This window comes from Symphalangus syndactylus, chromosome 5 (genome assembly GCF_028878055.3).
Source record: "Symphalangus syndactylus isolate Jambi chromosome 5, NHGRI_mSymSyn1-v2.1_pri, whole genome shotgun sequence".
Classification (NCBI taxonomy): domain Eukaryota; kingdom Metazoa; phylum Chordata; class Mammalia; order Primates; family Hylobatidae; genus Symphalangus; species Symphalangus syndactylus.
This window is the reverse complement of record NC_072427.2, coordinates 147,344,307-147,606,876: the sequence shown is the minus strand read 5'-3', so window position 1 is coordinate 147,606,876 and position 262,570 is coordinate 147,344,307. Positions and strand designations below refer to the sequence as shown.

At 41.4% G+C, this 262,570-nt stretch overlaps 7 protein-coding genes, 1 long non-coding RNA gene and 1 pseudogene across 15 annotated transcripts; 5 read left to right on the top strand and 4 right to left on the bottom strand.

Annotated features, from left to right (window-relative positions):
- Positions 1-25,838: 25,838 nt before the first annotated feature.
- On the bottom strand, positions 25,839-160,776 carry CD163 (CD163 molecule). Of its 7 annotated transcripts, none has more exons than XM_063639692.1 (18): positions 160,527-160,776; positions 160,049-160,223; positions 52,720-52,806; positions 51,686-52,009; positions 49,426-49,746; positions 47,391-47,711; positions 45,664-45,984; positions 38,335-38,649; positions 37,921-38,235; positions 37,458-37,550; positions 37,053-37,367; positions 35,664-35,984; positions 33,938-34,246; positions 33,535-33,573; positions 33,212-33,331; positions 31,732-31,827; positions 30,202-30,338; positions 25,839-26,060 (listed from the first exon to the last, which is right to left on the bottom strand). In XM_063639692.1, the coding sequence occupies exons 4-17, from the start codon at positions 51,897-51,899 to the stop codon at positions 30,211-30,213; spliced, it is 3,228 nt and encodes a 1,075-aa protein (XP_063495762.1). In that variant the 5' UTR covers positions 51,900-52,009; positions 52,720-52,806; positions 160,049-160,223; positions 160,527-160,776; the 3' UTR covers positions 25,839-26,060; positions 30,202-30,210. The 7 variants fall into 7 exon arrangements, with proteins under 7 accessions (XP_063495762.1, XP_063495760.1, XP_055136765.1 ...); XM_063639690.1 differs by lacking the exon at positions 160,527-160,776 and adding an exon at positions 73,009-73,108 and having other exon boundaries at positions 160,049-160,293; XM_055280790.2 differs by lacking the exons at positions 160,049-160,223; positions 160,527-160,776 and adding exons at positions 103,468-103,596; positions 159,719-159,829.
- On the top strand, positions 136,385-137,366 carry LOC129483436 (glyceraldehyde-3-phosphate dehydrogenase-like; annotated as a pseudogene).
- LOC129483435 (translationally-controlled tumor protein-like) lies at positions 156,028-156,863 on the top strand. The gene has a single exon (XM_055280794.2). The coding sequence runs from the start codon at positions 156,137-156,139 to the stop codon at positions 156,653-156,655; it is 519 nt and encodes a 172-aa protein (XP_055136769.1). The 5' UTR covers positions 156,028-156,136; the 3' UTR covers positions 156,656-156,863.
- Positions 159,830-169,613, top strand: LOC129483437 (uncharacterized). The gene is made up of 3 exons (XR_008658047.2): positions 159,830-159,971; positions 163,328-163,501; positions 169,351-169,613. It is a non-coding gene; the product is annotated as an uncharacterized lncRNA (long non-coding RNA).
- Positions 169,614-175,140: 5,527 nt separating this feature from the next.
- APOBEC1 (apolipoprotein B mRNA editing enzyme catalytic subunit 1) lies at positions 175,141-198,688 on the bottom strand. 2 transcript variants are annotated; one of them, XM_055280792.1, is made up of 6 exons: positions 198,671-198,688; positions 186,793-186,814; positions 181,354-181,381; positions 177,995-178,392; positions 177,094-177,212; positions 175,141-175,433 (listed from the first exon to the last, which is right to left on the bottom strand). In XM_055280792.1, the coding sequence occupies exons 2-6, from the start codon at positions 186,806-186,808 to the stop codon at positions 175,284-175,286; spliced, it is 711 nt and encodes a 236-aa protein (XP_055136767.1). In that variant the 5' UTR covers positions 186,809-186,814; positions 198,671-198,688; the 3' UTR covers positions 175,141-175,283. The 2 variants fall into 2 exon arrangements, with proteins under 2 accessions (XP_055136767.1, XP_055136768.1); XM_055280793.1 differs by lacking the exon at positions 198,671-198,688 and having other exon boundaries at positions 186,793-186,844.
- GDF3 (growth differentiation factor 3) lies at positions 197,020-202,471 on the bottom strand. Its single transcript, XM_055280791.1, has 2 exons — positions 202,157-202,471; positions 197,020-197,941 (listed from the first exon to the last, which is right to left on the bottom strand). Exons 1-2 carry the CDS (start codon positions 202,422-202,424, stop codon positions 197,115-197,117), a joined length of 1,095 nt encoding a protein of 364 aa, XP_055136766.1. The 5' UTR covers positions 202,425-202,471; the 3' UTR covers positions 197,020-197,114.
- Positions 202,472-216,901: 14,430 nt separating this feature from the next.
- On the top strand, positions 216,902-220,176 carry DPPA3 (developmental pluripotency associated 3). Its single transcript, XM_055280783.2, has 4 exons — positions 216,902-217,110; positions 217,837-218,081; positions 218,836-218,877; positions 219,612-220,176. Exons 1-4 carry the CDS (start codon positions 217,026-217,028, stop codon positions 219,720-219,722), a joined length of 483 nt encoding a protein of 160 aa, XP_055136758.1. The 5' UTR covers positions 216,902-217,025; the 3' UTR covers positions 219,723-220,176.
- Positions 219,096-239,162, bottom strand: CLEC4C (C-type lectin domain family 4 member C). Its single transcript, XM_055280786.2, has 5 exons — positions 239,132-239,162; positions 237,592-237,684; positions 232,313-232,423; positions 230,256-230,401; positions 219,096-219,278 (listed from the first exon to the last, which is right to left on the bottom strand). Exons 1-5 carry the CDS (start codon positions 239,160-239,162, stop codon positions 219,246-219,248), a joined length of 414 nt encoding a protein of 137 aa, XP_055136761.1. The 3' UTR covers positions 219,096-219,245.
- Positions 239,163-245,199: 6,037 nt separating this feature from the next.
- NANOGNB (NANOG neighbor homeobox) lies at positions 245,200-261,394 on the top strand. The gene is given in 6 exon segments (XM_055276760.1): positions 245,200-245,272; positions 247,908-248,005; positions 257,791-258,126; positions 258,250-258,329; positions 261,341-261,347; positions 261,350-261,394. Coding segments are annotated over 6 exon segments (639 nt in total).
- Positions 261,395-262,570: the final 1,176 nt, after the last annotated feature.

Here is a 262,570-nt window from a genome sequence, read left to right as displayed (position 1 = left end):
ACACCTGCAGTTACAGGATTGAGGCCCATCTAGCATCAAGCCAATGCCTGTGGCCCCAGGATCTATGCTTACTCCCATGGACCCAATCAGAAGGTACACCCAAATAGATCGAGGCTCCAGGCCCAACCCCATGGACCCTGACACCAGGCTCACCCACCTTCTGGCCAAGGCCCCAGGCCTACCTGCATGAGGACTTCAGTAGCATGCTTTTCTGCGAACCATGCCAAATGGCCTGTCCATAACTTCTGGATAGGCTGAGTGATAGAGGGCTTTCCCATACAAAGCAAGTCTCCAAAGACTGCAGTAAGTCCCTACCTCTTTAAACGCAGACACCAACATAGCTACGAGGATCAGAACACAGCCACGAGGATCAGGCAAACATGGCATCGCCAAGAAACAACATAAAGCACCAGTAAAAAACTGATATAGTTTGGATATGGTTGTTTGTCTCCACCAAGTCTCATGTTGGCATTTGATCCCCAGTGTTGGGGGTGCAGCCTAATAGGAAGTGTTTGGGTCACGGCAGCAGATCCCTCTTGAACAGATGAATGCTTTCCCTGGGGTAGTGGTTAAGTACATTCTTACTCTATGAGTTCCTGTGAGAGCTAGTTGTTAAAAAGAACCTGACACCTCGACCCTATCTCTTGCTTTCTCTCTTGTCAAGTTTTCTTGGCACACATTGGCACCCCCTTCTCTTTCTTACATGAGTAAAAGCAATCTGAGGCCCTTACAAGATGCTCACTGTTGGATTCTCCAGACATGAGAATTGTGAGCCAAACAAATGTTTATCTTTATAAATTACTCAGTCTCAGGTATGTCTTTATAGCAACACAAAACAGACTAAGACACCAACTGTAAAGAAATGAATATATGAACTGTCTAAAAGTGAATTCTAAATAATTGTTTTAAAGAAGCTTGGTGAACAAGATAATACAGAGAAGCAATTCAATATAATTTGGAAAACAATTAACAAAATTAAAAAAAATTAACAGAAAGCTTAAAATTCTAAAAAAGAAAAAATCTAATAAAAATTCTGGACCTAATAAATACAATGAAGAAATAAAAATGCAATAGAGAGCCTCTACCACAGAATTGATCCAGCAGAAGAAAGTATAATATATGTGAACTCAAAACCAGTCAGAGGAGAAAAAGAAATAAAAGGAAATGAAAAAAACTTATGAAACTTGTGAGATAGTATCAAATGAGTAAATATACAAATTAAATGATTACAAAAAGGAGAAGAAAGAGACAAAAGGCCAGAAAACATATTTTAGAAAATAAATATCCAGGTATAGGGGAGACAAAGGTCTCCAATCAGATTTAATGCAAACAAGACGCAACAAGACATATTATTATAATCACACCGTCAAAAGTCAAAGACAGAGAATCCTAAAAGCAGCAAGAGAAAAGAAGCATACCAAATGCAAGGGAGATCCAATAAGAAGAGCAGTGGACTTCTCAGAAGAAAAGGTACAAGCCAGGAGTGTGTGAGATGATATATTCAAAGTGCCAAAGGAAAAAAACAAGCAAGAATATTTTACCCAGAAAATCTGTCTTTTGAAAATGAAAAAGAGGTAGACTTTTGCAGAAAATGAAAAGCTAAGGGAGCTTATCACCACTATACTTGTCTTAAAAAAATACTAATGGAAGTTCTTCAAGCTGAAAAAAAGGGAAGCTAATTAGCAACATCAAGACATGAAAGTGTAAAACTTACTAATAAAAAGTAAGTACATAGTCAAATTCAGAATACTCTAATACTGTAACAATGATGAAATTTTCATATCTTTTATATCTTTAGTATGTAAATTTTTTTTTTTTTTTTTTTGAGATGGAGTCTTGCTCTTTCGTCCAGGCCGGAGTGCAGTGGCGCTATCTCAGCTCACTGCAAGCTCCACCTCCCGGGTTCATGCCATTCTCCTGCCTCAGCCTCCTGAGTAGCTGGGACTACAGGCGCCTGCCACCACGCCCGGCTAATTTTTTTGCATTTTTAGTAGAGACGGGGTTTCACCGTGTTAGCCAGGATGGTCTCAATCTCCTGACCTCATGATCTGCCCACCTCGGCCTCCCAAAGTGCTGGGATTACAGGCGTGAGCCACCGCACCCGGCCGTAAATTTTTTATATCTTTAGTATGATAGTTGAAAGACAAAATGAATAAAATAATAATAGCTCCAATAATTTGTTAAGAGGTACACAATGTAAAAAGATGTAAACTATGACATCAAAAACATAAAATGTATCGAGCAGCGGAGTGAAAGTCTTGTTTTTCATGCAATCAAAGTTACATTGTCATCAGCTTAAAAATATCCTATATTATAACTATTAGGTATTTTATATAAGCCTCATGGTAATTACAAAGCAAAAACCCATAGTAGATACCCCCCCCAAAAAAAGTAACAAATCAGAACCAATGCAGTGGTACATGACTGTAGTTCCAGTTACTTGGGAGGCCAAGGCAGGAGGGTCACTTGAGTTTAGGAGCTTGAGGCTATAGTGTACTATAATCACTCCTGTAAATAGCTACTGCACTCCAGCCTGGGCAGCATAGTGAGACCTTATCTCAACTTTTAAAAAGAGTAAGAAATCAAAGCATACTGCTAGAGATAATCATCTAATGACAAACGAAGACAGCAAGCAAGACAGTAACAAAAGATCTACAAAACAACCAGCAAATAATTAACAAAATGGCAGTAGTAAGACCTTATTTATTAATAATTACTTTGAATGTAAATGGATTAAATTCTCTAATCAAAAGACAGACTGAATAGATTAAAAAACAGGACTCAGCTATACACTGACTACGAGCAACTCACTTTACAATTAAGGACACACATAGAATGAGAGTGAAATGCTGGGAAAAGTTAATCCATGCAAATGGAAACTAAAACAGGGCAGAGATAGCTATACTTATATCAGACAAAATAAACTTTAAAAACTGTAAAAGGACCAGGCGCAGTGGCTCACACCCATAATCCTATCACTTTGGGAGGTTGAGGTGGGTGGATCACCTGAGGTCAGGAGTTTGAGACCAGCCTGGTCAATGTGGCAAAAGTCCGTCTCTACTAAAAATACAAAAATTAGCCGGGCGCAGTTGTGGGCGCTTGTAATCCCAGCTACTAGGGAGGCTGAGGCAGGAGAATCGCTTGAACCCAGGACACGGAGGTTGCAGTGAGTGGAGATTGTGCCACTGCACTCCAGCCTGGGCGACAGAGCCAGACTCTGTCTCAAAAAAAAAAAAGAAAAAGAAAAAAAAAAGAAACTTTAAAAGGAAAAAAGTCATTATATAATGCTAAAGAGGTCAGTTCATCAAGAGGATATAACGATTGTAAATCTATATGCATCAGACATAGGAGAATCTAAACATATAAAGTAAATATTAATAGATCTGAAGAGAGAGATAGAATATAATACAGTAAATAGTAGGAGACTTAAATACTCAACTTTCAGCAATTGTCAAATTATTCAAACAGAAAATCAATAAGGGAACATCAGATTAAACTACACTTAATAGACATACACAAAGCATTCTATCTAACAGCAGCAGAATAAATATTTTTATCAAGCACACATGGAACATTCTCCAGTACTGATCACATGTTAGGTCACAAAACAAGTCTATACAAATTTAGAAAGACTAAAATTACATCAAGTCTCTTTTCCACACATAATACTATTAAATAGAAATCAGTAAGAAAAACATTGAAAAAATTCACAAATATATGGAAATTAATCAAATGTGTCTGAACAACAAATGGGTCAAAGAAGAAATTAAAAGGTAAATCAAAAAGTATTTAGAAACAAATGAAAATGGAAATAACATATCAAAGCTTATAGGATGCAACAAATGTAGTTCTACGAGGGAAGTTTACAGCATTAAACAACTACATTAAAAAAAATCTCCAATAAGCAACCTAATGCTATAACTCAAGGAACTAGAAAAACAAACTAACCCTAAAGCTAAGTACAAAAAAGAAAGAATAAATAACAGAGCAGAAGTAAACCAAACAGACTAGAAAAGCAAAACAAAAGATTGAAAAAACTAAGAGTTGGTTTTTTTTTTTTTTTTTTTTGAGACGGAGTCTTGCTCTGTCGCCCAGGCTGGTTTTTAAAAAGATAAATTTGACAAACATTTACCTAGACTAAGAAGAAAAGAGAGAGCACTCAAATAAATAAAATCAGGTATGAAAAAGGAGACATTACAACTGATGTCCCATAAATACTAAGGACCACAAGAGACTACTATAACCAATTACATACCAAAAAATTGGACAACTTACAAGAAATGAATGCATTCCTAGATGTGTACGACTCAATCAAGGCTGAATCAAGAAGAAATAGAAAAACTGAACAGACTAATAATGAGTAAGAAAATTGAATTAATAATAAAATATCTTCTATCAATTAAAATTCCAGAACCAGAGGGCTTCATGGTGAAATACTATCAAACATTTAAAGAAGAAGAAAACTAACACCACTTCTTTTCAGACTCTTCCAAAAAGTGGAAATGGAGGGAAATTTTTCAAACCCATTTTACAACGTCAGCCATTACCCTGATGCAAAGCAAAAAAAAAAAAAAAACCTACAAGAAAAGAAAATTACAGGCCAATATCTCTGATGAACATAGATGCAAATATCCTCAACAAAATACTAGCACACTGAATACAACAACACATTAATAGGATCATTCACCATGATTAAGTGGGGTTTATCCCTGGGATGCAAGGATGGTTGAACATATCAAGTCAACAAATGTGATACATAATAATAACAGAATGAAAGACAAAAACTATATGATCATCTCAATAGATGCAGTAAAATCATTTGACAAAATCCAATATATTTTCATGAAAAGAACTATTAGTAAATTAGATATTAAAAAATGTACTTCACACAATAAAGGCCACATATGAAAACCTTACATATAACATCATAGTGTTTTCAACGGTAAAAAGTTGAAAGTTTTTCCTCTAAGATCAGGAATACAAGGATGCTCACTCTCACCACATGTATTCGAGATAGCCATGGAAGTCTAGCCAGAGCAATGAGACGAGAGAAATAAATAGCATCCAAATAGAAAAAAAGTAAAACTGTTTCTGCTTGCCGATGACATTAACTTACATATAGAACATCCTAAAAAGGGCCAGGCACAGAGGCTCACGCAGTAATCTCAGCGCTTTGGGAAGCAGAGATGGGAGGATTGCTTGAGGCCAGGAGTTCAAAACCAGCTTGGGCAACATGGTGAAACGCTGTCTCAGCTAAAATTACGAAAATTAGCTGGGCGTGGTGGCACATGCCTGTAATCCCAGCTACTCCAGAGGCTGAGGCATGAGAATCGCTTGAGCCTGGGAGGCGGAGGTTGCAGTGAGCTGAGATCTCACCACTGCACTCCAACCGGGGCGACAGAGTGAGACTCTATCTCAAAAAAAAAAAAAAAAACCACCAAAAAACTATTCAAATCGATAAATACTTGTAGAGTACAAAATTAGTACGCAAAAATCAGTAACATTTCTCAGCACAAGCAACAAACTATTTGAAAAAGAAATTGGCCAGGCGTGGTAGCTCACGCCTGTAATCCCAGCACTTTGGGAGGCTGAGGCGGGCGGATCACGAGGTCAGGAGTTCGAGACCAGCCTGACCAACATGGTGAAACCCCATCTCTACTAAAAATACAAAAATTAGCCAGGCGTGGTGGCATGTGCCTGTAATCCCAGCTACTCAGGAGGCTGACGCAAGAGAATTGATTGAACCTGGGAGGCGGAGGGTGCAGTAAGCCAAGATCACACCACTGCACTCCAGCCTGGGCAACAGAATGAGATTCTGTCTCAAAAAAAAAAAAGAAAAAGAAATTAAGAAACCAACCCCATTCACAATGCCATAAACAAAATAATGAAGAGTAACTTTAATCAAAGAGGTGAAAAATCTGTACATGGAGAACAATAACATTGATGAAAAAAATTGTCAATATAAATAAGTGCAGAGTTATCAAGTGTTCATGGTTTGGAAGAGTTAATATCATTAAAGTATCCATATTACCCAGAGCAATCTCCAGACTCAATGTGATCCCATCAAAATTTCACAGAAATAGAAACGATTCTAAAATTTGAATTTTAAGATTGCTCTGGGTAATATGGATACTTTAATGATATTAACTCTTCCAAACCATGAACACTTGATAACTCTGCACTTATTTATATTGACAATTTTTTTGAATAGAACCACAAAAGACTTCCGATAGCCAAAGCAATCATGAGCAAAAATAAAAAAGCTAAAGGCATCATAGTACCTAACATCAAAATTGATCACAAAGCTATAGTAATTAAAACAGAGTGGTTCTGGCATAAAAACAGACACGTTGGTCAGAGGAACAGGACAGAGAGCCAAAAATTTGGTCAATTTACTTTTTATAAAGGTGCCAACAACACACAATGGAGAAAGAATAGTCTCTGTATTAAATAGTGTTGGGGAACCTGGATATCCACAAGAATCATGAAATGTGACCCTTACCTAACACCATATACAAAAATAAACTCAAAATGGATTAAAGACTTTAATGGTTGGAGGTGGAGATACGGCCAAACAGAACCCTCCAGCAATTGTGCCCCTGCAGGAACACTAAATTGAACAAATATCCAAGCAAGAAAGCACATTCATAAGAACAAACAAACCAGAACAAACAGGTGAGAGGTCATGGTACCTGGTTTTAACATAATAACAAGGAAAGAGACACTGAAGAAAGTAGGAAGGACAGTCTTGCGTTGTCTACACTACCCACCCCCAGCCTCAGGCAACACAGCATGGAGAGAAAATCTGTGTGCTTAGGGGAAGAAGAGTGAAGTGAGTGTGAGATTTTGCATTGGAGCTCAGTGCCACCCTCTCACAGTGGAACTCAACACCAGGCAGCATTCTGCCAGTGCCCATTTATACCAGCACTGGGCCACAGGGGAATCCTTCATCCCAATAGAAGAAAACTGAGTCCCAGCCAGCTTCACCACTGGCTGACTACAATGGCCTGGGACCTCTAATAAATTCACGTGGCAGTCAGGCCACAGTGACTGCAGTCCTTGGGCAAGCCTTGGTGTTGTACTGGTCTTGGAGGCAGTGGGCTTGGAATATGACAGCGTGACACCAGCTGTGGTGGCCATAGGAGTGCCTGCATCACCTCTCCCTCAACTCCAGGCAGTGCAGTATGTGGAGAGACACCTTCCACTTTCAGGAAGAACATGGAGGAATATGGAGGACTTTGGCAACTCAGGTACCTGTTGAGCCACAGTAAAATAAAGCACCAGGCAGATTCTTGAAGACCTCAGTTCCAAGACTTTCCTCCTGAATAGCATTTCTAGGCCCACCCCAGGCCAAAAGGGAATCCACAGTTCTAGTGGGACAGACCCAGCCCTAGCAGAATTCCCCAGCTGCTGACTAAAGGTAGCGGTGGGCCTTAAATAAACATCAGTGGTAGCCAGGTAGCAGTGTCCGAAGACTTTGGGTAAGCCCAAGTACTGTGTTGGTCTAGAAGGCCATTGGCCTCAGGTGTGACTCAGTGTGGTGCCAGCTGTGGTGGCCATGAGAGTGCCTGAATCATGCCTTTCACAGCTCCAGACAGACCAGCATAGAAAGAGACTCCTGCTTGGGGAAAACTGAAGGAAGAGAGCAAGAGAATCCACCTGGGAACCCAGGGAACTCTCTTTTATCTTCCCCAAGTCCCCCAAGGCTGTGTATCTGAGTCTGTAAAAATTGTAGCATTCTGAGGCTTAGGGTGCCCCCTAGTGCTGAGAGGCTGCCATGACCACAGGCTTAGGTAACAACACTCAAACCAATTTGAATTCTCTCTTTTTTTTGTTTAACATTTATTTTAAGTTCAGGGGTTCATGTGCAGGTTTGTTACATAGATAAAGCTGTGTCATGGGGGCTTGTTGTACAGCTTATTTTATCACCCAATAGCCTACCCTTAACACCCAGGTATTAAGCCTAGTACCCATTAGTTATTTTTCCTGATCCTCTCCCTCTTCCCACCTTCTACCTTCCGAAAAACCCAGTGTATGTGGCTCCCCTGTATGTGTTCATGTGTTTTCATCATTTAGCTCCAACTTATAAGTGAGAACACGTGGCATTTGGTTTTCTGTTCCTGACTTAGTTTGCCAAGGATAATGTCCCTGCAAAGGACATAGTCTCACTGCATAGAATCCCTTGGTGTATATGTATCACATTTTCTTTATCCAGTCTTCCATTGATGAGCATTTAGGTTGATTACATGTCTTTGCCATTGTGAATGTGTTGCAATGAACATACACGTGAATGTGTCTTTATAACAGAATGACTTATATTCCTTGGGTATATACGAAGTAATGGCATTGCTGAGTTAAATGGTATTTCTGTCTTTAAGGTCTTTGAGGAATCGCCACGCTGTCTTCCATAATGGCTAAACTAATTTATACCCTCACTGACAGCATTCTTTTCTCTCCACAACCTTGCCAGCATCCGTTATTTTTTGACTTTTTAATAATAGTCATTCTGACTGGTGTGAGATGGTATCTCATTGTGGTTTTAATTTGCATTTCTCTAATGATCAGTGATATCAAGCTTTTTTCATATGCCTGTTGGCTGCATGTACGTCTTCTATTAAGAAGTCTCTGTTCATATCCTTTGCCCACTTTTTAATGGGGTTGTTTTCTTCTTGTAAATTTAAATTCCTTATAGATGCTGGATATTAGACCTTTGTTGGATGCATAGTTTGCAAAATTTTTCTCCCATTCTGTAGGTTGTCTGTTTACTCTCTTGAGAGTTTATTTTGCTGTGCAGAAGCTCTTTAATTAGATTCAATTTGTCTATTTTTGTTTTTGTTGCAATTGCTTTTGGCATCTTCATCATGAAATCTTTGCCCTGCCTGTGTCCTGAACTGTATTGCCTAGGTTGTCTTCCAGGGTTTTTACAGTTTTGGGTTTTGCATTTAAGTCTTCAATCCACCTTGTGTTAATTTTTGTGTATAGTGTAAGGAAGGAGTCTAGTTTCACTCTTCTGCATATGACTAGCCAGTTATCCCAGCACCATTTTTTTTTTTTTTTTGAGACAGAGATTTGCTCTGTTGCCCGGGTTGGAGTACAGTAGTGCAATCTTGGCTCACTGCAATGTCTGCCTCCTGGGTTCAAGCGATTATCTTGCCTCAGCCTCCCAAGTAGCTGGGATTACAGGCACCCGTCACCATACCAGGCTAATTTTTGTATCTTTTGTAGAGACAAGGTTTTGCCATATTGGCCAGGCTGGCCTCAAATTCCTGACCTCAAGTGATCCACCCACCTCGGTCTCCCAAAGTGCTGCAATTAGAGGCCTGAGCCACCACACCTGGCCACAGCACCATTTATTGAATAGGGAATCCTTTCTCCATTGCCTGTTTTTATGAGGTTTGTCAAAGATCAGATAGTTGTAGGTGTGTGGTCTTATTTCTGGGTTCTCTATTCTGTTTCATCAGTCTATGTGTCTGTTCTTGTACCAGTACCATGCTGTTTTGATTACTGTATCCCTGTAGTATAGTTTAAAGCCAGGTAGCGTGATACCTCCAGCTTAATTCTTTTTACTTAGGATTGCTTTGGCTATTCAGACTCCTTTTTGGTTCCATATGAATTTCAAAATAGTTTTTTTCTAGTTCTGTGAAGAATGTCAATGGTAGTTCAACAGCAATAGCATTGAATCTATAAATTGCTTTGGGCATTGTTTTAGTTCGTTCTCACACTGCTATAAAGAACTGCCAAGACTGGGTAAGTTATAAAGAAAAGAGGTTTAATTGACTCACAGTTCTGCATGGCTGGGGAGGCCTCAGGAAACTTACAATCATGGTGGAAGGGGAAGCAAATACGTCCTTCTTCACAGGGTGGCAGGAGAGAATGAGAGCAGAGTGAAGGGGGAAGCTTCTTATAAAACCATCCGCTCTCAAGAGACTCACTCATTATCAGAACAGCATGATGGAAACTGCCCCCATGATTCAATTCTCTCCACCTGGTCTCACCCTTGACATGTGGGGATTATTATAATCCAAGGTGAGATTTGGGTGGGAACAGAGAGTCAAACCATATCAGGCACTATGGCCATTTTAATAATATTGATTCTTTCTATCCGTGAGGATGGAATGTTTTTCAATTTGTTTCTTTAATCTCTGATTTCTTTAAGCAGTGGTTTGTAGTTCTCCTTGTAGAGATCTTTCATCTCCCTGGTTAGCTGAATTCCTAGGTATTATATTCTTTTTGTGGCAATTCTGAGTGGCAATTGTGTTCCTGATTTTGCTCTCTGCTTGACTGTTGTTGGTGTATAAGAATGCTAATGATATTTGCACATTTTGTATCCTGAGACTTTGCTGAAGATATTTACAAGCATAAGAAGCTTTTGGGCTGAGACTATGGGGTTTTGTAGATATAGGATTGTGTCACCTGCAAACAGGGATAGTTCAGCTTCCTCTCTTCCTGTTTGGATGCCCTTTATTTCTTTCTCTTGCCTGATTGGCCTGGCCAGAACTTCCAATACTATGTTGAATAGGAGTGTGAGAGAGGGCATCCTTGTCTTGGCTTTCAAGGGGAATGCTTCCAGCTTTTGCATATTCAGTATGATGTTGGCTGTGGGTTTGTCACAGATGGCTCTTATTATTTTGAGGTATGTTCCTTCAATCACTAGTTTATTGACAGTTTTTAACATAAATCGATGTTGAATTTTATTGAAAGTCTTTTCTGCACCTATTGATATAATCGTGTGGTTTTTGTCTTTAATTCTGTGTATGTGATGAAGCACATTTATTGATTTGCATATGTTGAAGCAATCTTGCATCACAAGGATGAGGCCTACTTGATCGTAGTGGATAAACTTTCTGATGTGCTGCTGGATTCAGTTTGCCAGTATCTTGTTGAGGATTTTTGCATCGATGTTCATCAAGGATATTGGCCTGAAGTTTTCTCTTTTTGTTGTATCTCTGCCAGTTTTTGGTATCAGGATGATGCTAACTTCATAGAATGAGTTAGGGAGGAGTTCCTTCTCAATTTTTTGTAATAGTTTCAATATAAATAGTACCAGCTTTTCTTTGCACAGCTGGTAGAATTCAGCCGTGAATCTCTCTATCCCTCTGGTGCTGGTCCTTTTTTTTTTGGTTGGTAGGCTATTTATTACTACCTTAATTTCAGAGCTCATTATTGGTCTGTTTAGGGAATCAATTTCTTCCTAGTTCAGTCTTGGGATGTTGTTGTGAGTTCAGGAATTTATCCATTTCTTCTCGATTTTCTAGTTTATGTGCATAGAGGTGTTCATAATATTCTCTGATGGTTGTTTGTATTTCTGTGGGGTCAGTGGTAATATCCCCCTTGTCATTTCTGATTGTGTATGTTTGAATCCTCTCTCTTTTCTTCTTTATTAGTCTAGCTAGTGGTCTATTTTATGAATTTTTTCAAAATGCCAACCCCTGAATTTCTGGATTTTTTAGATGTTCTTTCATGTCTCTATTTTTTTTCAGTTCGGCTCTGACTGATAATTTCTTGTATTCTTCTACCTTTGGAGTTTGTTTGCTTTTGGTTCTCTAGTTGTTTTAGTTGTGATATTAGGTTGTTAACGAGATCTGTCAAAGTTTTTGATACGGGAATTTAGTCCTATGAGTTTCCCTCTTAACACTGCTTTAGCTGTGTCCCAGAGATTCTGGTATATTTATCTTTGTTCTCATTAGTTTCAAAGAACTTCTTGATTTCTGCCTTAATTTCATTACCCAAAAGCCATTCAGGATCATGTTATTCAATTTCCATGTAACTGTATGGCTTTGGGTGAATTTCTCAGTCTTAATTTCTAATTTGAATTATTTAAAAGCCCTTTCAAAAAGGATGAATAAAAACAAGCCCAGATTGTGAAGATTGAAATAAACAATTGACTCTGCAATGTCTAGACATTAGTGAACGCAAGCATCAGGAACACTGAGGAAAATGTTATTTTGTTAAGTAGATTAAATAAGGCACCAGTGATTAATTCTAGAGTGATGGAGACATGCAACCTCTCAGACATGGAATTAAAAATAGCTGTCTTTCGGAAGCTCAAACTTCAAGATAACACAGAAAAGAAGTACAGAATTCTATCAGAGAAATTTAACAAAGATATTAAATAATTTAAAAAACAAAGATATTCTGGAGCAGAAAAATTCAATTGACAAACTGGAAAATACAGCAGTGTCTCTCAACAGTATTGATCAAGCAGAATAAAGAATTAATGAGCTTACAAAAGAAGACATTTACACTGCCAAAAAACACAAAAAAGCTCAACATCACTGTTCATCAGAAAAATGCAAATCAAAACCACAATAAGATACCATCTTATGCCAGTCAGAATGGCAATTATTAAAAAGTCAGGAAATAATAGATGCTGGCGAGGGACACTTTTACACTGTTGGTGGGAATGTAAATTAGTTCAACCATTGTGGAAGACAGTATGGTGATTCTTCAAGGATCTAGAACCAGAAATACCATTTGACCCGGCAATCCCATTACTGGATATATACCCAAATGAATATAAATCATTCTACTATAAGGACACATGCACATATATGTTTATTGCAGCACTATTTACAATAGCAAAGACTTGGAACCAACCCAAATGCTCATCAATGATACACTGGATAAAGAAAATGTGGCACATTTACCCCATTGAATACCATGAAGCCATAAAAAGGAATGAGTTCATGTCCTTTGCAGGGACATGGATGAAGCTGGAAGCCATCATCCTGAGCAAACTAACACAGGAACAGTAAACCAAACAATACATGTTCTCACTCATAAGTTGCAGTTGAACATTGAGAACACATGGACACAGGGAGGGGAACAACACACATCAGGGCCTATTGGGAGGTGCGGAGTGAGGGGAGGGAACTTAGAGGATGGGTCAATAGGTACAGCAAACCACCATGGCACACATATACCTATGTAACCAACCTGCACATTCTGCACATGTATCCCATTTTTTTAGAAGACGTAAAGAAAAAAAAGAATTAGCGAGCTTGAAAATAGCTATATAAAAAGACAGAGTCCAAGGAGAAAAAAAGAATTAAAAGGAGTGAAAACACCTACAAGTTCTAGAAAATACCTTCAAAAGGGCAAATCTAAGAGTTATTGGCCTTAAAAAGGATGTAGAATAAGAGATCAGTGAAGAAGTTTTATTCAAAGAAATAGCAACTTTTCAAACCTAGAGGAAGATTTGAATACCCAGGTACATAAAGCTCAAAGAAGACCAAGGAGATTCAATTAAAATGAGACTACCTCAAGACACAAAATAATCAAACTCTCAAAGTTCAAGGACAAAGTATCCTGAAAGCAGCAAGAGAAAAGAAGCAAATAACATGTAAAGGAACTCTGATACATCTGGCAGTTGACTTTTTAGTGGAAACCTTACAGGCCAAGTGGGATGGGGATAATTTATTCAAAGTAGTGAAGAAAAAAAAACTCTTCAACCTAGAATGTTATATCCAGCAAAATTATCCTCCAAACATGAAGGAGAAATAAAGACTTTCCAAGACAAACAAAACCTAAAGGATTTCATTAACATAAGCCCTGCTTTACAAAAATATGCTGAAGGGAATTTTTCAGTCTGAAAGATAAGGTGCTAACAAACAACAAGAAATCACCTGAAAATATAAAACTCACCAGTAAAAGTAAGTACACAAACAAATATAGAACACTCTGACACTGTAATTGCAGTGTGTAAACCATGCATGTATTTAGTATGAAGACTAAAAGACAAGCCTATCAAGAATAATAACAACTACAATGATTTGTTAAATATAGGCAATATAAAAAGATATATAGACAAAAACTCAAAAAATGATAAGGGGAGAATAAAGTTAAAGTGTAGATATTTTAGTTTTCTCTTTGCTTGTTTCCTTTTTTATTGTGAGTATAATTAAGTTTTCATCAGCTTAAAAAATTTGTTATAAGATGTTGTGTACAAGCCTCGTGGTAACCATGAGAAGAAAAACTAAAATAGATACATAAAAACTAGAAAGCAAAAAACTAAAACATACTACCAGAGAAAATCACTTATACACAAAGGAAGACAGTAAGAAATGAAGATAGGACCAATGAAACAACTAGAAAACAAATAACAAAATGGCAGTAGTAAGTCCTTTCCTGTCAATAATACATTGACGGTTAATGGACTAAATTCTCCAATTAGAACACACAGAGTAGCTGAATGAATAATAACAAAAAGACCCAACTGCATGCTTCCCACAAGAAATTCACTTTGCCTATATAAACACACATAGACTAAAAATGAAAGGATAGAAAAGATATTCCATGCAAATTGAAACAAACAAACAAAAAAAAACAGGAATAGTCACTCTTATATCAGACAAAACGGATTTCAGGATAAATCTATAAAAATAAACAAGGAAGATCATTATATAATAATAAAGGGGTTGACTTAGCAAGAGGATATAACAATTGTAAATATATATGCACCCAGTACTGGAGCCCCCAAATACATAAAGCAAATGTTATTAAATGTTATTAAGTTAAAGAGAAATAGACCCAATACGATTGAAGTTGGGAACTTCAATATTACACTTTCAGCACTGGATAGATCATCACAACAGAAAATCAACAAAGAAACATCAGAGTTAATCTGCACTATAGGCTAAATAGACTTAAGAGACATTTATAGAACATTTCATTCAGGAGCTTCAGAATACACATTCTTCTCAGCACTTAGAATATTCTTTAAGATAGACCACATGTTAGAGGACAAAACAAGCCTCAAGAAGTTCAAAGAAATTGAGATCATATCAGTTTTTTTTCTGACCACAGTAGAAAAAAACTAGAAATCAGTAACAAAAGTAACATTGGAAACTATAAATACACAGATATTAAACAATATGCACTTGAATGAACATTGGTCAATGAAGAAATTAAAAATAAAATTTAAAAATTTTGTGAACAAATGAAAATGGAAACAAAACATACCAAAACTTATTGGATACATCAAAAGCAATATTAAGAAGAAAATATATATCAATAAACACATCCATCAAAAAGGTAGAAAGACTTCAAATAAGCAACCTAATTCATGCATCTTAAAAAACTAGAGCAAAAACAAGAGCAAATCAAAGCCAAAATTAGAAGATGAAATAAAATAATAAAAATCAGAGCAGAAATAAAATTGAAATGAAGAAAACAATACAAAATATCAACAAATCAAACAGTTGGTTTTTTGAAAATTAAACAAAATTAACAAACCTTTAGTTTAGTAAGCTAGACTAAGAAAAAGAGGGAGAATCCAAATAAATAAAGTCAGAGATGAAAAAGAAGACATGAAAATTGATACTGCAGAAATTTGAAGGATCATTAGTGGCAACAATGACTAACTATAAGCTAATAAATTGGAAAATCTAGAAGACATGGACAAACTCCTAGACACATACAACCTATGAAGATTGAACAATAAAGAAATCCAAAACCTGAACAGATCAATAACAATAATAAGATTGAAGCCATAGTAAAAAATCTCCCATTTAAAAAAAAAAAGTCCGGGATCCAATGGGTTCAATGCTGATTCTACCAAGCATTTAAAGAAGAGAACTAATACCAATCTTACTCAAACTATTCCAAAAAATAGAGGAGGAGTGAATACTTCCAAACTCATTGTATAAGGCCAGTATTACCCTGATACCAAAACCAGACAAAGAAATATAAAAAAAAAAAAAAAGAAGAAAACTACAGGCCAATATCACTGATGAATATTAATGCAAGAATCCTCAACAAAATACTAGCAAACCAAATTCAACACTAATATCAAAACCGGACAAGGACACATCAAAAAAGAGAAAACTACAGACTAGTATCACTGATGAATATTGATTTAAAAATCTTCAACAAAATGCCAGCAAACCGAATTTAACAATACATTAAAAAAAAGTATTCATCATGACCAAGTAGGATTTATCCCTGTAATGCAAGGATGGTTCAACATATGCAAACCAATCAATGTGATACTTCAGATAAAAAAAATGAAGTATAAAAACTATATGATCATTTCAATTGATGCTGAAAAAGCATTTGATAAAATTCAATATCCCTTCATGATGAAATTTTAAAACTTCATGATAAAAACTCTAAAAAACCTGGGTATAGAAAGAACATATCTCAACATAACAAAAGCCATATATGACAGACCCTCAGCTAGTATCATAGTGAATGGGGAAAAACTGAAAGGCTTTTCTCTAGAATCTGGAACACACAAGGATGCCCACCGTTACCACTGTTATTTAACATAGTACTGAAAGTAACCAACTGGAATGTTCATACACTGCAGATGGGAATGTAAATTAGTACAGACACTATGGAAAGCAGTATGGAGGTTACTCAACAAGCTGAAAATAGAACTACCATACAATCCAGCAATCCTGTTCCTGGGTATATAACCAAAAGAAAGGAAAGCAGTATATTCAAGAGAGATCTGTATTTTCATGTTTATTGCAGCAGTGTTCACAATAGCCAAGATACAGAGTTAATCTAGCCATCCATCAATGGATTAATGAACAAAGAAAATGCCATCCAATGAAATATTATCCAGACATAGAAAGAATAAAATCCTGTCATTTGCAGCAACATGGATGGAACTGGAGGATATTAGGTTAAGTGAAATAGGCCAGGCACCGAAAGAAAAAAATGGTATGTTCTCACTTGTATATGAGATATAAGCAAATGGATCTCATGGAGATAGAGAGGGTGGAAGGGGGAATGGGGAAGGGGGATAAAGAGAGATTGGTTAATGGGTACAAAAGTACTTTTAGATAGAAAAGATAAGATCTAGTCTTTAGTAACACAATAGTGTGCCTGTGGTTAACAGCAACTTATTGCATATTTCAAAATATCTAAAATTATATAATTGATTTTAATCAATTATATTTTAAAGAATATATTTATATTTTTAAGAATCTAATATAATTATATATAATAAATCAAATATTATTCAAAAATAATATTCAAGGTGATAGATATCCCAATTACCTTGATTTGATCATTATACATTGTGTGCATGTGTCCAAATATCACATGTATCCTATAAATATGTACAACTACTATATATCCAAAAAAATAAAAAAATGAAAAGATTTTAGTGTAAGAAGTGAAAGTGTAAAACTACTAGAAGAAAACATGGGAAAATTTTAATGACATTGGTCTCGGCAAAGATTTCTTGCATATGACCCCAAAAGCACAGGCAAAAAAAAGCAAATATAAAGAAATGGAATTGTATCAAACTAAAAAGCTTCTATACAGCAAATAAAATAATTAACAGAATGAAGAGAGAACCCACAGAATGAGATAAAATATTTGCAACCATATATCTGTTAAGAGGCTAATATCCAAAATTTATAAGGAACTGAGAAAACTCAATAACAAAAAAAAATTAAAAAAACAAATAATCCAATCAAGAAATGGGCAAAGGTCCTAAATTGACATTTCTCAAAAGAGGATATACAAATGTCTAACAGATATATGAAGAAATGTTCATTGTCACTGATCACCAGGGCAAGCCAAATTAAAACCACAATGAGATATCACTTCACAGCACTTAGAATGGCTACAATCAAAGAGATGAAAGATAACAAGTGTCAGTGAGGGTGTAGAAAAGGGGATCCCTTGTGCATTGTCAGTGGGAATGTAAATTAATGCAGCTATTATGGAAAGAAGTATGGAATTTTATCAGAAAACTAAAAATAGAACTACCATATAATCTAACAATACCACTTCTGAGTATACATCCAAAGGAAATGAAATGAGTATGTGAAAGAGATATCTGCATTCCAGTTTTTATTGAAGCATTACTCACAATAGCTAAGATATAGAAGCAACCTAGGTATCCATCATCAGATTAATGGACAAAGAAAATGTGGCATACTACTGGAATACCATTCAGCCTTAAAAATAGTAGAAATCCTATCATTTGTGACAACATGGATGAATCTAGAGGACACTATGGTAAGTGAAATAAGCCAGGCACAGAAAGACAAATGCCACATAATCTCACTTGTATGTGGAATCTAAAAAAAACTGAACTCATAGAAAAGTAGAATGATGACTAACGGACACTGGAGGAGAGTAGTAAATGGAAAATAGATGTTGATCAAAAAGTAACAAGTTGCAGTTAGATAGAAGGAATAAGTTTACTGATCTATTAACATAATTGTCACTCTAATAAATACTAATGCATTGTACATTTCAAAACTGCCAAGAAAATAGATTTGAAATGTTTTCACCACAAAAAAATTATAAATATGTGAGGTGATGAATTTGTCAATTGGCCCAATTTAATCATTCCACATTGTAAACATGTATCAAAACATCACACAGTACTTAATATAATATCAAACCAAATTCAACAGTATATTAAAAGGATCTATCACCATGATCAAGTGGAATGCAAGGATGGTTCAACACATGCAAATGAATAAATGTGATATATCACATTAACAGAAGAAATTATAGAAAAGAAACCTGAATAATCATCTCAAGAGATGCAGAAAAGGCATTTGACAAAATTCAATATCCTTTCATATTTAAAAGTCAACAAACTAGGTACATCAGGTATGTACCTAAACACAGTAATTTTTAGACCATATATGACAAGCCTACAGCTAATACCAGACTCAAGGTTTGAAAAAAAAAAGTTGAAGTTTTTTTCCTCTGAAATAAGGAAAGAATAAGAATGCCCACTCTCCCCACTTCTATTCAACACAGTACTAGAAGATCTAGCCAGAGTAACTAGGCAAGAGAAAGCAATGAAAGACATCTAAATGGAAGAGAAAGAATTTAAATTGTCCCTTTGTACAGATGACACAGACAGACAGACCGGCACATACACACACACACACATACACACACACATATAATAAAGACTCCACCATATAACTGTTAGAACTAACAAATTTAATAAGGTTGCAGAATACAAAATCAACACATAAAAATCGGTAGTGTTTCTATACACTGACAATGAACTTTCTGAGGGAGAAATTTTAAAATCCCATTTACAATAACATCAAAAAGTATAAAATACTTGGGAATAAGTTTAACCAATGAGGTGAAAGGCCTACTTGTATACTGAAACCTATTAAACATTGATGAAAGAAATTGAAAACACAAATAAATGAAAAGATTTCCCATATTCATGGATTAGAAAAATTGATTTTGTTAAAGTATCCATGCTACCTAAAAAGATCTACAGATTCAATACAATCCCTGTCAAAATTTCAATAACACTTTTTCACAGAAATAGAAAAAGTAATTCTAAAATTTTGATAAAACCACAAAATACCCTGAATAGCCAAAGCAATTTTGATCAAAAAGAAAGTTGAAGGCATTGGTTTACCTTATTTCAAAATATATTACAAAGCTACAGTAATCAGAACAGCATTGTCCTGGCATAACAACAGACATACAGAGCAAAGGAACAGAATAGACAGCTTGGAAATAAATCCACTCATTTGTGGTCAATTGATTTTCAAGAAAGTTGCCAACAACACAGACTGGAGAAAGGGCAGTCTCTTTAATAAACAGTGTTGGGAAAATTGGATATCCACATGCAATGGAAGAAAATTAGAGCCTCATCTTACACTGTATATAAAAATCACTCAAAAGATTAAAGACTTCAATATAAGACTAAAAATTATAAAAGTCTTACAAGAAAACATAGGGGATGCCTGTGATCCCAGCACTTTGGGAGGCCAAGGTGGGAGGATCCCTTGAGGCCAGGAATTTATGACCTGCCTGGGCAATAAAGTGAGGGCCTGTCTCCATTAGAAAAGAAAAATTTTAAAAATTTGCCAAGCATGGTGGCACACCTCTATAGTCTCAGCTACATGGGAGGTTGAGGCAGGAGGCTCACTTGGGCCCAGGAGTTCGAGGGTGTAGTGAGCTATGAAAAAGCCACTGCGCTCCAGCCTGGATGATAGAGCAAGACTCTGTCTCAAAAAAAAATAAAATAAAATAACAACAACAACAACTTGGGAGGGTGTATGAGTCCAGAAATTTATTGATTTCTTCTAGATTTTCTAGTTTATTTGTGTAGAGGTGTTTATAGTATTCTCTGATGGTAGTTTGCATTTCTGTGGGATCAGTGGTGATATCCCCTTTATTGTTTTTTATTGCATCTATTTGATTCTTCTCTTTTTTCTTATTAGCCTGACTAGTGGGCTATTTTGTTGATCTTTTAAAAAAAACCAGCTCCTAGATTCATTGATTTTTTGAAGGATTTTTCGTGTCTCTATCTCTTTCAGTTCTGCTCTGATCTTAGTTATTTCTTGTCTTCTGCTGGCTTTTGAATTTGTTTGCTCTTGCATCTCTAGCTCTTTTAATTGTGATGTTAGCGTGTTGATTTTAGATCTTTCCTGCTTTCTCTTGCGGGCATTTCTCTTGCGGGCATTTAGTGCTATAAATTTCCCTCTACACGCTGTACACAGAGATTCTGGTACAGTGTGTCTTTGTTCTCATTGGCTTCAAAGAACATTTTTATTTCTGCCTCAATTTCTGTATTGACTCAGTAGTCATTCAGGAGCAGGCTGCTCAGTTTCCATATAGTTGTGCAGTTTTGAGTGAGTTTCTTAATCCTGAGGTCTAATTTGATTGCACTGTGGTCTGAGAGACAGTTTATTATGATTTCCAATCTTGTGGATTTGCTGAGGAGTGTTTTATTTCCAATTATGTGTTTAGAATAAGTGCAATGAGGTGCTGAGAAGAATGTATATTCTGTTGATTTGGAGTGGGGAGTTCTGTAGATGACTGTTAGGTCCACTTGGACCAGAGCTGAGTTCAAGTCCTGAATATCCTTGTTATTTTTCAGTCTTGTTGATCTGTCTAATATTGACAGTGGGGTATTACAATCTTCCACTATTATTGTGTGGGAGTCTATTTGTAGGTCTCTAAGAACTTGTTTTATGAATCTGGGTGTTCCTGTATTGGGTGCATATAATTTAGCATAGTTAGCTCTTGGTGCACTGATCCTTTTACCATTATGTAATGCCTTTGTCTATTTTGATCTCTACTGGTTTAAAGTCTGTTTTATCAGAGACTAGGATTGCAACTCCCACTTTTTTTTGTTCTCCACTTGCTTGGTAAATATTCCTCCATCTTTTTATTTTCAGCCTATGTGTACATTTGCATGTGAGATGGGTCTCCCAAATACAGCACACCGATAGGTCTTGACTCTTTATCCAATTTGCCAGCCTGTGTTTTTTAATTAGGGCATTTACGCCACTTACATTTAAGAATATTGTTATGTGTGAATTTGATGATGTCATTATCCCCGACTAGACCAATAACAAGTTCTGAAGTTGAGGCAGTAATTAATAGCCCACCAACCAAAAAAAGTCCAGGACCAGATGGATTCACAGCTGAATTCTACCAGAGGTACAAAGAGGAGCTGGTACCATTCCTTCTGAAACTATTCCAAACAACAGAAAAAGAGGGAATCCTCTCTAACTCATTGTAGGAGGCCAGCATCATCTGGATACTAAAACCTGGCAGAAACACAAAAACCAAAAAATTTCAGGCCAATATCCCTGATGAACATTGATGCAAAAATTCTCAATAAAATACTGGCAAATGGAATCCAACAGCACATCAAAAACTTATCCCCCACAATCAAGTCGGCTCCATGCCTAGGATGCAAGGCTGGTTCAACATAAGCAAAACAACAAATGTAATCCATCATATAAACAGAACCAATGACAAAACCACATATCCCAATAGATGCAAAAAAGGCCTTTGACAAAATTCAATACCCTTCATGCTAAAAACCCTCAATAGACTAGGTATCAATGGAACATATATCACAATAATAAGAGCTATTTATGACAAACCCACAGCCAATATCATACTGAATAGGCAAAAACTGGAAGCATTCCCTTTGAAAACCGGCACAAGACAAGGATGCCCTCTCTTATCACTCTTATTCAACAGAGTATTGGAAGTTCTGGCCAGGGCAATAAAGCAAGAGGAAGAAACAAAGGGTATTCAAAGAGGAAAAGAGAAAGTCAAATTGTCTGTTTGCAGATGACATGATTGTATATTTAGAAAACCCCACTTTCTCAGCCCAAAATCTCCTTAAGCTGATAAGCAGCTTCAGCAAAGTCTCAGCATACAAAATCAATGTGCAAAAATCACAAGCATTCCTATACACCAATAACAGACAAACAGAGAGCCAAATCATGAGTGAACTCCCATTCACATTTGCTACAAAGACAGTAAAATACCTAGGAATACAACTTACATTGGATGTGAAGGACTTCTTCAAGAAGAACTACAAACCAGTGCTCAAGGAAATAAGACAGGACACAAATAAATGGAAAAACATTCCATGCTCATGGATAGGAAGAATCAGTATCATGAAAATGGCCGTACTGCCCAAAGTAATTTATAGATTCAGTGCTATCTCCATCAAGCTACCATTGACTTTCTTCACAGAATTGGAAAAAAAAACTACTCTAAACTTCATATGGAACTAAAAAAGTGTCTGCACAGCCAAGACAATCCTAAACAAAAAGAATAAAGCTGGAGGCATCATGCTGCCTGACTTCAAACTATACTACAAGGCCACAGTTATCAAAACAGCATGGTACTGATACCAAAACAGATATATAGACCAATGGCACAGAACAGATGCCTCAGAAATAACACCACACCTCTACAACCATCAGATCTTTGACAAACTTGCCAAAAACAAGCAATGGGGAAAGGATTCTCTATTTAATAAATGGTGTTGGGAAAACTGGCTAGCCACTATGCAGAAAACAGAAACTGAACCCCTTCCTTACACCTTACACAAAAATTAACTAAAGATGGATTAACGACTTAAACATAAGACCTAAAACCATAAACATCCTAGAAGAAAACCTGGGCAATACCATTCAGGACATAGGCATCAGCAAAGACTTCATGTCTAAAACACCAAAAGCAATGGCAACAAAAGCCAAAATTGACAAATGGGATCTAATTAAACTAAAGAGCTTCTGCATAGCAAAAGAAACTATCATCAGAGTAAGCAGGCAACCTACAGTATGGAAGAAAATTTTTGCAATCTATCCATCTGACAAACTGCTAATATCCAGAATCTACAAAGAACTTAAACAAATTTACAAGAAAAAAACAACTCCATCAAAAAGTGGGTGGAAGATATTAACAGACATTTCTCAAAAGAAGACATTTATTTATGCAGCCAACAAACATATAGAAGAAAAGCTCATCATCACTGGTCATTAGAGAAATGCAAATCAGAACCACAATGAGATACCATCTCACACCAGTTAGAATGGTGATCATTAAAAAGTCTGGAAACAACAGATGCTGGAGAGGATGTGGAGAAACAGAAACACCTTTACACTGTTTGGAGTGTAAATTAGTTCAACCATTGTGGAAGAAAGTGTAGCGATTCCTCAAGAATCTAGCACTAGAAATACCATTTGACCCAGTAATCCCATTACTGGGTATAAACCCAAACAATTATAAATCATTCTGCTATAAAGACACATGCACACATATGTTTACTGCAGCACTATTCACAATAGCAAAGACTTGGAACCAACCCAAATGTCCATCAGTGATAGACTGGATAAAGAAAATGTGGCACATATACATCGTGGAATACTACGCAGCCATGAAAAAGAATGAGTTTATGTTCTTGGCAGGGACATGGATGAGGCTGGAAACCATCATTATTAGCAAACTAACACAGGAACAGAAAACCAAACACCACATGTTCTCACTCATAAGTGGGAGTTGAACAATAAGAACACATGGACACAGGGAGAGCAACATCACACACTGGGGCCTGTTGGGGAGTTGGGTGCAAGGAGAGGGAGAGCATTAGGACAAATACCTTAAAACCTGCAGGACTTAAAACCTGGATGACGGGTTGATAGATGCAGCAAACCACCATGGCACATGTATACCTATGTAACAAAACCACATGTTCTGCACATGTATCCCATAACTTAAAGTACAATAATAATAATAATAATAAAGGGTGGGGCATGGGAAATGTCATGACAATGATTTTTTGGAAATAAAACACAGACAACAAAGATGAACGTAAACAAATGAGTTTACATCATACTGATATTGGGTTAATATCCAAAATATAGAGAGAACTCCAACAACCCAATATTGAGAAAGCAACCTGATTAAAAATGGGCAAAACAACAGATATTTCTCAAAGGAAGACGTACAACTGACAAACCGGTATATGAAAAAAATGGTCAACATCACTAATCATCAGGAAAAGGCAAATTAAAACCACAATATCACCTCACCTTATACCTATTAGATAGCTATAATCAAAAACATGAAAGATGAGGATTGATGAGGTTGTGGGGAAAAGGGATCCCTAGTAAACTAGTGGTGAGAATGCAAATTAGGACAGCCTTAAAAATTAAAAATAGAATTACCATATGATTCAGCAATTCCACTTCTGTGTATATTTCCAAAGTAAAGGAAATCAGCATGTTAAAGAGACATCTGCATGCCCATGTTTATTGCAGCACTATTCACAATAACCCACATATGGAATCAACCTAAGTGTCTGCTGATGGATGAATGAAGAAAATGTGGTACATATACACAATGGAATACTATTTAGCCTTTAAAAAGAGGGAAATCCTGTCCTTTGCAACAACACAAATGATCCTAGAGGACATTATGTTAAGTGAAATAAGCCAGGCACAGAAAGACAAATGCCATATTATCTCATTTATATGTGGAATGTGAAAAAGTTGAACTTATAGAAACAGAGAGTAGAGTGGTGGTTACCAGTAGCCGGGAGAAGGTGTTAGGAGGATGTTGGTCAAAGGGTACAAAATTTCAATTGGGTAGGAGGAGAAAGTTCAAGAGATCTATTGTACAACATGGTGACTACAGTTAATAACAAGGTATTGTATTCTCGAAAATCACTCAGAGGAGGTTTTAAGCATTCTCACCAGAAAAAAATAAGTATGTTAGGTAATGCGTATGTCAATTAGCTTGATCTAGCCATTCCACAATGTATACATATTTCAAAATATCATATTGAACATGATAAAAATGTAAAATTTTGTCATTTAAAAAATAAATAACATGAAGAAAGGATAAATGCTTGAGGTGATGAATACCTCATTTACCCTGATGTGACAATTACACATTGTGTGCCTTTATCAAAATATCTCATATACCCCATATATATATATATATATACTTATGGTGGACCCACTAAAATTAAAAAAAAATCAGTTGCATAGAAAACTAGGATATTTAGCAAGTTAATAGACCCTAAGCTTAGTCTTGTACTACTTTAAATGCTATATTTTCTTTATGTGAATATGTATCATAAGTAACTTTAAGTAATATATAAACTTACTTTATAACCATTATATTTATATAGAAAAGACATAGTTTATGTATTTATTTCAGCTTTAGTTATAATGTCCTGAGGAATGAGATACGAAACCACTGAGTCTTTGTGTCCTTACCAGGTGTGGCTATGCATTTTATTCCAGTGAACAGAATTACAGTAACAAAAAGCAGTTAAAGAATCGTTGTGAGTCATGCCTTATAAAGTTAACCATATATTATTTACAGACCCTTCAATATCATTAACTTTCCCTTTCTTAGAAAAACTAAAAATAAGCTTATTTTTATTCGGTAATAGGAAAATTATTCAAACCAAATAAGAAAAAATATATAGTACTGTATATGCAAATTGAAACACTGTCAAATAAAACACATTATAATACATCTAGGAAACTCCACAAAAAATTAGGAAGCCCATTTAGAAATTAATAGAATTAAGGACAAGTAATTAAAGCAAACGCAAATCAATAATATTCTTATTTATTTATTTAATTCCCTTGAAAGTCTCATATACACCACTAAGTAGTCACATTCACAAACTTAATTTTTATAAATTCAGCAGCAGTCTTAGGAATACTAGGAGAAGAAGAACTCCATAAAAATGCAACTGTAACAGTCAGTGAGGGAGGTGAATTTCTGCTCCATTCAATAGTCCAGGTCTTCATCAAGGTATCTTCAAGGCTGAACTAAAACCGTAAATAGAAAAATGTCGTTTTCCTCTTCATATGCACATAAGAATTCATTATAACACAGAGCCAAACTCACTTATGTTAAAAATTATACTACTTTCCTGAGCAGAAATTTTAAATGCTATTTTTTTTGAACTTCAATGTGCATAAGAATTACTTTTATTCCATGGAAATACAGTAAGATTAAGAAATGCCATTTTTAGGAGCTGGCAAGATGGCTGAATAGGAACAGCTCCAGTCTGCAGCTTCCAGTGAGACCAACGCAGAAGTCGGGTGATTTCTGCATTTCCAGCTGAGTGTCGCCTGGAACCCCAGGGAGACAGAACCTTTCACTCCCCTGGAAAGGGGGCTGAAACCAGGGAGCCAAGTGCTCTCACTCAGTGGGTCCCACTCCCACAAAGCGCAGCAAGCCATGAACCACTGGCTTGAAATTCTCGATGCTAGCACTGCAGTCTGAAGTCGACCTCGCACAATCAAGCTTGGTGGGGGGAGGGACATGTGCCGTTACTGAGACTTGAGTAGGCGGTTTTCCCCTGACTGCTAAGGAGGCCAAAGAGGCCGTGGCCAGATTGCCTCTCTAGATTCCTCCTCTCTGGGCAGGGCATCTCTGAAAGAAAGGCAGCAGCCCCAGTCAGGGGCTTATAGATAAAACTCCCATCTCCCTGGGACAGAGCACCTAGGGGAATGGGGCAGCTGTGGGTGCAGCTTCAGCGGACTTAAACATTCCTGTCTTCTGGCTCTGAAGAGGGCAGCAGATCCTGACAAGGAGAATTCTCCCAGCACAGCGCTCGAGCTCTGCTAAGGGACAGACTGCCTCCTCAAGTGGGTAGCTGACCCCCATGCCTACTTACTGGGAGAGACTTCCAAGCAGGGGTCAACAGACACCTCATGCAGGAGAGCTCCAGCTGGCATCAGGCCAGTACCCCTCTGGGACAAAACTTCCAGAGGAAGGAGAAGGCAGCAATCTTTGCTGTTCTGCAGCCTTCCCTGGTAATACCCAGGCAAATAGGGTCTGGAGTGGACCTCCAGCAAACTGCAGCAGAACTACAGAAGAGGGGCCTGACTGTTAAAGAAAAACTAACAAACAGAAATCAATAACATCAACATCAACAAAAAGGTCCCCCACACAAAAACCCCAACAAAGGTCATCAGCCTCAAGTATCAAAGGTAGATAAATCGATGAAGATGAGGAAAAACCAGTGCATAAATGCTGAAAATTCCAAAAACCAGAATGGCTCTTCTCCTTTAATTGATCACAACTCCTCTCCAGCAAGGGCACAAAACTGGACAGATAATGAGTTTGAAGAATTGACAGAAGTAGGCTTCAGAAGGTAGATACTAACAAACTTGTCTGAGCTAAAGGAGCATGTTCTAACCCAATGCAAGGAAGCTAAGAACCTTGATAAAAGGTTATAGGAACTGCTAACTAGAATAACCAGTTTAGAGAACACAAATGACCTGACGGAGCTCATGAGAGCATGAGAACTTCGTGAAGTATACACAAGTATCAATAGCCAAATCGATCAAGTGGAAGAAAGGATAACAGTAATTGAAGATCAACTTACTGTAAAAGGAATGAAGACAAGATTGGAGAAAAAAGAATGAAAAGGAACAAACAAAGCCTCCAAGAAATATGGGACTATGTGAAAAGAGCAAACCTATGATTGATTGATGTACCTGAAAGTGATGGGGAGAATGGAACCAAGATGGAAAACACTCTTCAGGATATTATCCAGGAGAATTTCCCCAACCTAGCAAGACAAGCCAACATTCAAATTCAGGAAATACAGGGAACACCACTAAGATACTCCTCGAGAAGAGCAACCCGAAGACACATAATCATCAGTGTCTCTAAGGTTGAAATGAATGAAAAAATGTTAAGGGCACCAGAGAGAAATGTCAGGTTACCTACAAAGGGCAGCCCATCTGACTAACAGCAGATCTTTCTCCAGACACCATACAAGCCAGAAGAGAGTGGGGGCCAATATTTAATATTCATAAAGGAAACAATTTTCAACCCAGAATTTCATATTCAACCAAGCTAAGCTTCATGAGTGAAGGATAAATAAGATCCTTTACAGAAAAGGAAATGCTGAGGGATTTTGTCACCACCAGGCCTGCCTTACAAGAGCTCCCGAAGGCAGCACTAAATATGGAAAAGAAAAACCAGTACCAGCCACTGCAAAAACACACCAAAATATAAAGACCAATGACACTATGGAGCAACCACATCAACTAATGTGCAAAATAACCAGTTAGCATCATGATGACAGGATCAAATGCACACATAACAATATTAACCTTAAATGTAAATGGGTGGAATGCCCCCAATTAAAAGACACAGACTGGCAAATTAGATAAAGAGTCAAGATCCATCAGCATGCTGTATTCAGGAGACCCGTCTCATGTGCAAGACACACATAGGCTCAAAATAAAGGGATGGAGGAAAACATAACAAGCAAATGGAAAACAAAAAAAGAAAACAGGGGTTGCAATTCTAGTCTATGATAAAACAGACCTTGAGCCAATAAAGATAAAAAAAAGACACAGACGGGCATTACATAATGGTAAAGGAATCAATGCAACAAGAAGAGCTAACTATACTAAATACATATGCACCCAATACAGGAGCACCCAGATTCATAAAGCAAGTTCTTAGAGACCTACAAATAGACTTAGACTCCCACACAATAGTAGTGGGAGACTTTAAAACCCCATTGTCAATATTAGACAGATCAATGAGACAGAAAATTAACATGGATATTCAGGACCTGAACACAGCTGCAGACCAAATGGACCTAATAGACATCTACAGAACTCTCCACTCCAAATCAACAGAATATACATTCTTCTCAGCACCACAAAGCACTTGTTCTAAAATGGACCTCATAATTGGAAATAAAACACTTCTCAGCAAATGCAAAAGAACGGAAATCATAACAGTCTCTCAAACCACAGTGCAATCAAATTAGAACTCAAGATTAAGAAACTCACTTGAAACCTCACAACTACATGGAAACTGAACAACCTGCTCCTGAATGACTACTGAATAAGTAACAAAATTACGGCAGAAATAATGAAGTTCTTTGAAACCAATGAGAATAAAGACACAACATACAAAAATCTCTGGGACACAGCTAAAGCAGTGTTAAGAGGGAAATGTATAGCACTAAATGCCCACATCAGAAAGTGGGAAATATCTAGAATCAACACCCTAACATCACAATTAAAAGAACTAGAGAAGTGAGAGCAAAGAAATTCAAAAGCTAGCAGAAGACAAGAAATAACTAAGATCAGAGCAAAACTGAAGGAGATGGAGACATGAAAAACCCTTCAAAAATCAATCAATCCAGGAGCTGGTTTTTTGAAAAGATAAACAGAATAGACAGACCACTAGCCAGACTAATAAAGAAGAAAAGAGAGAAGAATCAAATAGATATAATAAAAAATGATGGAGGGGATATCACCGCTGATCCCACAGAAATGCAAACTACCATCAGAGAATGCTATAAACACCTCTACACAAATAAACTAGAAAATCTAAAAGAAATGGATAAATTCCTGGACACATATATCCTCCCAAGACTAAACGAGGAAGAAGTCGAATCTCTGAATAGACCAATAACAAGTTATGAAATTGAGGCAGTGATTAATAGCCCACCAACCAAAAAAAAAAAAAAAAAAACCCATGACCAGATGAATTCACAGCCAAATTCTACCAAAGGTACAAAGAAGAGCTAATACCATTCCTTCTGAAACTATCCCAAACAATAGAAAAAGGGAGACTCCTCCCTAACTCATTTTATGAGGCCAGCATCATCCTGATACCAAAACAAAGAAAAGAAAATTCCAGGCCAATATCCCTGATGAACATTGATGCAAAAATCCTCAATAAAATACTGGCAAACCAAATCCAGCAGTACATTAAAAAGCTTATCCACCACAAACAAGTTGGCTTCATCCCTGGATGTAAGGCTGGTTCAACATATGTAAACCAATAAACGTAATCCATCATATAAACAGAACCAATCACAAAAACCAAATAATACATTCTTTCTTTCTAATGCCAGAAGAGCTCTCAGTCCTCAAAAGGAATGTAGCTGTGTTGAACAATGACTAAGAAATTCTTATCACTCACCTCACTGGGTTATAAATTCCCATTTCGATTTTCAGTGTGTCTCAGAATGGCCTCCTTTTCCATTCCAGAAATAGGAAGAAATTTAGACACAGAAATTAGTTCAGCAGCATTGAAATCAGCTGACTCATGGGAATTTTCTGAAAGGAAGAAAATAATTACTGGGAAATAAACCAGACCTTTCCTCACGTAACCGTGAGGCTCTTTGAGCAACTAAAAACACTACCCATAACTAGGAAGACAAGCATGTGTGATTTAAGGGGCAGAGAAAGTCTTTCCTATTCCTTAAATATGTTTCCTGACACAGTAACAGTACATGTTTCTTATACCTTAAATATGTTCCCTGACACAGTAGCAGATGCATAATTCTTTGGGTTGAAGAAGTGAGGCAGGCCCCTCTCAGAAGGTCAGGGACCCTTCATGGAGTAAAGACAATGGGTTTTGGGATATTTCTTTTTTTTTTTTTTACTGTACTTTAGGTTTTAGGGTACATGTGCACAATGTGCAGGTTTGTTACATATGTATCCATGTGCCATGTTGGTGTGCTGCACCCATTAACTCATCATTTAGCATTAGGTGTATCTCCTAATGCTGTCCCTCCCCCTTCCCCCCACCCCACAACAGTCCCCTTCCTGTGTCCATGTGTTCTCATTGTTCAATTGGTTTTGGGATATTTCTTCCAACCCAGTAAAGTTATCCTGCCCAGAGGCAGAATAAGTGCACTGGTGCTAAATAGAAGTTCAAGGATAAAACAGCATGATGTGATGAGAAATAAAGCTAGTCCTGTGGATTTTGATGGCTTCTCATGCAATAAAGAGATGGAAAGTTTAAGGTTTTAGACTTTTAGGGAAAAATATAATAAATATCAAGCTAGAGAAAAAAAATGACAGGAAATGGGAATGGAAGAAACTGTGAAAGACGTATGTAGGTCAGAGGATACAAAGTAGCAGATACGTAGAATGAAGCAGTCTAGAGGTCTGATGTACAACATGAGGATTATAGGTAATAAAATTGTACTGTATATAGGATTCATGCTAAGTGAGTAGGTTTTAGCTGCTCTTGCCACAAGAAGAACACAAAAAAGGGTAACTATGTCAGATGATGGATGTTAATTTGCTTTGCTTTAGTAAGCTTTTTACTATCTATATGCATCCCATAAAATCATGTTGTATACCTTAAATATACACAACAAAATTTAAAGAAAAAAGTTAAACAGTCACTTATGACAATCTTTTGTAAGATTAATTTCTGTTTTAATAAAATGAGGTCCAAGTCATAATATTCCTCTGCATGGTTCTTTACATACCTCTATCAGGAATAATCACAGGCCTCTTAAGCTAAAGGCCTCCCTATGATTGCAATTTTAATATTCTCTAAAAATAATTTTCAGTCGTTCTTGTCCATTATATGCATCAAAGCTTCCTATTACATTTTTAGATTTTTTTAACTGTTTATCAAAAAAGAACGTCTATGCCTCAATTGCAGCCACTGATCTGAACCCCTGGGCAATGGACCCTCCAAGAACCCACAGACCTGAGGAATTCATTAGGTCCAAATCATCTGCATTCAGGCAAGAATTCATCTCCCGGTATTGAATTTGGTGGACTAAGTTCTCTCCTCTTGAGGAAACTGAAAACAGAGATCCTAGGTTAGGGATCAGCTATCATAATAAAATTTCCCTTCCTGTATGTGTGCTTTTTCCAAGCGCTGCAAACATACCTCGTCTTTACCCGTGCTATTGTTTCTATCCCATTCTACTACCAAGCTCTTCCCTTATAATGCCGCACACTCAAATGAAATAGGCACAAGGCTAAATCTTCCCCACTGCCATTGTATTAATGTAACAACCCACTGTTTTTACCCAAGGAAGCCAGCAGTCTTTCATAACTCACTGGAGCTTAAGTATCTTTAAAAGTCTTTCCTCTCCCCTCCATTCTCACTATATCTGTTATAGTACTTTTCATTTTTCGCCTCAACTGTTACAAAATGCCATTCCTGTCAGTCAAGTGGTCCTCCTTCAATCCTCATAGATCTTGTTGCCAAAAGATCTTCCTAAAAGATATCTTGACCATTTCACTCCTCTACATAATACTCTTTAATGACTATGAATCTTACATGAAACATATGAACTTCAAATTTGTGCCTTTTCTCTTCTTCAGACTTAGCAGCCTCTCTCCCCGCCTCAACTTTTTCTCCCCCCGCCCCTCAGAAAAAAAACAAGAAATGCTTCATCCTTTAGGCTTCTCTACACTTGTACATATTCTTCTCTAGAATGTTCCTCACCCAATTCTCTGAGCCTCTATGTTAGAAATTTGTCCCCCAAGCCTCTTTGAAGCCTCCAGTAATCCCCCTCCCCTTTCAGTTAATTACTCCCTTCTCTGTGCCACTTTTGTTGCTTTTTCCTATTAATGTAAAATGGCTACATTGTAGTGTGTGTGTTTACATATATATCTCTTCCACTAGACTTGAAGTTCCACCAAGATTTATTGTCCATGTCTGTATCTTCAGAGCCTAATACATTGCTCAACAGAACAGTAAAATTTGTAATAAGGAGATTGATTATAGTAAGAGAAAATAAATGTTTAGGTAAAAAGTCATCCTAAACAATATCTAACATATTCATTCTGAACTTTCAATTCTATAATGTTCCAATTAAGCATGTAGATAGAACACAGGAATCATCAATGCAACCTAAAGCCCCTTTTCTCCTCTGAAATCTTATTCCCTCTATTTAAAAAAAAAGAAAAAAATCTGTAGAAATGGGAGCTCCCTGTGTTGCCCAGGCTGGTCTTGAACTCCTGGACTCAAGCGATTCTCCTGCCTCAGCCTCCCAAAGTGTAGGGATTACAGGTGTGAGCCACCGTGCCTGGCCCTTCCGTCTATTTTGAGAAACTGCTCAAACCTCTTTTAGAGTCCATCTTTCTGGCCATTAGACTTGAGTCTAATATTTTTTTCTTCCCAAGAACCCCGTTATCCTGTAGACATATTAGATAAACCCGAATTTGGCTCAAACCTGCAAGCCGCTGTCTCTGTCTTCGCTTTTTAGTCAAGAAGAATAATGCGACGAAAATGGCCAACAGAACAACCCCAAGGATCCCGACTGCAATAAGGGATGACTGACGGGATGAGCGACCTAAGTAAAAGTAAATACCAAGAGATCTGATCATGTCTTATCGAAAAGAGCAAGGTCCCTAGTTACTGACTCTCTCTTAGGTCAAATACATGATCCCTGAGGTAAATATCAAATCCTCAGAACGTCTGACCTAAAATTTCTAAGCAAGAAAAATTCTATGTATGCAGATAATCGGTCTCATCATCATAAACTCCATGATATACCTGTTGTGGCCTTTTGTGGGGTTTTGTGCACTGAAATATCTGTAGGAGAAAAGAGAGAGAGAGAGGCTTAATTCTTTGCGTGATATATAGAACAAACCTTTTAATTTCCTTGTCTGACCCCTTAGTACCTCTCAACCAAGTAAATGACTCTTTCCCACCTAAAACTAGAGCCCTCTAGTCTTTCTTTCTCTGCACAGGGAATATAGGTTGTATGTGTCTCCTTGGTGAAGGCCAATATATAACAATTGTTTTCATTGTTCTTTCAGTAGAGACATTATGATTCACTGAGAATCCCCACCAGATCCCTGTGTTGATAAATCTGGTTTTTACACAACACACATCACTGCCCAACTCCTCTTTGCTGCCAGAGTTTCCAAGCTCAATCCAGGCTTCTGGCACTTACCTGTGCAATTCACTGCAGCGTCTTCCTTGTGCCCACACTCACTGTGGCCCCAGCGTCTGGCAGGACAATCCCACAAGGAAGACTCATTCCCTTTGCACTTCACTTCATTGAGCCATATGGGTCCAGTCCCCTGACCAAACTCTGCTTCTTTGAATGCTTTCAAAGCTGGACCACAGCCAAGTTGTTGACACACCACCTGAGCATCATCCAAGTCCCAAGAGTCATCACACACTGTCCCCCAGGAACCTCCATGCCAGATCTCCACACGTCCAGAACAGGAAGTGGGTCCTTCTTGAAGTCTTATCTTGTCTGAAAAATCAGAGACATGTAGCCTATTTCTAAGACTTCTAAAAGTTTCCAAGAGTTCACAGGTGAAAAGAGAGATTTGAAACTTTAAAAAATATATGTTTAAAATTTTACTGAATGTGCATATTAAAATTTATAAATATATATATATATATATATATATATTTTTTTTTTTTTTTGAAATGGAGTCTCGCTCTGTTGCCCAGGCTGGAGTGCAGTGGCACGATCTCGGCTCACTGCAAGCTCCGCCTCCCAGGTTCATGCCATTCTCCTGCCTCAGCCCCCCAAGTAGCTGGGACTACAGGCGCCCACCACCACACCCAGCTAATTTTTTGTATTTTTAGTAGAGACGGGGTTTCACCATGTTAGCCAGGATGGTCTCGATCTCCTGACCTCGTGATCCACCCACCTCGGCCTCCCAAAGTGCTGGGATTACAGGCATGAGCCACCACGCCTGGCCTAAAATTTATATTTTTACAAAATTTATCTTTTATAGGAGGACTTGTCATTACACCAACTAGGTATATTCCATCCTGCACATAAGATACATAATGTGACCCAGTAAATATTAAATGATTAAAGTTAACATTGTAAATATGTGATGTCAAGTTCTTTCAAATAGGCAAGATCTTGGGAAATTGGCACGTTGTCACAAATCTCACAGTTTAAGAAAATGTAGAGGCCAGGCACACTGGCTCACACCTGTAATCCCAGCACTTTGGGAAGCCAAGGCGGGTGGATCACCTGAGGTCAGAAGTTCGAGACCAGCCTGACCAACATGGGGAAACCCCATCTCTACTAAAAATACAAAATTAGCTGGGCGTGGTGGCTCATGCCTGTAATCCCAGCTTCTCAGGAGGCTGAAGCAGGAGAATTGCTTGAACCCAGAAGGCAGAGGTTGCAGTGAGCCAAGATCGCGCCATTGCACTCCAGCCTGGGGAACAAGAGCAAAACTCCGTCTCAAAAAAAAAAAAAAAACAAAAACCTGTAGAATGTGGAAATACTTCAGAATTGATCTTTCTGATTTCTGACTGCTTTTCTCCCTATATTAGTATAACAAGATAATATTTGAAAGAAAAATGGGAAGGTAAGGTAGACCATTCAACAGTCAAATATTAAATCATATATTCTCTCCTCCTCAGAGAAAGTAATTGAATAAATCTTTCAAGCATACCATGGGGAGTATGATATTCTTTAGAATAATAATAGCTGATCCTGAATATCTACAGGCCAAATTAAATAAAACCAATTACACCATCCTGGTAGAATAGATATTACCCACAAGTTACCCATTCTTGCTTAATTCGATCTAGCAATTTAAGCCAGTGTGAGAATAGGAAAATAAAATCCAGTGTCCGTTATCAGAAGATGATAGCGGGGCTGCAGAATGGAATTTTCACATAAGTCAATGGATACTCACTGTCACATGTGATCCAGGTCTCCTCCGAGGGTCTGGCCAGTCTCTTCTCCCATGGAGATGATGGACACTGCCACAGCGTGTCAGGTCCTTTTGGACACTGAACATTGTCCACCCACATGGGAATGGACGTGGCCTTGTCTAAAGATGCAGGGTTGATTTTCCCTTTGTCTGCACAGCCCAGCTGCCTGCACACCACACCCACAGTGGTTTCAGACATGCTACTCCTACCAACACTGCCCCAAGCTCCATTGTAAAAAACTTCCAGACGTCCTGCACACGCCTCTCTGCTGGCTTCACTGGTCAGTCTCAGAGACATGAACTCTGCGGCGAAACATAGAATTAGTAGTTTTGCATCTTTTCTGAAGATTCAGAGACTCCTTCCCTTTACCTTGACGTAAGAATGGCTTTAAAAATAGGTACAATAGTACAATATGTCAGTTACTAATAATTCGTTAGTAACTTCTGGATGATTTCATAGATATTATTAAAATATTTATTCTATAAATACATTATAGTTTTTTGGTCTTCAGTTTTGGACTCAGAGACCCCTTTAGATTACCCTCAATAATTCTAATAGGCTTTTTTCAATTACGTAGTTTGGATTTCTTCCCAAAAATATTCTCTTTTTTTTGCAACTGTCTTTGATAGCTACAATTGTTAGACACTCAGGCACTAAAATCAATGTTTTGTGTACATCTCCTAAAATGACATAGTTCATTTGCTGACACTTCACAGTTTTGCTGTGCATGTCTTCTACCAGATTTATGTCATCAAAATAGGAATAAATCACTTCTGAGATACAGAGTTTTTCCCTTCCTTAAGTTACTGAATCATAGTTTTGTTCCCCCCCATATATATGAAATAGTACATTTTTAAATTTCAAAATGTTTTCTAAAACTCACCAGGTATACAAAGCAGTATGAGGGCAGTAACCTCATGCTAATTTTTGTCTCTATGACAAGTAAGTCTCATTTATCTGCAATGAAAAATTGCTTGGGCATGGTAATTATCTTTTTTTCTGTAGAATGATGCAACATATGTATTTCTTCTTGTCCCTTTAAATCTACTGTAATTATCAAGTGTTGCCATTGATCGCTATCTAATATCCAGCCCCAAATATATTTATTAAAAACCTTCCTTCATTATTAACTTTGTTGTCATTTTCATGATATACAAGACCATTTCTGGTCTTTTCTCTTTACAATGTTGCACTACCTTGCTCATGAAGTACAACTAGCACATCAAACCCAGACTTCTGTTGTCCTGACTCCCACAATAGTTCCTTTCGGATCTACTTTTCAGGAAAATCTTTAAGATTAATACCCCTCACTACTCTTCCTCACTCCTTTCTCTATGTAATTATGACCAGCGGTAATATGCATAATTTACCTGAACAGATAACTCCTGCATCCTCCTTGTGCCTGCAATTTTGCTGCCCCCAGCCGTGTGAATGGCACTGCCAAATGCGGGATTCTTTTCCATTGCATTTCATCTCATCCAGCCAGATGGGCCCTGTTCCTTCCCCAAAATGAGCAGAACCAGTGGCATTAATGGCCTCTCCACAGCCCAGCTGTCTGCAAACCACATGGGCATCACTCAGGTCCCAGCTGTCATCACAGATGGTGCCCCAGGAGCCCTCATGATAGATCTCTACTCTCCCAGCACAGCGACCTCCTCCATTTACCAGGCGAAGTTGACCACTCTCTGCAAAGAGAAATGAAAATATTAATAAAGAGCATTCCACTTGTTATTAATATTTTCAAATATTTTCATAGATTTGTCACAGAGTCTTACCTATGCAGGCCACAGCACTTTCTTCTGGAATGGTAGGCCTTGTTGGGCCCAAAGACGATGAATTGCATGAGGACAGTGTTTGGGACTGGTTTCCTGCAAACACCAAAGTATTCAGTCATACAAGATACAAAAGGTTAGGGGAGTCAGATGAAATGTTACATGGATGAGTTGAGGACAAACAGCTTAGAGAGAGAGGGGAAGGTGGATGGTCAACAAGTTTGAAATAAATCAGGTGCTTTGAGATGGGCTTGGCACATAGTAAGCACTGGATAACTATGAAGTCCATCAAAATTAGGTTTGCTCACCCTCTGAAAAGACAAATGAGGTTAATATTCTGAAGCATGAATTAGTATTCATTCTTCTCAAGACCCTTCAAAATGGATCATTGCGTTTCACTTTTGTTCTTCATCCCTATGTACACCTTCTCTTAAAACCCATCACTGGCTGCCCCTCATCCTCTTACCTGAGCAGATTACAGAGGCCACTTGCCCTGAAGGACATAATGAAGCACCTAGAGCAGTTACAGGACAATCTCCCATGTGCTGCTCAGTCCCAGTGCAGTGAAACATATGCCTCCAGACTTGACCATTTCCTTTTCCAAAATGTGCTCCTCCTGGGGTAGAAAGGGCAACTCCACATTTCAGCTGCTGGCAAAGAACATGGGCATCTTCTATGTCCCAGTGAGAGTTGCAGAGGGATCCCCAGGCACCAAGCGTTTTGAGCTCCACTCTGCCCTCACATGGGGTCTTGCCATTCACCAAGCGAATTTCCGTGTATCCTGGAAGGAGACAGGGCTTTAGAAAAAGACAGCTATGACTCCCTAACCCTGTCCCTTTCACAGTATGAGAACCAATTAAAGATGTTTTCTGGGTCTTACTTGAGCAGACTATTCCAACATCCCTGCTGTGGCTACAAGTTCCTTCTGGGCGGGGTGCTACTGGGCAGAGTGAAAGATGGGACTCATGTCCCTCACATTGGAATTCTTCAGCCCAGATCTGTCCATTTCCCTCTCCAAAGTGAGCTCCCCCCAGGATAGAGACAACTGTCCCACACTGTAATTCCCTGCATAGAACGCTGGCAGCTTCCAGAGAGAAGTCCGAATCACAGACGGAGCCCCACGTGTCACCATGCTTCACTTCAACACGTCCAGAACAGGGAATGTCCCCTCCAACCAGTCTGGGTTCCCTGTGGGCTGAAAAATAAATATTATTTCAGTGAGAGATAATATGATTTCCAGATTTCCATTCATGATGAGGGTGAAGAAGGCGGTGTGGAGTGGGAAATGGAGACCAGGGTGCTCAGTGATTTCCTACACTTGTTTGTCTTGGCTTTTCTGCCTCGAGTTGGGTATGGATAAATCTAGACCTCCCTATTCCTAGCTGAACTCATCCATCTGAGAGAATTCTGGGACTTCACCTTGTGCAGCCAACCATCCCCAAAGGCAATGATAACTCTGTTCTTCCAACATTTTGCTTACTTTCTTCATAATAACATTAGAGACCACAAACAATGTGTATCTACTATTGCTCTGTCTTAGTCTTGCACTCATTCCTCCATGTACTGCAATCTGGGGTCTGCTCAACCTTTTTGAATTGTTCTATGCAAAGCTTTTCAATATACTTCCAATTTTCAAAATGAACATCAGACTTCTTCCTTTTGACATCTGTTACGTTTGGTATACGTGACCCTTCTTTGTCCCATTTTCTCCTCCATTCTTTCTGACAGTGCTTTATCAAAACATTTCATGTATTCCTTGAGTCAAGGTTCTGTCCGTAACCTTCTCATCTGCTCAATGGACATGTCTCAACTGCTAATAAATATATTTTCATCCATACTTTTTTCTTTAATTTTAGATCCACAAACATATCTGCTTAGACATGTGGAACTTAAATTATTCAAAGTTGAATGAATTATTGTATGACAAGCCCACTATATTCTTTACTTAATTAATGATATACAGGCCAAATTAGAATCACCTAAAATTGAACCACTTTATCTCACCACAAATAATGGTAATAATGATAGCAGTGAACATTAAGTGAGCGTCTATTATATTATATATATGGCATTCCAATAAGCATTTAACAAACATTATTTCATTCAATCCTTAAAATTGCCTTAGGAGATAATTGTTAATATCATTCTGATTTTACAGACAGGGAATCTGAAACATAGCGAGGTGAGGTGTAGTAATTTGCTAAGGTCACACAAGAAATTACTACAGAATTAGTAAGAGAGCAGAATTTGAAGCCAGACAGTATATTCCAGAGCCTAGAATGTTGACTCTCATGATATATTGAACATGTAGAAAACCACCATATCTGTTGGTCCTCCAGCATATTTCTTCTTCTGCATATTTGTTGCTATTGCCATAAAGTGATCTGTCATCATCTGTCATGCAGACCTCTACAATAGCTTCGTAAATTGTTTCCTTGCTTCTAAGTCTTTTTTCCAAGAAATTTATGCCATGATTATAAATATATTAATAAATTTCAAATATTTTCATGTGATGTTTTTTCTTTAGGTAACTTAACGTTTCCTTAAAATTTATGCAATGATCCCTTACATAATTTCTTATAATTTCTGTAATAATTATGTATGCAATAATTAATCCAAAAGTATCAATGTAACGACCTATAACGTAACAACCTGTAATGTTGTCTGACTCTATTTTAGGCATTTGATGTCGGGTGGGTTAAAAAGACTGCCACAGAGTTCAGTCTGTCAGTGAAGATAAATAATACAAAAAATAATAATCATAATCATATTAGCTAACATGTATTTGTAGCTCACTGTGTAATTCCTGTGAGGTAGGCCCTATTACCACTCCCATTTTTCTTCTGAGCAAACTGCAGCACAAACAGTTTTCATAGATTCCCTAATTTCGTCCAGCTATTAAAATTAAGGAGAGGTGATAAACACTAATTCTTTAGTGCACTTTAAAATAGTATGCTGTTACCTTAAAAGCTTTAATATCTATTACTTTACCAACCTAATTTGATGCTCCAGCCTAAAGATGCTTGGGCATGCCATAATTTTCATGCTTCTGTGCCTCTGTAGAAACTTTTCTCTCTACTTAAAATGTATTTCCCTACCTTATATACCTAGGAAAAGGCTACTTCTTTTCAAGGCTGTTCAATTTCTCACTAACAGCCTTCTCCTCCATGAACACAGTTCACTACAAGATATACGTATTTTAATAGTGATGAATCCAAAAATAGAAATATGTATTAGACATAAAACTAACAAATAAAGGAGTCATTCACTGTGTTTTACACTATGTAGGAGAGAATACCATAGATCTAAACTGGATCTTGAAAAAAGATGAGGAGTTTGCCAAATACACAGTGTGTGAAACAATCTTTAAGGAATATGGTCGTGAAATAGCATGGTGTCGTTGAAGAATTATAAGTAACTTACTGTAGCTGAAATTTAAAATATAAAGAAAAGACACATCATAAATAATAAATGGAATTTATATTATGAAGATGCTCTTCATCAAGTTAAGAAACACAATCATCAAGATAAGTGAGTTTCTTTGAAAATACTCAGAGGCAATATAAAGTACTTAAGAGATACAAACTATTTCTTTTAACTTGTTCTTTAAAAGAAATAAAGAAAATGCAGCTGAAAATTAGACCTTCTGAAGGTCTTAAGTCCTTTATAGATATCTGCTATCAAATATCAACAATTTTTGTAATCTCTTGATGTTACTATCACGATGATATAGATACACCATCAGCCCTTGCCAATCTACATACTCTGATTTCCTTTCATCTCTCATAAACCTTTCACTTGATACTAAAATGTCTTAGAAAATGTTTCCAATATGACCATATTCTGTACCACAGCAATATAGAATACCTCAACATGTCAAAATTTCACCCATTATCCGTTAAATCTGCACAAAGCAAATTCCTATCCAAATTTGACATGAAAAACATGTTGCTTTCTAAACATAGCTCAGAGTTTAAAGTAAATAACACCTCTACAATACAAATAATTAATGACCCTTGAGTGGGATGGTCTTTCATTTCTTCTTTTTGAATCTTTATTCAAGCATGAAATTTCTCTAAGATATCATTAACTAGTATTCATATGATCCCAACCTCTTTTGGACAGCCCTAAATCTTTAAGTAAAGGCAGTCTCCTAGATCAAGCCAAATTCTGGTTTCTTCTAACTTCTTACTCTTTCATTTGGATCCATCTTGAACAAAATAAACCAAAAGAAAACCAGTGAAAAACAAACAAACAAACAAACAAAAATACGTTCTTTTCCACTGTGAAAACTCATTAAGCAATTGAGAAAAAGTCCCTTCTATAAGTATCCTCTTGTTTTCTTTGTCCTAACATATTTGAGTCAAGGCAGAGGACAAATTCTCCCACTCAGAAAGTGACTTGGAGACTCCATCCTCAGCCTTTATTTCGTGAATCTGCTAGTAACATGTTAATCTATCCTATGGGTCGCTTTGCTTATATCATTACTCTTTAGACATGGACAGAATATTGGACATCTATCCCTTTAACGGATTTTTTTTTCTGCTAAGTCTCTGACTGTGTTTTTACATAAAAGCCATTAAGTAAATTTTTGCACCTGGATTTAGCGCCATTGATCAACAACTTCAGTTTTCCCCTGGCATAAGTAACTGAATTTTCTCTAGAAAAATGAATAGATCTACAAAGAGCTTTAACACAATTAGAGAAATAATTAACTAGAATTACTTCCTTTTGTTTAGTGATAAATAAAATTACAATTATGATTTAAAGAAGCATTAATGTATTTTCAATATTTAAATAAATTAAATAGACTCTGAAGAAGTATAGATCATCATAATCTCAGAATTATTTCTCCATCCTAAGTTAAAATACAGCATAACTCAAATGAACTGTTTCTTAAGGTCAGATGTCCTCTACAGTACATACACAGACATCACAAACAAAATGACTGAGATTCAAAGTAATTTTGTGACCAAAATTTCCTAGACCTTTTTCTGTCAACGATTTATCTTAAATTGTTTCCAATTCTCCTGCTTAGTTGAATTCTTCTGGTTCTTTTCAGCTATATAGCCCTGTGCTATATAAAAGTTAAAGAATTTAAACAGATTATCAAATTTGGAGCTTGAATTTGGCAGGCACAGAGACAGCATGTCCATTATTGAAAGAGACAGCACGTCATCATTTACAGAGACAGTATGTCATCATTGAAAGTATCAAGTAAATCAAGAAACAAAAGTACAAACTATATTACTAACAAAACATGTAAAAAGCTAAAAACCAAGGCCTCCAACATAAGTAGAAGAACTTCCAAAACCTACAGAAATATAACAAAAGAGTTTGTAAAAGGAAACAAAAAGTGCACATGGCAAATAGCAAACAAAAATACAGCTCTGTGAAGTACGGAGCCCATCTTAAGTTGCAAATTTATGTTATTCATGATTTCTATTATACACATCTGAATAGAATCTTGAATAATTTAGAACATGTTACCATAAGTAAGGTATTCTAGTAATGCAACCTAAAATATGGGTGTGGTTGAATGGAGTTGATGGGCAGAATGCATTAATGACTCAGGTATGAGAGGCTAAAAACCTAATGAGTCTTACACATGGTAAAATATTTGGGCAAGCCTCACTTTGAAAAGAAAACCATGTGCTCACTGATGCTTAAAAAACGCAGAATTTATTGGGCAAAGTACAAGAAACAAAACTACAAAAAATCAGGACATTTGCATGACGTGGACTCTCCTTGCCACTTTTAGCATTTACAAGAAAGATGAATTCAGACTACAAGTAGTCAGAATGCAAGCAGAAATAGGAGGAGAAATATCAATTTTATAAGGAGGTATGGTCTGCCTGCACGTGTTGTATATTGTTAATCAAGAGTCCTATAATTCGGAATTGAAGAATTGAAGAAAAAACTCTAAGTATCCTGTCCCCCCAAATTGAGGTGGTGGTAAAACTGTAGCCTTGTCAGAAGATAAAATTGATACTCCAGATACAAAGGCAATGAGTCTACCGGCAAAGACGGAATTTAGGTCTTGTCCTTCCTCCCAAACCCACAGTTTCAAACGGCCTTAAGGCAGTGGTCAATAATTAAAGAGAAGGGCTGGTCACAGCATAGATCGAAGTATATTTATATGCTCTTGGACTATAGTTACTTTCAGATGGCATTGGGTTATAAAGCAAGTAGACTAGAAGCTTAGTAACCTTGGAAAGAACTTTTTTGTTGAATTTGAGGGCAGCTGACATCAGCCCTTGATTAGTCAATCTTTAATCCAAAGGTCCCTAAACCAATATTGGCAGAAAGTGGGTTGTGAAAGGTGTGCTGTCCTTAGATAGAGATACTCTCCAAACCAAACTTGGATGTAACTGTGAAGAATAATGTGCCAGGAAGAACTGCCCTGAGAGCAACATTGGGGCCCATGAAGGACACTGGACAGAAGACACCTTCTCAGAGGCCAGCACTTCGTCTACCAGATTGGCTTTCCAAGGAACTCACTGAGCTGCGGGGTGGCTCATCCTTCCTGTCTGGTAGGATTTGATAATTACTGCAGCAAATCTATTCTGGATGTTTCTTTGTGACAACAGAGACACCAAAACAGCCTTAAACTGCTTACCTATTTGACTAATTTTAAATGAGAAAAAGTAAACACTGTCTTTCTTCAGCCACTATTATTTGTTTCTCTTTTAGATACAGCAGAACTTAATGCTAATCAATGTAAAATACAATTAATAAGGAAATATACAAACCTTTATAAATTTAGAAGGAAAATCTATAACCTAAAATATTTATATTAGTAAATCAGAAGAAATAAAACTTAAGATTCAACTCAAGAAGTTAGGGGCCAAAAAGAAATCAAACTTTAGGAAATCCGAAGAGAATTATTAGAAAGAAAAGTAAATTTTAACGGATTAGAAAGCAAATAAAGGTAACATTAATTTTTTAAAATCCAAATAATGATTTTTTAAAAAAAATTTAGGTAAAAGAATGGCTAATCTTGTCAGGTAAAAGAAATTAAAAGAATAAATGAATACACATGGTAATAAATTATAAGAAATGTTATAGATATGGAAGTAATTTCAGACATCTCTTTAAATACTGATGTGAAATTTGATCAAGAAATTTTACTAAGTGAATACTTAAGGTACAAAACAATTTATACAACATGCCACCATTTGGATAATGAAAGCAAATGATAGCTATATATAGATTTGTTTGCATTTTCTTGTATTTACATGAAATATCTCAAATAATATATAAATATTCTAACCACATAAGTTGTCTGTGAGGAAAAGAATTGGATAGTAGTGGGGGAAGAGTTTACACTTTTTTATTTTGAAGTTTAAACCATGTGATTATATTGCCTGGTCCAGAATATGTTTTAAAAAGTAATACAGCAATTCAAATTTATATCTTAAATGATTGCCTTTTTTTCAATCGGAGGATAATTTCCACTTAACTAGAGGTAAGCACCGTTTGTAACATCAGGGAAATGCCCCTCACTGCATGCCTAGGTTGGGAGGTATCTGGAGCCATATTATTGGTTACAGGACATGCAGCACGTACAAGTTTCCATTCTGTGAGGTCTCTACACGTTTAATGGTTTTCTCGTAGACTGTGTTTTCTAAAGCCTTTTTGTTGCATGAGTAAAAGTTACATTTACTTTAGAGTTATTAAAAAAGCATCACTTTTCAACAAAGTTAGCATTTGTATAAGTATAATTAGCATAAAATACTAAAGATTATCCACAAACCTAACCGGTTTACAACTCATTTTTGAGCTTTTTAAAGAGGTTGCAGTGAAATATTCACAGGTTTAAAAAAAAAAAAGAAAATTCTTTCACAGTACAATAGAGGGAGCTGAAGGTTATGTCAGTTTATCTAACATGGTTATTTTTTAAATCTTTTGGTGACATCCTGTGAAAGAAATATTGAATTCTATTTTTTAAATTTTAATCCTCCTTAATCTCTTTTACCTCTATTGATTTAAAAATTACTCAAAAACCAAAGTGAGCAAAACCCAAACACTTCTATCTAAAGTGCAACATGAATTGTCAACTTATCTGACTCTCCCGGTGGAATTTGTGTAGATATTTTCTGGTTTCTTGGGAGTGATCTAGTCATAAGGACCAATGTTTCTTTTCAATTTCAAAGGTAGTACTGGAAATTTACACCCTTCTTCTTAACAAGTTGATTGAAAGTCATACCTGAGCAGGTAATTTTGGCTTCTTCATAGTGATCACAGGTAAGTCCACCCCATTGCCAGTTCTTGCAGTCCCAAAGAGAAGTTTCATTTCCGTTACAGCTACTTAGAAACAGCCATGTGTTTGTTGCCTGGATTTTGGAGTATACTTGATAAGATGTTTTGAGTGCAGATCCACATCCCAGCTGCTTGCAAACCACATCAGCTTCTTTCAGTCCCCAGCCTCTGTCACACACCTTCCCTAACAGTCTCTGAATCTCCACCTCAACTGTCCCAGCACAGCGGCTGCCTCCACCTGCAAGTCTCAGCTCCAGATCTGATCCATCTGCAAAAGAAATATAAACTTAAACCATCGATACATATGGAGGTTAGCTTCCAGAGGATTTTTTTTTGTCTTTTTTCTTCTCTGATACTGATACGCTGGAAATTATAGCTTACTTATTTCCTGACTTTTTAAGAAACAATAATATAGACCATAAATTTTTGTTAGAAATGGGACTGTAGTTTCAAGGGTTGATAAAAATTGTCAATGGCAGAAAGATATGAGCAATTCAGTTTTAAAAGAGATTCCTCAAAAAGTGGGTGAAGGATATGAACAGACACTTCTGAAAAGAAGGCAGTTATGCAGACAACAAACATATGAAAAATAGCTTATCATCACTGGTCATTAGAGAAATGCAAATCAAAACCACAATGAGATACCATCTCATCCCAGTTAGAATGGCGATCATTAAAAAGTCTGGAAACAACAGATGTTGGCAAGGATGTGGAGAAATAGGAAAGCTTTTACACTGTTGGTGGGAGTGAAAATTAGTTCAACCATTATGGAAGACAGTGTGGTGATTCCTCAAGAATCTAGAACTAGAAATACCATTTGACCCAGCAATCCCATTACTGGGTATATACCCAAAGGATTATAAATCATTCTACTATAAAGACACATGCATATGTATGTTTATTGCAGCACTATTTGCAATAGCAAAGACTTGGAACCAACCCAAATGCCCATCAATAATAGACTGGATAAAGAAGATGTGGTACATATACACCATAGAATACTATGCAGCCATAAAAAGGAATGAGTTTATGTCATTTGAAGGGACACAGATGAAGCTAGAAACCATCATCCTCAGCAAACTAACACAGGAACAGAAAACCAAACGCCACATGGTCTCACTCATAACTGGGAGTTGAACAATGAGAACACATGGACACAGGGAGGGGAACATCACACACTGGGGCCTGTCAGCTGGTGAGGGGAAAGGGGAGGGAGAGCATTAGGACAAACACCTAATGCATGAGGGGTTAAAACCTAGATGACAGGTTGATACATGAAGCAGACCACCATGGAACATGTTTACCCATGTAACAAACCTGCACATTCAACACATCTATCCCAGAACTTAAAGTAAAAAAATAAGTAAATTAAAAAATTTTAAAAACGGATTCCTAGGAAATTTTGTCTCTCTGAGCTCCAGGTAGATTCTGAGTTTGAAGTGTGCTCCATAAAAGCAGTCTGAGTAATTATTACAGAGAATGCCGTCAGACAACCTTCCAAACTAGTTGAATAAAGAACGTGTCAAAGATTACAAGTGTAAAGTAATTCCCAGCAAGGAATTTACTAGGCATTTCTACTTCTTACATCTATTCCTACTCTTAAGGAGCACAGGACTTTCTCTTTCTGCTTTTCTTTTTGTTTAGTGTTTTGGTTTTGGTTTGGTTTTAACTTACCAGAACATGTCACGCCAGCATCTTCATTGTGATTGCAATAATGCTTTCCCCATTCATGGTGTTTACATTGCCAGACAGCAGGTTCATGTCCCTGGCAAGAAACACTGTCAAGCCAGATGTGTCCAGATCCCTCACTGGCGTTAACTCGACCAATGGCGGTGATGGCAGTTGGACATCCCAGTTGCTTGCATGCCACAGCAGCATCATAACTGTCCCAGCCGTCATCACATATTGTCCCCCATTCTCCTTGGAATCTCACTTCTAATCTTCCTGAACATTGAGTGACTCCATCTACCAGTCTCAGGCTCAGATCTGCTCCCTCTGTAACAGAGACACACAACAGGTCTGAGATAAGGAAGCAAGAACATGAGACTATAAATAGCTGTACCTGAGATGAGTTAAGGAAAAAGGGAGAGATATAAGTGGAGACAGAGAAAACTGTGATGTACTGTACTACCACTGGAAATCATTCAAGATGGAAAGAGGAGTGGATCAGGCAAGAAGATAGGACATCTCAGTATAGACAGAATATACTACAGGAAGTGTTTCTAACAGGAGATCCAGGGACTGAATTTCATCTAGAGACCTGCTATTTGACTACCACAGAGTTCTTGTTAGAACTGTTTACTTTTTCTGGTTAAAATATATTTGCATGTGTTTAGGTGGCACCCTCATCCTTCAATTTGCCTCCATACTTAGCAATCCCTTTTGCCTCTGACTGCATTCTCCATTGATACTACCTAGCCTGTGTTGTACACCTGAACCTGTTGTGACCACTTCCTTAGTTTCAAAGCAGAGCAAAGAGAAAGGAGGCTTCAGTACTACAATTTTCACCTTCCCCAAATCAATATTCTTCAAAGAACAAACATTGATTCTGAAGAATATTCTGTAATAAATTAAACTGTTTTTTTCCTCTGGCAGTTTCCATTTTCATTCCCACAATATTATTTATTGTAATTCCTCAGCATGTGCTAACTGGGGGCCTAGAGAAATCTTGATGGGTAAAAGAGAATGGAAGGTACAGTCTCTGTTTTTTCTACTCCAAATTCTTCACATTCTTAAGCTAACAAAATCTAGCTTTCTTGCAGGAATTCCATTCATTGTGGTTCAGGCTATAGCTGATCACATTGTTCAACAAGAGAAAGCCTGTTCAAGACATGCAGAAAGAGATAGAACCCAGATGACATTGTCCAAGAACCTGAATCCAACCATGCATGAGGCTAACTATACCCTCTGGATTTCCCAGTTTTGTGAGCCAGTATTCTCTTCTTTTTAAACGAGTTTGAATGGAAGTTCCTTTATTTACACACACACACACAGAGAGAGAGAGAAAAAGGGACCTGGTGAAGATAGGGATTTTTTACTCTTATTTTCCTAAGTGTTCTCTGGGGTTCAAGACACACTCAATCTCCTTTTATACTAAGAATTCAATAGAAAAACGAAGAGTGGTATCTCTGCACACACAAACCATTGTCCCTGCCCCCAGTCTGAGTATACAATGTGAAAGTCTCTAGACAGATACAATGCATATCTAGTATAAATAAAGTTTTAATGGGAAGCCAATATTGATTTTTAAAAAGTGATTTGATTCTGTGAATTTGAAAAATGATTTGGGAAGGAGTGGGTTAATGAGGCTAATGAGGAGGCTTTTGTGGATTAGATGATAACTGGAGTGGTTTGGTCTTAAAACTTCATAGTGCAAAATTTCCTAGTAAAGCCCTTCCTTCCTTCCTTTTTCCCCTCTTTTTCTTTTCGGTCTCTCCCTTTCTTTATGGGCTTTTCCTAAACACTTTCTTCTTTTCTTATGACCTGGATCTCAGTTTCACTATGCACCCTTCTTCCCTAACCTATTTCTCCTAATTTCAGTTAAGGTAAAAAGTCCACAGGTATCAGACTGGAACCTGAAGTTAGGTTAAAATGTGGTGACAAAAGAAGCAGACTTCATTATGTTCTTAAGAGTTCAGGCTCTTAAGATGTATTACCCCTTTCTTTTGTCCTCTCCTGGAGAATAGAATGAGCCAAGATCAGTCCTTACTTGAGCAAATCACTCCAGCATCCTCAGCATGATCACAGTTATGCTTTCCCCATCCTTGATGTTTGCAGTTCCAGAGAGCTGACTCATTTCCGTCGCATATAAGATCATCAAACCAGATTGGTCCAGAGCCTTCTCCAAAATTAGCTGAACCAGAGAAACTGACAGCACTTCCACATTCAAGTTGTTTACAAATGACAGATGCATGATCTATGTTGAAGTTATCATCACACACTGTTCCCCACCGTCCTTGGAATTTGATCTCTATTCTTCCAGAACACATATTCCCTCCATTGGTCAGCCTCATTTCCAAATTGGATCCATCTGGAGCAGAGAAAAGATCAGAGTTCAGAAGTTACATTCATTCAGAAGTGATTTTAGAAAATAAGTTTCCTCTGGACACTTGGGATTTTATGTTGTCCTTAAAATGGTGCCTGATTTTGGATGTTGCCCAGCTCCACACAGTGGAGAATTTTAATATGTTAAAATCTAGGAAGCAATTACGATTTTATCTATATCTACTTACAAAGGAAAATGTTTACAGATTAAAGTTTTTAAACTTTCTGTTTTGTTTTGTTTCTTTCCATTACTAGGACAGATGTAAATACTCTTTTTATATAGAAGTAGATAAATTCGACTCAAGTTATTTAAATTTGACTCCGTTAGAGCTTTAGGTGTATAAATTTCAAAAAGCAAATTGATTAACTCCACTGGTCGTTATAAAACAACAGAAAAAAAGAGCTAAAAGTACTACACTGATGTTTTAGTTAAACAGCCAGTTCTCTAGAGAGCAATAATTATGTAAGAGCCTGCTAAAATTTATGATAATTTTAAACTTTGCAGTAGATGTTACTTTTGTTATTCCCCATTTCACACCTCCCATAGTGGTTAAAAATAAGAGGAAAGAAGGAGGAGAAGGAGGAGAAGGAAGAGGAAGAGGAGAAAGAAGAAAGAGAACTGAGTCGCCAAGAGAACTGAGCCATGAGGATCTTCAGCACCTGTTTCATACCAAACAGTGTACTAGTAGCTTTACATGTATTATATCACTGAGTCCTCAGCAACTGAAGTTTAGAGAGATTTGACAACTTGCACAAAATCATAGGATACTAGCTATGTGAAAATTTATTTCAGCATTTTTCTAGATGCTACTGTGTGTTTCTCTTATCACATCACGATGCCTGGACAGAGATAAGCCCTTTCTATAGTCAGTCCTATGGGAGAGAGAGAGGCTGGGAGGTGAGAGGACTGCATAAAAATTAATGAAACAGGCCAGTCACAGTGGCTCACGCCTGTAATCCCAGGATTTTGGGAGGCCGAGGCAGGTGGATCACCTGAGCTCAGGAGTTCGAGACCAGCCTGGACCATATGGTGAAACCCCGTCTCTACTAAAAATACAAAAATTAGCCGGGTGTGGTGGCAGGTGCCTATAATCCCAGCTACTCGGGAGGCTGAGGCAGGAGAATTGCTTGAACCCGGGAGGTGGAGGTTGCCGTGAGCTGAGATAGCACCATTGCACTCCAGCCTGGGGGACAAGAGTGACACTTCGTCCCCCCCCCAAAAAAAAGGAATGAAACAAACAAAGAGAAATGGGGAGCTCAGGAATCTGAGTTGGATGAGAAATGTGCCCTTGGGGTTTGTCAGCAGAAAGGCCTGACACATGACTTTCTCAGTTATTGTGGGGTCAATTGCAATAAAACATATGGAGATGTTTTGTAAATTAAAACCACAATGTAAATGAAATGACTAGCATTGCACACTGGTCAAGCAATTATACTTTCAAAGAATCCTTCCTACAACAAGAAATCATGTATTAATGCTAGAAATAGTTGTTTTTTGATTCACTAAGTTGATTATCAGTTAATGGACAAAACAGTAATAATTTGTGGGTCAACACATCAAAACAAGTCACTGGGAAAGAGAACAAGGAAATAACCTAGATGTCATGATATTTTTATGATATAGGAATAGTAGGTTACAGTGAGCTTACTGAATATAAAATTTAAACCACCACTTCTTGGCTTTTTGGCTAAGATCCTGTATAAAATTGAAGCCAGTCACTTCCTCATTAATCACAGTGTTCAGAATTTTTTTTATTTAAAAAAATGACCTTGTGCTTTGTGGTTTTCTAGCAATGGGTGGAGTACTTTTATACATGCACTAGATTGCTTACAGGAAAGTGGCTTATTCTAGGTTTTAACCCATCTACATACTTTTTTTCCCACCAAGGATTTTGTGTTGAGGCTTTGACTAACGCAAGTCTTACCTGAGCAGGTCACTCCAGCATCTTGTTGGTGAGTACAGTTACTATGCTTTCCCCATCCATCATGTTTGCAATCCCAAAGAGCTGACTCATTCCCACGACAAGAAACATGATCCATCCAAATGCGTCCAGAACCTGCACTGGAATTAGCCCATCCAGTGGCTTTGATAGCAGTTGGACATCCCAGCTGGTTACAAATCACAGAGACCGCTTCCATGCTCCAGCCATTATTACACACCGTTCCCCACTCCTCCTGGACTTTCACTTCCACTCTCCCACTACACTTGTTTTCACCATCCACTAGCCTCAGCTCCTTGTCTGTTCCTCCTGCAACAATGGATTAAGACAGTAATTGGCCAAGGTCGCAAAGAGCAAGTAGAAAATTATTTTTTACATTACTTATTTATCCTTATAATCCTAGTTGTAAGAAATTTAACCCTTATTTCATACATATATGTAAAATAGCATAAATCTTAAAAATGCTAGACTGAAACTTATCTACTTAAATAAAAATTAAGATGGAGATATCTTCTGCTATTTTCTACCATAAAATAAACCTCTTTGTACTCTCCTCCCACCCCCAGATGATAGATGATCTCAGTTGCCTCCTTGGCATTATTTTAGCTTTATTTAGGAATCTGGTCCCACCAACCTGGCATCTCTCAATACATTTTTAGATAAATTTTGGCATTTGAATTTACTAATGTGTTTCCCAAATTCACTTTTGTTCTAATGATTCTGAAGTTTCTCCTCCTTTGTATTCTTTCCTATTTTTCAGCTCAACATTATTTCTAATCTTTAAGTAAAATTCATTTCTCTCCTGTGAGTTTATTTCATTTGGTGAGGAACCATGCTAATATTTTGGTGTTGCATGGTTAGATTTTTACTGTGTGCTTTTAATAATATCTGATCCTTTGAATACATGGAGCATGTCACCTAGTTTTTAGATGCTACTCGCCTTCAGAAAAATTGTTTGCCTTTTAACTGTTCTTGTCAGAGTGGGCTAAGGCTGTAAGTAAATTTGACACAGTACTCACCAAGAGAACTGGTGACAAAACAGGCACTGAGAAGTAAGACCACAGTAATGGTGAAGGGACTCAAGTTGACAAAATGTCTTCTGATGTCTGTGAAAAAGAAAAGAGGGCAAAAGTAGCATCTTCCCAAAAAGAGACTTTGGAGAAGATAGATCGTTTCAGAGGTTAATTAACAAAGAAGCTCAAACCAAGACAGAAAACTCTTCCTTCTAAATTGCAAGGCAGGCAGGAAACATTCATACCCAGGCTCATATAGTTTCAGTGAAATAGCTTTGAAAATGTTCATGTTTATAGGCAACCTAGAGGTGACAGATTAGAAGGTTGGTGGTGGAAATGAGAATTGCAAGGGCAACCCACAACGATAGACTGGATTAAGAAAATGTGGCACATATACACCATGGAATACTATGCAGCCATAAAAAATGATGAGTTCATGTCCTTTGTAGGGACATGGATGAAACTGGAAAACATCATTCTCAGTAAACTATCACAAGGACAAAAAACCAAACACCGCATGTTCTCACTCATAGGTGGGAATTGAACAATGAGAACACATGGACACAGGAAGGGGAACATCACACTCCGGGGACTGTTGTGGGGTGTGTGGGGGGGGAGGGACGGCATTAGGAGATATACCTAATGCTAAATGACAAGTTAATGGGTGCAGCACACCAACATGGCACATGGATACATATGTAACAAACCTGCACATTGTGCACATGTACCCTAAAACTTCAAGTATAATAATAATAAAAAAATAAATAAATAAATTTTTTTAAAAACCTGGAAAATGGAAACAACATCAATGAAACTTAGTAGTGGACAATTCTCCCAGCAGGCACAGGGAAGGCATTCTGAGATTTCTCTATTCCCTAACCACCTCGATATTCAATTATGGATGCCCCCATCTTTAAGACTACCTAGCTGCACTGATAGAGGATAAGTTCCATCAGTAAACGAATTATATCTATTGTGTTCACCATAATTTCACCAGTACCTGGCTTGATGCTTGCCAAATAGTAGCTAGCTGAACAATACCTAAGTGATGATATTCATATCTGAAAAACTCAAATATTAAATCTTGTCATCTCTACCTGTATCATTATCACATAATACACTCTTTAATGCTGTTATTACTCTCATATCTTTTTGTTACTCTAACCCAACACTAATTTAAAACTAAAAATGCTAAATGATTTTAACATGTCCAAATAAGTCTTGAAATAGATAACTCACTTATCAGAGTAGATAACCTTCTTTATGTAATTAACTTTCTATCAATATTCCTTTCTGCATATTCTATCTTTTCTAACAACTATTTTTTCATACTCAATACATTTCAGTTAACTTTAGTTCCTGACTTAATTTTACCTCAGCAGTTTTACAAAATTAATGCCAACTGTGATTCCTGTATCACATCTTCAATTTTGAATCTATGGCAGATCAAAGGTGCTGCCATATAAGCCTATGTCCTTTTTCCACTCCTTACTCTCCTGATGCCAATCACTTTTAAATCACATCCATTGACTGTCATAATAATTATATAGCCTATTAAAGGGGAAATGTAGAATAAATGAGAAGTTTTTACCAGCAGATCCAGAGTCTTCAAGTAGCACCATTCTGAGTTTGCTCATTCCAAAAGTTTATAACTTCAATGATTCCTAAATATTCTTGTATTATTCCCTAGAAATCTTGTTCTAAAGAAAACGACTAAGAATTCTAAAAATCACTTCACTTTTATGAAAATGAAAAGGCTACATATGGAGGCGGAGTCAACCCAAAAAGGGAAGTCATTAAAAGAGCTGAGGTTCCATTTCATACTCATGTTTTCTTCAATATAGGACATGAAACAACCAAAGGAAATTGGGAAACACTTCCCATATATTTCAAAAAATTAGAGGAAATACTAACTCATATGCTGCTGTTGCTGAATTAAATATTTTACATTTTTGAACTTCATTTTGGACAAATATATAAGACACAAAAAATTACTAATTGTCATGTAGAAAAATTATGTAAAAAACTAAAGCAGAACAGGCAAAACATAATTAAATAATGTTTTATTATATCTACTTTTAATTTTATTTCCATAATCAAATGTGTCTAATGAGTAATTTTGTGTAAGTTGTTGAGACACAGCATTTGTCATTTCTTTTCTAATGGGATGAAGTACACCAAGAGAATTAGCCATGACTATTACTGATATTACAAATGGTGAAACAAAAATTAGCAACACATGGTTTTAGCTCTATATAACTCAAGATTCAAGTAAGAGAAACATATATGATAACAACAATGAACATAAAGTTAAAGTGCAGGGTTAAAAATAATGGACAAAGTAGTCCTATCTACTGACAGAAAGGAATGAACAGTCAGAAAACTATTTTCTCTGAGGAGAGGCTTAAATTGTGTCCTAAAAGATGAGAAAAACATTGCCAAAGGAACAAATGATAAAGGAGTTTAAGGCATAAGAAATAGCACATACAAATGAATATTTGTATATAAAAACATAAGCTCAAAAGAACTACTAATAGTTCATCATGGCTTACATATTGTCAGGTGTTAGTGATGGGCCTGGAATGGGGAATTAAAGAGCATCTCCAGCCTTCCAAAGAGACATTCACTAGAACCCAGTCAACAAAGGCACCCTGGTTTTCTTTCATTTCTTGGGCATGCCAAGTCTCTCACTGCCTCATGGTATGTCATACATATTGTTCCTTCTGTGTTTACTGCCTCCCTACCAGTACCTTTCTCTAAGGTAACTCTTACTCACGTATACTTTATTTCTCAGTTAAATCTCCCTTCACTAGGAGAAATAACTTTAACCCTGAAAGACCCCAGAAAATATGCACTCATGATAGCCTGTACTTATGAAGGTTGTCAATTATATATTTATATTTATTGTTTATCTTACTTGCTAGTCTTAAGATACCAGGATAGGAACTGCCTTTTTTTCAAAAAGACATCTACCAGTCCCTGCCAGATGGTAGGCTCAATATTACCTATTTCGTTGTTGCTGTTGTTGATAATTTGTTATTATTGCTGAGGTAAACAAGGACTACATGAAGAGGAGTTTTATATACCATGTTAAAGAATTGTAATTTTACGCTGTAGGCAAGTAATGACATTAAATAGTTTGAAACATGAGTACTAAATTGCTTTGTCTTTTACATATCTCATCTTGGTAGCAACTTTGAGAATGATTGGTGGCCAGGGTAAAAATGGAAATAAGACCAAGACTAAATGCAGTGAAAGTGAATATTATAGCAAAAATCTAGTAGAACAAGAGCCCAGTTGAAAAGATATAGTAGAAAAATGGAAGAAATAGATTGGTGCAAAATTAAAAAGCTAGGTGAACAAGACATTTTTGCTTTTATTCAAAATGAAGAAACAGGAAGTGTGTTTACTGTCCCACCTGAAACAACTAAAAACAAAACCAAACATGTGTAACAATGATTTTCAAGACACTGAAAATGAGGCAACAAGAAGAGTTGTTGCCTGGATCTCAAGGATAGTGATCCATAAGAAATGAGAAGCTAAGCTGAGTTTACTGCCTTGAGATAGTTTCCAGGCTACCATGGAATAGGAAGCCCACAGAATGACCAGAGGAGTCCCAGAGTTGGGGAGAAGCAGCTGAGAATCTGGGAGACTAAGGTGGCTAGAATTCACAGGAAATGGTTATATAGAGGAGAACCTTGCAAGAAGAAAAAGAGAGAAAGAGAGAGAGTAGGGAGGAGGCAAGGAGAGAGAGCTGAATATCTGTAGTCCCCTTTGAGTATTCAGCTGAATATTATTAAGTGCATGCATGTGAGCAAATTACCTGAGCCTGGGGAAAGAATAATGAAAGGATTAGAGTTACACACAGGGCCATGAAAAGTGACTGTTCACATGGAAAACTCACAATTCATGGGGTATTGGGTAGAGTTCACAGATGAGTCTTACCACAGTGGTGGGAAATAATTAGCCCTAGCTACTTGCTGATTAGATCCCACCTAACAAATTTTAAAGACAAGACCCAATGAATCATATTGTTTCCAAGAACATAACAGCATTCTAGACTAAACCTTAGAATATCTAAAGCAATAAAAATAATTTAAAACTCAGCGAAGTTTAGTTTACAATGTCTGGAATTAAACAAAATATTACTTAGTGCTATGGTCTAAATGTTTGTGTCTCCTCAAATTTCATATGTTGAAACCCTAACCTCCAAGGTATTAGTAGGTAGGGCCTTTGGGAGATAATTAGGGCTCTGCCTTCATGAATGGGGTTATTGCCCTCATGAAAGAGATCCCTGAGAGATGATTGATCCCTTTTGCCATGTGAAGTACAGCTAAAAAATGGTAATCTATAACCCTGGAAGTGGACTCTCACCAGACACTGAATCTGACACCATCTTGATCTTGGACTTCCAGCCTCCAAAACAAAGAAATAAATTGCTGTTTATAAAACTCGGAGTCTATGTTGTGTAGTTTCTTTTTTGGGGGGATTGGGGGGAGTGCTGATTATAATCTCAAAACATGCAATTACAAATGCCATAATCCTAAATGTTAAAATCCCAAAGTTCAAAATCCCTAAAGATCAACATCTCTGAAATCTAAAAATTCCTAACATCAAAAATTGCAAAAATTACAAGTCAGAATGTTGAAATTCTGAAAGTTGAATTCTAGGGAACGGATCAGTACATTTTTGGTTGAATACAGGATAGTTGCATTCTGTTAATTACAACATGTTAGGTGGAACTATTCCCTTGGTATTGTCTTTATTTGGAAATTAAATATAGTTTAAGGAGATGCAATTAAGTGTGGGTGCCAAGTTGACAAGGGGTGGATTTATAGACATAATTTTAGGTGTCAACTTGATTGGATTAAGGATTCTAGACACTTGATAAAGCATTATTTTTCATGTGTCTGTAAGAGTGCTTCCAGACACATCCAAAATAATGGATAAGATTAGTGTGTGAGTCTGAGTGGCCTAGGTGGGGAAGATCTTCCCTCAGTGCTGGCCTGCATCAGGGATCCAGAGAGAACAAACACAGAAGGAAAATTGGTCTCTCTCTGAGAGCTGGGACAGACTTTTCTTGTGCTACTTTGGACGGCAGAACTGCAGGCTCACTGGCCTTTCGACTTCAGCACTTACATCTGGAGTGGCTCCAGAATGCTAAGACTTTTGGCCTCAGACTGAGAATTACACCACGGGCTTCCCTGGTGCTGAGGCCTTTGGACTTGGGCTGAGTCATGCTACAGTCATCCCATGGTCTTCAGCTTACAGAAAGCCTATCATGGGACTTCTCAGCCACCAAAATTATGCAAGCCAATTCCCCTAATAAATTCTCTCTCAATGTCTATATATATATATCTTACTGGATCTGCCTCTCTGAAGGACCCTGACTAATAGAGATTTGGTATTGGGGAAGCCAAATTGATTCCTTCTTACGGTATTTTATGACACAGTGAAAGAGATCTGTGAAATTTTACTCTTGTAAAATGTTGTGATTAAGTGTGCAAGGCTAGTTAATGGCAAAAGATAAAGTTTAAAAGCTAATTGTTATTGGTGCCGTAAAAGCAGAAAATAGGTTAATTTCAATAGCGGTGTTGGACAGTATATTCTTACAAATCTTATACTGCGTGATTCTGGAAAGTGAAAATTAATCGACTGTGACTAGAAGCAGTGGTTGCTTAGAGATGGATAGGAAGGAGTGCAAGGAAAGAATCACAATGAGGGATAATCATGATGAAGTTTTTTGGAGTACTTGATATGTTCATTGTCTTGATTGTGTTGATAATTTCACAGGTATACACATACGTCAAAACTAAACAAATTGAACACTTTAAATATGTGCAGCTTATTGTATATTAACTATGCTCCAATAAAGCTGTTTTTAAAAATCTTTGTGAGCTATTATTGGTGGAGGAAAAAAGAAAGAGAGAAGTCCACCAGCAGCTCAATCTTCAAGGTTTACAACAATTGTGGTACAGGTCAAACCCTCCAAAAAGGGCCAGGCTTGGGGGAAGCTGAAGATACAAAAATGTTGAGTGGACCTGGAGGTTAGCAGATGATTTACTCAGAAATCTGTGACATTTTTATGTGGGCATATTCATGGGGAATGAGAAAAAGAAGAGGAATAAATAAAGGGAGTGGTATCACATTTTGAAACTTGTTCTGAATTTTGTAATAGATTTGAGGCTAGTTAGTAATCTCATTGTGTCCCTTTTTGGAATAAAGTCATTAATTTTGTCAAAGTCAGATAGGTTTTTAATAGTGAAATAAGTTTCCGTATTGCTGCGTTGAAAATCTCTACATATAAATTGCAGGTGTATGGTATTATTATGTAAATTCTGGAACAAGCCCATGCCTTTTTCTTACTCAGTTTTCTACCACCCAACAAGACAGAATGTGTGCTCTCTTCTTAATTTGTCCAATATATAGCCTCTTTAGAATGCTGAGCAAACTCAAGTTCAACTTTTTTTTTCCTTAGGTTCAACCAATCACTGAATAACATTATTATTATTTTCTTATATACACTAAACTCTAGAGACTTTACCAAAAAAAAAAAAAAAAAAGCTGTTAGAACTAATAAATGAACTCAGTAAATTTGCAGGATACAAAAAACATTTTTTAAGGTTGCATTTCTTTATTTTATTTTTATTATTATTATTTGAGACGGAGTCTCGCTCTGTCGCCCAGGCTGGAGTGCAGTGGCATGATCTTGGCTCACTGCAAACTCTGCCTCCCGGTTCAAGTGATTCTCTTGCCTCAGCCTCTGAGTAGCTGGGATTACAGGCGTGTGCCACCACGCCCAGCTAACTTTTGTATTTTTAGTAGAGAGGAGGTTTCACCATGTTGGCCAGGCTGGTCTCAAACTCCTGACCTCAAGTGATCCGCTTGCCTCAGCCTCCCAAAGTGCTGGGATTATAGGCCTGAGCCACTGTGCCTGGCCTAATTATTGAATAAAATTAATTGTCCAGCCATCTGTTGCAGTTCAGGGAGAATGGCCATCTAGACTTAACTATCCTTTCTGCTAGAGTGTTAGAACTATGGTTTCCATTTCTATCAGCTATCATGAAAGTTCTTCATTGCTCATATCTGATTTTTTCCCCATCAAAACCCCATAGCACAGTGTCTTGTCTTCTGACTCCTCCTACTTTTGTTTTGTTTCGTTTTGTTTTGTTTTTTTGAGACAGAGTCTTGCTCTGTCACCCAGGCTGGGGTGCAGTGGTGCAATCTCGGCTCACTGCAAGCTCCACCTCCTGGGTTCACGCCATTATCCTGCCTCAGCCTCCCGAGTAGCTGGGACTACAGGGGCCCGCCAACACGCCCGGCTAATTTTTTGTATTTTTAGTACAGACGGGATTTCACCGTGTTAGCCTGGATGGTCTCCATCTCCTGACCTCCTGATCTGCCTGCCTCGGCCTCCCAAAGTGCTGGGATTACAGGCATGAGACACCGCACCTGGCCCTGACTCCTCTTACTCTTTAATTAACTCAATTTTGTTCTTTATCTCAGATTATTTCCCCCTGACTATTCTAGTATGTTGAATACAAATTTAAGCTATGCATTTGGAAACTGAGTCATTTACAAGGAACATACAAAACGTGCACATTGGCATAATATGGCATATGCGTATTGCGTATAATTCGTTCATTGTGGGCTGCTTATTGACTAATAGCTTTGATTTCATCATATTCTGATTTTTTTTGCCTGGTTCCAGTAATTGGATTTCTGTTTTGTAATTGGATTTCTGTTTTGTTTGTGCCTTGTGACAAAGTTTGTGTCAAGTACCATTCCAGGAGTTTGTTTCATATGATCTACTTATGCTTTACTTGCTGCCTTGACTATCTCTACAGATCAATGGGTGATTTATGACTGGGAGTCTTGCTTTCCCAAAAATATTCATGGAAATAGAACATAGGGTAATAAGGAAGACCCTGAAGGGTGGCAAGCAGAGTAGTGATATAATCAAATTTCTGTTTTCAACAATGACTCTGACTATGGTATAAAAGAGAGCTTGCAAAAGGGCAAAAGTAGATGTAAAAATGCCTTATAGAAGGGTCATATAGTGTTTAGTGACAATGACATATGGTAGAAATGATGGGAAGTAGAGGTGGGCTCACCAGTGTTTAATTATTACTGGAATAAATGACTGCCTAACTAGCCAAATAAAGTATATACATGTACCAATAATAATATTCCATTTCCCAAGGATTATCATTGATTCAATTATGTCCACTTGAAATCCAAAAGTAGAAGAAACAGAAAATAAATGGGTATGTGTGTCAACCTAAATAACAAACAGAGGCTTTCGGAAGAAAATGATATTTATTCAGGAATAGGGCATTGCAATGAGAATACACGTGCCATCGTAAACTTGTGCATGTTCAGGGAAGAAAGACAAAGGTTTTTAAAGAAAAAATGAGGAGGATTACCTGATTATTTTGATATAATTACTCTTGGCTACAAAGATCAATAACAGGGGTGATACCAATTCAAGGTTAGACAGGAAATGGCTGGACAGATGTCCTTGCAGAAGTAATTTTTTGTGTGTATGGATGTGATGGCCTTGTGTTTTTTGCGATAATTTTTGTTATCAGGCATTTATGCATGAGAACCCTCTCTTCACAGCATTCCCCAGCTCTATTTGTCAGGGTTTGTTCTGTTTTGGTTTGGTTCTTGCTTTTTTTTTTTTTTTGAAGAAACAAACAAACAAAACACTAGTGACTCCATTTTGATTCTAAGAACTTTCTCATTTTCCCCTTTTGATCGAGATCTTTCTCCAAAAGCATAATTGATCAATCATCTCGTAGTTAGGTTTTGACGTCCCTCAGTGCTGGGATGAACCTATTCTAGGTTGCTGGTCTAATCTCACACTGGAGGGAGTAAATGGAGGCTAACAGTCAGTTTCAAAACCCTTTTAGTAACATTTGAGCGAGAAAGGAGTTTTGAAGGAAGTGACTCTCAGGCTGTCTACTTGGATGGTGTCCATTATAAAGTTTAATTTTGTCTATTCCATAGTTTTTTGTTATCATCTCAAAGTGTTAGGCCAGTATTATTTTGCCAGGAATTGTACTTCTGAAAAAAAATTAACAAGTAACAGATAAGAAGTTTTAAAAGGCAAAATACAAAGTAAAATTCATACTAATATGACAATCTGAGTTTGCATGATGGTTTTGAGCCACGAACCCAGGCTAAGAACAACGAATTGTATAAATCAAGTAACCATTATCTTCGCAAGTAAAAAAGTGGGCATTAAGAGGGGTAAGAGTCTCATTATTACATAGAGTCTTATTGTGAAACCTTCAGAAAAGCTATCTACAGCATGCAAACGTCAGCTTCTCATCCTGGTTTGTAGTGGAATTATGGAATTGGGTGGTTTGGTAACTTTCTTGTGACCAAAGCATCAAGCATGAGACTTATTCCTTAAAATTCATCTAGTTTCAGCTTGTAGGAGTTCAGAAAGAGAGCAGTTCTTGTTTTAGTAATTCCATGGAAGAAAGCTGGATTGGGCCAGGCGTGGCAGCTCGCACCTGTGATCCCAGCACTTTGGGAGGCGGAGGCAGGTGGATCACTTGAGGTCAGGAGTTCAAGACCAATCTGACCAACATGGTGAAACCCTGTCTCTACTAAAAACACAAAATTAGCTGGGTGGTGGCATACGCCTGTAATCCCAGCTACTTGGGAGGCTGAGGCAGGAGAATGGCTTGAACATGGGAGGCAGAGGTTGTAGTGAGCTGCTATGGCGCCATTGCACTCCAGCCGAGGCAACAAGAGCAAAACTCTGTCTCAAGGAAGAAGGAAGGAAGGAAGGAAGGAAGGAAGGAAGGAAGGGAGGGAGGGAGGGAGGGAGGGAGGGAGGGAGGGAGGGAGAAAAGAAAAAGAAGTCTGGATTGGAGACATCTAAAAGAATTCAGGATCTAGTCTAGTCTATAGTTAAACAACAAGAACTCAAAAACAATGCACAGAGATACAATCTAATAATAAGTATATTATAGCTTTTCTTTAGAAACATAACTTTCCCTAATACCATATAGGAATCTCAGATTTAAATAACTGGTTAGGCTAGGAAGGTAAACCAAGGCTGACTTTACATTTTGCCTACAATTTTAAGGTTCCTGGCCCTTCCAGGAAGTGACCATTTTTACTCACTCACTGTAAGGCTGAGAATCATTGAAGTCAGGCATTCTATGTGCATTTTCAAACATGATATTTTAGTCAAATCCTTGGTAATATAATCAATGTTTCCAATTGTAACCTGCTATAAAGAGAAAGCAGATTATTATTGGACTTATTCAACTAACCGAATTGTTATAAAAATAAAAACACTTATTAATAGTTTCCAAATTTTAGAGAGATCAGGTAGGGAGAAAAAGAAAATGCTTTCATCTTTGTTCATAAAAGTGTACTTTAGCAAATTGCTTTGTTTATATTGTAAACTATACATAGCTTAAAAGAGAAAATTTCCTTAAATATGGAAAACAAAATATTTAAGCAAATAATCGATAATGGTTTATTTTTTAATTTTATATAAGATCTTTTTAAATTTTTTAAACTTTTGTGGGTGCATAGTAGGCATATATGTTTGTGAGGTACATGGCATGTTTTGATACAGGCATGCAATGTGTAATAATCACATCATGGAGAATGGAGTATTCATCCCCTCAAACATTTATATTTTGTATTACAAGCAATCCAATTACACACTTTTAGTTATTTTAAAATGTACAATTAAGTTATTATTGACTATCAGCACCCTCTTGTGCTGTCACGTAGTATGTCTTATTCATTCTTTCTAACTTTTTTCTTACCTATTAACCATCCCTACCTCACCCCCAGCTCCCCACTACTCTTCCCAGCCTCTGGTAACCATCCTTCTAGTGTCTATGTCCATGATTTCAATTGTTTTGACTCTTAGATCCCACAAATAAGTGAGAACATGTTTGTTTTTCTGTGCCTGGGTTATTTCAGTTAGCATAATGATCTTCAGTTCCATCCATGTTGTTGCAAAGTACAGAATCATGGCAGAATAGTACTCCATTATGTATATGTACCACATTTTCTCTATCCATTAATCTGTTGAGGGCCACTTAAGTTGCTTTCAAATCTTAGCTATTGTGGACAGTACTGCAACAAACATGGGAATGCAAATACCTCTTCGATATACTGATTTTCTTTCTTTTGGGTGTATGCCCCAAAGCAGTGGGATTGCTGGATCATATGGTAGTGCAATTTTTCATTTTGTGAGAAACCTCCAAACTGTTCTCCATAGTGGTTGTACTAATGTACATTCCCACCAACAGTGTAGGAGTGTTCCCTTTTCTCCACTTTCTCATCTGCATTTATTGCCTGTTTTTTTTTTTATATAAGCCATTTTAACTGGTGTGAGATGATATCTCATTGTAGTTTTGATTTGCTTTCTCTTACGATCAATGATGTTGAGCACCTTGTCATGTGCCTGTTTGCCATGTGTATGTTTTCTGAGAAATGTCTACAAATCTTTTGCCCATTTTTTGATCAGATAATTAGATCAGATTATTAGATTTTTTCCTATACAGCTGTTTAAACTCCTTATGTATTCTGGTAATTAATCCCCTGTCAGATAGGTAGTAAATATATTCTCCCATTTTGTGGGTTGTCTCTTCACTTTGTTGATTGTTGTTGATTGTTTTCTTTACTGTGCAGAAGCTTTTTAACTTGATGTGATCCCATTTGTCTATTTATCCTTTGGTTGACTGTGCTTGTGGGGTATTGCTCAATAAAGTTTTGCCCAGACCAATGTCCTGAAGATTTTCCCTAATGTTTTCTTATGGCAGTTTTATAGTTTGAGGTCTTAGATTTAAGTCTTTAGTACATTTTGATTTAATTTTTGTATATGGTGAGAGATGGGGGGCTAGTTTCATTCTTCTGCATATGAATATCCAGCTTTCTTAGCACCATTTATTGAAGGGACAGTTTTCCCCAGTGTATGTTCTTGGTACCTTTGTCAAAAATGAGTTCACTATAGGTGTTTAGATTTGTTTCTGGGTTCTCTTTTCTGTTCCATTGGTCTTTGTGTTTGTTTTCATGCCAGTACGATGCTGTTTTGGTTACTATAGCTCTGTAATATAATTTGAAGTCAGGTAATGTGATTCCTCCAGTTTTATTCTTTTTGCTTAGGATAGCTTTGGCTATTCTGGCCCTTTTGTGGTTCCATATAAATTTTAGAATATTTTTCTGTTTCTGTAAAGAATGCCATTGTTATCTTGATGTTGATTGCATTGAATATGTAGATTGCTTTGGGTAGTGTGGAATTTTAGCAATATTGATTCTGCCCATCCATGAACCTGAAATATCTTCCCATTTTTTGGTGTCCTCTTCAATTTCTTTCATCATTGTTCTATAGTTTTCATTATAAAGATCTTTCACTCCTTTGGTTAAGTTAGTTCCTAGGTATTTAATTTTATTTGTGGCTATTGTAAATGAGATTACTTTTTTATTTCTTTTTTGGATTGTTTACTGTTGGCATATAGAAATGTTACTGATTTTTATATATTGATTTCATATCCTGCAACTTTACTGAATTTATCAGTTCTAATATTTTTGGTGGAGTCTATAGGTATTTCCAAATATAAGATTATATCACCTGCAAACAGGAATGATTTGACTTCCTCTTTCCAAGTTGGATACCCTTTGTATCTTTCTCTTGTTTGATTGCTCTAGCTAGGACTTCCCGTACTATGTCAAAAATAGTGGTGACAGTGGGCATCCTCGTCGTCTTCTAGATTACAGATGAAAGGCTCTCAGTTTTTTCACCATTCAGTATGATACTAGCTGTGGGTCTGTCAAATATGGCTTTCATTATGTTGGGATATGATTCTTCTGTAACCAATTTTTTGAGAGTTTTTGTCATGAAGGATGTTGAATTTTATCAAATGCTTTTTCAGCATCAATTGAAATGGTCATATGGTTTTTATCCTTTATTCTGTTGATATGGTGTATCACATTGATTTGCATATGCCTAACCATCCTTTCATTCCAGAGATAAAACCCACGTGGTCATGATGAATGATCTTTCTAACATATTGTTAAATTCCATTTGCTAGTATTTTGTTGAGAATTGTTCCATCAATATTCATCAGTGATATTGGCCTGTAGCTTTCTTTTTTTGATGTGCCTTTGTCTGGTTTTGGTATAAGGGTAGTAGTGGCCTCATATAATTAGTTTGGAAGTATTCTCTCCTCCTCTATTTTTCAGAATAGTTTGAGTAGAATTGGTATTAGTTCTTCAAATGTTTGGTACAATTCAGCAGTGAAGCCATCAGATTCTGGGCTTCTCTTTAGTGGAAGACTTTTTATTACGGCCTCAATCCCATTACTTGTTATTGGACCATTCAGATTTTGGATTCCTTCCTGGCATAATATTGCTAGATTGTATGTGTGTAGGAATTTGTCCATTTCTTCTAGATTTTCCATCCTTTTGCATTTGGTTGCTTATAGTAGCCACTAATGATCCTTTGAATTCCTGCAGTATTAGTTGTAATGTCTGCTTTTTCATTTCTTATTTTATTTATTTTGATTGTTTCTCTTTTTTCCTTAGTCTGTTTAAAAGTTTATGAATTTTATTTAAATTTCTTTTTGGTTTTTGTTTTTATTTTACTTTGAGTTCTAGGGTACAACTGCACAACGCGCAGGTTTGTTACATATGTATACATGTGCCATGTTGGTGTGCTGCACCCATTAATTCATCATTTACATTAGGTATATCTCCTAATGCTATCTCTCCCCCCTCCCCCCATCCCACAACAGGCCCCGGTGTGTCATGTTCCCCTTCCTGTGTCCAAGTGTTCCCGTTGTTCAATTCCCACCTCTGAGTGAGAACAAAACAGCAACTTTTTGTTTCATTAATCTTTTATATTGTTTTCTTTATTTCAATTTCATTTATTCCTGCTCTAATCTTTATTATCACTTTCCTTTTTTTACCTCAAATTTTTATTTTTTTTTTTATTTTTTTTTTTTGAGACGGAGTCTTTCTCTGTCCCCCAGGCTGGAGTGCGGTGGCGCGATCTCGGCTCACCGCAACCTCCACCTCCTGGGTTCACGCCATTCTCCTGCCTCAGCCTCCCGAGTAGCTGGGACCACAGGCGCCCGCCAGCACGCCCGGCTAATTTTTTTGTATTTTTTAGTAGAGACGGGGTTTCACCGTGTTAGCCAGGATGGTCTCGATCTCCTGACCTCGTGATCCACCCGCCTCGGCCTCCCAAAGTGCTGGGATTACAGGCTTGAGCCACCGCGCCCGGCCTCAAATTTTTATTTTTATTTCTGGGGTATATGTGCAGGATGTGCAAGTTTGTTACATAGGTAGACATATGCCATAGTGGTTTGCACACCTATCAACCCATCACCTAGGTATTAAGCCCAGCTGCATTAGCTGTTTTTCCTAATACTCTCCCTGCCCCCACCCCACCGCCTGACAGGCCCCAGTGTGTGTTGCTCCCCTCCCTGTGTCCACGTGATCTCATTGTTCAGCTCCCACTTATAAATGAGAACACGCAATGTTTGGTTTTCTGCTCTTGCATTAGTTTGCTGAAGATAATGGCTTCCAGCTTCATCCATGTCCCTGCAAAGGACATGATCTCATTCCTTTTTAGGTCTGCCATGGTGTATATGTACCACATTTTCTTTATCCAATCTATCGTTAATGGGCATTTGGGTTGATTCCATGTTCTTATTATTGTGAATAGTGCTGCAATGAACATACATGTGCATGTATCTTTGTAATAGAATAATTTATATTCCTTTGGGTATATACTCAGTAATGGGATTGCTGGGTCAAATGGTATTTCTGGTTCTAGATCTTTGAGGAATCACCACACCATCTTCCACAATGGTTGAACTAATTTGCATTCCCAACAGTGTAAAAGTGTTCCTATTACTCCACAACCTCACCAGCATCTGTTGTTTCTTGACTTTCTAATAATGGCCATTCTGACTGGCATGAGACAGTATCTCATTGTGGTTTTGATTTGCATTTGTCTAATGATAGTGATGTTGAGCTTTTTTTCATATGTTTGTTGGCTGCATGAAAGTCTTCTTTTGAGAAGCGTCTGTTCATGTCCTTTGCCCACTTTTTAATGGGGTTGTTTTTTTTCTTGTAAATTTGTTTGAATTCCTTGTAGATTCTGAATATTAAACCTTTGTCAGATGGCTAAATTGCAGATTTCTCCCACTCTGTAGGTTGCCTGTTCACTCTGATGATAATCTGTTTTGCTCTACAGAAGCTCTTTAGTTTAGTTAGATCCCATTTGTCAATTTTTGCTTTTGTTGCAATTGCTTTTGGCGATTTCATCATGAAATCTTTGCTCATGCCTATGTCCTGAATTGTATTGCCTAGATTTTCTTCTAGGGTTTTTATAGTTTTGGGTTTTACATTTAAGTCTTTAATCCATCTTAAGTTAATTTTTGTATAAGGTGTGAAGAAGGGGTCCAGTTTCAATTTTCTGCAGATGGATAGCCAGTTTTCCCAGCACCATTTGTTAAATAGGGAATCCTTTCCCCATTGCTTGTTTTGGTCAGGTTTGCCGAAGATTAGATGGTTGTAGATGTGTGATCTTATTTCTGACTTCTCTATTCTGTTCCATTGGTCTATGTGTCTGTTTTTGTACCAGTACCATGCTGTTTTGGTTATTGTAGCCTTATAGTATAGTTTGAAGTCCTGTATGGTGATGCCTCCAGCTTTGTTCTTTTTGCTTAGAATTGTCTTGCCTACACGGGCTCTTTTTCAGTTCCACAGGAAATTTAAAGTAGTTTTTTCTAATTCTGTGAAGAATATCAATGGTACTTTAATGGGAATAGCATTGAATTGATAAATTACTTTGGGCAGTATGGCCATTTTCACAATACTGATTGTTCCTATCCATGCACATGGAATATTTTTCCATTTGTTTGTGTCCTCTCTGGTTTCCTTGAGCAGAGATTTGTAGCTCTCCTTGAAAAGGTCCTTCATTTCCCTTGTTACCTGTATTCCTAGGTATTTTGTTATCTTTGCAACTGTGAATGGGAGTTCACTCATAATTTGGCTTTCTGCTTGCCTGTTGTTGGTGTATGGGAATGCTTGTGACTTCTGCACAATGATTTTGTATCCTGAGACTTTGCTGAAGTTGTTTATCAGCTTAAGAAGCTTTTGGGCTGAGACAATGGGGTTTTCTAGATATACAATCATGTCATCCACAAACAAAGAAATTTTGACTTCCTCCCTTCCTATCTGAATACTCATTATTTCTTTCTCTTGCCTGATTGCCCTGGCCAGAACTTCCAAAACTATGTTGAATAGGAGTGGTGAGAGAGGGCATCTTTGTCTGTGCTGGTTTTCAAGGGGAATGCTTCCAGCTTTTGCCCATTCAGTATGATATTGGCTGCGGATTTGCCATAAGTGGCTCATTATTTTGAGGTATGTTCCTTCGATACCTAGTTTGTTGAGAGTTTTTAACATGAAAGTATGTTGAATTTTATCAAAGGCTTATTCTGTGACTATTGAGATAATCATGCGTTTTTTCTCTTTAGGTCTGTTTATGTGACAAATCACGTTTATTGATTTATGTATGTTGAACCAGCCTTTCATTCTGGAAATGAAGCCTACTTGATTGTGGTGGATAAGCTTTTTGATGTGCTGCTGGATTCAGTTCGCAGTATTTTATTGAAAATTTTTGCATCAACGTTCATCAGGGATATTGGCCTGAAGTTTTCCTTTCTGTTGTATCTCTGCCTGGTTTTGTTATCAGGATGATTCTGGCCTCATAGAATGAGTTATGGAGGAATTCCTCATTTCCAATTGTTTGGAATAGTTTCAGAAGGAATGGTGTCAGCTCCTCTTTGCATTTCTGGTAGAATTCAGCTGTAAATCCATCTGGTCCTGGGCTTTTTGTTGTGTTGTTGGTAGGCTATTTGTTACTGCCTCAATTTTGGAACTTGTTATTGGTCTATCTGGGGATTCAAATTCTTCCTGCTTCAGTCTTGGGAGGGTGTATATGTCCAGGAATATATCCATTTCTTCTAGATTTTCTAGTTTAGTTGCATAGAGCTGTTTAAAGTATTCTCTGATGGCTGTTGTATTTCTGTGGGGTGAGTGGTGATATCCCTTTTATCATTTTTTATTGTGTCTATTTGATTCTTCTCTCCTTTCTTCTTTCTTAGTCTAGCTAGCAGTCTATTTTATTAATTTTTTCCAAAAAATCAGCTTCTGGATTCATTGATTTTTTCTGAAGGGTTTCTTTTTGTCTGTCTCTTTCAGCTCCTCTCTGATCTTGGTTATTTCTTGTCTTCTGCTAGCTTTGAGCTTTGCTTGCTGTTGGTTCTCTAGTTCTTTTAGTTGTGATGCTAGGGTGTCAATTTGAGATCTTCCTAGCTTTTCGATGTGAGCATTTAGTGCTATAAATTTCTCTTTCAACAATGCTTTAGCTACATCCCAGAGATTCCGGTACATTGTCTCTTTGTTTTCATTGGTTTCAAAGAACTTAATTTCTGTCTTAATTTCATGATTTAGCCAGGAGTCATTCAGGAGCAGGTTGTTCAATTTCCATGTAGTTGTATAATTTTGAGTGAGCTTCTTACTCTTAGGTTTTAATTTGATTGCACTGTGGTCTGAAAGACTGTCTGTTATGATTTCAGTTATTTTGCATTTGCTGAGGAGTGATTTACTTCCAATTATGTGATTAATTTTAGAGTAAGTGACACAAAGAAGAATATGTATTCTGTTGTTTTGGTGTGGAAAGATCTGTAGATATCTATCAGGTCAACGTGGTCCAGAGCTGAATTCAAGTCCTGAATATCTTTGTTAATTTTCTGTCTCAAAGATCTGTCTAATATTGACAGTGTGGTGTTAAAGTCTTCCACCATTATTGTGTAGGAGTCTAAGTCTCTTTGTAGGTCACTAAGAACTTGCTTTATGAATCTGGGTGCTCCTGTATTGGGTGCATATACATTTAGGATAGTTAGCTTTTCTTGTTGAATTGACCCCTTTACCAACACGTAATGGCCTTTTTTGTCTTTTTCGATCTTTGTGGGTTTAAAGTCTATTTTGTCAGAAACTAGGATTGCAACCCTTGCTTTTTCCTGTTTTCCATTTGCTTAGTAAATCTTCCTCCATCCTTTTATTTTGAGTCTATGTGTGTCCTTGCATTTGTGATGGGTCTCTTGAATACAGCACACCAATGGATTTTGACTCTATTTAGCTTTCTACTCTATGTCTTTTAATTTGGGCATTTAGCCATTTTACATTTAAGGCTAATATTGTTATGTGTAAATTTGATTCTGACATCATGATGCTAGTTGGTTATTTTGCAGACTTGTTTATGTGTTTGCTTCATAGTGTCACTGATCTGTGTATTTCGGTGTGTTTTTTGTAGTGGCTGGTAACAGTGTTTCTTTTCCATATTTAATGCTTCCTTCAGGAGTGCTTGCAAAGCAGACCTGGTGGTGAAAAATTCCCTCAGCATTTGCTTATCTGAAAAATATTTTATTTCTCTTTCATTTATGAAGCTTAGTTTGGCAGGGTATTAAATTTTAGGTTGAAAATTCTTTCTTTAAGAATGTTAAAATTGGCCCCCAATCTCTTCTGGCTTGTAGGGTTTCTGCTGAGAGGTCTGCTGTTAGTCTGATGAGCTTCCCTTTATAGGTGACCTGGCCCTTCTCTCTGGCTGGCCTTAACATTTTTTCCTTCATTTCATTCTTGGAGAATCTGATGATTATGTGTCTTGGGGTTGATCTCATGGAGTATTTTACCGAGGTTCTCTGGATTTCCTGAATCTGATTGATAGCCTGTGTTGCTAGGTTAGGGAATTTCTCCTGGATGATATCCTGAAGTGTGTTTTCCAACTTGGTTCCATTCTCCCCATCTCTTTCACGTACCCCTATCATTCATAGGTTCAGTCTTTTAACATAGTTCCATAATTCTCAGAGGTCTTGCTCATTCCTTTTCCTTCTTTTTTCTCTAATCTTGTCTGTCTGCCTTATTTCAGGAAGATAGTATTCAAGCTCTTATATCTTTCTTTCACTTGGTCTATTCAGCTATTGATAGTTGTATTTGCATTATGAAGTTCTCGTGTTTGTTTTTCAGCTCCATTGGGTGATTTATGTTCCTCTCCAAACTGGTTATTCTGGTTAACAGCTCCTGTAATGTTTATCATGGTTCTTAGCTTCTTTGCAGTGCATTAGAACATAATCCTTTAGCTCAGCAAAGTTCATTATTACCCATCTTCTGAATCCTACTTCTGTCAATTCATCCATCTCAGCCTCAGCCCAGTTCTGTACTCTTGCTGGAGACATGTTACTACCTTTTGGAGAAGATGCACTCTGGCTTTTTGAGTTCTCATCATTTTTGCAATGATTCTTTTTCATCATCGTGGGTTTACCTACCTTTGATCTTTGAGGTTGCTGATTTTTGGAAGGGGTTTTTATGGTGTCTTTTTGGTGATGTTGTTGCATTTTGTTTGTTTTTCTTTTAGCAGTCAGGCCTCTCTTATGTAGGGCTGCTGCAGTTTTCTTGGGGTCTACTCTAGCCCCTATTCACCTGGGTCCTTCCTGTCTCTGGAGATATTGCCAGTGAAGTCTGCAGACCAGCGAAGATGTCAGCCTGCTCCTTCCTGTGGGAGCTCTGTCCCAGAGGGGCACTGGCCTGATGCAGGCCAGAATGCTCCTGTACAAGGTGTTCTGGAGACTCCTGTTGGGAGGTCTCACTCAGAGAGGAAAAGCAGGGTCAGAGACCCACTTAAATAAGCAGTGTGTCTGACTCTTGACAGGATGGGTGTAATGAACTTGGGGAAATCACCCTCGTCTGGGCTGCCCTGACTCCCCAGACCCAGCAAGCAGAAAAGACTAAGATCATTGATTCACGACACTGCAGCTGCTCCTCTTCCTAGGGGCTCCCCTCAGAGTTGCCAGGTTCCATCTATAAATCACTGGCTGGGGATGCTGAGATTCCCACAGGTAGGCCCCAACCAGTGAGGAGGAGTGGATCTGAGTCCTTCCCCATCTCACTGGTGCCAGTGGCGAGGAAAAGCAGCTGACTGGAGCCACAATGCTGGCAGCTGCCACTCTCCCTGGGGAACTCAGTCTTCTAAGGCAGTTTCTAGCTGGTAGTGCTGGCTAGGGGAGAATTCCAAGCTAGTGGGTTTCGGTTTGTGGAGTTCTATGGAAGCAAGGCCACTTGGCTCCCTGGCTTCAGCCTCCTCCTTATGAAAGTGGACAGATATATTCCTCATGGGATTGCTGAGAGCTGGAGTATGCTAACACTCCTGTGTCTCAGTGCCTGTTCAAAGTGGCCACCCACCTGAGCAGCTGCCATGATTCTGCATAGCTTTGTGCTTGGGATCCAAGGCTTTGGTAGCATGTGCTAGGAGAGGACTTCCTCATCTGCAGGTTGCAAGGATCTGTAGGAAAAACCTCATTTTCAGTGAAGGAAAGCACAGTCCCTCACTGTCTCCCTTGGCTGGGGGAGGGAGCTCCTTTTGCATGTGCAGCTCCTGGATGGGATCTTGCTTCACCCTGTTGTTGCTTGCTCTCCACCCAGCCAGTCCCAACAAGAGAACTTTAATACCTCAATTCGAGATGCAGAGTTCACTCACAGTTTCCATCTTATATGGCTTGGCTGTGTCCCCACCCAAATCTCAACTCGAACTGTATCTCCCAGAATTCCCATGTCTTATGGGACGGACCCAGGGAGAGGTAATGAATCATGGTGACCGGTTATTCCCATGCTATTCTCATGATAGTGAATAAGTTTCATGAGATCTGATGGGCTTGTCAGTGGGTTCTGGTTTTGCTTTTTCCCATTTTTCTCTTGCCACTGCCATGTAAGAAGTGCCTTTTGCCTCCCACCATAATTCTGAGGCCTCTCTAGCCATGTGGAACTGTAAGTCAAATTAAACCTCTTTTTCTTCCCAGTCTCAGGTATATCTTTAACAGCAGCATGAAAACAGACTAATACAGTAAATTTCTGCCAGTGGAGTGGGGCATTGCTGAGAAGATACACAAAAATGTAGAAGTGAGTTTGAAACTGGGTAATAGCAGAGGTTGAAACTGTTTGGAGGGCACAGAAGAAGAGAGAAAAATGTGGGAACGTTTGGAAACTCCTAGAGACGTTTTGAATGGCTTTTCCCAAAATGCCAATAGCAATATGGACAATAAGGTCCACACTGAGGTCTCGGATGGAGATGAGGAACTTGTTGGAAACTGGAGTAAAGGTGATTCTTGTTATGTTTTAGCAAAGAAACTGGAGGCATTTTGCCCCTGCCCTAGAGATTTGTGGAACTTTGAACTTGAGAGATGATTTAGGGTATCTGGTGAAAGAAATTTCTAAGCAGCGGGGTTCCAGTTCCAAGATGGCTGAATAGGAACAGCTCCAGTCTACAGCTCCCAGCATGAGCGATGCAGAAGATGGGTGATTTCTGCATTTCCAACTGAAGTAGCAGGTTCATCTCACTGGTGCTTGTCGGACAGTGGGTGCAGCCCACAGATTGTGAACCAAAGCAGGGTGGGGCATCACCTCACCTGGGAAGCACAAGGGGTCAGGGAATTCCCTTTCCTAGCCAAGGGAAGCCAAGACAGACAGTACCTGGAAAATCAGGACACTCCCGCCCTAATACTGCACTTTTCCAACGGTCTTAGCAAACGGCATATCAGGAGATTATATCCCGCACCTGGCTCAGAGGGTCCAACACCCACGGAGCCTCGCTCACTGCTAGCACAGCAGTCTGAGATCGAACTGCAAGGCAGCAATGAGGCTAGGGGTGGGGCATCCGCCATTGCTGAGGCTTGAGTATGTAAACAAAGTGGCCAAGAAGCTCAAACTGGGTAGAGCCCACCACAGCTCAAGGAGGCCTGCCTGCCTCTGTAGACTCCACCTTTTGAGCAGGGCATAGCTGAACAAAAGGCAGCAGAAACTTCTGCAGACTTAAACGACCCTGTCTGACAGCTTTGAAGAGAGTAGTGGTTCTCCCAGCATGGAGTTTTTGAGATATGAGAACGGACAGACTACCTCCTCAAGTGGGTCCCTGACCCCTGAGTACCCTCACTGGGAGACACCTCCCAGTAGGGGCTGACTGACACCTCATAGAGCTGGGCACCCCTCTGAGACGAAGCTCCCAGAGGAACAATCAGGTAGCAACATTTGCCATGCTGCAATATTTGCCGTTCTGCAGCCTCCACTGGTGATACCCAGGAAAACAGGGTCTGGAGTGGACCTCCAGCAAACTCCAACAGACCTGCAGCTGAGGGTCCTGACAATTAAAAGGAAAACTAACAAACAGAAAGGACATCCACACCAAAATGCTATCTGTATGTCACCATCATCAAAGACCAAAGGTAGATAAAACCACAAAGATGGGAGAAACCAGAGCAGAAAAGCTGAAAATTCTAAAAATCAGAGTGTCTCTTCTCCTCCAAAGGAATGCGGCTGCTTGCCAGTAATGGAGCAAAGCTGGACAGAGAATGACTTTGACAAACTGAGAGAAGAAGGCTTCAGATGATCAGTAATAACAAATATCTAAAGGAGGATGTTTGAACCCATCACAAAGAAGCTAAAAACTTTGAAAAAAGATTAGTTGAATGGCTACCTAGAATAAACAGCATAGAGAAGACCTTAAATGACCTGATGGAGCTGAAAACCATGAAATGAGAACTACGTGATGCATGCACAAGCTTTAGTAGCCAATTGATCAAGTGGAAGAAAGGTTATCAGTGGTTGAAGATCAAATGAATGAAATGAAGTGAGAAGAGAAGTTTGGAGAAAAAAAGAGTAAAAAGAAATGAACAAAGCCTCCAAGAAATATGGGACTATGTGAAAATAACAAATCTACATCTGATTGGTGTACCTGAAAGTGACGGCGAGAATGGAACCATGTTCGAAAACTCTCTGCAGGATATTATCCAGGAGAACTTCCCCAACCTAGCAAGGCAGGCCAACATTAAAATTCAGGAAATACAGAGAACACCACAAAGATACTCCTCGAGAATAGCAACTCCAAGACACATAATTGTCAGATTCACCAAAGTTGAAATGAAGGAAAAAATATTAAGGGCAGCCAGAGAGAAAGGTCAGGTTATCCACAAAGGGAAGCCCATCAGACTAACAGTGGATCTCTCAGCAGAAACTCTACAAGCCAGAAGAGAGTGGGGGCCAATATTCAACGTTCTTAAAGAAAAGAATTTTCAACCCAGAATTTCATATCCAGCCAAACTAAGCCTCATAAGTGAAGGAGAAATAAAATCCTTTACAGACAAGCAAATGCCAAGAGATTTTGTCACCACCATACCTGCCTTACAAGAGCTCCTGAAGGAAACACTAAACATGGAAAGGAACAACCAGTACCAGCCACTGCAAAAACATGACAAATTGTAAAGACCCTCAAGCCTAGGAATAAACTGCATCAACTAACGAGCAAAATAACCAGCTAACATCATAATGACATGATCAAATTCACACATAACAATATTAACCTTAAATGTAAATGGGCTAAATGACCCAATTAAAAGACACAGACTGGCAAATTGGATAAAGAGTCAAGATCCAACAGCATGCTGTATTCAGGAGACCCATCTCAAGTGCAGAGACACACTTAGGCTCAAAATAAAGGGATGGAGGAAGAACTACCAAGCAAATGGAAAAAAAAAAAAAAAAGCAGGGGTTGCAATCCTAGTCTCTGATAAAACAGACATTAAACAACAGAGATCAAAAGAGACAAAGAAGGCCATTACATAATGGTAAAGGGATCAATACAACAAGAAGAGCTCACTATCCTAAATATATATGTACCCAATACAGGAGCACCCAGATTCATAAAGCAAGTCCTTAGAGAACTACAAAGAGACTTAGGCTCCCACACAAAAATAATGGGAGACTTTAACACCCTACTGTCAACATTAGACAAATCAATGAGACAGAAAATTAACAAGGGTATCCAGGAATTGAACTCAGCTCTGCAGCAAGAGGACCTAATAGACATCTACAGAACTCTCCACCCCAAATCTACAGACTATACATTATTCTCAGCACCACATCGCACTTACTCCAAAATTGGCCACATAGTTGGAAGTAAAGCACCCCGCAGCAAATGTAAAAGAACAGAAATTATAACAAACTGTCTCTCAGACCACAGAGCCATCAAACTAGAACTCAGAATTAAGAGAATCACTCAAAACTGCTCAACTACATGGAAACTGAACAACCTGCTCCTGAATGACTACTGGGTACATAATGAAATGAAGGCAGAAATAAAGATGTTCTTTGAAACCAATGAGAACAAAGACACAACATACCAGAATCTCTGGGACACATTTAAAGCAGTGCATAGAGGGAAATTTATAGCACTAAATGCCCACAAGAGAAAGCAGGAAAGATCTAAAATTGACACCCTAACATCACAATTAAAAGAACTAGAGAAGCAAGAGCAAACACATTCAAAAGCTAGGAGAAGGCAAGAAATAACTAAGATCAGAGCAGAGCTGAACGAGATAGAGACACAAAAAACCCTTCAAAAAATCAATGAATCCAGGAGCTGATTTTTTGAAAAGATCAACAAATTGATGGACCACTAGCAAGACTAATAAAGAAGAAAAAAGAGAAGAATCAAATAGATGCAATAGAAAATGATAAAGGGGATATCACCACCAATCCCACAGAAATACAAACTACCATCAGAGAATACTGTAAACACCTCTATGCAAATAAACTAGAAAATCTAAAAGAAAGGGATAACTTCCTGGACACATACACCCTCCCAAAACTAAACCAGGAAGAAGTTGAATCCCTGAATAGACCAATAACAGGTTCTGAAATTGAGGCAATAATTAATAGCCTAGCAACCAAAAAAAGTCCAGGAACAGAAGGATTCACAGCTGAATTCTACCACAGGTACAAAGAGGAGCGGGTACCATTCCTTCTGAAACTATTCCAATCAATAGAAAAAGAGGGAATCCTCCCTAACTCATTTTATGAGGCCAGCAGCATCCTGATACCAAAGCCTGGCAGAGACACAACAAAAAAAAAGAGAACTTTAAACCAATATCCCTGATGAACATTGATGGAAAAATCCTCAATAAAATACTGGCAAACTGAATCCAGCAACACATCAAAAAGCTTATCCACCACGATCAAGTTGGCTTCATCCCTGGGATGCAAGGCTGGTTCAACATACACAAATCAATAAATGTAATCCATCATATAAACAGAACCAAAGACAAAAACCACATGATTATCTCAATAGATGCAGAAAAGGCCTTTGACAAAATTCAACAGTCCTTCATGCTAAAAACTCTCAATAAACTAGGTATTGATGGAACTTATCTCAAAATAATGAGAGCTATTTATGACAAACCCACAGCCAATATCATACTGAATGGGCAAAAACTGGAAGCATTCCCTTTGAAAACTGGCACAAGACAAGGATGCTGTCTCTCACCACTCCTATTCAACATAGTGTTGGAAGTTCTGGCCAGGGCAATCAGGCAGGAGAAAGAAATAAAGGGTATCCAATTAGGAAAAGAAGAAGTCAAATTATCCCTCTCTGCAGATGACATGATTGTATATTTAGAAAAACCCCATTGTCTCAGCCCAAAATCTCCTTAAGCTAATAAGCAACTTCAGCAAAGTCTCAGCATACAAAATCAATGTACAAAAATCACAAGCATTCTTATACACCAGTAACAGACAAACAGAGAGCCAAATCATGAGTGAACTCCCATTCACAATTGCTTCAAAGAGAATAAAATACCTAGGAATCCAACTTACAAGAGATGTGAAGGACCTCTTCAAGAAGAACTACAAACCACTGCTCAACGAAATAAAAGAGGACACAATCAAATGAAAGAACATTCCATGCTCATGGATAGGAAGAATCAATATTGCGAAAATGGCCATACTGCCCAAGGTAATTTATAGATTCAATGCCATCCCCATCAAGCTACCAATGACTTTCTTCACAGAATTGGAAAAAACTACTTTGAAGTTCATATAGAACCAAAAAAGCGCCACATTGCCAAGACAATCTAAGCCAAAAGAACAAAGCTGGAGGCATCATGCTACCTGACTTCAAACTATACTACAAGGCTACGTTAACCAAAACAGCATGGTACTGGTACCAAGACAGAGATATTGACCAATGGAACAGAATAGAGCCCTCAGAAATAATACCATACATCTACAATCATCTGATCTTTGACAAACCTGACAAAAACAAGAAATGGGGAAAGGATTTCCCATTTAATAAATGGTGCTGGGAAAACTGGCTAGCCATATGTAGAAAGCTGAAACTGGATCCCTTCCTTACACCTTATACAAAAATTAATTCAAAATGGATTAAAGACTTCAGTGTTAGAACTAAAACCATAAAAACCCTAGAAGAAAACCTAGACAATACCATTCAGGACATAGGCATGGGCAAGTACTTCGTGACTAAAACACCAAAAGCAATGGCAACAAAGCCAAAATTGACAAATGGGATCTAATTAAACTAAAGAGCTTCTGCACAGCAAAAGAAACTACCATCAGAGTGAACAGGCAACCTACAGAATGGGAGAATATTTTTACAATCTACCCATCTGACAAAGGGCAAATTTCCAGAATCTGCAAAGAACTTAAACAAATTTACAAGAAAAAATCAAACAACTCCATCAAAAAGTGGGCAAAGGATATGAACAGCCACTTCTCAAAAGAAGACATTTATGCAGCCAACAGATACATCAAAAAATGCTCATCATCACTGGCCATCAGAGAAATGCAAATCAAAACCACAATGAGATACCATCTCACACCAGTTAGAATGGCCATCATTAAAAAGTCAGGAAACAACAGGTGCTGGTGAGGATGTGGAGAAATAGGAACACTTTTACACTGTTGGTGGGACTGTAAACTAGTGCAACCATTGTGGAAGACAGTGTGGCGATTCCTCAAGGATCTAGAACTAGAAATACCATTTGACCCAGCTATCCCATTACTGGGTATATACCTAAAAGATTATAAATCATGCTGCTATAAAGATACATGCACATGTATGTTTATTGCGGCACTATTCACAATAGCAAAGACTTGGAACCAACCCAAATGTCCATCAATGATAGACTGGAAAAAAAATGATAGACTGGATTAAGAAAATGTGGCACATATACACCATGGAATACTATGCAGCCATAAAAAAGGATGAGTTCATGTCCTTTGTAGGGACATGGATGAAGCTGGAAATCATCATTCTCAGCAAACTATCACAAGGACAGAAAACCAAACACCGCATGTTCTCATTCATAGGTGGGAATTGAACAATGAGAACACTGGGACATGAGGTGGGGAACATCACACACTGGGGCCTGTCATGGGGTGGAGGGAGGGGGGAGGGATAGCATTAGGAGATATACCTAATGTAAATGAAGAGTTAATGGGTGCAGCACACCAACATGGCACATGTATACATATGTAACAAACCTGCACGTTGTGCACATGTACCCTAGAACTTAAAGCATAATAACAACAACAAAAAATTCTAAGCAGCAGAGCATTCAAGAGGTGACCTGGGTACTGTTAAAGGCATTCAGTTTTATAAAGAAAGCAAGAGCATAAAAGTTTAAAAAATTTGCAGCCTGACCATGTGATAGAAAAGAAAAACCAATTTTTGGAGAAGATATTCAAGCCAGCTGCAGAAATTTGCATAAGTAGCATGAAGCCTAATATTAATCCTGAAGACCTTGAGGAAAATGTCTCCAGGCCATGTGAGAGATCTTCATGGCAGACCTTCCATCACAGGCCTGGAAGCCCAGGAGGAAAAAGTAGTTTTGTGGGCCAGGCACAGGGTCTCCATGCTGTGTGCAGCCTAGGACTTGGTGCCCTGTGTCCCAGCCACTCCAGCCATGGCTGAAAGGGGCCAACGTAGAGCTCAGGCTGTGGCTTCAGAGGATGCAAGCCCCAAGCTTTGGCATCTTCCATGTGGTGTTGAGCCAGTGGGTGTAGAGAAGTCAAGAATTGAGGTTTGGGAACCTCTGCCTAGATTTCAGAAGATGTATGGAAATGCCTGGATGCCCAGGTAAAAGTTTGCTGCAGGGGTGGGGCCCTCATGGAGAACCTCTGCTAGGGCAGTGTGGAAGGGAAATGTGGGGTTGGAACCCCCACACAGAGTCCCTACTGGGGTACCACCTGGTAAAGCAGTGAGAAGACAGCCACCATCCTCCAGACCCCAGAATGGTAGATCCACTGACAGCTTGCACTGTATACCTGAAAAATCCACAGACACTCAGTGCCAGCTCATGAAAGCTGCCAGGAGGGAGGCTATACCCTGCAAAGCCAGAGAAGCAGAGCTGCCCAAGACCAAAGGAACCCACCTCTTGCATCAGCATGACCTGGATATGAGACCCAGAGTCAACAGAGATTATTTTGGAGCTTTAAAATTTGACTGCCCCACTGGATTTTGGACTTGCGTGGGCCCTGTAACCCCTTTGTTTTGGCCAATTTCTCTCATTTGGAATTGCTGTATTTACCCAATACCTGTACCCCCATTGTATCTAGGAAGTAACTAGCTTGCTTTTGATTTTGCAGGCTTATCGGCAGAAGGGACTTGCCTTGTCTTAGGTGAGACTTTGGACTGTGGACTTTGGGGTTAATGCTGAAATGGGTTAAGACTTTGGGGGACTGTTGGGAAGGCATGATTGGTTTTGAAATATGAGGACATGAGATTTGGAAGGGTCAGAGGTGGGATGATATGATTTGGCTGTGTCCCCACCCAAATCTCAACTTGAATTGTATCTCCCAGAATTCCCAAGTGTTGTGGGAGGAACCCAGGGAGAGGTAATTATATCGTGGAGGCCAGTCTTTCCTGTGCTATTCTCATGATAGTCAATAGGTCTCATTAGATCTGAAGGGTTTATCAGGGGTTTCTGTTCTTGCTTTTTCCTCATTTTTCTCTTGACATTGCCATGTAAGAAGTACGTTTTCCCTCCTGCCATGATTCTGAGGTCTCCCCAGCCATGAGGAACTATAAGTCCAATTAAACTTCTTTTCTTCCCTGTCTTGGGTATGTCCTTATCAGCAGCATGAAAACAGACTAATACACCATCCTTCTCAGTGGGAGCTTCAGAGCAGATCTGTCTTTCTTTGGCTCCATCCCCTTTTATTACCGTTTTTCTACTAATTTTGAGGTTGGTTTGCCCTTGCTTTTCTAGTTCTTTATGATGCACCATTAGCTTGTCTATCTGAAGTTACCTCTCTTTTTTTTAATGTAGGCACTTATAAACTTCCCTCATAGTACTTCTTTTGCTGTATCCCATAGGTTTTTGTGTGTTGTGTTTCCATTATCATATGTTTCAAGAAAATTTTACATTTTCTTAATTTTTCCATTGACCCACTAGTCATTAAGGAACACATGGCTTAATTTCTATGTATTTATATAGTTTCCAAAATTCTTCATTATTGATTTCTGGTTTTATTCCATTGTGGTCAGAGAAGATGCTTAGTATTATTTCCATTTTCTTTTAATTTTTAAATTCTTATGTTGGATGAAATGTTCTGTAAATATATTTTAGATCCATTTGGTCTATAGTGCAGATTAAGTCAGATGTTTCTTTTTGATTTTCTGTCTGGACAATCTGTCCAATGCTGAAAGTGGGATTTTGAAGTCTCCAGCTATGATTGTATTGGAACTTATCTCTCCTTTTAGTGATAATAATATTTACTTTATATATCTGAGTACTCCCATGTTGGATGCATATATATTTAAAATTGTTACATCCTCTTGCTGAATTGACCACTTTGTCATCATATAGTGACCTTCTTTTTCTCTTCATACAGTTTTTGCCTTGAAATCTATTTTGTCTGGTATAAGTATAGCTACTCCTGCTCCTTTCTGGTTTCGAATGGCATGAAATATCATTTTCCATTTCTTTGTTTTCAGTCCTCTGGTGTGTTTATAGGTGAAGTGCATTTCTTGTAGACAAAAGATCAATAGGTCTTGTTTTTTCATCTATTCAGCCAGTCTGTCTTTCTTTTTTTTTTTTTTTTGCTGGTGCCAAAATTTATTTAGCCTGTTTCACTGGGACAAACTCATGTTCAATGCCACTCAGTATAATTTCAAGTCTGATAAGCGTCTAAGTATTTCTACCCCGCTTCTAAAACCTGATGAGGAATTCAAAATAAGCACACAGCATTAAATGACATTTATTGTTCCATAAATCTTGAGACCCAAAAAGGAATGCTAAATAGACAAGCAAAACTTTTAAAATGAGATAAACTCACTTCTTTCCCCAGTGACTGGTACAGAAAACACGTGGTCACACAAAAGCAAAGGGAAAAAGTCAGAAAGGAAAACTCTCTGCCTATAGGATCTATAGGAGTTACAGATATTTTCAAACCGATGATGAAAATAGATCGTGCTTCTCTGTAGCAAATAATTAACCCCCTTTATGAATAAAACATACAATGTCAAAGCTTCTACCCACTGAAGTAGTTTGTCTTCTGGGAGAGATTTCAAACTCAAAATTACTCATTTCCTATTTTTTGCCTGAACACAATAAGGACCAAATAGTACATTCAAATCAGGACACCTGGGTATATGCACAGAGATATCCTACAATTAAAATGGAATAGAAGTTGAAAAAAAAAATTCAGTCCCCTACACCACAGGCCTCAAACATTCTTGCTGATGGATTCTGGGAAGGTTTTGGATGAAGGACGGAGATATGGGAGGAAAGTGAGAAAACAGTGGATTCCCTTTGAAAAGTATGCTAGCAGTAGCCAGTCTATGTCTTTCAATTGGAGAGTCTAGTCTATTTACATTCAATGGTATTATTAACAAGTAAGAACTTACTCCTGCCATTGTCTTGTTTTCTGATTATTTGTGGCCTTTTCTTCCTTCTTTCTTTCCTTTAGTGAAGGCAATTTTCTCTGGTGATAGCATTTAGTCTCTTGCTTTTCTTTTCTTTTTTTTTTGGTATTGCTTCTGTGTTTTCTTGTTTGAAGTTACAATGAGGCTTGCAAATACTCTCTTATAACCCATTATTTTAACCTGATAATAATTTACCACTGTTTGCATAAACAAACAAGCAAAAAGAAAAAAAATTCTATGCCTTAACTTCATCCCCCAACTTTTTAGCCTTTTCTTGTTTCTATTAATATTTTTTTGTCTTGACTATGTCTTGAAAAGTTCTTATAGTTATTATTTTTGATTGGTTCATTGTTTAGTCTTTCTAATTAGGATAAGAATAGTTTACAAAATACACTTGCAGTGTTATAATATTCCGTGTTTTTCTGTGTATTTACTATTACCAGTGAATTTCGTACCCTCATATGATTACTTATTTCTCATTATGTTTTTTTCTTTCTGATTGAAGTACTGGCTTTAGCATTTCTTATAAGACAGGTCTACCGTTGATAAAGTCTCTCAAGTTTTGTTTGTTTGGGAAAGTGTTTATTCCTCCTTCATGTTTGAAGGATCTTTTCACCAGATATACTATTCTAGAGTAAAAGTTGTTGTTGTTGTTGTTGTTGTGTCCTTCAGCACTTTAAATATGTAATGCCACTCTCTCCTGGCCTGTAAGGTTTCCACTGAAAAGTCTGCTGCCAGATGTATTGGAGCTCCCTTGTTTGTTATTTGCTTCTTTTCTCTTGCTGCTTTTAGGATCCTTTCTTTATTCTTGAACTTTGGAAGTTTGATTATTAAATGCCTGAGATAGTCTTCTTTGGGTTAAATCTGCTCGTTGTATAACCTTCTTGAACTCAAATATTGATATCTTCTTCTAGGTTCTGAAGAGAAGTTCTCTGTTCTTATCCCTTCCAATAAGGAAGTTATCTGTTATTAGCCCTTAAATAAACTTTCTATTCCTATATTTTTCTCTCCTTCCTCTTTAAGGCCAATAACTCTTAGAATTACCCTTTTGAGTCTATTTTCTAGATTCTGTAGGCGTGCTTCACTGTTTTTGTCTGCTTGTTTGTTTGTTTTTTTAGATGGAGTTTCCACTCTTGTTGCCCAAGCTGGAGTGCAATGGCATGATCTCGGCTCACTGCAAACTCTGCCTCCCAGGTTCAAGCAATTCTCCAGCAGCAGCCTCCTGAGTAGCTGGAATTACAGGCATACACCACCATGTCCAGCTAATTTTGTATTTTTAGTAGAGACAGGGTTTCTCCATGTTAGTCAGGCTGGTCTCGAACTCCTGACCTCAGGTTATCCACCCGCCTCAGCCTCCCAAAGTGCTGGGATTAGAGGCATAAGCCACCACGCCTGGCCAACACTAATTCTTTCTTTTGCTTGATCAATTATGCTATTAAAAGATTATGTTGGGGGGGTGGAGCCAAGATGGCCGAACAGGAACAGCTCTGGTCTACAGCTCCCAGCATGAGGACACAGAAGATGGGTAATTTCTGCATTTCCATCTGAGGTACTGGGTTCATCTCACTAGGGAGTGCCAGACAGTGGGCGCAGGACAGTGGGTGCAGCGCACCATGCGTGAGCCGAAGAAGGGCGAGGCATTGCCTCACTCGGGAAGTGCAAGGGGTCAGGGAGTTCCCTTTCCTAGTCAAAGAAAGGGGTGACAGACATGGAAAATCGGGTCACTCCCACCCTAATACTGCGCTTTTCCGACGGGCTTAAAAATGGCACACCAGGAGATTATATCCCGCATCTGGCTCAGAGGGTCCTACGCCCACAGAGTCTTGCTGATTGCTAGCACAGCAGTCGAGATTAAACTGCAAGGTGGCAGCGAGGCTGGGGGAGGGGCACCCACCATTGCCCAGGCTTGATTAGGTAAACAAAGCAGCCAGGAAGCTCAAACTGGGTGGAGCCCACCACAGCTCAAGGAGGCCTGCCTGCCTCTGTAGGCTCCACCTCTGGGGGCAGGGCATAGACAAACAAAAAGACAGCAGTAACCTCTGCAGACTTAAATGTCCCTGTCTGACAGCTTGGAAGAGAGTAGTGGTTCTCCCAGCACGCAGCTGGAGATCTGAGAACGGGCAGACTGCCTCCTCAAGTGGGTCCCTGACCCCTGAGTAGCCTAACTAGAAGGCACCCCCCAGTAGGGGCAGACTGACACCTCACACAGCTGGGTACTCCTCTGAGACAAAACTTCCAGAGGAATGATCAGGCAGCAGCATTCGCGGTTCAGGAAAAGTCTGCTGTTCTACAGCCACCGCTGCTGACACCCAGGCAAACGGGGTCTGGAGTGGACCTCTAGCAAACTCCAACAGACCTGCAGCTGAGGGTCCTGACGATTAAAAGGAAAACTAACAAACAGAAAGGACATCCACACCAAAAACCCATCTGTACATCACCATCGTCAAAGACCAAAAGTAGATAAAACCACAAAAATGAGGAAAAAACAGAGCAGAAAAACTAGAAACTCTAAAAAGCAGAGCACCTCTCCTCCTCCAAAGGAACGCAGTTCCTCACCAGCAACGGAACAAAGCTGGATGGAGAATGACTTTGATGAGTTGAGAGAAGAAGGCTTCAGATGATCAAACTACTCTGAGCTACAGGAGTAAATTCAAACCAAAGGCAAAGAAGTTAAAAACTTTGAAAAAGAATTAGACGAATGTATAACTAGAATAACCAATATAGAGAAGTGCTTAAAGGAGCCGATGGAGCTGAAAGCCAAGGCTCGAGAACTACGTGAAGAATGCAGAAGTCTCAGGAGCCGATGCGATCAACTGGAAGAAAGGGTATCAGTGATGGAAGATGAAATGAATGAAATGAAGCGAGAAGGGAAGTCTAGAGAAAAAAGAATAAAAAGAAACGAACAAAGCCTCCAAGAAATATGGGACTATGTGAAAAGACCAAATCTACGTCTGATTGGTGTACCTGAAAGTGACGGCGAGAATGGAACCATGTTCGAAAACACTCTGCAGGATATTATCCAGGAGAACTTCCCCAACCTAGCAAGGCAGGCCAACATTAAAATTCAGGAAATACAGAGAACACCACAAAGATACTCCTCGAGAATAGCAACTCCAAGACACATAATTGTCAGATTCACCAAAGTTGAAATGAAGGAAAAAATATTAAGGGCAGCCAGAGAGAAAGGTCAGGTTATCCACAAAGGGAAGCCCATCAGACTAACAGTGGATCTCTCAGCAGAAACTCTACAAGCCAGAAGAGAGTGGGGGCCAATATTCAACGTTCTTAAAGAAAAGAATTTTCAACCCAGAATTTCATATCCAGCCAAGCTAAGCTTCATAAGTGAAGGAGAAATAAAATACTTTACAGACAAGCAAATGCCAAGAGATTTTGTCACCACCAAGCCTGCCCTAAAAGAGCTCCTGAAGGAAGCACTAAACATGGAAAGGAACAACCGGTACCAGCCACTGCAAAATCATGCCAAATTGTAAAGACTATCGAGGCTAGGAAGAAACTGCATCAACTGACGAGCAAAATAACCAGCTAACATCATAATGACAGGATCAAATTCACACATAACAATACTAACTTTAAATGTAAATGGACTAAATGCTCCAATTAAAAGACACAGACTGTCAAATTGGATAAAGAGTCAAGACCTATCAGTGTGCTGTATTCAGGAAACCCATCTCATGTGCAGAGACACACATAGGCTCAAAATAAAAGGATGGAGGAAGATCTACCAAGCAAATGGAAAAAGAAAAAAGGCAGGGGTTGCAATCCTAGTCTCTGATAAAACAGACATTAACCAACAAAGATCAAAAGAGACAAAGAAGGCCATTACATAATGGTAAAGGGATCAATTCAACAAGAAGAGCTAACTATCCTAAATATATATGCACCCAATACAGGAGCACCCAGATTCATAAAGCAAGTCCTGAGTGACCTACAAAGAGACTTAGACTCTCACACAATAATAATGGGAGACTTTAACACCCCACTGTCAACATTAGACAGATCAACGAGACAGAAAGTTAACAAGGATACCCAGGAATTGAACTCAGCTCTGCACTAAGCGGACCTAATAGATATCTATAGAACTCTCCATCCCAAATCTACAGAATATACATTTTTTTCAGCACCACACCACATCTATTCCAAAATTGACCACACAGTTGGAAGTAAAGCCCTCCTCAGCAAATGTAAAAGAAAAGAAATTATAACAAACTGTCTCTCAGACCACAGTGCAATCAAACTAGAACTCAAGATTAAGAAACTCACTCAAAACTGCTCAACTACATGGAAACTGAACAACCTGCTCCTGAATGACTACTGGGTACATAACGAAATGAAGGCAGAAATAAAGATGTTCTTTGAAACCAACGAGAACAAAGACACAACATACCAGAATCTCTGGGACACATTCAAAGCAGTGTGTAGAGGGAAATTTATAGCACTAAATGCCCACAAGAGATAGCAGAAAAGATCCAAAACTGACACCCTAACATCACAATTAAAAGAACTAGAAAAGCAAGAACAAACACATTCAAAAGCTAGCAGAAGGCAAGAAATAACTAAAATCAGAGCAGAACTGAAGGAAATAGAGACAAAAAAAACCCTTCAAAAAATTAATAAATCCAGGAGCTGGTTTTTTGAAAAGATCAACAAAATTGATAGACTGCTAGTAAGACTAATAAAGAAGAAAAGAGAGAAGAATCAAATAGATGCAATAAAAAATGATAAAGGGGATATCACCACTGATCCCACAGAAATACAAACTACCCATCAGAGAATACTACAAACACTTCTACGCAAATAAACTAGAAAATCTAGAAGAAATGGATAAATTCCTCGACACATACACCCTCCCAAGACTAAACCAGGAAGAAGTTGAATCTCTGAATAGACCAATAACAGGCTCTGAAATTGTGGCAATAATCAATAGCTTACCAACCAAAAAGAGTCCAGGACCAGATGAATTCACAGCCGAATTATACCAGAGGTACAAGGAGGAACTGGTACCATTCCTTCTGAAACTATTCCAGTCAATAGAAAAAGAGGCAATCCTCCCTAACTCATTTTATGAGGCCAGCAGCATCCTGATACCAAAGCCTGGCAGAGACACAACCAAAAAAGAGAATTTTAGACCAATATCCTTGATGAACATTGGTGCAAAAATCCTCAATAAAATACTGGCAAACTGAATCCAGCAGCACATCAAAAAGCTTATCCACCATGATCAAGTGGGCTTCATCCCTGGGATGCAAGGCTGGTTCAACATACGCAAATCAATAAATGTAATCCAGCATATAAACAGAAGCAAAGACAAAAACCACATGATTATCTCAATAGATGCAGAAAAGGCCTTTGACAAAATTTAACAACCTTCATGCTAAAAACTCTCAATAAATTAGGTATTGATGGAACGTATCTCAAAATAATAAGAGCTATCTATGACAAACTCACAGCCAATATCATACTGAATGGACAAAAACTGGAAGCATTCCCTTTGAAAACTGGCACAAGACAGGGATGCCCTCTCTCACCACTCCTATTCAACATAGTGTTGGAAGTTCTGGCCAGGGCAATTAGGCAGGAGAAGGAAATAAAGGGTATTCAATTAGGAAAAGAGGAAGTCAAATTGTCCCTGTTTGCAGATGACATGATTGTATATCTAGAAAAACCCATTGAATCAGCCCAAAATCTCCTTAAGCTGATAAGCAACTTCAGCAAAGTCTCAGGATACAAAATCAATGTATAAAAATCACAATCATTCTTATACACCAATAACAGACAAACAGAGAGCCAATTCATGAGCGAACTCCCATTCACATTTGCTTCAAAGAGAATAAAATACCTAGGAATCCAACTTACAAGGGACGTGAAGGACCTCTTCAAGGAGAACTACAAACCACTGCTCAATGAAATAAAAGAGGATACAAACAAATGGAAGAACATTCCATGTGCATGGTTTGGAAGAATCAATATTGCGAAAATGGCCATACTGCCCAAGGTAATTTATAGATTCAATGCCATCCCCATCAAGCTACCAATGACTTTCTTCACAGAATTGGAAAAAACTACTTTAAAGTTCATATGGAACCAAAAAAGAGCCCGCATCATCAAGTCAATCCTAAACCAAAAGAACAAAGCTGGAGGCATCATGCTACCTGACTTCAAACTATACTACAAGGCTACAGTAACCAAAACAGCATGGTACTGCTACCAAAACAGAGATATAGATCAATGGAACAGAACCGAGCCCTCAGAAATAATGCCACATATCTACTACTATCTGATCTTTGACAAACCTGACAAAAACAAGAAATGGGGAAAGGATTCCCCATTTAATAAATGGTGCTGGGAAAACTGGCTAGCCATATGTAGAAAGCTGAAACTGGATCCCTTCCTTACACCTTATACAAAAATTAATTCAAGATGGATTAAAGACTTACATGTTAGACCTAAAACCATAAAAACCCTAGAAGAAAACCTAGGCATTACCATTCAGGACATAGGCATGGGCAAGGACTTCATGTCTAAAACACCAAAAGCAATGGCAACAAAAGCCAAAATTGACAAATGGGATCTAATTAAACTAAAGAGCTTCTGCACAGCAAAAGAAACTACCATCAGAGTGAACAGGCAACCTATAAAATGGGAGAAAATTTTCGCAACCTACTCATCTGACAAAGGGCTAATATCCAGAATCTACAATGAACTCAAACAAATTTACAAGAAAAAACAAACAACCCCATCAAAACATGGGTGAAGGACATGAACAGACACTTCTCAAAAGAAGACATTTATGCAGCCAAAAAATACATGCAAAAATGCTCATCATCACTGGCCATCAGAGAAATGCAAATCAAAACCACAATGAGATACCATCTCACACCAGTTAGAATGGCCATCATTAAAAAGTCAGGAAACAACAGGTGCTGGAGAGGATGTGGAGAAATAGGAACACTTTTACACTGTTGGTGGGACTGTAAACTAGTTCAACCATTTTGGAAGTCAGTGTGGCAATTCCTCAGGGATCTAGAACTAGAAATACCATTTGACCCAGCCATCCCATTACTGGGTATATACCCAAAGGACTATAAATCATGCTGCTATAAAGACACATGCACACGTATGTTTATTGCGGCACTATTCACAATAGCAAAGACTTGGAACCAACCCAAATGTCCAACAACGATAGACTGGATTAAGAAAATGTGGCACATATACACCATGGAATACTATGCAGCCATAAAAAATGATGAGTTCATGTCCTCTGTAGGGACATGGATGAAACTGGAAATCATCATTCTCAGTAAACTATTGCAAGGTCAAAAAACAAACACCGCATGTTCTCACTCATAGGTGGGAATTGAACAATGAGAACACATGGACACAGGAAGGGGAACATCACACTCCGGGGACTGTTGTGGGGTGGGGGCAGGGGGGAGGGATAGCATTAGGAGATACACCTAATGCTAAATGACGAGTTAATGGGTGCAGTACACCAACATGGCACATGTATACATATGTAACAAACCTGCACATTGTGCACATGTACCCTAAAACTTAAAGTACAATAATAAAATTTAAAAAAAGATTATGTTGTGTTCTTCAGTATGATAACTGCAACTTTTTTTCCTCCAGAATTTCTGCTTGATTCTTTTTAATTATTTCAATTTCTTTGTTAAATTTATCTGACAGAAATCTGTATTCCTTCTCAGTGTTATCTTGAATTTCTTCAAGTTTTCTCAACACAGCTCTTTTGAATTCTCTGTTCCAAAGGTCATATATCTCTGTTTCTCCAGGATTGGTCCCTGGTGTCCTATTTAGTTCACTTGGTGAGGTCATGTTTTACTGGATGGTGCTGATGCTCATAGACATTCTTTGGTTTGTGGGCATGGAAGAGTTAGGCATTTACTGTAGTCTTCACTGTCTTGGCTTGTTTGTTCCCATCTTTCTTGAGAAGGCTTTCCAGATATTCCATACGGCTTGGGTGTTGTATCTAAGCTGTATTTGCTTTAGGGGTCACCTCAAGCCCAGTAATACTGTGCTTCTTGCAAACTTGTAGATGTGTCACACTGATGGTCTTGGACAAGATCTGTGAGAATTATCTACATTACTAGGCAGAGACTCTTGTTCTCTTCCCTTGCTTTCTCCCTCTCATAATGTTTTAAATAAAAGTTATAAAAGTAATATTTTCATCAATTATTAAATCTCATGTAATTAAAATTTTGTTTGCTTGACCTTGATTAGCAGTTTCCTGAGCTCATCAGTTTCTTCATCAGAATTCTTGAAATTTTTATTTAGCCTATTAATTTTAAAATTATTAGAAATATGAGTTTAAGAGTACTTGTTAGAGTCTTTTTTATAAAAAGCAATTTTGGACTATAGCCAATTATAAATAATTATAGAGAAAAATAAAAATAATAACTATGGATAACAAAGACTTAGAATAGCTATGGTTAAAATGTGATGAAAGTTCACAGTTGAAAAGAAAATTTAGTTTTCTTGTCATTTCTTTACAACATTTTAAGATAACAACCAGAATCATGATTGTGAGCTCATAACAGGTCCACCAGACTTTCATAAATTTCACTTAACCTTTAGAATACTTAGACCAATAACATATCCATAAACATATAACTTAAAAGAAGATTTAACCTAACAATCAAAATTATGACTAACATATTAGATTTTTATAAATTTATATAATTTTTGAAATATTCATCTCAATAATTTATCCGTAAGTACAACTAAAAGAAGATCTAGTATCACTTATCATTTGATTATGCTTTTTATATCATTTACCAAATAAGCCTAATCATTTAAAATCTGCAGGATGACAGATGTGTTCTTTGAGTCTCTCTAGGGGCTCAGCTTGAACATTTCAAAGTTAATTTTAGTTCAAAAAGACTTCATTTAGAATTCTGGTCCTTGGAAAGCCTGCCAAAGATATTAAAAGTTTCAAAACACTTGATCAAAACAGAATAATAGGTCACTGTGAAATAGTAGTCATTTATTAAACCATAGTGATAATAAAGACTTCAAAAGCATTAAAAAAAGTTACATGGATTTTAAAAACCTTAAACCTCTCAAAGTTCTGCTTTCCTAATTTAAAAAACTGATAAAGATGACATTGGAAAATTATCTTGATAAAATGTAAATTCTTTTTTATTAGGCTGGTTACCAAAAAAGTTAAAAAAATTAAAAAAAATTTAAAAACTAAAACAAAAACTCCTTCACTGTGATTGCTTCTCCTTATGGGAAGCCCATTTAGATATCCTTGAGATTGAGTCTGATGAAGAAGGCACTTATTTTCATCAGATGTGGGAATAATGATGTCCAAAGCTATGAGTGTACCACATATTATAGAGGAATGTAAACAAGAAAACTATTATCTTGAGCAGAGGAATACATGGCTTTTCAGGACAGTATGGGAAGTATCCTGGATACACGGAATAATTTAGACACATTTTAAAAAACCACCAGTATGGAATCAAATTGGGGAAAAACTTTGAGATTTTGGCTTCTTATACAATTCAGCCAGTTCTAGCTAAAATGTAAACATTAAAAATGTAACCCTACAGTTATTTAAAATTGAAAAAAAGCATAAAAATAGGCTGCTAAAAATCAAACTGCTATGGAATCTGCTTTACCCCAAATTTTGGCCCATTAACCTAATTAGGACAAGTGATGTTCAGCCATGTGAATAGGCCTCATTTTGTCAAAAATATAATTTGGATGCAACTGCTTTTTTTTTTTTTTGACAAAGGATCTCACTATGTTGGCCAGGCTGGACTCAAACTACTGGGCTCAAGGGAGATGCTAATCTCAGCTTCCTCAGAAGCTGAGACTACATGCATGAGCCACTATAACCAGTTTTTTAATCCAACTGCCTTTTGTAAACCAGTAAGTTTGTTTTACTGTCTCGTGGCTAAAATTCTAAAATAAAAGCTATATTTGTGTGAATGTATGTGTGTTTAGGTGTGTTTATCCATGTGTACATGTATTATGTCATATATTGTGTTTACATGGTAAAATCTGATACAGTCAGCCAGAAATCTCTTAGGAAATTTTACTCAGATTGTCTTAGGTAAATGAGTGCTTATATAAAGACAAACATTTTAGCATCAGGCCATAATAGCAGAGTTGGAACTGGAGAAAAATAGTTATAGGAGCTGACAAAAAAGTTGAAGGGGAGACTTATCACCCCAGCTAATCAAAACAAACAAACAAACAAACACCTTTTCAAGGGGAGAAAGACAAAGAGCAAAAGGCAGTGATGCATTCCTGCAAATCGTATGCAAGGAAGTACTTTTTGTTTGGTTGATCAGTCAGGGCAGACGGGGAAGCGCTTTAGAAGTCACGTTTGTTTGTTTGTTTGTTTTGCTTTGTCTGTTGGTCCCTGTGTGGCAGACAAAGCAATTTTTGTGGCAGACAGATACAGTTTACATCACTTCTCTGAGTCGAGATTTTGATTTGTTTAATCTGAGAGCCTAACTTTTTGTAAACGTTTGTCTAGTTCTTTTTTTTCAGAATATTAATTATTCAACTAACTGTTCCATCACCCTGAGCATACATTGGTCAGACAAACCTAACTAAATATTTACATTTTCAAAAGGTGTTTAGGTTGTTGGTTATAAAGAAGATGTTGTAATTTGTAAAGCCATTAAGTTGAAAGCTTTTTAAGACTTTTTAAAAAGTCTTGGCTGCAGTGCCATAAGCCATCCATTTTATCTCAACACCAATAGAAGAGTTATCAGATTCAGAGTAGGCAGGAAAAAAAGTAGACATAAACACAAAACTTAGAAAGCATTACATGTTTGCTCCATAGTTGTAGGGTTTGTTTGTTTGTTTGTTTGTTTTGTTTTGTTTTGTGAGACAGTTCAAATAATAAACATGTGACCTCAGAATTTTTCTGGCTGCTCCCTTCTCGCTGAGATCTGTAAGTAACACAGTGCTTCTGTTATTTCATGTGTTTTGTTATGTTGGCTCCTCTGTTTATCACCTGACCAATACACCTGAACTGAACACTCCTCCCAGGCAGGGCTCTCTTAGAGAGCGGCTATCTTGGTAGGAATAAACTGGACACAGGTCAGAGAAGAGTGCAAGAACATCTGCTAGCTTAAAAAAGTTTCCTGTGAGAGGAACACCTGGTGAAGGGGCAGACACTTAGGCATTGAGTTGCCTTCCAGGAACTAAAAAAGTGTCCCATGAAAGACACACTGTAAACACCCACTGCAACCTCTTCTGGAACAAAAGTTCGAGGAAAATCACAACAGCTGGTCTTCAATGGCAGTTGAAAATCAAAGATGTCAAAGAGATCACCTAACAGGATCTTTATTTCCAAAAGAAACATAGAAGGAATGGCAAGATCTATGTAAGAAAATCCAGGAGGAGGTGAGACCCCATAGCCAAAAAAAAGAAATATTCAAAACAGAGACTGAGGGAAGAGAGAGACCCTCTCATATTGTTTTATATTGTTTTATACTCAGAAAAGGAAAGAGAAGTGAAACTAAAGGCAGGTAGCCTGGCACCTAAGAACCAGACCCGAAACCAACGAACCAGACCTGAAACCAGGCCTGGGCCTGCCTGACCTAAGCCTGGTAGTTAAAATTCTACCCCTGACCTAGCAACTGTTGTTCTCTATAGATTCCAGACATTGTACGGAAGGACATTGTGAAACCTCCCGTTCTGTTCTGTTTCACTCTGACCACCGGTGCTCACAGCCCCTGTCACGTACCCCCTGGCTTGCTCAATCAATCACAACCCTCTCACGTGGACCCCCTTAGAGTTGTGAGCCCTTAAAAGGGACAGAAGTTGAGCACCTGACGAGCTCAGATTTTAAGACGCTAGCCTTCTGATGCTCCCAGCTGATTAAGGCCACTCCTTTCACTATCTCGGTATCTGAGGGGTTCTGTCCATGGCTCATCTTGCTACAAGACAATTGTCCATGTGTTAAATCATATTAACACATCAGATAAAATAAAGATTGTAAAGACTCTTCTGGATTTGTAGAGTGCAGGTCAATAATGAACTTGGTGAGAAGAGTTTCAGTGAAGTTATTTTTATTTTTTGTGAAATATGAATAAATGATGTAGTACAGATTGTGATAGAGTGAGCTGAATGACAGAACTGAAGGCCAGGTGAGGATAGGGAGAGTGATTTAAAGTGTTTTCTACCTGCTCAGCTATGTTGTTTTATCCAGCAGTGATCACAGCCAAAGGAGGAAAACAGAATGAGAAACAGGATCCCAGTGAAATTTAGCTATCATGTCTCTCTGGGTCACCCACTCACAACTTCCCCATCATTGTGTAACAGTTCATCATTCTTACTAATTCCAGAAAAAAGTATACTGCAATCCTGCCAAGAAAGAGCTACTTCCCATTCTTTCTGTTCCACTTTACTGTCTAAAAAGATTCCTAGTCCCTGTGAAATGTTCTAACATGAATGCTATAGATGACAAGTTCTTCTGGTACTCTTAACCATTCACTGCAGTTCCCAAAAGCAGAGACAGTAAAAGTCTGCCTAAAATGAAAGTCAAATGTCAGTGTTTTCAGAAAGAGGAATAGTATGTTTCTTAAAGGAATGTCAGATTGTTTACTTTGTGTCAACTCAGAAATTAAAGACAAGAAAGATAACATTAACATAATCTGCCATCAGAAAAGCAAACAGAGAAAAACAGCAGTGCAGACCAACAAGAGTTCCTACATCGTGTGCTGATTTCAGTCCTCTATAATCACAGCACATCTGTATGTAGTTCCAAAGGGGCAGTGAAAAACAAGAAAGAACGTATTGATTTACCCAATGTTCTTTGCTGAAAATTAAATGAGATCTGTATGAACATGAGTTTGAATTCTGGCCCTGCTGAGTTGAACTGATAAAGTGGAAGAAGGAGAAGTGTGGGCCTTGCTGTTCTGTCACAGTATTTGAAAGAGCATTCAAATTATTTGCATCTCAAGAAAACATCTTGGAGAGCACTTCCAAGATGGCCGAATAGGAACAGCTCCGGTCTGCAGCTCCCAGCAAGATTGACGCAAAATACGGGTGATTTCTGCATTTCCAACTGAGGTACCTGGTTCATCTCACTGGGACTGGTTGGACAGTGGGTGTGGCTCATGGAGGGTGAGCTGAAGCAGGGCAGGACGTCGCCTCACCTGGGAACCACAAGGGGTTGAGGGATTTCCTTTCCTAGTCAAGGGAAGCCATGACAGACTGTACCTGGAGAAACAGTACACTCCTGATGAAATACTGCACTTTTCCCACAGTCTTAGCAACCAGCAGACCAAGAGATACCCTCCTGTGCCTGGCTCAGTGGGTGCCACACCCATGGACTCTTGCTCGCTGCTAGCACAGCAGGCTGAGATTCACCTGCTATGCAGCAGCTTGATGTGGGGAGGGGCGCTTGCCATTACTGAGGCTTGAGTAGCTCACAGTGTAAACAAAGAGGCCAGGAAGCACGAACTGGGTGGAGCCCACCGCAGCTCAACAAGGCCTACTGCCTCTATAGATTCCACCTCTGCAGGCAGGGCATAGTAGAAGAAAAGGCAGCAGACAGCTTCTGCAGACTTAACCGTCCCTGTCTGAAAGCTCTAAAGAGACCAGTGGTTCTCTCAGCACAGTGTTCTAGCTCCAAGAATGGACAGACTGCCTCCTCAAGTGGGTCCCTGACCCCTGTGTAGCCTGACTAGCAAACACCTCCCAATATGGGCCAACAGACACCCCAAACAGGTGGGTGCCCCTCTGGGATGAAGCTTCCAGAGGAAGGATCAGGCAACAATATTTGCTGTTCTGCAGCCTCTGCTGGTGATACTCAGGAAACAGGGTCTGGAGTGGACCTCCAGCAAACTCCACAAGACCTGCAGCTGAGGGACCTGACTGTTAGAAGGAAAACTAACAAACCAAAAGGAATAGTATCAACATCAACAAAAAGGACATCTACACCAAAGACCAATCTGTAGGTCACCAACATCAAAGACCAAAGGTAGATAAAACCACAAAGATGAGGAGAAACCAGGGCAGAGAAGCTGAAACTTCAAAAAAATAGAGTGCCTCTTCTTCTCCAAAGTATCGCAGCTCCTCGCCAGCAAAGGAACAAAACTGGACAGAGAATGAGTTTGATGAGTTGATGAGTTGACAGAAGTAGGCTTCAGAAGGTCAGTAATAACAAACTTCTCTGAGCTAAAGGAGCATATTCTAACCCATTGCAAAAAAGCCAAAAACCTTGAAAAAAGGTTAGACAAATGGCTAAAATAAACAGTGTAGGGAAAACCTTAAAGGACCTGATGGAGCTGAAAACCATGGCACAAGAACTTTGTGATGCATGCACAAGCTTCAGTAGCTGATTTGATGAAGTGGAAGAAAGGATATCAGTGATTGAAGATAAAATTAATAAAATAAAGTGAGAAGACAAGATTAGAGAAAAAAGAGTAAAAACAAACGAACAAAGCCTCCAAGAAATATGAGACTATGTGAAAAGACCAAATATACGTTTGATTGGTGCACCTGAAAGTGACGGTGAGAATGGAACCAAGTTAGTTAATATCCAACTCTTCAGGATATTATCCAGGAGAACTTCCCCAACCTAGCAAGACAGGTCAACATTCAAACTCAGGAAATAAAGAGAACACCACAGAGATACTCCTTGAGAAGAGCAACCCCAAGACACATAATTGTCAGATTCATCAAGGTTGAAATGAAGGAAAAAATGGTAAGAGCAGCCAGGGAGAAAGGTCGGGTTACCCACAAAGGGAAGCCCATCAGACTAACAGTGGATCTCTCTAAAGAAACCCTACAAACCAGAAGAGAGTGGGGGCCAATATTCAACATTCTTAAAGAAAAGAATTTTCAACCCAGAATATCATATCCAGCCAAACTAGGCTTCATAAGTGAAGGTGAAATAAAATCCTTTACAGACAAACAAATGCTGAGAGATTTTGTCACCACCAGGCCTGCTTTACAAGAGCTCCTGAAGGAAGCACTAAATATGGAAAGGAACAACCGGTACCAGCCACTGCAAAAACATGCCAAATGGTAAAGACCATTGATGCTATGAAGAAACTGCATCAATTAACAGGCAAAATAACCAGCTAACATCATAATGACAGGATCAAATTCAAATATAACAATATTAACCTTAAATGTAAATGGACTAAATGCTCCAATTAAAAAACACAGACTGGCAAATTCGATAAAGAGTCAAGACCCATCTGTGTGCTGTATTCAGGAGACCCATCTCACATGCAGAGATGCACATAGGCTCAAAATAAAGGGATGGAGGAAGATCCACCAAGCAAATGGAAACCAAAAAAAAAAAAAAAAAACCAAGGGTTGCAATCCTAGTCTCTGACAAAACAGACTTTAAACCAACAAAGATCAAAACAGACAAAGAAGTCCACTAGATAGGGGTAAAGGGATCAATTCAACAAGAAGAGCTAACTATCCTAAATATATATGCACCAAATACAGGAGCACCCAGATTCATACAGCAAGTCCTTAGAGACATACAAAGAGACTTAGACTCCCATACAATAATAATGGGAGACTTTAACACCCCACTATGAATAGTAGACAGATCAACGAGACAGAAGGTTAAAAAAGAGATCCAGGACTTGAACTCAGCTCTGCACCAAGTGGACCTAGTAGACATCTACAGAACTCTCCACCACAAATCAATAGAATATACATTCTTCTCAGCACCACATCACACTTATTCTAAAATTGACCAAATAATTAGTAGTAAAACACTCCTTAGCAAATGTAAAAGAACAGAAATCACAACAAACTGTCTCTCAGACCACAGTGCAATCAGATTAGAACTCAGGATTAAGAAACTCACTCAAAACTGCACAACTACATGGAAACTGAACAACCTGCTCCTGAATGAATACTGGGTAAATAACGAAATGAAGGCAGAAATAAAGATGTTCTTTGAAACCAATGAGAAAAAGACAGAACATACCAGAATCTCTGGAAAACATTTAAAGCAGTGTGTAGAGGGAAATTTATAGCACCAAATGCACACAAGAGAAAGCAAGAAAGATCTAAAATCGATACCCTAACATTGCAATTCAAAGAACTAGAGAGGCCAGGCACGGTGGCTCACGTCTGTAATCCCAGCACTTTGGGAGGCCGAGGTGGGCAGATCACAAGGTCAGGAGTTCAAGACCAGCCTGGCTAACGTGGTGAAACGCTGTCTGTACTAAAAATACAAAAATTAGCTGGGCATGGTTGTGGGCACATGTAATCCCAGCTACTTGGGAGGCTGAGGCAGGAGAATCACTTGAAACAGAAGGCAGAGGTTGCAGTAAGCCCAGATCATGCCACCACACGTCAGTCTGGGTGAAAGAGCAAAACTCCATCTCAAAAAAAAAAAAAAAAAGAAGCAAGAGCCAAACAAATTCCAAAACTAGCAGAAGGCAAGAAATAACTAAGAGCAGAGCAGAACTGAAGGAGATAGAGACATGAAAAACCCTTCAAAAAATCAATGATTCCAGGAGCTGGTTTTTTGAAAGGATCAACAAAATAGACCACTAGCAAGACTAATAAAGAAGAAAAGAGAAGAATCAAATAGACACAATAAAAAATGATACAGTGGATATCATCACTAATCCCACAGAAATACAAACTATCATCAGAAACTACTATGAACACCTCTACTCAAATAAACTAGGAAATCTAGAAGAAACGGATAAATTCCTGGACACATGCCCCTCCCAAGACTAAACAAGGAAGAATTTGAATCTCTAAATAGATCAATAACAGACTCTGAAATTCAAGCAATAATTAATAGCCCACCAACCAATAAAAGTCCAGCTCCAGATGAATTCACAGCCGAATTCTACCAGAGGTACAAAGAGAAGCTGGTACCATTCCTTCTGAAAGTATTTCAATCAATAGAAAAAGATGGACTCCTCCCTAACTCATTTTATGAGGCTAGCATCATTCTGATACCAAAGCCTGGTAGAGACGCACAAAAAAAGAGAATTATAGGCCAATATCCCTGATAAACATCGAAGTGAAAATCCTGAATAAAATTCTGGCAAACCGAATCCAGCAGCACATCAAAAATCTTATCCACCACAAAATCAAGTCGGCTTCATCCTTGGGATGCAAGGCTGGTTCAATACACACAAATCAATAAACGTAATCCATCACATAAACAGAACCAATGACAAAAACCACATGATTATCTCAATAGATGCAGAAAAGGCCTTCAATATAAGTTAACACCCTTTCATGCTAAAAACTCTCAAAACATAGGTATTGATGGAATGTATCTCAAAATAATAAGAGATATTTATGACAAACCCACTGTCAATATCATACTGAATGGGCAGAAACAGGAAGCATCCCCTTTGAAAACTGGCACAAGACAAGGATGCCCTCTCTCACCACTCCTATTCCACATAGTGTTGGAAGTTCTGACCAGAACAATCAGGCAAGAGAAAGAAATAAAGGGTATTCAATTCGGAAAACAGGAAATCAAATTATCTCTCTTTGCAGATGACAGGATTGTATATTGAGAAAACCCCATTGTCTTAGCCCAAAATCTCCTTAAGCTGATTAGCAACTTCAGCAAAGTCTCAGAATACAAAATCAATGTGCAAAAATCACAAGCATTCCTATACACCAACAACAGACAAACAGAGCCAAATCATGAGTGAACTCCCATTCTCTCAATTACTACAAAGAGAATAAAACACACCTAGGAATCCAACTTACAAGGGATGTGAAGGACCTCTTCAAGGAGAACTACAAACCACTGCTCAATGAAATAAAAGAGGACAAAAACAAATGGAAGAACATTCCATGCTCATGGATAGGAAAAATCAATATCGTGAAAATGGCCATACTGCCCAAGGTAATTTATAGATTCAATGCTATCCCCATCAAGCTACCACTGACTTTCTTCACAAAATTAAAAAAAAAAAACTACTTTGAAGTTCGTATGGACAAAAAAAAAGCCAGCACAGCCAAGACAACCCTAAGCAAAAAGAACAAAGCTGGAGGCATCATGCTACTTGACTTCAAACTACGCTACAAGGCTACAGTAACGAAAAGAGCATTGTACTGGTACCAAAACAGATATATAGACCAATGGAACAGAACAGAGGCCTCAGAAATAACACCACATATCTACAACCATCAGATCCTTGACAAACCTGACAAAAACAAGGAATGGGGAAAGGATTACCTATTTAATAAGTGATGCTGGGAAAACTGGCTAGCCATATATAGAAAGCTGAAACTGGATCCTTTCCTTACACCATACAAAAAAATTAACTCAAGATGGATTAAAGACTTAAATGTAAGACCTAAAATCATAAAAACCCTAGAAGAAAACCTAGGCAATACCATTCAGTACATAGGCATGGGCAAGGACTTCATGACTAAAACACCAAAAGCAATGGCAACAAAAGCCAAAATTGACAAATGGAATCTAATTAAACTAAAGAGCTTCTGCACAGCAAAAGAAACTATCATCAGAGTGAACGGGCAATGTACAGAATGAGAGAAAATCTTTCAATCTACCCATCTGACAAAGGGCTAATATCCACAATCTACAAGAAACTTAAACAAATTTACAAGAAAAAAACAACCCCATCAAAAAGTGGGCAAAGGATATGAACAGACACTTCTCAAAAGAAGACATTTATGCAGCCAACAGACATATGAAAAAATGCTCATCATCACTCATCATCAAAGAAATGCAAATCAAAACCACGATGAGATACCATCTTATGCCAGTTAGAATGACAATCAGTAAAAAGTCAGGAAACAACAGGTGCTGGACAGGATGTGGAGAAATAGGAACACTTTTACACTTTTGGTGAGAGTGTAAATTAGTTCAACCATTATGGAAGACAGTGTGGCAATTCCTCAAGGATCTAGACTACAAATACCATTTGACCCAGTGATCCCATTACTGGGTATATACCCAAAGGATTATAAATCATGATACTACAAAGACACATGCACATGTATGTTTACTGCAGCACTATTCACAATAGCAAAGACTTGGAACCAACCCAAATGTTCATCAATGATAGACTGGATTAAGAAAATGTGGCACATATACACCGTGGAATACTATGCAGCTGTAAAAAAGGATGGGTTCACGTCCTTTGCAGGGACATGGATGAAGCTGGAAACCATCATTCTCAGCAAACATCACAAGGACAGAAAACCAACCACCACATGTTCTCACTCATAGGTGGGAGTTGAACAATGAGATCACTTGGACACAGGGCAGGAAACATCACACACCAGGGCCTGTCGGCTGTTGGGGGGCTGGGGGAGGGATAGCATTAGGAGAAATACCTAATGTAAATGATGAGTTGATGGATGCAGCAAACAAATACGGCACATGTATACCTATGTAACAAACCTGCACATTGTGCACATGTACCCTAGAACTTAAAGTATTAAAAAAGAAAGAAAAAAAGAAAATTTAAGTCTATGCAAAACCTGCACATGGATGTTTATAGCAGCTCTAGTCATCATTGTCAAAATTTAGAGACATCCAAAATGTCCTAGGTGAATGTATAAATGAACACGGGTACATTCAATTAATGGAATTTTAGTAGTAGGGGAATGAATAAAGGGACTTGGATATATTCAATCATTGGAATTTTATCAGCCCTTAAAAGAAATGTGCTATCAAGTTATGGAAAACATAGAGAAACTTTAAGTGCATATTACTAAGTAAAAAAGTCCATATAAAAAGTAAAAAAAAAAAGAAACGATAAACGCTTGAGGTGATGGATATTCCATACATCTTGTTATGATTATTATGCATGTATGGCTGTATCAAAATATCTCATGCACCCCATAAATATATACACCTACTATGTACCCACAAAAAGTAAAAATTTAAAAAAAAAGAGGCTGGAACCTGCCCGCCTGTTTTCTTCCTCTCTCACCATGTGATCTCTTCACACTGCTCTCCTTAGCCTTCCCCTATGCGCGGAAGTAGCTTGAGGCTCTCATCAGATGCAGATGCTCAAGGTTTCTGGCCACCATGAGAATTGTGAGCCAAATAAACTCTTTTACTTTTAAAAAGAAAGAAAAAAAGAAAACACCTTTTAAATCTCCAATTGTATTTGAGGCTTATATTATCATTAACTCCCCAAAGCACTAAATCTTAGTCCTCAGAATGTAGGAAACCTTATAGTTTAGAATATATGACTGTTTACTTTTATCTTTATAAAAATGGTTCAACAGATTTTTTATTTGCATTTTTCTTTATTTCATCTCTTTTCAAAAGTTGATAAACCAAACATGACTTCTACTTTCTAGTCACGTGTTACCAAAGTATTTCCTATAACTTACTTTATTTCTTTTTTCTTTTCTTTTATTTATTTTATTTATTTATTTATTTTTCAGATGGAGTCTTGCTCTGTCACCCAGGCTGGAGTGCAGTGGCATGATCTCAGCTCACTGCAACTTCCGCCTCCAAGGTCAAGCGTTCTCCTGCCTCAGCTTCCCAAGTAGCTGGAACTACAGGCATGAGCCACCACATCTGGCTAATTTTTGTATTTTTAGTAAAGATGGGGTTTCGCCATGTTGGCCAGGCTGGTCTCGAACTCCTGACCTCAAGTGGTCCACCCACCCCGACCTGCCAAAGTGCTGGGATTACAGGCGTGAGCCACCACCCCTGGCCAACCCATTTTCAAGGGTTGCTGGCAAGATGGTCAAATAGGAACAGCTCTGGTTGGCAGCTCCCAGTGAGATCAATGCAGATGTGGGTGATTTCTGCATTTCCAACTGAGGTACCTGGCTCATCTCATTGGGACTGGTTAGACAGTGGGTGCAGCCTACAGAGGGTGGGTTGTAGCAGGGTGGGTTGTTGCCTCACCCAGGAAGCACAAGGGGTCAGAGAACTCCCTCCCCTAGCCAAGGGAAGCCATGAGGGACTGGACTGTGAGGAATGGTGCTCTCCAGCCCAGACACTATGCTTTTCCCATGTTGCAACCCACAGACCAGGAGATTCCCTCAAGTGCCTATGCCAACAGGGCCCTAGGTTTCAAGCACAAAACTGGGCAGCCATTTGGGCAGACACTGAGCAAGCTGCAGGAGTTGTTTTTTTTTTTTTCATACCCCAGTGGCACCTGGAATGCCAGCGAGACAGGAACATTCACTCCCCTGGAAAGGGGGCTGAAGTCAAAGAGACAAGTGGTCTACCTCAGCAGATCCCACCCCCATGGAGACCAGGAAGCTAAGATCCACAGGCTGAAAATTCTTGCTGCCAGCACAGCGGTCTGAAGTCAACCTGGGATGCTCAAGCTTGGTAGCGGAAGGGGCATCCACTACTACTGAGGCTCAAATAGGCCATTTTCCCCTCACAGTGTAAACAAAGCCACAGGAAAGTTTGAACTGGGCAGAGCCCACTGCAGCTCAGCAAAGCTGCTGTAGTCAGACTGCCTCTCTAGATTTCTCCTCTCTGAGCAGGGAGTCTCTGAAAGAAAGGCAGCAGCCCCAGTAAGGGCTTATAGGTAAAACTCCCATCTCCCTGGGACAGAGCACCTGGGGGAAAGGGTGGCGGAGAGAACAGCTTCAGCAGACTTAAACATTCCTGCCTGATGATTCTGAAGAAAGGAGTGGATCTCCCAGCATAGTGCTCGAGCTCTGCTAAGGGACAGACTGCCTCCTCAAATGGGTACCTGACCCCGTGCCTCCTAAGAGACACCACCTAGGTGTCTGTTGACACCTCATACAGGAGAGCTCTGGCTGGCGTCTGGCAGGTGCCCTTCTGGGACAAAGCTTCCAGAGGAAGTAACAGGCAGCAATCTTTGCTGTTCTGCAGCCTCCACTGGTGATACCCAGGCAAACAGGGTCTGGAGTGGAACTCCAGGAAACTCCAGCAAACTCCAGCAGACCTGCAGCAGAGGGGCCTGACTGTTACAAGGAAAGTGAACAAACAGAAAGGAATAGCACCCACATCAACAAAAAAGACATCCACATAGAAACCCCATCCAAAGGTCACCAACATCAAAGACCAAAGGTCGATAAATCCATGAAGGTGAGGAAAAACCAGCACAAAATGGCTAAAAATTCCAAAAACCAGAACTCCTCTTCTCCTCCAAAGAATTACAACTCCTTGCCAGCAAGGAAACAAAACTGGATGAAGTATGAGTTTGATGAATTGACAAAAGTAGGATTCAGAAGGTGAGTAATAACAAACTCCTCCGAGCTAAAGGAGCATGTTCTATATCAATGTAAGGAAGCTAAAAACCTTGAAAAAAGGTTAGAGGAATTGCTAACTAGAATAACCAGTTTACAGAAGAACATAAATGACCTGACGGAGTTGAAAACACAGCATGAGAACTTCATGAAGCATACATAAGGATCAGTAGCTAAATTGATCAAGCAGAAAAAAAGCACAGCAGAGATTAAAGATCAATTTAATGAAATAAAGCAAGAAGACAAGATTAGAGAAAAAAGAATAAAAAGAAACAAACAAAGCCTTCAAGAAATATGGGACTATGTGAAAAGACCAAACCTACGTTTGATTGGTGTACTAAAAGTGACAGGAAGAATGGAACCAAGTTAAAAAACAGTCTTCAGGATATTATCCAGGAGAAGTTCCACAACCTAGAAGGACAGGTCAACATTCAAATTCAGGAAATATAGAGAACACCACAAAGACACTCTTTGAGAAGAGCAACCCCAAGACACATAATTGTCAGATCCACCAAGGTTGAAATGAAGGGAAAAAAGGGCAGTCAGAGAGAAATGTTGGCTTACCCACAAAGGGAAGCCCATCAGACTAACAGCGGATCTCTCTGCAGAAACCCTACAAGCCAGAAGAGAGTGGGGACCAATATACAACATTCTTAAATAACTTTTAACCCAGAATTTCATATCCAGCTGAACTAAGCTTCATAAGTGAAGGAGAAATAAAATCCTTTCCAGACAAGCAAATGCTGAGGGATTTTGTCACCACCAGGCCTGCTTTATGAGAGCTCCTGAAGGATGCACTAAACATAGAAAAAAAAATGGGTACCAGTCATGGCAAAAATATACCAAATTGTAAAGACCATCGACACTGTGAAGAAACTGCATCAACTAACAGGCAAAATAACCAGCTAGCATCATAATGACAGGATCAAATTCACACATAACAACATTAACCTTAAATACAAATGGGCTAATAGCCCCAATTAAAAGACACAGACTGGCAAATTGCATAAAGAGTCAAGACCCATTAGTATGCTGTATTCAGGAGACCCATCTCACATGCAAAGACACACAAAGGCTCAAAATAAAGGGATGGAGGAATATTTACTGAGCATATGGAAAGAAAAAAAAAAAAAAAAAAAACCGGAGTTGCAATCCTAGTCTCTGATAAAACAGACTTTAAACCAACAAAGGTCAAAAGAGACAAAGAAGGCCATTACATAATGGTAAAGGGATCAATTCAACAGGAAGAGCTAACTATCCTAAATATATATGCACCCAATACAGGAGCACCCAAATTCATAAACCAAGTTCTTAGAGACCTACAAGGAGACTTAGACTTCCACACAATAATAGTGAAAGACTTCCCGCGGAAGCAAACTCAAAGTGGGGCTGAAAAGAAAAAAAAAAAATAGTGAAAGACTTTAACACCCCACTGTCAATATTAGACAGAACAACAAGACAGAAAATTAACAAGAATATTCAGGACCTGGACTCAGCTTTAGAACAAGAAAACCTAATACACATCTACAGAACTCCCTACCCCAAATAAATAGAAGATACATTATTCTCAGCACCACACCACACTTATTCTAAAATTGACCACATACTTGGAAGTAGAACACTCCTCAGCAAATGCAAAAGAACAGAAATCATAACTAACAGTCTGTCAGATGACAGTGCAATTAAATTAGAACTCAGGATTAAGAAACTCACTCAAAACTGCACAACTACATGGAAACTGAACAACCTGCTCCTGAATGACTACTGGGTAAATAACAAAATTAAAGCAGATATAAATAAGTTCTTTGAAACCAATGACACATACCAGAAACTCTAGGACACAGCTAAAGCAGTGTTTAGAGGGAAATTTATAGAACTAAATGCCACCAGGAGAAAGCAGGAAAAATCTAAAATCAATGACCTAACATCACAATTAAAAGAACTAGAGAAGCAAGAGCAAACAAATTCAAAAGCTAGCAGAACACAACACAAGAAACAACTAACATCAGAGCAGAACTGAAGGAGCTAGAGACACAAAAAACCTTTCAAAAAATTAAATCAATCTAGGAGCTGGTTTTTTGAAAAGATTAATAAAATAGACCACTAACCTGACTAATAAAGAAGAAAAGAGAGAAGAATCAAACAGATGCAATAAAAAATGATAAAGGGGATACACCACTGATCCCACAGAAATACAAACTATCATTAGAGAATACTATAAACACCTCTATGCAAATAAACTAGAAAACCTAGAAAAAATAGATAAATTCCTGGACAATACACCCTTCCAAAACTAAACCAGAAAGAAGTTGAATCCCTGAATAGATCAAAAACAAGTTCTGAAATTGAGGCAGTAATGAATAGCCTACCAACCAAAAAAAGCCCAGGATAAGACATACACAAATAAATAAACGTAATCTATCACATAAACAGAACCAATGACAAAAACCACATGATTATCTCAATAGATGCAGGAAAGGGCTTCAATATAAGTTAACACCCTTTCATGCTAAAAACTCTCAATATACTAGGTATTGAAGGAACAGATCTCAAAATAATAAGAGCTATTTATGACAAACCCATAGCCAATATCATACTGAATGAGCAAAAGTGGAAAGCATTCCCTTTGAAAACTGGCATAAGACAAGGATGCCCTCTTTCACCACTCCTATTCAACATAGTATTGGAAGTTCTGGCCAGGACAATTAGGCAAGAGAAAGAAATAAATGGTATTCAATTAGGAAAACAGGAAGTCAAATTGTCTCTGTTTGCAGATGACATGATTGTATATTGAGAAAACCCCATCGTTTCAGCCCAAAATCTCCTTAAGCTGATAAGCAACTTCAGCAAAGTCTCAGAATACAAAATCAACGTGCAAAAATCACAAGCATTCCTACACACCAATAACAGATAAACAGACTGCCAAATCGTGAGTGTGAACTCCCATTCACAATTACTACAAAGAGAATAAAATACCTAGGAATCCAACTTACAAGGGATGTGAAGGACCTCTTCAAGGATAACTATGAACTACTGCTCAAGGAAATAAAAGAGGACACAAATAAGTAGAAAAATATTTCATGCTCACGGATAGGAAGAATCAATATAGTGAAAATGGCCATACTGCCCAAACTAATTTATAGATTCAATGCTATCCCCATCAAGCTACCACTGACTTTCTTCACAGAATTAGAAAAAACTACTTTAAATTTCATATGGAACCAAAAAAGAGCCCGTATAGCCAAGACAGTCCTAACCAAAAAGAACAAAGCTGGAGGCATCATACTACCTGACTTCAAACTATACTGCAAGACTTCAGTAACCAAAACAGCATAGTATTGTTACCAAAACAGATATATAGACAAATGAAACAGAACAGAGTCCTCTGAAATAATGCCACACATCTACAACCATCTGATCTTTGACAAACCTGACAAAAACAAGCAATGGGGAAAGGATTCCCTAATTAATAAATGGTGTTGGGATAACTAGCTAGCCATATGCAGAAAACTGAAACTGGACCAATTCCTTACACCTTATACAAAAATTAACTCAAGATGGATTAAAGACTTAAATGTTATACCTGAAACCATGGAAACCTAGGCAGTATCATTCAGGACATAGGAATGGGCAAGGACTTCATGACTAAAACAGTAAAAGCAATAGCAACAAAAGCCAAAATAGACAAATGGGATCTAATGAAACTGAAGAGCTTCTGCACAGCAAAAGAAACTATCATCAGAATGAACAGGCAACCTACAGAATGGGAGAAATTTTTTGCAACCTATCCATCTGACAAAGGGCTAATATCCAGAGTCTACAAGGAACTTAAACAGATTTACAAGAAAAAAAAAACAAACAACCCCATTAAAAAGTGAGTGAAGGCGCTTGTAATCCCAGCACTTTGGGAGGCCGAGGCGGGTGGATCACGAGGTCAGGAGATCGAGACCACGGTGAAACCCCGCCTCTACTAAAAATACAAAAAAAATTAGCCGGGCGTGGTGGCGAGTGCCTGTAGTCCCAGCTGCTCGGAGAGGCTGAGGCAGGAGAATGGCATGAACCCGGGAGGCGGAGCTTGCAGTGAGCCAAGATTGCGCCACTGCACTCCAGCCTGGGCGACAGAGCGAGACTCCATCTCAAAAAAAAAAGTGGGTGAAGGATATGAACAGACACTTCTCAAAAGAAGACATTTATGTGGCCAACAAACATGAAAAAAAGCTCATCATCAGAGGTCATTAGAGAAATGCAAACCAAAACCACAATGAGATACTATCTCATGCCAGTTAGGCGGCGATCATTAAAAAGTCAGGAAACAACAGATGCTGGAGAGGATGTGGAGAAATAGGAATGCTTTTACACTGTTGGTAGGAGTGTAAATTAGTTCAGCCATTGTGGAAGACAGTGTGACCTACAACCAGAAATGCCATTTGACCCAGCAATCCCATTACTGGGTATATACCCAAAGGATTCTAAACCATTCTACTATAAAGACACATACACATGTATGTTTACTGCAGCACAGTTCAGAATAGCAAAGGCTTGGAACCAACCCAAATGCCCATCAATGATAGACTGGATAAAGAAAATGTGGCACATATACACCATGGAATACCATGCAGCCATAAAAAAGGATGAGTTCATGTCCTTTGCAGGGACATGGATGAAGCTGGGAACCACCATTCTGAGCAAACTATCACAGGAACAGAAAACGAAACATCTTATGTTCTCACTCATAATGGGAGTTTAACAATGAGAACACATGGACACAGGGAGGGAAATATCACACACGGGGGCCTGTCAGGGGGTGGGGAGTTAGGGGAGGGATAGCATTAGGAGAAATACTAATGTAGATGACGGGTTGATGGGTGCAGCAAACCACCATGGCACGTGTATACCTATGCAACAAACCTGCACATTCTGCACATGTATCCCACAACTTAAAGTATAATTTTAAAAAGCTATTATAAATAATAATTCAGTTTAGTAAAGTTACAGGTAAAAGATAAACACACAAAATTGTATTTCATGTTCTAACTCCAGCAATAAAAGCAAATAAAAATTTAAAAAGAAAAAAATACATTTTCAACAGTTTAGACAATTACTTTTAGGTATTGAAAACCTCACCTCTGCATGAGAAGGTATTTCTAAAATTTAACCATCTGGATGAAACTAGTTTTAAAATATGCATTGGATTTTACCTTTTCATACACAAGAGTAAAATATATATGCTCAGAAAGCAACTCTGCCTAGGGAAAATGATATCTGAATTAGAAAATATTATTGGGGTAAAACCTAATGAGCTGTTTCTGAGATAACACAAATATTATATCACAGAATAATAACATATGAACCCATTAATATATATTAATAATCTAACAGAGATTTCTTTACCAAATAAGTTGTTAAAAGCTTGTGAAACTCATAGGGAGGGCAAAGGAAAGCACAGTTTTAAAAAGTCAGGAATTTAGAAATGAAATATAGAGGAAGATAGGACTCTGTCATGAAGATTCCTAAGGAGAAATGCAAGGGATATAAAATACCAATAGACATCTAGAGTGTGAAACCTAGAATGAAGTTATCAAAAAGAAAATTTAAATTTATAAAATAACTCAAAGGATAAAACTACCAACCATTCCATATGCCACATAATATTAACCCTGGCACATAATATTAAGCACTGAATGAAAGCTCATTTATGGAATAAATGAATAAAAGAATCTGCTTTAGTTTTAGAATATTTTGTTCAAAAGGTATTTTATACACATCCCCTCATTTGAGTCTTGCTCTAAAATAATATCTGGGTGTACCATGAAGAAAATTTTTATTTAAAGGATCCATTAGTTCATTCATTCTTTAACTTAGTTAATGTAGCTTAGTTAACGCATGCTAGAAACTGTGATAAGTGCAAGGAATAAAATAAGCATGATCCCTGCCCTCAAATAATTTACTATCTTACTTGGAGACTAGACAATTACAAATGATGTTATGAGATTTACACAAAGAATGATATTATGAATATATATAAAAAAGAACTTATTAGCTCTGCTCTTGGTACTCTAATTGAAGGTTCAAAACAAATTCCAGTTCAATAATGTAAGATAATCCTATTTTAAATACTTATATAAGCAAATAAGTGATACAGAAAAAAAAACCTGTAGGTATTTAAGCAGGGGATAGTATTACATTATAAATTGCCCTCAGAGACCCTCTCAACTGGTGGTTTCACTGCATTTCGAAAAGTGTCTTCTAAACCATGGTGGGTTTTTTGGTGGTTGTTTTGTTTTGGTTTTTTTTTTGGCTTTAGTAACTGAATTATTTCATGGTCCAAGTGGTACACAATAAGAAGTTCAATTTTCAATGCACTTTAAATCCAAGAATTTAAAGTTAAAAGAACAAAAAAGCAGGATATAAAAGACTATTTAAAAAGTAGGTCCAGTAAATAGTGACGAAATTAGAATGACTGAAGTTGGGGGAAAGCAGAGACTGATCAGATTACAGAGACTGCTTAGGACATGAGAATGTTTCCTTTAGTGTTAAAAATAGAAGCAGGATATGAGGCAGGAGTGGAGCCCAGTTGTAGTGATCAGGCAAAAATGTAGGACAAAATGGCACACCTCTTGGTTCATCAAAATACTGGTGCTATGCTTGTATAAGAAAGCAGGATTGCCACCGTAAGTTTGTAATTTCAATAATGGCCAACGTGAAAGAATATTCAGGAGAGAAAACGGGCATTGCAGAAGTCTTTTTACTTCTTCAAAATCATAAAGTCTAGAAAGTATATATCAAAGTTGTAAAAAATTAGACCTTTAAAAATTAAGAAGTCACTTTAAAAATCAGATATTAGGGCTGGGCGCGGTGGCTCACGCCTAAAATTCCAGCACTTTGGGAGGCCAAGGCAGGCGGATCACCTGAGGTCAGGAGTTTGAGACCAGCCTGGCCAACATGGTGAAACTCCGTCTCTACTAAAAATACCAAAATTAGCCGAGTGTGATGGCCCATGCCTGTAAAACTCAGCTACTCTGGAGGCTGAGGCAGGAGAACCGCTCAAACCCAGGAGGCAGAGGTTGCAGTGAGCTGAGATCACGCCACTGCACTCCAGCCTGGGCGACAGAGTGAGACTCAGTCAAAATAATAATAATAAGATATTAAACATGAAAAAGGAAAATATAGCTTCAGGAGCAAAGAAGCACAAATACCAAATTCTAACACATAAAAGAACAAAATAAAGAAAACTAAGGCCTTTGCAGAAGTCAAGCCAATCCTGTCTACTAACAACGGCAGAGGACCCAGGGGATGCGCTGTGCATTTTCACGCACATGGCCTCCTTTCATCTTGCCAGGCACTTTGTAAAATCATTAATAATTTCTGCATCTTGCAGATAAGAAAACTGAGGCTTAAATAAGTTAAATGCTTTACTCAGCATTGTATTATGTAGAAGAACAAGGATTGAAACAGTGACACTTTGACTCCATGCCCATTTTCCTTTCCATTTAAACATATTCTATGTCAGGATTAGAAAATTCTTTACAGTAAGATCCCAGAAAACTTTAAGGCAAAGAAAAGCAAATTGCACAATGAACTTTCATCATGAAGAACACAATCCCAGAGACCAGAAACTTTCATTTAGGCTGAAGAAGTTAGAAAAATGAAAAAAAAAAAGTAAACTCTAAGCAAAACTTAAATCCATAGTAAAAGTGCCAGTACTAATGGGCAAAGATAACGTGGTGGGCTTCAGAAATATTTGTATCATTTCTTTATTGTCAATGCTCCAGACGGAAGAATGTTACCACTTATTTATAGTATAGAATCTTTTCTCCTATTCTCTATGGAAAAAAAAGGAGTAATAAGTCAGATAACAACCAAATTTATACTTTCTATTAAATTCTAAAAGTGGTATGTGAGATTTATAGTCATCCTTGTTAAGTTTCTTTAAAGCTTATGAGCATAGAGATGAGTGTTTTCATAAACGGATTTTTAAAGGAAGAGCGTAATGTGCTTCCCTTTTTTAAAAGCAGCTGCTTGCAAAACCCAGAAACAGTACATCCAGTTACTTGCTGAAAACCTCAGCCTTTTACATCCACAATAAAAATTGAGTACAAAATGTACAAAGCATAGATTTTCCCCATGTGATTATTATTAAATCCTTAAGTCAAAAATATTTAAGAATTTATTAATAGGCATCGATCCTAAGGAAGCGAGTGAACAAGATACATATGCAGAGTTATTTATAGTAGTGAAAATTTTGAAATAAATGTGTATCCAATAAGAGGATAAAATTTTCAATAAAATTTAGGACATCGATTCATCAGACTATTATGCAACTATTAAAGATGCTAATGTTACTCTAGGTGCTGATATAGAAAATCAGTATTATTTTATAAGTTAGAAAGGAAGGTTGCAGAACATTAAAATATATAATTACGTTTTACAAATACCTACACATATTTATATTTTTACACATATCTATGTATATATTAAAAGGTCTGAAATGATAAAAATTGAATTATACTTTACTTATTTCTGACTGACCTGTACTATATATTTTATTTTATATTAAAAGTGAAGAAATAACTTTTTAAAATAGCATGTGGCTCCCTATGTGTAATTTATCAGGGGAATATGGTTACATTTGAAACACAGAAAGATAACCAGAAGGAGAATAAAAAATAAAATGAAAAGCAAAGTGTGTATTCCAAGTGGTTATGAAATCTCCTGATATCTAAAGTTAATCTTTAGTTTAGCTGGGCACAGTGGCTCACTGTAATCCCAGCATTTTGGGAGGCCAAGGCAGGAGGATTGCTGAGGCCAGAAGTTTGAGATCAGCCTGGCCAATACAGTGAGACCCCATCTCTACAAAATATAGAAAAATTAGCCAGATGTGGTGCCGTGTGCCTGTAGTCCTAGCTATTTAGGCAGCTGAGGTGGGAAGATTGCTTGAACCCAGGAGTTCAAGGTTGCAGTGAATCATAATTGCGCCACTGCACTCCAACCTGAGTGACAGAGCAAGATCCTGTCTCAAAAAGAAAAAAAAAACCCACCACCAACAATAACACAACAACAAACCAAAACAACAACAACAAAAGTCTTCAGTTTAATAGTAAATTATCTGTAATTTGAGTCCTTATCCTGTGATCCTGCAGAGAACTCAGTCCTTGTGCCTAGAATCTCCAAAAGTCTCCCGTGGATATTTACATGATTTGATCACTTCTCAAAGTATCCCTTCTCCCTTCTCTAGGATCACCTCTGTTCTTTTATACATTTTTCTTCCTAATATTGCTGCTAATAACCTTTCATGAAGATTTAAAGAATTCATTAGGAAAGCAAGACAAAACAGAAAACTTCAAAGTGAATATCAGATAATCCTTGCCCTGTGACCATTAACACTGCCCTGTTATAGAGGTTCTTTAGTGGACAACCAACAACTCCCTTTTTAGCCCCAACCTTCTCATGTTTCTGGGACTTGCTTCTACTCAAAGCAGAGGTCTCTCTTTGTTATTACGTCTTTACCACGGGCCCTACAAATAAAAATGTAATAATCTGTCATTATTTAATATATAGTAACCTTGACACCAATAAAAATAATCATTTTGCTTTATTTTGCAGAGCTTTTCCTCCTAGTTTTGGCTGTTTTAACACCTGGCATAATGGAGGGTAATTGAAGAGTTCTCCCAAACAAAAGAGCCCCTAAACATGACTTCTGCAATTCCTAAATGTTGAAGTAACTAGGAACAGCTTATAAATCAGTAATTTTTTGCAGTATGTGGTAGAGGAGTAATTCAAGAAAGAAATTATAAGGGCTTGAATTAACACAAGGGCACATTAGGAGAAGACAGTTAATAGATAATAGAATAAAGAAGTAAATAAACTTGGTTAATGGATGCAGGCACTAATGGAGTGGTGTAGATGACTTCCAGATTTTCTGCCAAGCAACTAGGCTAGAGAAGATCAGAGGGATCTTCAATGTGGTTACAAATATTGGTACACAAGTTTTTGGGTACAAAAGTGTTTTAGAGTTCAACATGAATTTGAGATTATTCTGAAAAAGTTAATCCTCAGGTGTCTGGCATTACGGGGAGGCACTGAAAAAAGAAAGTAAAAATCTTCAGAGAATGGATAAGAAAAGAGAAGAATCATTCATACATTTCATGTCTTACCAATAAATTCAACATACAAGTAGGCAGAAAAATGAGTGCCCAACAGTAATGACAAAAGTCAGTTGATAAAAAGGAAAAATGTGGCGGGTAGGTTGAAAAGACATTTGCTATTGAAGAAAAGTGGCTTATTATTCTGTGATGGTTTTTATGAACAGGATAAATGACATCTATCATTTTGACCACCAAATCAAGAATGTGACTTAGATGCTAGGAGAAAAATTGTTAGAGAGCCAGTATGAGCAATGATTCAAGAAATATGCCAAGATGGATGGCTATGTAAGTCTGAATGGGGTATTTCTGGGAACTGATTCTAATTCAGATTGGAGCCCAGCTTTAATCCTTTCTCCATTCCATAAAGAAAATTAAAAAGGCAACCTGAAACAGGCAGTAAAATCTCTGGGAACAACTTTGTTAATCTAAGTATAATTAGACATTACAAGATATAAATGGGGAAAATCCATGTGTTACCAATATAGATCCTAGGTTTTCACTGTCACATACATGAAAAGGATGTTGATGGCAACACCACCAATTTTCAGTGTTCAGAGCAAAATTCTTGGGGTCACCCTTGATCCCTCTCTTACTTCCATGTTCCATATCCAATTCTTCAGGAAATCCCATTTACACCACTTCCAAAATACATCTACATCCATTAACATCATCCTGATCAGGGTCACCATCATCCCCTACCTGGAATCCTGCTCCAGCCTCCTAACTACCTTTGCCTTTCCTAAGTATCTATTCTCATCAAGATAACTAGGGTAAACTTTTTAAATTTTATGTCAGATCATGTTACTGGTTAATTCAAAACCCTTCAAAGGGTCCCTATCTCATTAAGAATAAAAGCTAAGTTACTTAAAATGGCCAGTCTATAGGGAAGTAACCAGCTCACCCCACCACTACCACCACCCTCCTTACCTCTCTGAATCTTCTCTATTTCCCTACTCATTAATTTCCACCCACACTGGCCATCTTGCTGTTCTCATGCACCCCAATTCTAGTCCTGATTCAGGGCCTTTGCACTGGCTGTTCCCTTTTCCTTGAATATTGTTCCCCCAAATAGCCACCTGGCTAATGCCCTCATCCCCTTCAAATCTTAACTCAGCTTCTCAGCTAGTCTTTTCCATAATTATTTTAAAAAACATTTCCCCCATCCTTATAACTCCATTACTGTATTCACTTTTCTTTTTGTTTGTGGAATTTTTACTTTCTAACATATCATATAATTTATTGATTGATTTGGTCTATTTTTGCCTGGGGGTACGTCTCTCCCCTTCTCCACATCCCACATCTAAAAATAGGCTCCATGATGTGTGGGGGTTTTGTTCTCTGATATATTCCAAGCACTTAGAAAAATACCTTATACATATTTTTGAGTAGACTAATGAGAATCAGTTATGACTGTTTCTAAATCAGTTAGTGCCATGTATCCCAGTCATTGTAGTTCATAAACAGGTTTTCCCTCATATTGAACAACTGATGCTGTTCATTGATACTAACACTTGGTGGGAGGTGATGAAGAGACCCACATATCATGGCACCTTACTCTTATTTTTGGAACTTTTTTTTTTTTTTTGAGAAAGAGTCTCACTCTGTCCCCCAGGCTAGAGTACAGTGACACGATCTTGGCTCACTGAATCCTCAGCCACCAGGTTCAAGCGATTCTCCTGCCTCAGCCTCCCAAGTAGCTGGGATTACAGGCGTGCACCACCACGCCCAGCTAATTTTTGTATTTTTAGTAGAGACGGGGTTTCACCATGTTGGTCAGGCTGGTCTTGAACTTCTGAACTCGTGATCTGCTCACCTTGGCCTCCCAAAGTGCTGGGATTACAGGCATGAGCCACCACGCCTGGCCTGGAATGTTATTACAATTTAATATTTTAAATGCTATAATTAATAATATCTCATTGGACCTCCTTTCAAATGTATTTATCTATAGAAACCAACACAAGTTGAGATATTCTAGATCATGTACCCTTTAGGAATTGTCTTGTGCATAGTTAAATAAATAAAATTTCACTAATAGATCAAATATGAATTAAATTAAGAGTTGTTTCTATAAAGATCGAGTATTTCAGGAAAATGTGTCACTAAAAAGTAATTAGATTAAATGTGAATAAGAAAATTTAAAAATGTCAAAAAATTCTAAAAATCTAGACAGATCCTACACAGAGATTGCTTGAAAAATGTCTTTAAGCTCTGACTCTAAAGAATCTGAAACTAGTTATCTTAGATAATGCTTTATATATAAGATTATTCAAGAATAAGGAGGCAGAACTACAGATGGTTAAACCAATCAAAAAGGAATCATTCATTTTTGCCTTATATAAAAGGATTGGGAAAAGAATGCACATTTATATGTTTTCAGTTATGTTTCAGTAATGGCACTTACATACATCTGAAATGATTCTCTCACACCCATTTTCTTCTCTCAACCCAAAAGTTGACAACATGATGTCCATTTTATCCCAAATAATTTATTAAAATAGACAAGTATTTTCTTGTTTCCTTGTGTTTTTCTAAAAATAAGGACATTTTCTTTTATAACCATAGTGCAAATATCAAAATCAGGAGAAATTTATAAAATCAAGAGATTAGCATGAGTGCTAAATCATGTATTTAATCCATGGATCTTTATCAGATTTTGCTAATTTTTTCAGTGATGTCCCCTTTAGCAAAAGTAAATCCTAGACCATCTGTTGTTTTGATTATTTGGCTAAGTGGTATCCATTTTCTTCATTGTGTCAATATACTGTTTTTCCTTTTGTACATAAGTAATTTGTGGAAATATACTTTAAGAATATGTAAATAACTTCTCCCACCACAACTACCAAGCCCAATCTACTTAAGTTAGAGAGGCTTTTCAAAAAAAAATTACATTTTTTATTTAACAATTATTTACAAAGATTTTATTATGATTATGTTATTTTGATTATGCACTAATAAACATTATAATCATACTAAATCCAGAAGATTCAGGTTAGGCATTTTTAAATCCTTCATAGTCACTATATCAGGGACAAAGGATGTTTGTTTTTCTACTAGTGAGGTTCAATTTGATCCTTTGATTAAGGCTTCTGTGTATTCTGGGATTGAATAAATACACTGGGAGATATTTCTCACTATGGAAGAAGAGAGTTACAAATATGGAATGAGAGAAGTTAGAATGAATTCTGTGATACTGGATTGGATTTTGGAGATATCAACATGAATTCTGGTTTTTGATAGATAGATAGAGGCATAGAGATAGATTGTATGTATGCGTGTGTGTATGTTAAGTAGCTCTGACTGCTTAGACAACCAGCAATGACATCCCAAAATCAAGTATCTCACTTAGTGTTTGTATCTTGGTTTCTAAATGCCATTCTCCACAAAATGAATCAGAGTTCCTTTGAGAAATGGCTAATTTCAAGACTAGGAAAGTACAAGCTAACTTTGCTATTTTTTTTACTTCATTTAAAATTTTTGCTTTACTTTTTTAATTCCATATGACAAATTTTTTTTCTAGGTTTAGTTATGATTACAATTATTAGCACATACTCAAAACAACATAATTATATTGAAATGTTGGTAAATAGTTCCTAAACATAAAAAGTACAGTTTTGGAGGTTTCAAGATGGTGGAGGCTGAGGGATTAACAGAGAGGCTGAGTTGAAGACCTTTACAAAGTAAAAGAATACCGGGATACTGTGGATCATGGCAGACGGGAGGCAGGACTAGGTTGCAGCTCCAGACAGAGCAGTGTGTGGGTGCTCTCCTTGTGAATTTTAGCTCCAGATCGACTGCAAGAACAAACCAGCAATCCCAAGGGGACCCACAGACTCTCTGAAGAAAGCGGACTGCTCCTGCAGGAACTGGGAGACCACCCCCAAAACTGTGAGTCCCTTACCTGTGGAATTGGGACTGGGAGACCCTCCTCTTCTGAAAACACACCCCCACTGGAGAAACTGAAGGTCTGTTTGCAGGAGAAGTTTCCAACTTCACCTGGAGCTGAATCAATTTGGAAAGCCAGGTGAACTACAAGGGTAGAGGAAGCAGCAGAAAGGCCCTGGGCACTCGCTGGGTCCCCAAGCCAGCCATTCCTGCCTGGCACCACAGGGATCTAACGGGAGAGGAGCAGGGAGTAAAACTACACAGGGAGAAGGAAATCTCTAGCTAAAACTTTGTAACAATTTGAACCCAATGAGAAGCCTCCCTGCCAGTACCTGGGGCAGGGTGCAAATCCAGTGTGCAGACTTTGCAGGTCAGGGAAGAACCAAGCCTTTTTCTTTCCCAGCTGGGAGGCGAATAGCCTGGGGCAGGTTTTCAAGCCCATACTGCACTCTGCCTGGAAACAGACTGGGGGCTGTTAGCAGGGGCACTGTGGGAAAGAGATGGGCCCTTTGGTTTGCATGGGAGCTGGGTGAGGCCTGTGACTGCCAGCTTTCCCCCACTTCCCTGGTAACCTGCATGACTCAGCAGAGGCAGCCATAATCCTCCTAGGTACACAACTCCAATGATCTGGGACTCTCACCCCCATCCCCCACAGCAGTGGCAGCAAGACCTGCCCAAGGAGAGTCTGAGCTCAGACACACCTAGGTCCGCCCCCACATGATGGTTCTTTCCTACTCACCCTGGTAGCAGAAGACAAAGCACATATAATCTTGGCAGTTCTACAGCCCCATCCACTGCCAGTTTTTCCCCTATACTACCACAGCTGATGCTATCTGGAAAGCGCCACCTCCTGGCAGGAGACCAACCAGCACAAAAATAGAGCATTAAACCACCAAAGCTAAGGACCCTCACAGAGTTCATTGCACCCCTGTGCCACCTCAGTCAGAACAGGCACTGGTATCCATAGCTCCATAGATAGTTCACATCACAAGACTCTGTGCAGATAACCCCCAGTACCAACCTGGAGCTAGGTAGACTCTCTGGGTGGCTAGACCCAGAAGAGAGACAACAATCACTGCAGTTCAGCCCACAGGAAGCCACATCCATAGGAAAAGGAGGAGAGTAGTACATCAAGGGAGCATCCCCTGAGACAAAAGAATCTGAACAACAGCCTTCAGCCCCAGACCTTCCCTCTGATAGAGCCTACCCAAATGAGAAGGAACTAGAAAAACAACCCTGGTAATATAACAAAAGAAGGCTCTTCAACACCATTTAAAAAATCACACTAGTTCACCAGCAATGGATCCAAACCAAGAAGAAATCCCTGATTTACCTGAAAAAGAATACAGGAGGTTTGTTATTAAGCTAATCAGGGAGGGACCCAAGAAAGGCAAAGCCCAATGCAAGGAAATCCAAAATGTGATACAAGAAGTGAAAGGAGAAATATTCAAGGAAATAGACAGTTTAAAAAAAATTTTAAAATTCAGAAAATTTTGGACACATTTTTAGAAATGCGAAATGCTCTGGGAAGTCTCAGCAATAGAATTGAACAAGTAGAAGAAAGAAATTCAGAGCTAGAAGACAAAGTCTTCAAATTAACCCAATCCAACAAAGACAAAGAAAAAAGAATAAGAAAATATGAACAAAGCCTCCAAGAAGTCTGGGATTATGTTAAATGACCTAACCCAAGAATAATTGGTGTCCCTGAGGAAGAAGAGAATTCTAAAAGCTTGGAAAACATATTTGGGGGAATAATCAAGGAAAATTTCCCTGGCCTTGCTAGAGACCTAGACATCCAAATACAAGAAGCACAAAGAACATCTGGTAAATTCATTGCAAAAAGACCTTTGCCTAGGCACATTGTCATTACATTATCCAAAGTTAAAATGAAGGAAAGAATCTTAAGAGCTCTGAGACAGAAGCACCAGGTAACCTATAAAGGAAAACCTATCAGATTAACAGCAGATTTCTCAGCGGAAACCCTACAAGCTAGAAGGGATTGCGGCCCTATCTTCAGCCTTCTCAAACGAAACAGTTATCAGCCAAGAATTTTGTATCCAGTGAAACTAAGCATCATATATGAAGGAAAGATACAGTCTTTTTCAGATAAACAAATGCTGAGAGAATTCACCATTACCAAGCCACCACTACAAGAACTGCTAAAAGGAGCTCTAAATCTTGAAACAAATCCTGGAAACACATCGAAACAGAGCCTCTTAAAGGCATAAATCACACAGGACCTATAAAACAAAAATACAAGTTAACAAGCAAAAACAAAAAACAAACAAAAAAAAACAAAGTACACAGGCAACAAACAGCATGATGAATGCAACAGTACCTCATATTTCAATACTAACATTGAATGTAAATGGCCTAAATGCTCCACTTAAAAGATACAGAACCACAGAATGGACAAGAACTCACCAAACAACTATCTGCTGCCTTCAGGAGATTCATCTAGCATGTAAGGACTCGTATAAATTTAAAGTAAAGGGGTGGGAAAAGGCATTTTATACAAATGGACGCCAAAAGGAAACAGGGGTAGCTATTCTTATATCAGACAAAACAAACTTAAAAGCAACAGCAGTTAAAAGAGACAAGGAGGGACATTATATAATGGGTAAAAGGCTTCGTCCAAAAGGAAAATTTCACAATCCTAAACATATGTGCTTCTAACACTGGAGCTCCCAAATTTATAAAACAATTACTAATAGACCTAAGAAATGAGATAGACAGCAACACAATAATAGTTGGGGGCTTCAACACTCCACTGACAGCATTAGACAGGTCATCAAGACAGAAAGTCAACAAAGAAACAATGGATTTTTTTTTTTTATTATACTTTAGGGTTTTAGGGTACATGTGCACAATGTGCAGGTTTGTTACATATGTATCCATGTGCCATGTTGATTTCCTGCACCCATTAACTCGTCATTTAGCATTAGGTGTATCTCCTAATGCTGTCCCTCCCCCCTCCCCCCACCCCACAACAGTCCCCGGAGCCTGATGTTCCCCTTCCTGTGTCCATGAGTTCTCCTTGTTCAATTCCCACCTATGAGTGAGAACATGCGGTGTTTGGTTTTTTGTCCTTGCGATAGTTTACTGAGAATGATGTTTTCCAGTTTCATCCATGTCCCTACAAAGGACACGAACTCATCATTTTTTATGGCTGCATAGTATTACATGGTGTATATGTGCCACATTTTCTTAATCCAGTCTATTGTTGTTGGACATTTGGGTTGGTTCCAACTCTTTGCTATTGTGAATAGTGCCACAATAAACATACGTGTGCATGTGTCTTTATAGCAGCATGATTTATAGTCCTTTGGGTATATACCCAGTAATGGGATGGCTGGTCAAATGGTATTTCTAGTTCTAGATCCCTGAGGAATCGCCACACTGACTTCCACAATGGTTGAACTAGTTTACAGTCCCACCAACAGTGTAAAAGTGTTCCTATTTCTCCACATCCTCTCCAGCACCTGTTGTTTCCTGATTTTTTAATGATGGCCATTCTAACTGGTGTGAGATGGTATCTCACTGTGGTTTTGATTTGCATTTCTCTGATGGCCAGTGATGAGGAGCATTTCTTCATGTGTTTTTTGGCTGCATAAATGTCTTCTTTTGAGAAGTGTCTGTTCATATCCTCTGCCCACTTTTTGATGGGGTTGTTTGTTTTTTTCTTGTAAATTTGTTTGAGTTCATTGTAGATTCTGCATATTAGCCCTTTGTCAGATGAGTAGGTTGCAAAAATTTTCTCCCATTGTGTAGGTTGCCTGTTCACTCTGATGATAGTTTCTTTTGCTGTGCAGAAGCTCTTTAGTTTAATGAGATCCCATTTGTCGATTTTGGCTTTTGTTGCCATTGCTTTTGGTGTTTTAGACATGAAGTCCTTGCCCACGCCTATGTCCTGAATGGTATTGCCTAAGTTTTCTTGTAGGATTTTAATGGTTTTAGGTCTAACATATAAGTCTTTAATCCATCTTGAATTAATTTTTGTATAAGGTGTAAGGAAGGGATCCAGTTGCAGCTTTCTACATATGGCTAGCCAGTTTTCCCAGCACCATTTATTAAATAGGGAATCCTTTCCCCATTTCTTGTTTTTGTCAGGTTTGTCAAAGATCAGATAGTTGTAGCTATGCGGCATCATTTCTGAGGGCTCTGTTCTGTTCCATTGATCTATGTCTCTGTTGTGGTACCAGTACCATGCTGTTTTGGTTACTGTAGCCTTGTAGTATAGTTTAAAGTCAGGTAGCGTGATGCCTCCAGCTTTGTTCTTTTGGCTTAGGATTGACTTGACGATGCGGGCTCTTTTTTGGTTCCATATGAACTTGAAAGTAGTTTTTTCCAATTCTGTGAAGAAAGTCATTGGTAGCTTGATGGGGATGGCATTGAATCTATAAATTACCTTGGGCAGTATGGCCATTTTCACGATATTGATTCTTCCAACCCATGAGCATGGAATGTTCTTCCATTTGTTTGTATCCTCTTTTATTTCATTGAGCAGTGGTTTGTAGTTCTCCTTGAAGAGGTCCTTCACATCCCTTGTAAGTTGGATTCCTAGGTATTTTATTCTCTTTGAAGCAATTGTGAATGGGAGTTCACTCATGATTTGGCTCTCTGTTTGTCTGTTATTGGTGTACAAGAATGCTTGTGATTTTTGTACATTAATTTTGTATCCTGAGACTTTGCTGAAGTTGCTAATCAGCTTAAGGAGATTTTGGGCTGAGACAATGGGGTTTTCTAGATATACAATCATGTCATCTGCAAACAGGGACAATTTGACTTCCTCTTTTCCTAATTGAATACCCTTTATTTCCTTCTCCTGCCTGATTGCTCTGGCCAGAACTTCCAGCACTATGTTGAATAGGAGCGGTGAGAGAGGGCATCCCTGTCTTGTGCCAGTTTTCAGAGGGAATGCTTCCAGTTTTTGCCCATTCAGTATGATATTGGCTGTGGGTTTGTTGTAGATAGCTCTTATTATTTTGAGATACGTCCCATCAATACCTAATTTATTGAGAGTTTTTAGCATGAAGGGTTGTTGAATTTTGTCAAAGGCCTTTTCTGCATCTATTGAGATAATCATGTGGATTTTGTCTTTGGTTCTGTTTATATGCTGGATTACATTTATTGATTTGCGTATGTTGAACCAGCCTTGCATCCCAGGGATGAAGCCCACTTGATCATGGTGGATAAGCTTTTTGATGTGCTGCTGGATTCGGTTTGCCAGTATTTTATTGAGGATTTTTGCATCAATGTTCATCAAGGATATTGGTCTGAAATTCTCTTTTTTGGTTATGTCTCTGCCAGGTTTTGGTATCAGGACGATGCTGGCTTCGTAAAATGTGTTAGGGAGGATTCCCTCTTTTTTTATCGATTGGAATAGTTTCAGAAGGAATGGTACCAGTTCCTCCTTGTACCTCTGGTAGAATTCAGCTGTGAATCCATCAGGTCCTGGACTCTTTTTGGTTGGTAAGCTATTGATTATTGCCACAATTTCAGAACCTGTTATTGGTCTATTCAGAGATTCAACTTCTTCCTGGTTTAGTCTTGGGAGGGTGTATTTGTCGAGGAATTTATCCATTTCTTCTAGATTTTCTAGTTTATTTGCATAGAGGTGTCTGTAGTATTCTCTGATGGTAGATTGTATTTCTGTGGGATCGGTGGTGATATCCCCTTTTTCGTTTTTTATTGGATCTATTTGATTCTTCTCTCTTTTCTTCTTTATTAGTCTTGCTAGCGGTCCATCAATTTTGTTGATCTTTTCAAAAAACCAGCTCCTGGATTCATTAATTTTTTGAAGGGTTTTTTGTGTCCCTGTTTCCTTCAGTTCTGCTCTGATTTTAGTTATTTCTAGCCTTCTGCTAGCTTTTGAATGTGTTTGCTCTTGCTTTTCTAGTTCTTTTAATTGTGATGTTAGGGTGTCAATTTTGGATCTTTCCTGCTTTCTCTTGTGGGCATTTAGTGCTATAAATTTCCCTCTACACACTGCTTTGAACGTGTCCCAGAGATTCTGGTATGTTGTGTCTTTGTTCTCGTTGGTTTCAAAGAACATCTTTATTTCTGCCTTCATTTCATTATGTACCCAATAGTCATTCAGGAGCAGGTTGTTCAGTTTCCATGTAGTTGAGCGGTTTTGACTGAGTTTCTTAATCCTGAGTTCTAGTTTGATTGCACTGTGGTCTGAGAGACAGTTGAAACAATGGACTTAAACTAGACCTTGAAACAAATAGGCTTAACAGATACGTGTAGAACATTTCATCCAACAACTGGAGAATACACATTGTACTCAACAGCACATGAAACTTTTTCCAAGATAGACCATATAATAGGCCATAAAATGAACCTCAGTAAATTTAAGAAAATTGAAAGTGTATCAAGCACTCTCTCAGACCACAGTGGAATAAAACTGGAAATCAACTTCAAAAGGAACCTTCAAAACCATGCAAATACATAGAAATTAAATAACCTGCTCCTGAATGACCATTGGGTCAAAAATGAAATCAAGATGGAAATTTAAAAATTCTTCAAATTCAACAACAATAATGACACAACCTATCAAAACCTCTGGGAAACAACAAAGGATGTGCTAAGAGGATAGTTCACAGCCCTAAATGCCAACATCAAAAATACTGAAAGAGTGCAAACTGACACTTTGAGGTCGGACCTCAAGGAACTAGAGAAAAGAAAAACAAACGAATCCCAAACCTAGCGCAGGAAAGGAAATAATCGAGATTAGAGCAGAACTAAATGAAATTGAAATAAAAAAATACAAAAGATAAATGAAACAAAAAGCTGGTTCTTTGAAAATATAAAATCGATAGACCATTGGCAAGATTAACCAAGAAAAGAAGAGAGAAAATCCAAATAACCTCACTAAGAAACAAAACAGGAGATATTACAACTGACATCACTGAAATACAAAACATCATTCAAGGCTACTATGAACACCGAAAACCTAGAAGAGATGGATAAACTCCTGGAAAAATGCAACCCTCCTAGCTTAAATCAGGAAGAATTAGATACCCTAAACAAACCAATAACAAGCAGTGAGATTGAAATGGTATTTTAAAAATTAGCAACAAAAAAAGTCCAGGACCAGATGGATTCACAGCAGAATTCTACCAGACATTCAAAGAAGAATTGGTACCAATTCTTTTGACACTGTTCTACAAATAGAGAAAGAAGGAACCTTCCCTAATTCATTCTATGAAGCCAGCATCACCCTAATACAAAAATCAGGAAAGGACATAATCAAAAAAGAAAACTACAGACCAATACCCTTGATGAATATAGATGCTAAAATCCTTAACAAAATACCAGCTAACCAAATCCAACAACATATCAAAAAGATAATCCACCATGATCAAGTGGGTTTCATACCAGGGATGCAGGGATGGTTGAACATATGCAAGTCAATAAATGTGATACATTTGGTGGTGGCTCATGTCTGTAATCCCAGCACTTTGGGAGGTCAAGGAGGTCAAGTTGGGTGGATCACTTGAGACCAGAAGTTCAAGACCAAACTGACCAACAAGGTGAAACATGGCCGACATGGCAAAACCCCATCTCTACTAAAAATCCAAAACTTAGCCAGGCATGGTGATGCATGCCTGTAATCCCAGCTACTCAGGAATCTGACATAAACAGACAATTCTCAAAAGAAGATATACAAGTGACCAACAAACACATGAAAAAATGCTCAACATCACTAATCATCAGGGAAATGTAAATCAAAACCACAATGAGATATTACCTCACTCCTGCAAGAATGGCCATAATCAAAAAATCAAAAACAGACATTGGCATGGATGTGGTGAACAGGGAACACTTCTACACTGCTGGTGGGAATGTAAATTAGTACAGCTGCTATGGAAAACAATGTGGAGATTTCTTGTAGAACTAGCATTTGATCCAGCAATCCCACTACTGCATATCTACCCAGAGGAAAAGAAGTCATTATTCGAAAAAGATACTTGCACATGCATGTTTATAACAGCACAATTCACAATTGCAAAATCATGGAACCAACCCAAATGTCCATCAATCAACGAGTAGATAAACTGTGGCATATATATATACAATGGAATATTATGCAGCCATAAAAAGGAATGAATTAACAGCATTTGCAGTGACCTGGGCTATTATTCTAAGTGAAGTAACTCAGGAATGAAAAACCAAACATCATATGTTCTCACTGTTATGTGGGAGCTAAGCTATGAGGACACAAAGGCCTAAGAATGATACAATGGACTTTGGGGACTTGGGGAGAAGAATGGCGGGGAAGGGATAAAAGACTACAAATATGGTGCAGTGTATACTGCTCAGGTGATGGGTGCACCAAAATCTCAGAAATCACCACTAAAGAACTTCCTCATGTAACCAAATACCACCTGTACCTCAATAACTTATGGAAAAAACAAAACAATAATCTTCAAGTGGGGGAAAATCAGTTAAAAGCAAATAAATACATTGAATAAATAGATAAATAAAATAAACAAAGTAAAAGAAGTCAGGAGTCATCCATTCTCCCAGTCCTGGCACCACAAGAGAAGTGTTTTGTTTTCATTTTTTAATAAACAAGTAAACTATACAAATTATCAACATGGGACAGAAATCTACATCATCCACCAAGAGTGAAAAATTTATTCTTTTTTTTTTTTTTGTAGAGATGGTGTCTTGCTATGTTTCTCAGGCTGAACTCAAACTCCTGACCTCAAGCGACCCACCTGAGCCTCCCAAAATGCTGAGATTGCAGGTATAAGTCACTGCACCCAGTTAAGAGTGAAAAATTTATGAACCCCACAGACCAAGCCTGAAAGAAAACTAGAAAGAAAGAATTAAAGAACAAAAAATAGTGCATGATGGTATGAGTTGCAGTTTTAAAAATGAGGGATCCCAAATAGATTATCTGGAACATGGAGAAATTAGATGTAAGAAGTTTAATGTAGTGCAACAGCCACAATTAAATGAGAAAGTAGAAAGCTGCATGAAACCTTTGAATATATTCTACGACTCTATGAAAAAGAGAATCTAAATATTTACAAAAGAATCAAGAAAGCTGGAAGTAGACTATGAACAGAAGAGGGCTCAACTTAGCCAATATTTTGTTGCTGTCAAGAATGCTCAGCATGTGGAAGTGGAGAGTATTCCTTTGCCAGATATGTAACATGCTACTTACATTTTGATCCAGGACATTCCACTTCCTGGTGCCCAGCCACCCCCTAACCTTAAGAAAACCTCAGCCTATGGACCTCCAACTCAGGTAGTTTCTATACTTCCTCTTCTTGGACACAGTGTTCCACATTTATGTCCTGGTCTTCTTCCTGGTCCACCTCCTCCTCAAGTCTTGCAGATTAATGGCTCTAAAGTGGGTTTTGCCCTAGATCTTCCTCCTTATAGGTGAGATGAAGGCATGTTATGTAGTCCTGAACTTGCCCAGCAGAGTCAAAATGATGATGTTTCCAGCATCAGTGAAAATGATGGCTCTCCTGAGGATATGGATCAAGATAAGCATGATGACAGTACTGAGACAGTGACACTGACAGATCAGATGGAGAATGTGAGGGGTGAATTTGTGCACCATGATGATGATGAGAGAGACAACAGTGAAGAAAAGAAGTCAGGTCTGAGTGCATGTTCTAACCCAATGCAAGGAAGCTAAGAACCTTGAAAAAGATTAGATGAATTGCTAACTACAATAACCAGTTTAGAGAAGAACATAAATAACCTAATGGAGCTGAAAAACACAGCATGGGAACTTCGTGAAGCATACAAAGGTATCAATAGCTGAATTGATCAAGCAGAAGAAAGGATATAAAAGTTTGAAGATCAACTTAATGAAATACAGCATGAAGACAAGATTAGAGAAAAAAGAATGAAAAGGAATGAAACAAAGCCTTCAAGAAACATGGGACTATGTGAAAAGATTGGTGTACCTGAAAATCACAGGGAGAATGGAATCAAGTTGGAAAACACTATTTAGGATATTATCCAGGAGAATTTCCCCAACCTAGAAAGATAGACCAACATTTCAATTCAGGAAGTACTGAGAACACCACAAAGATACTCCTCAAGAAAAGCAACCCCAAGACACATAATCATCATATTCACCAAGGCTGAAATGAAGGGAAAAATGTTAAGGGCAGCCAGAGAGAAAGGTCAGGTTACCCGCAAAGGGAAGCCCAGCAGACTAAGAGCAGATCTTTCTGCAGAAACCCTACAAGCCAGAAGAGAGTGGAGGCCAATATTCAATGTTCTTAAAGAAAAGAATTTTCAACCTAGAATTTCATATCCGGCCAAAGAAAGTTTCATAAGTGAAGGAGAAACAAAATCCTTTACAGACAAGCAAATGCTGAGAGATTTTGTCACCATCAGGCCTACCTTACAAGAGTTCCTGGAGAAAACACTAAAAATGGAAAGGAACAACCAGTACCAGCCACTGCAAAAACATGACAAATTGTAAAGAACACCAATTCTAGGAAGAAACTGCATCAACTAACAAGCAAAATAACCAGCTAACATCATAATGACAAGACCAAATTCACACGTAACAATATTAACCTTAAAGGTAAATAGGCTAAATGACCCAATTAAAAGACACAGACTGGCAAATTGGATAAAGAGTCAAGATCCATCAGTGTGCTGTATTCAGGAGACCCATCTCACATGCAGAGACACACACAGGCTCAAATTGAAGGGATGGAGGAAGATCTACCAAGCAAATGGAAAATAAAAAAAAGCAGGGGTTGCAATCCTAGTCTCTGATAAAACAGACTATAAACCAGCAAAGATCAAAAGAGACAAAGAAGGCCATTACATAATGGTAAAGGGATCAATTCAACAAGAAGAACTAACTATCCTAAATATATATGCACCCAATACAGAAGCACCCAGATACATAAAGAAAGTCCTTAGAGAACTACAAAGAGACTTAGACCCCACACATGGGAGACTTTAACACCCCACTGTCAACATTAGACAGATCAAGACAAAAAGTTAACAAGGATATCCAGGTGTTGAACTCAACTCTGCACCAAGCAGACCTAATAGACATCTACAGAACTCTCCACCCCAAATCTACAGAATATACATTCTTTTCAGCACCACATTGCACTTATTCCAAAACTGACCACATAGTTGGAAGTAAAGCACTCCTCAGCAAATGTAAAAGAACAGAAATCATAACAAACTGTCTCTCAGACCACAGTGCAATCAAATTAGAACTCAGGATTAAGAAACTCACTCAAAACTGCACAACTACATGGAAACTGAACAACCTGCTCCTGAGTGAATACTGGGTACATAACGAAATGAAGGCAGAAATAAAGATGTTCTTTGAATCCAGTGAGAACAAAGACATAACATACCAGAGTCTCTGGGACACATTTAAAGCAGTGTGTAGAGGGAAATTTATAGCACTAAATGCCCACAAGAGAAAGCAGGAAAGATCTAAAATCAATGCCCTAACATCATAATTAAAAGAATGAGAGAAGCAAGACAAAACACATTCAAAAGCTAGGAGAAGGCAAGAAATAACTAAGATCAGAGCAGAACTAAAGGAGATAGAGACACAAAAAACCCTTCAACAAATCAATGAATCCCAGAGCTGGTTTTTTGAAAAGATCAACAAAATAGACCACTAGCGAGACTAATAAAGAAGAAAAAAGAGAAGAATCAAATAGATGCAATAAAAAATGATAAAGGGGCTATCACCACCAATTCCACAGAAATACAAGCTACCATCAGAGAATACTATAAACACCTCTTTGCAGATAAACTAGAAAATCTAGAAGAAATGGATAAATTCCTGAACACATACACCCTCCCAAGACTTAAACCAGGAAGAAGTTGAATCCCGAAATATACCAATAACAGGCTCTGAAATTGAGGCAATAATAAAAGCCTACCAACGATAAAAAGTCCAGGACCAGACAGATTCACAGCTGAATTCTACCAGAGATACAAAGATGAGCTAGTACCATTCCTTCTGAAACTATTCTAATTAATAGAAAAAGAGGGAATCCTTCCTAACCCATTTTATGAGGCCAGCATCATCCTGATACCAAAGCCTGGCAGAGGCACAGCAAAAAAAAAGAGAATTTTAGACCAATATCCCTGATGAACATCAATAGAAAAGTCCCCAATAAAATACTGGCAAACTGAATCCAGCAGCACATCAAAAAGCTTATCCACCATTATCAAGTGGGCTTCATCCCTGGGATGCAAGGCTGGTTCAACATACGTAAATCAATAAATGTAATCCAGCATATAAACGGAACCAAAGACAAAAACCAAATGATTATCTCAATAGATGCAGAAAAGGCCTTTGACAAAATTCAACACCCCTTCATGCTAAAAGCTCTCAATAAACTAGGTATTGATGGGACGTATCTCAAAATAATAAGAGCTATTTATGACAAACCCACAGCCAATATCATACTGAATGGGCAAAAACTGGAAGCATTCCCTTTGAAAACTGGCACAAGACAGGGATGCCCTCTCTCACCACTCCTATTCAACATAGTGTTGGAAGTTCTGGCCAGGGCAGTCAAGCAGAAGAAAGAAAAAAAGGGTATTCAATTAGGAAAACAGGAAGTCAAATTGTCCCCATTTGCAGATGACAGGACTGTATATTTAGAAAACCCCATTGTCCGACCACCCACCGTCTGGGAAGTGAGGAGCTCCTCTGCCCGGCCGCCCCGTCTGGGAAGTGAGGAGCGCCTCTGCCCGGCCGCCCCATCTGGGAAGTGAGGAGCACCTCTGCCCGGCCACCCATCGTCTGGGAAGTGAGGAGCGCCTCTGCCCGGCCACCCATCGTCTGGGAAGGGAGGAGCGCCTCTGCCCGGCCGCCCCGTCTGGGAAGTGAGGAGCGCCTCTGCCCGGCCACCCATCGTCTGGGAAGTGAGGAGCGCCTCTGCCCGGCCTCCCATCGTCTGGGAGGTGAGGAGCGCCTCTGCCCGGCCGCCCCGTCCGGGAGAAAGTGAGGAGCGCCTCTGCACGGCCACCCATCGTCTGGGAAGTGAGGAGCGCCTCTGCCGGGCCACCTATCGTCTGGGAAGAAGTGAGGAGCGTCTCTGCCCGGCCGCCCCGTCTGGGAAGTGAGGAGCTCCTCTGCCTGGCCGCCCCGTGTCTGGGTAGAAGTGAGGAGCTCCTCTGCCTGGCCGCCCCGTGTCTGGGTAGAAGTGAGGAGCTCCTCTGCCTGGCCGCTCCGTCTGGGAGGTCTACCACGGAGGCCAGAAGCAATGTGGGGGCTGGACGTGGTGGCTCACGCCTGTGGTCCCGGCACTCTGGGGGGCGAGGCGGGTTGATCACTTCGGGCTAGGAGTTCAAGACCAGTCTGGCCAACTTGGCGAAACATGAAGAATACAACAGACAAACCAACCAACCAACTCAGTGACAACAAAACAGGTCTACCCTGGAGTCATACTCTAATTTTTTCTATTTTCCTCCCTTTCTGATCCTTTATCCCACTTTCTTTTTCTTCCTCTTCCTTCTCCCTCTTCTTTGTCAAATAGAGGATTGAGTTATTATCACTGATCCATATAAAGTCCCTCTCTCATTTATTTTAACTCCCACCCCCCATTTCTATTCCCCGACTTCCCATGTGCAACCTTCCTAATATGTTTGATACGCATCTTTTTGTTTGTATGTATTTTTAGAAAATGTTTATTGTTTTTGTGTGCAAAAAAAATTAATAAAAAAAAGAAAAAAAAAAAGAAAACCCCATTGTCTTAGCCCAAAATCTCCTTAAGCTGATAAGCACCTTCAGCAAAGTCTCAGGGTACAAAATCAGTGTGCAAAAATCACAAGCATTCCTATACACCAATAACAGAGAAACAGAGAGTCAAATTGTGAGTGAACTCCCATTCACAATTGCTTCAAAGAGAATAAAATACCTAGGAATCCAACTTACAAGGGATGTGAAGGAGCTCTTCAAGGAGAACTACAAACACTGCTCAATGAAATAAAAGAGGACACAAACAAATGGAAGAACATTCCATGTTCATGGATAGGAAGAATCAATATCATGAAAATGGCCATACTGCCCAAGGTAATTTATAGATTCAACGCCATCCCCATCAAGCTACCAATGACTTTCTTCATAGAATTGGAAAAAACTACTTTAAAGTTCATATGGAACCAAAAAAGAGCCTGCATTGCCAAGACAATCCTGAGCCAAAAGAACAAAGCTGGAGGCATCACGCTACCTGACCTCAAACTATATTACAAGGCTACAGTAACCAAAACAGCATGCTACTGGTACCAAAACAGAGATATCGACCAATGGAACAGAACAGTGCCCTCAGAAATAATACTACACATCTACAACCATCTGATCTTTGACAAACCTGACAAAAACAAGAAATGGGGAACGGATTCCCTATTTAATAAATGGTGCTGGGAAAACTGGCTAGCCATATATAGAAAGCTGAAACTGGATCCCTTCCTTACACCTTATACAAAAATTAATTCAAGATGAATTAAAGACGTCAATGTTAGACCTAAAACCATAAAAACCCTAGAAGAAAACCTAGGCAATACCATTCAGGACATAGGCATGGGCAAGGACTTCATGACTAAAACACCAAAAGCAATGGCAACAAAAGCCAAAATTGACAAATGGGATCTAATTAAACTAAAGAGCTTCTGCACAGCAAAAGAAACTACCATCAGAGTGAACAGGCAACCTACAGAATGGGAGAACATTTTTACAATCCACCCATCTGACAAAGGGCTAATATCCAGAATCTACAAAGAACTTAAACAAATTTACAAGAAAAAATCAAACAATCCCATCAAAAAGTGGGCAAAGGATATGAACAGACACTTCTCAAAAGAAGACATTTATGCAGCCAACAGACACATGAAAAAATACTCGTCATCACTGGCAATCAGAGAAATGCAAATCAAAACCACAATGAGATACCATCTCACACCAGTTAGAATGGCAATCATTAAAACATCAGGAAACAACAGGTGCTGGACAGGATGTGGAGAAATAGGAACACTTTTACACTGTTGGTGGGACTGTAAACTAGTTCAACCATTGTGGAAGACAGTGTGGCGATTCTTCAAGGATCCAGAACTAGAAATACCACTTGACCCAGCCATCCCATTACTGGGTATATACCCAAAGGATTATAAAGCATGCTGCTATAAAGACACATGCACACGTATGTTTATTGCGGCACTATTCACAATAGCGAAGACTTGGAACCAACCCAAATGTCTATCAATGATAGACTGGATTAAGAAAATGTGGCACATACACACCATAGAATACTATGCAGCCATAAAATAGGATGAGTTCATGTCCTTTGTAGGGACATGGATGAAGCTGGAAGCTATCATTCTGAGCAAACTATCGCAAGGACAGAAAACCAAACACTGCATGTTCTCACTCATAGGTGGGAACTGAACAATGAGAACACTTGGACACAGAATGGGGAACATTACGCACTGGGGCCTGTTGTGGGGTGGGGGCAGTGGGGAAGGATAGCATTAGGAGAAATACCTAATGTAAATGACAAGTTAATGGGTGCAGGACACCAACATGGCACATGTATACGTATGTAACAAACATGAATGTTGTGCACATTTACCCTAGAACTTAAAGCATAATTTAAAAAAAAGAAAAAAGAAAGAAATATGTCTCCTTATTAAGAAAACATAACTTTTATCCAAGCTTATTCTTCTTGGTTAAAAAAAAGGAAACACAACTTTTGTTGGAATCAATTTAAAGAGAATATATGCATCGATGGTAGACTGGAAAAGAAAATGTGGTACATCTACACTATGGAATACTATGCAGCCATAAAAAGGAATGAGATCATGTCCTTTGCAGGAACATGGAAGAAGCTGGAAACCATCATCCTCAGCAAACTAACACAGGAACACAAAACCAAATACCGCATGTTCTCACTCATAAGTGGAAGTTGAACAATGAGACCACATGGACATAGGGAGGGAAACAACACACACCAGGGCTTGTTGGGGGTTTATGGGTGAGGGGAGGGAACCTAGAGGATGGGTCAATAGTGCAGAAAACCACCATGGCACACATATACCTAAGTAAAAAACCTGCACATTCTGCACATGTATCTGGGAACTGAAAGTAAATAATTTTTTTTAAAGATTGGGGGAGGGGATATATGAGCTAATAATAGTAGTATATTAAGTTGGGCTCCTATCTCATGTGATAGCATTATAGCCCCAGCAAGCAATTTGTTTCCAGGTTAAATACTTTACGTGTGTGTCAACAGTAGGTATGTTGTATCTCTGAACAGAATTATCACCGGCTTTTTAACAATTGTAATGGTAATATTAGCATTTTATACTTTCCTTATTTCATATTTAAGACTTATGCATGTTTTTTAGTTGTCTTAGCTGAGGGTATCTAGAAGGAACTGGAAAGAACAGGTATAAATACCTGACATCTTTGGTCTCAAGATATTAGGACTGTTTATACCACCTAAAGTGATAAGCATTTTCAGTGCAACCCCATCAAAATCCCAGTGACCTCTCTGCTTCTCCCATTTGACAAATATCCAATTTTCTTATGCAGCATCAGCCCTCTTCCTGAGACTCCAGAGTGAAAGTGAAGGCAGGAGTAAATGGATTTGGCCATATTAGGTGCCTGTTCATGAGGGCTGCTTTTAATCCTAGCAAAGTGGATACTGTTACCACCAATGGCCCTTTCGTTGACCTCAACTACATGGTCTGCATGTTCCATTATGATCCCAACCATGGCAAGTTCCATGGTACCATCAAGGCTGAGAATGGGAAGCTTGTCATCAATGGAAATCCCGTCACTATCTTCCAGGAGTGAGAGCTCACCAAAACCAAATGAGATAATGCTGGTGCTAATTATGTCATGGAGTCCACTGGCATCTTCACTACCTTGGCGAAGGCTGGGGCTCACCTGGAGAGGGGAGCCAAAAGGTTCATCATCTCCATCCCCTCTGCAGATGTCCCCATGTTTGTGATAGGCATGAACCATAAGCATGAAAACAACCTCACAATCATCAGCAATGCCTCCTGTACCACCAACTGCTTAGATTCCCTGGCCAAGGTCATTCATGACAACTTTGGCATCAGGGAGGGACTCATGACCACAGTCCACAACATCATTGCCACCCAGAAGACTGTGGATGGCCCCTCCGGGAAACTCTGGCATGACAGCCATGGGGCTTTCCAGAACATCATTCCTGCATCTACTCGTGTTGCCAAGTAAATGGGCAATGAGAGGGCAAGGTCATTCCTAAGCTTAATGCGAAGCTCACTCGCATGGTCTTCTGTGTTCCCAGCACCACTTTATCGGTTGTGGAACTGACCTCCTGTCTGGAGAAACCTGCCAGACAGGTTTCTTCAGACATCAAAAAGGTGGTGAGGCAGGCACCCAAGGACCCCTTCAAGGGCATCCTGGGCTACAATGAGCACCAGGTTGTCTCTTTGGAATTTAAAAGCAATACCCACCTTTCACCTTTGATGCTGGGGCTGGCATTGCCATCAATGACCACTTTGTCAAGCTCATTTCCTGGTATGGCAATGAATTTGCCTACAGTAACAAGGTGATGGACCTCATGGTACACATGGCCTGTAAGGAGTAAAATCTCCCAATCACTACCCCAAGGAGAGCACTGGAAGAAGAGAGGGACCCTCAGCTGCTGGGGATTCCCTGCTGCACTCAGTCCCCGACCACACAGAAGAAGGAGAGACCTAGGGAGCTGCACCATGTCACTTACCATTGATAAAGTCCCTTGTACTCAGCCAAAAAAAAGATATTTCATAGAAATAGAAAAAAACAATTCTAAAATTTGTGTGAAACCACAACATACTTCAAGTAATCAAAACAACGTTGAGGAAAACAAAGTCGAAGGCATCACACTTCTTAATCTCAAATTATATCACAAAAGAGGCATAATGAAGCAGTATGAAAATAGACATAAAAACAGACATATAGGCCAGGCACGATGGCTCATGCCGGTAATCCCAGCACTTTGGGAGGCCAAGGTAGGTGGGTCACCTGAAGTCAGGAGTTCAAGACCAGCCTGGCCAGCATGGTGAAATCCCATCGCTATCTACTAAAAATACAAAAATTAGCTGGGCATGGTGGCGGGCGCCTGTAATCCCAGCTACTCCGGAGGCTGAGGCAGGAGAATCTCTTGAACCTGGGAGGCGGAGGTTGCAGTGAGCCGAGATTGTGCCACTGCCCTCCAGCCTGGGCAACAGAGTGAGACACCGTCTCAAAAACAAAACAAAACAAAAAAACAGAGATATAAACCAATGGAACAGAAGAGAGAGCCCATAAATAAATCTAAGCATGTACAGTCGATTAATTTTTGACAAAGCCACCAAGAAGACACAACGAGGAACAGTCTCTTCAATACGTGGTGTTTGGAAAACCCGATATCCACTTGCAAAAAGGATGAAACTGGACCCTTGTCTTATACTGCACACAAAAATAAACTAGAAGGATATTAAAGACCTGAAACCATTAAATTCCTAGAGGACAACAGGAAAATCTCAATATTGGCCTTGACAAGGATTTTTTTGATATCTCACCAAAAAGAACAGGTAATAAGAATGAAAGAAACAGGTGGAACGATATCAAACTAAAACACTCTACACAGCAAAGAAAATGATCAAAATTGACAGCCAATGGATTGGGAGAAAATATCTATGAAGCATATACCAGAAAAAGGGTTGAGATCCAAAATATATAAGGAACTCAAACAATTCTACAGCAAAAGAAACAAATAATCCTATTAAAATGTAGGCAAATAACCTGACCAGATATTTCTCCAAAGAAGAAGTAAAAATGGCCAACAGGTGTAGCAAAAGGTGCTCAACATCATGAAACATCAGGGAAATGGAAATAAAAACCACAATGAGTACCTCACATCTATTCGGATGGCTACTATCAAAAAGACAAGAGAGTAAACAATGTTGGTGAGGATGCGGAGAAAAGGGAACCCTTGTACACTGTTGGTGGAAATGCAGATTGGTGCAGCCATTAGGGAAAAAAAATTGGAGGTTTCTAATGGAATTTTTTTAAAAAGCCACCATGTAACCTAGCAATCCCTCTTCCGGGCATATACTCAACGGAAATGCAATCACGACCTTGTAAAGACACTGTGCTCTTGTGTTCATCCCAGCATTATTCACAACAGCCAAGAGGTAGAAACAACCTGTCTGTCGATGGAAGAAAGGATAAAAAAATTGTAGGACACACACACACACACAGGAATGTTCTTCAGCTTTAAAAAAGAAAAAGATCCTGACACTTGCAAGAAAATATAGGTGAACCCAGACGACATCATGCTAAGTGAAAAAAGCCAAACACAGGAAAAATATACCATGTGAACTCACTTACATGTGGAAGACTATTTTTTAATTACAAAACTCAAATACATAGAAACAGAGAGTAGAAAGATGGTTACCAGGGGCACAGGTAATGGTGGGGAAAATGAGGAGATGGAAGTCAAAGGATACAACGTTTTGGTTATGTAGGATGAATAAACCTACAGCTCTAGTGTGTAGCATGTAGACTGTAGTTAATAATATGGTATTGAATACTGGAAATTTGCTAAGAGATTTTAGGTACTTTAGCCACAAAAAAATGAAATATGAGATGATGGATATATTAATTTGCTTGACTGTACTAATCATTTCACTTGTATATGTATATCAATACTTCATGCTGTAATACTTTAAATATATACAATTTAAAAATTAGGACTGTCTACATCTATCCAGTGTTTGAAGTTGCATTTTCTGTCCCACACGTTATCAGAAAACTACTAGAATAAAATAATATATCTAAGAACAAATGTCTTAGTTGTGTAAGGGTGACATAATCATTTTCCTCCCTTTTCTCTGAATAGTATTTCTGTGATTTTTCCTGGTAATTGGAGGTAACATTACCTGAGAATTTGCAGGAGATTTGAAAATTTTGGATAGTACACCAAAGGGTCAAGATCCACTGCTCAGACCTGCACTTCAGCTCAAATAATGTTAGCTGCCATTACCCAAAGTTTTGTTATGTGGACTCTAGCTAATTATGCATTGTAGTATTGGGTGGGTGAAATCATGTTTGACACAATAACAATCTTCTATTTTATGATTATGTTTATAATTGTCTCACTAATCTCTCATCCTTTTCCTACTCTCTATTTCTGCTTCAAGAATACAAAGTCTGTACCTATATTTACCTGAGAAAACTGGGAAGCCACCGTTCTGTTTTCTCTGGTTTTGAAGGAAACCACTATGACTGGTTTCCTGTTGAAAACTATGATACCAAAATTACTGATAGGTGGTAAAAAATGAATTGAAAGGTGTCCACATCTTGTATGGATAATGGGAATGAGTTATAATTTTCAAAATATTCCATAAATTGAACATGTGAAGACCAGACAGTAAGCATTGAATGGCAATGTACTTAAGTCCAGCTGGGGTGAAGTAAAGTAACACCCTCCAGAAATTGGAACTGCATAGGAAGCAGTGCTGTCAAACTGTCCTCCCGCTGTAGATATGAGGAAGTAAACATGAGCAAAACTTACATGTACGTATATAGTAAGACAAGGACTGTCAACATGAAGGGCAAGCAACATCTGAGGAAAGGAAGGAGGCAGAAAAATCATTAGATGTTTTGACATTCTCAGTAGGTATACAAATGTTGTGACCTTTATGAGACATAAACAAACACACACGGGAAGAGAGCAAGATAATATAAACATAGTAAGAGTTGTAATGGGGGCTTGGTGAAGTTGAAAAGCCTTGTGGAACATTAAAAATGTAATACTATAATTAAAATCTGTATTAGAACAAGCAAAGATAATTGACAGTCCATAAAAATAAATTTATAAAAGGAAGATAAAACTGAGAAACTCCATTACACTATTGAGGAGTAAGACAAAAATAATCTATAGGGGGCAGATAGGAATAATACAACCAGAGGAATACAGCTCTTCCCTAAGTATGAATCACAGTAAACGGGATAAAACAAATAATCAAGAATTTGATTGGAATAACAAAAGTTTTCTAAATGGAGAAAGATAAATTAACCACATAGATTTGAAAGGATCATTGCATTTTGGGAAATAATGAAAAGAGACTCATTCATATTATTTGGCAACATTTTAAGTACACAAGAAAAAATCTGAGGAAAAAATCATAAATTTTAAAAACAGGTAAACTATAATGTAAAGAAACAAAATTATTCTGGCCTGAGACTTATTTTCTGCAACAGGTGACAACGAATATAGAGTAATGGATTATTGTAAGAAAATGTTTATGTCCCAATAGTTATCAACCAACCTGTCTATCATGTGTGAGGATGGTAGGACATTTTAGATTTGTAATGTTTTAGAAAATGTGCACCTGCACACAGTGTCCAAAATTACTTCAGAAAGACAAAAACATAAGTGACTAAGAAAGATATGGGAAAGCAGAACAGGGAGGAAAGCAACAGGAGTGAAAGAAAATGTGTGTCAGCAGGACGTACCAGGCAAGTCCCTTTGGAATCAGCAAAACAGTGTGAGAGGAAATGCTGAGTTTATTATTTAGGAGAATCTGAGGTTGCATTTTTTCCCTCTTGCCATGTTCTTCTTCCTTCCCCAGTCCTCCTTCCCTGGCTACTGTCTCTAGGGCTAGCAAGGGAAGGAGAAAGTAAGCATGAAGAGGAAGTAAGTTTAGAAGGAATGAAGAAATGTAGTCATTGTGAGGCCTATGACCTTTTCCTAAACAGTGCAAGGAAGTAAATTCTGAAGTACAGCAATGAAAATGAGGATTTCAGTGTGTTTAGGAAAGTTCATATGATTCAGAAGGCTATGACTTTGGGTAAAAGGACCATTAATTTTCTGTGTCAGTTTTTGCCTTTGTGACCATGATGTTTAATATTTGTTTGACCTTACTTGAATGCTAGTGATCCTTATACAGACATGGGGGATAAAAAAGAAATGGTAGCTAGAGTTGTATGAGAGATAGATTAAAGCTTTCAGGGTCTTTCAAGCCCTGAACGCCTTATGGTGCTCTTCCACATAAGTGATTAAAAATAATTAAGCATTCCAATATGAATAAGGAAGTCCAACAAGATTCTAGATTTAAAATGTGGTACCTATACATAATGAAGTACTATATAGCCATAAAAAGGGAACAAGATCCTGTCATTTGCAATAACATGGATGAAACTGGAGATGATTGTGTTAAGCGAAATAAGTCAGGGACAGAAAGACAAACATCACACATTCTCACTTATTTGTGGGATCTAAAAATGAAAACGATCAAACTGATGAACATACACTGTAGAAGAATGGTTATCAGAAGCTGGGAAGGGTAGTGAGGGACTGGGGTGGAGATGGGGATGGTCAATGGGTAAAAAATAATACTTTGAATAAGACATACTATTTGATAGCAAAACAGGGTGACTATAGTCAATAATAACAATTGTACATTTTAAAATAACTAAAAGCATGGAATTGATTTGTTTGTAACACAAAGGATAAATGCTTGAGGGGGTGGATACCATATTTTCCATGGTGTACTTATTTCACATTGCATGCCTGTATCAAAACACCTCATGTGGCCGGGCGCGGTGGCTCACGCTTGTAATCCCAGCACTTTGGGAGGCCGAGGTGGGCAGATCACGAGGTCAGGAGATCGAGACCACGGTGAAACCCCGTCTCTACTAAAAATACAAAAAATTAGCCGGGCGTGGTGGCGGGCGCCTGTAGTCCCAGCTACTCGGAGAGGCTGAGGCAGGAGAATGGCATGAACCCGGGAGGCGGAGCTTGCAGTGAGCCGAGATTGCGCCACAGCACTCCAGCCTGGGCGACAGAGCGAGACTCCATCTCAAAAAAAAACAAACAAACAAAAAAACACCTCATGTAACCCATAAATATATACACCTACTATGTACCCATACAAATTAAAAATAAAAACATTTTAAAAGATTCTAGATTATGTCCCAACAATTACTCCTTCAATGGTTTATTGTTATTTAAAATATGAAAAGTTTCCCCAATTGCCTTTGAATGCCATAATTAGACATTCTTTGTCTTTCTATTAGATAAGCTTTCACTGATGTTGTAGCTTCTGGGTCTCATCTTGTCAAACACCTGTGTGTGTGTGTGTGTGTGTGTATGTGTGTATGTGTGTGTGTGCGTATCCATGTGTCCATCTCTTCCTTGATTCTTACTGGTGTAGCTTCCTATTGGTGTAGCTCCCAACAACTATGGCTGCTTCATAACTTTTTTCTCTCTCCAGAATTTCCTTATTCTTTACCCACACTCTCTTATGTTTCCCAGTTGATGTATTCTGCCCTCTTTTGCACCTTTCAGCTTCTTCACTTCTCAAACAGGTCATACTCTTGTTATTTTCTTGTGTATCTTGGATTTATGCTATACAGGCTTGTTTACCCCTTACTTCACTCTCTTAGACCTACAAAAATTTGACTTACCAGTGAAGGTAACTTGTTTTCTGCCTCCTTTTCCATATCTATGTCTAAATGAGAGAGATATTGGAGATATTGAGGAAAGTATAAGTGTTATATGCCATTGATACTCTCCTAGTTTTGTTTTATATACCCTTTATACACTGTATATAAAACAGGGTTTATGGTCAAACTATAAAAAAGAATAATGCTGAATTCACAGAGAAATGATTCAAAACTAACTTTTGCAACATCAATAATTAAAAAGTATATATCCTGAAAATTTAAGAAATTTACCTATTTTACTTCCTTTCTTACCTCCTCACCCTATTGCATTTTTGGTTTCTAAAATAAAGATCTCTGAATCACACTGTTATTATTATTGCTGTTATAATCACTAATTTTCTCTAGGTTTTCAATTTCTTTTTTAAGGATTAGTTATTACATTCATACTGTTTTGTAAGTCTGTTAGGTTAATTAATTTAGATTTAATGCCCATGCTTAACTGGTTTTATTGTGCACCTTCAAACCTTGGATAATTTTTTTCTAGATTTGTATGCTTCTTTTTTACTTTAGTATTTGGTTGACCCAAGTGTACCTTTCAGTTCAGTTTTTAATTATTCAGCTTTTACACAACAATACTTACACTTTATATAAAGTCATCAAGTTCTCTTACTCATATATCAAATATATTTTTATATATAAATCAATAATTGAAAGTATTTCATGATTATACATCCTATTAAGTACCACAGTCAATGCCACTAGTTTCAGATATATACCTTTGTTGGTACATTTATTTAAATATTTTTCAGCAATTTTCTTTTATTGCATTTATGAGTCCAAACAGAAAAAAATTGATGATAGTGCCAATGTGTATAGGTCTCATAAAATTACACTTAAGACCACACAGGCCAGGCGCGGTGGCTCACGCCTGTAATGCCAGCACTTTGGGAGGCCAAGGCGGGCGGATCACAAGGTCAGGAGATCGAGACCATCCTGGCTAACACCGTGAAACCCTGTCTCTACTGAAAAAATACAAAAAATTAGCTGGGCGAGGTGGTGGGTCCCTGTGGTCCCAGCTATGCGGGAGGCTGAGGCAGGAGAATGGCGTGAACCCTGGGGGGCGGAGCCTGCAGTGAGCTGAGATTGCGCCACTGCACTCCAGCCTGGGTGAAAGAGCGAGACTCCGTCTCAAAAAAAAAAAAAAAAAAAAAAAAGACCACACATTAATTGTGCTGAAAATGATAAATCTGTAGCTTCAACTGGATATTCATTGCTATTAAACCACTTGGATCTGTGTTTAAGTGTGAAGGAAAATAATTAATATAAAGGTATTGCTTCACCCACTTCCTTTTTCCTTCTTTGGGATCTCTCCTTGACTACGAGCACTGGCAACCTTCTTGCAACCATGAGGATTTGGCAGAGACACAAGTAAAGTGCCATGACATCACTGAGTCACTACATAGTTCTTGATTTTCTCACTTCTAAAGTTCCTCCTGTTATATGTAAAAGTTAAATCTCCTCATTACTTTAAAAACAAAAAAAGATTGAGAGAGAGAGAGAGAGAGGGCCGGGTGCGGTGGCTCATACCTGTAATCTCAACATTTTGGGAGGCTGAGGCGGGCGGATCACAAGGTCAGGAGATTGAGACCATCCTGGCTAACACGGTGAAACCCCGTCTCTACTAAAAATACAAAAATTAGCCATGCATGGTGGCACGCGCCTGTAGTCCCAGCTACTCAGGAAGCTGAGGCAGGACAATCGCTTGAACCCGGGAGGCAGAGGTTGCAGCGAGTCGAGATCATACCATTGCACTCCAGCCTGGGCGACAGAGTGAAGGGCGAGACTCTGTCTAAAAAAAAAAAAGAGAGAGAGAGAGAGAAAAAGAGAGAGAGAGACCATAACTATAGAGGATCCACAAAAATACAGACCACATTGTTTCCATTTCCTCATTATTATATCTTCAGTATCTAGCAATAGTAGGTAGCAAACAATTATAGAATAAATCATACAAAATGTTTAATGTAAGTTATAAAAACTGTGTCAAACAGGTAAGATATAATTATGAATTCTTTCATGACCTATAACGTGTAAATTGCACATCAGAATTTCATATTTATTTTTCAAAAATACATTGTGTGAGACTTCTACTTTCTGGTCTAATATGTAAAAGGTTGAGAAATCATGACTCTGGTCCTCAGAACAAGAAAAAAATCTGACAAACATCTCTTCTTAGAGCCATCAGAGAATTGAGGTCACAGGAAAAATTGCTGCCCTAAAACTAGAGGTTGGAGGGCAAATACTGAGAATCACAACTTATCAGGAGCAGAAAAGTCCAGAGCAAAACTAGCAGCTGGAGCCAATATTGGTAGAAATACTTTAAACTGTAATTGATGAAATTCTGGAAGCTCAGTGTAGATTCACTTGACAGTTAAGACGTCTGAGGAAGTGAGTCTTGACGGTGGGGGTTGGGGGGATGAGTGGGGATTGGCAGGGGGTGGGGGAATGCTTTCTTGAGTTTTAGGTTCTCATGCTAAGGACCAGAGAAAAACCCTGTTATGCATCCAGTAGCGGAAGGAGAACAGTAAGGATTTTGAAATAGGCACTGAGCTCTCTGTTCTCCTTAAGGTCTGCTCTTCAAGGGAAACAATTTTACCACACAACTCCAGCCCCATCTAGCCCTTGATGTGGGGGAAGAGAAATACCAACTCAAGCTCATTAAAAGACTAAGACAATCTATAAAATTATTTCCCTCCCCTGACACCTTACCATCACATCAATAGGGCTCCTCTATAAACATTGTGAATTACAGCTAAAAAATGCTATAAGGCTCACATCCTATTTAGAGTCTCTAAGAAAATCTAAAGAAAATTAGGAGTCAATAATATGGCCATAAAGGGAAAAATCTTAGCTTCTGACACTACATTACAACACATAGTAAACAGGCTAATTCCTAGCCAGAAAAATGTGAACCTTCACATTTAAGGCCTATTTACTTCAGTTCCTTTTACTTGCTGCATTATGTCCAGCTTTCAACAGCAACAAGAAAAGTATAAGGCATGATGAAAGGCAAAAGCACTCTAAGAGACAAAGCAGGCATCAAACCAGACTTAGCTATGGCACAAATTTTGGAATTATTCGACTGAGAATTTTAAATAATGATAAATAATATGCTGAGGGCTATAAATAAAGTAAATAATATGCAAGAAAAGATGGGTAATATAAGAATAGAGATGGAGACTTTAAGAAAAAATTTAAAAGAACAATTAAAATTCAAAAACACTGTAACAGAAATGAAGAATGCCTTTGATGAACTCATTGGTAGACTAGACATGGCCAAGGAAAGAATCATTGAGCTTGAAGATATGTCAGTAGAAACTTTGAAAACAGAAATGCAAAGAGATAAAATAATAAAAAGGATAAAACAAAAATCAATTATAAATTTAATCCAATCCCAAATGTCATCCTAGTAAGTTGTTTTGTAGATATTGACTAACTGACTGTAAAGTTTATATGAAAAGACAGAAAAACCAGAGTAGCCAACACAATATCAAAGAAGAAGGACAAAGTTGGAAGACAGACACTACTCAACTTCCAGACCTATTACAAAGCTACAGTAAATAACGCTATGTGATATTAATTATTTAGAGTGAATTTTTGAGTATGTAATATACAGAAGTGTAATATGCACAAAAATAATAAACCCCAAAATGGTGGAGACTGAATCTCTATAGGAGTAAATTGTCTGTATTTCACTGAAATTAAGTTAGGATAAATCAGAAGTGGATTTTGATAAATTAATAAACACATTGTAAGTCAGAAAAATTATTTTTAAAATAACTCAAATTATTTTCAAAATATTAAGGGACTTATACTAGAAAATATCCAGTAATACAAAAAAACAGTAAAGAAGAAGCAAAGAAACAAAAAAATAGGATATATATGTAAAACAAAATACAAAAAGGCAGATGGAAATCTAACCACATTAATAATAACATTAAATGGGAATGAATTAAGCAATTTAATCAAAATGTAGAGATTGTTAGTTAAAATTTTAAAAAGCAAGACCCAAGTGTATGGTGTCTACAGGAGACCTACTTTAAATTCAAAGATGCAAAGAGATTGAAAATAAAAAGATAGAAAAGGAGATTCCAGGAAGACATCAACCATAAAAGAGCTCATATGTCTACAATAAGACAAAATAGATTTTCAAACAAAAAACAATTTTTACATAGAAAAATGTATATCTCATAGTGACACAAGACTCGTCTGATTAAGAAAATATAACAATTCAAGCATGTATACACCTAACAACATTTCAAAATATAGCAAAACTTGACAAATACAAAGACAGAAATAAACATTCAATAATTTAATTATCCTGCATGCAATAATAAATAGAACAACTAAGTAGAAAAGTAAAGAAAAATGGAAGACTTAGCCAAGTGAATCAACTAGTCTTAACAGGTATCTATATAACACACCATTCAACAACAGCAAAATGCACATTCTGCTCAACAAAAACTTGTATGCATGTTCATAGTAGCATTATTCAGAAAATCAAAGTGAAAACCACCTATATTTCAATAACTAGTAAATGAATGAATAAAATGATGTATATATAATATTCAGCTAAATAAATGAAATATGGAAAATTGCTACATGCTATGATTGCATTTATATGAATGCACAGAGTTGGCAAGTCTATGGAGAATAAAAGTAAACTGGAGTTTTCATAGGGCTAGGGTAGAGGAGGTAATTCGAAATGATTGCAAAAGGAAATGGAATTTTTTAGAGAATGAAGAAAATTTCTAAAATTATTTTGAGGTTATCATTGAATGACTGTGAATATACTAAAAATATTGAATTGTACACTTTAAATGAGTAAATAAATTTAATACACCATTTGCGAAGTGACCTTCCGCCTCTTGCTTTTAAAGTTTTGTTACCCACCACCTCCAAAAGGCTTCTCTAATTCTCATTTTGAATAACTGTTTATTTCTTGTCTAGTACACCACACTGAATTTCGTATATCAAATTTTTAAGTTACTATACCTGGATGCTATGAGCCATAATGAAAGAGGAAATTTTCACATTTATTTTATATACTTTTTCAATGTAAATACTTTATGATACATTTTAATTATATTTGTAGAAATCTGACTGCTCAAAAAGACAAAAGAGGATCAGACATAAAATAAATAATTGATGTCATCCACCAATAAAGAATAAGTAACACTGGGTCATGATGCATGTCCTTCTTAACGTGCTGTTGGATTCAATTTTTCAGAATTTTTCAGTATAGTTTTTGCATTCATGTTCATCAGGAGTATTGAGTTGTAGTTCCCTTTTCTTGCAGTGTCTTTGGCTTTGGTATCAGGGCTAAATGGATACAGTTTTTGTTACATGAATTACATCTCAGTAAAACTGTTTAAAAACAAAATGAATAAAAAATGAAAATATGAAAGGGACCACCATCCTTTTATTTTTAAAACCTTTAATGGTCATACTAATATCTGCAGTTCTCCCCAGAAAGGTGAAATTACATCTGATTAGCTATCTCTGAGAGTGGGGTGCTGAGTGACAGATGTAGATTAATGGTTCTTACTTAACTTTTTCTCCCATAACTGCTCTTATTCCACAGGTCATTAAACCTATGTGAGAGTTCCACCAGCAGCTAAGTTCATTCAAAGAAATATTGGAAGAATATTTGCTACATATACTTATATTTTATTTTTTTAAAACTGTCAGAAATTTAGGACTACATGTGGTCTTTTATTACATGAATGAATTGTGTAGTGGTGAACTCTAGGATTTTAGTGAAGTCTAGGATTTTAGCGCACCAATCACCTGAGTAGTGTACATTGTTTCCAATCGGTAGTTTTTCATCCCTCACCCCCTTCTCAACCTATCCTGTTCTGTGTCTCCAATGTTTATTATGCCACTCTGTATGCCTTTGCATATCCATGGCTTAGCTCCCACATGTAAGCAAGAAAACGTGGTATGTGGTTTTTGATTCCCAAATTACTTCAGTTAGAGTAATGGTCTCCAGCTGCATCCAAATTGCTACAAAATACATTATTTCATTCTTTTTTATGGCTGAGCAGTATTCCACTGTATTAGTTTGTTTTCACACTGCTGATAAAGACATACCTAAGACTGGGTAATTTATAAGGAAAAAGAGGTTTAATGGACTCACAGTTTCACATGGCTGGGGAGGCCTCACAATCATAGCAGAAAGCAAAGGGCACATCTTACAAGGTGGCAAGCAAGAGAGAATAAGAGCCATGCAAAAGGGGAAACCCCTTATAAAATCATCAGGTCTTGTGAGACTTATTCACTACCATGAGAACAGTATGGGGAAACCACCCCCATGATTCAATTATCTCCCACCAGGTCCCCCCATAACACACAGGACATATGGAAGCTACAATTCAAGATGAGAGTTGGGCGGGGACATAGCAAAACCATATTGTCTATAGCAGATGTATACCAGACTGTTTAATTTCTACATATTTGTATAGTTTTGAGGGTTTCTTCTAGAATTGATTTCTAGGTTTATTTTCCACCATGATCTGAGAAGATACTTAATATGACTTTGATTTTTAAAAATGTATTGAGACTTGTTTTATGGCCTATTATATGGTCTATCTTGGAGAATGTTCCATGTGCTGATGAGAATAATGTATATTCTGCAGTTGTTGAGTAGAATGTTCTGTAAATATCTGTTAGGCCCATTTGTTTAGGCCCATTTGTTCCAGAGTGCAGCTTAAATCCAGTGTTTCTTTGTAGACTTTCTGCCTTGATTATCTATCTACTGCTGTCAATGGAGTGTTGAATTCCCTCATTATTATTTTGTTGTTTTCTATCTCTTTTCTTAGTTCTAGTAGCAATTGCTTTATGAATCTTAAAGCTCTAGAGTTAGGTTCATATATATTTATAATTGTTATATATTTTTGTTGAATTAATCATTTTATCATTATATAATGTTGCAGGAAGTCAGGGACCCTGAATGGAGGGACCAGCTGGAGCCGAGGCAGAAGAACATAAATTGTGAAGATTTCATGGACATCTATCAGTTCCCAAAATTAATACTTTTATAATTTCTTATGCCTGTCTTTACTTCAATCTCTGAACATAAATTGTGAAGATTTCATGGACATTTATCACTTCCCTAATTATACTCTTACAATTTCTTATGCCTGTCTTTACTTTAATCTCTTAATCCTGTTATCTTCATAAGCTGAGAATGTACATCACCTCAGGACCACTATTGTACAAATTAATTGTAAAACATGTGTGTTTGAACAATATGAAATCAGTGCACCCTGAAAAAGAACAGAATAACAGCGATTTTCAGGGAACAAGGGAAGATAACCATAAGGTCTGACTGCCTGTGGGGTCGGGCAGGATACAGCCATATTTTTCTTCTCACAGAAAGCCTATAGACAGATGTGCAAGTAGGAGAAGTATTGCTCACCTCTGGGATTGGGGCAAGAGTGGATTGCCAGGCGTGGTGGCTCACATTTGTAATCCCAGCACTTTGGGAGGCCAAGGCGGGCAGATCATGAGGTCAGGAGATTGAGACCATCCTGGCTAACACAGTGAAACCCCGTCTCTACTAAAAATACAAAAAATTAGCCAGGCACGGTGGCAGGTGCCTGTAGTACCAGCTACTCGGTAGGTGGAGGCAGGAGAATGGCGTGAACCCAGGAGGCGGAGCTTGCAGTGAGCCGAGATCGTGCCACTGCACTCTGGCCTAGGTGGCAGAGAGAGACTCCGTCTCAAAAAAAAAAAAAAGAGTGGACTGTGCGTCAAACATTCTGGCTTATCTAGGGGTTTTCCAAGGATTAGTTTCTATTTCACCTAAGAGCACAGACAGGAACAACAGCAGAGTTTGGAAGCTGCTGAACACAGGACAGTAACATTTTAGAACTGCAGTTCTATAAGCAGACACCAGGGTGAACAGGGATCAGAAAACATTAGAGAGGTCCTAGAACCTCCAGCTGGGGTGATTGGTGAAAATTGTCCTTTGCGAAAATCTAGTACACAATGACTGAAAGAGATAGTTGTTTTTACAAATACCCATATCCTAGGAAAAAAATGTATAACACAAATAAGAGAGAAATATGGCCCTGTGATATCATAAAATATGTTTGGTCTTTGACCTTATTTCCTGACATACAATTTTTTAAATCCTTACAATTTCCAAAGTGATGTATTTTTGTGTGCTAATGATTGACTGATGGCTGGCAGCCCCTAGGTAGCTGCAGGATGGGACTGGTTATCAGAAAGATAAAGGCAGAATTACAAGGCTGTGTCTTTTAGTCCTACCCCCAACCTCTGGGGATAGGAGAAAGGCTGAAGGTTAGGTTCATCACTACTGGCCAAGGTTTAATCAGTCATGTTTACCTAATGAAGCCTCCATGGAAACCTCAAAAGACAGAGTTTGGAGAGCTTTCAAAATGCTGAACATGTGGAGGCTTATAGGAAGGCGAACAAAAACTCATCCATGTGTCAGGAGGTAGAGCACTCCAGTTCCACAGGGGCAGAAGCTCTTGCCCTAAGGATCCTTCCAGACTTCACCCAATGTATCTTTTAATCTGGATGTTTTTTCATCTCTTTAAAAATATCCTTTGTAAAAAAACTGGTAAATGTAAGTAAGTGTTTCCCCTGAGTTCTGTGAGCAGCTCTAGCAAATTAACTGAACTCAAGGGTTGGGGGACGGTCTTGAGAACGTTGATTTATCACTGGTTGATCAGATGTTCTGGTGGCCCAAACTTGCAAGTCATGTCTGAAATTGGAAGGAGCAGTCTTGGACACTTAGCCTTCAACATGTGGAATCTGACACTAGTTTTAGGTAGATAACATCAGAATTAAATTGGAGGACACCGAGTGGGTGTCTGCTACACAATCAATTGCTTGCTAGTTGGTGGGGAAAACCCCTCCCACATTTGGTCACAGAAGTCTTCTGTGTTGATCACTGTGGTGTGAAAGCAGAAGAAAAACACAGTTTGAGGTTTTATTTTTATTTTTTGGTTTTTTTACACACAATTGGTATGAGAAGTGGGAATCGCTAGAATGGCCCTGGCTCATGGAAAGAATGGGAGGGTAGAAGATGACTAAAGGGAAAAGTTACCAGTGGAATTTAGAGATGAATCCAACTCACAAAGAGTTGGTTCACTAGACACACAAAGAAATGCAAACTAATAAGAAAAAACAAAATATCCAATCATTTGGTTATTGTTATCTAAAACAGCTAACATGAAATGAAATGAGTGTGCTGGGTTTGACCTTGATGCTACATCAAGCTTAGATTTCAGTGAGTTTGAGCTTCATCACTAGCCTCAAAGCTGCCCCATGAGGGCAAAATATTTCAGGCACAACACAATTTGAGACCTGTGGTTACTATAAAGGGTATCAATGTGGGAGAATAAAACAACCAAGAAACTATTAAAACTATTGGTCTTATCAGGTCCCTGAGGAACCTTTACTAAAATGCATTGAACAGATCTTTGGTGAGAAAACACCAAATGTGGATGGAGAAAAGAAACAGTTTCTGAGTCTGAAGAGGGGGAAAGCTGGGAATCCCATGTGGAGTGCCCAAATGCTGTGGCTGGTTCCAGGCCCTAAACAGGACCTGTCAAAGGGGTGAGTGAGTAAAGGGGCTAGAGGACTGCTCACTCTTGCTGTGGACCTCTAGGATCCTACCTTCAGGGGACTTCATGCTACCATGGACATGGGAGCTGGCAGGAGAATCTCCCCAGAGATTACACAGAGAGAGAGATGAAGCAGGCACAGATCCTGGGAACTTTGACCATGCATCAGCTCCAAGAGAGCCTGGCCATAAGCACCCACCCCACAGGGCTGCCTGTCTCCCTGCCTTTGAGAGGCCCTAGCCCCAGCTAACTGCTGGAGGAAGAGCTGGGACTGCTTCCCTGCGGAACTGGGGCACATCTATCCTGCAGGCCTACTTGTCCACTTGCCTGGCTGTCCTGTAGGAGTGTGTACACTGTGCAGCCTCTGCTGCCCAGCCTGAGTGCTTTGCTCCACCTAAGTGCATTCTTTCAGCCTAGGAGCCCTTCAGCTCCCACATCACAGCCAGAACCCAACCCCTAGCATCTGCAGGAGGGAGCACCATCAGGTCCTGGTATCCCAGAACAGCAGCCTGCAGCTCAGTAATGCCAAGCTGGGATCTGTGGTCAGCACCTAAACAGGGGAGAAGCCCACACTCTCAGAAAACTGTGAAGGCTGAGTTTAACAGGTTTGTGGGCTGGCATGGGACCTAGCTGTGCCTCCCTCCACAGGGCTGGTCTAGTAAAGGTGTGGCCTATTTCCTGATCAGACCTCTCCCCAAGAGAGCCCCATGGCCAGAACGACCTATCAACTGTAGGATATAATCAATTCCTCTTCAAATGTTTTAGCCTGTCAATTGTTAAGTACAATTAGTTCTGAGATCCTCTCCAAAGAACCAATGTATCAGTATGTTCAGCTCCCCTGTTCTTTGATCTGCATTTTAAAGTTTAAGTTCCTCATTCTCTTCATCTCCTTGCCCCTAGTTTCAGTAAACAACACCCTCCTATCCTCTATCACCTGCTCCATCCTGAGTCACCTCTGGTCACCTGCTCCATCCTAAGTCACCCTTAGTCACCTACTCCATCCTGAGTCACCCCAGTCACCTGCTCTGACCTGAGTCATCCTGAGTCACCTGTTCTGTAAGCATCCTTCCTGCCAAACTACTCACCCTGCCACTCTGGCTCATATCCCTGCTCTCTTTAAAATAGCCATTCAGAATTAGCTTAGACTGTGCAGTCCAACCTTAGCCAACAGGGAACAACAAAGCAATAGGGGCTAAGGGATAAGAACCCCTTCCCCTCCCTTGTTCAATATGATCATCACCATGGGACCTAGTAAACAGATTCTCCAAGGTCAATGCAAAAAAAAATATCTTAAAGGCAGCTAGAGAGAAGGGCCAGGTTATGTACAGAGGAAGCTTCATCAGGCAGCAGCAGACTTCTCAGGAGAAACCTTACACATCAGAAGAGACTGGGGACATACTTTCAACATCATTGAAGAAAAGAAATTTGAACAAAAACTTTTATTGTGTAATTGCTTTATAGTGCCTGTGGGTTATGTGCTTAAGTGTGCTATTATGGTAGTAGGTGTTATTCTTTCAAATCTATGTTTAGCACTTTCTTAAGAACCTCCTCTAAGGCTGGTCCAGTTGAAATGTATTCCCTCAGCACTTACTTGTCTGAGAAGGATTTTATTTCTCGGATATAAAGGAGAAATAAAATCCTTCTCAGACAAGTAAGTGCTGAGGGAATACATTTCAACTGGACCAGTCTTAGAGGAGGTTCTTAAGAAAGTGCTAAACATAGATTTGAAAGAATAACACCTACTACCATAATAGCACACTTAAGCACATAACCCACAGGCACCATAAAGCAATTACACAATGAAGTCTACATAACGACCAGCTAACAATATGATGACAGGATCAAAATCACACATTTCAATAGTAACTTTAAATATAAGTGGGGTAAATGACCCATTTAAAAGACCCAGAGTGGCAGACTGGATAAAAAGACATGACCCAACCATCTGTTGTCTTCAAGGGACCCATCTCACATGTAACAATACCCAACAACCACAGAATGTACATTCCCCTTATCTGCAAACGGAACAAATTCTAAGATCAACCACACTTGACTGGTCATAAAGCAACCCTCAATACGTTTAAAAAAATTGAAATCATACCAAGCAAAATATCAGAAAACAGTGCAATAAAAGTAGAAATTAATATCAAGAAGATCTCTCAAAAATACACAAATGCATGGAAGTTAAACAACTTACACCTGAATAACTACTAGATGAACATCAAAATTAAGGCAGAAATTTTTTAAATTCTTTGAAATTATTGAAAATAGGGACAAAACTTACCGAAATCTCTGGGATGCAGCCAAAACAGTGTTAAGAGGAAAGGTTATGGACCTAAATGCCTTAATAAAGTAGCTAGAAATGTTTCAAAGTAACAATCTAACTTTGCACATAAAGTCCTGGGAAAAGAAGAACAAACCAACTCCAAACTAGAAGAAAAGAAATAACTAAAATTAAAGAAGAATTTAATGAAATTTAGACACAAAAATTTATACGAAAAGAATCAATGAAACCAAGAGCTGTTTCTTCAAAAAAATCAAATGAAATGCATATGAATATGATATGAAATGAATATGAAATTTCATTTAAATTTCATTTCATAAATTTCGCCCCCTAGCTGGATTAACAACAACAGCAACAAGAAAGAAGATCCAGTGGCCAGGTGCGTTGGCTCACACCTGTAATCCCAGCACTTTGGGAGGCCGAGGCAGGCAGATCACGAGGTCAGGAGATCGAGACCATCCTGGCTAACACAGCGAAACCCTGACTCTACTAAAAATACCAAAAATTAGCCAGGCACGGTGGCAGGCACCTGTAGTCCCAGCTACTCGGGAGCCTGAGGCAAGAGAATGGCGTGAACCTGGGAGACAGAGGTTGCAGTGAGCTGAAATCACGCCACTGCACTCCAGCCTGGGCGACGGAGCGAGACTCTGTCTCAAAAAAAAAAAAAAAAAGAAGAAGATCCAGATAAGAACAATCAAAAACAAAAACGGTGATATTACCACCGATCCCACAAAAGATCCTCAAAGATTATTATGAACAACTCTGTCAAACAAATTACAAAATCTAGAGGAAATAAATTCCTGGAAGTGTACGATCTCCCAAGATAGAATCAAGAAGATGCTAAAACCCTAAATAGACCAATATCAACTTCTAAAATTGAATTAGTAGCTTTTCCGCCCGCTCCCCCCTCCCCCAGAGCGCTGCTCCGGCTGCACCGCGCTCGCTCAGAGTTTCAGGCTCGTGCTAAGCCAGCGCCGCCGTCGTCTCCCTTCAGTCGCCATCATGATTATCTACCGGGACCTCATCAGCCACGATGAGATGTTCTCCGACATCTACAAGATCCGGGAGATCGCGGACGGGCTGTGCCTGGAGATGGAGGGGAAGATGGTCAGTAGGACAGAAGGTAACATTGATGACTCGCTCATTGGTGGAAATGCCTCCGCTGAAGGTCCCGAGGGCGAAGGTACCGAAAGCACAGTAATCACTGGTGTCGATATTGTCATGAACCATCACCTGCAGGAAACAAGTTTCACAAAAGAAGCCTACAAGAAGTACATCAAAGATTACATGAAATCAATCAAAGGGAAACTCGAAGAACAGAGACCAGAAAGAGTAAAACCTTTTATGACAGGGGCTGCAGAACAAATCAAGCACATCTTTGCTAATTTCAAAAACTACCAGTTCTTTATTGGTGAAAACATGAATCCAGATGGCATGGTTGCTCTATTGGACTACCGTGAGGATGGTGTGACCCCATATATGATTTTCTTTAAGGATGGTTTAGAAATGGAAAAATGTTAACAAATCTGGCAATTATTTTGGATCTATCACCTGTCATCATAACTGGCTTCTACTTGTCATCCACACAACACCAGGACTTAAGACAAATGGGACTGATGTCATCTTGAGCTCTTCATTTATTTTGACCGTGATTTATTTGGAGTGGAGGCATTGTTTTTAAGAAAAACATGTCATGTAGGTTGTCTGAAAATAAAATGCATTTAAACTCGTTAAAAAAAATAAATAAATAAGATAAAAATAAATAAATAAATAAAATTGAATTAGTAATAAATAACCTATTAACAACAGCAAAAAAGTCTTGAGCAGATGGATTCACAAATTCTACTAGACATACAAACAAGAACTGATACTTAACCCACTGAAACTATTCCAAAAAATTGAGGAGGAGGTGCTTCTCACTAACTCATTCTACGAAGCCAGCATTAGCCTGAAACCAAAGTCTAGCAGAGACGAAACAAAGACAGAAACTTCAGACCAATATCACTCATGAATATAGATGCAAAACTCTTCAACAAAAGATTAGCAAATTGAATCCAGAAGCACACCAAAAAGTTAATACACCACAATCAAGTAGGCTTTATACTTGGGATGCAAAGCTCACTTAACATATGCAAATCAATAAACATGTTTGATTCTCACATAAACAGAATCAAAAGCAAAAACCATATCATCATATTAATAAATGCAGAAAAATTCTCAATAAAATCCAACATCCCTTTATGACAAAACCCTCAACACACTAGGCATAGAAGAAACATACCCCCAAAATAATAAGAGCTATCTATGACAAGCCCACAGCCAACATTATACTAATTGGGCAAAAGGTTGAACCATTGCCCTTGAGAACTAGAACAAGACAAGGATGCCCATTCTCGCCACTCACATTAAACATAGTATTGGAAGTCTTAGCCAGAGCAATCAGACAAGAGAAAGAAATGAAAAGGCTTCCAAATAGGAAAGAAAAAAGTCAAACTATCTCTCTTCACTGGCAATATAATTCCATACTTGGAAAATCATAAAGATTCTGCCAAAAGGCTCCTAGAATTGATAGACAACTTCAGTAAAGTTTCAGGATTAAAAAAAATCAGTGTAGAAAAATCAGGAGAATGTCTGTACACCAACAACATCCAGGCTGAGAATCCAATCAAGAATACAATCCTACTTAAAATAATCACAAAGAAAATTACATATCTAGGAATACAGCTAACCAAGGATGTGAAAGATCTCTCCAAGGACAACTACAAGACACTGCAGAAAAAATCAGTGATGGCGCAAATAAATGGAAAAACATTCCATGCTCATGGACTGGAAGAATAAATACTGTAAACATGACCATATTTGCCCAAAGCAATGTACAGATTCAAGATATTCCTATCAAGCTAACAACATCATTCTTCACAGAATTACAAAATACTAATCTAAAACTCATATTGAATCAAAAAAGATCCTGAATAGCCAAAGCAATCCTAAGCAAAAGGAACAATGCCAGAGGCATTAAACTATCCAACTTCAAAATATACTATAGGCCGGGCGCGGTGGCTCACGCTTGTAATCCCAGCACTTTGGGAGGCCGAGGCGGGCGGATCACGAGGTCAGGAGATCGAGACCAACCTGGCTAACACGGTGAAACCCCATCTCTACTAAAAATACAAAAAATTAGCGGGGCGTGTTGGCGGGCGCCTGTAGTCCCAGCTACTCGGGAGGCTGAGGCAGGAGAATGGCATGAACCCGGGAGGCGGAGCTTGCAGTGAGCTGAGATCGCGCCACTGCACTCCAGCCTGGGGGACAGAGCAAGACTCTGTCTCAAAATAAATAAATAAATAAATACATTTTCTTCTTCCTAGTGTTAGTGATGAGAAATTGGAAGTCAATATAATTGTATTTCCTTTCAGTATTATGTGTTTTTCCACTCTGAAGTTTAGATGAAGATTTACGTTTTAGCTAAATCCTGAAAATTTCTCATCTATTGTTGTTATAATTATTATTGATTGTACTCTACTCCATTTAATATTTCTATAACTTGGATGCATATTAAAATTTCTGTATATGTATCCTCCATATCTCTTTTACATTCTTTGTCATTATTCCCCTTTTACTGTATTTTGGGAGAATTACTTATTTAGGTCTCTCAGGTCAAAATTTTTCGGCGTTATCCATTCTGTTCTTCACCTACTATCTTAAGGGTTTTCTTTCTATTTTCATAGGGCAAATTTTTATTTTTATAATCTATGGCTTTTAAAAATTAATAAAATATCGTTTTAATTTCTCTTTGAATATATTACTTATACTTATTTTCTATATATTCTCTGTTTTTTAAAACATGTTTCCTTGAGTGCAAAGTATTTCATTTGTTGTACTTATTGTTTTCAGGGTCTTGCAAACCAAAAATGAAGATTTCTTCCTTCTCAGGGGAATCAAGGAAGAAGCCTCTCACTCAATTATGAGCCCCCAAAGCTGAAATTCTATTTAAGCCATTCCCTGCATTTTCTACATGAGAAAATAAATTATTTTCATGTGCCATATCACTACCAAAAATAAATATTAAATACAGTTCCATTATGCACGTGGTGTGTTAGTGCTCTTTAACATTTAATAATCTACTACTACTGTACATAATCATATGAATGCATATACGTAATTGTACGTGGAAGAATATACCCCATGCATGTCAAGTGCAAGTGCCTGGGCCAGGCAATTTCCAAAGCACCTCTTCAGGTAGTCAGTTTCCATCCTGGGGCCCAAGTTCAATTTGCAGGGTTTTTTTGTTATGGTTTCGTTTTTGGGTTTTTTATGTTGCCGCTGTTTGTTTTGAGACAGGTCTCACCATCCTGGCTGGAGTATAGTGGCGCGATTTTGTGTTGTTGTTGTTGTTGTTTTGTTGTTTTTAGATGGAGTCTCGCTCTGTCGCCCGGGCTGGAGTGTAGTGGCGCGATCTCTCCTCACTGCAACCTCCGCCCCCCAGGTTCAAAGGATTCTCCTGCCTCAGCCTCTCGAGTAGCTGGGACTACAGGCGTGAGCCACCGCACACAGCCCCCATGTTCCAGCCTTGATTCTGCCTCTTACTAGCTGTGTGATCTTCAGCAAGTCACTCAGTCTCTCCGAACCTCGGTTTCCTCATCCGTCAGTCCCGCTTCCTCTTTGCTGCGCGCGCTCTCGTTGCCTGGCAACGGGAGGCGACGCCCGGATTGAGAGAGAGTAAGTGGGTGCATTGGGTGAGCGCCCACGACAGAGGCGGTTTTGACCGTTGGGCACTGTCAGTTGCTTAGGACTCGCCTGGGTCTCCAGTCAGCGGCCGGAGGCGACTCCCGGATTAAGCGTAAGTGCGTGCGTTGGGTGCGCGCCCACCACAGAGGCGGTTTTGACCGTTGGGCCGTGTGAGTTGCTAGGACTCACCTGGGTCTCCAGTCAGTGCCGGGCTGCTGCCGCCGCCGCTGCCGTCCCCGCTGCTGCCGCCGCTGCCGCCCCGGCTGCCGCCGCCGCCGCCGCCGCCGCTGCCGTCCCCGCTGCTGCCGTCCCCGCTGCTGCTGCTCCTCGCGCTCTCCTCCTCTGTGGAGAGCGCCGCGGGCACCTGCAAGACAGGGGGCGCCCCTTCCACAAACCCGAGTAGGAAAACCAACCAACCGAAGGGCTCCAGGTGGAGCGTTGCCAGATGCAATACAGTAACGCATGCGCAGTCAACTTTGAATTTCAGATAAACGAGTTACTTTTGAGTACAAAGATAGTATCATACAAAGTTATTCGTTGGTTATCTGAAATTCAGGGTTACGTGGGAGTGCTGTGTTTATTTGCTGAGTCTGGCACCCCGGCCCGGGCCGCCTCCCTGTCCACTCTGGCTGGGTCACCCAGGCGTGGGCAAGGAGCCTCCTTCTACCTCCTGTGGCAACTTCTTCAGGCTGGAGGCAGCTGTTTCTGTGGAAAGGGGCTTTCGTATGTTGAGCCAAGATGCCTATTGGTGTATGTGAAAAATAACACTACTAGGCCGGGCACGGTGGCTCACGCCTGTAATCCCAGAACTTTGGGAGGCCGAGGCGGGCAGATCACAAGGTCAAGAGATCGAGACCATCTTGGCCAACATGGTGAAACTCCGTCTCTACTAAAAATACAAAAATTAGCTGGGCGTAGTGGCGAGCACCTATAGTCCCAGCTACTTGGGAGACTGAGGCAGAAGACTCGCTTGAACCCGGGGGGCGGAGGTGGCAATGAACCGAGATCGTGCCATTGCACTCCAGCCTGGCGACAGAGCGAGATTCCGTCTCAAAAAATGAAGAAGAAGAAGAAAAGAAGAAGAAGAAGAAGACGACTTAAAACAGGAAAGATGGGTTATTCTCGTCGTTCATGGACAGGAAACAAGTGCTCAGGGAGATGACAAGCCTTGCACACTTCCCACTGACATGCTCAGAATTCCCACACGGAACCTCGACTTGGCCCAACCCTTAGGCCGGAAGTTTTCCCGTTAGGGATAATGGTCCCCTTCTCATATTCATCTTTCCGGAGCAGCAGCAGGAGTCTGTTCCCATTTTTATGTTATTTCACTTCAAGTGACATTGAGATGTCTATGCAGTGTTTTTGTCTTTGGAGTATATCAAACTGAAGAAATACAGTGAAGATACTGTGTTCCAAAGTCAGATGTAATAATACTTTCCTCTGTGTGGTTGAGACAGCAATGCCAACTCGATAGGGAATTAGGCTTATTTGTGCCACTTTGTTTTCAGTTTTAATAACTGTATTTACATATACATGCATGCACCTTCCTTTCTCTGCTGCTTTGTATTCCTTTCCGCAGTACAAAAGATGGCATACTGTGTGCAATTTCTGCACGTTGCTCTCTTCACTTCACCCTGTGTCCTTGAGTTCACACTCGAGAGCTTCCGCATTCGCTTGTATATCTGCATAATAATCCATTGTGTTGCTCTGCCTCATTAGTCCTGAATTTGATGAATATTCAGATGGGGCTCCGGTTTTACTATTGTAAATAATGGTGCAAATAACCATGTGCATCTGCCATTTCCTATTTTTGCAAGCATATCTTTGAGACAGGATCCAAGAAGTGAGATTGGTGGTCAAAGGATAAACGCGTGATTTTGTAGATTTTGCCAAATTCCCCTCCATAGGAGTTATATCATTTTGTTCTTTCACGGCCACCATATGACAGAAGAGCGGTACTGGAGCCTATGAACCTCAGGATGTCAATGTTTCTGAAATTTTATGCAAATATTAGGTACATTTGTCCAGGGATAGGTCTCGATGCGCTGGCATTCTGTCCTCTGTAATTGCCATGCTCATTCCTGTATCAGGGCCCTTCCTCATACCTGGAAGGCTCTTCTCTTCTTTGTCTTGTTAGTTTTCTGTTCTTTCAGTAAATTTAAACTGAGCTCAAATGTCACCCCTCAGAAAAGCTTTAATTCACTTCCCTGACCTGTTCAGATCTCCTTTTTTTGGTTTAATTTTAAACACAGGGGTTCATGTGCATGTTTGTTACATGGGTATACAGCTAATGAGGGGATGAGGCTTCTAGTGTACTCATCACCCAAATATTGAACATTGTAATCAATCGGCAATTTTTCAACCTCTACCCTCCCCACTTGAGGGTCCCCAGTGTCTTTATTTCTGTCTTTATGCCCATGTGTACCCATTGTCAAGCTCCCACTTTTTTTGTTTGTTTTTGTTTTTTGTTTTTTGGTTTTTTTTTGAGACAGAGTCTCCCTCTGTCGCCCAGGCTGGAGTTTAGTGGCGCGATCTCGGCTCACTATAAGCTCTGCCCCCCGGGGTTCACGCCATTCTCCTGCCTCAGCCTCCCGAGTAGCTGGGACTACAGGTGCCCGCCATCACGCCCGGCTAATTTTTTGTCTCAAAAAAAAAAAAAAAAAAATTACCAGTATTCTTGGCAGGTCCATCTAAAATAGGATTCACTGCCTCCAACACTCTCTAGCCTTTTACTTTGCTTTGCTTTTACTTTACTTTAGTTTTACTTTGCTTACTACAACAATATCTATCATGAAAGTTGATATCAAATGATAATTTAGCTGATACAATTTTTGTTGAGCCTCTAACTCTAAATGAGAAAATAAAGCCTAAAGTTCATAGTGCAGCTAATGACCATTTGATATTTTCTCTGTGAAAGTTTGCTAATCAGCTGAATAATTTTTCTCCTATAGGAATAGCAATAATTATAGTGGCTCATGTAAAATATGCTCATGTATCAACATCCATTTCTACTGTAAATATATAATGAGCTTTGTGTTAGTCTGCTTGCATTGCTATAAAAGAATACCCGAGGCTGGGTAATTTATAAAGAAAAGGGGTTAAGTTGACTTATACTTCTACAGGCTGTGCATGAAGCATAGTGCCAGCATCTGCTTCTGACGAGGGCTTCAGGAAGTTTACAATCATGGTGGAAGGCAAAGGGGAGACAGTGTGCCACATGGTGAGAGTGGGAGCAAGAGAGATGCTAGACTCTTAAACAATAAGCTCTTGTGTGAACTAACAGAGTGAGAACTCATTACTTCATGAGGGATCTACCCACATGACCCAAACACCTCCAAATAATACAGGAATTATTAAGAAATAATTTTTAGGCCGCTAGAAACGGTAAAGGTTCTCAGTGGAAATTTTCCTGTAATAAGCAACCCCCAAACCATTTTTTTCTAACAGAAAGGCAGCTTGAAAAACCAGGCCGGCAAGCTTTGATACGCAAATGCCGGCGATTAGAAACTAGGTCCACCCAACATGGCCAACAGGACAAGTGCCACCCTCTCCTCCTGGTCACTACATGTGCCAAGTGTCATGATTGCCTCCAGATAACTCAGGATATCATGGTGACCTGTATTTACATATTAAAGGACTAAGGTAGGAATGCCAGGTTTTTCACGGGCTATGTGAATGACACGCCTGGTCAAACCAATCTCCTGGGCCCTATGCAAATTAGACACCTCCTCCTCCAGCCTCCTACTATAACAAACTACCCTGCCACACACGGGGTTTCTCTCTCGGAGCGCCCCTCCCTCTGTCTCTGTACTGGGAAGCCTCTTCCTTCTTTCTTGCTTATTAAACTCTCCACTCCTTAAAACCACTCTACATGTGTCCATGTCGCTTTATTTAAAACGATGCTAGACCAAGGACCCTGCTGTTCCTCCATTCATCAGAGCAGTATCATTTTGGTTCCATTGACCGGGAATTTATTCATTGGAGTGGTGACTATGGAGCGAGCCCCAACCTCAAATCTCTCCTTCAATTTCAAGGCTCTGTTCTTACTATCCTGTTGCAAAACTTTCCTTATTTCTCTATCCGCGGTCTCTTACTCTCTCTCTCTCTCTCTCTCTGAAAAGTGCAGGGATTTTTACAGTTCAGTGAAACAGTTCTGCTAGGAAAGATGGCAAACACAACAGGCAGTAACTTAACAAGCCCGCTCTCTCTGTGGGTGCGCTGGTGAGCATATAGTATTTCTAAGCCAACAGCGCCACCTAGTGGAAGTAGAAATCCTCTTCAGGAGGCACATTTTTTACGGTAACACTGAACTTCCTTTTGCACCGCTAGAAATCAGGCTCTAAGCTACTTCTGCGAACCGGAAAGTTCTGCCTTCAGCAGTTAGAGGTAGTATGTCCTCGACCGGGCATAGTGGCTTACGCCTGTAATCCCAACACTTTGGGAGGCCAAAGCGGGTGGATCACGAGGTCAGGAGTTCGAGACCAGCCTGGCCAATATGGTGAAACCCCGTCTCTACTAAACACACAAAAATTAGCTGGGCGTGGTAGTGCACACCTGCGGTCCCAGCTGCTCGGGAGGCTGAGGCTGTTGAATTGCTTGAAACGGGAAAGCAGAGGTTGCAGTGAGCTGACATCGCATCACTGCACTCCAGCCTGGGTGACAGAGTGAGATTGTCTCAGAAAGAAGTAATATGTCTGCTGCCAAATTTTAGTCTCTATATTGTCCCATAAGCAGGAAAATGGCCGTTCTGTCCCTACGTTCTTTTAAGACATCTAGTCTGTTTCCTGTTAAAATGGTATAATTAGTAGGGAGATTTTAAGTTCAGAAGTTAACCAGAACCATTTTTCTGAGGGTAAATGCTTTGGCATGGGCCATAATAGCAGGCAGTCTAGCACATTGCCTCTGCTGAAAGAGCCTTGCCCAGAAACAACACAGTCTCTCCAAAGATCAATTTCTCGGGGAGCCAGGTAGGTCACATAGGTTTAAGAAGTCAAACGGAATCACACAAGGCAGATAAGCTAAGGTTGCGTGGGTAAAGCGTGGTTAGTCCCATCACTTAGTTCATCTGGTCCCATGGCTTGGAGGACCATGCCTACAACCATGGGTGGCACATTTAACAGGGTGCCAGGACCCCGGAACCAGGGAAGGAAAACAGGAGGACACTCCACTGTCTTATTTTCCATCGGGGGTCACAGGGAAACAAAGCAGATTAAAAGGACACTTTTATTCTTGCTTCTCTTTCTAGATGGGTAACAGATTATCTTCAGCTTGCACCCCTCTGGAGTGCACTGAGACACTGAAACTTCCTTAACCTCAGGACATTAAAGAAAAGAGCAACTCATTTTATTTTGCACAACGGCATGGCATTTTTACTAAAACTTTGCAAGCATTGTAAGATCAACCCAGCTCTTTTAGCAATCATATCAGGCAGGCTCATGGAAAATAGTTCCCCAAAATTAGAAAAGAAACTTCCAGAGGACCCATCTGAAGATCCCCCTTGTTTGGGGGCCCCTTCAAGTTCCCTTCTCATTACAGCCCCTTAGGCCTGTAAATAAAGGGAGACTTAGGACAATTTTCTCACAACCCTGGTATATAAAACCTTTCCAGGCCGGGTGCTCACGCCTGTAATCCTAACACTTTGGGAGGCCGGGGCGGGCAGATCACAAGGTCAAGAGATCGAGACCATCCTGGTCAACATGGTGAAACCCCATCTCTACTAAAAATACAAAAATTAGCAGGGCGTTATGGCGTGTGCCTGTAATCCCAGCTACTCGGGAGGCTGAGGCAGGAGAATCGCTTGAACCCAGGATGTGGAGGCTGCAGTGAAGCAAGATCACAGCACTGAACTCCAGCCTGGCAATAGAGTGAGACTCCGTCTCAAAAATAAGCTTTCCAAACTTTAACTCAGGTATTTCACCTCACATGGAAGGATGTTATGTTGCTCCTAAGTCAGACCCTCACTGCAGCTGAAAAGCAGGCAGCTCTGATTTTGGAGATTAGAAACATATCTCCTACAATACACTAAAAGGGAAAAAAGCAGATAAGGAAACAAGAAATAGCAGAAATACCATTCCCAAATGAGGGAAAGCAGTTTCCCTTGACGACCCTATATTGGGACCCCAATAACTCAGGAGATGAATGGAAAAGGAAGCTCTTTTTTAAGTGTGCATGAGAGGGCCTATGGAAAACTAGGGCCAAACCTCTCATTTACTGTAAACTGTCCATGATAAACAAAAAGCCAGATGAGAATCCTGTAGCCTTCATGGAAAGGCTGACAGAGGCACTAATAGAACACTCCTCTATCCCCTGATTCAGTCAAGGCACAGCTAATTCTAAAGGACAAGTTTATTAGACAGGCAGCTGCCAATATTAAAAGGAAACTACAAAAGCAACCTATAGCACCACATAGCACCTTAGAGAACTTCCTGAAAGTGGCCACTTTGGTCTTTTGTAATAAGAACCACGAGGAGGCCAAAAAGAAAGAGAATGGTCAGAAGAACAGAGACTCTAGCAGCAGCTTTGCAGGCTTGCAAAGTCCAGGATCCCAGAGGTGCATCGCTAGTGTGTCCGGAATCAGTGGCTTCTTGGTCTCACTGACTTCAAGAATGAAGCTGCAGACCCTCACAGTGAGTGTTACAGTTCTAAACGCAGCATGTTCGGAGTTTGTTTCTTCTGATAGTTTGGATGTGTTCAGTTTTTTTCTTCTGGTGGGTTCGTGGTCTTGCTGGCTCAGGAGTGAAGCTGCAGACCCTCACCGTGTTACAGCTCATCATGGCAGCATGGATCCAAAGTGTGAGCAGCAACAAGGTTTGTTGCAAAGATCAAAAGAACAAAGCTTCCACAGCCCAGGAAGACACTGTAATGGATTGCCACTGCTAGCTCGGGCAGCCTGCTTTTATTCTTTTATCTGGCCCCACCCACGTCCTGCTGATTGGTAGAGCCGAGTGGTCTGTTTTGACAGGGCGCTGATTGGTGCATTTACCATCCCTGAGCTAGACATAAAAGTCCTCCACATGGCCATCAGATCAGTGAGATACAGAGTATCCACACAAAGGTTCTGCAAGGCCCTACCAGAGCAGCCAGACACAGAGTGTTGATTGGTGCATCCGCAAACCTCAAATTAGACACGGGGTGCTGATTGGTGTGTTTACAATCTCTGAGCAAGACATAAGGTTCTCCACATCTCCACCAGACTCAGGAGCACAGCTGGCTTCACCCAGTGGATCCCGCACCGGGGCCGCAGGTGGAACTGCCGGCCAGTCCCGCTCCGTGCGCTCGCACTCCTCAGCCTTTGGGTGGTTGATGGGACTGGGCACTGTGGAGCAGGGGGTGGCGCTCGTCGGGGAGGCTTGGGCCGCACAGGAGCCCATGGAGAGGGTGGGAGGCTCAGGCATGGCGGGCTGCACGTCCCGAGCCCTGCCCCGCGGGAAGGCAGCTAAGGTCCGGTGAGAAATCCAGCGCAGTGCGGGTGGATCAGCACTGCTGGGGGACCCAGTACACCCTCTGCAGCCTCTGGCCTGGGTGCTAAGCGCCTCACTGCCCAGGGCCAGCAGGGCCGGCCGACTGCTCCGAGTGGGGGGCCCGCCAAGTCCACGCCCACCCGGAACTCCAGCCGGCCCGTAAGCGCCGCGCGCAGCCGCGGTTCCCGCTCGCGCCTCTCCTTCCACACCTCCCTGCAAGCTGAGGGAGCCGGCTCCCGCCTTGGCCAGCCCAGAAAGGGGCTCCCAGAGTGCACTGGTGGGCTGAAGGGCTCCTCAAGTGCCGCCAAAGTGGGAGCCCAGGCAGAGGAGGCGCCGAGGGCCGTGAGGACTGCCAGCACACTGTCACCTCTCACCAGTTGCTATCAGTGTGGCAGGCCAGGGCATGTTAAGAAAGAATGCCCATACAGCAAGCCAAAGCCACCTCAACCCTCCCAGCCTGTGGCAGAGACCACAGGAGATGGAACTGCCCCCAGACATGGAGGTCACTGGGTTCAGAACCAGTCTTACAGATGAGCCAGCAGAACTGGATCCCGGGGCTCAAACTCCAGCTTCAGCGGCTCAAGCTGCCATTACAGCACAGGAGCCCCGGGTGATTCTGGAAATTAAAAGAAGGAAAGTAGACCTCCTTCTAAACACTCAGCCAGTTTCTCTTTTTTCTCCTCTCTAATCCAGGCCTCCCCTCTTCCCATAGCACAACCAGAAGGGGCATCTTAGGAAAAATTCTGATCCAGTATTTTTCTCAACCTCAGTTGACACATGCTTCCAAGCCATTATCACGACAGCTCGCTAATCAGAAAAGGCTCCAAGTTAACCCTAGGAAATAATTTAACTGTTTACACTCCACATAATGTGGCAGGATTACTGTCCTCTAGGGGGAGCTCTTAGCCAACAACAGCCAGTAAAGCAAGAAGTACATAAGGCAGGATAAGCAGTAGTCACTCTGAATAACGTCTCTCTCCCCAGGCACAGGCGCTCAATTAGCTGAGCTAACAGCTCTTACAAGCACACTTGGATTAAGCAAGGGAAAGGTAGCTAACATTTATACTAACTCCAAGTATGCTTCCTTGGTTCTCCATGCTCATGCTGCCATTTGAAAGAAAAGACATTTTCGGCCAGGCGGGGGCTCACTCCTGTTATCCCAACACTTTGGGAGGCCGAGGCGGGCGGATCACGAGGTCAGGGGATCGAGACCATCCTGGCTAACATGATGAAACCCCGTCTCTACTAAAAATACAAAAAATTAGCCAGGCGTGGTGGCAGGCGCCTGTAATCCCAGCTACCTGGGAGACTGAGACCGAGAATGGCATGAACCCGGGAGGCGGAGCTTGCAGTGAGCCGAGATCGTGCCACTGCAGTCCAGCCTGGGCGACAGAGCGAGACTTCGTCTCAAAAAAAAAAAGAAAGAAAGAAAAGACATTTTCTTACCATTAATAGATCCCCTATAAAAAATCACTAGGAAATTAGCAGGTTATCTTCAGTTTTTCTTCCACAAGAAATAGCAGGAATGCATTGTAAGGAACATCAAAAGGGAACAAATGAGGTAGCCAAAGGAAATAGGTTAGCTGATCAGGCAGTTAAAGTTAAGTCAGAGGCAAGGAAGCCTCAAGCCGTTAACGCACTTAAGCCCCTTCTAATCTAAGAAGGCTCCAAAAGAAAAATTAAACCTCAGTATTCCCCTGCAGAAATAAATAGGCCACTTCTCAAGGACATACTTCCCTGCCCTGAGGAAGGCTACAGTCTGGCAAACTCCATTTGCCAGCCTCCAGCCAATGTCCTTAAAATCCTTCACCAAGCTTTTCACTTGGGAAAGGATAAAACTTATCAGTGTGCTCAGAGATTGTTTTCAGGCAGGAAACCTCTAAATTGGTTAAGCATGTAACCTCTCTAGCTCACTTCCAAGAAGAAATAACACAACTAACAGAAGTCCAACCCCAGGAAACAGAACCACCTTTATTTAACCCAGGAAATCTGGTGTTAGTGAAAACTCTCATCTCTGTCTCCCTCCCTAAGCCAAGCTGGGAAAGGTCCTACACTGTTCTTCTTTCAACCCCATTGGCAGTAAAATTTACAAGAATCAACTCCTGACTTCCACATTCAAGTCAAAGCCTGAACAGCTGAGGGAGCAACCCCTGACAGCCCAGAGGAATGTACTGCCAATATCAATGTGGAGAAATAAAAGATCTTAAACTGAAAATCATAAAAGATGGGTAACTGAGTGAGGGCTACTCCTACTCATCGGATACTTTTTATTATTTCTGCCTTTCCTCTCGAAATCTGCCACCAAATATTAAAACTCCTTTTAAGGCATATTTGCAGCGAGATTTCATTATACATGGGATTGCATTTGTAACTTTGTAGATCCCCAAAGGGAAATGTTATATCTTGGCAAGTAAAGATTTAAACGAAAATTATTTACTATGCCATTCTTGTGAGAAATGTTATAGTTACACCACTATTTGCAATGGAACTATACACCATGGCACCCACAATGCGGAATTTTGGTTGTAAAATTCTAATTGTTGTAATATTTTGCCTGATTATCTTCCTTATCTTAGGATTAATAATTGCAGGAAAGATTTAGTCAAGGTTATTTTGCTTACAGCAGGAGTGATAGTTACGGATAAGAAGCAAGCATAAGGCTGGGCGCGATGGCTCATGCCTGTAATCTCAGCACTTTGGGAAGCCGAGGCAGGTGGATCACCTGAGGTCGGGAGTTCAAGACCAGCCTGACCAACATGGAGAAACCCCATCTCTGTTAAAAAATACAAAATTAGACAGGTGTGGTGGCACATGCCTGTAATCCCAGCTATGCGGGAGGCTGAGGCAGGAGAATCGCTTGATCCTGGGAGGAGGAGGTTGTGGTGAGCCGAGATCGCGCCATTGCGCTCCAGCTTGGACAACAAGAGTGAAACTCCATATCAAAAAAAAAAAAAAAAGCAAGCATGAAAGTATAAAAATTTTACTATCATTAAGTTTGATATGACTTTTTACTGAAATTGGTAATAGGATGCACTCTAAACTATTAAAAGAAGTTTATAAAGAAAGGGATTTTATATAAGGAAGGATTTTGTATGGCAAATTCTTGTCCTAAAAGGAAATGACTGGTTGTTTACAGGAAGGATGTTTAGGACAAGTCAGAGAGTTTGAGTGTGTTGTAAGAGGGTCTGTGAAAGTCACGAAAGAATTTACTAATTAAAGGAAAGGAATTGCCAAGATTAATGCTAAAGTTATTTTAGCCACCCAATATCATACTTCTCCCAATCATATTGCAACTCATAAAAATGGCCTATGCCTAAAATTATTCTCTAATGGGAAGTCAAGGAGAAAATGTATGCTTTTCTCAAGGAAAACGTTACTTTTATATTGAAGTCTCTTGTATGTACAACGACATCTAGTGGAGGAAATGTGGTATTGCAATCGTTTGGTGTAACTCACAGATCTGAAACTCAGTTATGGTCTACGGGTTTCCCTGTAACGGTGGTCATCTTAATACTCATATTCTAACCCTCTATTTTAAACCTTCTTGTAAAATTTATCTCTTTTCACCTAGAAGCAATCAAACCCCAAACAATGCTGCGAGAACAGCCACCCATGGACACACCATTCTTCCTAGAATACGTAGATCAACCTCAGGAGGAGGACCACCTGCTGTCCCTCACATGACGGGCCTTTTCAACAGGAAGTAGCCAGAAAGAATTGTCGTCCAACACCCCTTAACAGCAGTTAGGTTTACTTCTCTTGAGGCAGGGAATAATACAGGAGTTATTAGGAAATAATTTTTAGGCCACTAGAAAGAGTAAAACTTCTCAGTGGAAATTTTCCTGTAATGAGAAGCAACCCCCAAACCATTTCTTTTCTAACAGGCAGCTTGAAAAACCAGGCCGGTTGGCCGGGCGCGGTGGCTCACGCTTGTAATCCCAGCACTTTGGGAGGCCGAGGTGGGCGAATCACGAGGTCAGGAGATCGAGACCACGGTGAAACCCCGTCTCTACTAAAAATACAAAAAATTAGCCGGGCATGGTGGCGGGCGCCTGTAGTCCCAGCTACTCGGAGAGGCTGAGGCAGGAGAATGGCGTGAACCCGGGAGGCAGAGCTTACAGTGAGCCGAGATTGCGCCACTGCACTCCAGCCTGGGCGACAGAGCAAGACTCCGTCTCAAAAAAAAAGAAAAGAAAAAAAGAAAAACCAGGCCGGCAAGCTTTGATATGCAAATGCAAGTGATTAGAAACTAGGTCCACCCAACATGGCCAGCATGGCAATTCCCTCCCTCTTCTCATTGTCACATGTGCCAAGTGTCATGGCCACCTCCGGATAACTCACACGTGCTCAGGACATCTTGGTGGCCTGCATTTGCATATTAAAGGGCTAAGGTGGGAGTGCCAGGGTTTTTTGTGGGCTACTTGAATGACTCACCTGGTCAAACCAATCTCCTGGGCCATATACAAATCAGACACCTCCTCCTCCGCCTCCTAATAGAAACAGCTACTTCTCTACCCCACACGAGGTTTCTCTCTTGGAGCCTCACTCCGTCTGTCTCTGTACAGGAGAGCTTCTTCCTTCTTTCCTGCCTATTAAACTCTCCACTCCTTAAAACCACTCCATGTGTCTCCGTGTTGTTTTATCTAAATTGGCAGGAGACCAAAGACCCTGGTGTTCCTCCATTCATCAGAGCCATATCACCATTAGGGCCCACCTCCAACATTGGGACTCACATTTCACCATGAGATTTGGAGGGAACAAATATCCAAACCGTATCAGGCTTATACAGTGAATCTTAAGAAACCAATAGATATCATGGTTTAGACTATTCCTATTAACCAAATATGTTACGTGTGAAACTCTTCTACATCTGAGTAAAATAACAATATTAACTTCTGTAAGAGAAAGAATCAGAATACAACATTGATATAAAATTGAGTCTCCTCTTCTCGTGGGATAAAACAGCAGTATTAAGGTTATGTTTGTGAATAGCACAGGTATAGTAATATCAATGGTAAAACTGGAAGAGAAAGTAGCAAAAGCACAGCTGTAATTAATGCAGATCAAATAAATGATGATTTTTGACATTGAGATATAGTTTGTGGTTGTGTATTAATAATTGTTGTGATAAAATTAGTAGCACCTAACATTGATGAAATACCTGCTAAGTGTAATGAGAAAATGGTTTGATCTACAGAGGCTCCTCCCTGGGCTAAATTTCCAGCTAAAAGTGCTGTTTTAAAGCTTTAAAATGATTCTACTTCCATAGTTTGCTACATGAGTGATACATGTATTGCTGTGATAAGAACATAGATTGTAATTCCCCCTCCCTGCAAAAGTGTTATGTCACACCTCATCAGACCACATATGTGAGTAACTGACCTCAACTGCTAGACTCCAAAATACATATAAACCCAAGATTTTGACAGACACTTTGACAGCTCAGACTGTGACCTTAGTTAGTTACACAGAAGGCATTTTTATGGTGGACCTTGCCCCCTGATCTGTGCTTGCAGCTTGATCTTTCAAGCTGTTTCTTTGTTAGAAAGGAATTCTACCAAGGACGTGTCCTAGCTATCTGCCTAACTGGTTCTTTTCACTCTCTTCTCTCATTAGTAAATTTATTATTTATTTATTTATGGTTTTTTTGAGATGGAGTTTCACTCTTGTCCCACAGGCTGGAGTGCAATGGTGCAATCTTGGCTCACTGCAACCTCCGCCTCCCAGGTTCAAGCGATTCTCCTCTGCCTGAGCTTCCTGAGTAGCTGGGATTACAGGCGTGCACCACCACGCCCAGCTAATTTTTGTATTTTTAGCAGAGACGGGGTTTCACCATGTTGGCCAGGCTGGTCTCGAACTCCTGACCTCAAGCGATCTGCCCTCCTAGACCTCCCAAAGTGCTAGGATTACAGGCATGAGCCACTGCGCCCAGCCTCATTAGTAGATTTAATATTATTATAAAGGAGTTATAAATTAGAATTGCTGTTATTCAGCTTATATGAGTAATTGATGACTACACTAACAGTTTTTTGTAATTGTGTCTGATTTAGCCCTTCTCATCCTCCTAGCAGTGGTTAATATTATGTTCAGGTTTGAGAAAGAAAATGGGCCGGGCACGGTGGCTCACGCTTGTAATCCCAGCACTTTGGGAGGCCGAGGCGGGTGGATCATGAGGTCAGGAGATCGAGACCATGGTGAAACCCCGTGTCTACTAAAAATACAAAAAAAAAAAAATTAGCCGGGTGTGGTGGCGGGCGCCTGTAGTCCCAGCTATTCGGAGAGGCTGAGGCAGGAGAATGGCGTGAACCCGGGAGGCAGAGCTTGCAGTGAGCCGAGATTGTGCCACTGCACTCCAGCCTGGGCGACAGAGCGAGACTCCGTCTCAAAAAAAAAAAAAAAAAGAGAAAGAAAATGAACATTTTATCTGAGGAATGTGAGCTCCTTTAAATTATCAAGCCCAGAGGAAGATTTAAAATGTGACAGCAGGCCAGGCGCGGTGGCTCATGCCTGTAATCCCAGCACATTGGGAGGCCGAGGCGGGCAGACCATGAGATCAGGAGATCGAGATCATCCTGGCTAACATGGTGAAAACTCTCTCTACTAAAAATACAAAAAATTAGTCGGGCATGGTGGCGGGCACCTGTAGTCCCAGCTACTCTGGAGGCTGATGCAGGAGAATCGCTTGGACCCGGAAGGCAGAGGTTGCAGTGAGCCCGAGATTGTGCCACTGCACTCCAGCCTGGGTGACAGAGTGAGACTCTGTCTCAAAAAAAAAAAAAACTTAAAAAAAAAAATGTGACAGCAATCACATCTCACTCTCTGCTTGAGCTAATTACCTCTTAAAGCCCCTTGCAACATGGGCTCTATCTAGACTGACACCAAGCAGCCACCAAATGCCCTGTGCTGGACACCATGTGTAGCCAATCACTAACCAATATTATTTCTGTAAACCAATGAGAATTCCTATCAAACAACTTCCGCAGGCAAGTCGTGCAATGTCTCTGCAGGTCTCCGAAGCTCTCACAGAGAAGGTAGCTCCTCTCTGCATCTGGTCATCCAATCCTCTATAAATCACCTGTATGTCTTACGATATTCTAATTAAGAAACAAATAAAAATAGATGCTACTACTTTGTCTTTTGTTTCCCTCTAGCTGTGTCTTCAGAAATTGGTTCCATGTAATTATTTTTCTGAAAACAGAGAAAGCCCCTACAGGGAAAATCCAAGATGGCTTCCAGTGATTTTCATGTCCTGAGTTTCAAATCCTTGTGTATAAGTCCCCTCTTACTCTGAATCATGGCTGGCCTGTGTGACGAATAGAATACTGCAGAAGAAATAGGGTGTGATTCCAAGGTGAAGTCATCAAAGTCATGGAAATTTCCAACTTGGTCTCTCTTAGATCGCTTGCTCTGGGCCAGGTATGGTGGCTCACACGTAATCCCAGCACTTTGGGAGGCCGAGGCTGGTGGATCACTTCAGTCCAGGACTTTGAGACCAGCCTGGGCAACATGGCAAAACTCCATCTCTACAGGAAATTTTTCAAAAGGTAACTTAATCTGTAGGCAGCCAAATGCCATGTCCTGAGGTTATTTAAGCAACCCTGTGGAGAGGCCTACGTGGCAAGAAACTGAAACCTTCTACCAGCCACTAGCACAAACTTCCAGCCATCTGAGCCTGCCACCTGGCAAGCACATTCTCCAGCCTCAGTCAAGCCCTCAAATGACTGCAGCGCTGGCTGCCATCTTGACTGCAACCTCGTGGGGGACCTGAGACAGGAACACACAGAGAAGCTGCTTCTAAATTCCTTACCCACAGAAACTGTGAGAGGTAATACATGTTTATTGTTGGTTTAAGCTACAGAGTTTTGGGGTACCTTGTGAACATTTCTAGATTCTAAATGGCATTCACTCTTTAGTGGGTCATCATTGCTTGTTCTTGAATCAGTACACACATGGAATCATTCTATTCATCTCCAAGTTACAGACGGATGTATCAGCCCTGTAGCTAAAAGGATGTGTGGTGGAATCCTTTGGTAATGGCAGTTTTGAAGATGAAGTCTGAAAAATGTAAGATGATTTTGCCATCTTCTTGAAATCTTTAAACAGGGTGGAAGACTCTGGAATAAAAAGGATTATATTTAATCCTTAGGATAAATATTTTAATTAATACTATTATCTCCACAAACATTTTAAAGTGTCAATTGGAAGACGATTTAACTATTTCTTTTTTTTTTTCCCCCAGACAGGGTCTTGTTCTGGACTCACTGCATTCACCCAGGCTGGAGTGCAGTGGTGCAATCACAGCTCACTGCAGCCTCAACCTCCTAGGCTCAAACAATTCTCCCACCTCAGCCTCCCAAGTAGCTGGGACTACAGGCACACACCACCACACCTAGCTAATTTTTTGTGTGTTTTTGTTGAGATGTGGTTTCGCCATGTTGCCCAGGCTGGTCTCCAACTTCTGGGCTCAAGCCATCCACTCCCCTCTGCCTCCCAAAGTGCTAGGATTACAAGCATGAGCCACTGCACCCAGCCTGAACTACTTTCAAGAGAATCCAATGGAACACGTACATTCTCTTCAATAAGATTACACACGCTAATAAGGGAAAAGAGAATATCTGAAATACCGTAGAGCCAATATATGTTGTAGTAACAAGAACAATAATAATGATAAAGCTAGACATGATGACACATGCCTGTAGTTCTAGCTACCCAGGAGGCTGAGGTCAGGGGATTGCTTGAGGCTAGGAATTCGGAGTTTGAGGCTGTGGTGTGCTGCGATGGTGCCTACGAACAGCCACTACACCCCAGCCTAGGCAACACAGCGAGACCCTGTGGCTTGAAAGATAATAATAATAAAATAAGAATAAAAATGATAAAATGTAACTAATACGGGGACCACCCATATCTTAGATCGGTTTACCCAAATTCCCTTCTCCCACTTACCTCCCACAAACGTACTTCTTGTTCTTAGGCTTAGATGTTGTTTGTTTGCTTGTTTGTTAATTTGTCTGATACACAATTTTCTTTTTTTTCGAGAGGGGGTCTCACTACGTTGGCCAGGCTGGTCTCAGACTCCTGGTCTCAAGCAATCCTCTCGGTCTCAAGCAATCCTCCCATCTTGGCCTCCCAAAGTGCTTGGATTACAGGCATGAGCCACTGTACCCGGCTGTTTTTTAGAAACAGGGTCTTGTGTTTTTTGTTGTTGTTGTTGTTTGAGATGGAGTCTCGCTCTTTCGCCCAGGATGGAGTCCAGTGGCACGATCTTGGCTCACTGCAAGCTCCGCCTCCCGGGTTCACACCATTCTCCTGCCTCAGCCTCCCAAGTGGCTGAGACTACAGGTGCCCGCCACCATGCTGGGCTAATTTTTTGTGTATTTAGTAGAGACGGGGTTTCACCGTGTTAGCCAGGATGGTCTTGATCTCCTGACCTCGTGATCTGCCCGCCTCAGCCTCCCAAAGTGCTGGATTACAGGCGTGAGCCACCGTGCCCGGCCGAAACAGGGTCTTGTTATACCACGCAGGCTGGAGCGTATTGGCGTGATCATAGCTCACTGCAGCTTGCAACTCCTAGACTCAAGCTTCCTGCGTAGCTGGGACTACAGGTGTGCACTACCATACCTGGCTCTGAGATTTTCTTAAGAGGAGCTGGCTAGTTAAATAACTAAATTTCAATATAAATGTCAAAAACAAGATGTGAGTCAAAATTCTCAGGAAAGAACTTTGAAGAAGGATGCTTCTTTTTGTATCAGCATTTGTGTCCCTAAAGTAACTTACTAGAATTATGCAGTGCAGCTCCAGTGCGTACAACATCATCCACAGAGGTGGGTATCGTGGCCAGTGAGCTTCATCCCCAGGTGGGTAGTTGACAAAATTCCTCCAGCAGTGATAATACTCTAAGGAAACACAAATCTTGGCTCATTCAACAAGCACAATGGTAAATTACTTAAGAAGATCCCCAACCTAGCTTCCCGTATAGAAAGCCTCTAGCCTCTGGTCTAGTTGCTGCTGGACATTAGACTCCCTAAAAAGAATAAAGCAGTTCATTTAAAGATGGCTGAGAGGCAAGACTAGAGAAAAGAGTTGTTGGCCGGGCGCGGTGGCTCACGCCTGTAATCCCAGCACTTTGGGAGGCCAAGGCGGGTGGATCACAGATCAGGAGATCAAGACCATCCTGAGTAACACAGTGAAACCCCGTCTCTACTAAAAATACAAAATATTAGCCAGGCGTGGTGGCGGGCGCCTGTAGTCCCAGCTACTTGGGAGGCTGAGGCAGGAGAATGGTGTGAACCCAGGCAGCGGAGCTTGCAATGAGCCGAGATTGCGCCACTGCACTCCAGCCTGGGGGACAGAGCAAAATAAAGGACTAGGTCTGAAATTCATGACAAGGAAAGTTACAAAAATAAAACTCCTGGCTACACATGGTGGCTCATGCCTGTAATCCCAGAACTTTGGGAGGCCAAGGCAGGAGGATCACTTGAAGCCAGGAGTTCAAGATCAGCCTGGGCAACAAAGTGAGACCCCATCCCCCAAAAAAATTTAAAAATCAAAATATAAAAATTTTGGACTTTTACTTCTGAGACTTCCAGCCTGGGCTAACCAATCTTCTGGCCTAAAAACAGCTACTATCACCACAGTCTCTTGTAAACAATGAAGTTTCTTTGTTTACTGTTTTTACCTGATGCTCTCATAATCTGAATAGTTACTCCACTGTTAACGAGGTCCCTGAGACCTTGCCGATTTTGTTGATCCATGTGCCAAAAAAGCCGTGCTACATAGATCACTAGAGTGACACCAGGGTGCTGACTCAAAAACTCTCTAATAGCCTGGGAGCATTCCCAGCAGGGACTCCAGGATAAGAACCAAGTGATGGAGCAGCTGATAGATGAGTGAAAACGTCTTTCTGATGTAAATTTTTTTATAAAATTAACTTCCACGTGATTGGTGGTGTTTTTGCCTGAGCTTCGCCAGATCTTCCGGCTCATGCCCCACTTGATTTCGTAGAGCAGACAGGCCTCTTTACGAAGTTCTCTGGGGTCATAGAAGACGTCAAACTCCCAGGGTTCGATTCTTCTCCTGAAACACAAAAAGCAGCCCACGCTGTCATGCCATATTTAGAGAGATCTTAGAAATCTTTTCCTGCTCCCCTCTTCTTTTTTTTTTTAAGATGGAGTCTCACACTGTTGCCCAGAGACTGGAGTGCAGTGGTGCAATCTCAGCTCACCACAACCTCTGCATCCCAGGTTCAAGCAATTTTTCTGCCTCAGCTTCCTGAGTAGCTGGGATTACAGGCTCCCGCCACCATGTCCAGCTAATTTTTTGTATTTTTAGTAGAGACGGGACTTCACCATGTTGGCCAGGCTGGTCTCGAACTGCTGACCTTGTGATTCGCCCACCTCAGCCTCCCAAAGTGCTATTACATGCGTGAGACACCACGCCCAGCCTCTGCTCCCCTCTTCTATCAGGCTGATCTGAGACATAACCTCTCAGGAAACTTCTTTTTCTAGTATATGTCTCAAAGTTATCTGAAGGGTCTGTTTGAATTATCAGATTTTTTTTTTTCTCACAAACATAGCGCACAGGTTTTTTCCCCCAGTCACATTATTTGGTGACCACTCTCTAATACCATTATTTTAGTCATAAGTGTGTCTTTGTTTCTCTTTTAAAGTTTCCTTCATTATATTCTAACCCTTTTTTTTTGGGACAGGGTCTCTCTGAGCTGCCCAGGCTGGTCTCCCCTCCTGGATTCAAGCTACTCTCCTGCCTCAGCCTCCTGAGTAGCTGAGACTACAGGTGTGTGCCCCACCATGCCTAACTATATTCTAATTTTTCTATTTCACACCTATAAGTGCCATATTCCAATCCTTATCTTTTCTATTCAACGGACTCTAGCCAGATTTTCTGAAGTATTGAAGCCTCAAATTGCCAACAAGATTGTATTGTCAAGAAAAGACAAAACAGCAATTTAGCCTCAACATTCTTCCACATTAGGATTCTATATACTAACTTCTATAAGAAAGAAATTCTAATTGCTCTCAGTTGTATCTTTAGATGTAACACTGTCACAAAAGCCGTTGAGTCAAGGGAAACTCAGAATTGAGCTGCAGACTCTTATTTGCAATATGATTTAAGTCACAAGTTTATTACATCCTAATGTGTCCGGAATTGGTGGGCTCTTGGTCTCACTGACTTCAAGAATGAAGCTGCACACCCTCACGATGAGTTACAGCTCTTAAGGTAACTCTTAAGGTACGTCTTGAGTTTGTTCCTTCTGACGTTCAGATGTGTTCAGAGTTTCCTCCTTCTGGTGGGTTCATGGTACTGCAGGCTCAGGAGTGAAGCTGCAGAGCTTCGTGGTGAGTGTTACAGCTCATAAAAGCAGTGTGGACCCAAAGAGTCAGCAGTAGCAAAATTTATTGCAAAGAGGAGAAGAACAAAGGCTCCACCACGTAGAAGGAGACCCGAGCGAGTTGCCGCTGTTGGCTCGGGCAGCCTGCTTTTATTCTCTTATCTGGCCCCACCCACGTCCTGCTGATTGGTAGAGCCAAGTGGTCTGTTCTGACAGGGTGCTGATTGGTGCGTTTACTATCCCTGAGCTAGACATAAAAGCTCTCCACATCCCCATCAGATCAGTTAGATACAGAGTGTGGACACAAAAGCTCTGCAAGGCCCCACCAGAGCAGCTAGACACAGAGTGTCGATTGGTGCACTCACAAACCCTGAGCTAGACACAGGGTGCTGATTGGTGTATTTATAATCCCTGAGCTAGACATAAAGGTTCTCCACATCTCCACCAGACTGGGGAGCCCAGCTGGCTTCACCCAGTGGATCCTGCACAGGGGCTGCAGGTGGAGCTGCCTACCAGTCCCGCACCGTGCGCTCGCACTCGTCAGCCCTTGGGTGGTCAATGGGACTGGACGCGGTGGAGCAGGGGGTGGAGCTCGTCCGGGAGGCTGGGGCCGCACAGGAGCCCATGGAGGGGGTGGGAGGCTCAGGCATGGCGGGCTGCAGGTACCGAGCCCTGCCCCGTGGGAAGGCAGCTAAGGCCCGGTGAGAAATCGAGCGCAGTGCCAGTGGGTCAGCACTGCTGGGGGACCCAGTACACCCTCCACAGCCCCTGGCCGAGGTGCTAAGTCCCTCATTGCCCGGGGCCCGCCAAGCCCACGCCCACCCGGAAGTCCAGCTTGCCCGCAAGCACTGCGCGCAGCCCCGGTTCCCGCTGGCGCCTCTCCCACCACACCTCCCCGCAAGCCGAGGGAGCCGGCTCCCGCCTTGGCCAGCCCAGAAAGTGGCTCCCACAGTGCATCGGTGGGCTGAAGGGCTCCCCAAGTGCCGCCAAAGTGGGAGCCCAGGCAGAGGAGGCGCCGAGAGCGAGTGAGGGCTGTGAGGACTGCCAACATGCTGTCACCTCTCACTAATAGTTCCCACTCATCCCTAAAGTATCACATTCATTTATTACATAGATCAATCCACTTATCATGAGAATATATTCCTTGACGTTACTTCCGTGTCATGTGTCTGAAAAATGAGCAGACAGTATAAAGTTAAAGTGACAAATGAGTTTCCCAGGTATTTCACTAATGGCTATAAAACATGCGATTTTAAAAAAGAAGAGAAATCGTAAGACAATAACAGATAAGCAAGCTAGAAAATCATTTATTTAAAGAGATCAAAAGACATAAGAGCGAAGATATAAAAAACAATAACCATAGAAAATGAAATTGGAAAAGGCAAAAATGAAAGAAAGAATGGAAAATGGGGAAAGAGAAAAGGAACAATAAAGAAAGCTATATCCACAGTTCCTTTTTTTTTTTTTTTTTTTGAGACAGGGTCTCAGTCTGTTATCCTGGCTGCAGTGCAGTGGTGCAATCATAGCTCACTGCAGCCTTGACCTCCTTGGCTCAAGCGATCCTCCCACTTCTGCCTCAGCCTCCTGAGTAGCTGGGACTACAGGCACATGTGCCACCATGCACAGCTCTTAAATACCCATTGATTCTTGATCGAATTAAATGGGCACTGTGATAGTGTTATTCTTACCTCAGAGTGGGGTCACCCGTTGAAGGACCTGTTGACCAAGATATGATTATGTCAAATAACACTCAAATATCAAATGAGTTGCTAAGAAAAAGTGCTCTATTATTCCAAACCTGCAAATCATCTCAGAAAATGGAATTTGAAGATTCTCTCATGGATTAATTGTATTGGACCAGCTCATTGTACCCAAGAAAAGCAAGATTTTTAAGGGCTCTGCCAAAATCTCTTCTCCCAGATGCCCAATCCCAAACAAGGTTGTCTGCCTTAAGGCTTCAACAAAAATGATTAAGCACAATGGGAAAGTCACCTCTTAAAGGCTCTTAGAGGCCGGGCGCGGTGGCTCACGCCTGTAATTCTAGCACTTTGGGAGGCCGAGGCAGGTGGATCACCTGAGGTCAAGAGTTCAAGACCAGCCTGCCCACCATGGCAAAACCCTGTCTCTACTAAAAATACAAAAATTAGCCAGGTGTGGTCGCAGGCACCCATAATCCCAGCTACTCGGGTGGCTGAGGCAGGAGAATCACTTGAACCCAGGGAGAGGAGGTTGCAGTGAGCCAAGATCTCACCATTGCATTCCAGCCTGGGCAAAAGAGCAAAACTCTGTCTCAAAAATAAAAATTAAAAATAGACCAGGCGTGGTGGCTCACGCCTGTAATCCCAGCACTTTGGGAGGCCGAGGTGGGCAGATCATCTGAGGTCGGAAGTTTGAGACTAGCCTGACCAACATGGAGAAACCCCGTCTCTACTAAAAATACAAGGAAAAAAATTAGCTGGGCGTGGTGGCTCATGCCTGTAATCCCAGCTACTCGGGAGGCTGAGGCAGGAGAATGGCATGAACCCGGGAGGTGGAGCTCGCAGTGAGCCGAGATAGCGCCACTGCACTCCAGCCTGGGCGACAGAGCAAGACTCTGTCTCAAAAAAATAAATAATTAAAAATAAAAATAAATTTAAATTTAAATAATAAAATAAAGGCTCCTAGGTGTAATTTCTATGTGACCTCATAGTATCCTGTACTTCCTTCATCATAGTCATTATCATTCTATATCATGATTGCCTGTTTACACACCTGTAGTAACACTGAATTGTAAATTATGTGAGATATGGATTTTGTACATTTTGTTCCAGACCCTATCACACTGCCTGAAACTTGTTAGTTAGCAATAGATTTGAATAAATTACTGAATAAATGATTACATGAACTTCACTACTATCCACTACAAACATATTTTCCCCTTCCTTCTTTTTCTTCTTTCTTCTCTTTCTTTCGTTTTTCTTTCCTTCCTTCCTTCCTTCTTATTCTTTCTTTCTTTTTTTTCTTTCCTTCCTTCATTTATTCCTTCCTTATTTCTTTCTTTGTCTTTCTTTTTTTTTTTTTTTTTTTTTGAGACGGAGTCTTGCTCTGTCACCCAGGCTGGAGTGCAGTGGCGCTATCTCGGCTCACTGCAAGCTCCGCCTCCCGGGTTCACGCCATTCTCCTGCCTCAGCCTCTCCGAGTAGCTGGGACTACAGGCGCCTGCCACCACGCCCGGCTAATTTTTTGTATTTTTGGTAGAGACGGGGTTTCACCGTGGTCTCGATCTCCTGACCTCGTGATCCGCCCACCTCGGCCTCCCAAAGTGCTGGGATTACAAGCGTGAGCCACCGCGCCCGGCCTGTCTTTCTTTCTTTCTTTTTTTAAATAGAGATGGTGTCCCACTCTGTCACCCAGGTGGGAGTGTGTGGTACAATCATGGCTCACTGTAGCCTTGAACTCCTGGGCTCCAGTGATCCTCCCACCTTAGCTTCCAGAGTAGCTAGGACTGCAGGCACAACACCTTGCCTGGCTAATTTATTTTTATTTTTACTTTTATTTTTATTTTTGTAGAGACAGGGGTCTCATTATGTTCCTCAGGCTAGTTGTGACCTCCTGGCCTCAACAGATTCTCCCACCTTGGCTTCCCAGAGTGCTGGGATTACAGGTGTGAGTCACCAGGCCTTGTCTCCTTCTTTATTTTTTTTCCTTATTTAACCTTTATCTTTTTTGCTTATGCCTTAGATCTTATGATGAAATCCAATAGCAGTAGCATCTTTATACACTTCAAAAAACATTTAACCATTAAAATATTTTTGTCAGCCAGGCACGGTGGTTCATGCCTGTAATCCCAGCACTTTGGGAGGCCGAGGCAGGTGGATCACCTGAGATCAGGAATTCGAGACCAGCCTGACCAACATGATGAAACCCCATCTCTACTAAAAATACAAAAATTAGCTGGGCGTGGTGGCAGACGCCTGTAATCCCAGCTACTTGGGAGGCTGAGGCAGGAGAATTTCTTGAAACCGGGAGGCAGAGATTGCAGTGAGCCAAGATCATGCCATTGCCCTCCAACCTGGGTAACAATAGTGAAACTCCGTCTCAAAAAAAAAAAAAGAAATAGTAGTTCTATCAACATATCTGATGGCTTTTTTTTTCTTTTTTTGAGACAATGTTTCACTCCCGTCACCCAGGCTGTAGTGCAATGGCGCGAACTTGGCTTACTGCAACCTCTGCCTCCCGATCTCAAGCCTCCCAGGTAGCTGGGACTACAGGCGCACGCCACTGCGCCCAGATAATTTTTGTAGAGATGGGGTTGCACCATGTTACCCAGGTTGGTCTTGAACTCCTGGGTTCAAGTGATCCCCACACCTCGGCCTCCCAAAGTGCTGGTATTACAGGCATGAGCCACCACGCCCAGCCTGATGCCAAAGTTCTTTTCACTGTACCAGATGGTCTCCTAGTAAAAGAGTAAGCCCTAGAGAATTAATTTTACCAAATCAACAATTTAAAATCCTGTTTTTTAAGGAGTTAAATTATGAAGAACAAAGCTGACAGTAAACTAATATAGTATGTTCGACTTCAAGTATTTATGTATAAATAAGTAGAAAAATAATTTGAAGAAAAATTGGCTCGCATTAAAAAACAGAACTGGAGAAAAAAGACAAAGGATGTCAGTTGAATACCACTTGTTGTCTATACACTAAATCAGAAACTTTTTTTTTTTTTTTTTGAGACAGAGTCTCGCTCTGTCGCCCAGGCTGGAGTGCAGTGGCGCAATCTCGGCTCACTGCAAGCTCCGCCTCCCGGGTTCGCGCCATTCTCCTGCCTCAGCCTCTCCGAGTAGCTGGGACTACAGGCGCCCGCCACCACGCCCGGCTAATTTTTTGTATTTTTAGTAGAGACGGAGTTTCACCGTGGTCTCGATCTCCTGACCTTGTGATCCGCCCGCCTCGGCCTCCCAAAGTGCTGGGATTACAAGCGTGAGCCACCGCGCCCGGCCGTAAATCAGAAAGTTAAGTTCGAGTACTTCATGTAATTTGGATCCCACAAGCATGAAACAGTTTGCATACATGTGGAAGAACTAACTTTAGCATTGGGCTTATCACTAGGAAAACACTGCAAGGTGCCAAGTAGCTCAGATGATCATTCAGTCTCTGTGGTATGAAATGGAAATACAGGGCCGGGCATGGTGGCTCAGGCCTGTAATCCCAGCACTGTGGGAGGCCGAGGCAGGTGGATCACAAGGGCAGGAGTTTGAGACCAGCCAACATGGTGAAAACCCGTCTCTACTAAAAATACAAAAATTAGCCGGGCGTGGAGGTGGGCACCTGTAATCCCAGCTACTCGGGGGGCTGAGGCAGGAGAATTGCTTGAATCCAGGAGGCGGAGGTTGCAGTGAGCCGAGATCACACCGCTGACCTCTAGCCTGGGTGACAGAGCAAGACTCCTTAAAAAAAAAAAAGAAAGAAAGAAATGGAAATACAGGAAATGTTATGACACGGTGGGTAGAGAAGCCTAATGTAGACACTGGAATGGACAGCTTTGAAGGGCCTCACAGGGAGTGGTGCAGACCTTGGGGGTGGAGTAGTTTGGAAAATAGAAAAGGAGGTAGCATTGGTGGGGCTTTGATTATATATATATATATTGAGTGCAGTGGCTCACACCTATAATCCCAGCTTTTTGAGAGGCCAAGGCAGGAGGATTTCTTGAAGCCAGAAGTTTGAGACCAGCCTGGGCAACATAGTGAGACCCCATTCCTACAAAATGTAAAATTAGCAGGGTGTAAGGCCGGGCGCGGTGACTCACGCTTGTAATCCCAGCACTTTGGGAGGCCGAGGCGGGCGGATCATGAGGTCAGGAGATCGAGACCACGGTGAAACCCCGTCTCTATTAAAAATACAAAAAATTAGCCGGGCGTGGTGGCGGGCGCCTGTAGTCCCAGCTACTCGGAGAGGCTGAGGCAGGAGAATGGCGTGAACCTGGGAGGCGGAGCTTGCAGTGAGCCGAGATCGCGCCACTGCACTCCAGCCTGGGCGACAGAGAGAGACTCCGTCTCAAAAAAAAAAAAAAAAAAAATTAGCAGGGTGTTAGCACACACCTGTGGCTACTTGAGTGGCTGAGGGGGGAGGATCACTGGAGCCCAGGAGGTCAAGACAGCAGTGAGCAGTGATCCCACCACTGTACTCCAGCCTAGGCAACAGGGCGAGTCTTAAAAAAAAAAAAAAAAATTTTAGTCAGGCATGGTGGCTCATGCCTGCATTCCTAGTACTTTGAGAGACCAAGGGTGGAGAATTGCTTGAGCCCAGGAGTTCCAGACCAGCCTGGGCAAAGTAGTGAATCCACCCCCTAGTCTCTAAAAATAAAATAAAATAAAAATTTTTTTAGGTCTACACTTCTCTTAGAATCCGGCTCAAATCCTACCTAAGCTGAAATTATTTCCTTCAGCCTGAAGTGTTCTTCCTCACCCATGCATTTTTCTAACACTTACTGTGCACTAATTTATCAATTAGTTATTGTCAATTCATTTATCAATTAGCACATTGTTCTCATGTTATCACGTCTGTTGTTACCTTAAACTGTTATTTAAACAGTTGTACTTCTACTTAACTTTTTTTTATTTTTGTGAGACAGAGTCTTGCTCTGTTGCCCAGGCTGAAGTGCAATGGTGCGATCTCAGCTCACTGCAACCTCCTCCTCTTGTGTTCAAGCGATCCTCCTGCCTCAGCCTCCCAAATAGCTAGGACTACAGTCATGTGCCACCATGCCTGGCTAATTTTTGTATTTTTAGTACATATAGGGTTTCACCATGTTGGCCAAGCTGGTCTCGAACCCTGGGGCTCAAGTGATCCACCCTCCTTGGACTCCCAAAGTGCTGAGATTAGAGGTGTGAGCCACAGCCCCCAGCTACTTAATTTTTTACCATGGTGAAACAAACACTGATTTGGTTAAAGTCACTTGGAGATGTAAATATTTAATAATAGTAAATCATCTTATTTAAGACTAATATATTAATCAATAATGGGAAAGTTTGAAAACCCCCACAGATGCAAGAATCAGCAGGACACACACACACACACACACACACACACACACACACACCATTCTTGCATTGTTCAAGAATACTTGCCAGGCCCCCGGATCCATTTTACCTTTCTCAGAAGTCATGGTGCTCTGTCTCTGGACTTCTTCCTCTGGAGTCATAAGTTGTGCTGATTGTTCCTGGACTTTGTTTCTTCAGGTGTGCCCACTGCCACCTGCGGGATGACTCATTCCCGCATCTCAGGCAGTTATGGGAATCTAGGCTGTCTGTACAAACGGGGCCGACTGAGACGGACATTATTACACTTGATCTTAGCCAAAAGGCCGAGAAGCGATGAGAGAGACGGACATTATTGTGGGGATTTGCGTCTTTAGTCATGAGAAAGCCTATGAGGCCAACGACATGAATTCTGTAGAGTGGATCACTGGGGTTACCAAATTCCAAAGTTCTTCTTCAATGACATGTGAATTTGGTAACCTTTCTCTTTCTTTAAATAAAGATTAAGGCAAGGTGGATCCATCATTCTTTTTTTTGTTGTTGTTTTGTTTTATTTATTTATTTTTCATTATCTCCTACTCTGCATCAAGGATGCATCATTCTTTTTTTTTTTTTCTTTGAGACAGAGTTTCGCTCTTGTTGCCCAGGCTGGAGTGCAATGGCACGATCTTGGCTCACTGCAACCTCTGCCTCCCGGGTTCAAGCGATTCCCTCAGCCTCCTGAGTAGCTGGGATTACAGGCGCCCAACACCACACCCGGCTAATTTTTTGTATTTTTAGTAGAGACGGGGTTTCACCATGTTGGTCAGGCTGTTTTTGAACTCTTGACCTCAGGAGATCCACCCGCCTTGTCCTCCCAAAGTGCTGGGATTACAGGCGTGAGCCACCGGGCCTAGCCTAGGATGCCTCATTCTTTAATGGGGAGATGAGAGGAAGAATAAAGTTAAGAGAGACTTAACCTGTAACTATAGCTTGAAAATTTTTATGTTATCTGGTGAGCACACTGTGGTCTTGGCTTTCAGCTATTATTCACCTACTTCCAACTTCCTCTCATTTGCTCTTTGTCCCACATCCCTGTTGGAGAGGGGAGGGGAACTATTAGATACAAAATGAGAAGGACCTTGACCTCTGAGTCAGCTAATTTGTGTACAGGTTTTTGGTGCTCTCTTCATCCTTGAATCTAAGATTAAGTGTGTGGCCAAGTTCACTTCTGCCTTTTTTTTTTTTTTTTTTTTTTTTTTGAGATAGAGTTTCGCTCTTGTCACCCAGGCTGGAGTGCAATGGCGCGATCTCAGCTCACTGCAACCTCTGCCTCCCAGGTTCAAGTGATTCTCCTGCCTCAGCCTCCCGAGTAGCTGGGATTACAGGCACCCACCACCACGCCAAGCTAATTTTTATATTTTTAGTAGAGACAGGGTTTCTCCATGTTGGCCAGGCCTGTCTCAAACTCCTGACCTCAGGTGATCCACCCGACTCAGCTTCCCAAAGTGCTAGGATTACAGGCTTGAGCCACCTCTCCCAGCCACTTCTGCTTTTTTATCCCCCCTTGAAAAAGTAAATGCCATACTTCCCTATGCCATTGCTCTCTGTTGCCCGAACCCTGGGTCAAGTTCAAGCCAAAAATTCCTCCGAGTCTCAGCACCTACTCCTAGAATTGAGGTCACTTTCTCAAGGCCTAAGTCTCCCTCTAGTGTCTCAAATCTAGAACCCCTGAACTTTGAATCTCAAGGCCCCATGAACCTGAAACCTGAATCCTACATACAAGACTCCACTTAGTTGTGAAAGTCAACCTGGAGCCTCCATGAGATAAAGCAGGTGTTTGGACAGGGGCAGACCAGTGTTTTGAAGAAGGGGCAGAAATCCCACATCATTAATAGAGGCCCTTCAGAGACCAAGTTTTTCTAAGTTAGGCAAGAGTAGAATCATTGTAGAATAAAAGTAGGTTAGGCCAGGCGCAGTGGCTCACGCCTGTAATCCCAGCACTATGAGAGGCAGAGATGGGAGGATCACCTGAGGTCAGGAGTTCAAGACCACCCTGGCCAACATGGCAAAACCCAGTCTCTTCTAAAAATATAAAAGTCAGCTGGGCGTGGTGGCAGGCACCTGTAATCCCAGCTACTCGGGAAGCTGGGGCATGAGAATTGCTCTAACCCAGGAGGCAGAGGTTGCAGTGAGCCGAGATCTCGCCATTGCACTGCAGCCTGGGCGACAGAGTGAGACTACATCTCAAAAAAAAAAAAAAAAAAAAAAAAGGTAGGATAAGAGCCCTCAGCGATATCCATGTCCTGATCTCTGGAATCTGTTAAACATATGAACTCAAATGCCAAAAGGGTCTTTGTCATTAATTTAAAATCTTGAGATGAGAAGACAATCCTGGATTATCCAGGTGGGCACAGTCTAATCACAGGGTCCTTTTAAGAGGGAGGTAGAGGAGTCAGAGTCAGGATGCGAAATGGAGATATGAGGATGAGAGCAGAATTCTGCTTGCTGGCTCAAAGGGAGCCACGATTCCAGGAATGAGGAAAGCCTGTAGAAGCTGGAAAAGGCAAGGAATGGATTCTCCCCCAGAGCCTCCGGAAGAAATGCTACCCTGAGGACACCTTGATGTCAGCTCAGTGAGACCCGTTTTGCACTTCAGACCTCCAGAACTATAAGACAATGTGCGTCGTTTTATGCCATTAAGTGTGTGGCAATTTCATGAAGCAGCAATAGGAAACTGATATGGTAGAACATGCTCCCAGGAAGTAAACCTGCAGCAGCCAAGAGGGTGCAAAACTTGGTTTGTTTTCTACTAGAATGCCTATTGAGCGCTTCATCCATGTTCTGTTTTGCTTAAGAAAACTTGGAACTATGACATATGATAGACTATCATGTGGTTAATTATTTGTAAGTGAGGTAAAAGATAATAAAATATGAAATGTAGCTATTCAGTTTAAGTCTGTCCTGCACCTGGAAATTTATGAATTTTCAAAAACATATATATACACTTTAACTACTTCAGTCAAGATATTTAAAATTCCCATCGCCCCAAAAGTTCCTTTGTTTTCTTTTTTTTTTTTAGACAGGGTCTTCCTCTATCACCCAGGCTGGAGGGCAGTGCCTTGACCTTGGCTCATTGTAGCCTCAGCCCCCCGGGTTCAAGCCATTCTCATGTCTCAGTCTTGCAAGTAGCTGGGATTACAGAGATGCACCACCACGCCCAGCTAATTTTTGTACTTTTAGTAGAGATGAGGTTTCACCATGTTGGCCAGGCTGGTCTCGAACTCCTGACCTCAAGTGATCCACCCACCTTGGCCTCCCAAAGTGCTAGGATTACAGGCGTGAGCCACCATGCCTGGCCAGGCCCCCACAATTCTGTTATCCTCCTACTCCTAGTCCCAGGCAAATACTGCTCTTTTTGTCTCTATAGTTTAGTTTTGACCATTATAGAACTTCATGCAAATGGAATCGTGCATTGTGTACACTTTCGTGTGTTCTTTTGCTCAGCTTTTCCTTTTTTTTTTTTTTTTTTGTTTTTTGAGACAGGGTCTTACTATACAATTTTTTGTATTTTTAGTAGAGATGGGGTTTCACCATGTTGGCCAGGCTGTTCTTCAGCTTTTCTATAAAATCCGTCTACATGATTAGGTGTATTGGTGGTTAATTTTCATTGCTGAATAGTATTCCATTGCATAGGTATGCTACAATTTGTATATTCTTCTGTCGATGTGATGTACTTTGGGTTATTGCCTATTTTGGGCTTTCACGAATAAAGCTGCTGTGAACATTTGTATACAGGCCGGGCGTGGTGGCTCACGCCTGTAATCCTAGCACTTTGGGAGGCCGAGGCGGGCGGATCACGAGGTCAGGAGATCGAGACCATCCTGGCTAACACGGTGAAACCCCATCTGTACTGAAAGTACAAAAAATTAGCCGGGCGTGGTGGCGGGCGCCTGTAGTCCTAGCTACTCGGGAGGCTGAGGCAGGAGAATGGTGTGAACCCAGGAGGCAGAGCTTGCAGTGAGCCAAGATCATGCCACTGCACTCCAGCCTGGGCAATGGTGCTAGACTGCATCTCAAAAAAAAAAAAAAAAAAAAAAAAGGCCTGAACATTTGTATACAATTCTTTGTGTAAACATATGTCTCTTTTTTTTCCTCTTGGGTAAATACCCAAGAGTGAAATTGCTGGATCAAATAGGTAAATGCACATTTAACTCTTCCTTTAAAAATTGATTTTATTTTTTATAGGGACAGGGTCTCACTATATTGCCCAAGTTGGTCTTGAACTCCTGGGTTCGAGAAATCCTCCTGCCTTGGCCTCCCCAAAGTTCTGGGATTACAGGTGTGAGCCACTACACCCAGCTACATTTAACTGAAGAAAATGCCAAATCGTTGTTACCAGTTTACATTTTCATCAGGTGTATAAGAGAGCCCCAATTGCTATACAACCTCATCAGTACTTAGTAATGTCAGCCCTGTTAGTTACAGTCATACTTATGAGTGTGTGGTAGTATCTCATTGTGATTTTAATTTGCATTAAAAGTAAATGCAATGAACATCTTTTCATGTACTTATTAGTTATTTATATATCTTTTTTCTGAAACTTGTTCAAATTTTTTGTCTTCCCTCCCCACCTCGCCCACCTCCCACCCACCCTGGAGACAGAATTTTGCTCTTGTTGCCCAGGTTGGAGTACAATGGCCCCATCTTGGCTCACTGCAACCTCCACCTCCTGGGTTCAGGTGATTCTCTTGCCTCAGTCTCCCAAGTAGCTGGGATTACAGGCGTGTGCCACCATGCCTGGCTGATTTTTGCATTTTTAGTAGAGACGGAGTTTCATCATGTTGGTCAGGCTGGTCTCAAACTCCTGACCTCAGGTGATCCACCTGCCCCAGCCTCCCAAAGTGCTGGGATTACAGGCATGAGTCACCACACCTGGCCTTGTCCATTTTTTAATTGAGTTCTTTGTCTCATTACTGAGTTGTAAGAGTTTTTCACATATTGCAGATACAAGCTTTATCATATCTGTATACAAATGCTCCTCAGGTTACAATGAAGCCATGTCTCCATAATCCCATAATTTCAAAATATTAAGTTGAAAATTCATTTAATACACCTAACCTGGCCAGGTGCAGCCACTGCACCCGGCCCCTTTTTTTTTTTTTTGAGATGGAGTCTCGCTCTGTCGCCCAGGCTGGAGTGCAGTGGCGCAATCTCAGCTCACTGCAAGCTCCGCCTCCCGGGTTCATGCCATTCTCCTGCCTCAGCCTGTCCGAGTAGCTGGGACTACAGGCGCCCGCCACCACGCCCAGCTAATTTTTGTATTTTTAGTAGAGACGGGGTTTCACCGTGGTCTCGATCTCCTGACCTCATGATCCGCCCACCTCGGCCTCCCAAAGTGCTGGGATTACAAGCATGAGCCACCGTGCCCGGCCACTCTTATTTCACTTAATATCCTCAAGATTCATCCACGTTGTAGCATGTGACAGGATTTGTTTCTTTTTAAAGCCTGAATATTCATTATATGTGTATATCACATTTTGTTTTTTCATTAGTCAATGACATTTGTATTGCTTCTGTTGGCTATTGTGAATTGTGGCGCTATTAACATAGGTGTGCAAAGATCTCTCTGCAATCCCTTAAGTTTTTTGTTTTCTTTTGTATTTATTTTTTAAATGAAGATAAGGTCTCTGTTGCCCAGGCTAGAGTGCAGTGAAACAATCACAGCTCACTGCATCCTGAACTCTTGGGCTCAAGCAACCTGTCTGCCTCAGCCTCTCAAGTTGTTGTGAATACAGGTACTTGCCACTACGCTCAGCTAAATTTTTTTTTTTATAGAGACTGCTCTCACGATGTTGCCCAAGCAGGTCTCAAATTCTTAGGCTGAAGCAATCCTCCCTCCTCAGCCTCCCAAAATGCTAGAATTACAGGTATGAGAAACTACACTCAGCTTCCTCAGGGTAGCTCCAGCTACTGGTGTGTCCGGAATCGGTGGGTTCTTGGTCTCACTGACTTCAAGAATGATGCCGCGGACCCTTGCGGTGAGTGTTACAGCTCTTAAGCTGACGTGTCTGGAGTTGTTCATTCCTTCTGATGTTCGGATGTGTTCGCAGTTCTTCCTCCTGGTGGGTTCATGGTCTCGCTGACTCAGGAGCGAAGCTGCAGACCCTCACAGTGAGTGTTACAGCTTATAAATGCAGTGTGGATCCAAAGAGTGAGTAGTAGCAAGACTTATTGCAAAGAGCAAAAGAATAAAGCTTCCACAGCGTGGAAGAGGATCCGAGCAGGCTGCCGCTGCCGGCTGGGGCAGCCTGCTTTTATTCTCTTATCTGGCCCCACCCACGTCCTGCTGATTGGTAGAGCCGAGTGGTCTGTTTTGACAGGGCGCTGATTGGTGCGTTTACAATCCCTGAGCTAGACATAAAGGTTCTCCACGTCCCCATCAGATCAGTTAGATACAGAGTATGGACACAAACGTTCTCCAAGGCCCCACCAGAGCAGCCAGATACAGAGTGTCGATTGGTGCACTCATGAACCTCAAGCTAGACACAGGGTGCTGATTGGTGTGTTTACAATCCCTGAGCTAGACATAAAGGTTCTCCACATCTCCACCAGACTCAGGAGCCCAGCTGGCTTCACCCAGTGGATCCTGCACAGGGGCTGCAGGTGGAGCTGCCTACCAGTCCCACGCCGTGCACTCGCAACTCCTCAGCCCTTGGGTGGTCGATGGGACTGGGCGCCCTGGAGTAGTCCCAGCTACTCCCAGAGGCTGAGGCCGGAGAATGGCGTGAACCCGGGAGGCGGAGCTTGCAGTGAGCCGAGATTGCGCCACTGCACTCCAGCCTGGGGGACAGAGCGAGACTCCGTCAAAAGAAAATATATATATATATATATATATATATATATATATATATATATATATATATATATGTAGTAGGCCAGGGATGGTGGCTCACACCTGTAATCCCAGCACTTTGGGAGGCCAAGGCTGGTGGATCACCTCCTGAGATTGGGAGTTCGAGACCAGCCTGACCAACATGGAGAAACCCCATCTCTACTAAAAATACAAAATTTGCCGGGCACCGTGGTGCATGCCTGTAATTCCAGCTACTAGGGAGGCTGAGGCAGGAGAATCACTTGAACCCAGGAGGCAGAGGTTGTGCTGAGCCGATGTGGCGCCATTGCACTCCAGCCTGGGCAACATAATAGATTGCTATTCAGAGCGAAACTCCGTCTCAAATATATATATAATATATATATGTAGTAAAATTTTAAAGAAATAAACAGAAAAGATATGCAACAAATTCAGGTTTGTGGTTTCTTTGGAAGGATGAGAAAAAAGATAGAGGGGGTTATGCAGGGGTCTTCACATATATTTATAATATAGTAAAATTATAATCTACATTTTATTATTTTTTAAATTTTGTTTGTTTATTATTCTGTTGCCTAGGCTGGAGGGCAGTAGCACAATCACAGCTCACTGCAGCCTCAATCTCCCGGGTTCAAGCAATAACTCACCTCAGCCTCCTGAGTAGCTAGGACTATAGACAAGTGCCACCACACCCAGCTAATTTCTTAATTTTTTATAGATATAGGATCTCACTATGTTGCCCAGGCTGATCTCAAACTCCTGGCCTCAAGTGATCCTCTCACTTTGGCCTCCCAAAGTGCTGGGATTACAGGCATCAGTCACCAAGCCCAGACTAGAGTTTTCTTATATCTATGCAAATTTTGCATTTCACCCCAAAATTTATCCGTATTTGTTTTAATATTGATTTTATGTTAATTATACACGAGTCAGCTTATGCTTTTGACTCTGCAATTCCATGTCTGAAAATTTTCTAAGGAGGTGGGGACTAAAAATGGACAATGATATGTGAACACAGAGTTACAACCCTATTCCATCATGAAAACTGCAAACTTCATAATGTCTAGTGATAAACATTCTCTGAAGTAAATTATGGTATATCTAAACAAGCACATACAGTTGCAGCCATTAAATTAACTAACTAGGGCAAGGCGCAGTGGCTTACACCTGCAATCCAAGCACTTTGGGAGGCCAAGGCTGGTGGATCACCTGAGGTCAGGAGTTCAGGACCAGCCTGGCCAACATGGTGAAATCCTGTCTCTACTAAAAATACAAAAATTAGCCCGGCGCCGGGTGAGGTGGCTCATGCCTGTAATCCCAGCACTTTGGGAGGCCAAAGTGGGCAGATCACCTGAGGTCAGGAGTTCAAGACCAGCCTGACCAAAATGGAGAAACCTCATCTCTATTAAAAATACAAAATTAGCTGGGTGTGATGGCACATGCCTATAATCCCAGCTACTTGGGAGGCTGAGGCAGGAGAATTGCTTGAACCCGGGAGGCGGAGGTTGCTGTGAGCAGAGACAATGCCATTGCACTCCAGCCTGGGCGACAAGAGCAAAACTCCATCTCAAACAAACAAAAAAATTAGCCGGGCATGGTGGCCTGTGCCTATAATGCCAGCTACTCGGGAGGCTGAGGCAGGATAATCGACAGAACCCAGGGGGCGGAGGCTGCAGAGAGCTGAGGTTGTGCCACTACACACCAGCCTGGGTGACAGAGTGAAACCCTGTCTCAAAATATTTCTTTTTTTTTTTTTTTTTTTTGAGACAGAGTTTCACTCTTGTTGCCCAGGCTGGAGTGCAATGGCACAATCTTGGCTCACTGCAACCTCTGCCTCCCGGGTTCAAGCAATTCTCCTGCCTCAGCCTCCTGAGTGGCTGAGATTACAGGCCTGTGCCTCCACTCCCGGCTAATTTTTTGTATTTTTAGTAGAGAAGGGCTTCACCGTGTTAGCCAGGATGGTCTCAATCTCCCGACCTCAGGTGATCTGCCCACCTCGGCCTCCCAAAGTTCTGGGATTACAGGCGTGAGCCACCACGCCCAGCCCTCAAAATTAAATAAATAAAATAAAATAAAATAAAATTATATCTACGATGAGCCGGGCGCAGTGGTTCATACCTGTAATCCCAGCATTTTGGGAGGCCTAGGTGGGCGGATCACGAGGTCAGGAGATCGAGACCTTCCTGGCTAACACGGTGAAATCCCGTCTCTACCAAATACAAAAAATTAGCCGGGCATGGTGGCAGGTGCCTATAGTCCCAGCTACTTGGGAGGCTGAGGCAGGAGAATGGCATGAACCCGGGAGGCGGAGCTTGCAGCGAGCTGAGATCGCGCCACTGCACTCCAGCCTGGACGACAGAGCGAGACTCTGCCTCAAAAAAAAAAAAAAAATTATATGTACAATGTGATCTGCACTATAGGAATCATATGGAACATCAATAAAAGACCAGAACGGGGCTGGTCTAACTAGGGCCAGGCGTAGTGGCTTACACCCTCAATCCCAGCACTTTGAGAGGCCGAGGCTTCCTTTAAAAAAATTAATATTTTTTTTTTTTGAGATGGAGTCTTTTTTTTTTTTTTTTGAGATGGAGTCTCGCTCTGTCACCCAGGCTGGAGTGCGGTGGCGCGATCTCGGCTCACTGCAAGCTCCGCCTCCCGGGTTCACGCCATTCTCCTGCCTCAGCCTCTCCGAGTAGCTGGGACTACAGGCGCCCGCCACCACGCCCGGCTAATTTTTTTGTATTTTTAGTAGAGACGGGGTTTCACCGTGGTCTCGATCCCCTGACCTGGTGATCCGCCCGCCTCGACCTCCCAAAGTGCTGGGATTACAAGCGTGAGCCACCGCGCCCGGCCTGAGATGGAGTCTTGCTCTGTTGCCAGGCTGAAGTGCAATGGAACGATCTCAGCTCACTACAACCCGTCTCCTGGATTCAAGTGATTCCCCTGCCTCAGCCTCCCAAGTAGCTGGGATTACAGGCACACGCCACCACGCCCGGCTAATTTTTTGTATTTTAGTAGAGTCGGGGTTTCACCATGTTGGTCAATCTGGTCTCGATCTCCTGACCTCATGATCCGCCCGCCTCAGCCTCTCAAAGTGCTGGGATTACAGGCATGAGCCACCGCACCCGGCCTCAAATTTTTTTAATGTAACACTGTTAGCATATCAGATCTGCCAGGGAGAGCTGCTGACCTTAGGAAAATTTGTAAGCTTCTCTAAACCTCAGCTTCTTTGTCTATAAAGCATAAATAACAATGCTTCCCTCAAAGAACAGTGAAATGTTTGTAAACTAATACATAGGATAATGCCTGCCCATAATCGGCCACCAGTAAATGCCAGTGTCCGTACTGTCATATGCATAATGAGTATGTTAGAACAGAAATTAACTACAATTATTAGGGCTCCAGGATGTGTGTGTGTGCACACGCATGCAAGTATGGGCATCGTTAATTTTGGTGGGTTTTTCAGGAAGACAAATTATAAACACAGGTATATTGACATTTCCGATCTAAGTGGTCATAAACCAGATAGGTAGTTTTATTAGAAGATTTATCCTAAGAACACTCCTTCTATTCCCATTTCTGACATCCTACCCACATCCACATTCATCAACTACCATGTCTTCATAATGTCGTAGAATGACATTGTCATCATTGTCCTGGTAGAGCATGGAAATGGGAGACAGCTTGGTGGGGATACACACAGCCTGGGGGATCTCTGAGTCAACTGCATGCATCAGGGCTTGCATGAAAGCATAATTGGAGCTGTTGAGAGAGATGGTCAGTGAGAAGGGACACTCTCCATGGCAGTAATTTGCCATGAACCCCTTGGGGGCAATGATCCACTTGTGCCAACCCAGGTCCCGGAAGTTAATGAATAGCTGGTGACGGTGGCAGAGGTTCTTACAAGAAACCTTGGGGACAGGGATGGCTGCTCTCCTTTTCCGAGAAGGGTGGCACTGATCAGGGTTGAGGGTAACCACCAGCAGGGAAGCATGAAGGGAGCGTCTCAGTCTGGCACAGGTGTCTTCAGGCTGAAAATTCACCCCAGAGTCTCTATCTTCTTTGACCAGTATCTCCAGGAATAACCCGAAGTTTTTCTGGGGGTTGTCATTCCAATCCTTAGCTACATCCAGCAGGTTGAAGTGAACAGCACCTTGTGGCCATGGGACTGACCGCAACACAAACATTTTACCTGGCTTAGGGGTGGTCTGGCCCCACACATGAGGCTCCTGAACCAGGAACAGAGCCAGTTCCAGCTCTGGTCCCAGGTTATAGTAAGAATTGGGCCCCAAGTCCAGGCCCAGCTGGGCCAGTGTCAACTGTTCCCTTTCTTTGATGGCAGACAGGTTAAAGTAGAGGAGCTTTTGCAGGCAGGAGGAAGCTTGGGAAATTTTCTTTGGGTAAAGAAAGAAACCTAGATGGGAAAAGAGACATGTCAGAGTCATAATAATGTATTTTACTTCATATCCACCTATATGATAGAAATGTCACATATCCACATATACAATATAAGGGCAGGGAAGGACCCAAGCCCTATCATTTGGGAGGGTTTGTTTCTCTATTCCTGAAAGCCAGAGGTTCACCAGGCACAGTAGCTCACACCTGTAATCCCAGCACTTTGGGAGGCCGAGGTGGGCAGATCACTAGGTCAGGAGATCAAGACCATCCTGGCTAACATGGTGAAACCCCGTCTCTACTAAAAATACAAAAAATTAGCCGGGTGTGATGGCGGGCACCTGTGGTCCCAGCTACTCCGGAGGCTGAGGCAGAAGAATGGCGTGAACCCGGGAGGCGGAGCTTGCAGTGAGCCAAGATCGTGCCACTGCACTCCAGCCTGGAGGACAGAGCAAGACTCCGCCTCAAAAAATAAAAAATAAATAAAAAATTAAAAAAGTTTAAAAAAACATAATAAAATAAAATAAAAAAGTTTGAAGAAAAATTTTAAAAATATATTTCAATATTTAATTGGTTTCTTTTGAAAACCTAAATATTTTACTTCAGGCACTTAAACTATTATTCTGAGAAAGAGTCAATAGACTGGGTGAGGCATGGTGGCTCACACCAGTGATCCCAGCACTTTGGGAGGCCAAGGCGGTCAGATAACCTGAGGTCAGGAGACCAGACTGACCAACATGGAGAAAACCTGTCTCTACTAAAAATACAAAAAAATTAGCCGGGCAGGGTGGCACATGTCTGTAATCCCAGCTACTCGGGAGGCTGAGGCAGGAGAATCACTTGAATTTGGGAGGCGGAGGTTGTGGTGAGCCGATATCACACCATTGTACTCCAGCCTGGGCAACAAGAGCAAAACTCCATCTCAGTTAAAAAAAAAAAAAAAAGGCCGGGCGCAGTGGCTCACGCCTGTAATCCCAGCACTTTGGGAGGCCAAGGCGGGCAGATCATGAGGTCAGGAGATCAAGACCATCCTGGCTAACACAGTGAAACCCCGTTTCTACTAAAAATGTAAAAAAAAAATTGGCCAGGCGTGGTGGCAGGCGCCTGTAGTCCCAGCTACTTGGGAGGCTGAGGCAGGAGAATGGCGTGAACCCGGGAGGTGGAGCTTGCAGCGAGCCGAGATCGCGCCACTGTACTCCAGCCTGGGCGACAGAGTGAGACTCCGTCTCAAAAAAAAAAAAAAAAAAGCAACCTAGACAGTCATGTGTTGTTGGCCAAAGTCCAATCATTCAGATTGGCTTTAATTTTTTTTTTTTCTGAGACGGAGTCTTGTTCTGTTGTCCAGGCTGGAGTGCAGTGGCTTGATCTCAGCTCACTGCAACCTCTGCCTCTTGGGTTCAAGCAATTCTCCTTCGTCAGCCTCTGGAGTAGCTGGGATTACAGGTGCACACCACGTCCAGCTAATTGTATTTTTAGTAGAGACAGGGTTTCACCATGTTGGCCAGGCTCGTCTCAAACTCCTGACCTCAGGTGATCCGCCCACCTCGGCCTCCCAAAGTGCTGGGATTACAGGCATGAGCCACTGCGCCCGGCCAATTTTTTTTTTTTAAGTTTTTGTACAGATAGGGTCTCTCTATGTTGCCTAGGCTTATCAAGAACCCCTGAGCTCAAAGGATCCTCCCACCTCTCAAAGTGCTAGGATTACAGTCATGAACCACTGTGCCCAGCCTCTCCTCATATTGAAGTACAATGTGAGTCTTTGATTTTTGTCCATGGATGCCCTTCTGAAGTTACAAATGTGCACTCCCTGTTTTCTAAGCTAACTTTCCTGCCTGAATTTTCAAATTTTACCTATTCCTCTAGGAAAAGACCCAATACAGCATACTTTTACTATTTTATTTTTTGCATCTTCAATTTCTCCCTTTCCACAAATAACTCATTTGGCCTAATGCCATCATGTTGTTTGGAAGGATGACTTCACGCTTAAGTAGGTATTTTCTCTCTTTTTTTTCCCCCAAGATGGAGTCTTGCTCTGTCACCCAGGCTGGAGTGCAGTGGTGCGATCTCGGCTCACTGCAACCTCTGCCTCTCGGGTGTTCAATGGATTTTCCTGCCTCAGCCTCCCGAGTAGCTGGAATTACAGGCGCCTGCCACCACACCCGGCTAATTTTTATTTTTTTATTTTTTTTTATTTTTAGTAGAGACGGGGGTCGGGGGGAGTGGGGACGGGCCTTACTATGTTGGCTAGGCTGGTCTCGAACTCCTGGCCTCATGATCTGCCTGCCTCGGCCTCCCAAAGTGCTGGGATTACAGGCGTGAGTCACTGCGCCCGGCCTTAAGTAGGTATTTTCTGAGGTCATTCAGCTTAGGGAGAAATTACAACTCAAACCCAAACACTGTTAAGCACCCCACCACCACGCCTCTTCATTCTCAAGTGTCATTCTAAATGTAACAAAATTTGTCTGGGCATGGGGGCTCATGCCTGTAATCCTAGCACTTTGGGAGGTCAAGGCAGGCCATTGCCTGAGCTCAGAAGTCAGAGACCAGCCTCATGATGAGACCTCATCTCTATAAAAAAAAATACAAAAATCAGCCTGGCGTGGTTGCGCATACCTATAGCCTGTAGTTACAACTACTCTACTCAGCAGGCTGAGGTGGGAAGATCGCTTGAGCCCAGGAGGTGGAGGCTGCAGTGAGCCGAGGTTGTGCCACTGCACTCCAGCCTGGGTGACACAGCAAGACCTGTCCCAAGGGAAAAAAAAAGAGGAAGAAGAAGAGGAAGAAGAAGAAAAGCCTGAAGTACTTGACCAGGCAAATTCTGAGGGAGTACTTCAGGCAGCCTGGATACAGCACGTTTGAAGATGAGACAAGAATGCATGCTCTAGAAGGAATAGACTACTATGAGCTTGGAGTTAAGTGTGCAAGGAGAGGTTGTAAAAGGTGAGACTGGGGAAGTAAGCAGCAGGGTCAGAACCGGCAGGGGTCAACTCCTGCAGAATTTTGCAGACGAGAATTTTACGTGGAGGAGCAGTATGACTCAATATGCATTTTTAAAAGGTAATTCTGGGCTGGGTGCGGTGGCTCAGGCCTGTAATCCCAGCACTTTGGGAGGCTGAGGCAGACGGATCAGCTGAAGTCAGGAGTTCAAGACCAGCCTGGCCAACATATAGTGAAACCCTGTCTCTACTAAAAAATTTAAAAATTAGCTGGGCGTGGTGGCACACGCCTGTAATCCTAGCTACTTGGGAAGCTGAGGCAGAAGAATCACTTGAACCCAGGAAGCGGAGGTTGCAGTGAGCTGAGATAGTGCCACTGTACTCCAGCCTGGGAGACAGAGTGAGACTCTCAAAAAAAAAAAAAAAAAAGGCAAATTTTATCTTGTATTCTGAAGGCCATACACAGTTCCTGGCTCACCATAGGTATCCAATAAGTGCTTCTTGGACAAATAAATATTCAAATCTTCTCTCCAGTTGCTGTAAAACTAACCAAGGCTCTAAATTCTGCATCTGAAACACCCGGGAGGTTGTATAGACATGCAGATTCTCAACACCCATTTCAGACTTTGAATAAGAATTGGGTGGGGAGAACTAGGGGCAGGAATGGGGTTGGAGGATCTACTGTTAATGAAGACCTAAGTTATTTGGTGGGTGGTCAGTTTGGGAAATATTGGATCCCACTCACTGAGATCCTTTTAAAAGGATATGACAATTGTATATATTATTGCTCTCTATTGACAAATCTAGAATAACCTTTGCCACCCAACAAGAGTAGCCAGGAGGTACAAATAAGGGAAGCAGGACTCCTGGGCAAACCAACCTCGAAATTTTCATAAGCTGCTTGCCACACGGAAGACGGCAGGATGTGTATACATGGGCTGAAGAGTGGGAGACTGAGCTCTGATTCCTCCCTCACCTCTTTCATCTCAACTGAAGCACAAAGCAGTTGATTCAGAAAACAAAAACTTATTTCAAATCCTGACTTTGTTCTCACACACTAGCGGTGTGATCTTGAATAGATTACAGGTTACCTACTGTCTGAGCCTAATTTCCTTACTGTTAGAAACTTGATAAGAATATCTAACTTCCTCTCAGGATGGTGGGCTGGAATTAAATGAGATAAAATATGAAAAATACCAGCACAAGGCCATCAGTGATTGTCATTTCCTATTGTCCTTTCCTTTCTTCACACCACCCAGTTCCAGATGTTTTTCTGGATAACACTCCCATTTCCTTACCTTGGTCTGGGAGAAAGCGAAGTACATTCCCACGGACGCCCAGCTCCTTTACGTAGCATAAGTCTCGGGAGACCCCAGTGTTCGCTGCTGCCTCGCGATCCTGGAAAATTTTCTTCAAGATATAAGGCACAGGTTGGAACTTCTGGGGTGAAGGCGCCTTATCTAAGCCCAGAAATTGGAGAAAGACATATTCTTGAAATTGGACTGCATGGCCCAAAGCCAGAATTAACAGGAAGCTGAAAGCCAAATCTGGCAAGAAACGAAGCATGGCCTCTGGAGGGGCTGTCAGACCGGGGAGAGCTCCACTGCCAGACTGCCCAACAATTCAGGGGCTGCTAATTTATCTGATGTAAGATAATCAAGTGTGAATTGCTCTCTTCCCAGCTCCTCAAAGGCCATTGGATGTGAAGACGGAATTTTTTTTTTCTCTTCTCTTGCTCTACTCTTCCAGGAAAAAGTTCACAGAACAAAGATTACCAATGCATGGACATAAACAATGTGAGGTTGTCAGCAGTACACAGAGTGAAAAGGACACATGCATTTATTCATTTAACAAACAGTTACTAAGCATCTATTATGTGCAAGGTGCTGAAATAGGTGCTAGGAACAGAGTAGTGAATAATCCATAGACTTATAATTCATCATCTGAATAGACCAAGCTTGTCCAACCTGCGGCCCGAGGGTCGCATGAGGCGCACGATGGCTTTGAATACAGCCCCACACAAATTCATAAACTTGCGTAAAACATTATGAAACTTTCTTGTGAGTTTTTTTTAAGCTCATCAGCTATCATTAGTGTTAGTATATTTTATGTGTGGCCCAAGACAATTCTTCTTCCAATGTGACCCAGGGAAGCCAAAAGATTGGACACCCTTGGATTAGACAAATACCCAAGCAGATTTCATTATTTTATTTTGTTTTTATTTTTATTTATGTATTTATTTTTGAGACAGAGTCTCACTCTATCACCCAGGCTGGAGTGCAGTGGCCTGATCTTGGCTCACTGCAAGCCTCGACCCCCTGGGCTCAAGAGATCATTCCACCTCAGCCTCTAGAGTAGTTGAGACTACGGGCATAGGGCACCACTCCCAGCTAATTGTTTTATTTTTTATAGAGATGGGGCCTTGCCATGTTGTCCAGACTGGTCTTGAACTCCTGGTCTCAAGCAGTCTTCCCACCTGGGCCTCCCAAAGTGCTGGAATTATAGGCATGAGCCACCACACCCAGCCGCCAGCCTTGTTTCTCACCACCCACCATCCTTAGTGTGGATGCTCTATTTATATTGACCTATTTGTAGCTCTGTGAGCTCATTTCATCTCAGAGCCCTTACACAGACCAAGTTCAAAGGTCACCTCTACTTCCACAATTTCGACTCACCAAAATAGATTGAGACACTTCTTTCTCCCACTGAGCCATACTTGGGCATCCATTACAGTTTTTGTTTTGTTTTGTTTTTGTTTTGAGACAGAGTTTTGCTCTTATTGCCCAGGCTGGAGTGCAATGGCACGATCTCGGCTCACCGCAACCTCCGCCTCCCAGGTTCAAGCGATTCTCCTGCCTCAGCCTCTCTAGTAGCTGGGATTACAGGCATGTGCCACCACGCCCGGCTAATTTTGTATTTTTGGTAGAGATGGGGTTTCTCCAGGTTGGTCAGGCTGGTCTCAAACTCCTGACCTCTGGTAATCCGCCCACCTCGGCCTCCCAAAGTGCTGGGATTATAGGTGAGAGCCACTGCACCCGGCCCTCCATTACAGTTTTTGCAGTGCATTTTACTGTGTTTACCTCCCTCCATTTCAGACAACTCACACCTTGAGGATCAGAACTGTGTCTCTTTGCCTAAGTATCTTCAGTGTGTCTTTTTCCCCAAAGTATCTCCATTGGTGAGGAAAGTGTCCAGCAGGTAGTAGACATTCGATAAATATCTATGTAAAAAATAAATTAAGAGGGCCGGGCGCAGTGGCTCACGCTTGTAATCCCAGCACTTTGGGAGGCCGAGGCGGGCGGATCACGAGGTCAGGAGATCGAGACCACAGTGAAACCCCGTCTCTACTAAAAATACAAAAAATTAGCTGGGCGTGGTGGCGGGCACCTGTAGTCCCAGCTACTCGGAGAGGCTGAGGCAGGAGAATGGCGTGAACCCGGGAGGCGGAGCTTGCAGTGAGCCGAGATCGCGCCACTGCACTCCAGCCTGGGGGACAGAGAGAGACTCCGTCTCCAAAAAATAAATAAATAAATAAATAAATAAAATTAATTATGAAATTAATTGGTTGCTATTTCTAAAGGTCTCACTCTTTTATATAGTGAGGTTTTCCCTATTCTTTTTTTTTTTTTTTTTTTTTAGAGACTAGGTTTGGGGAGTGTCTCACCGTGTTGCCCAGGCTGGCCTTGAATTACTGGATCAAGGGAATCTTCTGCCTCAGCCTCCAAATAACTAGAACTACAGGCACGTGCCACTGCTCCCAGGTCCGACTTCTCTTATCTCCTGTTTGTATCTTATTTAACACTTTTAAATTAATTTACAATCTTAACCTTTTTTCAACATTAAGAGTAGGTTGTATTTGGGTTTTCTTTGACTTTCCTGACTTAAGGTCAGAAATCAGACTAACTGGTTCAAATTCTGGTTCGACCACTGATTAGTTATGTGACCATGAGCAAGCCACTCAAGTGTAAAGTGGGAATAAAACATTCTTTGTTAAGGTGCTGAGGGCAACTCATAAAATAATGTATATATGACACCCAGGACAATGTCTGCCGAATGGAAAGCACTCAATAAAAGTTAGCTATTATTATTATCGTCATTATTATTAATTAAAGAAGAGGCTGCTCAGGTGCAGTGGCTTGTGCCTGTAGTCCCAGCTGCTTGGAAGCCTGAGGTGGGAGGATCCCTCGAGCTTAGGAGTGCGACGCCAACCTGGGTACTATAGCAAGACCCAGTTCCTAACGGAAAAAAAAGGTTCAGCAGAACACAAGCTAAGAGAAAAAGAAAAAAAAAAAAAAGGCAGGGAGAGAGGTAGTTTGATCATGGGGGGAAAAAGAAGTAATAGAGAATGTGCAGTTGCCTAGCAGAAAAAGCACCAAATCGGCCAGGGGATCTGAGTTAAGCACAGCATCTCCAATTACGATGTAATCGTAGGCTGGGCGTGGTGGCTCACTCCTGTAATCCCAGCACTTTGGGAGGCCAAGGTGGGCAGATCACCTGAGGTCAGGAGTTTGAGACCAGCTGACCAACATGCTGAAACCCCGTCTCTACTAAAAATACAAAATTAGCCTGGAGTGGTGGTGCATGCCTGTAATCCCAGCTACTCAGGAGGTTAAGGCAGGATAATCGCTTGAACCCAGGAGGCGGAGGTTGCAGTGAGCTGAGATCGCACCATTGTACTCCAGCCTGGGCAACAAGAGTGAAATTCCATCTCAAAAATAAATAAATAAATAAATAAACAAACAATGTAATCTTAGGCAATTCACTCAGTCTTTTATGATATATACTCAGGTATGGAAATTTTTGAAAGTGAAGAATTGGAATGGTCTGATATGTCATACAGGGCTAACCTATTTGGGACTCACTTTGCTTACCTAAGAAATCATAGGATTGAATTTTATTGTTTTTAAAGATTCTATAAGCAGACCAGGTGCAGTGGCTCATGCATGTAATCCCAGCACTTTGGGAGGCCGACATGGGTGGATCACCTGAGGTCAGGAGTTCAAGACCAGCCTGACCAACATGGTGAAACCCCATCTCTACTAAAAATACAAAACTTAGAGGGGCATGGTGGCAGACGCTTGTAATCCCAGCTACTCGGAAGACTGAGGCAGGAGAATCGCTTGAACCCAGGAGGCAGAGTTTGCATTGAGCCAAGATCACGCCACCACGCCACCGCACTACAGCCTGGGCAACAGAGCGAGACGCTGTCTCAAAAAAAAAAAAAAAAAAAAAAAGATTCTATAAGCAAAGCCTCGGCCTCCCAAAGTGCTGGGATTACAAGCGTGAGCCACCGCGCCGGGCCTAACATAACTTATCTACAAGAAAAATTTGTAATATACACTAAAAGTTTAAAAACTATTCCTGGCCAGGCGCGGTGGCTCACGCCTGTAATCCTGTCACTATGGGAGACCAAGGAGGGTGGATCACACGAGGCCAGGAGTTCAAGAGAAGCCTGGCCAATATGACAAAACCCTACCTCTATTTAAAAATTAAAAATAAGCCGGGCGAGGTGGCTCAAGCCTGTAATCCCAGCACTTTGGGAGGCTGAGGCGGGCGGATCACGAGGTCAGGAGATCGAGACCATCCTGGCTAACACGGTGAAACCCCGTCTCTACTAAAAAAAGAAAACACAAAAAATTAGCCGGGCGTGGTGGCGGGCGCCTGTATTCCCAGCTACTCGGGAGGCTGAGGCAGGAGAATGGCGTGAACCCAGGAGGTGGAGGTTGCGGTGAGCCGAGATCGCGCCACTGCACTCCAGCCTGGGGGACAGAGAAAGACTCCGTCTCAAAAAAAAAAAAAAAAAAAAAAAAAAATTAAAAATAAAAATAAATTCGAAAACCCAGCTGGGCATGGTGGTTCATGCCTGTAATCCCAGTGCTTTGGTGGAACAGAGGCAGGAGGATCCCTTGAGCCCAGGAGCTATGATTGCTCCGCTATGTAATTGCTCCACTCAGCCGGGCACGGTGGCTCACGCCTGTAATCCCAGCTCTCAGGGAGGCACAGGCGGGAGGATAGCTTCAGCCCAGGAGTTCAAGACCTGCCTGGGCAATATAGCGAGACCCCGTTCTCCACAAAAAGAAAGAAAAAAAAAGACAAAAAAAAAAATAAGTGTAATTGCTCCACTCTAGCCCGAGTAACAGAGCAAGAGCTTGTCTTGAAAACAAACAAACAAACAAACAAAAAACACTCAGGAGGAGAACTTCAAACATAATGAAGCTTCTTCTTCAACCCTTATACTCTAACACCCTGCCATTGATAAATGAGCTCCTTCTCCTAATAGAAATGTCTCGTTGTTGTTGTTTGAAACTTTTTTTCTCAACTGAATTATGGACACATCTTCCATCCGTTCTAAAAATGCTATGATCATTAGTAGGGATATAAGAAAGTTGAGGCCAGGCACGGTGGCTCATGCCTGTAATCCTAGCACTTTGGGAGGCCGAAGCAGGCGGATCACTTGAGGTCAGGAGTTAAAGACCAGCTTGGTCAACATGATGAAACCCCATCTCTACTAAAAATACAAAAATTAGCTGGGCGTGGTGGCACACACCTATAATCCCAGCTACTTGGGAGGCTGAGACATGAGAATCCCTTGAACCCAGGAGGCGGAGGTGGCAGTGATCCGAGATCACAACACTGCACTCCAACCTGAGCAATAGAGCGAGACTCAGTCTCAAAAAAAAAAAAAAAGAAAGTTGAGAAGAATCTTCAGAAATTAAGGAAAACTCCTTTAGATGTCCTGTACTAATTACATGCCATGCCCTGGTGACCATTTCTACCTTTCTTACTAGTTTTCAAAGAAAGGAAATGAGCACAGGCAATGAGACATTATCGAAATAGGTTGAATAGAATTTGCCAAGGGTACATACAAAGCCAACATACCAAAACTAACTTTTGAAAAGAATCTCACGTCCAGGCACGGTGGCTCACGCCTGTAATCCTACCACTTTGGGAAGCCGAGGCGGGAAGATCACGAGGTCAAGAGATCCAGACCATCCTGACCAACATGGTGAAATCCCGACTCTACTAAAAATGCAAAAAATAAAATAAAATAAAATAAATCAGCCGGGCGTGGTGGCAGGCACCTGTAATCTCAGCTACTCGGGAGGCTGAGGCAGGAGAATTGCTTGAACCCGGGAGGTGGAGGCTGCAGTGAGCAGAGATCGTGCCACTGCACTCCAGCCTGGTCGACAGTGCGAGACTCCATCTCGAAAAAAAAAAAAAAGATCTACATTTTATATTATCTTCTTTTTTTTGAGACAGAGTCTTGCTCTGTTGCCCAGGCTGGAGTGCAGTAGTGCGGTCTTGGCTGACCACAGCCTTCACCTCCCGGGTGTTCAATCGATTCTCCTACCTTAGCCTTAGCCTCCCAAGTAGCTGGGATTACAAGCCCCCGCCACCACACCCGGCTACTTTTTTGTATTTTTAGTAGATATGGGGATTCACCATGTTGGCCAAGCTGGTCTTGAACTCCTGACCTCATGATCTGCCCTCTTTGGCCTCCTCGCTGGAATTATAGGCACGAGCCACCAAGCCCGGCCATATTATCTTCTTATTAAATTATGTCTAATTATCAATTCAGGGTACATAAAGGGCCAGGCATGGTGGCTCACGCCTATAATCCCAACACTTTTAATTTATTTTATTTTATTTTTGAGATGGAGTCTTGCTCTGTTGCCCAGGCTGGAGTGCAGTGGTGCAACTTTGGCTTACTGCAACTTCCACCTCCTGGGTTCAAGTGATTCTTGTGCCTCAGCCTACACCACCAGGCCTGGCTAATTTTTGTATTTTTAGTACAGACAGTGTTTCATTATGTTGGCCAGGTTGGTCTTGAAACCCTGACCTCAAGTGATCTGCCTGCCTCGGCCTCCCAAAGTGGTGGGATTGTAGGCGTGTGAGCCACCACACCTGGCTCCATACTGTACACTTTGTTTTTTTGTGGTTTATTTTTATTTTTTATTTTTATTTTTATTTTTGAGACAGTCTCACTGTGTCGGCCAGGCTGGAGTGCAGTGGTGTGATCTTGGCTCACTGCAGCCTTCCCCTCCCACGTTCAAGCAATTCTCCTGCCTTGACCTCCCAAGTAGCTGGGATTACAGGCATGCACCACCACGCCCGGCTAATTTTTGTATTTTTAGTAGAGATGGGGTTTCACCATGTTGGTCAGGCTGGTCTCGAACTCCTGACCTCGTGATCCACCCGCCTTGGCCTCCCAAAGTGCTAGGATTACAGGCATGAGCCACCGCACCCAGCCATACTGTACACTTTGAAAGAAGTCACTCTGTGCAGCTCACACCTAAGAAATGGGTAGTTGGGTGTGCCCCCCCACCCCCACCTTGAGCATACATTGTTTGGAATTCTTCTGCAATTCTTTTTTTTTTTTTTTTTTTTTGAGACGGAGTCTCGCTCTGTCGCCCAGGCTGGAGTGCAGTGGCGCAATCTCGGCTCACTGCAAGCTCCCCCTCCCGGGTTCACGCCATTCTCCTGCCTCAGCCTCTCCGAGTAGCTGGGACTACAGGCGCCCGCCACCACGCCCGGCTAATTTTTTCTATTTTTTAGTAGAGACGGGGTTTCACCATGGTCTCGATCTCCTGACCTCGTGATCCGCCCGCCTCGGCCTCCCAAAGTGCTGGGATTACAAGCGTGAGCCACCGCGCCCGGCCGGAATTCTTCTGCAATTCTAAAGAGAGTTGGAATTCTTGTCCAAAACTTAAAAATTAGCCAACTGTTGGGTTCATGCCTGTAATCCCAGCTATTCAGGAGTCTGAGGTGGGAGGATTGCATGAGCCCAAGAGTTCAAGGCTACAGTGAGGTATGATGATGCCACTGCACTCCAGCCTAGGAGACAGAGCGAGACTCTCAAACAAACAAAAAACAGCCCAGAGAGAAAGTTGTCACTTCCTGTCCAATTATTAATTTGTCCTATCATTTATTTATATCAGAGTGACCTCATGAATATTTATTTTAAACTTTGGGTTATAATCCAATGCTACTTATTTATTTTGTGGCTCAAGCTGTTCCAGGTCTTTTAGTTGGTGCTCCTACCAATAGGTGTGTTGTTTTTGGTTCTTTTTTCTTTTGAGACAGAGTCTTGCTCAGTCACCCAAACTGGAGTGCAATGGTATGAACAAAGCTCACTATAGCCTTGATTTGCTGGGCTACAGTGATCCTTCTGCCTCAGCCTTCCGAGTAGCTGGGACTACGGACGTGTGCCAACAAGCCCAGCTGATTTTTGTGTTATTAGTAGAGACGGGGTTTCACCATATTGGCCAGGCTGGTCTCGAACTCCTGACCTCGTGATCTGCCTGTCTCAGCCTCCCAAAGTGCTGGGATTACAGGCATGAGCCACCGCTCCCGGCCATGTTGTTTTACCTAATTCAAGGAGAGACAAGAGCCCTGGTGTTCCTTCACTCATCTGAGCGGTATCAAAGTGATCCACCTGCCTTGGCCTCCCAAGGTGCTGGGATTACAGGTGTGAGCTATCACGCCTTGTCTGACAATGCTCTTAATCTTACATATTTTCTTCCCAGTCCCAGAATTAGCCATTTCTCCAAGGAGCTCTCGTTCTTTTTATTGGAGAATGTTATTAGAAAGTAAGATCTAGCCGGGCGCGGTGGCTCACGCCTGTAATCCCAACATTTTGTAAGGATGAGGCGGCGGATCACCTGGGGTCAAGATTTCGAGGCCAGCCTGGCCAACATGGCGAAACCCCGTCTCTACTAAAAATACAAAAATTAGCCGGGCGTGGTGACACGTGCCTGTAATCCCAGCTACTTGGGAGTCTGAGGCACAAGAATCGCTTGAGTCCGGAAGGCAGAGGTTGCAGTGAGCCGAGATCACGCCACTGGACTCCAGCCTGGGCGACAGAGCCAGACTGTCTCAAAAAATAAAAAAAAGAAAACGAAACAATGAAACACAAAGTTATTCTTAGGCAACATCCCACCAACATTCCTTCCTGTACATTCTGTGGAGCTCTATAAATACACAAAACAAGTCTTTCCTGAAATCTCATCCTTAAGCGAATCTGGGAATGCTAATAGTATTTACTACCCTCTTCTGAGAGGCCCAAGTGACCTTTAGTCAGGGTTCCAGATAGCTTCACTCAAACAGCGAATTTTGGGAAATCTACCACCGATCTTCCCCTCTTTCTATTAGAGCCACCATTTCTTCCAGCAAGCTCTTTAGAGGGCTGTCATCGTATTAAGTCATCATTAAGTATTTTCCACTAAGCTATTAAATAATTGGCCCTGGGAGTATGAATTTCTCATTGTGGAATTCTAAAAACTAAGGAGGATTCCTGGAGAGGAAGGAAACTGAGGGCTGTGGGAGGTGAGGAGGAGGCGTGGACGCCAGGAGCTGTTTGCTCACACGCCCCGCGGCGTCCCGCCGAGGTGAACTCTGGACCCTCCCGTCCCACCCCAGCGGGGCTGCTCGACTCCATCGTGCCCTTTGGGCTTCCACTACAGGAATGCAAGGCGGGTAACCTTCAAAGCCAGGTGGAAACGTCCGGTTTGAACCGCACATATGCTATGGTGGAGAGTGAGAGCGAATGCAAAGGGAGCCTAGGGTTGAGGTGGGGTTGCCGGGGCAAAGGGACAGGCCCGGGGGACGCCCGGGCCGCCACGATCAGAAAGCATGGAAAGAGCGCAAGTAAAATAGCTGCGTGTCGGCCGGGTGCGGTGGTTTACGCCTGTAATCCCAGCACTTTGGGAGGCCGAGGAGGGCGGATCACCTGAGGTCGGGAGTTCCAGACCAGTCTGACCAACATGGGGCAATCCCCCTCTCTACTAAAAATACAAAATTAGCCCGGCATGGTGGCGAGTGCCTGTAATCCCAGCTACTGAGAAGGCTGAGGCAGGAGAATTGCTTGAACCCGGGAGACGGAGGTTGAAGTGAGCCGAGATGGCGCCATTGCACTCCAGCCTGGGCAACAAGATCGAAACTCCGTCTCAAAAAACAACAAAAAAAAGAAAAATAGCGGGCCGGGCGCGGTGGCTCACGCCTGTAATCCCAGCAGTTTGGGAGGCCGAGGCGGGCGGATTACCTGAGGTCAGGAGTTTGAGACCAGCCTGACCAACATGGAGAAACCCCGTCTCAACTAAAAACACAAAATTATCCGGGCGTGGTGGCGCATGCCTGTAATCCCAGCTACTCAGGAGGCTGAGGCAGGAGAATCGCTTGAACCTGGGAGGCGGAGGTTGCAGTGAGCTGAGATCGTGTCATTGCACTCCAGCCTGGGCAACAATAGCGAAACTCCGTCTCAAAAAAAAAAGAAAGAAAGAAAGAAAGAAAAATAGCTGCATGTCTGGTAGAGTTTTCCAAAATAGCAGCCCTCCTCTTCCCCTTACCAGGCTTTCCCTCTATGGAGTACCATACACACACATACACGCACACACACACATATACATGTGTGTATGTATATATATATATATATATATATATATATGAATTTGTTTTAAAATGGGAGGTCAAAAAATATATATTTTTGAGACAGGGTCTCTGTGGCCCAGGCTGGAGTGCAATGGTGCAATCATAGCTCACTGCAGCCTTCAACTCCTGGGCTCAAGCCATCCTCCTGCCTCAGTGACCCGTATTGGGTACCCATATCCGGGACCACAGGCCAGTGCCATCAGCCCCAGCTAATTCTTACATTTTTTTGTGGAGACCTTGCCTCGCTTTGTTGTTCAGGCTGGCCTCAAACTCCTGGGCTCAAGAGATCCTCCCACTTCAGCCTCCCAAAGTGCTGGGATTACAGGCCTGAGCCGCCATGGTCAGTCCACTTAAAACATGTTTAAATAAATTTGTTATGCTTACCTCTTGTTTTTTTTTTTTTTTTTTTTGAGACGGAGTCTCGCTCTGTCGCCCAGGCTGGAGTGCAGTGGCGCAATCTCGGCTCACTGCAAGCTCCGCCTCCCGGGTTCACGCCATTCTCCTGCCTCAGCCTCTCCGAGTAGCTGGGACTACAGGCGCCCGCCACCATGCCCGGCTAATTTTTTGTATTTTTAGTAGAGACGGGGTTTCACCGTGGTCTCGATCTCCTGACCTGTGATCCACCCGCCTCGGCCTCCCAAAGTGCTGGGATTACAAGCGTGAGCCACCGCGCCCAGCCCTGCTTACCTCTTGTTAATCTGTCTTCTGTTATAGAAGTGTCAGGTATGAGGCTGGGCACGGTGGCTCACGCCTGTTATCCCAGCACGTTGGGAGGCTGAGGCCGGCGGATCACCTGAGGTCAGGAGTTCGAGACCAACCTGGCTAACATGGTGAAACCCCGTCTCTACTAAAAAAAAAAAAATGCATAATTAGCCGGACATGGTGGCTCGTGTCTGTAATCCTAGCTACTTGGGAGGCTAAGGCCGGAGACTCGCTTGAACCTGGGAGGTGGAAGTTCTACTCCCACTTCAGCCTTCAGAGTAGCTGGGACTGCAGGCACAAGCCACCATGCCCAGCTAATTTTTGTATTTTTTGTAGAGACGGGGGTCTCACTATGTTGCCAAGGCTGGTCTTGAACTCCTGGGCTCAAGTGATCCTCCGGCCTCTGCCTCCCAAAGTGCTGGAATTATAGGATTGAGCCACCAGGCCCAGCCCTGTTTCCTCTATACATGTAACAGATTTTCATAACTGAACTTATGAACTTTTTAAAATTATAACTCTTTACCATGTATCATTAAACACTTAAATAATTTTCATTACTCATCCAGACTCCTGCAATGCAATGTTCTTGTGGATTTCCCTACATTCATTCCTGCTCCCCTTTCCCTTTCTCTTATGTGTTTTACATATGATAATTGTTTTCTCCCCCATTTTTTTCTTTTTCTTACTCCCTCTTTCCTTCTCTTTTTTTTTTTTTTTTTTTTTTTTTAATACAGAGTGTTGCTCTGTTGCCCAGGCTGAAGTGCAGTGACCCATCTAGGCTCATTGCAACCTCCCCCTCCCTGGTTCAAGGGATTTTCCCACATCGGCCTCCCAAGGAGCTGGGATTACAGGCACATGCCACCACGCCCCGCTGATTTTTGTATTTTTAGTAGAGATGGGGTTTTGCAACATTGGCCAGGCTGGTCTCAAACTCCTGGCCTCGAGCAATCTGCCCCTACGTTGGCCTTCCAAAGTGCTAGGATTACAGGCATAAGCCACTGTGCCTGGCCCCTTTACCCCTTCCCCCCCTTTTTTTAAATTCAAAAATTTGTATGTGCATATACTATAAAGTAGCAAATATTTCTAAGTTTCTTAAAACAGACACATGTCCCAACTGCAGTCCTATGCCGCATTCTTCATTTTCTTTTTCCTATAAGCCCACTTTAAACTTTGGTTTGGATGGCTTTTGGGGGGGCATTTGTGTATTTCTTTTCCTTTTTTTGTTTTTGTTTTTGAGACAGAGCCTCTCACTCTGTCGCCCAGGCTGGAATGCAGTGGCGCGATCTTGGCTCACCGCAACCTCTGCTTCCCAGGTTCAAGCGATTCTCTCGCCTCAGCCTCCCCAGTAGCTGGGCCTACAGGCATCTGCCACCACACCAGGCTAATTTTTGTATTTTTAGCAGAGGTGGGGTTTCACCGTGTTTGCCAGGCTGGTCTCAAACTCCTGGTCTCAAGTGATCTGCCCATTTGGGCCTCCCAAAGTGCTAGATTACAGGCGGGAGCCACCATGCCCAGCCTTTGTGTATTTCTATAGAGCAAGTTTTTTTGTTGTTGTTTTGTTTTGTTTTTGAGATGGAGTTTCACTCTTGTCACCCAGGCTGGAGTGCAATGGCACGATCTTGGCTTACTGCAACCTCTACCTCCTGGGTTCAAGCAATTCTTCTGCCTCAGCCTCCAGAATAGCTGGGACTACAGGCGTGCACCACCACGCCTGGCTAATTTTTGTACTTCTAGTAGACACAGGGTTTCACCATGTTGGCCAGGCTGGTCTTGAACTCCTGACCTCAGGTGATCCACCCGCTTTGGCCTCCCAAAGTGCTGGGAGTCCAGGCATAAGCCACCGTGTTTGGTCTATAGAGCAAGTTTGTAATGATATGTCTTGATTTTTTCCATTTAGGCATTCTTTCTTGACTTCTAACGTGCAGATGTGGCTTGTTTCCTCTTCCTTATCACATATTAACATATTTCAAATTTGGTTCCTCATCCTTCTAATTTGCTTCTTTTTTATTTTTTTATTATTTATTTATTTATTTATTTTGAGACAGAGTCTCGCTGTCGCCCAGGCTGGAGTGCAGTGGCGCAATCTCGGCTCACTGCAAGCTCCACCTCCCGGGTTCACGCCATTCTCCTGCCTCAGCCTCCCAAGTAGCTGGGATTACAGGCGCCCGCCACCTCGCCCAGCTAATTTTTTGTATTTTTAGTACAGACGGGGTTTCACTGTCTTAGCCAGGATGGTCTCAATCTCCTGACCTCGTGATCCGCCCGCCTCGGCCTCCCAAAGTGCTGGGATTACCGGCGTGAGCCACTGTGCCCGGCCTAATTTTTGTATTTTTAGTGGAGACGGTGTTTCACCATGTTGGCCAGGTTAGTCCTGAACTGCTGGTTTCAAGTGATCCACCTGCCTCAACCTCCCAAAGTGCTGGGATTACAGGCGTGAGCCACTGTGCCCAGCCTAGGTTTTTTTAGAAATGAGAGTCTATTTCAGCCCTTTTTGTTATCTCACCTCCTAATCCTAAACCCCCTGCAATGGGATTTTTTTGTATTTATCTCTCCAATGAAATTCTTGGGGACTGATATCAGAGAGATTCCCAGGACAAGAGGGAGATTAGCCAAGAGCTCAACAACAGAAGTAGAAAGTTCACAGTGCTATAAAGCAAGGCTGCTTAACTTGAGCACCCATCAGAATCACCTGGGGATCAATTCTGGGTCTTCTGGCTAAGCGCAGAATTGCCTGGGAGGCTTGTTAAAGCATCCCCAGTCTTTGATTCAGTAGGGCTGGGTCGGAGCTCAGAATTTGTATATCTAAGTTAACTAGGTGCTTGTTGTAAACTGCACTTTTTTTTTTTTTCAAGAGGCAGGGTCTTGCCCTGTCTACCAGGCTGGAGTGCAGTGGCATGATCATAGGTCACTGCAGCCTTTAACTGCTGGGTGATTAAGTGATCCTGGAGACCACACTTTTGAGAATCACTTGCGTAAAGTGTTGGGACATGATCTATGTCTATGGCTGCCCATTCTCTATGAAAATATTTCTTAATCATAACTTCAATTTTTGCTTTTTACCAAACCCAAACAAGGTTGCCTTTGAGTATTTTCTCGTGGTTTCCACCTAGAGAGGGAATGGGGGAGGGTGCGTATTTGAATAAGAGGGAAAAAGATGAGAGGGGCAGCTGGGGACTTGTTCTTCCACCTCCTGCAGACAATCAGTGGTTAAATGCTGTTGTGCTTTGCTACAAATACACGCATTTTTTTTGTGGGGAGGGAGTAGCAATTTGTAAGTTTAGTTAATTTCAGCTGCTCAGAAATGTTAGGTACTGTTTATAGTTTATAAAACTTTTGTTAAAAACAAATTAACAAATAAAAAATACATGTCCCTAAAATATCAAGCTATGAAAGTGTTCATAACAGATACTTGTTCATTTTTTCTCTCTTCTTTCTTAGTAGCAGCAAAGGTTTAAGATGATTGAGGCAAGGAAAACTTAAAGGAAACTTTCTCAATTAGCTTAATTGGGAGTTTATGGGCAGTGGTGGCGGTGGGGCGGGGGCGGTAAAAACTGCCATTCTCCTCTCTGCACTAGAACACTTAAGCCCAGTTCACAGAACAAGCCATCTCCAGGAGTAGAGTTTGGGAAAACAAAAAAACAACATGAAAAAAACAACTTATATGTAAGGCAACCTTAGAACCACAAAAAGAGTTTTCAATAAATTTTCTAGCAGATATGACATAGGATATATTATTTTAATGCAAAGCAGATGAAGAACTACCCTATTAGTCTAAACTACGCCCATTAACCTTTCATCATTTGGATCCCTTAATCCTCTAATCATTGGATCATTAACATTCAAATATCCTGGAAGATTGGCTTATCTGTATTTTAAGAGGAAGCCGGACCTATATTTTACGTCAGTTCCTCGACCATTCGTTGCAGCTCCGGTTTTCAGCCTCTTTCCGGGCTACCTTGTAGCAATTTGAGGCTCCGTCATCAGTTTCTGCTAGGTTTCAAAGATCCAGGAGAAGCTTAGTGTTGTGTCAAGACGCCGATGGACCCATCACAGAAGTTTAATCCAACCTACATCCCAGAGTCTCCACAAATGCTCACCGAAGAAAATTCCCGGGACGATTCAGGTAAGCCAGATAATGCCCTTCTTGACTATATGATTATAGGGGGGTTGGGAGGTCGAAAGGCTGCCGTCTTTTTTTTTTTTAATGTTGACTTCAGTCTTTGCAAGAGGAATGTATTTAGGTAAACCTCAAACCAGAGGGAGTCCAGCTTCCTCCGGTGAGAAAACACAGAGGTCAAAGACTTTATTAAAAGCGGTGGTGGTGAGAATTGTATTATTTTATTCACTATGTTTGGGAGTACTTCAGATTTCTTTTGTTTTTTTTTTGTTTTTTTTTTTTTGAGACGGAGTCTCGCTCTGTCGCCCAGGCTGGAGTGCAGTGGCGCCATCTCGGCTCACTGCAACCTCCGCCTCCCGGATTTAGGCGATTCTCCTGCCTCAGCCTTCCTGAGTAGCTGGAATTCCAGGCGTGTGTCACCATGTCAGGCTAATTTTGTATTTTTAATTGAGACGGGGTTTCTGTCTGGTCAGGCTGGTCTCCAACTCCCGACCTCAGATGATCCGCCCGCCTCGGCCTCCCCAAGTGCTGGGATTACAGGCGTGAGCTACCGCGCCGGGCTAACTTTCCGATTTTTAAGAAAAGACTAGAGGTTGTGCGTTGTTTACTGTGACCTTCCACCCTGAGGAATTTCCCACACAGCGCCCTGTTCCCCTGCTTAAGGACAGACCTAGTCGAAGTGTGAATGTTGAAGATCCCCTTAATGTAATGGTTTTTAACCTTCTCTTTCAGGGGCCTCTCAAATCTGCCCTGAGGCGTTGATAAAGAACCTTAGTAACTTGACTATCAACGCTAGTAGCGAATCTGCTTCTCCTGTACAGGAAGCTTTACTCCGTCGACAGGCTGCAAAAGCAGCAGTCCTCAAGGAAATGGCAGATGAGTTGTTTTACGAGGGGAGAGGAATAAGAACATTGCTGTCTGTGCAGAGAGAAAAGTTGGCAAGATTGAGATACATATTACTCGGCAGAGTTCGTACGGTATGTTGATGTGATGGGGCCGGGGCTGCCCAATTCCGGGGAGTGACACTCATAAATTAAGACCTAATTAAGACTCCCTAGCTCTAGGCCCGGTGCGGTGGCTGAGGCCTGTAATCTCAGCACTTTTTGGAGGCTGAGGCAGGTGGATCACATGAGGGCAGGAATTCGAAACCAGCCTGGCCAACATGGTGAAATCCTGCCTCTACTAAAAATACAAAAAGTTAGCTGGGCCTGGTGGGGGGCACCTGTAATCTCAGCTACTCGGGAGACTGAGGATAGAGAATCGCTTGAACCCTGGAGGCAGAGGTTGCAGTGAGCCGAGACTGCCATTGCCCTCCGGCCTGGGCAAAAAGACTCCTAGCTCACGTCTGTAATCCCTGCACTTTGGAAGGCTGAGGTGGGGAGGATCACTTGAGCTGAAGGAGTTCCAGACCAGCCTAGGCAATATAAAAAATTAATAAAATCAGCCATCTCTACAAAAAATTAATTAGCTGGGTGTAGTGGTGCATGCCTGTAAGTCCCAGCTGCTGTGGGGTGGGTGGCTGAGGGCTGAGGCAGCTGGATCACTTGAGCCTGGGGGGTTAAGGCTGCAGTGAGCCATGATTGCTCCACTGCAATCCAGCCTGGGCAACAGAGAAAGACCCCGTCTCAATAACAAATTCCCTAGCTTCTCTCCCTTATATAGATATGTAATATTAGTAATCTTTTTCTTGATAGAGTTTTAATAAACATAAATTTTTTTCTTCCCATGAAGCATGAAAGAATACCAACAAACAATGGGCTTAAGGGAGTTAAGGTAAGTCTAATTTTTTTCTTTTTATTTTCCTTTTTTTTTTTTGGCTGTACATGTGGAGGGGTATCTGGTTTGTTTCCTTTTGTCAGAATAGGGAATTACGGAATTTACTTGGACTTTCTGAATCCCCAGGAACGATGGATAAGTCAATTCATGTTTGTAGTTTTAAAAAAATATATTCTTTATTCTTTATTTTTCAGAGAAGTTTTATGTTCATAGCCCTTCCCTCACACCCCACACATGCCGCCTCTACTGTCAACGTCACACACCAGAATTGCACACTTTGCAGCTGATGAATTTACCCTGACAGGATTATCATCCAGAGTTCATAGTTTACACTAGGGGTCACTCTTGGTGTTAGGTTGATACTTTCACGTGCTGTCACAAATATCTTCAGGGTAGCACTGTATAGTAAGAGGACGAACACTTCAGCAGCGTCTAGCAACAGAATGAGTTACATTTAAGGCATTCAGAGAACTGAGACTAGAATGTTTTATTGACAACCTGCACTTGTTACCATTACAAAATGACCCACAAGCTCTGCCATTCTGTGGTACCCATATTTTGATCCTCCCTCTTTTTTTCTCCTAAAATGTTTTGCTTTTGGCCCATATGCCCTTTTTGTGTGTGTTCCCCGTTCCAACACTTACCTAAATAAACAATATTATAGTTGAGGGTTTATTACATTTCTCTGGGGTACAATATTCCAGTTAATCCATTTCATCATTTTTTTTCAGAAGGAACCAAGACCATTCAAATGTCCCTGCAGTTTCTGCGTGTCTAATGGATGGGATCCTTCTGAGAATGCTAAAATAGGGGATCATGACACCAAGCCACTTCAGCCATAAATCTTATTCTTGCACCTTTTTTTCTTGCTGGTAATTTTATATGGCAGGTTGAAAAAGCTACTCTATGCTAGTATAGACTATACACCAATAATTTTGATGAGTTCTAGGATATATTTTTCTTCTTGTATCTTTTCCTACTATGATACTAGTAATTCATAAGGGATCTGTGTAATCTGAATGTATTTGAATAACTTTAGCCCTACTGTTTGATTTGACCCAAGAAGCCAAGACGATATAAGTATTCCCATGTGTCTTAGAAGCCCAAAGTCAGTGAGATGAAACCCAACATCAAGAAATTGAAGCAAAGTTACTTGTTGTGGATAAAGAAAGCATTAGGTAGTTTGGCTATAGCATAATTAGAATTTCTGGCTTTCAAAAATTTGGATTGCAATCACAGCAAACTTTGTTATTTTTAGTTTTCAGTACAAAAAGGTGTTTATATAGAAACAATAAAGTTGACATTTGAGTACCTTTTAAAAATTGTTCTTGGTTTTATTCTTGTTCTTGCTAACAATTAGATGAACAATGGTTTTATTACATTCCTACAATGTAAATTTCTGGCATTCTAATATTTTATGATATCTCCCCACTGGGAAGAAACTTCATTGTACATTTGGGTAAGATTGGAAAACAGGCACAGATACTTGCAAATATCAACTTCCCATTAGAGATGTGAAAATCGGAAGGAGGTAGAACAGAAGTGGAGCTTACTACGTTGTTGATAGGAAATATGCAGGGGTCCTCACACCAAGCAAGCAATTCTTTTTTGTTTTGTTTTCTGAGACAGTTTCGCTCTTGTAGCCCAGGCTGGAGTGCAATGGCACGATCTCGGCTCACTGCAACCTCCGCCTCCTGAGTTCAAACGATTCTCTTGCCTCAGCCTCCTGAGTAGCTGGGATTACAAGCACCTGCCACCACGCCTGGCTAATTTGTGTGTTTTTAGTAGAGGCAGGGTTTCGCCATACTGGCCAGGCTGGTCTGGAATCCTGACCAGATGATCTGCCCGCCTTGGCCTCCCAAAGTGCTGGGATTACAGGTGTAAGCCACGGCGCCTGGCCTCCAAGCAAGCAATTCTGCAGTAGATACCAGCTGGGTGTCTAATTCAATTCCAGCACTGTCTACCTGGAAATAGCTCTAGATCTCACAGGTTGAAGTCTCAGTCCCACAAGACTGCCTGTACTTCTAATGCCAATCACAAGCTTCAGGTTGTCTTACCTGCGCTTTTGACTGACCAGCTACAAATCAGGGTTCCCTCGACCTCTTGCTTGAGTTTGATTAGTTTGCTCTAGTGGCTCATAGAACTCAGGGAAACACCTTACTTATTGTGAAGGATATTGCAAAGGATACGGATGAACAACCAGATGGAAGAGATGCATAGGGCGAGGTATAGGAGAAAAGACAAGCAGGGTGAACCACCCTTAAGGAGTCTCCATGTGTGCAGCTATCCCAGAGCCCTCAGAACTCATTCCATTTGTGTTTTTAGGGAAGCTTCATTAGGTGGGCATGATTGATTACATCACTGGCCATTGGTTTATCAACTCAACCTTCAGCCCCTGTCCCTTCTGGAGGTCCCTGAATGGGAGTGAAACTTTCAACCCTCCAATCACTTGGTGGTTTCTCCTGGCAACCAGCCCACATCCTGAGGCTATCTTGGAGCCCCCAGCAAAGCAGTCACCATTAGCATACAAAAGTTACCACTCCAGAGATTTCGAAGATTTTAGGAGCTATGTGACAGGAAATGGTGACTAAGAAGAAATACATTTCATAATATCACAGGGAGAATTGGAAAGAATATCTGCATGATATATAATAACCCAAGAAGATGCAATCCAGCGATTTCTTTGTGGTTTTTGTTTTGTTTTTTGAGATGGGGTCTCACTTTGTTGCCCAGGCTGGAGTGCAGGACCACACTGCCAAGTTTGGTCATCAGAAGTTACCCCACTGAAGAACTAAATTTAACACGGTCTACTAGCAAGGACAAATGTGAGGCAGACTTGAGCATTGGTTCTATTTCTTTTCTTTTTTTTTTTTTTTTTTTTTTTGAGATGGAGTTTCGTTCTTGTTGCCCAGGCTGGAGGGCAGTGGCGCAATATCAGCTCACTGCAACCTCTGCCTCCCATATTCAAGCGATTCTCCTGCCTCAGCTTCCCGAGTAGCTGGGATTATAGGCATGTGCCACCACGCCCGGATAATTTTGTATTTTTTAGTAGAGATAGGGTCTAACCATGTTGGTTAGGCTGCTATCGAACTCCTGACCTCAGATGATCCACCCCCCTCAGCCTCCCAAAGTGCTGGGATTACAGGCATGAGCCACCATGCCCGGCGGAGCATTTGTTATAACTTATAAATCGTTCCTAGTAGCAAAGCTAACTTTTATTATTTTTCTGTATGAGCTTGAAAGTCACTTGACTAGTTGAAAAAGGCAACTTATTGCAATCACATTAAATTTATAAATTAATGAAAACATTAATTCTACACGTCACATGTCCTTTAGAATTCTTTTGAGATGCAGTCTCACTCTGTCACCCAGGCTGAAGTGCAGTGGTGCCATCTCTGCTCACTGCAACCTCAACCTCCCAGGTTCAAGAGATTCTCCTGCCTCAGACTCCCAAGTAGCTGGGACTACAGGTGCGTGCTACCACGCCCAGCTAATTTTTGTATTTTTAGTAGAGACAGGGTTTCACCATGTTAGCCAGACTGGTCTCGAACTCCTGACCTCAGGCAATCTGCCTGCCTTGGCCTCCCAAAGTACTGGGATTATAGGTATGAGACACCGCGCCTGGCTAGTATTTAGGTATATTTTTAAACCTTTCTATAATAATACCTTCCTTTCATGTATTTCCTGCCGAGAGCATCAATTCAAGTTGCCCTGAATCTTTATGCTCCCACTTTACATTTACTGAGTGCTAGGCATTATTCTAAGGACTTTACGTGCATTAGCTTATTTAAACCTCAAAACTTCTGAGATAGGTCACTTTTGGTGTCTTCATTTTACAGAAAAAAAAAAGCACAAAAGTAATGAACTTGCTCAAAGTTACATAAGAAGTGTCTTATCTGAGATGGAAATCAGCTAAGCCAAGTTCTTTTTTTTTTTTTTGAGATGGTGTTTTGCTCTTGTAGCCCAGGCTGTAATGCAATGGCATGATCTCGGCTCACTGCCACCTCCGCCTCTTGGGTTCAAGCAATTCTGCCTCAGCCTCTCAAATAGCTGGGATTACAGGCGCCTGCCACCATGCGCAGCTAATTTTTGTATTTTTAGTAGAGAAGGAGTTTCACAACATTGGCCAAGCTGGTCTCGAACTCCTGACCTCAGGTGATCTCCCCACGTCGGCTTCCCAAAGTGCTGGGATTACAGGCATAAGCCACTGCGCCTGGCCCAAGTCGTACTTTCTTTTTTTTGTTTGTTTGTTTGTTTTTTTTTTTTTTGAGACGGAGTCTCGCTCTGTCGCCCAGGCTGGAGTGCAGTGGCACGATCTCGGCTCACTGCAAGCTCCACCTCCCGGGTTCATGCCATTCTCCTGCCTCAGCCTCTCCGAGTAGCTGGGACTACAGGCGCCCGCCACCACGCCCGGCTAATTTTTTGTATTTTTAGTAGAGACGGGGTTTCACCGTGGTCTCGATCTCCCGACCTCGTGATCCGCCCGCCTCGGCCTCCCAAAGTGCTGGGATTACAAGCGTGAGCCACCGCGCCCGGCCTCCAAGTCGTACTTTCTACAGATATCTTCCTCTTCAGATTATTTTATGGTGTGTTAAAATATTGCCATTACATTTTTCAAATGGTTGTAATATATGAAAGTTTTTTTTTTTCTATATTTACTTATTTGAGCCAGGGTCTCGCTCAGTTGCCCAGGCTGGGAGTGTAGTGAGGCTTGGCTCACTGCAAACTCCACCTCCTGGGCTGAAGCAATCCTCCCACCTCAGCCTTTCGAGTAGCTAGAACTACAGGCATGAGCCACAATGCCCGGCTAATTTTTTGTATTGTTTGAAGAGACAGAGTTTCACTGTGTTGCCCAGGCTAATGCTGTTGATTTCTATATTTGCTGTTCACTCAACATTTTTTGTTTTACTTTAACCTTCTTTTTAAAAAAATTTCAAACTACATAAAGTTGCAAGCTTAAGCTCATAAACCCGTGTGTACATTTTACCTAGATACAACAATTGTTAGCATTAGCCACATTTCATTTAACATTCTGTATTTTCTCTTTTTAAACAGATATTTGAGAGTAAATTTCGGATATTATAACACTTCATCCAAAAATAGTTTGTGTTTTCTTAGAACAAGAATATTGACTTATATAACCACAGTAGAAGGATAAAATTCAAGAAATTTATGGCCAGATGTAGTGACTCATGCCTATAATCTCAGCACTTTTGGTGGCTGAGGCCAGAGGTTTGCTTGAGGCCAGGAGTTCGAGACTAGCCTGGGCAACATAGTGAGATCCTAGTCTCTGCAGACAATAAAAAATTAATTAGCCAGGTGTAGTGTTGGGGGCCGGGGGGAAGATGTGGAAGGGATAGGAAGGGAGGAAATGGGCTAGAGGAGCCTAGGGGTTCAAAAGGCAATTTATTTATTTATTAATTTATTTTGAGGCAGAGTTACGCTCTTGTAGCCCAGGCTGTAGTGCAATGGTGCAATCTCGGCTCACTGCAACCTCCACCTCCTGGGTTCAAGTGATTCTGCTGCCTCAGCCTCCCAAGTAGCTGGGATTACAGGCGCCTGCCACCTCGCCTAGCTAATTTTTGTATTTTTAGTAGAGAAGGGGTTTCACCACATTGGGCAAGGCTGATCTGGAACTCCTGACTTCAGGCAATCCGCCCGCCTCGGCCTCCCAAAGTGCTGGGATTACAGGCGTAATCCCAGCGCGGGCACCACACCCGGCCCAGAGTTTATTTTTGTATTTCTACTGGGCCCACGCACTCCAGCCCAAAGGGCCTATGGCCCAAGGCCCCACAATCAGGCCCCAGCGGTCACCAGCTCTGGTCTTGGGCCAGCCCTTGGTACCCACCTGTACCCCCACCTCATCCATATGGTCACTTGCACTGGTTGTCACTTTACTACAGCTCATTCGTTTCCAATAAAAGTTTCTGTGACTTAAAAAATATTTATATTTTTTTCTATACGATGTTAGATAGGGGTCCTACTTAATTCTTTTGCATATGGTTATCTAGCTGTCCAAGCAACATGTGTTGAAAAGACCACTCTTTCCCTATTGAGTTGTTAATAATCAATTGACTATTAATGTGAATGTTTCATTTTTGAATTTGCTTATTATATTGATCTATATGTTTGTTTGTTTATTTATTTATTTATTGAGATGAAGTCTTGCTCTGTTGCCCAGGCTGGAGTGCCATGGTGCGATCTTGGCTCACTGCAACCTCCGTCTCCTGGGTTCAAGCGATCTCCTGCCTCAGCCTCCCGAGTAGCTGGGACTACAGGTGTGTGCTACCACGCCGGGCTAATTTTTGTATTTTTAGTAGAGACTGGGTTTCACCATGTTGGCCAGGCTGGTCTTGATCTCCTGATCTCAGGCCATCCGCTCACCTTGGCATCCCGAAGTGCTGGGATTACAGGTGTGATCCACCTCACCCGGCCTGATCTATATGTTTGTTTTTATGCCAGTATCACACTGTCTTGGTTACTCTTGCTCTGTGGTACATTTTGAAATCAGGAAGTGTGAGTCCTCCAACTTTGTTCTTCTTTTTCAAGTTTTTGAGACTTTATTAACTTAAAATATTATTAGGCCGGGCAAGGTGACATAAACCTGTAGTCCCAGCTACTCCTGAGCTGAGGAGGGAGGATCATTTGAGGCCAGGAGTTCGAGGCTGTAGTGCCCTATGATCACACTGTGAATAGCTGCTGCACTGCAGCCTGGGCAACATAGTGAGGCCCCTTCTCTAAAAATAAATTAAAAATAGGCTGGGCACAGTGTCTTACGTCTGTGGTCCCAGCACTTTGGGAGGCTGAGGCGAGAGGATCACTTGAGCCCAGGAGTTTAAGGCCAGCCTGGGCAACATAGCTAGACCTCATCTTTACAAATAATAAAAAAATTAGCTGGGTGTGGTGGTGTGCACCTGTGGTCCCAGGTACTCAAGAGGCTGAGATCACAGCCCTGCTTGGGCAATAGAGTGAGACCTTGTCTCAAAAAATAAAAAATTGTTATAATGATACTTTGGTTTGATCTATCACTTATCAAATTTGTGCTGTGCCATAATGAGATTTCTCATATGCTTGTGGGCTTTTCTCTATTCTTTTGAATTCCTTATGAGAGAAGCCAGGCACAGTGGCTCACGCCTGTAATTCCAGCATTTTGGGATGGCCGAGGTGGGTGGATTACCTGAGGTCAGGAGTTCAAGACCAGCCTGGCCAACATTGTGAAACCTCATCTCTACTAAAAATACAAAAATTAGCCGGGCATGGTGGCGGACGCCTGTAATCCCAGCTATTCAGGAGGCTGAGGCAGGAGAATCGCTCGAACCTGGGAGGCGGAGATTGTAGTGAGCTGAGATCGCGCCACTGCACTCCAGCCTGGGCGACGGAGCAAGACTCCATCTCAGAAGAAAAAAAAAAAAAGAGAGAGATTGAAAATTAAGTTTATCTTAAGATCCATTATTTTTCAAAATAGAGTCTTGGCCAGGCGCAGCGGCTCACGCCTGTTATCCCAACACTTTGAGAGGCGGAGGCAAGGCAGGTGGATCACCTGAGGTCAGGAGTTCGAGACCAGCCTGGCCAACATGGTGAAACCCCGTCTCTACTAATAATACAAAAATTAGCTGGGCATGGTGGTGCGTGCCTGTAATCCCAGCTACTTGGGAGTGGGACGCAGGAGAATCACTTGAACCTGGGAGACGAGGTTGTAGTGAGCCGAGATCACGCCATTGCACTCCAGCCTGGGCAACAAGAGTGAAACTCCATCTCAAAAAAAAAAAAAAAAAAAAGTAAAAATCTAGTAATAAATATCAGGAAGAAATGGTGTGTATAACTTGCTAAATGAGAGGTGGTAGATGAGATCTTTCCTATTTCCTGGTTACCAGGACCCATAGTCACATTTTAGTTTCAGAGTAACTCCAGCTCAGTTTCCTTCCTTCAGGGTTTGCTAAGGGACACCGTTTTGTAAGATCAGACACAAGAACATCTTTCACTATCAAAAGTAGGCTAGTGATAGGACAAGAGAGTACATTTGGGAGAATGCCGACCTTATGTTACTGATTCCTATCTGCTTTATCTTTTTTTGGGAAAAGGGCAGGGCATTTTATATGTACTCCCTCCTCCTTGCAGGATCAGATGTGACCAAAGTATCTTTGCCCACAAATAAAACTGGAGCTGGTAATTACATCTAATCTAATTGCTGAGCCATTGAACCAGCAGAGAGCCTGGTAGCCAGGCCTGATGCTGTCGGTTGGTGAGAAAAGAGTGCAGGATGATGCTAGGCAGTGTCTGCAGACAGCTGGCATTCCCACCATTTGGTGAAGCAAGTACAGTTCAGAAAGTGGCTGGAACACAAACCATCTTGTAAGCAACCACCCATGACCTTCCCCCAGCAAGGCACTGCTGGATGAGAATTTCCCGAAAGCAAAAGGTTGTGGGGATGGGAGTAAAAGTTTGAGCCTCAGCTCCATCTTTATGACAAAGGACCGGGCAGAGACCAACACCCATAGAGCTCTCTAAAATCCAATCAATGCAACCCCATGAAACAGCCAAGTTTTAGGCCATTGCCACAGAGAGGAAACTGATGGCTGGTCAGTGTTGAGAATCTAAAACCACCCCTGACTATCACTGGAATGGGAGAGCTTTGAATCAAGTATAATTCAAATGTTTAAAATGAACATTTACATGTCGAGTATATATTTTACTACAAATTACTTTTTCATTATGGAGTATTATATTTCTAAATTCTAAACTTAATAACTGAAAGGTTTTTTTAATTTATTTTCTTTTTATTCATCATATCCAACCCCAAGAAAGTGGTTTTTTAAACTTTTTTTTTTTTTTTTTTTTTTTTTTTGAGACGGAGTCTTGCTCTGTTGCCCAGGCTGGAGTGCAGTGGTGTGATCTCAGCTCACTGCAAGCTCCACCTCCTGGGTTCACGCCATTCTCCTGCCTCAGCCTCCCGAGTAGCTGGAACTACAGGCTCCCGCCACCATGCCCAGCTAATTTTTTGCATTTTTAGTAGAGACAGGGTTTCATCATGTTAGCCAGGATGGTCTCAATCTCCTGACCTTGTGATTCACCCGCCTCAGCCTCCCAAAGTGCTGGGATTACAGGCGTGAGCCACCGTGCCTGGCCCCCAAGCTGGTCTTGAACTCCTGGCCTCAAGTGATCTGCCCACCTTGGCCTCCCAACATGCTGAGATTACAGGCATGAGCCACTGCACCTAGCCGTCATATATTTTGTTTTACTTGTTTCTTTTTGAGATGGAGTCTTGCTCTCTCACCCAGGCTGGAGTACAGTGGCATGATCTCAGCTCACCGCAACCTCTGCCTCCCAGATTCAAGCAATTCTCCTGCCTCAGCCACCCAAGCATCTGGGACTACAGGCATGAAATACCTCGCCAGGCCTCAAATAATGTACAAACAAGGAAAGATATTTTGACATAGGTTTTCAGATTGTTTTCAATGTACATGAACATATATAAGACATTGTTAATGGTTTGTGTGCTTCCCTCCTTCTCCACCACATCAATTTATCCATTCATTCATTGAACATTCAAGTAGTCTATTGTCTGCTCAGACTCTGTGCTAAGTGTATCATAGGAAGTCAAAACAAATAAAAGTTTACAACATGGCTGGGGAGACAGGATGAACAGCACTTTTGAAAACTTTGTAGGGTTAGGCAAAAATTAGAGTCCAGAGCCAAGAAAGAGGTAAGGGTAAATAGGCAGTAAATCGGATCTCATATAGATTATGACCTGGCTTTGAATCATTTGGATATTGTAGAAATTTCAAGCCTTGAAATTGCCGTAATGTACTGTAGGACTTGTGCCAAGGCATGTGGCAAAAGCAAATGAAAATACTCTTTGGAAGAGAACAATATCTTAGGCCTCCAAATTTTTTTTTTTTTTTTTTGGAGACTGAGTTTTGCTTTTTCGCCCAGACTGGAATGAAGTGGCATGATCTCGGCTCACTGCAAACTCTGCCCCCTGGGTTCAAGCGATTCTCCTGCCTCAGCCTCCCGAGTAACCGTGATTATAGGCGTGTGCCACCATGCCAAGCTAATTTTTGTATTTTTAGTAGAGAAGGGGTTTCGCCAGATTGGCCAGGCTGGTCTCAAACTCCTGACCTGAGGTGATCCACCCCCCTCAGCCTCCCAAAATGCTAGGATTACAAGCATGAGCCACCGTGCCTGGCCTCCAGTTATTTTTATAAATCATTTTTCGAGTACAACATCCATCACACAAGGATAATTTGAAACATTCTATAGGCCAGGCATGGTGTCTCAGGTCTATAATCCCAGCACTTTGGGAGACCGAGGCAGGCGGATCACTTGAGGCCAGGAGTTTGAGACTAGCCTGGACAACATGGTGCAACCCTGTCTCTACTAAAAATACAAAAATTAGCCAGGAGTGGTGGCATGCACCTGTAATTGCAGCTGGTCAGGAGGCTGAGTCAGAAGAATCACTTGAACCCAGAAGTGAGAGGTTGCAGTGAGCCGAGATCACACCACTGCACTCCAATGTGGGATGACAGAGGGAGACTCTGTCTCAAAAAACTAAAAAAAGAAGATCCGGGCACAGTGGTTCACGCCTGTAATCCCAGCACATTGGGAGGCTGAGGCAGGTGGATCATGAGGTCAGGAGATCGAGACCATCCTGGCTAACACGGTGAAACCCCATCTCTACTAAAAATACAAAAAAATTAGCCCGGCATGGTGGCAGGCGCCTGTAGTCCCAGCTACTTGGGAAGCTGAGGCAGGATAATGGCGTGAACCCAGGAGGTGGAGGTTACAGTGAGCCGAGATTGTGCCACTGCACTCCAGCCTGGGTGACAGAGCGAGACTCCGTCTCAAAATAAATAAATAAATAAAAATAAAAAATAAAGTTATTGTTGGCCAGGCATGGTGGCTCACGCCTGTAATCCCAACACTCTGGGAGGCCGAGGCAGGTGGATCATTTGAGGTCAGGAGTTCAAGACCAGCCTGACTAACATGGTGAAACCGCGTCTCTTCTAAAAATACAAAAATTAGCCAGGCGTGGTGGTGCATGCCTGTCCTCCCAGCTACTTGGGAGGCTGAGGCAGGAGAATCACCTGAATCCGGGAGGCGGAGGCTGCAGGGAGCTGAGATCATGCCATTACACTCAAGCCTGGGCAACAAAAGGAGATTGTCTCAAAAAAAATAATAATAATAAAAATAAAAGTCATTTTTGAGTGTTCCAGATTAAGGAGATTTTCCTGTGTTTTTTGTTTTTTTGGTTTTTTTTTACCCAGAAGTTTTGTTTTTTTTTTTCCTTTCTTTGAACTTTCAGGGCAATAAAAAAAAGACTCTATCAGTTGAGAAAGGAAACAGATTAGCTGACCATCTTGCCTGTTAGAACATACCTGCTCTTCCTTGGTGTTGATCACCAGCAGATCAGCCCCCATCACAGAACAGTTCTTTTGACTCTCAGTCCAAGATTGCATCACGGTAGAAATAAAGTAGCAACTAGACTGAAATGAAGTCCAAGGGGTTGGGCAGCAGCTCCAATCTTCCCAAATGAGTATAGAAGAAGAAAAAATATTAACAGAAAATTCTCTTCACATAAAGTTATAAGCTTAGCTCGCGGCCTGGCACGGTGGCTCACGCCTGTAATCCCAGCACTTTGGGAGGCCGAGGCGGGCAGATCACGAGGTCAGGAGATCGAGACCATCCTGGCTAACACGGTGAAACCCTGTCTCTACTAAAAAAATACAAAAAATTAGCCGGGCGAGGTGGCAGGCGCCTGTAGTCCCAGCTACTCGGGAGGCTGAGGCAGGAGAATGCGTGACCCGGGGGGCGGAGCCTGCAGTGAGCCGAGATCGCGCCACTGCATTCCAGCCTGGGCAACAGCGAGACTCCGTCTCAAAAAATAATAATTAAAAAAAAAAAAAAAAAAAAAAAAAAAAGCTTAGCTCGCTAAGGTTTAATTAGTTTTCACCTATGGATCTCCATGGATTTTCCAAAGCTGAACTCATTTACTGGTGTATTTACTAATCCCTAGATCATTTCACTCTATACAGGGACCAGCAAACTTCCTGCAAAAGGCCAGATAGTAAATATCTTAGGCTTTTTGGGCCATACGGTCTCTGTTGCAACTACTCAACTCTGCTACTGCAGTACGAAAGCAACCACTGGCAATATGTTACCAAAAAAAAAAAAAACAAAAAACATGAGTATGGCAATAAAATGTCATTTACAAAAGTAGGCAGCTTGTTGAGCTTGGCCCATGCCTTAGTTTTCCAGGCCCTGCTTTAAACCCACAAAAATTATTTGAAAGACAAATACTTTAACTTCAGGTTCTCATCATTCATTGGTGGTCATATATGAACCATGTCCACATCTTTAGCAAAAATAAGCTTGACAATGTTATATTTGTCACTAATAATTATAGATATAAACATCATTTAGAGTTTAGCATCCCATTATAAAGAATGAGTCTAGAGTCAGACAGATCTGGGTTGCAACCTCATTTTCTGTGCTGTAATTTTGGGAAAATTATAAAACCACTCTAAGCCTTAAATATTTTTCTTTTTTTTTTTTTTTTTTTTTTTTTTTTGAGACGGAGTCTCGCTCTGTCGCCCAGGCTGGAGTGCAGTGGCGCGATCTCGGCTCACTGCAAGCTCCACCTCCCGGGTTCACGCCATTCTCCTGCCTCAGCCTCCCGAGTAGCTGGGACTACAGGCGCCCGCCACTGCGCCCGGCTAATTTTTTTTTGTATTTTTAGTAGAGACGGGGTTTCACCATGTTAGCCAGGATGGTCTCGATCTCCTGACCTCGTGATCCGCCCGCCTCGGCCTCCCAAAGTGCTGGGATTACAGGCTTGAGCCACCGCGCCCGGCTTTTCTTTTCATTTTTTTTTTTTTTTTTTTTTTTTTGAGACGGAGTCTCGCTCTGTCACCCAGGCACCCAGGCTGGAGTACAGTGGCGCGATCTCAGCTCACTGCAAGCTCCGCCTCCCGGGTTCACGCCATTCTCCTGCCTCAGCCTCTCCCGCCACCATGCCCGGCTAATTTTTTTGTATTTTTAGTAGAGACAGGGTTTCACCTTGGTCTCATCTCCTGACCTCGTGATCTGCCCGCCTTGGCCTCCCAAAGTGCTAGGATTACAGGCCTGAGCCACCACGCCCGGCCTTTTTTTGCATTTTTAGTAGAGATGAGGTTTCTCCATGTTGGTCAGGCTGGTCTCGAACTCCCGACCCTCAGGTAATCCACCCACCTCGGCCTCCCAAAGTGCTGGGATTACAGGTGTGAACCATCGGGCTGGCCTGAGGTGTCCATTTAAGATACCAAGTAGACAGTTAAAGAATGCAGTAGGAAAAACCAGGCCGCAGTTGATAATTTTAGTGCTGAAGATATAAACCATCAGACTAGGAATTTGATTAATAGCAAGGGAAGTCTTGTTACTCATTGCAGAGTTGTACCTTCTATGTCCTTTCCTTCCATGATGCAGGTCAGGCTTGGATGATACTGTTGATACTCTCGTAACTTGGACAGCCTCTTGACAGTTTTGCTATACATAAAATTGTGAGTCACTGGGAAAGAGAAATCAGAGTTAGTTCTCATCCTTTTAAGTGGATCTATGTTGTACTATACAACCTTATGCTGTGGACAGGCGCAGTGACTCACACCTGTAATCTCAGCACTTTAGGAGGCTGAGGTGGGAGGACCATTTGAGGTCGGGAGTTAGAGACCAGCCTGGCCAACATGGTGAAACCCCGTCTCCAACAAAAATATAAAAATTAGCCAGGTGGCCAGGCGCAGTGGCTCACGCCTGTAATCCCAGCGCTTTGGGAGGCCGAGGCTGGTGGATCGCTTGAGGTCAGGAGTTTGACCAACATGGTGAAACCCTGTCTCTACTAAAAATACAATAATTAGCTGGGCGTGGTGGCGGGCACCTATAATCCGAGCTACTTGGGAGGCTAAGGCAGGAGAATTGCTTGAACCCAGGAGGCAGAGGTTGCAGTGAGCCAAGATTGCACCATTGCATTGCACTCCAGCCTGGACGACAGAGCAAGACTCTGTCTCAAAAAAAACAATTAGCCAAGGGTGGTGGCAGGCGCCTGTAATCCCAGTTACTCAAGAGGCTGAGGCAAGAAAATCACTTGAACTTAGAAGACAGAGATTGCAGTGAGCCGAGATCGTGCCATTGCACTCCAGCCTGTGTGACAAGAGTGCAACTCCATCTCAAAAAATAAATAAATAAATAAATAAAAATAAAGAAACTTACAACTTTACGGCTAGGCATGGTGGCTCACACCTATAATCCCAGTACTTTGGGAGGCCAAGGTGGGTGGATCACCTGAGGTCAGGAGTTCAAGACCAGCCCAGCCAACATGGTAAAAATCTGTCTCTACTAAAAATACAAAAATTAGGTGGGCATGGTGGCACATGCCTGTAATCCCAGCTACAGGAGGCTGAGGCAGGAGAATCACTTGAACCTGGGAGGTGGAGGTTGCAGTGAGCGGAGACTGTGCTATTGCACTCTAGCCTGGGCAATAGAGCCAGACTTTGTCTCAAAAAAAAAAAAAAAAAAAAGGCTGGGCACAGTGGCTCATGATTGTAATCCCCAGCACTTTGGGAGGCTGAGGTGGGCAGATCATGAGGTCAGGAGTTTCAGACCAGCCTGACCGACATGGTGAAACCCTGACTCTACTAAAAATACAAAAATTAGCCAGGCGTGGTGGCACGTGTCTACTAATCCCAGCTACTCAGGAGGCTGAGGCAGGAGAATCACTTGAACCTGGGAGGCGAAGGTTGCAGTGTGCCGAGATTACACCACTGCACTCCAGCCTGGCAACAGAACGCGACTCCATCTCAAAAATAAATAAATAAATAAAAGAACCTTATGCTCTACAAAGTCTGCAACATCTCTCTCTTGCCCATCCCATTTCAAGCCGTACTGTTTTTTTCTCACGTTTCTTTCTGTGCAGGTCCAGTAAAAAATATGTTCTTAACCCTTTCTTATATTCATTTATCTTGTTTGTTTATAAGTTTATATGTGTATATATCTTGATCTCCCCCTACAATAACATACAGTCTAGTGAAGGAATTTCATTGTATTCACGCTATATACCCAGCACCTAGAAAAGTGGCCTGCTCATAGTAGGTGTTCAGTAAGCATTTGTTGACTTACTAGGTAACAGCATCTAATTCTATTAATCCTGAAATACCACAGGTCTTTTCGTTTTTCTATAGTTTTCTGATGGCTGTAACTGTAAGAAAACCATTTGGGTCAAATTAAATATAAGGTAAAACCTAACCCTTTGGAGACATTTAGACATGTTTCGCTAAAAATGGTCTCTTTTGTTCACTGGCATGCACATAGAGCAAGATCTGACTTTTCACTTATCCTCGCTTAATTCTTTATTCATGTATTTCGTCATTCTGATTTTGAAACTAAACCTAGTCAAACTCTTCTATTTTCTCTTAATTTATGTCTCTAAGTTCTTGCATGTCTTCTTTCCTCTCAGATAATTAAATAACCATCTTGTATTAGTCCGTTTTTGCATTGCTATAATTGCATGTTTGCATTGCTATAATTGCATGCTATAATTGCTAATTGCTATAAAGGAATACCTGAGACTTGGTATTTATAAAGAAAAGACATTTTACTGGCTCACAGTTCTGCAGGCTGTACAGTAAGCATGGTGCCAGCAACTGCTCACCTTCTGGTGAGGCCTCAAGAAGCTTTCAGTTGGCCGGGCGCGGTGGCTCACGCTTGTAATCTCAGCACTTTGGAAGGCTGAGGCGGGCGGATCACGAGGTCAGGAGATCGAGACCACGGTGAAACCCCGTCTCTACTAAAAAATATAAAAAATTAGCCGAGCGTGGTGGCGGGTGCCTGTAGTCCCAGCTACTCGGAGAGGCTGAGGCAGGAGAATGGCGTGAACCCAGGAGGTGGAGCTTGCAATGAGTCGAGATCGTGCCACTGCACTCCAGCCTGGGTGACAGAGCAAGACTCCGTCTCAAAAAAAAAAAAAAAAAAAAAAAAAAAGAAGCTTTCAGTCATAGTGGAAGGCAACGTGGGAGCCAGCATATCACATGGCAAGAGAGGGTGCAAGACAGAGTGAGGGGGAGGGGCTGATCTCACCCGAACTCAGAGCAAGAACTCACTCATTCCTTTGAGGAGGGCACCAAGCCATTTATGAGGGATCCACCTGCATCATTCAAAACCTCCTGCCACGCCCCACATCCAACACTGGGGATTTCAAATTTCAAGTGATAGTTGTCCCTTCCAAATTTCAAATTTTCTTTTTTTTTTTTTTTTTTTTTTTTTGAGACGGAGTCTCGCTCTTTCACCCAGGCTGGAGTGCAGTGGCGCGATCTCGGCTCACTGCAGGCTCCGCCCCCCGGGGTTCACGCCATTCTCCTGCCTCAGCCTCCCTTGTAGCTGGGACTACAGGCGCCTGCCACCTCGCCCGGCTAATTTTTTGTATTTTTAGTAGAGACGGGGTTTCACCGTGCTAGCCAGGATGGTCTCGATCTCCTGACCTTGTGATCCGCCCGCCTCGGCCTCCCAAAGTGCTGGGATTACAGGCGTGAGCCACTGCGCCCGGCCCCCAAATTTCAAATTTTCAACATGAGACTTGAAAGGGACAACTATCCCAACCATATCACATCTTTAAGGCCTTTTGTCTCTTGCCCTTTGTTATAAAAAGCAAAGCAAAGTTTAACTTTAGTAATAATTCTGCCTCTTAGGGTTACATTGAAAACTGTGAGATGTATTTACAACTAGAAAGAAACTGAAGACTGTACCATCAACACATTTTTACTTGACATAGGAAGTCATCGTATTCAGTAACTTCCTCACAGATGTTTCATTTCTGTTGCTAATTATAATATTAGATAATAGAGCACATTTTGACACCCAAATAGTAAACAAGAGAGTTGGGAAATTTCTCAGGTGTCACAAAAATATAAAACTTGGCAAAGGGAGTAGCAATTAAATAATAGTTTACTTCGTTTATTCTTCCATTGTATCACTGTATAAACATTTTTTTTTTTTTTGAGACAGGGTCTCTGTCAGCCAGGCTGGATTGCAGTAGTACAATTATGGCTAACTGCAGCCTCAACTTCCTGGGCTCAAGCGATCCTCCTGCCTCAACCTCCTGAGTAGCTGGGACCACAGGCATGTACCACCAAGCCAAGTTATATTTTTTATTTTTTATAGAGACAGGGTTTCTCTATGTTGCCCAGGCTGGTCTTGAACTCCTGTCCTCAAGCAATCCTCCCACCTGAGCCTCCCAAAGTGCTGGGATTACAGTGTGAGCCATTACCTGGCCATATGAACAATTTTTCCTGTCATATTGGGAAGAATCTCACATAAAGATTAAAACCCCACAGTAATACAATTACAGCATCATAGAAAGAATAATACTTATGTTCCCAATAGAGGCATTTTTAAAACAAAGGAGCAGATCAACTAGATGGTACCTACCATCAATACACCCATCAACATAGAGTTATTGTTATAGAATGAATTGCGTCCTCCCCAAGTTCATATGTGGAAGCCCTAAGCTCCAATTTGTGTTATTTGAAGATAGAGCCTTTGGGATGAAATCAGGTTTAGATGAGGTTGTGAGGGAGTCTCTCATGATGAGATGAGTGCTCTTATAAGAAGAAACCGTGAAGAGCTAGCACTCCCTCCATCATGTGAGGACACAGCAAGAGGGCATCACCTGTAAGTCAGGAAGAGGGACCTCACCATACCCAACCATCCTGACGTCCTCATGTCAGACTTCCAGCCTCCAGAACCATCAGAAAATAAATTTCTGTTTTTTAACTCACTCAGTCTATGTTTTTGTTTTGTTTTGTTTTGTTTTGTTTCTTTGAGACAGAGTCTCACTCTGTCACCCAGGCTGGAGTGCAGTGGCGTGATCTCGGCTCACTGCAACCTCTGCCTCCAGGGTTCAACTGAGTCTCCTGCCTCAGCCTCCCAAGTAGCTGGGATTACAGGCACGAGCCACTGCGCCCAGCTAATTTTTGTATTTTTAGTAGAGACGGGGTTTCACCATATGGTCCAGGCTGGTCTTGAACTCCTGACTTCAGGTGATCCGCCTGCCTTGGCCTCCCGAAGTGCTAGGATTACAAGCATGAGCTACCACGCCTGGCCCAGTCTATGGTATTTTGTTATGGCAGCCCAAGCTGACCAAGACAGTTATGATCACGTTTGAAAAATGCAACTAAAACCAGGCAAAGAAACCTGGAAGTACACACAATTATCCAGAATAATTAATAATAGTAATAACTCATTTTATTAGAAACATAGCCTTCTCAGTTAGGGTTGCCATTTTATGTCAAGAAAGGGGAACGTGGCTGGGCGCGGTGGCTCACGCCTGTAATCCCAACACTTTGGGAGGTCGAGGCGGGCAGATCACGAGGTCAGAAGATGGAGACCATCCTGGCTAACATGATGAAACCCCATCTCTACTAAAAATACAAAAAATTAGCCAGACGTGGTGGCAGGCGCCTGTAGTCCCAGCTACTTGGGAGACTGAGGCAGGAGAATGGCGTGAACCCAGGAGAAGGAGCTTGCAGTAAGCCGAGATTGCGCCACTGCACTCTAGCCTTGGCAACAGAGTGAGACTCCGTCTCAAAAACAAAAAAAAAGAAAGAAAGGGGAATGTGTTTCTTCAGGAAATCGATAGAAAGTGATTGGGAAAAGGACCAAGAGATGACTCCACTCCAGCCAAGAACTCACCCACAGAACTCACAGTGAAACAGACACTGAGGAGCAAGATGGATACGACCACCACGGACCAGACCTTCAACTGGAACCACCAGAGTGCTTTCTCTGTCAGATCAGCAAGACAAATGCACAGTCATAATCCCCACTGCCAAAGACCCAGGAAACCAGAGTCCCAAAAACCTTAGAATAATAAAGTCAGGCTACGATCAAAACTAATTAAAACAGAAAAAATGTGAAAGCAACAAGAGATTATAGAAATTATCTCAGAACAAATGACCAGATAGTACCCTGGAACCCAAGACAAATCCAGGCAAAACTCTCAGAGTAAACTGTACTTTCCAATTCCCTACTCTCTTTTCCCTTAAATCGCACAGCCTTGGCCTCAAACTTCCAGGCTTAGGTGGTCCTCCTGCCTCAGCCTCTGAGTAGCTGGGACTTTAGGCATGTGCCTGCACGCCTGGCCAAATTCATATTCCTTTAAGGCCTTCTAGGCCCGAGTTGTTATTCTTTTTATCTTTTTTTTTTTTTTTTTTTTTTTTTTTTTTTGAGATGGAGTTTCGCTCTTATTGCCCAGGCTGGAGTGCAATGGCGCGATCGTGGCTCACTGCAACCTCCCCCTCCCGGGTTTAAGTGATTCTCCTGCCTCAGCCTCTGAGTAGCTGGGACTTTAGGCATGTGCCTGCACGCCTGGCCAAATTCATATTCCTTTAAGGCCTTCTAGGCCCGAGTTGTTATTCTTTTTATCTTTTTTTTTTTTTTTTTTTTTTTTTTTTTGAGATGGAGTTTCGCTCTTATTGCCCAGGCTGGAGTGCAATGGCGCGATCGTGGCTCACTGCAACCTCCCCCTCCCGGGTTTAAGTGATTCTCCTGCCTCAGCCTCCCAAGTAGCTGGGATTACAAGCATGTGCCCGCACGCCAGGCTAATTTTCTTTTTTTTTTTTTTTTTTAGACGGAGTCTCGCTCTGTCACCCAGGCTGGAGTGCAGTGGCGCAATCTCGGCTCACTGCACGCTCCGCCTCCCGGGTTCACGCCATTCTCCTGCCTCAGCCTCTCCGAGTAGCTGGGACTACAAGCGCCCGCCACAACGCCCGGCTAATTTTTTGTATTTTTAGTAGAGACGGGGTTTCACCATGGTCTCGATCTCCTGACCTCGTGATCCGCCCGCCTCGGCCTCCCAAAGTTCTGGGATTACAAGCGTGAGCCACCGCGCCCAGCCCTAATTTTCTATTTTTAGTAGAGACAGGGTTTCTCCATGTTGGTCAGGCTGGTCTCGAACTCCCGACCTCAGGTGATCTGCCCACCTCGGCCTCCCAAAGTGCTGGATTACAGATGTGAGCCACCGCGCCCAGCCTTTCTTTTTTTCTTTCATCTTTCCCTGATCCAGCATACCTATGGACCTATGGGTCTATACCTATTTCCATACTGAAATTATTATTATTTATGAAAAGTTGTCTACTTCTTCTTCCAAAGTCATCCCTATCACCTCAATGCCTCTTTCCCACTCCATCCTGCTCCGACTACCTTCCCTAGAACTGAGCAGATGAGTGCTCACCTCGGTCTTGAGGCTCTTCTTCAGGCACCATTGTGTGTGCACACACCCTTTGGACTTCCTCTATCAGGAGGTGCAGAAGCTTTTCTATCACTTTCCCTAAAGACGTTACTTTGGGGATCTGGTTCTTTCAAACAAGCCAAGCCCTTAGGTCCTTCTTCGCCTACTCTTGCAAAGGAAGAGATGTGACTTAGGAGACTTTCTGCAGTGAGCTAAAGCTTTCAATTTAAAAAATACATCATGTTCAGAAATAAGGAAACACAAACAAGGAAATGGAGAAATACATGAAAAACAGTTCATGGTTGCAGGTCTGATTACATTTTTTTTTTTTCTAGACAGGGTCTCACTCTGCCACGCAGGCTGGAGTACAGTGGTGCAATCTCAGCTCATTGCTACCTCTGCCTCCCGGGTTCAAGCGATTCTCCTGCGTCAGCCTCCTGAGCAGCTGGGACTACAGGCATGTGCCACCATGCCCAGCTAATTTTTGTATTTTTAGTAGCGACAGGGTTTCACCATATTGGCCAGGCTGGTCTCGGACTCTTGACCTCCTGCCGTTGCACTCCAGCCTGGGCAACAAGAGCAAAACTCCATCTCAAAAAAAAAAAAAAAGGTTCTTTCTTTTGTAAATTGCCCAGTCTCAGGTATGTCTTTATCAACAGTGTGAAAATGGACTAATACAGACTCTCAAAGTCCTGGGGTTACCGTTGTGAGGCACCACGTGCCCGGCCACTGCTGAGTAATCTTAAATAGAAAAAATCCATTATAGCCTATGCTACTCAAATGGAGATGTTTGGTTGAAGGATGGTTACAACTACTGGTGAAATAGACACTGAGAAATAAATAACCTAGGTATTCCAGAATATTCCCAGAGTTCAACTGAGACTTAATTGTAGAGTAGTGAGAAAAAAGTTTTGAGCCGGGCGCGGTGGCTCATGCCTGTAATCCCAGCACTTTGGGAGGCTGAGGTGGGCAGATCACGAGGTCAGGAGATCCAGACCATCCCGGCCAACATGGTGAAACCCCATCTCTACTAAAAATACAAAAATTAGCCAGGCGTGGTGGCACATGCCTGTAGTCCCAGCTACTCAGGACGCTGAGGCAGGAAAATTGCTTGAACCCGGGAGGCGGAGCTTACAGTGAGCCGAGTTCGTGCCACTGCACTCCACCCTGAGTGACAGAGCAAGACTCAGTCTCAAAAAAAAAAAAAAAAAAAAGTTTTGCGTTAGCAACCATCCATTGAGATATTTTAGGACCCAGACCAATGAGATCCTTTCTAAGCTGTATACCTGCTGAAACAACTTAAAGTCCTATTTGGTCTCTTGTCTACCTCCCATTTACAGTTCCCCGAACCTCCCTCTGCCCCTGCCTCAGGGGTTCTCCCTGTTGCATTCCTCTGTCTTGGATTAAAATGTAGAGTATGAGGGTATTCCTTTGAGTATATAATGCTGAGAAGAAAGGAGCAAAGGCAAAAATGAGAAAAATAATTTAAAATAGAACAAATTATAAAAGCAGAAAGAATGACAAATTATTTTCTCAGAATAAAAGCAGAATCGCATGTAGGCCCAGGTCAGGTGACATCCCAGCAGAATGCTTTGAGTATGACCAGAGTATTGCAAAAGCTACAGCTGAAGAGGACAAATCTAGATAAGAATTGGTAGATGGTTTGCTCACTTCCTCTTCTCCCGGTTTGTGAGGGAGGGAGTCCCAACCCAGGGTTATGGGGTGGCTGGACACACAACACCTGACACTGGACAGATAAGACTGACAGCAGTTCAGCTGCATGTACTCACGGCCTGAGGCAGGAGGGCACCACACACCATGCAGGGTCAGACAGAGGTTGCACTTGGGAGCAGGGTGACTGTGGGAGGCAGGATCTGCTGTAACAAGAGAGAGTGAGGTGGCCCCTTGGCTCCTGAGGGAGGATGGGATTGGCTTCTTTAAAGAATTTTGTGGCCAGGCGTAGTGGCTCGTGCCTATAATCTCAGCACTTTGGGAGGCTGAGGTGGGTGGATTGCTTCAGGCCAGGAGTTCAAGACCAGCCTGGCCAACACAGTGAAACCCCATCTCTACTAAAAATCCAAAAAATTAGCCAAGCATGGTGGCACACATCTGTAATTTCAGCTACTTAGGGGGCTGAGGCACGAGAATCACTGGAATCTGGGAGGCAGAGATTGCAGTGAGCCGTGATTGTACCACTGCACTCCAGCCTGGGTGACAGAGTAAGACTGTCTCAACGAAAAAAAGAAAGAAAGAAAGAAAAAAAGACTTTGTGGGCCTTCAGGGAAGTGAAATCTATTAGCTTGAGGACCAGGTGGAGTGCAGCTGGCCCAGCTGAGCTGGAAACTGGCTGAGTGGGAAACAGAAACACTTTTTTTTTGGGGGGGGGGATGGAGTCTCACTCTGATAACCTAGGCTGGAGTGAGTGCAGTGGCAAAATCTTGGCTCACTGCAACCTCCACCTCCCGGGTTCAAGCAATTCTCCTGCCTCAGCATCCCGAGTAGCTAGGATTACAGGCATGCGCCACCACGACTGTCTAATTTTGTATTTTTAGTAGAGACAGGGTTTCTCCATGTTGGTCAGACTGGTCTTGAACTCCCAACCTCAGGTGATCCCCTCACCTCAGCCTCCCAAAGTGCTTGGATTACAGGCGTGAGCCACCGTGCCCGGCCATTTTGTTTTGTTTTGTTTTTGTTTTTGAGACAGGGTATCAGTCTGTTGCTCAGGCTGAAGTACAGTGGCACGACCTTCACTCACTGTAGCCTTGACCTCCTGGGATCAAGTGATCCTCCCACCTCAGCCTCCCGAGTAACTGGGACTATAGGTACACGTCATTACACCTGGGTATCTTAAATTTTTTGTAGAGACAGGGTCTTGCCATGTTATTTCCCAGGCTGATCTCAAACACCTGGGCTCAGGTGATCCTCCCGCCTTGGTCTCCCAAAGTGCTGGGATTACAGATGTAAACCAGTGTGCCTGGCCAGTGATGCTCTTTTAACATGAGTACCCAGTGTTTGGAATCAGGACATGGCATCAGTTAGGTTTTGCTGCATAATCAATTAACTTAAAACTTAAAATACACAGCTATTCAATTAGTTCATAGTTCCCGAGAGTCAGCAATTTGGGCTGAACGCCACTGGGTGATTCTGGCTTGGATAGGATCGGTTCCATCTCAGCGGAGCTCACTCTGCAGTAAGCTGGTGGGCTGGCTGGGGCTGGCTAATTCACGTCTCTCTTTGGTCATCCTCTAGTGGATTAGCCTGGATTTATGTGCATTGTGGCAGGAGGATTCCAATAGTAGCAAGAAAACAAGCCCTATTGTGTACATGCTTTTAAAAACCTGTGTGCCAGGAAATTACCAAATCATTCCAATTATAACATTAAAAGACAACCACTCTCTTCCACTTAAAACTTATTATTGGCCGGGCATAGTGCCTCACGCCTGTAATCCCAGCACTTTGTGGGGCAAAGGCAGGAGGATTACTTGAGGCCTGGGCAACATAGTGAGACCTTGTCTCTACAAAAAAACACAAAAGTTAGCCAGGCATGGTAGCGTGCACCTGTAGTCCCAACTACTTGAGGAGCTGAGGTGGGAGGATCACCTGAGCCTGGGAGGTCAGGGCTGCAGTGAGCTAAGATCAAGCCACTGTGCTCCAGCCTGAGTGACAGAGTGAGACCCTATCTCTAAAATAAAATAAAAACCAAAATGTAAAAGGAAAAGAAACCTTCCAAATATGCGGATTAGTATTTATGCCTTCGGAAAAACAGATTTCTATGTGAATATTGTTATAATTGCAACATATTATCAAGCAAAGAAACCAATGAGAGGCCGGGTGCATGGCTCATACCTGTAATCCCAGCACTTTGGAAGGCTGAGGCAGGTGGATCACCTGAGGTCAGGAGTTTAAGACCAGGCTGCCCAACAAGGTGAAACCCCATCTCTACTAAAAATACAAAAATTAGCTTAGCGTGGTGGCACGAGCCTGAAATCTCAGCTACTCAGGAGGCTGAAGCAGGAGAATCACTTGAACCCAGAAGGCAGAGGTTGCAATGAGCCGAGATTGTACCACCGCACACCAACCTGGGTGACAGAGAGAGACTCCGTCTCAAAAGAAAGAAAGAAAGAAACCAATGAGAAAGGCAGTCCTTAGGGTTTAAGATTCTATTTTATAGCTAGCCAGGTGGAGGTATTGGGCTTGTGTAAGAGGAAGTTAAGGCCGGGAGCAGTGGCTCACGCTTGTAATCCCAGCACTTTGGGAGGCCAAGGCGGGCGGATCATGAGGTCAGGAGATCGAGACCACGGTGAAACCCCGTCTCTACTAAAAATACAAAAAATTAGCCGGGCGTGGTGGCGGGCGCCTGTAGTCCCAGCTACTCGGAGAGGCTGAGGCAGGAGAATGGCGTGAACCCGGGAGGCGCAGCTTGCAGTGAGCCGAGATCGCGCCACTGCACTCCAGCCTGGGTGACAGAGTGAGACTCCGTCTCAAAAAAAAAAAAAAAAAAAAAAAAGAGGAAGTTAGTGGTCAGACCATGCGGGGTGAAGTTAGAGTTTAACTTATCCAATAGCAGAAAGAGCCATTAAAGGCACTAAAGCAATGTGGTGAAAGGATCAGATTATATTTTTTTTATTTATTTATTTTTTGAGACAGAGTCGACAGAGGAAGACTCCGTCTCAAAAAATAAAAAAAAAAAAGTCCAACTTTGAATGTATTGTTTGCAGAGGATGAAGTGGCAAAAGAGACAAACAAGGATATCCAGAGAAATAGGAGGAAAAGTGAGTGTCCTAGTCCATTCAGGCTATTATTATGATTTTTTTTTTTTTCTGAGATGGAGTCTCGTTCTGTCGCCCAGGCTGAAGTGCAGTGGCAGGTCTTGGCTCACTGCAACCTCCACCTACCGGGTTCAAGTGATTCTCCCTCCTCAGCCTCCCCAGTAGCGGGGACTACAGGCACATGCCTCCACGCCCAGCTAATTTTTGTATCTTTAGTAGAGATCAGGTTTCGCCATGTTGGCCAGGCTTGGTCTCGAACTCCTGACCTCAGGTGATCCACCCATCTTGGCCTCCCACAGTGCTGGGATTACAGGTGTGAGCCACCACGCCCGGCCCATTCAGGCTATTATAAGAAAATACTATAAACTGGGTGGCCAATAGCAGCTGCAATTTATTTCTCACAGTTTTGGAGGCTGGAAACTTCAAGATCAAGGCACCGGCAGATTTGGTGTCCAGCGAAGGCCCACTTTCTGGTTTATATATGGCTCCTTCTTGTTGTGTCCTCACATGGTGGAAGGGATGAGCCAGCTTTCTGGGGTCTTTCATTATAAGGGCACTAATTTCACTCATTTTGTTGAACCCTCATGACCTAATCACCTTCCAAAGTCCCCACCTCCAATACTATCACCTTGGAGGTTAGGATTTCAACATACGAATTTTAGGGAGACACAAACATTCAGACCATAACACCAAGTGTCAAGAAAGCCAAGGGGGCTGGGCGCGGTGGCTCACGCCTGTAATCCCAGCACTCTGGGAGGCCAAGGCAGGCGGATCATGAGGTCAGGAGATCGAGACCATCCTGGCTAACACAGTGAAACCCCGTCTCTACTAAAAATACAAAAATTAGCTGGGCGTGGTGGCGGGCACCTGTAGTCCCAGCTAATCGGGAGGCTGAGGCAGGAGAATGGCATGAACCCGGAAGATTACAGGCATGAGCCACTGTGCCTGGCAGTTCTTTATCACTTTTAGCATCTATTTCATTTTTAAAATCTGATTGATTTTTAAAACGCTACTACTAAATTTTGGCTTTCCCTAAAAACAAGCACCAGGGCTCATGGACAGCATATAATATATTTTTTAGAATTTTTAAATCAATGAGGAAATGAAAGCCAACCTCAAAAATGAGAAGCAGAAACTTCCAGTTTGGATTGTGGCTTAAATAGCTTGTGGCAGACCAATTGTTTGCTGAGACCAACCAGGAAAGCTGGATCAATACAAAAAAACTATTAGAAAGCATCAGAGAGGCTTCCACAGAACAAGGAATTTCAGGAGCCAAGACCCTAGAGAGAGAGAAAGCTGGACATGGCATCTGCTGGCTCTTCAGCAGTGACTGAAGGACTGAGTGTCTGTGCAGATGATGACAACTGGGAGGCTGGTAACTAAATAATAAAACTTTAGACAAGCACTCCTCTATGAATAATGAAGAGCTGAGAATGGACTTTTTTTTTTTTTTTGGAGGAAGGGTCTCATTCTATTGCCCAGTCTGCAGTGCAGTGGCCCAAGCTTGGCTCACTGCAACCTCCACCTCCTGGGCTCAAGCCATCCTCCCACCTCAACCTCCCAAGTAGCTGGCACTACAGACACACACCACCATGCCCAGTTAAGTTTTGCATTTTTGGTAGAGACGGGGTTTCGCCAGGTTGCCCAAGGTGGTTTCGAACTCCTGGGTTCAAGCGATCCGCCCACCTTGTCCTCCTAAAATGCTGAGATTACAGACATGTGGCGCTGTGCCTGGCCCAAGAACAGACTATTAATTCATAAAGAATGAAATCCAGGCCGGGCGCGGTGGCTCAAGCCTGTAATCCCAGCACTTTGGGAGGCCGAGGTGGGCGGATCACGAGGTCAGGAGATCGAGACCATCCTGGCTAACACGGTGAAACCCCGTCTCTACTAAAAATACAAAAAAAAAAAAAATTAGCCGGGCGTGTTGGCGAGCGCCTGTAGTCCCAGCTACTCGGACAGGCTGAGGCAGGAGAATGGCGTGAACCCGGGAGGCGGAGCTTGCAGTGAGCTGAGATCGCGCCACTGCACTCCAGCCTGGGGGACAGAGCAAGACTCCGCCTCAAAAAAAAAAAAAAAAAAAAAAAAGAAATCCAGTTCGTTATATTTTTATTTATTTATTATTATTTTTTTTTAGGACAGAGTCTTCCTCTGTTGCCCAGGTTAGAGTGCAGTGACCTGATCTCAGCTCATTGAAACCTCTGCCTCCCAGGTTCAAGCGATTCTCCTCCATCAGCCTTCTGAGTAGCTGGGACTATAGGTGCGCGCCACTACTCCTGGCCAATTTTTGTATTTTCAGTAGAGACGAGGTTTTACCATGTTGGCCAGGCTGGTCTCAAACTCCTGACCTCAGGTGATCTGCTGGCCTCAGCCTCCCAAAGTGCTGGGATTACAGGCATGAGCCATGACGCCTGGCTATTTTTTTTTTTTTTTTTTGAGATGAAGTCTTGTCTGGCTCTGTCACCCAGACTGGAGTGCAGTGGTGCATTTTAACTGATTGCAGCCTCTACCTCCCAGGTTCAAGCAATTCTCGTGCCTCAGCCTCCCAAGTAGCTGGGATTACAGGCATGAGCCACTGCCCAGCTAATTTTTGTATTTTTAGTAGAGACATAATTTTACTATGTTGCCCAGACTGGTCTCAAACTCCTGGACTCTAGGTATCCGCCCGCCTCGGCCTTCCAAAGTGCTGGGATTACAGGCGTTAGCCGCTGAGCCTGGCCTAAAATTTTGAAATTAGTTTTGAACAAACTCAATGTCTGATTGAATCAAGGTAAAATCTACTTTAACTCTGCCAAAGCAAAAGCAAAAGTAAATTGTCGGCTGGTCGCAGTGGTTCACACCTGTAATTTTAGCACTTTGGGAGGCAGAGGCAGGCAGATCACCTGCAGTCAGGAGTTTGAGACCAGCCTAGCCAACATGGTGAAACCTTGTCTCTACTAAAAATACAAAAATTAGCCAGGTATGGTGGTGTGTGCCTGTAGACTCAGCTGCTCAGGGAGGCTAAGGCAGGAGAATCGCTTGAATCCGGGAGGCGGAAGTTGCAGTGAGCCGAGATCGTGCCACTGCACTCCAGCCTAGGCAACAGCGAGACTCCATATCAAAAAAAAAAAAAAAAGTAAATTGTCTCTGGAAAAAAAGAAGATTGGCCAGGCACAGTGGCTCACACCTATAATCCCAGCACTTTGGGAGGCCAAGGCAGGCGGATCACCTGAGGTCAGGAGTTCTAGCCGGAGTATGAGCTTTCAAATTAAAAGAAAGTCTGAGTGTGGTGGCTCATCCCTATAAACTCCTCACTTTGGGAGGCTGAGATGGGAGGGTCGCTTGAGGCCAGGAGTTCAAGATTAGCCTGGGCACCAAAGTGAGAGCCCCATCTTTACAAAAAATCTTTTAAAAACAGCAAGGTGAGGCCAGGTGTGGTGGCTCACACCTGTATTCCCAGCACTTTGGGAGGCCGAGGCAGGCGGATCACCTGAGGTCAGGAGTTCAAGGCCAACCTCACCAACATGGCGAAACCCTATCTCTACTAAAAATACAAAAATTAGCCAAGTGTGGTGGTGCATGTCTGTAATCCCAGCTACTCGGGAGATTGAGGCAGGAGAATCACCTGAACCCAGGAGGCAGAGGTTATGGTGAGCCGAAATCGCACCATTGCACGCCAGCCGGGGCAACAAGAGCGAAACTCCACCTAAAAAAACAAAAAACAAAACAAAACAAAAAACAGGTGAGATGGCATGCACCTGCAGTCCCAGCTACTGGAGAATCGGGGACGAGAGAATTGCTTGAGCCCAGGTGTTCGAGGCTGTAGTGAGGTACGATGGTGTCACTGCACTCCAGCCTGGGCAATAGAGCCAGACTCCATCTCTAAAATAAATAAATAAAATGAAACAATATTTTCTCTTAACTTTAGAAACATTACATTTTCACCATGGAGAATGTAAGTAATACAAAAAGTGAAAAGAAAAAATGAAAAACCACCTGCAATTCAATTACTTAGAAAGAGCCATCCTGAGGCCGGGCGCGGTGGCTCACGCCTGTAATCCCAGCACTTTGGGAGGCCGAGACGGGCGGATCACGAGGTCAGGAGATCGAGACCCTCCTGGCTAACACAGTGAAACCTCGTCTCTACTAAAAATACAAAAAATTAGCCAGGCGCGGTGGCAGGCGCCTGTAGTCCCAGCTACTTGGGAGGCTGAGGCAGGAGAATGGCGTGAACCCGGGAGGCGGAGCTTGCAGTGAGCTGAGGTCGGGCCACTGCACTCCAGCCTGGGTGACAGAGCAAGACTCCGTCTCAACAAAAAAAAAAAAAAAAAGAAAAGAAAGAGCCATCCTGAACATCTTGTTTTTCCTTCTAGTCTTCTTAGCTGTAAACATGATATAATGTTTATATTACCATATACCTTTTTATAGGCACCAAGGGAGGCATGGAATTAAAAATGAGACTGCCCCAGGCACACCTGTAGGAGTAGAGTCTTGACCCGAGCATTCCATTTGTGGTTGAGACAGAAACGGAAGATTCAGTGCTGCCCCAGCAGGTGAGTCTCAGGGTCTAAAGGAGTGCCTTTCAACAGAGGACTTTTATCAAGGAACAATTCGCAATTCCAGCACAGGCATATTTTTTTGAAAGCCTATCTCTCTCCCTTCCTTCCTTCCTTTCTTTTTTTTTTTTTTTTCTTTTTGGTTAGTTTCAGACATTAGGTTACTCTCTATGGGAAAGTTTACATCTTTATTAAAAACAATATTTTAAAATTATTTTATATAAAAATACTGGGAGGCCGGGCGCGGTGGCTCACACCTGTAATCTCAGCATTTTGGGAGGCCAAGGCGGGCAGATTGCCTGAGGTCAGGAGTTCCAGACCAGCCTGACCAACATGGTGAAACCCCATCTCTACTAAAAATACAAAAATTAGCCAGCGTGGTGGCGGGCGCCTGTAATCTCAGCTACTTGGGAGGCTGAGACAGGAGAACTGCTTGAACCCGGGAGGCGGAGGCTGCAGTGAGCGGAGACCGTGCCACTGCACTCCAGCCTGGGCAACAAGAGCAAAACTCTGTCTCAAAAAAAAAAAAAAAAAAAAGAAAAAAAAACTGGGAATGCCTCTCTGCAAAATGGATCTCCAGAAATGTATATTTCATATTTAGAAACTGCCAGCATGTGGAACACCAGGACATTTTCTCAAGTGCATGTGAAAATACATTGTCAGCTGGGCTCGGTGGCTCACCCCTGTAATCCCAGCCCTTTGGGAGGGCGAGGAGGGTGGATCACGAGGTCAGGAGTTCGAGACCAGCTTGTCCAACATGGTGAAACCCCGTCTCTACTAAAAATACAAAAATTAGCCAGGCATGGTGGCGTGTCCCTGTAATCCCAGCTACTAGGGAGGCTGAGGCAGGAGAATGGCTTGAACCAGGAGGCAGAGGTTGCAGTGAGCCAAGATCACGCCACTGCACTCCAGCCTGGGTGACAAGAGTGATACTCCGTCTCAAAAAAAAAAAAAAAAATCAGGCTTTGCTGGGTTTCCCCACTCAGTCTATTACCATTAGGTCGTTCCCTTTTTGTCCAGTCACATTTCTACACAGCTGTCCATTCAGAGAAGCTAAGCATAAAAATAGACACTTTTTTCCTGAGTCTTTCATCTTCATCTCTGAAGGTCCTTTGTCAAGTAAAACTTTGATTAGATAAATTTGTTATGCTTTTCTCTTGTTAATCTGCCTTTTGTTATTGGAGTGTCCTCCTGACTCTTACTATCAGGAGGAAAGGGATCACACCCTCTCCGCCCCTACACAGACATGCAAATTTTTGAGCCCCGCGTGTGAATTACTGAATCAGAAATTCTGGGGTGGGACCCAGGAACCTCATTTCAACAAGCCTTCCTGGGGTTTATTATGCATGCTGAAGTCTGAGAGCCACTGGCAGGGAGGGGGAAGGGGAAAGGGGGACAGAATGCTTTCCAGAGGATATAGGGTTTTGCCCTTTCAATAATTCCTATGGTTGTTCCTCTCCAATAGTATAGCTATAAGGAGCTTCCTAAGAAGAAAAATGTACTAGAAAGTCACTGTGACACCTCCTTTTTGTGTCTACCCCTTTATCAGGTCATTGTTAAGCAGATTTGTCAAATTATTCAAAGCAGCTTTGAATAAATGTGTTGTACAGAGACTTCAGGGGACTTATTTATCTGCGTTTTGGCAGGATTTCCCCTGTGGCTGGAAAGATTCAGATGCGCCTGCTTTCTTTTCTTTCTTTCTTTCTCTCTCTCTCTCTTTCTTTCTTTTGACGGAGTCTCGCTCTGTCTCCCAGACTGGGGTGCAGTGGCGCAATCTTGGCTCACTGCAACCTCCACCTCCCGTGTTCAAGCAATTCTCCTGGCCCAGCTTCCCTAGTAGCTGGGATTACAAGTGCACGCCATGACACACAATGCTCGGCTAATTTTTGTATTTTTCGTAGAGACAGGGTTTCACCATGTTGGCCAGGCTGGTCTCGAACTCCTGACCTCAGGTGATCCGCCCACCTCGACCTCCCAAAGTGCTGGGATTACAGGCGGGAGCCACCGCGCCCGGCCCCCAGATGCGCCTTCTTTCATCGCTTACCTGTACTGTTGTTCTTTTTCACTTTGGAAATGTAAAACCTTCTATTAAGTATAGATGGTTATTATTCTCAAACAGCTAGGTAGATCAGAACAGAAATACCACACACAATTCTCAAATCCTCCAGGACAATCCTCATTTCCCTGGATGACATCTTTCTTACTTTGAGATTTGTAATCAGACAGCCTTTCTTCCTCTCAAGGCTCTGCCACTTAACTAAGCTGTGATCTACAAGTTACTGCCCTGCTCTAAACTTCAGCTTCACAGTTGGTTCCACAGCTCAGGGGTTAGAGCACTGGTCTCTTAAACTTCAGCTTCCTCGTTTATAAAATGAGGACTAGAATAATTTCTATCTCATAGGATTAGTTTAAGAATTAGATAATATTTATTTATTTATTTATTTATTTTTTATTTTATTTTATTTTTTTTGAGACAGAGTTTCGCTCCTATTGCCCAGGCTGGAGTACAATGGTGTGATCCGGCTCACTGCAACCTCCACCTCCTGGGTTCAAGTGATTCTCCTGCCTCCCACTCCTGAGTAGCTGAGATTATAGGCGTGCGCCACCATGCCCAGTATTTTTAGTAGAGATGGGGTTTAGTAGAGATGGGGTTTCACCATGTTCGTCAGGCTGGCCTCGAACTCCTGACCTCAGATGATCTGCCCACCTGGGCCTCCCAAAGTGCTGGGATTACAGGCATGAGGCACCGTGCCCAGCCGACAGGGTCTGATTTCTAGAAAATCCAAATCCTGAAAACACACTGACACCCACCCCCCACATCACACACACACACACACAAACTAAGGTCCCTTGCAATCTCAATCACTATCCCTGCAAAATTCAAACTCGCAAGAATGAAAGCCACACTCCGTTTTCTCCATTTGTTTGTAAGGTTGGTTCTGCACAGACAGATGAAACTACTTCACCCTGCAGAACTCTCTATTTTCAGTGCATTTTATTTACCTGGATCTGAAGGACTACTGTCTTCACCGGATTAGTCACCTCTGGGTCAGGTCCTTCTTCCATTTGAGATTTGAAACCAAACAGCTTTGTTCGTTTTTAGTTTGTGCCACTTTCTAAGCTGTGTACCTAAGACATGCACTTACCCTCTCAAAGTGTCAGCTGGTTTATACATAAAACAGGGGAATATGTGATGTAGCTATCATCATAGGCCTGAAATGTCCATTTCAGTTCTTACTAGTCTAAGCCTTCTCTAGCCTCTGCTCCATATTCTCTGCTAAGGGTTAAATCTCTATTTTATTTATTTATTTTTTTTGAGACGGAGTCTCACCCTGTTGCCCAGGCTGGAGTACAGTGGCGCAATCTCGGCTCACTGCAAGATCTGCCTCCCAGGTTTATGCCATTCTCCTGCCTCAGCCTCCCAAGTAGCTGGGACTACAGATGCCCACCACCACACTCGGCTAATTTTTTGTATTTTTAGTGGAGACAGGGTTTCACCATGTTAGCCAGGAAGGTCTCAAACTCCTGACCTCGTGATCCGCGCATCTCGGCCTCCCAAAGTGCTGGGATTACAGGCGTGAGCCACCACGCCCGACCAAATCTCTATTTTCATAAGATGCATCTGCGAGGGAATAAAATAGTCATCAGAGCCTAACTGCTTTTGGATAAGGTGGACTTGGAAGGGTTAGAACAGGAGCAGATTATTCTCTGTCGACAACTGTCCCTTTAACCTGTTCTGTTGACTTGCTTTGCCCTGACCCCAGAGGAAATCTCAAGCAGATCCCAGAGCCTTTCCAGTCTCTCTTGCTTACTAACAAATAATTACCTTTTATTCAGGTATTTAAAAATCCATTCTCGGTCGGGCACAGTGGCTCATGCCTGTAATCCCAGCACTTTGGGAGGCCGAGGCAGGAGGATCTCTCTCTCTCTTGTTTTGGGGGACGGGGGGCGGGAATGGAGCTTCCCTCTTGTTGCCCAGGCTGGAGTGCAGTGGCACGATCTCAGCTCACTGCAACCTCTGCCTCCCAGGTTCAAGCCATTCTCCTGCCTCAGTCTCCCAAGTAGCTGGGATTACAGGCATGAGCCACCAAGCCCGGCCTACATTTTTTTCTTTTTTCTTTGGAGACAGAGTCTCACTGTCACCCAAGCTGGAGTGCAGTGACATAATGTTAGCTCACAGCTCACTGCAACCTCTGCCCCCAGGTTCAAGTGATTCTCATACCTCAGCCTTCTAAGGAGCTGGGACTACAGGCTCACACCACCACACCCAGCTAATTTCTGTATTTTTAGTAGAGATGGGGTTTCACCATGTTGGTCACGCTGGTCTCAAACTTCTGACCTCAGGTGATCTGCCTGCCTCAGACTCCCAAAGTGCTTGGATTACAGGCATGAGCCACCACTCCAGGCCCCCCGCCCACTTTTTTTTTTTAAGATGGAGTTTTGCTCTTGTCACCCAGGCTGGAGTGCAGTGGCCTGATCTCAGGTCACTGCAACCTTCTCCTCCTGGGTTCCAGAGATTCTCCTGCCTCAGCCTCCTGAGTAGCTGGGATTACTGGCATGGGCCACCACACCCACCTAATTTTTGTATTTACGGTAGAGACAGGGTTTCACCATGTTGGCCAGGCTGTTCTCAAACTCCTGACCTCAGGTGATCCACCCCCCTCAGCCTCCCAAAGTACTGGGATTACAGGCATGAGCCACCACACCTGGCTTTTTTTTTTTTTTTTTTCAATGCAGTCTCATTCTGTCACCCAGGCTGGAGTACAGTGGCATGATCTCGGCTCACTATAGCCTCCACCTCCCAGTTTCGAGGGATTATCCTACCTCAGCCTCCCTAGTAGCTGGGATTACAGGCGTTTGCCACCACGCCCAGCTAACTTTTGTATTTGTAGTAAAGACGAGGTTTCACCATGTTGGCCAGGTTGGTCTCAAACTTCTTGTTTGTTTGTTTTTGTTTTTTTTGAGGCGGAGTCTTGCTCTGTTGCCCAGGCTGGAGTGCAGTGGCGCTATCTCGGCTCACTGCAAGCTCCGCCTCCCGAGTTCACGCCATTCTCCTGCCTCAGCCTCCCGAGTAGCTGGGACTACAGGCACCCGCCACTGTGCCCGGCTAATTTTTTTTGTATTTTTAGTAGAGACGGGGTTTCACCGTGTTAGCCAGGATGTTCTCCATCTCCTGACCTCGTGATCCACCCATCTCAGCCTCCCAAAGTGCTGGGATTACAGGCATGAGCCACCGCGCCCGGCTGGCTGATCTCAAACTTCTGACCTCCTGTGATCCACCCGCCTCAGCCTCCCAAAGTTTGAGGATTACAGGTGTAAGCCACCATGCCTAGCCCTGATTTACATTTTTAAAGGATCACTCTTTCTGCTATGTTGGAAATAGATTTTGGGGTGGGATGGACAAAGGCAGAAGCAGACTGAGTTATGAGATAAACTATATCAGTTGAGAGATGATGATGGTAAGAAGTGGCAGTTGTCTGGATATATTTTAAAGAAAGAAAAGCAAGACTTTCTGACAGATTGAGTTGAGCTATGAGAAAGGGAAGAAGTGAAAGACAGCACCAAGGTTTTTGACTCAAACCACTGGGCAGGTGGAGTTGGCTTTACTATGATAGAGAGGCCTCAGAGTGGGTCAGCGTTCAGTGAAGGGAGCCATAAACTGAGTTTGGGAATTTTAAGTTCAATTCACATAACTTATTAGACATCCAAGCAGAGATACTGAATTGGGAGTTTGACATACAAGCCTGGAAATAAAAATTTGAAAGTAATCTCCCTTTTGGGCAGTATTAAAAACCATGAGATTAGACGACCTGGATTAGAGCTACATGTAAAGGAGATAAGTGGTGAAGGGATTTAACCTTGAGTGTGATTGAAAAAGCACAGGGACAGAAAGCAGTAGGGGAAAGAGGAGCAACAAAGAAAGCTTTGAAAGAGCAGCCATTGACTTTGAGGAAGGCCCAGGAAAGGATAGTGTTCAGGAAGGGGGAGAATAAGCTTTTTCAATGTGGAGGGAGATCCCGATACTTCAGAAGCCCCTGACCATTCAAGTAAGTAAGATGGGGACAGGCCGGGCACAGTGGCTCACATCTCAAATCCCAGCACTTCAGGAGGCCAAGGGGGTCAGATCCCTTGAGCTCAGGAGTTGAAGACCATCCTGGCCAAGATGATGAAACCCCCCATCTCCACCAAAAATACAACAATTAGCCGGGCTTGGTAAGGCACACCTGTAATCCCAGCACTTTGAAATGCCAAGGCGGACAGATCACTTAAACTGACGATTTCGAGACCAACAACAGCACGGTTAACTGCCATCCTACCTCACCCACTGCCTCTCTTTTCTTTTATTTTTTTTAAAGAAAATTTATACCAATTAGCAGACACTCTGAATTTTATCCCACCCTAATCTCTGATAATCACTAATTTACTTTCTGTCTTTATAGATTTGCCTATGCTGGACATTTTATGTAAACAGAATCATACAATATATGACTTTTTGTATTTCAACTTTCACTTAACTTGCTTTCCTTTTTCCTCTTTTTTTTTTTTTTCCCGGTGTGGCAGGGTCTTGCTCTGTCACCCAGGTGGGAGTGCAGTGTCATGATCAGGACTCACTGCAGCCTCGACCTCCTGGACTCAAGTGATCCTCTCACCTCATTTTTTTATTTTTTTGTGGGGAGGAGACCTCACTATGTTGCCCAGGCTGGTTTCCAACTCCTGGGCTCAAGCAATCCTCTTGCCTCGGCCTCCCAAAGTGCTGGGATTACAGGCGTTAGTCACCACACCTGGCCCCCGCTTAGCTTGTTTTCAATATTCATCCATGTTGAGCATGAATCAGTATTTTATTTCCTTTTGTGGCTAAATAATAGTCTATTGTAGGCCGGGCGCGGTGGCTCACGCTTGTAATCCCAGCACTTTGGGAGGCCGAGGCGGGCGGATCATGAGGTCAGGAGATCGAGACCATGGTGAAACCCCGTCTCTACTAAAAATACAAAAAAATTAGCCGGGCGTGGTGGCGGGCGCCTGTAGTCCCAGCTACTCGGAGAGGCTGAGGCAGGAGAATGGCGTGAACCCGGGAGGCGGAGCTTGCAGTGAGCCGAGATCGTGCCACTGCACTCCAGCCTGGGCGACAGAGCAAGACTCCGTCTCAAAAAAAAAAAAAAAAAAAAAAAAAATAGTCTATTGTATAGATATAATACATTTTGTTTAAAGGGGCAATTGCTGGGTCATATGGTAACTTTAAATTTTAGAGAAATAGTCTTTTTCTGCCTCTATTGAGATGATTGCATGTTTTTTTCCTTTATTCTATTCATATGATGTATTACATTGATTTTCCTGTTTTGAACTAATCACATTTCTAGAATAAATCCTACTTGATTATGGTGCATAATCCTTTTACTATGTTGCTGGATTTTGGATTGCTAGCATTTTGTTGAAGTTTTTGCCTCCATATTCATAATGGACATTAATCTATAGTTTTTTGTTTTTGTTTTTTTTTTGAGATGGAGTCTCGCTCTGTCACCCAGGCTGGAGTGCAGTGGCGCGATCTCGGCTCACTGCAAGCCCCGCCTCCCGGGTTCACACCATTCTCCTGCCTCAGCTTCTCCGAGTAGCTGGGACTACAGGCGCCCGCCACCATGCCCGGCTAATTTTTTGTATTTTTAGTAGAGACGGGGTTTCAACCCTGGTCTCGATCTCCTGACCTCGTGATCTGCCCGCCTTGGCCTCCCAAAGTGCTGGGATTACAAGCGTGAGCCACCGCGCCCAGCCTAATCTATAGTTTTTTAGGGGGGATATCTGTCTGGTTTGAGTATCAGTGTGATGGTCTTTAATGTGGCAACTTGGGTAGGCTATAGACCCCAGTTATTCAATCAAATACTAGGTGCTACTGGCATATTTGTTTCTTTTCTTTTCTTTTTTTTTTTTTTTGAGAGGGAGTCTCGCTCTGTCACCCAGGCTGGATTCCAGTGGCACAATGTCGGCTCACTGCAAGCTCCGCCTCCCGGGTTCTTACCATTCTCCTGCCTCAGCCTCCAGACTAGCTGGGACTACAGGCGCCTGCCGCCACGCCCGGCTAATTTTTTGTATTTTTAGTAGAGACGGGGTTTCACTGTGTTAGCCAGGATGGTCTCGATCTCCTGACCTCGTGATCCACCCGCCTCGCCCTCCCAAAGTACTGGGATTACAGGCGTGAGCCACCACGCCCAGCCAGCATATTTCTTTTCTTTTGAGACAGAGTCTCGCTCTGTTGCCCAGGCTGGAGTGCAGTGGCTGGGCTGGGATTATAGGCATGAGCCACCACGCCGGGCCTTGCTACTGACATCTTTAGATGTAATTAAAATCCGTATTAATTGTCTTCAAGTAAAAGGGATTATAATCTGAAAAAGCCTAATTCAATCAGTTAAGGCTTTAAGAGGAAATTCTGCCTAGGGAGAGCAGCTCCATCTCACACTGAAGGGTTCCAGCCATCCTTTCGGACTTGCCAAGACAGTTCCAAGATTGCGTAAGCCAATTCCCTGCAATGAATTTCTTCTTACTTTTATTTTTATTTTTTTTGAGAGAGTCTGGCTCTGTTGCCCAGGCTGGAGTGCAATGGCACGATCTCGGCTCACTGCAACCTCCACCCACCAGGTTCAAGCAATTCTCCTGCCTCAGCCTCCCAAGTAGCTGGGATTATATGTGCCTGCCACCACGCCGGGCTAATTTTTTTTTTTTTCTTTGAGATGCAGTCTCATTCTGTCGCCAGGCTGGAGTGCAGTGGCGCAACCTCAGCTCACTGCAACCTCTGCCTCCTGGGTTCAAGCAATTCTCCTGCCTCAGCCTCCCAAGTAGCTGGGACTCCAGGTGCACGCCACCATGCCCAGCTAATTTTTGTATTTTTAGTAGAGATGGGGTTTCACCATATTGGACAGGCTGGTCTCGATCTCCTGACCTCAGGTGATCCACCCGCCTCGGCCTCCCAAAGTGCTGGGATTACAGGAGTGAGCCACTGCCTCCCCGGTTAAAGCGATTGTCCTGCCTCAGCCTCCCGAGTAGCTTGGGACTACAGGCGCATGCCACCGTGCCCGGCTAATTTTTGTATTTTTAGTAGAGATGGGGTTTCACCATGTTAGCCAAGATGGTTTCAATCTCCCGACCTCGTGATCTGCCCTCCTCAGCCTCCCAAAGTGCTGGGATTACAGGCGTCAGCCACCGTGCCCGGCCTCAAGTTCACTTTTTCTTTGCTCTATGTTTTTCACCAATGTACAACATTGCTAACTTAGGAAAATCAAATATATTCTCACAGGGAAGATTGTTGACTATGCTCTGAAAGTCAAATTTAGCTTCAGCTTGATTTTATTCCACGGATCTTTTTATACAGAAGCAACCAGCTATGCCTTGGGATCAAAATCCAGAACAATCAACTGGAAATTACAGTGAAGATGAACAAAACAGAAAGCAGAAATGGAGAGAAGGAGGAGGAGAAGCAGGCGGAAAGACAGAACGAGAAAAAGAAGAAAAAAATGAAAAGGAGCTGCAAGATGAACAGGAAAAAAAAAGGAAAAGGGAAAATGAGAAACAGAAGCAGTATCCCGAGAAAAGATTAGTCAGCAAATCCCTCATGGACACTCTCTGGGCAAAGTTTAAGTTAAACAGGTGCCCCACTATACAAGAGAGTCTATCACTCTCATTTGAATTTGACATGACACATAAACAGGTATGACAACATTAATAGACATTTCTTCACTGATAGACAAAGTCGCTTGTATAGTACTATTACTCATATAGACCAATATTTTTATTCCTGTATTAATCACCTCCCACACCTCATTTTTTGCAGATAAGTCAATGGTTTTGTAAAAGGAGGAAGAAATATAATAAAGAAATGTCCAAGAGAAAGCATAAGAGAAAGCATACGAGGTAAGAAAGTGTTTCTTGTAAAATAAAAGGAAGTAGAAGGAATATATTGACTTCCAGAGATGGTTTGTGTTTCCATCATTATCGTGTATGCCCGTAAACTTTTTTTTTTTTTTTTTTGAGACAGAGTTTCGCTCTGTCGCTCAGCCTGGAGTGCAGTGGAGCTATCTTGGCTCACTGCAAGCTCCGCCTCCCGGGTTCATGCCATTCTCCTGAGTCAGCCTCCCGAGTAGCTGGGACTACAGGCGCCTGCCGCCACGCCCGGCTAATTTTTGTATTTTTGGTAGAGACGGGGTTTCACTGTGTTAGCCAGGATGGTCTCGATCTCCTGACCTCGTGACCCACCTGCCTCGGCCTCCCAAAGTGCTAGGATTACAGGCGTGAGCCACGGCACTCGGCCTGATCATTGATTTTTGTTTTGTTTTTTGAGACAGAGTCTCACTCTGTCACCCAGGCTGGAGTGCAATGGCGCGATTTCTGCTCATTGCAACCTCTACCTCCTGGATTCAAGAGATTCTCCTGCCTCAGCCCCCCGAGTAGCTGGGGTTACAGGCACGTGCCACTATGCCCAGCTAATTTTTGTATTTTTAGTAAAGACCGGATTTCACCATGTTGGCCAGGATGGTCTCAAACTCCTAATCGCAGATGGTCCACCCACCTCGGCCTCCCAAACTGCTGGGATTCCAGGTGTGAGCCACCACTCATGGCCTCACTTGATCATTAAGCCAAATACGGTACACCGGTTATCAATCCCAGGTGAGCAGAACACTGAACTCTGGTTACCAACACCGAAGGAATGACTCCAACCACATGGAGGATTGCAAAGATCATCACTGTGCCAACCGACGAGAATAGAACTCCAAATGTCTCCACTCAATGCACCTTGTATCAGAGTTGTACAAAACAATGCAGTCAAGCCATGGGTGGAGCCATGCTTTTACAGAGCAAGATCAGCTTCCTGGCAGCCAGTGCAGGGAAATTGGCTATGTGTACCCCTCTCGTGCGCTGAGTTTGCCACAGGGAAAGATAGTCTCACAGAGGCAATAAACCAGTACAGGTCACGTGGGCTTTTTTTTTTTTTTTTTTGAGATGGAGTCTCACTCTGTCGCCCAGACTGGGGTGCAGTGGCATGATCTCGGCTCACTGCAAGCTCTGTCTCCCAGGTTCACGCGATTCTTCTGCCCCAGCCTCCTGAGTAGCTGGGACTACAGGTGCCTGCCACCACTCCCGGCTAATTTTTTGTATTTTTAGTAGAGACAGGGTTTCACCGTTTTAGCCAGGATGGTCTCGATCTCCTGACCTCTTGATCTGCCTACCTCGGCCTCCCAAAGTGCTGAGATGACAGGCGTGAATCACCCCGCCTGGCCTCTTTTTTTTTTTTTTTTTTAATTCGAGACAGAGTCTTGCTCTGTTGCCCAGGCTGGAGTAGAGTGGCCCAATCTTGGCTCACTGCAACGTCCACCTCCCAGGTTCAAGCAGTTCTCGTGCATTAGCCTCCCTAGTAGCTGGGACTACAGATATGTACCACCACACCCAGCTAATTTTTGTATTTTTAGTATACATTAAGTTTCACTATGTTGGCCAGACTGGTCTCAAACTCCTGGCCTCAAGTGATCTGCTTGCCTCCCAGAGTGCTGGGATTACAAGCATGAGCCACTGCACCCGTCAGGGCTCTTTTACCTCTTGATAAGGAAGTATTCCAGGCCCAGGATCTATTCTTATGCGGCCAAGTGGGGATTAAAAGAGTTACAGGCATGAGACTGCATTTCCCAGCAGTCATTACTCTACATTATAAATAAGGAAGCTGAATTGCTGGGAAATAACGTGATTTCATCAATAAATAACAGTTCTTGACTGTCTGTGCCTGAATTTGTACTCTCATCTCTTAGTTTCATAAGCTATGTATCTTCAGTTATAACTCGAGACATAGTCTAGGCGCTATCAATTTGTTTCATATACAGTGTTTGTATACACTTAGTGTCCTCTATTAAAATCCAACTGTGATAGTTTTTTTTTTTTTTAAGAGATGGGGGTCTCATTATGCTGCCCACGCTGGTCTCAAACTCCCAGGTTACAGCGATCCTCCCACCTCAGCCTCCCGAGTGGCTGGGATTGCACGTGTACATTACCATGCCCAGCTGGTGTGATGGTGTTTCTAATATTCTTTTTTTTTTTTTTTTTTTTTTTTTTTTTTGAGACGGAGTCTTGCTCTGTCACCCAGGCTGGAGTGCAGTGGCGCGATCTTGGCTCACTGCAAGCTCCACCTCCCGGGTTCCCGCCATTCTCCTGCCTCAGACTCTCCGAGTGGCTGGGACTACAGGCGCCCGCCACCACACCCGGCTAATTTTTTGTATTTTTAGTAGAGACGGGGTTTCACCGTGGTCTCGATCTCCTGACCTCGTGATCCACCTGCCTCGGCCTCCCAAAGTGCTGGGATTACAGGCGTGAGCCACCGCGCCCGGCCAGGTGTTCCTAATGTTCTTGCACCATTTTTGCCTCCATAACTTTCTTACCACTTTGAAATTTTACAATGTATTTTAGAAAGATTACTTTGCCCTTCAATGAAAATTGTTTTCCAGATTTAACATATTTTGATGTATATATTAAATATATAGACTGTGGCTGGGTGCGTGGCTCATGCCTATAATCCCAGCACTTTGGGAGGCCAAGGCAGGTGGATCACCTGAGGTCAGGAGTTTGAGACCAGCCTGACTAACATGGTGAAACTCCGTCTCTACTAAAAAGACAAAAAAAAAAAAAAAAAAAAGCCAGGCTTGGTGGCAGGCGCCTGTAATCCCAGCTACTCGGGAGGCTGAGGCAGGAGAATTGCTTGACCTGGGAGGTGGAGGTTGCAGTGAGCCAAGATCATGCCATTGCACTCCAGCTTGGGTGACAAGAGTGAAACTCCATCTCAAAAAATAAAAAATAAAATAAATAAATATATAGACTGTGTTGTGAAACTCTTTTTTTTTTTTTTTTTTTTTTTTTTTTTTTTTTTTTTTTTTTTTTTACAGATGGAGGTCTCTCTGTGTTGCCAAGGCTGGTCTCAAACTCCTGCCCTCAAGTGATCTTCCCATTTTGGCCTCCAGAAATCTCCAGAAATGCTGTGATTACAAGCATGAGCCATCACACTGGCTAAGACAATTTACATGACACCATTCTCACCAATAAATGGAGTTCTGAAAGGATAAACAGGAAAATATTAACAGTCATTGATTCTGTGGAGTAGAACTAAATGAGGGGAATGCAAAGGAGTTTTTATGTGTTTTATTTTTACCCTACTGTAGATTTAAAGTTTTCATAATGGATGTTAATTGATTTTATTTAAGAAAAAAAATCGAGTCAAGGCCGGGCACAGTGGAGCACGCCTGTAATCCTAGCACTTTGGGAGGCCAAGATGGGTGGATTACCAGAGGTCAGGAGTTCAAGACCAGCCTGACTAACATGATGAAACCCTGTCTCTACTAAATACAAAAAAATTAGCCGGGTGTGGTGGTGTATGCCTGTAATCCGAGCTACTTAGGAGGCTGAGACAGGAGAGTCGCGTGTACCTGGGAAGTGGAGGTTGTAGTGAGCCAAGGTCGCACAATTGCATTCCAGTCTGGGCAACATGAGCGAAACTCTGTCTCAAAAAAAAAAAAAAAAAGAGGCCGGGAGCGGTGGCTCAAGCCTGTAATCCCAGCACTTTGGGAGGCCGAGGCGGGCGGATCACGAGGTCAGGAGATCGAGACCATCCTGGCTAACACGGTGAAACCCCGTCTCTACCAAAAATACAAAAAAATTAGCCGGACGTGTTGGTGGGCGCCTGTAGTCCCAGCTACTCGGGAGGCTGAGGCAGGAGAATGGTGTGAACCCGGGAGACGGAGCTTGCAGTGAGCCGAGATCGCGCCACTGCACTCCAGCCTGGGAGACAGAGAAAGACTCCGTCTCAAAAAAAAAAAGAAAAAGAAAATAAAAAAATCAATGAAGAAATTACGAACTGGTGGAAATGTTTTGAGACTGAAAGGGAAATCCATTATAGAAGCTAACGGGTTCAGTGCCTTCTGCAATTTGTCAATATATCTCTAAACATTCCCTCCAAACATGACTTTTCTCTACAAATGTGATTACACTCCTGGAAGGGCGATTTGTTGTTGTTGTTGTTGTTCTTTCTGTGATAGGATCTTGCTCTGTTGCCCAGTGCAGTGGTGCAGTCTCGGCTCACGCAACCTCCACCTGGGTTAAAGTGATTCTCCTGCCTCAGT

Bases quoted from the DNA above. Each gene is read 5' to 3' on its own strand.
- DPPA3 (XM_055280783.2), top strand. From the start codon at position 217,026: ATGGACCCATCACAGAAGTTTAATCCAACCTACATCCCAGAGTCTCCA. The intron at 217,111-217,836 runs GTAAGCCAGATA...CTTCTCTTTCAG, and splicing joins AAATTCCCGGGACGATTCAG to GGGCCTCTCAAATCTGCCCT. The intron at 218,878-219,611 runs GTAAGTCTAATT...ATTTTTTTTCAG, and splicing joins ATGGGCTTAAGGGAGTTAAG to AAGGAACCAAGACCATTCAA.
- CLEC4C (XM_055280786.2), bottom strand. From the start codon at position 239,162: ATGGTGCCTGAAGAAGAGCCTCAAGACCGAG. The intron at 232,424-237,591 runs GTGAGTTCTTGG...TCTCTTTCCCAG, and splicing joins TTTCACTGTGAGTTCTGTGG to TGACTCACAATTTTATGTAT. The intron at 219,279-230,255 runs GTATGTTCTAAC...CTTACTATACAG, and splicing joins TCAACACCAAGGAAGAGCAG to TGCTACCCTGAAGATATTTG.
- APOBEC1 (XM_055280793.1), bottom strand. From the start codon at position 186,844: ATGACTCCAGAGGAAGAAGTCCAGAGACAGAGCACCATGACTTCTGAG. The intron at 181,382-186,792 runs GTAAAATGGATC...CTTGGTCAACAG, and splicing joins CACCATGACTTCTGAGAAAG to GTCCTTCAACGGGTGACCCC. The intron at 178,393-181,353 runs GTAAGAATAACA...TTTGTGTTTCAG, and splicing joins ACGGGTGACCCCACTCTGAG to GAGAAGAATCGAACCCTGGG.
- LOC129483435 (XM_055280794.2), top strand. From the start codon at position 156,137: ATGATTATCTACCGGGACCTCATCAGCCACGATGAGATGTTCTCCGAC.
- GDF3 (XM_055280791.1), bottom strand. From the start codon at position 202,424: ATGCTTCGTTTCTTGCCAGATTTGGCTTTCAGCTTCCTGTTAATTCTG. The intron at 197,942-202,156 runs GTAAGGAAATGG...TTTCCCATCTAG, and splicing joins TCGCTTTCTCCCAGACCAAG to GTTTCTTTCTTTACCCAAAG.
- CD163 (XM_055280787.2), bottom strand. From the start codon at position 54,350: ATGAGCAAACTCAGAATGGTGCTACTTGAAGACTCTGGATCTGCTG. The intron at 38,236-38,334 runs GTAAGACCCAGA...GTCTCCTTCCAG, and splicing joins TGTTGGAATAGTCTGCTCAA to GATACACGGAAATTCGCTTG. The intron at 30,339-31,731 runs GTCTGTGGGTTC...TCTTCCTTTCAG, and splicing joins GGACCTAATGAATTCCTCAG to AAAATTCCCATGAGTCAGCT.